Source organism: Anolis carolinensis, chromosome 4 (genome assembly GCF_035594765.1).
Source record: "Anolis carolinensis isolate JA03-04 chromosome 4, rAnoCar3.1.pri, whole genome shotgun sequence".
NCBI classification, from domain to species: Eukaryota; Metazoa; Chordata; class Lepidosauria; order Squamata; family Dactyloidae; genus Anolis; species Anolis carolinensis.
Window position 1 is genome coordinate 168,818,273 of NC_085844.1, and position 227,556 is coordinate 169,045,828.

General features: G+C 40.3%; 3 protein-coding genes, 2 long non-coding RNA genes and 1 other non-coding gene across 13 annotated transcripts; 3 read left to right on the plus strand and 3 right to left on the minus strand.

The window, feature by feature from the left end:
• Positions 1 to 18,934: 18,934 nt before the first annotated feature.
• leprot (leptin receptor overlapping transcript) lies at positions 18,935 to 29,025 on the minus strand. Its single transcript, XM_003220155.4, has 4 exons — positions 28,887 to 29,025; positions 25,526 to 25,601; positions 24,267 to 24,453; positions 18,935 to 20,978 (listed from the first exon to the last, which is right to left on the minus strand). Exons 1-4 carry the CDS (start codon positions 28,900 to 28,902, stop codon positions 20,862 to 20,864), a joined length of 396 nt encoding a protein of 131 aa, XP_003220203.1. The 5' UTR covers positions 28,903 to 29,025; the 3' UTR covers positions 18,935 to 20,861.
• A 3,633-nt stretch (positions 29,026 to 32,658) lies between these two features.
• dnajc6 (DnaJ heat shock protein family (Hsp40) member C6) lies at positions 32,659 to 113,789 on the minus strand. Of its 5 annotated transcripts, XM_062978222.1 has the most exons (20): positions 113,566 to 113,789; positions 80,004 to 80,181; positions 69,074 to 69,224; positions 67,340 to 67,389; positions 67,076 to 67,224; positions 61,172 to 61,306; positions 58,803 to 58,936; positions 57,255 to 57,449; positions 56,046 to 56,163; positions 54,722 to 54,801; positions 53,185 to 53,378; positions 52,998 to 53,078; positions 51,868 to 52,308; positions 48,893 to 49,045; positions 46,833 to 46,904; positions 45,420 to 45,554; positions 41,110 to 41,376; positions 39,321 to 39,466; positions 36,477 to 36,653; positions 32,659 to 35,257 (listed from the first exon to the last, which is right to left on the minus strand). In XM_062978222.1, exons 2-20 carry the CDS (start codon positions 80,014 to 80,016, stop codon positions 35,156 to 35,158), a joined length of 2,793 nt encoding a protein of 930 aa, XP_062834292.1. In that variant the 5' UTR covers positions 80,017 to 80,181; positions 113,566 to 113,789; the 3' UTR covers positions 32,659 to 35,155. The 5 variants fall into 5 exon arrangements, with proteins under 5 accessions (XP_062834292.1, XP_062834291.1, XP_003220178.2 ...); XM_062978221.1 differs by lacking the exon at positions 80,004 to 80,181; XM_003220130.4 differs by lacking the exon at positions 113,566 to 113,789 and having other exon boundaries at positions 61,184 to 61,306; positions 80,004 to 80,383.
• Positions 98,399 to 114,128, plus strand: LOC134298356 (uncharacterized). The gene is made up of 2 exons (XR_010005386.1): positions 98,399 to 98,860; positions 111,195 to 114,128. It is a non-coding gene; the product is annotated as an uncharacterized LOC134298356 (long non-coding RNA).
• A 5,573-nt stretch (positions 114,129 to 119,701) lies between these two features.
• On the minus strand, positions 119,702 to 163,979 carry ak4 (adenylate kinase 4). Of its 2 annotated transcripts, none has more exons than XM_062978223.1 (6): positions 163,665 to 163,979; positions 161,642 to 161,796; positions 137,218 to 137,337; positions 130,103 to 130,275; positions 128,144 to 128,262; positions 119,702 to 126,821 (listed from the first exon to the last, which is right to left on the minus strand). In XM_062978223.1, the coding sequence occupies exons 2-6, from the start codon at positions 161,784 to 161,786 to the stop codon at positions 126,707 to 126,709; spliced, it is 672 nt and encodes a 223-aa protein (XP_062834293.1). In that variant the 5' UTR covers positions 161,787 to 161,796; positions 163,665 to 163,979; the 3' UTR covers positions 119,702 to 126,706. The 2 variants fall into 2 exon arrangements, with proteins under 2 accessions (XP_062834293.1, XP_062834295.1); XM_062978225.1 differs by lacking the exon at positions 163,665 to 163,979 and adding an exon at positions 163,365 to 163,492.
• Positions 163,980 to 174,370: 10,391 nt separating this feature from the next.
• Positions 174,371 to 194,702, plus strand: LOC134298357 (uncharacterized). Of its 3 annotated transcripts, XR_010005388.1 has the most exons (5): positions 174,371 to 174,534; positions 174,924 to 175,070; positions 176,612 to 176,702; positions 178,218 to 178,282; positions 194,245 to 194,702. It is a non-coding gene; the product is annotated as an uncharacterized LOC134298357 (long non-coding RNA). The 3 variants fall into 3 exon arrangements; XR_010005389.1 differs by lacking the exon at positions 178,218 to 178,282 and having other exon boundaries at positions 174,374 to 174,534; XR_010005387.1 differs by lacking the exons at positions 176,612 to 176,702; positions 178,218 to 178,282 and having other exon boundaries at positions 174,385 to 174,534.
• Positions 194,420 to 194,498, plus strand: mir101-1 (microRNA mir-101-1). The gene has a single exon (NR_129823.1). It is a non-coding gene; the product is annotated as a microRNA mir-101-1 (primary transcript).
• Positions 194,703 to 227,556: the final 32,854 nt, after the last annotated feature.

Here is a 227,556-nt window from a genome sequence, read left to right on the forward strand (position 1 = left end):
CAGAAGAAGAAATACTGGATAAGGACTCTATTGTATCCTGATCCATTGGATCGGAACTCTATGTACTGCATAAAACAGTACATTAATCATCTGCCACTGTTTCAATGTAATTGGGCAAATAGGGATTTGGATATTTTGGATGTCCTGTTCCTGTCACATTTCCTTTTTGGACTTTCTGCAGAAAAGCAGTATGACAGGTTTCCATACTTACTGTGAATCTGAAACTGGAGGGCAAGACCTCTGAGAGTGAAAGATCATCTGAATCATAAAACTCATTCCCCGAGGTAAGAAGGACATTTTGTAAGTCAGCCTTATACTGTGACCAGGCTGAGCCTGCAAAATGAGTACACTTGCCAAACACATGCTGTTACCTACAGGCTACTCCATCTGGATGGCTCGGTTTTTCCCACACATGCTGGCTTCTTCCATTTGGACCTTCATGTGTCTCAGATTGTAAGCTTTTATTTTTTTAAAAATCTACTCTAGAAGTGGAATTATGGAACAAAATTGTTTTCTCAGAACTACCCCCCCCCCCCCCCGCCGCCTGCCTTTGAGTATACTTAGCCAACGAGTGAGATCTTACACCTATGATAGACTTTTTTACCTGCTCTCTCTCAGTTCCTGTGTCCATTCCCTGAATCAATGTTACAACTCTGCAGGAAAGGAGAAAGGAGAAGTCTGATACACAGAGGTCCTTGCAAAGATTGTCACCTTCCTGATCTCAAACTGGTTCTAAACCTGTCAATCTATTCACCCCACAATGAAATTGGTTCCTTTTGAACTAATTCCAAGGTCGATTATAGCATCAGTGTAAAAATCTCCTGAGTGAAGGGTGAGGGATGCAACAAACTGAATAAAGCAGAGTAAAAGCTGCAATACAGTTACTACTATGTATAGCACCATGAAGTGTACGAAAATACTGAGAAGAATACTGCAGAGGTCTGATGAAAAAAGGATTGAAAGTGTCTGTGTATGAAGAGGTGATATTGTTGCTACTAACACCACCCCATGAGTGTACAAAGCTGCTTTCCCCCCTTGCTTTAATGACCACAGCAACCCTGTAAGGTAGATTTAGTGAGGAGTAGAGATAACCCAATGTCAGGTGATAAATTCCATACCAAACAGGATTGGAATGTAGGTCTCCATTTCAAGTCTAGCACTTTAAACATTACATTATACTACTACTCTCAGAGTAGTTATTATAAAATGGCACAAAAGTGGAAACATAGTGGTAGGAAAAATGCAATTCATAATGTCATGAATGTGTGTACTTAGAAAGCAAATATCATGCATAGTTACAGTATAATCTGCATAATATGAAAAACGAATGATTGGATTTTGGAGAATATGGTAACATTACGTAGACCCTACCATATTGCTCTTAAAATATTGACAAATATATAGAATATCAAATCAAAATCTTTATTATGGCCATAAGTGGGATACAGTCTCATAGAAGCATTGTACATTAAAATCTAAAACAACAATTGAATATAGGCACACCCAAGATGTATGAAAGCATACTTTGAAACTCATTGGATAGAGGTCCAGAAGCTGGGGGACAGCAGGGGAAACCATGGGCCAGCTTTATCCCTTTTCTGTTTACAAAACAATTCCCATCTTCCTCTGTCTTCCTCCTGCGCTGTCCCCGGCTTCTTCAGTGAGGATATGGGGATACAAGGATTTCTTTCTTTTAGCACATTGCCTGGACAGAGCCAGGATGGAACCCTGGCAGAAGTAGCCTTGTGTCATATGATGGGCTCCAGCAGACTCCATCCCAGCAACATACAGTGGTTCTCAACCTGTGGGTCCCCAGATGTTTTTGGTCTTCAGATCCCAGAAATCCTAACAGCTAGTAAACTGGTTGGGATTTCTGGGAGTTGTAGGCCAAAACACCTGGGGACCCACAGGTTGAGAACCACTGTGTTAAAAGGAAGAAAACTCCTTGTCTGATGAGGTCCTTTCTCTTTTCACATATAAAAGCATGTAAGTCATTGTATTGCCTTTAAACCTCATCCCAATGTAAAACTTCTGGTTTGAATAATCACTCTGTCCCTCTTTGTTTCTATGGCATTTTCTTACAGTTTTAGGAGCTTGAATAGATATCCTCCATTCAGTGCCACCACTGAGTCCTTTAAGTGGAATTCAGTCAATATTGGATATGACCACTAACACAGTGAGAAGCAGTAGACATATCCAGTGAGGTGTTAATAAAGGCTGGATGGAAAACAACAAGGAAAATATAACTTCTTGCAGTACAGATAAGAAATGTTCCCAGGATATTGACAAACCATGAGGATATACCAATGAACGTGGTATCTATTGAACACAATCACATGCGGTCATGTGGCTCTATAAGCCAAAACTGTGGATGAGAATTGCAAAACATAATACAAACTTTAGCTTCTCGATAATTTAAACTTTCTTCATTTTACATGAATTCATTTGCTGATGCAAAAAACCTTTAGGAATTACCAAGGCTAACTGGTAAGACAATTGTCAGTGACTCAAGTACAAAATATAATGACTCATAGGCTGCAGTATTTTCTAGGTTTGCATCATGCTTTCTGCATGAGTTAGCAGTAAAGACAAGCGAGTCAGTTTGTGTTGACTTCAACTTGTATTTTCAGTTTAGCAAACATGTTTATTAGCAAGTCTGTACATGAAGCAGATAAACACAATGTCAGTGTCTTCCCGTTGTATATACACAAAACCAGAGTTTCTCAAGCTGTGCTCCTCCAGATGTTTTGGACTTCAGCTCCCACAATTCCTAACAGTTAGTATTTTCTGGGATTTCTGGGAGCAGAAGTCCAAAACACATGGAAGAAAACAGTTTGGAAACAATTCACAAAACTATACAATTAGAGGAACTCTTTGGGAAAACTTCATTATTTCCAGAATAGTTGAACAATGCAACATAAGAACATGTATCAAATCCTGCCTGGAAAGGGTTGAAGAAGGGAGAAAAAGAACTAATTTCTGTTCCATTACTACTGTTATCTAGAGACACATAACTATATTTCGTTAAAAAAACCATGGGCAGATCTACATTGACTCACTACTCAGGGCTGGTCCGGAATGGTATATGCACAGATTATTTAGACCAGTGTTTATCAAAGTGTGCTCCTTCAGGTGTTTTGGACTTCAGCTCCCAGAAATCCTAACCAGCTTGCTCTCTATTAGAAATTATGGAAACTGAAATTCAAAACATCTGAAGGAGCACAGTTTGAGAAACTCTGATTTAGGACCTCATCAGACAGCTGCCAGAGATGCTCTGCTTTGTAGAGGGGCGTGGGGAAGCTGGCACTTCATGCCCCACATCGCCCGGCTCCAGACGAGGGCAATGTGATGGGGAGAAGAGTGAGCATGAGTGATGCATGCAGCTTCCCCCCATGCATTGCAATGGCAACACATGAGCCCTCTCATGTTGCCTTGGTGGTGGCAAGAGCCGGCTCCGTCCTCCTTCACCCAGGGAACCACGCTTGTGTCATGTGATGGGAGCCTGCCAGCTCAGTGGGTGACTGGAGCTAAATTGGCACATGCCGCCGAATTTAACCCTATGAAGAGGTCATTAGAGAGGCACCCCCATGACTGCTACAAAGCCGAGAAGGAGTCCAGACCTCCCAGCAGCGCCAAACATGGTTCCGTGTTGCTGGACAGCCAGTCTTACTTTTCTTTCCTATTATCTGTGTCATGGTGGTCTTTGGCTGCAACATGGGTCCTATCAGTCAGCCATTGCCTGCAGTAATGTTGGCCAGGTCAATGGAGTGACAAGTGGCAAGGAGAGGAGGAATAGTCACCACTCTCCCCTGTCACTCCCTCCAATTCCCGCTGTCCCCCAACATTTGGACCTCCATCTGATGAGGTTCAAAGTGTGCTTTCTTGCAATTTTGGTCTGCCTATATTCTATGCATTTTCAAAAAAGATTCCATACAATTGAATCATGACTGCTAAAGTAGCATCAAACTGTATTAATTCTATAGTGTAGATGCACGCTTCAAGATAACAATACCATTGATATGGGACTTGCTGTGGAAAACATTTAGGGCTGTACCAAAAAACCTACATATTCAAATTTACATTTTGATTTCGAGGAAAAAATCATGGTCACATGCTAGAAAAGTAAACTTTCCTAAAAGAAAAATAACACTTTCCTAAAAATTCAGTCTGCATTTAGACTCAATAAAAAACATTTCCACTTTCCTTAATCATTATGTAATTGCAGTCTGCCAAAATGAAAATTTTAGACTTTTTCTCTGTACTTTAGACCTTCCTGCTCCGTTTTCTTTTTGAATAATTTTGCCTGAATAAAAGCAATTATACTTATAACTAAGAAAAATAATAGGCATCAGATACTTTATTACAAGAAAAACGTATAAAATGCAAAGGAAACGTGTAAGGACGACATAAACCCAGGCAGTGGCACCTGCCAAACCTGTAACATATATGTGTTTGGCAGACTTGTTTACTAAGTATTAAATAAAAACAGTAGTTTCTATAGTAACATTTGCATCATAGGTTGTATTTGTGCTGCTGGTGATACAGAAAGACAATCTGACATGTGACCCTTTATATTTCTTGAGTATTATAAAAGCAAATCTGTTTTTCAACAAATAGGCATTTCCCCCTTGAGGGTTATTCCTTTCAGACTTTCAATTAGTATATTTTATCTATTGTTTTAAAATACATAACAAGTCATTATGATGAGAGACAAAGGGGCATGCCTGATCTCCAAGGAAAGAAAAAATAGGTGTAAGATTACTAGTATATGAAAATATTAGCAATAGTGGTTTTTATTCTTCCAGCTTTGCTTCTATTACAACTATAATTGCAGAGGCATAACTCAGTAAACACAGCTCCTTTTCTTATCCTCCTCTATTTAACTGGAAAATTTTTCACAGCATCTGCACTGGGAGGATCCTGAAAGGGACTGGAGAAACAAAGACTTTAATTCTTGGTTTTCAACAATATGTCTACAGTAAACAACACAATAAAATCTGAGCTGGGAAAGAATGGGATCCTGCTGCAACTATATGTGCCTACCAACAACAGGCAAGGCAGGCGGCAACAGGAAGATAGAGGAAACATGCTCAACTGCTCTTCTTTTATTTCCGTGTTGTTTCTGATTAATACAATTTTTGGTTAAAAGGGTTTTTTTTATCATGTCAGAAGTGACTTGAGAACATACTGCAAGTCATTTCTGGTGTGAGAGAATTGGCTATCTACAGAGACATTACCCAGGGGATGCCCACATGTGTTACAATCCTGCTGGGAGGCTTCTCTCAGCAAGCTAGAGCTGACAGACAGGAGCTCACCCCCGTCTCACCGATTCAAACCGTCAACCTTCAGATCAGCAACCCAACCTTCGGGTCAGCAGTTCAGCCGGTACTGCAGCTCTTGGTTAAAAAGTACTGTCCAGAAACACATTTGTTTCACTAGCTCCATAATCTGCTTTACTAATATTCGGTTTCAGGATACAACATCCATATCCTGAAAATGCAGAAAAACCCTGTATTTTAATTATGCTTAAGCTGAAAGTATACTATAGAATGTTACTGGAAGATGTAGGCCCACAAACAGTTCTTGGGGGAATATTTTTGGGAGCATGAATAAGTGAAATTGTGGCTATTGAGTCTGTGGATAAGGGAGTTTGTACCTGTATTAGCTAACAGCTAACTTAAGACTAACACATTAAACTTGCTTTTCTCCCAACTCTTTCAGAAGGTGCAGCAATGGTCCTGCAAAGTAAAATCAATTTATTACTTAGTCTTATCTATAATACCAAAAACGAATGTGTGATTCATGTAAGTATGTTATTTCCATTATTGCTTCAAGACCAAGAAACCTAGTTTCCTAAAACTTGTTGTGAATACTAAGTGAATCACAGAGTGTCTCTGTCACGACCCAGGCTACAGAGCACCAATAACCATACACAGAGGCCAGAATCTATCTAATATCTTTATTAAGGAAATATATAAAGTTAATAAAAGCAAGTGTATGAAATAGTCCAGAAGTAGACCTTTCAGGAAAGGTCAAAATTAGTCCAAAGAAACAATGTCCAATATGAAATATTAAGGTCCAAAGTTGTAATCCAATAACCGAAACACTCACTTGCCAAGCAAGTGAGGGGAGATGACAAGGTCCTTTAGTCCATGAACTTGAGCAAGGCTAGGAAATAACTTGATACTTGGAACACAAGGCTTGATTCAAGGCAACAAGGCAACGAGGAGCAAGAACAAGATCCGTGGAATTACTTGGCAAAATCCGGAAAACAAGGCAAGGCTGAGCCCTGGAAAACAAGGCAAGGTCCGTGGAGGTAAACAAGGCTGAAAACGGGAACGAAGGCTTGGAAACAGGAGCGAAGGCTTGGAATCAGGAACAAGGCTTGAAACAGGAACGAGGCTTGGAAACGGAGCGCGCTGTCCACACACAACTTACTCCAGTAGCTGACGAATTGACTCCGCAAGATCCCTTTGTGGGTAAAACACCTAAATAGGGTCTAGTTTTCCCACCAAAGAGCAGTTCTCTGGGGAACCAGAAACGAAAGCTAATCTCTGAGTCCAGATGTATGACTCCTTAAAGATTCCCATGGAAAGCAGGCTTAATCAGCTGAATTCTTAGCAGCTATCCTAGCACTCCTGCGAGAGGCCGCTTGAACTCCTCTCTGTTGTTTACAAAACTCGTGGCGAGAAAACACAGGAGATTTAGGCTCAGGGCTTGTTTGACAGACTTCTGGAAGACAAATCTCTTGCAGGTGCAAGGTTCCCAAATCTGGCTGGGAAGATTCCAATTCTGACTGAGACGGTGAAAAACCCAAGTTCTCCTCTTCATCTGGCACTACAGTGCCATGAGCGGGACTACATGGCCCATGACTCATCACAGTCTCCTGTTGTTGTTTTGGATTTTCCATTGATTTTTACTTAATTACGATCTGTCTGCAGTACTATCATCTGTCATTAAATGACAGCGCTGATTAACCAACTTAGACAAAGCTCAAGCCATGAGGAGAGGTGCAGTGAAATATTGTATTTCTATTTAAGATATAACAATAATTTATACATTTTCTATATGTCTGTGCATGAGTATGCAAGCTCTTTCACAATACTGCCAATACCAAAATGATCATCTTATTTTTTTCAAATAGATGCATATGTTGGGAGAGAGAATTGTGATGATTTTCCTACATGATCACAGTTACAAAATTAACACTCCGTATGTGGCACCAGATCTTTAAATGTTACTGCAGGAGCATGAGAAATGACTAGAGATCCATTTCTACTAAGATGAAATAGCAACTTCGGCTTAGATTTGTGTATCTGCCTTTAAGTCTCTTGTTGACTTAAAGCCACTCCATGAATTTCATATGATTTCTAATGTAAGGAATTTTTGGAATTAATTTTCCCAATTTCTTACACTGAAATTGCCAAGAGCATCTAGTATTTTCTGCCAGTTTCCCACCCTAGTACTAACCAGGACTTAGCTTGCTTAGATTACAAGACCTTAGTGGATACAGTAGAGTCTCACTTATCCAACATAAACCGGCCGGCAGAACGTTGGATAAGCGAATATGTTGGATAATAAGGAGGGATCAAGGAAAAGTCTATTAAACATCAAATTAGGTTATGATTCTACAAATTAAGTATCAAAACATCATGTTATACAACAAATTTGACAGAAAAAGTAGTTCAATACGCAGTAATGCTATGTAGTAATTACTATATTTACGAATTTAGCACCAAAATATCACGATGTATTGAAAGCATTGACTACAAAAATGTGTTGTATAATCCAGAACATTGAATAAGAGAATGTTGGATAAGTGAGACTCTACTGTACCTTATTGCTAATTCCTGAACTGGAACGTTTTGTTAAGTCGGGTTCTCCATGGTGTGTTGTTCTGGATCAGTGATTCTCAACCTGTGGGTCCCCAGGTGTTTTGGCCTACAACTTCCAGAAATCCTAGCCAGTTTACCAGTTGTTAGGATTTCTGGAAGTTGAAGGCCAAAACATTTGGGGACCCACAGGTTGAGAGCCACTGTTCTAGGTGTCCTAAGAAAGCTCCTCTGTAATTATGGGATGTATTTTATATAAATTGTTACATAATTATGATAAAAAGCAATTCAGGAATATATGAAAGCTGCAGACAGAGTCTGATGTTTAATAGGATGTACGTGCTAAACAGAGAGATGTTTGGGCTGAGAAGGAGAGAAAGAGGACTGCAGAACAAATAAGCATGTCATTTTTCATTTATAAAATGAGTGGGGGAATACTCATATTTTAGCTTTCCCAATAAAAATCCTCCTAGAACCTGACATGAATTAGTTGCTACACCACTTAATAAAGTACAGAACAGAAAATAATTGACATTACAAATTCCAGAGAAAGCCTGAACTACTTTGCATTTTGCTCTTTAGCCCTTTAAACATATGACTTGGTCAGACTGTGCAGAAAATGCAAACAGACCTAGCAATGCACAGAAAGAACATGGCTGGTCACAGGAAAAAAATGTTGTGAGGAAGGAGAAGTCAAATAAAAACTTGTTTACCCAAGTGCTCCACAAAATATGAGTGGGATAGAGAGATAAAGTACTTCATCTTCATCTTAACTTTCTAACCATCACAGAGGCTGGTTGTATGAAAGGTGAGGACAGAACTGATTCGCACATAGGCACATATGCATTAACAATCTATATACATATAATCACACATAGGCATACTTGTTCTCACTTACATATAACAACTCATAGGAATGTAGAAAGCTGCTAGAAAATTAGGCAGATTAGTCCCACTAACCTGATATGATCCATCCATCCGTCACTGTATTGATAGCATGCCTTTCCCAGAATGTGTCGCAAGCCAGCTTTTTAAAAGCCAGAGAATGCAATAAAATACATATGTACAATCACCCCTTCACATTTGCGGGTTAAATTTTAAATGGATGTGATTATTTGTAGCTCATTTGCCATCATCTCTGCAACCACCCTATCACATTTGTAAAGAGACTCAATGACACCCATGTCCATCTTGAGGTATGGTCAGTTAGGTCAGGTAGTAGCATAGAGCAAACAATCCATGGATCATAGGGAAGGGGGCTTTAAAATGCTCAACCAGAGAGGTCCTGGGTCTCACTAAACTACAAGCCCCAGAATTCTGCAGGAGGCAGCCACAGGATTTCAGATGGGATGCATCTAGTGTGATAATCTAAAAACCTGACCAATTGTTGTCATGGCAGAAATAAAGTCCCGAGCCACTCCTGAAAGTCCCAGTATGAATGAGCCTCATAAAATTGTAAACTACAGGGATTGCAACACCAACCCTGAGACTATTTCCAGAAGGGAGACTGTTGAGCAGTGGCACAGGTAGCACACCAACAGAATACCTAATCTCTCCTGGACACCCAGCTTTAAATATGCCCATTCAAAATCTGAAGACTATGGGAGAAGGTACCAGGTTATAGTGAAGGTATCATGATAGATTACTATAATTTCACCTTCCAGCCTCCCCAGGTTTTACCTGCTGCAGTACAGAGGAACGTGGTGGGCAAAACTGAGAAAGATTAATATACATACATCTGCCTTACCCAATAAGGTCTCTTTGATTCAGGCCAGGTTGGCATATTCATCTAGGATGGCAGTTGTTTTCCCATTCACCCGACTGGCATATTATCTTCATTGGTAGGTAGGACATTTCTACACCTACCTAGAAAGATGACTGCCATTGTGCAGTAGTTGTTTGGGTGTTGCACTGGCACTCCCACACAGTCATGGAAGCATGCTAAGTAAGCTTAAGTAAATTCATACAGTCTCAACGTCTGATGAAGGCAGTGGCAAACTTCCTCTGAACAAATCTTGCCAAGAAAACCCTGTGAAAGTTTCACTTCAGAATTGCTATAAGTCAAAAATTACGTGAAACACAACAACTACTACTAGAAAGAGGGCCCATCCAAACAGGCCTTAAAACCAAGACCTGTCTCAGTTTTACCGGAGGCATCCAAACAGCACCTCTGGTAAAACCAAATAAATTGAGAACAAAGCAGGTTTTCCTGCTTTGTTCCAAATTAATTAGACATCTGGCAAAATCTGGATCTTAGGTAAGATCTGGGTCTTACCAGGTGTGAGTCCCGTGTGGATTGGGCAGTGGACCATGTCACGTGATCCCCAGATCCAATTCACACAGTCATTTTTAATTTTTTTTGGGCTCCAGGAGCCAGAAAAACCGAGATGGCACCTACCTCCTCCCACAACCCCCCCCCCCACAACAACCCTCAAAAGGTTGTAAAAACTTACCTGGCCACCATTATGGTCCTCCTCGCACCCTCCTGGCATGAAGAAATGATGTGCTAGGAGATGGGGGCGAGCCCCCCCCCCCACCCAAACTTTGTCTCTTGCCATGTCATATTGGTGGCTGGGTAAGTTTTTACAACTTTTGGGGTTGTTTTGGGGGGTTTAACAATGGCATGCAGACACACACCCACACACCCACAAAAGCCCGGTTTTTTGGTAAGGCATGGAGACTTAAACCCATGCCGAATCGGCTTTCTTAAACATGCTTTTGCATGGGTTTAAGCCCTGACTGGAAGTGCCCAGAGATGCCAGTCCTGATATCTGATTTTTCATATGCAAAGCTATAGCCTATAACAGGGTGTGAATAATTACAATTAACAAAATGTATACACAAAATGTGCTTGTCCCCTGTCTCAGAGGACTGATGACAGCATGAAGGGCCCTTATGAAAACACCCATCACAAATCTGTTTCAGGTGTCCATCCCTGAATATAACTGTAATGGCAGCATTTGACACTTGGAGCAGATATGCCTTGTTACTTAATACATGTCACTTCCACTCTCTTTAAAGTGAATGGTGATTAATATTAATACACACTGTTTTCACAACTCACCTTGCTTGTTATGTGGATATCTGTACTTTAAGACATGATGCTAGAAACTCTACATAGCCTTAGATCAGGCTGGGCAATTGGCAGTGTTTGAGACCTTGTAAAATCATTACCTATGTACTGCCTCCATTTATGTATGTGTGCGCGCGCGTGTGTGTATATATAGGCTCTCTCTCTCTCTCTCTCTCTCTCTCTCTCTCTGTGTGTGTGTGTGTGTGTATGCTTTAACTTTAAGAAGCAATTCAAAATGCAGAATTATTTCCCATTTTTAAGGGTGAGGCAGAGCTTGAGGTTGTTTTAGATGTAGGGAAAGCCCTTATGTAAGTTAAAACAACAAGTGAATCCAAGTTGGACTGTGAAAGGGTGCATTTTGAGGTTGACATCTGGGACATGATTTTTGGGATGCAGCCCAAAGACCATTATTTTCCCATCCTTGCTCTTCCTCTTGATACAACACATTACACTACGATAAGTCTTCTATTTCAAGCTACTTATGGTTTCCCCCCTTGTATTGATCAGTTTCTTTAACCAAAAGGTCTTGCTGTCAACCATGTCAAATATAAGTCTGATTTGGCTATATAGATAGACATCACTTCCCCATGTAAAGGTCACATTTAACATGATTCCAAAGTGCACTTTGTCACAGATTATATGGTCAGAGTTTGTTTTGTTTATACATCACTATAATCAGCCAAGTGAAATATTAAACCTGTACATAACATATTCAATGTTGTTTTGTGATTGGAAAAAAAAAACAATAGGAAAATCAACTAGTTTTGAGTTGCTATTAGTTACAGGGCTGTTACCAGGTTTAAGTGGGCTCAGAGCAAGCTGTCCTCTGTGCCCCCAGTTCCATTCTTACACCTTCCTTTTGCATGGTTAATTTAGCCATCGCACTTGGCACTTGTCTGCTAAGTACAGGCTTTGGTTGATATTATCTGCCTACTACTTGCAGCCTGAGGGCCCCCCCTCCCTTGTATGTTTACAAGGCCCAGGTAGTGGCAGACATCATCAGGGACAAGCTCAGTACAGAAAAGAGGTACATTTTGAAAAGACTTTAACATTATCTTTCTTGTTCTATATTGTCTCAAGGCTTTGAGTCCAGAGGAAATATAAGATCATCAAGACCCAGGAAATATTATTTTAGAACAATTCCCAGACAACACTGCTTTCTGGGGATTCTGGGAGCTCCTGTTCAAAGAAATAATGTTCTCCAGCTGTGATTAAGGATATCATCCTACAGTGGGAGGGGGAGCATCATATATACATGGCATTATGTCCTGTTGCATTAGAAAGCAAATTGTATTGTGTCTCAGACCCAATCACATGTTGTTCTTCCATGCCTTTTCTCCTGAAATCATCCATTTTCAGATTTATCACATGAGCAAGTGTAGTTCCCACCACATTAAAAAAACTTGGAGAAAAAACTTGGGAGATACTAGACTTTCTTTTCCAATCCTGCTACTCCTGAGGAGACAGGAGGCACTGATCTGGGAAGACAAACGTCATTATGGGGATACTAGACTTTTCTTTCCAATCATGCTATTCTCAAAATTACTATGCCAGGCCCCTGAAGCAAGATTTTGGGAGAGGAATGTCAATGCTTGGTAGAAGACCGCCCATAGGAACACCCCTTACTCCACTTCACTGAAGTGATTCAACATAGGCAAATTTGACAGCTCCCATCCCATGTTTCCCCCCATTTTCTCCAGTTGTATAGCGATTCCTGAGCAAAAAAGATGATCTCTGCCTGTCTTCTCTCTCTCTCTCTCTCTCTCTCTCTCTCTCTCTCTCTCTCTCTCTCTCTCTGCCCCCCCCCCCCCCCCCCCAGTTTCAAGAAACTTCAGAAACACTTCCCTGATGAGACATAATGATGGGCTTTGTTATACATTCTTGTATTGGATGTCTTCATTTGGTTTTACTTTTTCATTTATCATGTACATGTACACCTTCTCAGTGGTGGCCCTCCCAGCTTTGTAACACCTTCACCAGGGAAATTAGACAAGCCCGCACACTTCAGTGTTTCTGGAGGGAGTTGAAAACATGGCTTTTCAAGCAGGCCTTTGACAATAGCTAAGACACCAGCTAAATAGATAACCAAACAAATTGATATGACTCTGGCACTTTAATGTTACTTTTAACTTGCCTTGTGGCTGGGGGTGGGGCTCAAAGTGATTGTACTGCCCATTTTTAATTAGTAGCTATTGCTGTGTTTTTAATTATTATTTTATTTAAATGGAGTGGGCGTTTTTCATATTTTTTGTAAATGTTGTCTTATGTTAATTTGTATTGTTATTATAAATGTTGATTTTTTAAAATATTTTTCAGGCAGTATTATGTACAGTTCTGTAAACCACCCTGAGTCCCTTCTGGGAGATGGTGGAGGGATATAAACAAAGTTGTTGTTGTTGTTGTTGTTAATGGCCTTTGTTCTTTTAGCTGATGAATGGGTATATTTCTCCTGGAGTTCCAAATCAGATAGAGAAGTGAAAGCTCCTAGAGAAGAGGGATGATGGAGAAACTGGTGTGCTTCTAACAATAGGGCAAGGACTGTAGGTTCTGTGCAACATGCAACTCTGTCCTCTATTGTTTGACAACCATTTACTATCCCCCACATCTGCTGCCTAACATGGTCATGTTAGGCACGGGCTGTGGCGCAGCTGCAACAAATCACTCTGACCAAGAGGTCATGAGTTTGAGGCCAGCCCGTGCCTGTGTCTGTCTCTGTCTCTGTTCTATGTTAAAAGGCATTGAATGTTTGCCTTATATGTGTGCAATGTGATCCGCCCTGAGTCCCCTTCAGGGTGAGAACGGGGAATATAAATACTGTAAATAAAGAAATAAAGAAATAAATTCTGTTTAAGTAGGTCAGCCTTGCTAAACAGAATGCAAAACACTTTTATCAAAGTAATGTAGAGAGAATTCTGAATTTCACCATAAATATCACGCTTTTCACTCTGTTTGAAATAGCCCCTCAAAATATACTTTTCATTGAAAACTCTCTGTCAAGTTCTCAATTCTTTGTCTTCATGATGAAAATTTAATGGCGTGTAGTGCCATGTTATGTTTTTGTTACAATGTCTAAACCCAAAGTGTCTTCCTTTTCCTTCTATCAAAATGTGTCCCATATGTTCTCTTTGTCAATTTCTTTCACACCATGTTTCCTCTCCCTTCCCAATACAAAACTGCCTACGGTAGTCTGAAATGACACTTTGATATTACAATATGAAGCTATTGAGTTTTATCCATATGGCAATCTTGATAGCAAAAACAAAGTCAGGCCAGCCACTGCTTGAAGGTATTTTTGTTTTGCCTTGACAATTATGTATTTGTACTACATACAAACCACCACTTTTCTATCTATCTAGAAGGCAATAGCTGGCAATAGCAGCAGCTAGATAAAAATCAACACATCTGAGGAAGGTAGAACAAATAATATTTTAGCAGATCTTCTAAATATATAGTATCCCACCTGTAGTTTCATCCTTGGAGAAAGCATCATGTAATTTTTTTTAAATTTTAATTTTATTTATTTACCAAAGAGAAGAGAATTGAAGGGGAAATTACTACAAAACATTACAGAAGTATAACACTTGAAAGTGAATTTCAGAAAAATCAGTTTGGAACCAAAATGTTTTACCTTCTAAAACCCTATATTTTTCTCACTGCAACCATACATACATTTATATGAAGTAAGCCTTCTTGAATATCAGGCTGATTCCTGAATAAAGATGCACAGGATTGTACTAGCAGGACATATAAATGATCTCTCACTTAAGCCTGAAAGTTTGGAGAAAGCTGAAGAAATGCTACAGAGCTAATGAAATTACACAAAGCGCTACAGGGAAACACATATTGACTGCTCCTAATAATGAATTTAACTAGAAGACTTCCTCATTATCTGCACATTACAAAAGAGATTTAGCGTAGGGAATAAAATTAGTTTCACCAACTTATAATACCTTACCGTACCTTAGTAGAGACGTGCACAACAAAATGTTCATTTCACCGACAGAAGAACAAAACATGACCATTAGGGTTTGCCTTTTGATTAACTTGTATTAATACCCATGTTGGCAACTTCCTTCTGTGAAGTGAGATACAAAAACATTTTTACTTTTCCTCTAAGTAATTGATCTTGAAGTCTGCTAGTATGGCCTGTTCATGGAACATAAAAAAATAAGCTTTATGGGATTCGTTCACCACATAATTTGTAACCTAAAGGTCAACAAAGCTCTGGAAAATATTAGGAAGATGAAGAAAATATCTTATCATGAAATCTCAAATAAATATGCTCAATAAACAAATGAAATAGTAGCATTATTTGCTAAGAAATCTCTTTGGAATATCATTACAGAAATATGAATGATAAAGAGAGAAATAGTGCATTAATTTTAAAACAAACTGAACTGCTGTTGGGGTATTTAAACAGGGTTTTTTTAAAAAAGAAAGAAAGAAAGAAAGAAAGAAAGAAAGCCTTCAATGTTTAGAAAAGCTTTTTTAGTATTAGTATTTTAGTATTTCAATTTTTTTAACCTGGCAGTGGAATCAATCTATATATAGAAAGATAAAAAAAATCTACTGTTCGTTTGCAGGACCAAGATAACAACAAAACCACTGGGCCAAATCACACCAAATTTGCCCACAAAATTAATCACTTTCCAAGGACTAACCATAAAAAATAAATAGACAAGGCCAGAAAAATCCCCCAAAATAAAAAATAAAAACACTATGTGCATGCGCAAGGACTCTCCCGCTTATGGTGAAAACTCCATCCGCCATCTTGAAAGCAGCTACTATCAGCCAAGCTTCCGGGCAACCAAGGCGAAGAGGCAATGGGGACAACACAGAGAAAATCGTGTTCCCTTTGTTATGGGATGGGCACTGGTGGAGGATCTGTTGGGATCATCAAATAGCGATGAACTGTGATATTAAGAACATAATACAAAAGACTAAAAACAAAACATGAAGAGAAACCGCACATTGCAAATACTCCCCAAAAGCTCTTCCTCAGAAAAGGTAAAGGTGTAGTTTCATGCCAGAGCAAAGTACAATTGTTGATTTAAGAGCACTCTCATACATTTTATTTTCCTAACATACTGCAATGATAGATGATATAATGTATATTGCATTTGATATTCTAACAAATAGCCTGAGTCAGAAAACAACCAGTTGACAAGCCTTTCAAACATTGTTCAATACAATGAGATACACATTTCAAAGCAATTTAAAAATCTTGACCTCCAAACCCTGCCATTCATAACTGTCTTGCATGACAATGATTGCTCTATATCCTGAAGTACACTCAAGTTGCAAACATGTGTGAGACCACACATGTCCCAAGATATATTTGCTTAGAAAGTCTTTGAATCTAGGCAGCACTGTGACTTAGCAGATTTCTTCCAGTGAATGACAGTCCTCTCTCTCTCTCTCTCTCTCTCTCTCTCTCTCTCTCTCTCTCTCTCTCTATATATATATATATATATATATATATGTATATATACACACACACACACACACACACTCACACACACAAATATATACAGCCGGGCTGTGGCACAGGCTGGTAAGCAGCTGCTGCAATAAACCACTCTGTCCATGAGGTCATGAGTTCGAGTTCGTGCCGGGGTGAGCACCCGTCAATTAAAAATAAAATATAGCCCCTGCTTGTTACTAACCTAGCAACCCGAAAGATAGTTGCATCTATCAAGTAGGAAATAAAATACCACTTATAAAAGTGGGGAGGCAAGTTTAACTAATTTACAACGTTGGAATGAGGAAGTGAGGAAGTGCCATCAGAGTGGATGAAGCAGCTGCTCCCCCTTGTGGCCAGAATCGAACATCCCCTCAGGAGAAGGTTAAATTGCCTCTGTCTCTGTCTGTCTGTCTGTTTCTGTTTGGTGTGTTTATGGGCATTGAATGTTTGCCTTATATGTACATAATGTGATTCGGAGTGAGAAGGGCGGAATATAAATACTGTAAATAAATAAATAAATAAAATATGTATATGTATGTATGTATGTATGTATGTATACACACACACACACACACACATCATATATACTTGAGTATAAGCCAACCCAAATATAAGCCAAGGCACCTAATTTTACCACAAAAAACTGGGAAAACTTATTGACTCGAGTATAAGCAGAGGGTGGGAAATGCAGCAGCTACTGGTAAATTTCAAAAATTATGGCTTCAGCAAAAGTGACCAGCAATGACTAGACTCTTCTGGGGTTGCTAGCTGACAAGAAGTGGCAGCAGTGACATGAGGACAATCCATCAGCACATGGGAAGGGTGATGGCAATGATATGTATTCAATGGATCAGGCCAAAATAGAACCAATCTATGTAGCCACAAAGTCCAAGGACACTTCAAACTCTAGAGCAGTGGTCTCAACCTGTAGGTCCCCAGGCGTTTTGGCCTACAACTCCCAGAAATCCCAGCCGGTTTACCAGGTGTGAGGATTTCTGGGAGTTGAAGGCCAAAACATCTGGGGACCCACAGGTTGAGAACCACTGCTTTAGAGGATCCCTCAGCTTTGCTTACTGCAGTGCATGTTCAGGTTTAGGGGTAAAACATATACGGCAAACATTCGGTGCCGTTATACAATTAACAAGGACAGACAATGTATAATCAGAGAAAATTTTTTTCCATCTTTTCCATTTCTGGCATTTGGAGGCTGTGCTTGGCCATGGGGGGGGGGGTGTTGTTGTTGTTTGCCGAGGAGCGTTGTTATCCTAAGACATCCTAACAATTGGATCACTGGCATGTCCTTATGGGTGCCTTTTATTACCTCCCTGCTTAAAGTGGTACCTATTTATTTACTTTTTTCAGTCTGGAAGGTGGACAGGGAGCTGGGGCTGATGGAAGGGGCTCACCCTAACCCAGGCTTGAACTATCAACCTTTCAATCACTATGCTAAGCCGGCCCCTTAAGTATCTTTAATTCCAGAAAATGTATTCAGAGATAGCAATGCAGAAAAATCCACAAAACTGTGATATCTTCATTAGAACTTTTTCCTGGATTAGTGGCTATTGGAAAGGGAAGAATGGAATGGCTGCCAACTCTCACTTCCTGTGCAAATCTTCTCTAGAGAGTTGGGGGACTCCTTCAAAAAGCATTCTGGGGTGCAGGATGAATAGAGAATAAGGAAAATTCATTCATATAATTTGTTCATGGACGCCTCCAATGGATTAAATGCTCTTGCCTTGATGCAAAGATTTTAAAAAATTACCTGGAAACCGTGCAATGGATTTTGGAATGTCTTTAGACCTTGCCTTTGGACACAGCTTTAGACCTTTGCTGTGCCTCACATTGAAATGTATTTTATGTTTTATGTCTGTTTTAATTTTTATAATTCTATTTCATTTCTGAGTTTTATGCCCATGGCACTGTATAAGTGCCATTTGTAAGCCGCTTTGAGTCCCCCTCAGGGTAGAGAAAGGCAGGATATAAATATGGCAAATAAATAAATAAATAAATGCCTTGAATGAAATAACATGAAAGGGTACAGTGCCAGAAAACATTTTAACCCCCCATTTGGAAAATGTAAATTTGTGAGTTTCAGAAAGTTTAGATTCCTCTGCACAACTTGCTAAAATAGTGAAAAAAAAGAAGCATGTCTTCAAAGGTCAAACCGCTTGATAAAATGTTTTTTAGCCTATTACAAATGACAAAAATGTTGCATTAACCACTCAATCCTAGAATAACACTTGCCACCAAGTGTTTAAAATGAAAGTATATTGTGTGAAACTCAAGCATGGATGAGCAATTCCTTCCTCTATTCATCAGTTTTGATAAGTGCAAGATATTATATAAGAGCATATGCATGTTTTAAACTAAGCTTCAGCAACAATTGTCCAAATTTGAAGAGCAAATTGTTTTTGAACTTTTGTTCTATTGTGCTTTGAAGATGATCTTTATTTATCTTTAATTTCGCCTGTGCTTACTTTGTAAGAGGTCAGTGTGATCTTGCGCTTCTTCCCGTTTGAAATAAAATGGAAAGAGACAGATGTATTACAAAATTAATGGCAATGATATTTTAAAGTTTAGTTTTATTAGAGTTTGAATCTTGTTTCTGTTCACAATTACATTCCAATAGTGCATGATTTTAGTACTTCAAATGATACAGTTTATAATAAAGTTACAGAATTGCAGATATAAAATATAGAAAAGGTTAAACAAGAGCAAATACAAAGCAGCTGGTTTGTTGAAAGATCAGATTGCAAAAACACATATTACATAATGCACAAATTTTCTTCAACCACAATAATCTTGGGAGGTAAAGGCACTTCGAGGTTTACTATCATGGAAAACACTGAAGTAGATGAATGTTCAGTACAAACAGGTTAACAAACTTGGAACTTCTCAGTATCAAGCCATCTGGAATCCTTATAAGCTTAGCAGTTAAACCCATTTCAAACAAATTGCAACAGGCAAGCAACAGCAATCAGAATTTACAAAGGAAAGAGAGGGAAAGTTTGCCATTTTGTTACCATTTTAAAAAGAAGCACTCCAACAGGCAGAAAGGAAGGGGGTACACAATATTTGTCTATCTTGCCTTCTCTTTGTAGTTCACACTAACTTCTATTTCACTCTCTGGATACTCAGTTACTACTTCAGAATGTGATATGGGACAGCACTGGGGTCTGCAATGGAATCAATGAAAATATGCTCTTTGCTGTCAGTGGGTGTCTTTTGATGGACTGGAAGTCTCCTATGGATGGAAAGAGTTTGTTAATCTGTCTGAGTAAAATTATGAATGTAATCCACCATGTGAAAGAACATTTCACAATTATATCACTGAATTCAAAACTAATATATATATATATATATATATATATATATATATATATATATATATATATTCTAAATGTAGGCATGTAAAACCTTTTGGGGGAGGGGAGGAGAAAGCTGAAAAATCATTTTTAAGACTGAGTAATTAAAAATTGTGTGAATTATGATGGATGGGATGGATGCTCCATTTTACTTAAAAATAGTTGTCAACAGAGAGTTCTATTAGAGAACAGTTATATCAGTACTGGAACAAAATCAAATCTGTTGATCTTTTAAGAGATTTTATTTTCTATTTCTTAAGGCTCAAGATGTTTTACTATAGTGTAATAAACAACACCAAAAAAGGAATTGTTGTATCAATTGCAAATACCAGGGAAAACCCTATGTGTTTATGTGGCTTTACGTTGTCTGTTGACTTATGGCGAATACATTGTTTTCATAGGGTTTTCTTAGGCAAGGAAAACTCAGATGCGGTTTGTCTTTGCTTTGCTTTGAAATATAACCTACATCTCTTGGCATTTCTTGGCAATTCCATTCAAGTACTAAACAGACTCAAGCCTGCTTAGCTTCCAATCACAAACTGCAATATGTATGCTAAAATCAACTGATCAATCAATTACAATCCCACTTTTTATACCCTGTTTTTTCCCCAAAGAATGTGTCTGAAAGGGGTCCCTTCCAAAATCTTCAGATGCTATAGTAGATTACACACATTATACTAAACACATACACCAGTCTTTGGAATGCAATGAATTACCTGTGTTTATAATCACTCAAAATATCAAAGTCAAAATCTAATTTTTTTCTTCAGCTGATTGCTGTTGCCTCTGGCAGAATGAGTGACATTCCTCTTCCTGCAGCTCCTACTCCATCCATCCATCCTACAAATTGTTCCAAAAATGTAGAGATTCTCCAGAGCAGGTAATTCAGTGTGCTGCTGGTGCTTTTAGTGTTGCTGGTGTTGGATATCACAATGCACTGTTGGATTTTGCCTAAAGGCTATTTTCATTTCAAACTTTGTATGACTATACATGCATGTACTTAATATAGGTTAACATATGCACATATATACATTGTATATACACACAATTACAATGCACTGTAAATGCCAAGTCAATAGTTAAGGTCCATGTGTGTTAGGTAGTGCAGATCCAGATCATACTGAAGTCTACCACTGTTCCCAGGTAAAATCATCTCCTCTGCCAAAAAGAACAAAAAAGCCTAGAACGGTAAGGAAAATTACAGCGTTGCCAGCCAGCACAAGGGCACAAGCTCCCCACTTGATCTGAAATATAAGATGTTTAAAAATAATAACTTTGTGAACTGATCAAAAGCATATATTATTTTCAGCATTAGAGAGGCACAAAGAAATACAACATCAGCATGCTAAAAGCGCTTAAGATCAAACAGCAAATTTTGAGTATGAACCAACCAAAGTAAAACATTGCCATTATATAATTAAGGTAATTATAGCAGTAAGATAATTGCTGAAATGCACTGATATTTAGAACAATTATTAGCCCTTGATAATGTAAAATAAAATTGATGAAGAAAGCAAATAAGGAAATGATTATAAGACATTATGAGTTTTTTCCATCAAAAACAGAATTTATGACTATGAAAAATAATTTATAGGCAGCTAGCCACACTCCTATCAAAACAACTCAAAACTTCCCAGCCATCATAAGAGATTTGGAGACCTGAGCCATTACCCCTCCTGTATTGTTTCTCTTCTCCATTCCAATTTGGACTAAAAATTCTGTATTTTATTTTTCAGAATGGTGATTTAAAGACCATTTTGAATATGCTTTAATAATATTATTGTTACATAAGATTCATACTTCTGTAAATGTCTTCGGAATCAAAACCAAAGGTACAATTACCCTAGTGATATCATTGCTAGGGTAGCCGACTGGGTTGTCAACAGTACAGTCTTTATTGTTTATATTTATTTTCAAGACTAAGTTCCAATTAAATCAAATGGGGCTTACTGCTCAGTACACTAGCACAGAATCACACTCAAGAGTTAGAAACACTCTTAGAAACTCGAGCTGGGAAACTACTTTCAAATGTATCGGAATATAAAAAAAACTACTGTTTTTACTGCAGAGGATATGTTCTGTGGGTACCTGAAACATGAACAGCAGCCAACCCAATACTAAAAGCATATCATAGAATAACACTGGAGGAATTGGAGAGCCACAAACATCCGAGGGAAAATATTTTGAGAGACACATGCTATCAGTGTGGCATTACTTCTGCTGGAGGGCGGGATGTTGCAACATTTTGCTAATATTGTTGCAAGACCCTGGTCAGACCTGATAGGATCTGGACTACAAGGAACAGCGATAGAACACTGCCTTTGTTTTCTTTTCACTTGCATCAGATTCCTCATTAGGGAAATACTACATTTTTATTTGTTTATGTTTTATAATACTTATATTCTCTGGGTACCAGTGAGTGAATGTATATGATCATAAAATAGTCTAGAAACCTGACTTTGCTACTATGTATTGGCCATAAGAAAGGCATGGCTGCTTTGGAAACAGCTGCTGTGAAAGAAAGACTTCAAGTTAAGTGTAAAAGTTACTATGGGGAGATCTGCTTGTTTATATAGGCAGAGGTGAGTAGAAAATACAATTTAGTATGGTCAAAGAGTCAAAAAATGTTTCATGGTCAGGCGCTTTATAAAGGGACATTATTTGGACCTTTTCAAAACAGGTGAATGTCCTGATAGAGAGCAAGAACATACGTAATTAGCCAGGTTATTTTAAGAAGTCAGTAGTCAGAGGTCAATTAGTGGTTGAAAGGTAGAACAGGCACAGAAGACGTCCAGGTAGTCCCAGAGACATCTATACCAGGCATGGGCAAACTTCAGCCCTCCAGGTGTTTTGGACTTCAACTCCCACAATTCCTAACAGCTTTGGGCTTGAAGCTGTTAGGAACTGTGGGAGTTGAAGTCCAAAACAACTGGAGGCCCAAAGTTTATCCATGCCTGATCTATACCATCCAATAATAATAATAACTTTATTTTTCTAACCCGCCTCCATCTACCCGCAGGGACTTGGGGCAGCTAACAAGGGCCAAGCCCAAGAAACAAATAAGAAGCAAAGTAAAATACATATAAAAACAGCATCTTCAACCAAATAAAATACATTAAAACCAAATAATACAATATAATAACAGTAAAAACCAATTTAAAACATAGAATGATGACATAGAGGGACCACCATTTAGGAGAAGTGGAATAAAATGGGAGGACTGTCTAGGTGAAAGTGCAGTGATATTGTAATATGGTGCCCTTTGGGAGCGTAGAAGGAGAAAGTGCTCAAACATTCTCAAGAGAATTGGAGTGAGGTAGGACTTCAAGTTATTTCCAGGAGAGTGTAAAGTGTGTAATATAGTGAATACATTTAAGTGGAGTTTTGATCGTGGGGACAAGATTATTCAAAAGCACGCTAGAAGATTCCTAGAAGGCAGGATCAGCAGGAGGAATATAAAGCCATAATCATTTCCTTCTTTCTTTGTTTAATGCACTTTTATACCATTGCACCAATAGAGCTCCCTGGGCAATGTAAATCTATTTGTGTGCGAGCAAAAATAAAATAAGCATGATGTTGAATGATGATGGGGAAAGTTGCTGAGAGGTTGGTTTTTTTTTTTTACTTCCTTATAATCAAGAGTAAAAAAAACTAAATAAAAGAAAGAGGGAAAAGAATGTGAAAAAAATTATTTCATGATCTGAAACTTTCCAGATGTTTTGCATTGCTAGCCACTACCACAATATCTTTGGTAAGAAACATGAAGGAGCTAGAGTGCTCTCTAGTGGTACAATTGTATTACTTACTGTGTCATTAGGGCAAGTTGAAGTGCTTCAGGAAAATGTTGAAATTAACATTTATTATTTTTTAATAATCTTTCTTAATCACAGAACTCTCAAACTTCGTTGTTCTCAAGTTGAACAAGGAGTAAAGGTGAGAAAAAATGGGAAGGGAAGCACTTGAGGAATATTTGAGCTCTACCATAAGTGTGGGAGACTGGAATGGACAGACATTTCTCATCTTGATATAAGAAGCAAGACAGCCAATGTGAGAGATAAAAGAGAATGCAGCACTTGTACATTCTTCTGCTCAGTACTGTTGTACTGTCCCATCATTCTTGCTTCACACAACTCAGAGAATGCAGTATGATCCCCCATATCCACAAGTCCCATATTTGAGATTTCATTTATCCATGCCTGAAAAAAGTCATCTCTAGGCAATTTCTAGGTCCTCAAGTTCAATTCTATGATATTACTAGGCCAGAAGTTTTTCACTTCAATAGGGGTCATTATTGTCTGTAGCCATGCATATCCATGCAAAATCTGGAAATACAAGGGTCATATTGTACAACGATGTGCCAGGAAAGTCTTCAGTCATGGGCCTGAAAAGTGCATTTTTGTCTATAGATGCTGCATTCACCTGCTCCCAATGTGTTATATCCAACACAAACGCTAACTGAGAGACAAAACATTATGGCACATAAAACAAAAGTTACACAAATCAACTTGCATTATCTTGGTTTGAGATCTTACCAGTTCAACACGGGCAAGAATGATAGGAAATCCAAAGGCAGAAACCACAATTCCCGTAGTGAAAAAGTATGCCAGTTCTATGCAGCCACTGCTTGCAGCATCTGTGTCATCACTGACTCTTTTTGCAATGAAGTGAGGAATGGGGCTTATGAAGTAGAATATCAAGACAAATAATGGCCAGTAGACCCTGCAGAATGACAAAGGCAAAGAATGCAACAGTAAGTTTGAAAAGTAACTTTATAACTTAGTTTCATCCCCAGTGACACACCCATACATATGCAAGCTACATGCAAGGGTGTAACATACTGAACCATAATGTTGGGATGAGTAATTTTCATAATTGGATGGGATGCTCTGCCTCCTGCAAATTCATCAGGATGTGCCTTTCACAAACATACCAGAGAATGCCACAAACTCCACAGTGTGCCTTTGAACAAAGGCATGTGAGGGGCTTGAGTGCCTTTTTAGTTAGATTTCTAGTGATTTCCAGAGCAAATAAGCCCCTTCCTCTATGCATGAAAGCTACCAGAGCTGAATGCAATGTTTGAGACAGGAATAGAGTGAAAATTAGATCCTCAAATAGGCTGGTCCCGGATTGTTCAGAATTATTTATACACCAGGCATCCTCAAACTGTGGCCTTCCATCTGTTTGGGCTCCCAACTCCCAGAATCCCTGACAATTGAACATGCTGGCTTGGACTACTGGGAGTTGGAGGCCCAAATAGCTGGAGAGCTGCAGCTTTAGGATGCCTGATATATACCAATGTTAAAACTTCTGATTTCATCTATAACATATGGGAAGCCAGTGCACAATTTTTAGGATCACTGTTATGTGTTTTTGGCACTCTATCCTAACTAGGAAACAAGAATTAACAGTTTCTGAACTAATCTTAAAAGCAGGCCCTGTGATTATCAACACCTGGAGCACTGTGGACAAACTGTCATGACTTACTGAAATAGAAAAAATCATTTATTCCAAATGAGTTTGGTCAGGACAAAATAAATGGTTGTTTCTGGTGTGGTATAATGATTTGAATGATGGATCAGGATTCTGGGAGACAAGGGTTTGAACCCCATCTGAACTATAGGGTCCCTGGGTAAGTTACACTCTCAGCTTCAGAGGAAGGCAATGGCAACCCTTTTTTGAAATAATCTATCCAAGAAAACCCTTTGATATAGTTGCCTTAGGTTAGAGTCAATGTAAACATATATAAAACAAGAAATACACACACACATATAAATTATCAATGCGTTCTTACCCATAACGTTCCAAGGCACATCCCAACATAAGAAATGTCAGGCCAATGACACCAGTAAATGACAGCAAAACCAAGGCTGGAAAAATAGAAATAAAAGAATTGAAATCACCACATTAATTTGTAGAAATCACCACATTTATTTGTAAAAATCACTATCAGGTTACTAACATATAACATATTGTCTGCTGTAAAACTGATGAAAGTACACAAAGCATCCCAGTGTTTATATTAAATGTGCAGCAGCTTCCTAATCCTGTTAATGTTTGCAAAGGAAGTTAGTTTTCTGTTGTTAAGGAAGATAATATGATATTTGCACCAAGTTTCTTTACACTTAGTCCTCAATGTGGCCTCTGCCTGCATTAAAACTCTTCAGTGCTATCCTAACTGACAGAATGTAGGCCTGTGACTCTAAAGTTGTCACATTTTTTTCTCCTGTATGAATATTAACATCTTTGCCCGACATAGAAGCCAGTGAAGTTTCAGAGATTTGCATAATGTATTCTATGCTTTGGAGGTGGCCAAATAGAAGTGTTGCTGCTATGTTGATTTTACAGCATTTAAACGTTTTGTAGTCATGTCGCTTTCAGTTTCCAAAATTGCTTTCTGTTAGTGCTAACACACCTGCAAGAGTGTGTATCTATTTTGCCTTTTTCATCTTTTAGCAAGATTTTGTTGTGACAAGAAAATAGAAGGAAAAAAAATGGATAAGAGTATAGTGTGGAGCTCCCGATGGTGTAGTGGGTTAAAGCCTTCTGACTTGAAGGTTGGGTTGCTGACCTGAAGGCTGCCAGGTTCGAATCCAACCCGGGGAGAGCGCGGATGAGCTCCCTTTATCATCTCCAGCTCCATGCGGAGACATGAGAGAAGCCTCCCACAAGGATGGTAAAAATATCAAAATATCCAGGCATCCCCTGGGCAACATCCTTGCAGATGGCCAATTCTCTCACACCAGAAGCAACTTGCAGTTTCTCAAGTCGCTCCTGACACACAAAAAAACACAAACCTCCCCCACTCCAAATAAAATATGAATGAACTATTGCTGTTACTCAATAAAAGATTTCATCTTAGAAAATATTTTAAACTAACTTCCTGATCCTTTCATTTACATAGAAATGTGGACCACATGGCCTTTCAGCTGTTATTGGACCACAAGTTCTGTCATTTCTGGTCCCATTTACACTGCCATGTAGACTCATATAATAAAGACTGAATTGAATTAAACTGGATTATATCAGTTGAATGCATTATATCACTGTCACATAATATAGGTAAATCTGCATTATAATTTATTTCGTATCAGGAGCGACTTCAGAAACTACAAGTCGCTTCTGGTGTGAGAGAATTGGTCGTCTGCAAGGATGTTGCCCAGGGGACGCCCGGATGTTTGATGTTTTACCATCCTGTGGGAGGCTTCTCTCATGTCCCCGCATGGGAAGCTGGAGCTGACAGAGGAACCTCACCTGCTCTTCACGGATTCAAACCGCCGACCTGTTGGTCAGCAGTGCTGCCAGCACAAGGGTTTAACCCACTACGCTACCGGGGCTCCTGCATTATAATGACAGTGTAGATGAGGCCTCTGCTAGCATAGCCTATGAAGAGAGTTGCAATCTAGCAAACTCTAGAAAGCCATATGATTAACTGAGGTAAACATCTGAGAATAGGTTTGCTGGTGGTCTCTCATTCATGGGGCTGACATAAAGCGAAGTTGGCTAGAAAGCAGTTAATAACAACAACAAAGAGAGAAGTTTGCACAGAAATGTTAAATAGTTTAACTAGTAATCAGAGACACACACAGATCAAACAGCCATGGAATAAACATTTTCAAAACAAAGCAAGTGAGCTAAGAAGTGAGTGTATCCAGATCAGGCATGGGCAAACTTTGGCCCTCCGGGTATTGGACTTCAATTCCCACAATTCTTAACAGCCGTGCCTGATCCAGATCCATAGGAACCAGAACTCTCCTATCTTATTAGTTTTCAGGATGAGGGAATGTCTAGAAAGCTTAATTTGTGGACTACAGCTCCCAGAAGCCTCCGGCCATCCCACCCAGAGGGGAACTGCAGTCCAAAACAGAAAGTAAGGCCTTCCAAAACTGGTTTCGTTGCCAAGGCTGCTTTGCCCTGCCCCAAAGGACCAGTCGCGCCAGTCTGCGTTTCCTGTTCCAACCATTTATTTCCCCAAGAAGGAGCCGCCCTGCTCTATGCAGGAATCAGGTCCACCGGATTCTCAAACTTTCTTGTTTTCAAAGAAGACACAAAGAGAAAAGGGAAAGCGTGTGGGAAAAGAAAGGCACATGAAGAATATTTAGAAACAACAAATATGTGAGGACTAGACGGGACAGGGACCTTACCCTCAATATAACAACAAAGACAAAAAAATGATAAGACAGGCAGTGTTATTACGACAATATGCAAGTTATATCCCACTTTTTTCTCCCGAAGGGGACTCGCGGCCCTTCTACACAACCATATAACCCAGAACATCAAGGCAGAATAACCCACAATATCTGCTTTGAACTGGGTTATCAGAGGCCAGACTGCCATATATCCCAGTTCAAAGCAGATAATGTGGGATTTTATTCAGTTGTGTGGAAGAGGTCTCAGGTCCCATCTACACTGAACATATCACCCAGTTTCTGAATGAACATTGTCTGCTTTAAACTGGATTATATGGATCTACACCAGGCATGGGCAAACTTCGGCCTTCCTGGTGTTTTGGACTTCAACTCCCACCATTCCTAACAGCCTACCGGGAGTTGAAGTCCAAAACACCAGGAGGGGCGAAGTTTGCCCATGCCTGGTCTACACTGCTATATAATATGAGTTTGAAGCAAATATATGTCATCCAGAAACTGGATTACAGAGTAGTGTAGAGGGGGCCAATAAAAAAGTTCTCCAGCCCAGTCCTGGCGTAGCCTTCCATCTCTCTTACTGTGCGCACAAGCCCCAAAATACAACAGTCCCCCCGTATCCACGGGTTCTATTATCCACGCCTTGAAGCATACAAGGGAAACTTTATATTTTGGCCATTTCATATCAAGGGCCTCATTTTATTCCTACGCCGTTGTAGATAATGAGACTGGAGCATCCACGGTCTCGGGTATCCACGAGGGTCCTGGAACCAAACCTCAGCGGATACCAGAGTCGTCGAGGAGCTTTGAAACAACAAGCAGCATCTTTCCAAAGCGGGGGCGCAGACAGAGAGAGAGCGCGCGCACGCCTGAGCCTCCCGACGACAGGGGCGGTGAAAGAGAGAGGCAAAGGCGCCCGAAGGAACTCGCCCAAGGGGTGGGCATGGGAGCCAAGGGGAGAAGAAGACGACGACGAAGAAGAGGAGGATGAAGCAGAAGAGGGGCTTGTACCTTTAATCCCCGCCATGCCCGCCCCGCTTTCGTGGCCGGGGCTGCTTTCCGGGTTGCGAAGGCGAGGAGGCGGAGAGCCAGGCGCAAGCTCTTCCCCCTTCACGTGGTGCTTGCGCGCCTAACCCTTTCCCTTCCCGCAGGAAGGAGGAAAGGGGAAAGCAAGCCTGTCTTAATGGATAAGCAAGGTGTAAAGGGCACAAAAATATGGCCGTGGGAATAGGAGGCAGTCAGCGGGTTTTTCCTCAGGAAGTCTCAGAAACCTTCCTCAGACATTCCCTTCAGGAATTCTCGAAGGCTTTCATGAGCGGAATCACTGGGTTGCTGTGGGTTTTTCGGGCTGTATGGCCATGTTCCGGAAACATTCTCTCCTGAGGTTTCACCCACATCTTTGGCAAGCATCCTCAGAGGTTGTGAGGTTTGTTGGAACTAGGTAGTCTGCGTAGTCTGACATGGTAGTTTTTAGAGAAGTCCAGCACTTCAATGGCTACGCCACCACAGGCACCAGAAGAGCTCCATGAACAAGCCAGGAGAGTAAAGACAAACTCCACCCAGAGGAAAAGTGTCCTTACCATAGAATCGTGTCCGATTCTGGGGGTTAGTGCTCATCTCCATTTCTAAGCCGAAGAGTTGTCCGTAGACACCTCCAAGGTCATGTGGCCAGCATGACTGCATGGAACACCGTTAGCTTCCCGCTGGAGCGGTACCTATCGATCTACTCACATTTGCATGTTTTCAAACTGCTAGGTTGGCAGAAGCTGGAGCTAACAGCGGGCGCTCACTCCGCTCCCCACATTTGAACCTGGGACCTTTCGGCCTGCAAGTTCAGCAGCTCAGCGCTTTAACACACTTCGCCACCGGATGCTCCTGTTCTTACCATACATCAAGGGAAATAATAATAATAATACAACACTTTACTTATATTCCACCCTATTTCCCCAAGGGGACTCAGTGCGGATCACAGTACACATACACGGCAAACATACAATGCTGTTTTTGGACAGACAGAACAGAACAGCATGCAATGCTATTATCAGACATATCACATAGACCAGGGGTCCTCAAACTATAGTTTGTAAAAAATACAAACAAATTCCTACGCACACTGCACATGTCTTATTTGTAGTGCAAAAAACAATTTCAACCAACATAAACCTATCTGGACTCCAATGGGAAGTGTGGGCCTGCTTCTGGCCAATGAGATAGGATTGTTGTTGTTGTGTGCCTTCAAATCATTTCAGACTTAAGGTGAGCCTAAGTCTAAAACTAAGGGTGAGGTCAGATAAATGACCTTGGAGGGCCTTAGTTTGGGGACATGACATAGACAGACAGTAGAGGCTAATAATATTCTCCAGCTTCCGGCTTCATGAGGATATGTTCGATTCCAGCCACAGGGGTTGCTACCACTTCATAATCCACTGTGACACTGAGTTCTTTTTGACTTCCTCATATTCTTCGCACTCTGCTGGCAGTTTTATGGTGTCATAAATTAAGTTAAATTAGCCTCCCCCCCCCCATTAAGTGTTACCTAGAATCCTCTAATCACAGACACAGCTGTTTTCGAGCTGCTCAGGTGGACAGTGAGCGAGGGTTACTAATGGTCAGGAGCTCAACCTGACCCGGGCTTCGAACCAACAACCTCTTGGTCAGTGGTGATTTATCTTTTGCTTTTTCAGCTTCATACGTATGTTGTTGATATGAAGCAGCAAGATGTGTACAAACTGCTGCCCCTCCTATTGCCTCTACATATTGCCCGATTCTGAAATAGTGGACCCTTGTATCCTAAAGTTCTTGAATAACAAAAGCTGTGGGTGCTCAAATCTCATTGTATACATTGGGTAGTAAAATGATCTCCCTAATATAAAATGGGGGGGGGGTATTTTTTGGTTGTGGATGGTTGTGGATGGTTGAATCCATGGATCGATGAATATGGATATGGAAGACTGACTGCACCGAATGCTATCTATGCTGTAAAGTGGTAAAGTGAACCGGTGTCTGGCCGCTGTGTCGGACTGGATGAGGGCTAACAAATTGAAATTGAATCCAGACAAGACAGAGGTCCTCCTGGTCAGTCGTAAGGCTGAACAGGGAATAGGGTTACAGCCTGTGTTGGACGGGGTCTCACTCCCCCTGACGTCTGGGGGTGATCCTGGACTCATCGCTGAGCCTGGATCCCCAGGTCTCGGCGGTGGCCAGGGGAGCCTTCACACAACTCCGTCTTGTGCGCCAGCTGCGCCCGTTCCTTGGGAGGTCTGACTTGGCCACAGTGGTCCACGCTCTGGTTACAGCTCGTTTGGACTACTGCAACGCGCTCTACGTGGGGTTGCCTTTGAAGAAGGCCCGGAAGCTCCAACTAGTACAACGGGCGGCAGCCAGATTAATAACTGGGGCAGCTTACAGGGAGCGCACAACCCCCCTGCTAAGCCAGCTCCACTGGCTGCCGATATGCTACCGAGCCCAATTCAAAGTGCTGGTCTTGACCTATACAGCCCTAAACGGTTCTGGCCCAATCTACTTGTCTGAACGTATCTCCTCCTATGAACCAGTAAGATCACTAAGATCATCTGGAGAGGCCCTGCTCTCGGTCCCACCTGTCTCACAGGCGCGGCTGGTGGGAACGAGGGACAGGGCCTTCTCGGTGGTGGCTCCCCGGCTGTGGAACGCCCTCCCTGGAGATATCCGACAGGCTCCTACCCTGCTGGGATTCAGAAGGGCTGTGAAAACATGGTTATGTGCCCAAGCTTTTGATGAGTAAATGACAAAGTTGACATGGACTGATTTAAGGATGAAGAATGAGGATCTCGGACGAATGGAATTAATTATATATACTTTTTAAGGTTTTATAATGTGTTTTAACGATGTTATTAATATATCTGTTACTGTTTTGTTTTTATGATTGTATTCAGGGCATTAAATTTTGCCAATTTTTGTAAGCCGCCCTGAGTCCTTTCGGGTGAGAAGGACGGGATATAAATGTTGTAAATAAATAAATAAATAAATAAATAAATAATAAATAAAATCTTTTATTTCACTAAATCACACAAGGAGAATGAAAGCACTTGGGACACTTTCTGAGGCTGTAGAATTAATGTAGTTTGAAGTGCCTTAATTGCTATGACACAATGTTATGAAATCCTGGAGTTTTTAGTTTGGTGAGGTACCAGAACTTTTGAGAAGAGAAGGCTAAAAATCTTGTAAAACTGTAACTCCTATGACTCCATCTCATTCAGACATAGCAGTTAAAAGTGGTGCCAAACTGCATTAATTCCACAGTGTAAATGAACCCTGGTTACCCCCCCCCCCCCCCCCCCCCGTGTCAGGAGCAACTTCAGAAACTGCAAGTCGCTTCTTGTGTGACAGAACTGGCCATCTGCAAGGACGTTGCCCAGGGGACACCAAAATGTTTTTGATGTTTTACCATCCTTGTAGAAGGCTTCTCTCATGTCCCTACACGGGGAGCTGGAGCTGACAGAGGGAGCTCATCCACACTCTCCCTGGGTTGGATTTGAGCGGGCAACCTTCAGGTCAACAACCCAACCTTCAAGTCATCAGTCCTGCCAGCACAAGAGTTTAACCCACTGTGCCACCATGTAAATGTAAAGATTCCACCCAAAGTTCAGTGGCTTGTTTGCTTGTAAACAGGATCAGAACAGTTCCCACAATATAGTCAGAATGGATAACATCCTCCTTCTACCCACAATATCACTGTGGTGGTCATATTTTACCACCTGAAACTTTCCTTGTTTATGAAGGATGAAATACAAATAAAATGGACTGAGTTCTTTGCAATTTTTAATATATACAAATATTTTAGACCAGTCACAATTGCGTATATTGTATATTTACACCAAAAAATACAGTAAAGGTTTTAATCAGACAGTAAACCTGAACAATGACAAGTTTTGTAACTATCAGATATATCCAAAAGAAAAAGGAGGGTAAGATGAAGGAATTCAGTAGCAAGGCTTGCTTTTGTGCACCTTAAACACACTAGAATTAAAGGTGGTGTTTTCTTTTCCTTTTATTGAACTAGATGTTTCAATGATAACTTCTATTTTGGGAAAAACTGAGTTATCCAGGGCTTTAAAAAAATAAACCAGTTAAATGTAATGTACAAAGCTAGTGTCATTTTTGGAATTTCAAAAATGTATGCTACATGAATTTAAACCATTTGTATATCATAAGCATAATTCACACAATATCTACAGATGTTGATGAAAGAGTAAAACAATTCACGGGAACATGATTCACATTCCAAAATGTTTTTAATAGACAAGCACATACTTGATCAAAACATATCATTATATGTTAATAAATAACATCCAGTTTGTTATAGTTGTTCAATGTTAATATAAAAAGGAGAACTTGATGTTTTGTTTCACATTGGCAGTAAATGGCAATAAATAATGGATTAAAACAACAAAAAGATGGCATTGATATAAAAAATAAATGTAGGCTGGTTGACATGCTGTATCTGCAGAAAGGGGTTTCCCCCACTAGAAAACCAGGACAACAAAAAACAGATTGTCTTTTAAAAACATCAATTTGACAAAAGATTTTCACACCAGAATTCTCTGTTTAAGAATGTATATGGAAACCTTTCTGCCTGTTCACTAGCTGCTTAGTGAAAATATTGATAACCACTTTTCTCATGTAGTGAATCTAGTGTCTAGTCTACCACTAAACCAGTGGTTCTCAACCGGGGGTCCCCAGATGTTTTTGGCCTACAACTCCCAGAAATCCCAGCCAGTTTACCAGCTGTTAGGATTTCTGGGAGTTGAAGGCCAAAAACATCTGGGGACCCAGGTTGAGCACCACTGCTAAACAGTACTCATGAGGAAATAGGTTGTGTAGCAGGATCCAGTGTATGATGGGGCTTTCATGCCACCATGCCTTCAACAAACCGAAAATATTTTGTAGTCAAAAACTGATGTCATTTCAGAAGCTCATCAACACAGTGGTTCTCTTCAAGGAACTTCAGTTCTTCATAGCTGTCATTTCAAATTGACCGAATGTCAACTGCTTGAAGAGGAAATGAGCACATCATATTAATCCCCCTCATGCACGAGGGACTAGATTTCATTCAGATGTCAGTAAATAAAACTGCCTTTACAATTGTTTTCTGCAAAAGGAAAAAACCTTTACAAAAAGGAAAAAAGTGCTATATGAAATTAGTTTTGTAAGACAATGAAAAAGAACATAACTTTCATTTTATCTTTTCAGACACTACCATGTGAATATATGAACATTATTGCTTACTGGGCCAATATATCTTTTGCAGGTAAGTAGATTTGATTTATTTTATTTTTTACTGCTTTTCTGCTCTAACATAATCACACCAAGAAAGTTTTCAATTAGCCAAGAGATTTAGAAGGTGAAACTATGTCTCTTCACAATTGCAGTGGGAAACATTGGATATTTTTAACTTTTCATTTAATAAACTGTGAAGAAAGGCATAACTTCAACATCTTGAAGGGGAAGAAAGGATTCCTCTTTGTTTTTGTGTGGAGTCATAAAACATTATTTCAATTGAGGATTTTTAAAAGCTTTTGCAAAATATGTATTCTCACTTTTTATCAGTACTCGATAGTCAACTCAGTACTATGTCAATTTGGGTATCATCTTCAAACTGGATTCTGTCTGCATAACATATTCAATAATTTAAATAATTTAAAGACATCCCACAGATTCTATGGTAGTGTGGAATGCCTGGTTATTTGCTTGTCTGAAACATGAAATACAGTACTATGCTTAAGGCAGCAGTAAGTTGCCAGAGACAACCAATTGCCAAGCTGTCAGATTCAAAAACATACTACAGCCAATAACTGAGGGGTCAAATTATGAAAGATAGTGTATGGAGAATAGCTGGATATGAATGAACATTTGGAGGAAGTTTGTCTTGGATGCAAACTTTCAAGAGTATGCCACATCCCTCATGGCACAGGGTCCACTTGGTTAAGGTCAGAAGAAGCCATTTATTTTACCTCACATTCCTAGAAAACTATCCCAGTTTGCTGGAATGTCTCCTTACCTACCCTGTTTCACCCTGAATTAACACTATTATATTAATGCCAAGAACTCTTTCTTTGCCTTTATAAGTCATGGCAGGTGCAAAAAATAGCCTTCCCCTCTCCATGAGGAAAGTTTTCAGTATTAGGACTAGATTTACTATTTTCACATTTCCAGCCAGGTATCAGTTCAATTGTGAAAATCTTGTGGCAAGGAACTATACAAGCACTAGCACAGGTCTACAGCAATGTCTGAGGAGTACACTAATACAAGGGCTTTTGGCCTTGGTTTTCAAATTCTGACCAGGCATCATTGAGCTCCATAAAAATCATTTTTGCATATTGTTCATATGGCTGTCCTGTAGCCTAGAAGGGGGAAAAAAACAACGAATTAATTAAGGTAGCTTAGGATATAAAATAGCAAGATCAATCTCAAATATTTTAAAAGGTGTTGGAGGATTCCACTGTTCACATGGAAAGTGATTAACAAGACATTACTTTGTATTTATTGTACAAATATGAGCAAATCATGGGGCCAACAAAAGCCTTTAGAGCAAATAAGTAAAAAAATCACTTGTCTCTGAAACCTTCCCATGCCTGTATTTCCCCACCTATGAGTTATTTTGGAGTTAAAAAACAAATGTCTTATGAAACATGAATAAGAAACTATTGTTGTATATCATTTATATATTTATTCATATGTCTCAAATGCAATATGGTTTCAAATCTAATCTATGTATATATTTTGTAACATATAATTAGTTCAACCAATGTGTTGTTGAAGCATGATGGCCATACAGCCCGGAAAACTCACAGCAACTCATATAAGTAGTTTATGCCCTATTCTGTCCTAACCAAAAGCTGATCATACTCTTGATACACACTCATTTATCGCTAGTAAACTGGTGAGAGTATACAGTAATCTACAGAATCTTCAGTTAGTTTCCTGCTTCTAACCTATTTTCAAATCTGCATACAAATGAGTTTTTCCTATTATTAAGAAGACAACAGTAAAGATAAACTTTTCCCCAGCATTGCCATGCAGTGGTAAAAGTCTTATAGGGAATCAGCAAAGTCTGGCAATTAAAGAGAATGAGGAAAACACCCCAGGAAGCAGCACTCTTTACTAGGGAAGGCAAAGGACCTTGTGAAACTACAACTCTCATGATTCCATAGTTATTTGATTTAATTACCCATTGTAATTAAAGTGGTGTTAAACTGTTTTAATTCTACAGTGTACGGTGGCCTGTACAAGGTGTGGCCCTTTAGGTTTTGGAACTCCTAACTCCCAGAAGAGCTAACCAGCTTGGCCAATGGTCAGGAATTCTGGGAGCTGAAGTCCAAAAAATCTGGAGGCCCACAGGTTGTGCAGGTCCAAATTGTGGGAGAAAGATTAAGTTCTCAGCCTCTGCACATGAAATTGGAGAGGGGATGTCTTCTTTCCTTAAGGCAGCAAATCTTCTTGGACTGAGTCTGTAACTAATACCATTTGATCATTTTCTGAGAACAAATCACAGCGTGAGCATCTTATACCAATCAGTTGGTTAGGTAAGAAAGGTTGGTAATCTAAAATATCATCACTTACTTTATCTGGATGAACAACAAGCACTGCTTTACGGTAAACCTTCTTCACTTGCTCTGGAGTGACGAGATCTGCCATGCCCACTTGTTTCCATTTTGTTTCTCCCTCCCATAGCACCGTATGCATTGTAGATAGCAGTGCTCTTATGTTTCTTTCTTTCCCTTCAATCCATTCTAAGATCTGTGCAGACAGATATAATTTTAAACAAACTTCAAGACAACATTCAAATTGAAATGTATCAATATGTTTATATTTGATTGATTAGAGCAAGGGTGAATACTGTTGCAATACATATTTTTCTTCATCCTTGGATATGCTGGCTAGGATTGATGGGAGTGTCAATCCAGCAGTACCCAGAGGGTAATGGGAATATATTGTGCCCTATATATTGTTTCTTCTAGACTTGCTTCAAAATAAACATACGAGCCAGTTAAAAGTAAGGAACAGGGTAGCTTCATTCAAATTACAACTGTGGGGCTAAAATAAAAGATTTTTAAAAGACAATGAATGCATCTAACAGAAGAATAACACTTGTGGACCAAGGAGAATAGCCTGCACCAAAGGTAAATGTCTCAAGAAGTCAAGGGAAATAAATATACTGGGAATAAGTCTGTGTATATACATGTACACATGTACACTGAAAAAGATAACAAATTTTCAAAGTAATAGCAGTGTTAGTCTGTACCAGTTTAGAAAGAAGGGGGTCTTATGGTATCTTTAATCAGTTTATTTCAGTACAAACTTTCATGGACTACAACTTACTTCTTCACATGCATGACAAATGGACTATGGTCCATGAAAAGTTATCCTGAATCAATTAGTCTCGATTTCCTGATCATCTAGGACCTTTAGATGTTATCGTTCATATTCAAAGCATGTACAGTTATTGGGACAGTACTAATCAGTGTTTAATCCTTCAGGAAAGATTTATCTCAATGATCCACGGTGCTAATAGCCAAGAACATAATTATCACAAAAATCTCATTAATGATTATCACAGTAAGATAGTGTTCCCTAACCATTCTTATTTAGATGTAATCCATTATGTAAGAGCTGTGACCTTTTAGATACATCAGTGCATAATGCATACACACAGACATAAAGGCTAATTTTGTTCTCTGGTCCATTGTAGGGATCCAAAAAGAGTGTGGTACATCCCCCTCCCAAATCAGAAGTGACTGTCTTATGCATAAACACACATTAAACAGGAATGGACAAAGTGCAGCACCGCACCCCACCAGGTGTGTTTTTATAGCTCATGATTCCCTGAACTATTGCTGCCAGAAAGAAAAAAAAGATGAAGAGAATAAATGGTCTCATGAATAAATCTAGGAACAATGATTCATAAGTCCCTAGATCTTTGCCTTTTTAACTGAGGGGACAGAGATTTTTTAAAAAATTGAGTAGTGTCCTTTCTGCAGAATTCTAATGGCAGGAAAAAATGCACAGTTCTGCACTAAAGACCCATGATTTGCTGTAGAAGAGCTGTGCTGCTTTTAAAGGCTTCCAAATAATTCTGATCTTCTTTATGTGTTGTTCTTGGTCTTGTTTTGTTATAGGGCTTCAAAACTAGTGATAGAGCTGCATGCAATCTAAGACTCAACTGTGGAATAAATAGAAAGCAAACATGCTTAGTAGAATTTTACTCATATGTTGATGCACCCAGACATATTTCCTCTCTATTTATACCACAGTTGGGCTGTGGGCTGCATGCAGCCTTATCACTGGTCTTGCAGTCCTTGCAGACTAGATCCCATCTGATCTTGGAAGCAAAGCATGGTCAACTTTGGCTAGTGCTTGGATGGGAGGATGCCAACAAATACAGGTGTTGTAGACTGCATTTCAGAGGAAGGAACTAGCAAAACATATCTGAGTAGTCTTTGCCTAAGGAAACCTTATGAAATTGTTGGGCTTAACAGGTGTGGGAGAGGTGAATTGTTTTAATTTGAAAGGAAGGCCACATCAAATCCTCAAGTATATCTATTACTGTCAGAGATGTGTATGTCAATTTTGAGCTAAAATGAATTTGGGAGGGCAAAACGTTTGGAATAGTTCCAGCTCTTCCCAGGTTTCTGCCACCCTCCTATCTTTAGAAATGAAATTCCAGTAGTTTTTGTTTTGTTTTCTTTCTTTTTTTTACTATCAGTCTCTCATGCAGACACTGAATTTTGGAAACAGAAAATAATAATAATAATAATAATAATAATAATAATAATAATAATAAGAAGAAGAAGAAGAAGAAGAAGAAGAAGAAGAAGAAGAAGAGGAAGATTTTTTTTCTTACCCGCCTCTCGTCATGACTCGAGGCAGGTAACAACATTGCTAAAAACACACAATCATCTAAAAACATTCTACAAAATACACATATTAAAACGTATTTCTACAAAATACATATTAAAATATACACAGCAAAGATTAAATATAAGATTCAAGTTTAAAATTCCTGACTAAAATTTGCTGGGTAGGCCTGCCAGAAGTGATAGGTCTTTTAGATGGTTTTTAAATTCTGAGAGCTCATTTAGCTGTCAGAGCTCTTCTGGCAGGTTATTCCACAGTCTTCGGATAGCCAGTCAAAAGGTCCTTTTGACAGTTCTGGCAGGCTGGAGTAGCCATCCCCAAATTATAGTTTGGGCCAAATTATACGGGAGATAGCAATCCTGTAGGTAACCTGGAAAGGAATTTAATCACATACCTTGAAAACATAGTTCCTGAAAAAATGCTACAGGATTGTTGTATTAGACAAAACAGTATCAAATACTTCTAAAGGTTTAAATTTTACTTTGTTTAATTATTCAAACAGGTCAAAGTATTGAATTATATGTTAAGTATTTTATGCATGCAGCTTACTTTTAACTTTTCAGGGTCCATCTCCTTGGCCATTTCTTCTTTCCGCATCTCTGCTATTGTTCTTGGTCCTTTTTTGTCTTTCTGGGCATTAAATCCTTGACCAGATAAGAGGTCTTCAAAATCAGCAGCCATTTTTGGTTTGGAATCTTGATGAGCAAAATAAATAAGTTAAAAAACACAACTAGTTAATTTTATTCCTGATTTAGGAAGATACAACTGATACGATACCCCAAAATCATTAACAGATAACTACACTCAGCCCTCCACATTCGCTGGGGTTAGGGGCACAGAACCCCAGTGAAAGTGAAAAATCACAAATGAATTCGCAAAATGAAAAGGTTTTTTTTTAACCTTTGAGAACACCTGTCTAGAAATTTCTACGTTTTCCTGCACAACTCTACTGTCAACTTCCACTGGAAGCTGAACATACAATTGCATTGAATCAGGGCTGTAGCCAAGGGGGAAGGTTAGGAGTTCGACCCCCCCTCCCCGAAAAATTTCAGTAAAAAAAAAAAACATGGTTTACTCATGAATTTTAACTGGTTAACCAAATCCCCATGGATGTCCACTGATGTTTATTGATGGAGCCTGATTTCTAAATTAATTTGTGTTATGGAACTATTCTTCATGAATTGCTTTTAAAAAAGTCCCCCCCCCCCCAAAAAAAAAAAATTCTGGCTATAGTCTTGCATTGGATGACCTAGAGTTTCCTAGAGATGACATTTCAAATCAAATCCATGAATAATCAAAACTATAAAAGTCAAAATCACAAATGTGTCAGGATGGTTGTACTTCCTGAAATACAACCTGGAGCTAAACATGTTTTAGAGGGCACGAGCATTTTTCCTCTATAGTATGGGGAGGGAACTATTTTAACATCTTCTCTGCCAGCTAGAATGTTGTGAACCTTCAAAACAGTTGAAAAGGTTAAACAGGAATTCACTTACTGAGTCCCATATAATGTGCAAATTGGCAGTTAAAAACTGTTTTCTGAACTATGCATAAGCAAGTCTTCTCTCCCATTTTTATTTTGAAATCACATAGTAATTCAAGATGGAAGTATTTCTTTAATAATGAGAAGCAAAAATTTAATGCCTTATACTGTTTGCTCATCTTGTTTGATGAGTTTAATTGCATAAGCTGATGCAGAGGTTCTCTGAATGTGTTGTTGCAAACATCTTTGAATGGGGCTTGGAATAAAGCTCAGATCCCACTCTCTTCCCAATATCACATCCCACCGGCTGTGGGAAGATCTCCTAGCATGATATCATATGTAACTAATGATAATGGCAGAACATTAGTGGGCTCAGAAAGAGAACTAAATCTAGGATTACTACATTTAGCAAAGGCTCCATATATTGTTAGAACCAGAGTATCTAGATTAATTTCAAATATGCTGGATAAAACTCCTCAGTTTGGAAGTACAGTAGAGTCTCACTTATCCGACGTTCTGGATTATCCAACACATTTTTGTAGTCAATGTTTTCAATACATCGTGATATTTTGGTGCTAAATTCGTAAATACAGTAATTACTACATAGCATTACTGCGTATTGAACTACTTTTTCTGTCAAATTATGATGTTTTGGTGCTTAATTTGTAAAATCATAACCTAATTTGATGTTTAATAGGCTTTTCCTTAATCCCTCATTATTATCCAACATATTCACTTATCCAATGTTCTGCCAGCCCGTTTATGTTGGATAAGTGAGACTACTGTATTCATTCCCTACCTACAGAATTACATCAATTTTACAAGAAAATGTAAGAGTTTAAAAATTCTGTTTACCAGCACTGCTTGGCCCTTTTCCACGGTCATTCTGACCACCCGGCATTGCAGAAAAGCTCACATTATAGTTGGGCTTATTTTGTGGAGAGGAATGTGGCATGCTTTGTTGGGGTTTGGTCTGCGATTGTGGCCAGGAGTATCCAGTGCCCTGTTGCCAGCTGCCACCTCCCATTGGCTGGGGAGATGGTTTCTGTGGTGATCCCATAGGAGGAAATCCTCCTCCCATTCCCGTAGGTGTGCTGGGCTTGCTGGCAAAGGAAGGACAACCTGAAATACGAAGCAAAGTGCTGCATGTTAATAGTTTGGTCTGCTTAATAGGAATCCAGAATAAGAAATGGATGCTATACTTGTATTTTAAGCTTAGCTAAATGTTAATGGCAATAGTGGATACTTCTAGGCTTCTTATCTGCCAGACAGTTTTGCCAGGATTCAAAGTAATGTGCAAAATAACCTCTTTTGTGAATTTCTGAATTTCTGTATCTCTTCTATTCTTGACATTTAAGATTACATAAAGGAATTTTTTTTTTAAAAAAAACCTGAAGTCCCTGAAACATGCTGAGGTTTATTCAGAGAGCCTTTGTCTTTCTCAGTGTGTGACTGGCCAAAGTCACCCATGGATTTCCATGGCCAAGCAGGGATTCAGACCCTGTTCTCTAGAGTCCTAGTCCAACATCCAAATCATTATACACACTTACTATCATTAGGTAAATAAAAGATATCCCAATTATCACTGTTTCTTTGTCTATGCAGGTGTTTAAGTCTGCATATTTTTGTATGTTCTTTAAAATTACACAACTCCTTACATATTAAAACAGAAGAAGAAGAAGAAGCACAACTACGTGACATCAGGCACATTTTTCATTTTGATCCTGCAGAGCCACAAAAAGCCAGCAGAGGGGAGCAAGAACACTGATTTCAGAATAAACATGACATTTAAGAAGATGAGGCAGTACACAGCAAGGGAGAAATTCAAGCTGGTGCTGGCATGGTAGAAATTAGAATCCAAAAAACTGTCACAGGAGGGGTGAAATCCATTTATGAAAAAGGGGAATTAGAAAAAAAATCCCAACAGAATGAAAAAATATTGTAAAGTAAAAATAATTTATTACATGTTATTGTTTTCATTTATCTTTCATCTGTATCCCTAATATTATCAATATCAGACCTGTTTATTATGCCCTACATTTAGGTGATAGAATTTGCACAGTCTCATAAATGCACAAATCATTTGAAATCTGAATGTGAGAGAACCTCTGTCTAGGATATTTATTTCATTTATTTATTTACTATATTTATATTCTGTTTTCTCTCACCCCGAAGAAGACTCAAAGTGGCTCACAATATGGCAAAATTCAATGCCGAATATACAAACAGGTAAAAACACAATGCATCATATATAAAACCCAAATAAACATATAAATACAGTACTATAAAAACCATTAAAAGCATGAAACCAAGTCAAAGTTGTTGTTGAGTTGCTACAGTTACATTGGTTCTCTATTGCACTTATCCAAACGCCTGCTCGCACAGCCAAGTCTTTACTCTTTTCCTGAATATAGCATGTTCAGTCATCACTGATTGACCAGAACTTATAAAATAACAATAAAAAGGTAATGTTGGGTGGCAAAGTACTTACTGTAGTAAATCCCATTAGACACAACAGCTTAAACTGCAAGGAATAAAACCTCTCTTACACTATTAAGCCTGTGCAAAATAATTTACCAACAGTTCTATTAAAGGATTTGCATGTGCTCAAATAGCACAGGGAATGTTCAATTGTGTCCTACCTTTGTTTTAAAGTATGATTTTAAGTGCATTGTTCAATATTGTTTTAAACATAACATTGTATGTTTTTTACTCTATGTGTGTTCATTGTATTTTTTGCCTTTTCAACCACCTTGAGTCCCAGTCTAGAGAAAGATGGGATATAAATGAAGTGGTAGATAGGTGGGTGATTTTCCACAAAATCCCATTCTACAATATACTGTCTGCTTTTTTTAAGCAGTAAGTACCAAAAGTATCTAAGGGCTGTTTCACACAGCCATATATCAAGGCGTCTGTCTTTGTCTCGATTCTATGTGTATATAGGCATTGAATGTTTGCCCTATATGTGTATAATATAATCCGCCCTGAGTCCCCTTCGGGGTGAGAAGGGCGGAATATAAATACTGTAAATAAATAAAAAAAATCCCACAATATCTGCTTTGAACTGGGTTTTCTAAGTCCACATGCCCACATATTCCAGTTCAAAGCAGAAAATTTGGGATTTTATTCAGTTGTGTGAATGGGGTCTAGAAGTGCTTCCAGAGTTATAGCAGTCTGATACCTCTTTAACCAATATGGCTCAACACATGGAAGCAGGCATGTAGCCGGGGGGGGGGGGGGGGGGGCTTGAGGGGCTTCAGTCACCCCCTAAAAAATTCTCAGGGTGCCCCATGATAAGGTCTTGCATTTATTATTTAAACTGTTATGTTTATTCATATCATGATCTGATCACCATGCTCAATATATCCCATATGCAGGGGGTTATTGGGATAACGATACAAAAGGTTTGCTAGGGTAGATCCTCTCTCACTCTGATTCAGCCCCCCCCCCCCCCAAAAAAAATCAAAATCCTGGCTACGGGCCTGCATGGAAGCATGGGATTTGGTGAAGTACTTAGAATTATCTGCTAGTTTGTTCTAGATAGTACTTCCCTAAGTTTTTAAGAAACATAAAACTGCTATGTCAGGGGATGCTGTGGTTTTTTAGCTTTGAATATGTTTTTATGGATTTTATGTGTGAATTTTTAATAGCATTGATGTTTAATTCTGTTTTAATGTTTGTATATCTGTAGATTTTAAATTGTATTTAAATGCTTTTAATGTAAGCTGCTTTGAGTCTTCTTGTGGGAAAAAGTGGGATACAAATAAACATAATAATAATAATAATAGGTACGATACACACACTGTGGGAAAATATTTAATATAAAAAGGATATTAAGGTGTTCCTACATTGCATTAAGTAATATCATGAATTTTTTTTGTCTCGAAATGCAGTCTTGTGGTAATGTTCTGTTTGTAAAGCTACATGGATTCTTGCCACTTAAATGGAAGCATAAAATTTTATTCCTATGCCACCTAATTTTGCTTTTGGTAAATATCATTTTTCATCTGAGTGAAAAAAAAATGATGACAAGCTTGAAGCAATATTAAAATATCAATTAAATTGGGGAAATGTGAGAATTTGACATGTTAGGATACTGTAAAGCAGGGATGAACAAAATGCAAATCTGGGGCTCCATGTTCTCTCTCCTTCCAAGTTGTTTTTGCAGTCTTTGGACATTATAGATTTTCTCATCTGCTCTTCTTCTGGTGAAAAATAGAAGGGATTTTTTTCTTGCTTCGGAGGATTCCTCCAGGCAGGCTTTGAAGCTGCAAGGCTATTCAATGCTAATCAAGGTGGCCAATTGCAACATTCACACTTGCCTCAAAGAGACAAGAATTCTTTCTCTCACCCTGGGTTTTCCACAGATATATAAGCCCCACTTGCTTAGTTTCCAACAGACCTCACAACCGCTGAGGCTGCCTGCAATAGATGTGGGTGAAACTTCAGGAAATAATGCTTCTGGAATGTGGCCATACGGCCTGGAAAACTCACAGCAACCCAGTGATTCCAGCCATGAAAGCCTTTGACGGCTCACCTTTTAAATAGTTTTTAAATCTATTTTTTAAAAGTCAGACATGTGTTTCTAGTCATTTCTGGCTTTGGTTCCCTTCTCTACTTTTTGGGGAGCAGTTAACGGGGCTTCTGGGGGTGTCTGATTTATTGCAGTTACTGACCTTGCCCTAAAACTAAATCCTTCTTCACTCTCAGTCACTTCAAGTTGCCTCCTGGCCTGCTTGTTCCTTGGCCTCTATTTCCCCACAAAAACTTTCAATCCAAGACCTACTAGAGAAAATTGTTTACAGTGCAAACATTTCTATTGGGAGTATAAATACCTCTTTGGGATATCACTTTCTGACTCTTGCCATCATATTAAAAAATGACTTTCAACTCTTTTTGGAAAAAAAAAACCCTGTCCCTCACATCCTTCTCAGACCACCATCCCTTTCCATTTTCTTTTCGTGCCAATGCTCAATATATAATGAATATTGTAATAGTGCCACAATACCCTACACTGCCCAAATTAAAAGGGCCATGTAAGAAAAATGGCTACTTATTTTCAAGCAGTTGCTTACTATTCACTCTGGTCTCTTTTAATGGTCTAGTTTCAAGTGCAGCTGTGATTATGTGATTCCATTGCAAGCAAGTGTTATGCTCATACGAACCTGCTAGATTTGCTCCAAGAGTCCCCAGGTCAGCAAAAGGATCCAGGGTTTGTGGTTTGGCTTGGTGGGTAGGAGTGCTATGCATGGAGCCTGTAGGGCTGGTAGCAGCTGATTTGCTCCCCTTACCCAGGCCACCTGTGAATAAAAAGAAGAGGCTTGTCAAATGCAAATTAAATGACTATAAGAATTAAAATTAATATAATTGCTACTTGTGTCATTGTGTTATCTCAATGCACAAAGAAACAGCAACATACTAATTTGAGAATGTTATGAGTTATGATTTGGAGATAAAATTGCTCTTCAAATCTCACATAGAAAATACATTTAAGAAGGAGTACTGCACTGACAATGTTACAGCAAAAGTCCACATTATTTTTGGCAAAGAACATTAGAGACGGCAATGTTTGGGCTGCTCCCTCATTAAATTTTGCCATCAAATGAACAGACTCTAAAGAGCATAACGTTGTTCGTGTTTATGAATTGCCTTTTAACAATTGTGTAATTGTAGCAGCATTGTAACCATTAGACATTTTCAGGCTTACAAAAAAAACCCGAATTCCTGTATATCAAATTTTACAGTTCATCCAGATTTCTGTAACACCTTTAAGCAGATCTTGTTCATTGTTTTGGTTTTCTTTGCATATGAGCTCTTTATCTATGGGCTAAATTAGTGAAATTAAAATGTGTCCTTGCATTCAACATGCATGTTTTTTATAAAAACCTTATTAGTACAGTAATTGGGAGTGCTGATTATCAGTAGAAGAAGGAGTGATTTAACTCTTTACACACTTGCTGTGATCCTGATGAAAATAAATTCATATCTGTACTGCAAAAAATACCAGCACTAATAGGGGATGGCCTATCAAAACAATAAGAAGCTTCAGATAAGCTCTTTTCAGATGTTTTGATCAGATCTAATCCCACCCAGCATGTTCAGTGGTAAAGGATTTAGGTTGGTGCAATCCAAAACATTTGAAGGGCCAAACTTTTCCATCCCTGGAATGTTCAGTTCTGTATTTTTCAGTTCTAACAAACATCACAGAAGCCACTCGCTGGCTACTATTCATATGTTTTGTTAAATGCATGCAGTTTACAGTACATTCAAATTCATGGACCTTTGGTACAAGCTTCTTACATGTGATGTACTGGTATATTTTTTAAAATTCTATAGGTTTTTGAGAAATGGTAGGCAAACATTTCTCAAACATCAGAGGCCCCAAACATCAAGAGAATACAAGGCTGCCTACCTAATTTTTGAAAGGACGCTATCTGCATAACTGCCCCACTATATAAATTTATTATTATACAAAATGGACTGTTAGGACCTAATGGAAAAGATTATGATTTCAAGATGAAGTTAACACATTTCATACAGATTATTTTTAAAGCAGTTAGAAAATGGTTGTGACAAACCTGATGTGTGAGGCCATTCCCAGTCACTCGAAACATCTGGTTGAATGGAAACCGTTGGGGTATTTGAGGGACCTAAAACAAAATGACAGTTCCTTATTACCACACTCATTTTAATTTGTTTTTATTTTGTGCAACCTTTGAAACTTGTTCTTTTTTTAAAAAAATAATCACTTAATGGTGTGGCACTCTGCTTTTTGTGTGCTTCAGAAATACCAGTTGTAAAGTAGTTCTGTGCCTAAATGTGATCTTGGAATCTAAGTCCTGGTTAGTACTTGAATAGGAGATACCCAATGAATACCAGGTGGCGTAGGCTATATTTTGGAGGATAGAATTGACCTAAACCCACTCTTAGTATTCCTTGCCTAAGGAAACACTATGAAATTCATGGTGTTGACAGGCAACTTGAAGATATATACACTCAAACACATTCTCTTTCAACAAGTCAAATGAGATATCTAAGTGTCCCTGATTTACCTTTTATTACAGAATTTGCTTAGAATTAAAACTAATGAAATGTCTAATCTGGAGCATTTGAATTCATTTTCTAGAAATTACAGTTGGCTAGATTTAGAATTAGATTTAGAGGACATTGCATTTATGACCTTTGCATTTTTTTACAAACAAGAAGCACTGACATAGCTTTTCAAAATCAACGTGCCTCTTCGTATGAATACATTTTTTCTGCTTGGGTATTTTAAATGTGAAGCAGTGTGGTATAGAAGAAGTAGTGATTTTAGTGCTGGACTACAGCTCTGGAGACCTGGGTTCAAATGCTTGCTTGTCCATAAAAACCTGCTAGATGATACTCTCAGCTTCAGAAGAAAGTAAAATCAAATCCCCTTTGAACATACCTTGCAAAGAAAACTAAATATTTATTTCCAACACTATCTGGTAAGCCACAACTGCCACCTTCCCAATAGGTGTTGAGAATGTAACATAACCTTGCTTGCTACTGCATACATAACAAAAGGAATCTTCTCAGGGAGAGTTTTGAGTCTTGGGAAATAAGACATTTGGTAAAAAGATTTATTGTTTTCTCACAATCAACTCTAAAAGTTCTGAAAGACTTGTATCACTTTATACAACCATTTGAAAATTTATGGCAAAGGCCTGGTTTGCATTTTTCTCAATCCTGTCACATCCCACAACTGTATAAATATGTTGTATTCCCTTGTCTTCAGAATCACTCAGTACTGCATCCAAAGAAATGGGTTTATATTCACAGAGGCTCATGTGAAAATAAAAACCAATTCGACTCAAAGATGTTGCCGCATTATTATTTTTTCCTTTTTTTTAGGGGGCAAGAGATTTAGGCCTCACCCTGGTATGCTATGCCTTACATTTCATGGAAAAGTTCTTGATGTCAAACATTTATATATATTGTTGACATACCGAAAAACTTGTTAATTGTTACTGGTAAGCTAATAATGTGCATTAGCTTACTAGTAACAACAAGTTTTTCGGTAAGCTAATAAGGTGCAGGAGCCTCTGGTGGTGCAGTGAGTTAAACTGCTGAGCTGCTGAACTTGATGGCCAAAAGGTTGGCAGTTTGAATCCAGGGAGCGGTGTGAGCTCCCGCTGTTAGCCCCAGCTTCTGCCAACTTAGTTCGAAAACATGCAAATGTGAGTAGATTAATAGGTGGGAAGGTAACAGCACTCCATGCAGTCATGCCGGCCACTTGACCTTGGAGGGGTCTGTGGACAACGCCGGTTCTTTGGCTTAGAAATAGAGATGAGCATCACCCTCCAGAGTCAGACACAACTAGACTTAATGTCAGGGGAAAACCTTTACCTTTACCTAATAATGTGCAAAATGGTGAATATCTGTGGTTTGAAACATTTTAAAAAACTAGAAGATAAATGGCTTTACACCATTATTCTATTTATAAGAAAACCTTATGGCACCTTAAAGATTATAAAGATGGATATGGCACAAACTTTCATTTATTTGACATAAGCCCACTTCTTCAATAGCTCTGCAACTCCAGAGAAAAAAAGTTTTCACCACTTGTTCTTGTAATTTAAAATGAAAACAGATTTATGTAGATGTAAAATCCTACCCATGTTAAAAGGGTCTCCTTGCACTGTAGGGGAAGGGCTCCTTGCTGACTGTAGAAAAGGATCTGTGGTAGCATTTGATGAACCAAGAAAAGAGCCAAGGAGATCTGGAGCAGATTTCTTAGGACTACCCCCAAACGGATCAAAGGCGGTTGCTGCAAAAACAACACATTTGCTTTTCAAACTATGCATTCATTTTACACCCAATTAGCAATGGACTATAATCCTTTACTTCAGAGCCATCTTGTACTATTCATAATTGTTCTGTACTCACATACAAACATATTATTAAGAATTTGTTAACAGTTTTCAAGTCAAGAGGTGTGAAAAAGAAAAATTCATGTAGAGGTTTCATTCACATTGCTATGTATTTTATTCCTCTTACATCTGGACAGAAATGCAGAAATGACTGAAAGCGAGCTAAAATATGCTTGAACTGGGAGTTTATAGGAGGATGTTTAGTTTCTGACTCATCATCCACCCAGACAACCAAACAAGAAATCATACGTAATAACTGCTTCACAATAGCCAACACCCTTGCTAGAATACTTCACCAAATGTTTAGCAGTTTTTTGTTAATACGGGGAGAGTACCTTCAATTTGTATTGGGATTTTTAAATTTTATTTTATTCTGGTTCAGCTGTTCTTGTTTTCTTGTCTGTGTATATAAATATTACTAGTTATATAACTGTAGGGATGTTATTGATATTTGGCCCACTGGATTCTCAGTATTTTTCTCATTCATCTTTTCCAAAATATATGTCAGAAAATAACCTGGTTCTGAAGAGACTAAAAAATACATGAATACCAATTCAGATACTGAGAAAAAAGCCTAAAATGTCTGTTGCCTGTTTTTATATGCAAATTGCTTCTGAACTAGGGCTGCCTGATTTTTAAAAGGACAGTTCCTGTGCCTTCCATCATTTTTCCTGTACCTTCCATAGATGGTGAAATATAATCATAGAAGATGAGTATTCACCAGCTTGTCATGCAGGCTCCACAGATTGAAACACCCTATTCCACATGGCTATTGAATATACGCTATACAAACATTGTCCTGTTTTTCATCTACAGTAGAGTCTCACTTATCCAACATAAACGGGTCGGCAGAATGTTGGATAAGCGAATATGTTGGATAATAAGGAGGGATTAAGGAAAAGCCTATTAAACATCAAATTAGGTTATGATTTTACAAATTAAGCACCAAAACATCATGTTATACAACAAATTTGACAGAAAAAGTAGTTCAATACGCAGTAATGCTATGTAGTAATTACTGTATTTACAAATTTAGCACCAAATACAGCCCCAGAAAAGCAAACCAATGGAATCAGTGGTAAACAAATGCTTATGCAAATTCTGTCTTCAGGGAGTATACTTTAGTTGGGTCTAACAATACTCTACTCTCAAAACTTTTCTAAAAAGTACCTTTTCATTCTCCAAGTTCTCAAAAGTAATTAGCGATTTCTAGTTAGTTATTTCAAAGTGGTGCATCTTTTCTATGTATTGGTGATGGAAAGGAGAAAGAGAAGAAATAAAATACAGTACAGTCTCACTTATCCAACATTTGCTTATCCAACATTCTGGATTATCCAATGCAGTCTGCCTATTAGTAGTCAATGTTTTTGTAGTCAATCTTTTCAATCATTGTGATGTTTTGGTGCTAAATTTGTAAATACAGTAATTACTACATAACATTGCTGTTTATTGAACTGCTTTTTCTGTCAAATTTATTGTAGAACATGATGTTTTGGTGCTTAATTTGTAAAATCATAATGTAATTTGATGTTTAATAGGCTTTTCCTTGATCCCTCCTTATTATCCAACGTATTTGCTTATCCAACATTCTGCTGGCCCGTTTATGTTGGATAAGTGAGTCTCTACTGTATGAAGCAGAAAGGAAAGCTATGTGAGAGGGAACAAAGATTTAGTAATACGTAGTGAGAGGAAAAGAGAAAGTGACTGGATGAAAAGCAGTAATGTTAGGGAAACTTTGAAAACTCCTTGGCTGTGGTTCCTGGAATTGTGGCAGCACTAGGTGGGCAGGTTATGAGTTTAAGTTACTGGCTGTTGTTCCAAATTAAATTAACAACCATATAATAATAATCTCTAGATTCTAATCCTTCAAAAAGCCCTTAAAATTATGTGTGTTCGCACTAGTGCAATGATGGGCAAGCTTTTGCGCTTGGTGTGTCAAAATTCACCAAAAAACCTGGCATGACTTGGGTGGTGTGTCACTTCGAGAGAAAAAAACCACAATTTCGCAATATGTATAGTTTAAATAACAAAAATGTATAATTGTAATATATAACTGTATTTAATAAATCAAAAATTATTTACTACCCTTATTTCCATGTACAGCGATCTATGGTACCTCTTGCAGTTTCCACACTGAATTCTCTCTATTCTAGTTTCAATGTAGTCATGAATAATGAATAATATAATAATAATATAATAGTAATAATATGATAATATACTACAATAATAATATAATAATACAATGATATAATAATTATACACACACACACACACACACACATAAATGTAATGTGCATAATTCCCATGGAGTAAACAACAAAACCACTGGACCAAATCACACCAAATTTGGCCACAAAAGACATAGTCATCCAAATCAATTTGCAGGTGGCAGGGTGTCAGCAAAAATGGCTAGGTGTGTCAGTGCTGACACGCGTGTCATAGGTTGGCCATCACTGCACTAGTGAGTGCTTTGTGAATGCCCCGAGTCCCTTTGGGGAGATGGTGGCAGGATACAAATAAAATATCATCTTCATCATCATCATCATCATCATCATCATCATCATCATCATCTTGAGAATCTTAACACAGAAACAGATTACTTTGCATTATGAGAAAGAATCTTGAATATCAGCAACTTTTCAGAAATATAAGAAATTGATATGTGTGTGTGTTTTTTTACACAAACTGTATCCCAAGTACTACAATCAGAAATATTTACCTTCGCCTACTCTCGGGGACAAAGATGGGGATGCAGAAGCTGCAGACCGTCTTGGGGTGGATTGTGCAGACCCAGTTCCTCCCATCTGAAAAACATCCTCAACTGCAGGTTGTGCACCTTGGTTTGATCCTGCAGCCCCAAAAAAATCACTCAGCAAGTCTGAATTAGAGGGTGGTGCAGTGGCTGCTGCTGGGAAGTTCTTACTCATAAGGCTGCCATCCAAACCTAAAAGGTCCACTTCTTCTGGTGGTGGGGGTGGAGCAGGTGGTTCTTGATGCTTTTTGCTGTGCTTTGGTACCCCGTGGATTTTTTCAGCACTGGTGTTACTGTGCTGACTGGAGAGAGATAAAAGTTCATCATCCGACTGCTCACTTTCTTCATGAACCAATGCTGCTTTGTCTTCAGAACTAGGATGTGAGCCACTTCTCTCCAGTTTTTGATCTAAGTGGTTAAACAGAAGCGCCACATTAGCCAGAAGTTCTTTTGATTCTCAAATTTTTGATACTGGTAGGGGACTTTTCCTCTTCTGGAAGCAAACAACATTCATTATAACAACATTTACACTTAAACAAAGTAATTTTAGTTAAATTCTAAACAAAAATCAGAAACCCTAGGATTCAAAACTGGGAGAACTATGGTGTTTTCAAGACACTATAACAGTTAAACAGAAGCGCCACATTAGCCAGAAGTTCTTTTGATTCTCAAATTTTTGATACTGGTAGGGGACTTTTCCTCTTCTGGAAGCAAACAACATTCATTATAACAACATTTACACTTAAACAAAGTAATTTTAGTTAAATTCTAAACAAAAATCAGAAACCCTAGGATTCAAAACTGGGAGAACTATGGTGTTTTCAAGACACCATAACATTCAGATGTAATAATGGAAAACAGAATGAGAATTATATCAGAGTCTGCTCGGATCCCCAATGCTCTGTGGAGTTTAATGAGCCAATTACATTCTACGCATGTACTAGCCGGTTCTTTTCTGTTGACCCTGTAATGCTTATGAACTGCCCCACAGCATTGACAGGTTCTCTGGAGATTGACAATGAGATGAAAGAGGGAAAGAAACTAATATATGGATTATGAGTTGAGGAAAGTGTTACTCAAGCAGAAATCTTATGTACCTTGCCAGCTGAGTGATGACAAGAATGCACCCTGTCCAGCATTCTTTAGGTTATCTTGTGGCACATCTATAGAACCTCTACCTATAACGTACAAAGTCAAACCAAACCAAAGATGAGTGAAATTGAAAATGGTCAAACTTGAAGTTTTCATGAAAGCTGAAACTTCTACACAAATAAAATATCTTACCAGCCATGGCAAGGGCATCCTGGTGTTCCTGATGTGAAGAGAAAAGAATGCTTGGGTTGATGTCTTTTGTTGTAAAGTTCTCCCATGGAGGAGTTAAGTCAGTCGGTCTATCAGTAGAATCTATTTCTATCTCCAGTAGGACATGGAACAGTTGGGGATATTTTTCTGGTGAATCACATGCATCCAGTTCAGGTCTAAATATTGACAGAAAGTTCTTCAAATTAAAATAAAAACAAACAGTTTAAAGGCGATCTGTTAAAGTCAAATTTTGAGTCTGAATATGATGGCAACAATGAAGTTACTTTGTTATGATCAAAGCTTGGCCTTGCATTATATACTATTATATAGTGCAGAGGACAAATGTGCAATTTATGGCCTTTAGAAGATTCATAGATTGCAGTCCACACCACCCCTTAGTTAAGTATTTGAGCTAAAGCTAATGGGAGTTCCAGCCCAAAAACACATGATGGATCACATGTTATCCAGCCTATACAACATGTCATTATAGTGGCCAGGATCCAAAATAAAACTTATTGAGACACTCAGTTACTGATTTCTTTTTCATGCTCAGAATCTAAGTATTTGGAATCTCAGAACAATTTTCTGATTTGGAATATCAAGTAGAGTCCAAATTCAAGAAATGTGTGATACAAGAATTTTTTGACAGCTATGTGAATGAATGTATACAATTCCAGGAGCACATGAGGGGAGAGTTCAATCATCATCAGTGCACCTTCAGAGAAAGCCTGAGCTCAAAACAAGAAGCCTATGAGCCAACCCCAACATGCACATAGCCATGAGTTTGTTCTGATAGGTACAGTAGAGTCTCACTTATCCAACACTCGCTTATCCAACGTTCTGGATTATCCAACACATTTTTGTAGTCAATGTTTTCAATATTTTCAACTGCAATAATCTAGAGATAGATAGGAGGGATATTTCTCGCCCATGTATTGGATATTTTTAGTGTCAAAGTTGGAGCCCCCAGTGGCACAATGTGCCGGCAGGACTGTTGACCAACAGCAGTCGGGGTGAGCTCCAGTCTGTTAGCTCCAGCTTCCCATGCGTAGACATGAGAGAAGCCTCCCACAGGATGGTAAAACATCTGGGCGTCCCCTGGGCAACGTCCTTGCAGATGGCCAATTCTCTCACACCAGAAGCGACTTACAGTTTCTCAAGTCGCTCCTGACACGAAAAAAAAGTTTCAAAGTTTTAGCAGACAACAGACCTCATTTAGCCTGCAAACCACACTCCATTCACCTCCATACATTCACTCCTGAACCTTAATTTCAAGAATCATTACTGTGTTTTCACTATCATTAACAATTTTCTGATTTATTTCAGAGCATTCATTTATTGAGGAAGGAAATGTTTTAGTCTTACCACATGAATTTCTAAAAATTTAAAAAAAACACAGTAAAGGACATAGATTTCTTTGTGTATTTTGGTTCTGCATCTGTTGGACCTCATTGTCATATCAGCCAATATCCACCTATTTCACCATTCAGCACATGCTCCCTAGCTGTGAGATACTCACTTAGTAAATTTTAATACTGTCGTTCCCAGGGCTATGAATCCAGTGTGAAACTGAATCTGAAATATTTGTGTGTTTGTCATCTAAAAAGAAATGATAAACATTATATTTTAAAAATAAAGCACAACTGATTTCAGATGTATACCATACGCAAATTAGCCATTCAGTTCTACTTCACTATAAGCTATTGCTATAGACACATCTCTAAAATTAAATACTGGTAATTTGAAATGGCTAATTTAAAAATCAGTAAAAGAAAGCAATATTAGGACATATTCAGTTGTACAGTGTTAGATCCAGATTTAGGCTGTAATTTTATTCTGACTCACCTAAACCATACTGAACTACATGAGATTTCTTTTTCAGTAGACTCATACAGGAGTGCATTATTTGTCACACTAAAACCATAATATAAATAACTTAAAACACTATCAATATCAATACATCTATGTTATATATGAATGATACTGGATTCAATAATTCTTTATTACTCACACTTTTAACGTGTTGTCAAAGTGACCAACAAAATAGTAAAAATCAATAATAACAACAAATTAACATAACACTAAAATAGCAATAAAATCAATTTCAGAATAGCTGTTCTGATAAATGATTATAAATATTTTCTTCTAATCTACTGTTCATAAAGTCACGTGATGCAAGTTAATTTGTAAAGTGCACAATATAGAAATATTATTTTTCTCCTTATAAATGTTAGGATGACCGCAATGTCATTCTATATAATCCTCCCACTTCTTTCGAGACAGATATGAATCATACAAGAAAGTGGGGCCGATAAAAGTAGGCATATTAGGTCTATCCAGGCTATTAAGATGTGCAGTATCAGAGGCTGCATGCCAATGCATATCTGTTCCTATGGAATGTGAGACAATTAGTGCCGTTGCCCTTATGTTCTTGCTTATGAATGCCTCATAGAAAACTATCTGGCCACTGTGCAAACAAAATGCTTGATGAGCTAAACATTTAGTCTAACCCAAAATGAAGAATGACACAGCAAAGCCTGCCAAGAGGTCTGAAATTAGGAATATTCTAAAATAGGATCCATCTGGTAAACCATATGTAGTGATCCTCATTCATTTACCAAGCAGGTTGACAAAAGGAGCATTACTGACTCTCTAATTTTACTTCCACATTCCCTAGTTTATGTTTTGCCAAAGTATGTGTTGAACCTACTTTACTACAAAAGGATATTCTCCTTTTGGCTCATTTTTATATCCCATTGTTACAAATCAAAGAATGAACAGACTTGGATCAGCTAACAGTCATGCATGTTTAGTTGTGCATTTCAAGATTGCATCAGTCATACTTTAGCTTGAAGTCGTCCCCCAATAGTTGATCGCATATGGTAGACTGAAACAACCACATCGCCATGGACAGTGACTCCTAATGGAATTACAATTTTTCCTTCTTGAACACGAAATTCCCTAAAGAAAAGCAAAACAGCATGCCTTATATAACAGTTATTACACATAGCTACAACCTACATGAGATGGAAAACAGCAAAATCATACTCTAGCCAATATATTTTTTTAAATCCCTCAGTTTACACGCTAGCTGGATTGCACATAATTTGGTTAGTTGTTGCAATCCAAACACCTTGATGCTGGAATTAGAAAACAAATGACATTCAGATTACTGTAACAATAGTTGATGTTATTATTTTTAATTTTAACCATATATTCTGATTAACGCCTACTTGTTTAATTCTCAAAACATCTTGACAGATTGATGTATATCTCAGTAGCATATGACATGGCAAATTCTATTCAATCCATGTATAAGTTGACCATCCCTTATCCATAATTCCAAAATCTAAAATCTTCCAAAATCATACACATGGGTGGCTAAGTTAGTGACACCATCCTTGCTGATTATTCAATATACATAAACTTTATTTCATGCATAACACTGTTATAAATATTGTGTATAAAATTACCTTCAGAACATGTGTATAAGGTTATATGAAACATAAATTAATTTCATGCTTAGACTTGAGTCCCATCCAAAATATTTCATTACATCCAGATACAGATATTCCAAAATCCAAAACTAGCATCAAATGTAGGTACTAAGCAAGCTATTCTAGAGGTGACATTCCACAAATAGGGTACTAACAGTGAAATGTCTCACAGCACAAATTAGTCACATGGAAAAGTGAAATAATCATAGAGTCCAGGTAGGTAACTATAGGAGGAATGCACATTCAGGTAACAAGGCCCCAAACCATTTAGAGCTTTAAATGCTAAAACCAGCACTTCTAAACGGCCTAGCAAGCAGCCTGAAGACATTTAGCTCCTGGAGCTAGTTAGCATTCCTTGCATTCTATAGGAACTAGGTTCTCCATGTCTAGGTTCTCTTCAAACTAGAACCATATATTAGAGCCCGACTGTGCCAGTGTTTAGGATGCTGGGTTGACTTAGACATTCTGGATACTCCTTTGAGCATGATGGATACTAGTCATTCAAAGAAGATTTTCGTTCATACACTATTCTCCTTCTATGCAGCAGGGACTTACTTCATTCTTTCATATTCTTGTGAGGTTGTGAAGATTCTAGTTTCTCCAATGAGGATATCACAAAAAGGCCGGCAGCCATTTCTCTGCTTGTTAAAACATGGTATTGGGCTGAGCAGGACTGATTTGATCGTTAGAGGCTTGCAGTGAGGTTGAATGGGCTTGTCTGCTATTAGATCACAAATATATCCTAGGTACCTAAAATGAGTAATTCAAAAGAATTCATGCTACTGCTTTGTATCTTTATATCATTTCCTAAAAATGCATGTTTATAGCTTGCTTAATCTGCCATGATGTGATATTTTCAATTGAACAAGAATTGCTGTCATGGAATAAAAGTGATTTACCTGATAAATAAACATGTCAACATTAAATGAACGAATGGATGGAAATCCGGTGATAGCCAAAGGGAGAAAATCGGCATAAATGTACATAGCATTCTGAACATTACGTAGTTCCACTTGACTCTGCAACGCGTAACAAGGCAATCACCCAACTCAAAGTTGTAGCAATATTCAGTATGTCAGGATAGGAACTCGTGGTCTACCAGATGTTGATGGTTTGTAGTTTTATCATGCTTGCTTACTGATTATGGAATTTAAGATTTTTGCAAACTAAAATGCAGTAATATTTAGAGTCATATGTTCCCTGCCTCTTTCATATATATAGCTTTAGAATCCATATATACATACATATACATATAGCTTTAGAATCCAGACCAGGTTAGGAATCATGTAGTCCTCCAGATGTCGTTGGATAGCATCTTCTGGCATTCCTCACCATGAACTATACTAGCCAGGCTCCTCAGCAGCCCTGAGAAGTCTGGAGGAATACATCATTCCAATCCTGGTTTAGGCTATTGATTGAATGCTGGCAACTTTGAATACTTGCAGCATATGTGTTTCTGAAACAGCCCATGTTTTTCGTCAAAGTACTTTGATGTTTGGGGAAGCTTTGAAAAGTATTTTCCCCACTTATTCTGGAATAGTTTCTTATTCAGGAGAACTCGTGTGCAACTGCAGAAATCAAAGGGCTTAAAGCACTTAGTCAATTGTTACCTCCAACCAGTTCTGCATTTCAGTTACAGTTTTTAAAATACCTATCGATTTCAGTGTAGCCATGTAGCCATAAGTTAGGAGTTGAGAAAGGGCATCCCTTAACCTCATTTTTGCATGTACCCATATTTGAAGGAATCTATCTACATAGCTTTTTCAGGTGATGTTCAAGCAAAGATTTTCATACCCCAAATATCCTAAAATCCTGGTTTGCGCCCCCCCCCCCCCCCAACTAAAGCATAAACACCATATTCCACAGACACTGATGAAACTCAGCCCAGATATTTTGTTTGGCCAGTCACATGCCAATCCATCCCATGAGGGTGTGAGGAGGCAAAATTTGGCTCAGGTGTATTTTCTCACTCCTTCTGTAACTGTTGAAGAGGAGTAGAGTTCACAAAAATGGGTTCGAAAATATGGGCATAAGTACAAGATAAACATTACACTGAAAAATAAATAAAACATTTGGTCAGTCAAAAAACCAAATGTTCCTTACCTTCTATGGGATGGCCAAAGTACAACTCCTGGTCTTTTTGAATTTAGCAACTGAATGGCAGGAGCTGGATTAGAGAACAGATGACAGAAACAGAACATTGCACTGACCAGGACTGCTGATGCTACGCGACCGTCCTGTCAAATAAAGCGCAAGAACACCCATCAGGAAAATTTCACCCTCTAATTGTTTCCCCCCACAATATGCTCTCTGAACAAGATTCCATCAGCATAGAACTCCCAAGCTAAAACACTATCCTGTTTTATCCAGAATATGAAAGATGTGCCTCCTTCTACATAAACATGCACAGTATTAGATAAATTAAGCAGCAGTAAATGTTTAGCTGAGATTAGTAGCAATGGAACAAATATTTTAATGAACATATTACAGATTGCAAATGTTATTTTTGGGGACTACAGCTCCCAGGATGCTCCCAGACAACATGACTGCTGGCTCAAGGATACTGAGGGTCATAGTCCAAAAAGTAGTTTTCTAAAGCTCTACTTTTGGAAACAACTGCAAGCAACTAACATTTCAGTAATAAATTCACACAGTCGCAAATTACTGCAGACTTATTAATATCTAAAAGAAATATAATAATTCACCTACGGTTCCACTCACTCAATAATGCTTACATACGTCCAATCCATATAAAAAAAAAACTCCCTGGAAACTATTAACTGGTGTAAAGACTCTCCATGCAGATAGGCTTCTTCATCACACCCATCATGTAGGTGGATGTGATAGAGAAGCCTATCAACAATATAGAATCTGTATGCCATACTGCACAAAGGAAAGAGCCTGTAATCTAATAAGTTGCATTCAGCTTTGCTTAGATATACTCAGAGACATACTCAGCACTATGCCTTCAACACACTACATTCAATGTTACTTTTTACTATACTGGTTTTTGCTGCAAAGATACAAGTTCCTATATAGAATAAAACCCCTATATCCATGGGGCATATATTCCCTGCCAGAATGCAATAATGTGAAACCACTGATATGACCAAACACCATTAATTACGAGGACCCCAGCACACCATAAAGTTGGGTTGGAGAACTGATATTTTTAAGAATTTGCTAGTCCTCCAACACAACTCTAAAATAACATCTGAGGGAAGTATAACACAGAATCGCCTGGAGGACATAGAAAATGCCACAGAGACCATTTTCCCCCAATACACAGCTAAGAATTCTGTGATTACGAGGACCTTGTGGTATTAATAAAATTATACCTTCTGTCACTATGGGCAGTCTCTTGAATAGCTGGAAGGGTTAGGAAGTATATGTGAGGAGGAAAGTAATTCTGGCATTTCTTCATTCTTTCTATCTTAAGACAATCCAGGTACTCCCACAGAAAGTTTATTGGGAGTAATACTAAGGCTCAGAAGAGGGCATTTAAGGGGCAGGGAAAAATGAACTTTGAGTGTGACTAAGGTCAACTAATACCATATTCCACTGCATTATAGTTGCCACTGAATAATAGTTGCCTGTCTCACTCACCCATGTGCCTCTTTTCAGCTATGTTGTTTCACTCAGCTGAGTGGGTGGGCGAAAGAGCAAGTGAGTGAGGCACCATAGCTGAAAGGAGGCACAATTTCTTTTCACCGCATAATAGGGGAAACAGTGACTATTATACAACAAAATGCAGTAGGTTTTCATAGTTGAGCCTCCTAGGTTCCCAGAGTTCAAACTGGAAACTCAACAGTACCCCAATTTGTAAATTATGAATTTTTTATTTGCGTTTAATAGCTATTTCTGATATCAATACTAACAACAATGTAGGAAATCCTATTTCACCTTCTCTAAAGTTCAAATATGTTCTTTTTTGGGGAAACTATTATTTTCTTATCTAATCAATTATGCAATCTGAATCAATTCAGATTTGACTGGTGGCATCTTACTTGTTGGGGCTAGACATGAATAGGGGACAAACAGAGTTAAGAAGATTATCCATTCCAGATACATTTTAAGCAAAAGAAAGGACTTCTGTGGTCTCTGCTCTTTACTGCAATCAATACTGGTATGCTACAGGATATCTACAATTGGGAAAACAACAGCTGAGGCTGCTAATTTGCATCTTCACATTCTCTCATAGTTATCATTAGCATAATTGTATGGATTATGGTACATTGCAATGCTGACATGTTGAAATGGCTTTTAACATATTAAATATAAGCAACTTAAATATAAAGCTTGTTCTTAATGTTGTGCATATTCAAAGTAATATTTTGAATAAATTAACATCTTCTTTATTAAGCAATATCAGTTTATAATACGAGGTTTTTTCAACATGCAGTTTTCATAGTCTCTACTTCTCTATAAGCAAGCTTGTTTTAATTAGAGGTTTCTGAAAAATGGTTACTTACTGCCTGACTTACCATACAGTGAATAACACAAACATTTTTAGGATTTTGTTGCAACCAGTTATGCATATTTTTACATACAGCATAAAGGTTGTGAAGACTTGGTGCTTGTCTACCAGGCCAACTACATTCAGATACCTGAAAAAAGAACAAAAGTGAAAAACAATCATTTCAGCGTGTCCAAGTCATGCACTCACAGCACAGTCATATTATCATCACCTTGCAGGACAATGTGATCCTCAAAGCATGTTCTTTTGTGGTCATTTGATGAAAGTGTAACTAGCTTTGACCGATAGCCAACCAGGGCTTAATCTAAACTGTGGAATTAATGCAGTTTTTATACTACCTTAACTGCCATGGCTCAATGCTATGAAATCATGGGAGTTAAAGAGTTTTAAGTGAGCCTCCAGTGGTGCGCCTGTTAAAGCGCTGAGCTGCTGAACTTGCAGACAGAAAGGTCGCAGGTTCGAATCCAGGGAGTGGAGTGAGCGCCCGCTGTTAGCTTCAGCTTCTGCCAACCTAGCAGTTTGAAAACATGCAAATGGGAGTAGATCAATAGGTACCGCTCTGGTGAGAAGGTAACAGCCACATGACCTTGGAGGTGTCTACGGAAACGCCAGTTCTTAGAAATGGAGATGAGCACCAACCCCCAGAGTTGGACACTACTGGACTTAATGTCAGGGGAAAACCTTTACCTTTATCTAAGAGTTTTATAAGCTCTTTAGCCTCCTTTGCCAAAGAATTTTGATGCCCCACCAAACCACAAATCCTAGGATTCCACAGGATTAGGCCATGGCAGTTAAATCCTTCAAGCTGCATTCATTCTACAATGTAGATGCAACCAAAGTTAAAAGTTTAAAAAGAGAAATCAGCTTAACAAAGCAAAAACATAGGACATTGTGTAATTGTCATCAACCCCAGGTATCTTTGTCTTAAAATGTCTTCTTATAATTATAAGTTATTTAAGATGTTATGTGGGTTTGAACAATAAAAAAAATCACTGAAATACAAGTGTACCTTTAGTGCTGATGGCTCACATGAGACGCCATGAAAGTGATAGCATCAACTGTGTTGTTAAACATGAACTATCACCATCGGGAAGTATAGTCCTTGCATACTTGACTTTTATGTTTTTTAAAGTAAAATGAAGGCTTTTAAAAAAATTACTTGTGGTCTCTTATGTCCAAGTCTGGATGTAAGGGTCATGGTGGGAAAATGATCATTAGATCATTTTATTTTATCCAGCAGGAGCCCCCAGTGGCGCAGTGGGATAAACCCTTGTGCCGGCAGGACTGATGACTTGAAGGTTGGGTTGCTGACCTGAAGGTTGCCGGTTTGAATTCAACCTGAGGTGAGTGAGGATGAGCTCCCTCTGTCAGCTCCAGCTCCCTATGCAGGGACATGAGAGAAGCCTCCCACAAGGATGGTAAAAACATCAAAACATCTGGGTGTCCCCTGGGCAACGTCCTTGCAGACGGCCAATTCCTTCACACCAGAAGCAACTTGCAGTTTCTCAAGTCGCTCCTGACATTTAAAAAAATATCCACCCATATTATAACAATCTATATGGGGAAAGACCCCCCCCCCCTTAAGAAGACAAAAATATGGAAAGAGGGTGTTATGATTGAGCCTCATGGCTCTGTTACTGACAGACGTGGGCGTAAGACTCCTCGAGAGTCAGATACTCTCGAGGAGCGAGAAAGAAAAAGACTGCGAGACATTTTTGCAGCACCATCTGACGAAGAGTCTTTTGAGGGGTTTACGGAGAGAATGGAGGAGGGGCTGGTTAGCTCGGAGGAGGATGAGATGGATTGGACTCGGGTAAGGGAGGAATTGGGTGCCACTGGTCATGATAGGATAGAAGATGAATGGGGACTTTCAGGACTAGACCCATGGCTTAGCTGGAGGGATGGGACGGGATCCACAGCTGGAGATGCTGTGGGGCGTAGTCAGAGGTGTTCCAGCTCTGATGAGGAAAGTGATGAGGAAACGCCCGGGTTAAGGAGGACAGCTGACAGTGATGAGGATTTGTAACTGGCATAAAATGGGGCTTGGGAGCAATTGCAAATTGCGTTGGGCAAGGTAATCTGGACAAACGCTTGGGATCTGTGTGGGACGCTTTCCTGAAGACTGGTGTGTTTTCCTGTGCTGAGACGTAAGTTGTTTTTGGAATTCAGGGTCAGACGGCGGGAGGAATTGTGTGGGCATTTGTTTGTGCAAACCTGTGCTTACTCTTATTAGCTTGACCTTCCGTCGTCTTCTTGACGGACGCCATCTCCTGCTTTGAAAACTCGGATTGAACTGACCACGGCTTGTCTTCCCCCTTCTGGACTTGGAAACTACAACGTCTACTTCTGGCTTTGAACCACGGAAAGGAACTGGGTCTACTCTTCTGCTACAATCCTTGGCTGATCTGTTCGTGTTGGAAATCCTGTCTGCTGTGTGTGTGGGAGCGACGCAAGTTCCTCTAAGCACCGTGTTGGCAGCAGAGAGGAATCTGCTGCCAATTAGTTGCATTCTTTTGTTCCCTGGCTTTTGTTTTGTTTACCCTCAGGCTGAAGCAAGCAGTTTGTTTTTACCCGGATTAAACTTCGGTTTAATCCGGTTTATCTTTTGTACGTTTTTCCCTTGCCCCTTTTTTGCTCCTAAAGGCTAAAATTGCCTGGCCCTTGTGTTTTTACGGGCATTTTTGAGTTCTGTAATTAAATAAACTCTGTTATTTTGAACCTTGTGGCGTTCTGTCCTTGACAGAGGGAGAACCTAGCTTTGCAGCCTCCTGGAGGAGACCTCCAGATAATTTAAGAAGTTACAAAATGGAGACTATGTATGTAATAATAATTTTTTAAAACTTTATTTGTATTCAGTCTATCTCCTCGAGGGGACTGAATGTAATTCACTGAATGTCTTAAGATGGCCTAGGGGTGCCAGTTAGATTTATAGATGACACTGTATCAAAATATCTTGAGAGAGCTTTTCTATCATGGTGCAACAAAACAGACTGAATGAAAAATTGTTCTCAGTGTCTTCTCCGGCCATTGCTTTAAAATTAATGAGACTTTATCCGCAATTAGTCTAGATTGCTCTCTGCTACTATCCTAATCTCAGCAGTTACTGTCAAAATGACCAATGAACCATACACTAAATATCCTCCAACTAGGCCTCAATGCAGCTGAGTGTAAGTACTAACTGGCTGTCAAGAAATGAGCACATTTGGAGGAGGGGAGCATCTATAATTATGTACGTAAACACACATTTATGAGATACAAAAGTACCAGTATCCCTGCTTTTTCTATATTAATGTTGGAAAACACTGACCACACTGAAGTATACTGGCTTTGATTCTAAATTTTATTCCATGAACAGACAAACTTTCCCTTCTTGCAAAGAATTTTGATCGTGAAAGAACCCATTACATGTAGCACAGATTCTTAGCTGCTACCATTTATGGATAAAAAAAAGGATTTATACTATTACAGTACACATCTATTGCTCTGCTTGCAATGCATGTTGAAATTGCTAATAATGTTTCTTAAACCCTGTCATGTTTAGTGACAGAGGAGTGGTCAGGTTAACTAAATAAAAAAGAGAAACAGGCAAAGGAAATAGGCACAATGCACAATCTAGCGTTTGTGGACACTGTAAAAAAAAAACTGAGATCTCTATATCCAACAAATCAAGACCAGAATAATGAAGTGACTACGCAGAGGCAGTAGGGTCACAATTGTCTCTGAGTGGAAAGTGTGAATATGAAAAACTTACCTAGATTTGTGTGAAACTACTCTATATTCACAATTCCTGTTAATCATGAGTTCAACACTATTGCCACTACTTTCTCCTTTACCAGGTATCAGCATGGGGAAAAAGAAGACCCATTCTTCTAGTGATTGAAATGCCAGTGAATGATGTTTCTGTAAGGGTTGGGGATGTTAGGCAAAGGCATAAAGAATACCCAACCTGTATTTTTTTTAATGCATAACGTAATAGCTTGGTTAAATAACTAAGTAGTTTGTGAAAGATTTCAGTCAAAGTCTACCACAGGTCATCCCCAAAAGCACTCATGACTAGATCAGAACAGTAAAGTTTGAAAACTATGTAGTTCTAAGACTACAGTTTCATAGACCACTTGTAACTGGGTTTTGAAAGATGTATGCCAAACCTCCACTACTTCATGTACAGACGAAGAACAGTTTAAAGCTACAGATAATACACTCATTGTTGCCCATTTTTGGTCTAAAACTATTTAGCAGCTTGGGATCCCTTTATCAGTTTTAAACTTATCTTTTTATGCAATGCTTTTGACACGAAATAAAAAAATAGATGTAACATGTGGCCTGGCTTTCTAGTTCAAATTTACCATATGACTATTGTATAAGTGTTGAACATGCTGTGTGATTTATACTTCAACCTAGTTCAGCACTATGGCACTGTACAATAGTCATATTACCAAGAGGGGAGTGTTGCTGTAGCTATTCCATCAGGACTATTGCACAAGCATGTTAGTAACACACCTCTTGTGAGATAGATGCAATGTGCAATTGTATAGCCTTTTGCAAGACAGACTGCCCATGTGCAGTGACAATGTATGGAAAGGAAAAATAGTGGGTCCTGAGCCAAAGATGCCAGTCATCCAGAATGGAGGGCAGTAGAAATTTGTGGTGTCCTGCACACAGCTGGAAAGCTGTCACCAGTTTTCAGAAGATGCTAATGTGCAGGGGGAACTCACCTTGCATAATATTACAGGTCCTGCAATGCCTTGTTTTAGTTGGGAACCCACCAGCTGCTGGAACATGGCCATACAACCCAAAACCCCACAGAAACACAGTGATTCCAGCCATGAAAGCCTTTGACAATACACAGAATAAAGCCTATCACTAACAACCTTTCCCACTCAATTCTGAGGAACTTTTGGGTTGCGGTAATGTAGCCTAGTCCTGCAGCACAGGGATTAACAGAGGCTGTGGGGGGGGGGGGGGGGATACAAGGAAGCAGCCTGTGCAACTTGAAAAAAACTAACTGCTTCTCTGATTTTGCTGCAGCTACAAAATATTTCAAAATTCTCCATTAATCCTGCTTGTCACCTATGTAGTGCTCTACTTAGCTTCAGATATGAGAAAACACAAGTTTTCAGAATTCAATACAGAATTTATATACAAATTGAAGTAAATTACATCTTGATGCCCCAGATTAAAAGCCTTTCATAATAGTGTACATTTTAAGTAATACTATTGATAAAACATACTGGGAGAAACTGGGATTTGTACTTTTGGTTAAAAATATTATCCCGCATTTCTTTAGGGATAACAGTATGGAACATTTTAACTTGATGCAGTTTAGACGCCTTTTTGTAACCCTGGTCATAGTTCAGCATGTTGGAGGTAGGATGGGGGAAAGTTGCATACAGAAATGTATGTATTTTAGAAAACCGCATATGAAGTGGTTATGTCTTAAGGAAACAGCAAATGATAAGTCAGAGTCTGTGTGTATTTATTTGTATGTTTAACTAGACTCTAACATGCAAATTGGATGAAATATAATATGAAATTTTTTGAAACGGCTGATCTCTCCATCCCTAATACCTAAGGCTACAAATATGGACATATAATGAAATAGAAAAAATGGTTTTCACAAGATCGGATGCTAATTAATCATCATGGCAATTTCTACTTCTCAAGACCGACATTTATCAAACTTTTTATCTTCTCTACACCGTATAGTCTTCCTCAATCAACAATTAATTATTATAATAAATTGGTTACTTATGTCACTGAACTCCTTATTTCAAAGGAAGCATAGCTTTATTTTTTTCTTATTCTTTTATTTCCTCATTGATTACAGACAGTGCACTAAATCTTACCAGCAAGGTTGAAATAATCATAACTTCATCAGTATATGGCAAATATCACTTACCCTATTGTGAAACCTGGTGGTACGATAAGACTTTGGTGACAAATTGAAAACTGTGTAGTGATCAGGATGTCTTGAATCCAAGAACGTCCGTACATCATCAATATGATTCCTAAATCCCAATTCAACTCCTTCACCAGGAAATGACATCACTATCAAGAAAGGCATGAGGAAGACAAACTTAGATTCTATACCAGAATAGAGACAAAATTGGAGTTCAAAAGTTCAAATTACCTTTTTATTGTGTAAAGTAAGTGACCAACTTACCAATAATTCTTGAGGTAATATAAGAAATATCTAATTCTCCCTTGGTGTAGCTGTGGAAAAGAAGACAAGAGAAGGCAAAATCAACTTTCCCCAAATAAACCATTTGTCCTGGATGCCAGCTATTTTCCCCTCATATTTGCTTAGCAAATGGATACCACCATAGCATGCCTGTAGAACATCACATTTTGCCCCTATGATTCCACCTTTAATTGCTGGATTCATCATTCTGTGTCAAAAACATGAAATTATGACCGTTTTCTGAAATGCAACTATATAATCAACAGGAGTGAAAATATTCCTTAACAGTGACCTATTCGTTTTTAAATTGGCTTGTCAGCAACATGCAAAAAGCCATAATGAATTTCTCATGAACCACACTTTAGTACTGACATTCATGCCCATCCTTCTCAATTGTCCTTATATTAAAGATTCAGAACCTGCACCTAATTTGTAATATAAAGAGTAAGTGGTCAAAGTCTCCAAATCTCATCCTCTGTTCCTGTTGGCAGACAGGAGTGACCGATGTCTGTTATATGATACTGCTGTGTCTGCACAGCTAAATAGTAAAAGAGTCCCTGCTGTGAAGCACCAGCAGCATATGAAGCAAATGGACTAGAAATTGCAAAAAAGTGGGGAGGCTGAACTTTAGGAAAGAAGCTGAATCCTCGAATTAATTATGGTTGCTTCCACCAATTCATCTGGATGCTGAAGGAGCATTACTCTTAGAATACCCTGTTTTTCAAAGAACCTAATTTAACCAAACTAAAACCTATCTGATAAGATATAATTCAATTTAGCAATCTTTCCTTACTTTAAGGTGTGTGGTTCTCAATTACTAAATTTAAACCAGGGGTGGAGTAGTTCTAACTCTCCAGATATTCCAAGCCTTAGCCACCATAACCAGTGGTGAGAAATGCTGGGAGCTTCCATTCAACAACAACTAAAATACCACTCCTTTTAAAACCTTAACTTAAAGAATGATGCCAATTCACAATCCTTCCTTCTCTTTCAACATGCGCATAGATGTAGCTGATGTTTTTGCAAGTGCAGCTCTATCTTATGACATCTGAACAGTCATTCATTCTTCTTATGGCAAATGTCAAAGAAATTCCATGGAAAGGGCAAGAAACGGTACTAGCAACAGCTCAAGCTCTGGTTTAGCTGGAAACCTAGTTTCTAATTTACTTAATGCAATGCAATTCCAGTTCTTTTGATCAGATTCACTTCTAACCCAGCTTCATCTCTGGTCCCCTTCAAGATGCCAGTATTTAGAGATTGGCAGATATCAGCCAATACATTTGGAGGTCTGATAAAATTAAAGATTCAAACAATAAAGTCTTGTGGCTCCTCAGTACTAAAAGATTCTTTCTATATGGGATTCATCCACCTTCTATGAACTGAGATGTCAAGTCTCAAGGAATATAGTAGATTATAATATACAAAGGCTCATGCTGAAATGAACAACAGATTAATCCTTTACTGTGTTATAAGATACCATAATCAGGTTGCTCCAATGTTGGACTTTCACATCTTGCTTTACTGCCGGGTCAACAAAGTACTATCCACAGATCACATTCAGCCCCTTAGGGCAATTTTTATGGCTCTAGGGTGCAACAAAAAGGATTTTACCTCAAAAGGTGTCCCCAAATACTCCCAAGTGCCCTATAACCCTGTAGACATCTTAACATTGCTATTTTGTTGTAAGACAATCCATGTATGTTTGTTTCACAGTACCTTGCAACAGACTGCATAACTTTAGTAGAGGTGTCTTTTAGCGTGTCCTTCAGGTTATCCTTTAAGTTGCTGAAGAGTCTTCCTGCTCCTCCTTTCATCATGTCCAATAGACCACCCCCATAGCTGGTCTCCATGTCAGGAGATGAGGCACCTTAACAGAAGGAAATAAGGCATAAGAACAAGGCATATTACTTTGCAAGAAGTTTCTGGCTTCAAGCATAAGGTAGTAATGCAACAATAGTAACGCCACTACACTAGCACCCTGCTCCCAAAAGCAGCATTCAGAGCCATTTTGCCAGTGCTATAAGACTTGAGGATGTCTATTATAACTTCCTCCTTTCTTTCCATTCAAGGAGAGGAACCACCTTCTTATCACAACCAACTGTAACACATGTGTTCCAAACAGACCAAGTACCTCCAACATTTCTGGTGAACTACTATAGTTGTAAAAGACTAGGATGCCTTATGGTAAAAGTTGTATGCTAATACGAGATGTTGCGCAACAGAAATCCTTCACTAATTTACTCATCCTCTCTGCATGAGATTTTCAAAAAGGAAAAAATAACTACACATGACAGTTTTTGATAACATTCCTTATACTTCTGATAAAATAACTTTATGCTTTTGGAATTTAATGCTTTATTCCCCCTGCTTTGCCACCCATTTAATGGTCTCTTCCACCTGATTTTCTTGCCATTCCTACAAGTTGGGCAGCATGGAGAATAATATTTCCTTATTCAAATTTTAAACCTATTACCCAGCAGAAGATGTCTATGAAATACATGCTTTAAATTGATGTTTAAACAATGACGAAACAAAACACAGCCAAAGGCAACATAATGCAACTGAAACAAAAGATGCTTGGATGATCTGGTCATGCTATTCAGTTCCAAGAAACAAAGAGAATCATGAAATGAACCCTTCTCTTTTAAAAAGTAAAAAAAGAGAAAGACAAACCAGACATTGTCTAAGAGACTGCCTTGTTTTGTTTTCATGAGATATGGAGACATCTCTTGGCTTCTTCAAAAATAGAAAAATTAGAAGGCAAGGCACCATAACTTTAAGAAGTGCAATTATTGTGAAAAAATGTTGACTTTATTAAATCATTTATTTTGTATAAAATATTGAATGCATTTAATAATAATATTGATAATTATATTAATTACTATTTCATTGACCACTGCTAGCAAAAAATATTTTTATTGTTGATCTAAAGCTATTTTGGATCCATCTAACACTGGCAGGTATCACTGGTACAAAATATAGATATAGAATCATAGAATCACAGAATAGTAGAGTTGGAAGAGACCTCATGGGCCATCCAGTCTAACCCCCTGCCAAGAAGCAGGATATTGCTACATGTGTTGGAATCTGATTTCTTTTGTTACTATGATGGTGATAATTGTTTAATGAATAAGACTAGTAACTTCTTATGGCAAATGTCAAAGAAATTCTGAATGAATATATATAGATTTTCAGATCAACCGTTTTCTTCACTGTTCCCTACCCACCATTAACTGGTGGAGCATTGGACTACAATTCTGAAGACTAGGGTTTGAGTCCCTGCTTAGTCATGGAAACCCCCTGGTGAACTTGGGTGAGTCACACACATAACATTACATCTACTGCAAACCTTCTGGAATGTGTTCAGAGAAAGGTGATCAAAATGGTAAAAGCCCTGGAATCTCTGGAAGCCATATCCTTTGAGGATAGACTGGGGAAGCTTGGTATGTTTAGCCTGGAGAAGAGAAAGTTAAGAGATGATAGCCATGTTTAAATATTTGAAAAGATGTCATATTGAAAATGTAGCAAGGTTGTTTCCTGCTGTTTCAGAGAGTAGGCTGTTTGACAATGGAATACACTGTCTTGGACTGCAACACAGTCTCCTTCTCTGGGGCTTTTTAAACAGATACTAAATGGCCATCTATCAGAAGTGTTTTGCTTATGTGATCCTGCATGGCAGGGTAGATGGCCCTTATTGTGTCTTCCAAAGCAATATTTCTATGATTAGGGAATAAGGACCTCACCAGATGAGTTTAGGGCTCTACTTCCATACTCTTCAGAAACAGAGCTCTATGGGAGTCCCACGGAAGCCATTACATGACATAAGGGCACTTCTGGTGGGACTCCGTGGAGTTCCATTTCCACAACACATGGAAATTGAGTCCTACACCCATCTTTAGGAGTTGGGTGTTATCTGACTCCAAAGGAAGAAAAGCAGGGGAAAGACAGGCATCTATGAGGTAAGCACGTGGGATGGCTTGTCATCCCACAAGGTGGGGAAAGACAAGAAGGAGTGGGGTAAGACAATTCCCTCTGCTTTCTCCCACTCCTGGGATGAAGTTGTAAGTCTCTGAACACAGGGAGAGCACATTTTTGAATATATTTATTATTACACTGCAAAAATCCTGCATCTTCTGGAACATAGTGAAGTATAGAAAGACTTTTCCTAGCTCCAGAAGACTAACCACCTCATCACACAGAGAGAGCACACTGCCAGGATGCTTCCTCCACGGAGCCCGCCGGAAGCATTACACAATGTTAGGCAATTTCTGGCAGGGCTCCGTAGAGGTCCTAGCATACTGTCAGAACACTTTCCTGGAAACATGAGAGGCTTCCTGTGTTCCATAGAGAAGAACCGGGCTTGGGGGGGGGGGGGGGAATGTGAGCTGGGCAGCAACGCTTCCCCCATAGAATGAGGCAAGAGGTGCAGTGGGTAATGTGAGACATGGAGCAACAGTTCTGTACCCCCACCCCATGGATTCACCACGCAGTGTGATTTCCCCTGTTGCCCCATGGATTCGGACCTCAGTGTGATGAGGTCAGAAGTCAGATAGTAATCCAACACTGCTAATAGTAGAAACTATGTAACTGCCAGTGCTTGGAAAAGTTAATTGTTTAGGCTACAACTCACAAAGGCCATTAGAGTCACTGTTGGCCCTGCCCAAACATTTTCAAGTTCTGTTCCAAATAGTGGGACATGATACAGTAGCCTTTCGAGAATAATCATGCATAGTGTTGCTTTTTTTAAATAATTCAGAATGATCACATCATAACTTTCTAATATAATCTACAATTGGTCTTCTGAGCATAAAGCTTACAAATATACGTAGTGGTAATAATTGTTACATGAAGAAGACTAGTGAGTCTTCTTTAATAAGTTAAAATAACTAAATATAAAAATAATCAATTTAATGTTAGTTAATTAAAAATCCCCCACTCATGATTAATATGTATGTTTCTACTCATCAAATTTATACATAAAAATTAATCAATTAATTAATTGCATATTATTAAAATTATTTCCATTCATAGGTAAGATATAGGTCTCTATATGTGTGTGAGAGTGTATATATATTACTTAAACTGACTTTATGATACTGAGTTTCACACTGAATTAAAAAGAACGAAATCTGTTGTGATACTGATATCCCACTGGCTACTATTATTTAATTCATTTTCCCTTGGAATGTAATCTGTTCAGCAGCTTGCAACAAAATTTATAGAAACTATGATGTATTTTTAATAATTACAATCTGAACACGGAGATACACAGTAAAAAAAACAACAGTTTGAATGCAGTCACACACAATGTGTGGGACACACTTTGCTCATCCCCAATTAATGTACCTGGGCCTTATCTAACAATTCTAATGGACTGGCACATACTCTCCCACATACCCAGGGAGAAAGAAAAATATTTGTTTAAATGCATTGATACTACTTTAATGGAAGCAGTGGAAATATTCAGTATAAGAAATACTGATGGAGAAAAGCACTGTGCAGCTTTAGACATACAGTACATATTTACTCAATTATTACAGCTGAATTATATTTCATTGCATTTCACAGTAAAGTCTACAGAAAATCTATTACTAGCAGTAATAAACCAGTTTCTGGAAATGTGTGCCTTTAACAAAAAAAGAAAAGAGTAAGTGAATTTATATTAAATATCAGAGCAGGCATACTATTTTTATAATCTAATAATGTAGTTCACAATACACAGTTATAATGTGGCAATAATTAAATGAAAAATAATAAAAGGAAACATATTCTCATAATATTTCTCTAATTTAACAAGAATGAGAGATGTTTGAGCAGTGGATTTTACTATTGGCCCCAACAGCAATTTTTCTTTTTATCACCTACCTTAGCTTCATCATTATGGAAGAAAATCCCTAACTAAAAATAGCACATAATGCAATTTTTGGTTAGGAAACCTGCTGAGTTGATGTGAGAATGTGAATCTACACCAGTGGTTCTCAACCCATGAACCACTGGGGCAAAAATTAGATATGTAGTGGACCATCGAGATTAATCAACTCTTCTCCCTACCGAGCACTCATGTGCTTCTTTCTCTTCTCTCCTCAAAAGGAGCCATTGATGGAACTTCCCTCAGTTCCTACCTTCACTGATTTACTGGATCCAATGCCTCCATTCCTGCTCCTTTCCTCTGCCCAGAGTTGGACCCATCCTTTCTTACCTGCTCTTGAGGAGGCTGCAGCCAGAGCCCAGTTTGCGATCACCTTCTTTCAACCCAGCTCCTCACCACCTGGGCCTGAAAATGGGGCTCTGACAGCAACAGCTACAAGCCCAGACAAGCAAGGAAGGATGCAATGCTACCATTCTTGCCCCCTTCCTTTTCTCTGATATTGGGCACTTCCTTTCTTGCAGGCCCAGGTGGAAGGGTCTGGGTTGCAAGGAGGAGACTGCAAATGGGTCTCTGGCATAGCCTCCTCAAAAGCAGGTAAGGAAGGAAGGGTCAAACACTTGTCAAAGGGAGGGAGTGGGAAGGGAGGCATTGGATCCTTCCTTCCTTGCCTGGGCTTGAGGAGGCTGCTCTGCTGCCAGAGCCCTAGAGTCCAGATAAAGAAGGAAGGAAGGATCCAATGTGTCCCTTCCCACCACCTCCATTTACCAAGCATTTGGATCCTTCCTTCCTTATCTGCTCTTGAGTCAAGGAAGGAAGCTCTGTTCACAGGCTGGATTGCAAGGAGGAGGCAGCTCACAAGTCAGTGAAGGTGGAGGTCAGGGATAGCTCCATCGTCACTGCTACTCATAAGGAAGCAAGGCTGGGCCAGTGATATAGAAGCCAGGGCTCTTTTGGGAATAAGGAGGAATTAGAAATAGAGCACTCTGATCCTAGTGTCTTGAATTACATCCCCAACTACGTATAAGGTTTATGAATGTGGAATTATGAAAGAATACTCCATCCTTTTGATGAAGGGAGGACATAATTCTCCCGAATACAGAATACAGTGTATTTAAGATGCTATGGCATTCTTTGGTTGTTTTGGTGCAACAAACTAACACAGCTATGCAACTAACACAGTGTCTTAAAGCAATAGTATGGGAGAAATTCATGGAAACAATTAAAGGGATCACCAGCCCATGCAAGGAGTCCATAATTATGGTATATCTGTGCCTTTTGAGACAGAACAGGACATAATCAATAATGTCTTTGGCTTGCCTTCTTTACATTCCCTTAGAACTTAAAAACATTTTAAAATAGTGGCAGTATCTAGAAAAACACTATGAACCTATTGATCAATTGCATCTATCATTCTTGGCTCTGCATTTGATACAAAGGTAGCATATGATTTTGCCATATCACAAGGTTTTTTCTGTTCTCATCCCATCAATTTGCAATCAGCACCATTTGATTCTAAGTGCTCTGTTTTAATTTCAATGCATTTTACTTGGACTACAAAACCTCTTGGAAGGAACCATGTCACTTTGTATCAGCACACTCCTGAATTACCCTCTCCCTCCTCCCTCTTTGTCTTTTCTTCCTCCTTCTCATTTCTCAAGTGTATATGTCATTCTCAAAGATTTGAGGTTATATAAATTGCACAATACAACTGCCTACTTCCTATCGAAGTTATTCACTAGAAATACCTAATACTACTTTGTGGTTTAAAATCTATACTGTTGACATCTTTGTACTCAAGAGGCACTGTTATTTAGATTCAACATTGAAATTTCTAAATGGCTTGAGGCAAGTTAGTATTAGAATATATTTCTATTATGCCTTCCATGCTAACTCAGCAATATATTGAGTGCATAAAAGTTCACTCAGGGCTATTCTGGAATTGCCTTTTCTCAAAGGCATATCAAGACCAAAACTGATCATCTTCTACACATAAAGTCTAAGATTTAAAAAAATTAAAATAGTTTTGTGGTGTTGCACAAAGTGATTTTTTGTAACATGTATTCATTTTGGGGTCATATGATTAACATGTATACATTTTCATTTTAAAATTCTCATCATGCAAAAGAATCTTGCAGCACCTTTGAAATTCACTGAAAGAAGTTGGTAACATAAGCTTTCCTAGACTTAAGTCTCCAAAAGCTTACGCTATCAACTTCTTTCTCTCAATAAGTCTCCAAGGTGCTACATGATCCCTTTGCATGTCAATCCAAACTAACACTGCTATGTCTTTAAAGTTCTCATGATTTATGTTCAAAGGACAGCTTAGAAAGATTCAGATAAATCTGTTTTTGTCTCATTTTCCCATGACTATTCTGAGTCAAGCCAACCTTCAAAACATTTTATTTCTATAGTCTTTGCAGTTGGTGCATGTGTGTCTGTGTAGAAGCAGTGCTCAAAGTCCTTGAGTGGAGCTTGAGAGAGTGATCATTAACTCTCCACTGAGCCCTGAAACATATTGAGTGACGCTGTCTCAGCCTATCCTCCTCAGAAGATTATAGTGAAGATGAAGTGGAGAGGAAGGAAAGCTTCTTGCAAATAATTGAAAATACAAGTATAGTAAGCAAGTAATTGCGGGATTTAAATATCAGTAGAAGTAATTTTGTACCAAGTCAAGATGGAGACATACATTTGAAAATCAAAATTATTCTGCTTTCCAGAAATCTGGTTTATGATGATATATTCACTTAGTCTGGCATAAAGCCTGTTGAATTAAATGAGATACACATAGTGGACCCTTGGTATCTGCTGAGGTTTGGTTCCAGGACCTCATGTAGATACCAAATCTGTGATGGTCCTGGAATCAAACCAAGGAATCAAAATGTGGATACCAAAATCTGTGAATGTTCAGGTATACAATAGTTGAATTGGTCACCGACCATGATAAAGTGAACTTGAACAAGTATACAATAGTGTTATAAGAAGGTGTTAGTTGTATAAAATGACATAATTAAGGTAACCATGAATGGTTGGATCTGTGGATATGGAGGCAGACTGCATAGGACTACATTGGCAAAAGATTTTGATACTGATAGGGAAAACCTCAAGAAAATAGTGGGGCAGAGGAGTGTAAGGAAGGATCTTATTCTTAACTCAATGTTACTTGTATTCTCAGTGTTATAATTCAGAGTATGCAGACACAAGCCTTTCAGGACTCCTAATTTTCATTTATGTCACTATATAGGTAAACACTCTTAGTGAGAAAGCCAGGCTCTCAATGCTTTCTTTCAGACACTTTGTTAGGAACTATGTAAATCGGCACAGTCCCTATCCCAGAAGTGGGCAACTTTGATCTTCCATCTGATTTTTGAACTTAAATAAATCCCCTTCCTGCTATTATTCTAGCTACACTTGGGGATGAAAAATGTAGATGTCTGATCTATGTGTTGTCAAAGGCTGGAATTACTGAGTTGCTGTGACTTTTCTGGGCTGTATGGCCATGTTCCAGAAGCATTCTCTTCTGACGTTTCACCCACATCTATGGCAGGGATCTTTAGAGGTTTGAGGTCTGTTGGAAACTAGGCAAGTGGGGTTTATATATCTGTGGAAAGCCCAGGGTGGGAGAAAGAACTCTTGTTTGCCTGAGGCAAGTGTGAATGTTGTAATTGGTCAGCTTGATTAGCATTGAATGGCCTTGCAGCTTTATAGAATCATAGAATAATAGAGTTGGAAGAGACCTCATAGGCCATCCAGTCCAACCCCTTGCCAAGAAGCAAATCAAAGCCTGGCTGCTTCCTGCCAGGGGGAAATCCTTTATTGGGAGGTGTTAACAGGCCCTGGTTGTTTCTTCTCTGGAATTCCCCTGTTTTTGAGTGTTGTTCTTTATTTACTGCCCTGATTTGAGAGGGTTTTTTTAATTCTGGTAGCCAGATTTTGTTTATTTTCATGGTTTCCTCCTTTCTGTTGAAATTGTCCACATGCTTGTGGATTTCAATGGCTTCTCTGTGTTGTCTGACATGGTGGTTGTCAGATTGGTCCACCATTCCTGTGTTCTCAAATAATATGCCAGGGCCAGCTAACATCTCTCAACAAAGGATTCCCCCAGGCATGAAGCAGCCAGTCTTTGAAGCTGAAAGTCTATTCAATGCTAATCAAGCTGACCAATTACAACATTCACACTTGCCTCAGGCAGACAAGAGTTCTTTCTTCCACCCTGGACATTCCAGAGATATATAAACGCCACTTGCCTTGTTTCCAACAGACTTCAAACCTCTGAGGATGTCTGCCATAGATGTGGGCGAAACGTCAGGAAAGAATGCTTCTGGAACATGGCCATACAGCCCAGAAAACTTACAGCAACCCAATGTAGAGGTCTCATTATCACATTTTATTATGTATTTAAAATTCCCAAACATGCATTCAAATGCCACCAAAAAAGTCACTTCTCATGAGCAATTCTCTTTTTTAAAAAAATCTACATTACATCAAAGAAAATCTAATCAAGCACTTGTAAACTATGAGACACTCAATCTGACATTTGTGCCTTGGGATTCACTTCTGCACTTGATATGAGGATTTTTTAAAAAGAAAGTAGAGTGGCGGCTCATCACTTTATGGGAAGTGCTTATATATCAAAAGATACTCTCTAGAAGGAAAAGGAGGCCAACATCAGAAAGGAAACAAAGCTATGGGTAAAATTCTTTGCAAGCCCACGGGTTTTCAAAACCAGGTCTTTCAGAGGAACACACCCATCTTCCAGCTGAAGTGTATAAAAGATAATCCATCAATAACTTCTTTCAGCAATCCAGGCCAATCTGAAGCAGGACCCCTGAAGTGAATAGCTTCTTAGTACCAATCCTATAAACCATCTGTCCACCCAATTGGGAGATTTAGCTGAGGAAAAGCCCCATTCATGCTGCATTGTAATCTAATTCCACTGGTTATATCTATCAGAACTTCCATTGCCATGAAGGGAGGGGGGAGGGCTCAACAGTCTTGCAAAATTACAAATATATTGTTCCCTTTTCTTGCTATGAAGGGAACAGATCATTCCCCAAATGCACATAAAATAACAATACCCAATCCCTTCTAAGGGGCTAACCTCACCCAGAGTCTGTAGATGGAGACTTTGTCAAGGGAGGTGCTTGCTTTTATGTTTTTGTGGATAACAAAAGAACTCTTTTGGCCAAGAGAAGAATTAAAGGTGCTCCTAGAATTAAGTGAATCATTGGGTTGCAGTGAGTTTTGAGGGCCGTATAGCCATGCTCCAGAAGCATTCTCTCCTGGTATTTACCTGCCTCTATGTCTGGCATCCTCAGAGGTTTGTGAGGTCTGTTGAAAAGTAGGCAAGAGGGGTTTATTATATATCTGTGGAAAGTCCAGGGTGGGAGAAAGAACTCTTGTCTGTCTGAGGCAAGTGTTATGTAGCAATTGGCCACCTTGATTAGCATTTAATGGCCTTTCAACTTCAAGGACTGGCTGCTTACTGCCTGGGGGAATCCTTTGTTAGGAGGTATTAGTTGGCCCTGATTGTTTTGTGCCTGGATTTCTCCTTTTTATGAGTATAAGTAAGTAAGTAAAGACCAACGCTCAGAAAACAGGAGAATTCAAGACAGAAAACAATCAGGGCCAACTAACACCTCCCAACAGGCAGTAAGCAGCCAACCTTTGAAGCTGCAAGGTTTTTCAATGCTAATCAAGGTGATTAATTGCAACATTCACACTTGCCTTAAATGGACAAGAGTTCTTTCCCACTCTGGACCTTCTACAGATATAAACCTCCCTTGTCTAATTTCCAATATACCTCACAATCTCTGATGATGCCTGCCATAGATGTGGGCAAAACATCAGGAGAGAATGCTTCTGGAACATGGCCATAGCGCCTGGAAAACTCACAGCAACTCAGTGATTCTGACCATGAAAGCCTTCGACAACACAACAAAAGAACTATTTTGGCCAACAGCCGAATTAAAGGTGCTCCTACAATTAAGTGAATCATTGTTTGACAGCCCTGAATTAGATGTCAAAATCAGTTGTCAGGATAATCCATTTTTCATCCTTCGGTCTGTTTCCCTTATGACCTCATCACACTAGAGTTTGGATCCACTTTAAATCCACTGGTCCTGGGCCTCACCAAACTACAAACCCCAGAATTCTGCAGGAAGCAGAAACCAGATTTCAGGTGGATAAATGCTCAAGTGTGATGAGGCCCCTAGAGCACTTGTCCTTTTGAGATGGTGCTCTCCTTTCCAAAAAGCTTTCAAGCATGCTCATTGCGGGGGCCCATCACCAGGCCTGGGACCAGACCTGGGGGGAATGGGGATGATTTTCCCCAGGTGGCAACCCTTGGGTTGTGGATTGTAGCAAGGCACATCCCCACCAGCGAGACAGGCAGGACCAACCTTGCCTTGGGTCTCTCTGGGCCAGCCTGAGAACAATGCCTTGGCCCCAGCAGAGCCTCCTTCCCCACCAGCTCACAGCACAGAGTGACAGGCAGCTGGGGTCGGTTTCTGCTCATTAGCTGGTCTTGAGAGCTCTTTAAATTTGCAACAGCGGGGCCTCTCGGGTTTCCTTCCTCGCCTTGGAAATCAGAGGACCGCCTGGATGGCGTCCAGTCCTGCCAGAGCAGAGCCCAGCCAGGGCTTGATGCCGGGGCCTGGCAGGGGGAGAGAGAGAGAGAGAGAGAGAGAGGTGGGGCCGGAACGTGATCCCCCCTCGCCCACATCCCCGCCCCCTCCCTCCCTCCCTCCCTCCCCGGCCAAAGAAGTGAGAAGGCGCTACCTGAGCTGTCCATGGTGCTGCAGCCGAGCGGCTGGTGCTGCTGCTGCTGTTGTCGCACAGGGCTCCGGGCTGCCGCCGCCGCTGCCGCCGCCACCACCACCGGGATCACCCCTTGCTTGCTGAGGCTTGTGCTGCCGCCGCCGCCGCTGCCGCAGAAGTCACCGTTGCTGTCCACCAGCTGCAAAGATTCATAGCCATCATTGTTGGTCTTTTTCCGGTAGCTCCCAAGGAGGCTCATGGGCGAGTCGGGCAAAGAGAGGCTCCACTGGCATAAAGAGGAGGCGGAGGCGGAGGAGGAGGGCTCACCAGTGCATCACACACCCAGGGAGGGGGCTGCAGCCCCAGCAGGGCCTGGCTAGTTCGCTGGCTCGCTCGGCCGGGTGTGGGCGGTGGCCTTCCCGCCTCCCTCCCTTCCCCTCCCCTCCCCGCCTCCCGGCCTGGAAGCGATTGGAGCAGCCCGGCCAGGCACGCCTCGCCTCCTGCTACATACACACACACACAGGCATCAGCCGGGGCCTTTGGAGTGGAGGCAGAGGGAGGAGGCCGGAAGCAAGCGCGTGTGCCCGGCCTGTGCGCGCCCCCGCACTCGCACTCCCCCCAAGGTCTGTCCTGCCCTAAGGTTGGCCCGGAGGGAAGCCAAGGCCCCCCTTTCCCTGCCCAGGGGGATGAGCAAGAGAGAGGAACCTGCATATTTTATTTATTTATTTACAGCATTTATATTCCGCCCTTCTCACTCCGAAGGGGACTCAGGGCGGATCACATTACACATATAGGCAAACATTCAATGCCTTTTAACATAGAACAAAGACAAACAAACATAGGCTCCGAGCGGGGCTCGAACTCATGACCTCCTGGTCAGAGTGATTCATTGCAGTTAATTGCACTGGCTTGCTCTCCCGCCTGCGCCACAGCCCTTGGTAAATCTCGATTTACCAAGGTCCGGGCAACAGACACCAGGGCACTAATCAACAAGAATTTCCCAGAAGACATCACAGCCCTGTTTCACCATTGCCTCTCCACAAACAACTTCCAGTGGGACAATGAATTCTATGAACAGAAAGATGGAGTGGCCATGGGGAACCCCCTCAGCCCTGTCGTAGCAAATTTCTACATGGAACACTTTGAAAAACCAGCCACAAAAAAATAAAGAACACCACTCTGAAAACAGAGGAATTCCAGACAGAGAACAATCAGGGACAGCTAACACCTCCCAACAAAGGATTCCCCCAGGCAGTAAGCAGCAAGTCCTTGAAGCTGGAAGGCTATTAAATGCTAATCAAGGTCTTTAACTGCAAAATTCACACTTGCCTCCAACAGACAAGAGTTATTTCTCCCACCCTGGACCTTCCACAGATATATAAACATCCCTTGTCTAGTTTCCAATAAACCTCACAACCCTCTTTCCCTGCCCCAGGGGGATGAGCAAGAGAGAGAGGAACCTGCATAGAATCTCTATTTAGCAAGGTCCCGGTGGCAGACACAATCACACTAATCAACCAGAATTTCCCAAAAGACATCACAGACCTTTCACCATTTCCTCACCACAAACTACTTCCAGTGAGACAATGAATTATATGAACAGAAAGATGGAGTAGCCATGAGGAACTCCCTCAGCCCAGCCATAACAAATTTCTACATGGAACACTCGAGAGTTCTTGGAGAACAGGAGAAGTCCCAGCAGATTGGAGGAGGGCGAATGTGGTCCCTATCTTCAAGAAGGGAAAAAAGAACGACCCAAACAATTACCGTCCGGTCAGCCTCACATCAATACCAGGCAAGATTCTGGAAAAGATCATTAAGGAAGTGGTCTGCAAACACTTAGAAACAAATGCGGTCATTGCTAATAGTCAACACGGATTTACCAAAAACAAGTCATGCCAGACTAATCTGATCTCTTTTTTCGATAGAGTTACGAGTTGGGTCGATACAGGGAATGCCGTGGATGTAGCGTACCTGGATTTCAGTAAGGCCTTCAACAAAGTCCCCCACGACCTTCTGGCAAACAAACTAGTAAAATGTGGGCTAGACAAAACTACGGTTAGGTGGATCTGTAATTGGCTAAGCGAACGAACCCAAAGGGTGCTCACCAATGCGTCGTCTTCATCATGGAAAGAAGTGACAAGTGGAGTGCTGCAGGGCTCCGTCCTGGGCCCAGTTCTGTTCAACATCTTTATTAACGACTTAGACGAAGGGTTAGAAGGCACGATCATCAAGTTTGCAGACGACACCAAACTGGGAGGGATAGCTAACACTCCAGAAGACAGGAGTAGAATTCAAAACGATCTTGACAGACTAGAGAGATGGGCCGAAACTAACAAAATGAAGTTCAACAGGGACAAATGCAAGATACTTCACTTCGGCAGAAAAAATGGAAATCAAAGATACAGAATGGGGGACGCCTGGCTTGACAGCAGTGTGTGCGAAAAAGACCTTGGAGTCCTCGTGGACAACAAGTTAAACATGAGCCAACAATGTGATGCGGCAGCTAAAAAAGCCAATGGGATTCTGGCCTGCATCAATAGGGGAATAGCATCTAGATACAGGGAAGTCATGCTCCCCCTCTATTCTGCCTTGGTCAGACCACACCTGGAATACTGTGTCCAATTTTGGGCACCACAGTTGAAGGGAGATGTTGACAAGCTGGAAAGCATCCAGAGGAGGGCGACTAAAATGATTAAGGGTCTGGAGAACAAGCCCTATGAGGAGCGGCTTAAAGAGCTTGGCATGTTTAGCCTGCAGAAGAGAAGGCTGAGAGGAGACATGATAGCCATGTACAAATACATGAGGGGAAGTCATAGGCAGGAGGGAGCAAGCTTGTTTTCTGCTGCCCTGCAGACTAGGACACGGAACAATGGCTTCAAACTACAGGAAAGGAGATTCCACCTGAACATCAGGAAGAACTTCCTCACTGTGAGGGCTGTTCGGCAGTGGAACTCTCTCCCCCGGACTGTGGTGGAGGCTCCTTCCTTGGAAGCTTTTAAGCAGAGGCTGGATGGCCATCTGTCGGGGGTGCTTTGAATGCGATTTCCTGCTTCTTAGCGGGGGGTTGGACTAGATGGCCCGTGAGGTCTCTTCCAACTCTACTATTCTATGACTCTATGACTTTGAAAAACAAGCCCTGGAATCAGCACAAAAAAGCCCACTAAAAGTAAGTTCCTGGACTACCTCAACAGCATCCACCCAAACATCCAATTCACCATGGAAAAAGAAAACTGCCATATCTAGATGTCCTAGACATCCACAAACCCAATCAACAATTGGGCCACAGTGTTTACAGAAAACCTACGCACTGATAAATACCTACATAAAAACTCCAACCATCCCCCAAGTAAAAAAAGAAGCACAATTAAAGCCCTGGCAGACTGTGCAAAAACAATCTGTGAACCCAGGCTCCTCCAAGGGGAACTGAACCACCTAGACCCCCAAAATGGCATTTTCTTAAATGTCGTGCACACGCTAACTGACTACCCTTCAGATAAGGGGGTCTAGATCAGTAACTATTGCAGTCAGAGACCTTAAATTCTGGGAAACTTAGTTTAACACCTGACTGGTGTTCCAGCTAAAATTTGAACAACATTGGAGAACATGATGGTGGGAATAATCCATAAGGAAGTTTGGGCAAGTCTTCCCTTCCACTTGTAGACCCTGTTTTCATCGCATCTCTTGCCCCAGACCTTTTTAAAGCCCCAGTTCCTCCCAAATTCATTCATAAGGTTTTCCCTGCCTAAAACTGTCTTACTTCTATTGACTCAGAAACATTAGCTGAGGGCCCTTCCAAACAGGCTCTATATCCCAGGATCTTATCCCAGGTTTTCTGCATTAAACTGGATTATATGAGTCCCCACTGCCAGATGATCTGGGATAAACAGAAAACCTGGGATATATGGCCTGTCTGGAAGGGCCCTCAGATAGAGGTTGGGTTATTTCTCATAACACAGTGAAAGCTAGGGTTTTTGGGGTTTCATTAGACTCTCACTTCATCAATTTACATACCAGTAGAAGGTCCCCACAAATTAGCCAAGGTGTAGTACACCACAAATGCAATGGAAATTCACACTAATTGCCTGTCAAAGTCATTGAATATGTATTACACATTATTTCAATCCTTCAGTTTAAGTACGTTTGGTGCTTTTACTTTTAAAATTCAGCATTCATGCTTATCATGAGATGTTGAGCTGGAGCTGTGGTATTATCCACACCACTGCACCAAAAATAGTTTTGTTGCTGTTGTTGTGGCTGTAGAACAAAATACAATAATGGCTAGTGATATGTGTAAGTAAGTACACATATCCACACCTACAAACATTCATTTTGAAGATCCAGTAATCCTTTTTTTTTTTATTTAATATTTTTATTGCAAAATATTTCCAAATGTATTAAATCGGATAGGGTGGGGGGAGGGTGGTTGGCAGGGAGTGGGGTAAGGGGTTAGGGGGTTGGGTGGTGAGATTTGGGGGGGGGGGGGAGAGGATGGGTGGAGGCATGCAGGGAAACATACAAAGAGGTACAGGGGGGGAGTGGGGGGCGTTGACTTCCCGTTGGCTTCTTCATTATTCTTCTTATAATACATCATACTCATTTTCTTAACTTCAAGTAATCCTCGAAGCAGGACCAGTCTGTTGCCTTCGTTGCCTTCCCATTGCTTCTTCTAATCACAAAAGTTAAGTAGTCCATGTCCTTTATATCCAACACTTTATCTATCCACAGTTCTTTGGTAGGGGCTTTATCGGATTTCCATTCTTTTGCTAGCACCATTCTGGCTGCCGTAATAAAAAGGGTAAACAATTTGTCTGTATTAAAATCGATTTTAGAATGAGGGTCATAAAGCCCTAACAGGAGAAGCTCTGGTTTGTATACGAAGCTGGTTTTTAAGATTTTATTACATTCCTCTAATATATTTGCCCAATATTTTTGTATTTTTCTACAACTCCACCACATGTGATGGTAGGAGCCTATTTGATCTTTGCATCTCCAGCACTTGTTGTTGACGTTTTTATACATAAAACCTAACTTTTTTGGGGTCAAATACCACTTATGGATAACTTTTAACCAATTTTCTTTCATATCAGTTGAGTATGTAAATTTCATTTTCCTTCTCCAAATTGATTCCCATTCATGCTGCTGTATTGGTCTGCCTATATTCTGAGCCCACTGGATCATTGAGCTAGTTATTTCTTCTGTTTCAGTGGCCCACGATAATAATTTCTTATACAGTATTGAAACATTCTTCTTGTCTATTTGAAGAAATTTGTCCCAAAAGTTCGGGTCAAGGTCAAAACCAATCACTCTGTCTGCTTTAAATGCCTCTTTAATTTGCAGAAATTGATACCACGAAACATTTTTGTGTGATGATTGAATCTCTGTTAAATCTTTCAGTTGGGGATTATCTTTAGCATTAGGTATAATACTTAGGATTTCTTTATAGGTGGGCCAATTGGTCCATCCCAGTAGCCTTCTGTGGTATGCTTCTACCGGGGAAAGCCAGAGGGGAGTTTTTGTATGGAAGCGGTTTTTGTATTTATCCCAGGTTCTAAATAGTGTAGATCTTATAAAATGGTTCCCAAAGTTTTTTTCAATTTTTGTTTTATCGTACCATAGGTAACTGTGCCAGCCCCTTCTCAGGTCATGTCCTTCCAGAGTTAAGATTTTAATTTTCTCTAATTTGATCCACTCTTTTACCCAGTGAAGCGCACATGCTTCATGGTATAATTTTAAATCTGGAAGGCCAAAACCCCCTTGCAATTTTGGTAAAATCATAGTCGAATATTTTATTCTCGGCTTATTTTTCCCCCAAATAAATTTTGTAATCTCCTTTTGCCAGCCCTTAAAAATTGTTGCCTGCCTAATAATCGGAATGTTTTGGAACAGATATATTAATTTGGGGAGGACGTTCATTTTTATAATCGCGATTCTGCCCATCAGCGAGAGCTTCAAATTTGCCCATTTCCCTAGGTCTTGCTTGATTTCCTTCCATTTTGTTGTATAGTTTAAATTCAATAATTGATTATTCTTTGCGGAGAGCCAGATTCCCAGATATTTAATCTTTGACGGTGTTTCAAGACCTGAGATGGTTCTCAACACCTCTTGATTTTCTTTTGACATGTTTTTCGTAAGAATCACCGATTTATTTTTGTTTAATCTAAAGCCCGCCACTGCCCCAAAATCCTCTAATTTCCTAAGCCAGTTTTTAATGTTTTGATTCGGGCTATCCACAATACAAATCAAATCGTCCGCAAAGGCCCGATATTTGTAATTCTGTCTATCAATCCTAATCCCTTGAAGTTTGTCATCTTTTTTGATTGCTTTCAACAGAATCTCCAAAGCCATGATAAAAATTAGGGGTGACAGGGGGCAGCCCTGTCTGGTACCCTTGCTAATTACGATTCTCCCTGTATCTTGCCCGTTAATTTGGATTTTAGCCCGTTGATCATTGTAGATGCTTTCAATTCCATTTTGAAAATAGAATCCCATATCTAATTCCCGAATTACCAATTTAAAAAAATCCCAATTAAGGTTGTCGAAGGCCTTCTCCGCGTCCAAGGAGAGTAGGCCCACCTCTTTCTGGCTGTTTTGTTCATAGTATTCGATTGAATCAATAATGACCCTAACATTATCCTTTATGTTCCTTCCAGGAAGGAAACCAGTTTGTTCTTCTCCTACCCAACCTTCTAGGAAGTCTTTTAATCTATTAGCCATGATTTTCGCGAATATTTTATAGTCATTGTTCAGTAAAGAAATGGGCCTAAAATTTTTCACGTCCGTTTGGACTGATCCCTCTTTTGGGATCATTATAATTGTGGCTTCCTTCCAAGAATCAGGGATGATCTTATTGTGAAGGGCTAGATTCATTATTTCTTTCAGTGATTGAATCACTTCTTCTAATTGTAGCTTGTAAAATCCTGATATAAAGCCATCCGGCCCTGGGGCTTTATTGTTATCCAGTTTCTTAATAACCTCAATTATTTCTGTCTCTGTAATGTCTTTATTCAGATATAGTCTTTGTTCGTCTGTGATTTTGTCAAGTTTTTGGTTTCCTAGGTATTCGATTATTTTCCCTACATCTATTGAGTCTTTAGTATATAATTTCCCATAAAATATTTTAAACTCTTCTCTGATTTGTTCGTCTGACAGGATAACCCTATCTTGTGCTCTAATTTTGGTGATCAGCTGGCTTTGTTTCTTTTTCCTCACTAGTCTTGCTAACCACTTACCCGGTTTGTTTGCGTTTTCGAAATTGTTCTGTTTAATCCATCTCATCTGTCTTGCCAAGTTGTCCAACTCCCTGCTTTTTTTCTGTCTTACTAGCAGATCTAAACTTCTTTTAATTTTTGGGTTTTTGGGGTTGGCTTTTAAATCTTTTTCTTTAGTCTCTATATCTTTCATTAACTTATTCCAGTGTGCTTCCTTCTGTTTTCTCTTTTCCGCGTTTAGTTTAATCAAGAAACCTCTCGCCACCGCTTTGTACGCATCCCAAACTATTTGCGGTTTCATCTCCTGGGTGTTATTGAATTTAAAATATTCCTTAGTCATGGCCTTGATTTTTATTATATCCTCTTCTTGCTTTATAAGGTTACCATCTAATCTCCACTTCCTTGTCGTGAACCTCCTATTAATTTCTAAAGTTAGAGGACAATGATCTGATAAGTCTCGGGTAAGAATTTGGGTTTTATTTATCTTAACCAAAACTGATCTAGAGCACCAGATCATGTCTATTCTAGACCACGCCTGGTGTCTGCTGGAATAGTACGTGTAGTCTTTTAAATCCGGATTGAATTCTCTCCATGAGTCTACCAGATCGTACTCATCCATCAGCGCCATAAAATTTTTGGGTAGATCCAGTAATCCTATCAATAAACTCAATGGTCAATGAATGTGGGGAATGGTTTCGAGGAATGTTCATTGCTCAGTATTAAACGAGGCTGCATTTTTATCCACATGTTATATGCAAGTTCATAAAATTCAAAAGCCTGCTAAGATAATGTTAAAATCAGCTATCCTATCTGCCTATGTATGTATCTCACTGAAATAATCCAAGATGTGCAACCATTATTAGTGCTGAAATGAAATTTTAAGTGTTGACCCCCATCTTGTTCACTCATTTTATACCAGGCATCCAAATCTAGTCAAATTATTTGGGAACTTTAAAAAAATCCCTCAAGGACTTCTCTAAGTAATCATTTGCTGTCCTTTCTTGATGTCCAAATGAATCAGTGGGCCAAAGGGCCATTCTCACTTTCACTACTAGTCTTCATTACAGTAGAGTCTCACTTATCCAAGCCTCGCTTATCCAAGCCTCTGGATTATCCAAGCCATTTTTGTAGTCAATGTTTTCAATATATCATGACATTTTGGTGCTAAATTAGTAAATACAGTAATTACAACATAACATTACTGCGTATTGAACTACTTTTTCTGTCAAATTTGTTGTATAACATGATGTTTTGGTGCTTAATTTGTAAAATCATAACCTAATTTGATGTTTAATAGGCTTTTCCTTAATCCCTCCTTATTATCCAAGATATTCGCTTATCCAAGCTTCTGCCGGCCCGTTTAGCTTGGATAAGTGAGACTCTACTGTACTAGGGATCCTAATGAGAGGCTACTATCTTGGAGACCATATACTCTAGAATTTTTCTTTGTATTATGATGTTATACTCTATGCTTCTAAGCATTAAGTTATTCTGTGGTACACTGTTTAGCCATTTTCTTGTGGAAGGAGATGACTGGCAGCTGATAGAATAGTATTTTGTAAGATTTGGATTTGTTTACATATAAACTTATATTAGTTGAGCAAATATAGTGGCACCTATGTTTCAACACTCCAACAGATAACCAAACTCGACTTCCATTCCAAGTTTCCAGTCAAGTAGCACAAAATATAATTAGCTTGTACAACACATAAGCATAGCTTTGCAGCCTTGCTAACAACTGTTAAGTCTCCAACAGTACCTTCTCTTATTCTAATCATACAATATTGTCAGTTGAAGAGTTCCCACAAAGAAAAACAGAATGGTTAGACATAAGGCAAGGAATAGTGGTTGCTTACACATGCTTTATTATCCCTTAGTTTCTAATGAACCCACTAAATTGTAATGTCAATAAAGATCTCCAAGGCTTATGAAAATAATGTAGATGGCAGAAAAGTTGCAAGCCAGAAAGAAAATCTATATTCAATTTCATAATTAATTTTCAGTCTCAATGCAAAAAGAAAAAAACAGCTTTTAAACATGTGCCATTGCCATCATTTTCATGAAAATCCCATGGCCCACCACCTCACGTCTGGAATTGGAGCTTCTGGGCATGGTCCTTAATAATTAATTAAAAGCTGCTCAAAGTTGAGTGTGGGTCTCCTTTAATATTCATTTACAATTAAATCCTATAAATATTCCCAGGATTTTAATACTTTTGGCAAGGTACAGCCAGACCCTGTTTAACTGCTTCAGGAATAAGAGAAATAATTTTTAAGTAATTATATTATCACTGGTTACTATCTGCTCTAGTCAGATTAGGGCAGTGGCAACCTTAATTCTTGGATTTTAATCTTGGTCAAAGTAATAACTGCTTAATACATTTTCCCATCATTTATTGGACATCTTAATCCTATTCATTTGATAGGCTGAAATGGTAAAAAAAAAAAAATCTTCCTTATTAACTACTTTGATAATCTAGATAGGGATGGCTCTTAAACACAAATAACTAAGTAGATCCTTCTGTCAAAATATAATTTTGTTTCAAAACCAGATTTCTTGTATATCTAGTTTTTCACCCATCTTTCCCTGATATATATTACTTCTTTATATAAAGATGTCCCCTACTCTTGAGTAGATTGGCTAAATGTTTCCCTAATAACTTGCTATGAAATGTAAAAGGTAAAGGTAAAGTTTTTCCCCTGACAATAAATCTAGTCGTGTCTGACTCCGGGGGTTGATGCTCATCTCCATTTCTAAGCCAAAGAGCTGGTGTTGTCCAAAGAGGCCCCCAAGATCATGTGGCCGGCATGACTGCATGTAGCACCGTTCCCTTCCCGCCGGAGTGGTACCTATTGATCTACTCACATTTGCATGTTTTCGAACTGTTAGGTTGGCAGAAGCTGGGACTAATAGCGGGAGCTCACCCCGCTCCCAGATTCAAACCATTGACCTTTTGTTCGGCAAGTTCAGCAGCTCAGCGGTTTAACCTGCTGCGCCACCGGGGCTCCGCCATGAAAGGTACACCTGCTGAAATATCGGTACTTTTTTTAAACACAAACGTTCACAATTTCTTTTCTTATCTCCTCATTCACTTATTTCCCAGACCTTTTCATATGAACAATACTTATTATCAGATCATTCAGTTTTAGTATGTTCTGTTGCATGGCCAGCATGTCTACTCCTGGATAAATATTTATAGATTTAAGGATAGCTAACTCAACCACAACAAAGAATCCTAGCTAGAAGGAGCACATAGACTGAAACATTCTGAGGTTTTCACCTTCAATGGCAATACAATAATATGAAATTGGTTATTAGCATCTAAATTTGTCTCCAGTACAGAGGCTTATCAAGAAGCTCGCTGCATTCTGCTTACAAAGTGACCAGTAGACTTTTTCAGGACAGATACAAGTGAAATTGCCTTTGTTTTTAACAGTAGAGAAAAAAAACTTTGTTGCCTTGCCTTGTTTTTGTCTCCCTCAAAAAGGATGTGATCTTGACTTCCATCAAATTTCTTTTCACCACCATCTTAAACTCTACTTAACATCTCAAGACAGATGCAGTTCTGTGGCCTTTCAACATTACGTTTCTTCCTCTAAAATAACTTTTAACAGCCATGTCAATTCAATGCTGTGCGTATAGTAAAGGTAAAGGTTTTCCTCTGACATTAAGTGTAGTCCTGCCCGACTCTGGGAGTTGGTGCTTATCTCAGTTTCTAAGCCAAACAGCCAGCGTTGTCTGGGTAGAGATAATGGGTATTGCAGTCCAACAGCATGAGGAAGACTATATGAGTCCTACCTCTGACCTATAATACAGTGCCTACAACATTTTCAATTACATATCTGATATCATTTGCTCTGGACATTGGAGCAGGAGTGGGCAAGTACAGCAGGTACAGGGATGGTATGAGATGGACTACAGAAAACTATTTTTAAAAACCTCGAAGTGTCTGGAAGTCCACTTGTGGCTCTCCAAAAAGGGCATGTTAAATGGTATAAAAAACATTGCAAAGTGTTTAAAGGTACATTGTGGCACTTAGAAGCTTCCAGGAGCAACAACCCTCCCTCTTTCCATGGCCCATAAAATACTAATCTACAGATCCTGGAGAAGGCGAAGGCCACAAGAACATTTGGGGGGAGGGGGGCAGCACATTTTTCCCACTCCTGCACTAGAGCAGTGGTTCCCAACCTTTGGGCCTCCAGGTGTTTTGGACTTTAACTTCCAGAAATCCCAGCCAGCTTACCAGCTGTTAGGAAGTGTGGGAGCTGAAGTCCAAAACACCTGGAGGGCCAAAGGTTGGGAACCACTGCACTAGAACAATAAACTATCTCACTCTTTATAACAAAGTGTGGCAGTTCTGGGTGTTGATAGAATAAACCTCCCAACAACATTAGCCATCATAATAAATTGTGCAGTCATCTTTTTATTACTAAGCATTTCAGTCTAACATTTGAAAGGCCAGCTCTGATATAGAGAAATCCCATTGGTTTCAATAACACTAATGCAAATGAATTGGTGCATGCGGGCAAACACCATAAAGTCTCTTGATATTAGACAATGTTGAGGTTATAATTAAATGGTGACTTAATAGATAGACAAAATTGTTACTTGATTTTGGGAAGTCCAGGATCTGGTGCAAAACTTGGAGATAACATATTCCAGGTACCAATTACTTACAACTAGTTATCTCTGTGGGAGGAGATAACAAGGGTATCAGACAGGTGTAGAAAATACATGACTGAAGCCCCAGGAACCACAATCAATTATGACAAAATTTGGAAGTTGCAATTCAGCATCTATTGTAGGGCCACATGATCCTTACTTCTTATATAATTGAATTGCTCAGTAACAAATAAAAGTCACTTCATCTGTGCATCCTGTAAGTTTCTTGTTACTTATAAACAACACACTGGGTAACGTTTAAAGCATTTTGAGTAACATTTAATCTTAATGTGATATTTTTATCAATCCTAATTTTTTCCCCTCTTAAAAACATAACAAAAATAATGGAAGAGTAATAATTTTACAACTTATTTTTTCAACACTGCTATGAATAACAACCTTAACGGCGCTCCATGTAGTCATGCCGGCCACATTACCTTGGAGGTGTCTACGGAAAACACCGGCTCTTCGGCTTAGAAATGGAGATGAGCACCAACCCCCAGACATGACTGGACTTAACATCAGGGGAAACCTTTATCTTTTTACCTATGAGTAACAACATAAATTATTCTTCCAACACCATACCAGTAATAGGAATTATTATGTTAAAAATTGGAGTGAGCATGGAGTAGTGGCTTCAGCATTACACTACACCTCTGGGGACCAGGGCTTGATTCCCTGCTTGCCCATGGAAGTCTCCTGGGTAACCTTGTTCACATACTCTCAGTCAAAGAAAACCCCATGATAGGTTCATAAGTCAGAAATGACTTGACAACAATAGCTTGACAAATAACAACAGCAACACTTTTCTAACCTATGATCTAACACCAACACCAACAACTTTATTTTTATACCCTGCCCCATCTCCCCGAAGGGACTCGGGGCGGCTTACATGGGGCCTTGCCCGATAAAACAATCAAATATTAAAACACAGCAATAAAACAATTATCCAATAAAAACATCAATTACAGTAAAAACAATCGTTAAAATCGACATAAAACACACAATATTAACACAGGAGACTAATTCATTGAACCCAGGCAAAGTGCAGAATGTGCCAAAATGGGCCGAAATAGGGAAGGTAATTTCACAGTAGAAATGGACAAAATGCAATATAACATTGGCAACACCTTGAGAATGGGGCTGTTATAAAATGGGCAGATAGATCAGTCCGACAACAAATTAAGTGCCAAAGGCCTTTTGAAAGAGCTCCTACGGAAGGAGAGGAGGGTAGGGGCCTGCCTGATCTCTCTAGGGAGCGAGTTCCAAAGCCGGGGGGCCACGATGGAGAAGGCCCTCTCTCTCGTCCCCACCAACCGTGACTGCGAGGGTGGTGGGAGCGAGAGGAGGGCCTCCCCCAACGAGCGAAGAGAACGTGTGGGTTCATAGGGTGATATGCGGTCTCTAAGGTAGGTGGGTCCCAAACCGTTTAGGGCTTTGTAGGTGATAACCTGCACCTTGAATTGGGCCCGGAAAATAAACGGCAGCCAGTGGAGCTCCTTAAACAGAGGCGTAGAACGCGCCCTGTAATTCGCTCCGGTTAGAAGCCTGGCTGCCGAACGCTGTACTAGTTGTAATTTCCGGGCCGTCTTCAAAGGCAGCCCCACGTAGAGCGCATTGCAATAGTCCAGTCTAGAGGTAACTAAGGCATGGACCACCATGGTCAGATCAGACTTCTCGAGGTATGGTCGCAGCTGGTGCACAAGTTTTAATTGTGCAAAGGCTCTTCCGGCCACGGCCGACACCTGAGCCTCAAGCATCAGCCCAGAATCCAGGAGGACCCTCAAGCTGCGGACCTGCGCCTTCAGGGGGAGTGCGACCCCGTCAAGCACAGGTTGCCACCCAATACCCCGATCAGACATACGACTGACCAGGAGGACTTCTGTCTTGTTGGGATTAAGTCTCAGTTTGTTCACCCTCATCCAGGCCAACACAGCGGCCAGACATTGGTCCAGAATCCGAGGGGCTTCCTTGGATTTAGGTGGAAAAGAGTAGTAGAGTTGGGTGTTATCCGCGTAGAGATGGCACTGCACTCCAAAACTCCGGATGACCTCTCCCAGCGGTTTCATGTAGATGTTAAAAAGCATGGGGGACAAAATAGAACCTTGCGGGACCCCACAGGTCAATGGCCAGGGGTCCGAGCAGGTGTCCCCCAGCTTCACCAACTGGGAACGACCCTCCAGAAAGGACTGGAGCCACTGCAGTGCAGTACCCCCAAGGCCCATCCCAGAGAGCCGCCCCAGAAGGATACCATGGTCGATGGTATCGAAAGCCGCTGAGATGTCCAAGAGAACCAGCAGGGTCACATTCCCCCTGTCCAGCTCCCTGCAGAGGTCATCCACCAGGGCGACCTAAAGCCGTCTCAGTACTGAACCCAGGCCTGAAGCCAGACTGCGATTGGTCCAGAAAATCCGTATCTTCCAAGAATCCCTGGAGCTGAGAGGCAACCACCCGCTCCAAGACCTTGCCCAAGAATGGTAGGTTAGAGATTGGCCTGTAGTTACAAGGATTGGTCGGATCCAATGAGGCCTTCTTCAAAATTGGCCTTACCACGGCTTGTTTTAGGCTAGATGGAAATTTGCCCTGCCGCAAGGAGGCATTAATTATTGCCACAAACCAATCAACTAACCCACCACTGGCCTGTTTTAAAAGCCAAGATGGGCAGGGATCAAGGGCACAGGTAGTCGCCCTCACCGCTCCAAGAATCTTGTCCACATCATCAGGTTGCACAAACTGAAATGAATCCCACAAGATCGAACAGACAGATGCCTCGGTTACCTCACCTGGCAATGCTTCAAGACTGGCGTTCAAGTCGGAACAAATCTGAGCGACTTTGTCTGCAAAGTGGTGAGCGAACTCGCAACACTGAGTTGCCGAGAAGTCAGGTGTCCCTCCACCCTGAGAAGGATGGAGGAGCTCCCCAACAACTCAGAACAACTCCGAAGATCTATTTGTTGCAGACGCGATGCAGGCAGTCGTGAAAACCTTCCTGGCTGCCCGCAACGCCGCGGAATAAGCCCTAATAGCGGCTTTAGACCGTGCTCGGTCAGAAACGTCACGAGTTCTCCGCCAGCGACACTCTAGTCTCCTTCTCCCACGTTTCATCTCCGCCAGCTCCCCGGTGAACCAGGGAGCAGGGGCAACTCCACGCAGTGAGAGGGGACGTTCGGGAGCGATCATGTCAATAGCCCTGGACAACTCGGTGTTGTAACGAGCGACCAAGGCATCGACAGGATCGTCAGCCTCCATGGCAGACAGAACCCCAAGAGACGTCAGGAGTCCCTCAGGATCCATAAGTCTCCTGGGGCGGATCATCTTAATGTGCCCACCACCCCTGCGGAGGTTTGAGGACACGGTGAGTCTTAACTTGATCAGATAATGGTCAACCACACTAACATAGTCCTAATAGTGCAGTGCAACTATTTCCATTTCCCAGCAACCCTTGGCATTACTCAGAATGTCTGCTCCATAAGTTTTGTAACACCTTTGAAGAAGTTTTTGGGGGTGCTGGAGGCTGTTGAGGAATCGCCTCCTCCTAATCCGTTGGAGAAACTGGTTCCATTGGCAAAATATTCAAATCTTGGATTATGCTTCTAAAAGCTCTATCTTTTACAAGAGCTTGCATGCTTATTCTGTACCAAACACTGCTTTTCATCAGTTTACTTCTAGTATTGGAGCCCCCAGTGGTGCAGTGGGTTAAACCCTTGTGCCGGCAGGACTGATGACTTGAAGGTTGGGTTGCTGACATGAAGGTTGCCAGTTTGAATCCAGCCCGGGGAGAGTACAGATGAGTTCCCTCTATCAGGCTTGAGCTCTATGCGGGGACATGAGAAAAGCCTCCCACAAGGATAGTAAAAACATCAAAAATATCCGGGCATCCCTTGGGCAACATCCTTGCAGACAGCCAATTCTCTCACACTAGAAGCAACTTGCAGTTTCTCAAGTCGCTCCTGACATGGAAAAGAAAACTTTTAGTATTGTAAGTACTTGCTGTCATGCCACACTGTTCAGGCAACATATTCTTGACGTAAGATCATCTTCTGAGGGCTTTATCACCTCATACAATAATAACAGTTTGAAAGATTAAATGTTAGATTGAAGCTTTTAAAACAAGAGCAAAACAGAACATAAACCAAGATCTGGTTATTCCTCTTCATGTTAAAATTAGAACAAAATATATTACAGTATCTTTAACACAAGAGCTAAGACTTGGAATGTGTTGAGGGGAGTTTGGATTTTAAAAAAGAAATTGTAATATTTTTCTCATTACATAATTTTTCCCTAATTTACGCTAAACTTGTTAAAGGCAATATATACACAAAAATATAAAGAAACATAAAAAATATGTCAAATCAAACTTACCAGAAAAGTATGACAGGTATTCATAAAAATACAGTAGATAAAAGACTAGATGGAGAGTGTGATTTATAGTGCAGCATTAATATAAGCAAGCCACCAATTCTTCACCTTAAGGCATTAAATCAAGCTCCATTTTGTATGGAGATTACTAACAGGTTCCTTTAACAATTAACCTAATCTGACTTGAATAGAAATAAAATATCATTAACACTTTTGTAGATCTTTTTGAGTGGAAGGAAGGCAAATATACTGTACTTAACAAATTGCTCACAACCTCTGAGGATGCCTGCCATAGATGTGGGCCAAACGTCAGGAGAGAATACTTCTGGAAAGCCTTCGACAACACATTAATAAGGCTTACTTCTGAGTAACCATTCTTGGGACTGCGTATTTGTTGACGTTTAAATACATTTCACCTAGGGGTCAGAACAATTTTGCTCAGAAGCAAGTTACACAGAATTCAGTGAGGTTTATTCTCAGGCAAATGTGCATACAAGTGGAACCTTGCATCCCAAGCTGTTGCATACTTAGGCATGCCTAAGATCAGAGCATTGGTGAGCTTAAGTACATTTAACTGTGGCTCTGACTACGTAGATTCAGGGTATTAATGTGATCAGAAGATCACTAGGGGGTTGATTTAGCTGCATTTTAGCTGCAATAGACTCCTGGGAATTGTAGTTTTCCACATTCTCTGCTAAATTGTGCTGGTACTTAATCAAACTACAGCTCCCATGATTACATAGCATTGGAGCCTCCAGATGGCGTAGTGGACTAAGTGACTTGAAGGTTGGGTTGCTGACCTGAAAGCTGCCAGGTTCGAATCCCACCTGGGGAGAGTGTGGATGAGCTCTCTCTATCAGCTCCAGCTCCATGCGGGGACATGAGAGAAGCCTCCCACAAGGATGGTAAAAACATCAAAAAAACATCCGGGCGTCCCCTGGGCAACGTCCTTGCAGACGGCCAATTCTCTCACTCCAGAAGCAACTCCTGTCAGTTGCTCCTGACACGAAAAATTTTTTTTAAAAAAAAATTACATAGCATTGAGCACCCTAGTTGCACCTAGGTTGCTACATGTAAAAGAGGACCGGGCACCTTTAATAGCTTTGTAGAGAAACAATGTCATCAGATATTTATATTGAGCCTTTCCTGTTTATACAATAAATTTAAAAAAAAATTTTTAAAAAAAATATCAGTATGTGCCAGGGGAAAATCAGTATGAACACTGTCAGAAAATCACTAACTGCGGGAATAACATCTTTAAAAATCAAGATGTTACAATTGTCTTATAAATCTAATATTTGTTTCAGAAAACCAGAACAAGTTCCTAGGTCATAATTCACTTCCAAAAAGATTTCTGCTGTATCCTATTATAAGCAACCACTATGCATTAATGAAGTGAATGTATTAGGAGGATTATGAACTAAAATAGACAAGATGCATATATAATAAGGAACCAGGTGGTTGTCAATAAAAAGCTTATCACAATGTGGTGCCTTAAAGGTGAAACAATTTTCTAAGATTACCATCTTTTACCCAATTGCCTAGGAGTAAGCCTAATTAAACTCAGTAGGGCCTATTTCTGAGTAGATAATGCACAGGATTGCAATGTTCAGTTTTCATCATTACCAGGGTCAAGGTAACACTAGCAGAAAGACATAGGATGCATTGAATAAATAAGCTCTACTGCAGTGCCCAGTATTATGCCTATGTGGTTAAATTGTGCACATTGTTGTCTGAATCTACTCCGTTGGATTTGCCTTGTCAGAGTTCCTCAATCAACACAGACGTGCATCTCCCGGGATTACATCAGCTGATTTTGTTGCCAGCTTTGAACCATGGATTGTTTGTTTGTCTGATGGGACTGAAAATATATTAAACTGATGCACTATTGTAACACTGACTGGTCATGACTGGCATCTCATAAGCACATCACGTGGAAGTGGCCAAGACTGTAGCTGTTCTCCTACTACAGTGGTGGGACATCATGGACCCTTTCAATTGTTGCTAACTGCAACTCCCAAAAGCCAAAGCCAGCATAATCAATGGGGAGCAATTTTAGAAATGGTTGCTAGAGAAGGAGATGTGCATTATTCTACCATCTCCTGCCTGTCTGAATTCAACAAAAGCACTGTTTTGCTTACCCGCTTACCACTCTCTCCAACATTTCACTGATGAAAACAGGGACATGTGTAGCTAACCAACAGCAGAGTAGTCAAGACAGAGAGTAATTAATTATGAGGAACAACACACAAGAGATAAGAGACTGCAGTACGTAGTTTCCTTTTGCCTGACTCTACAGAGAAGAGAAAGATTCTGCCCTCTCATCTTGCTTCTGCTGAGTCAACTGAATGCAGACTATTTTGAACTCAATTTGCACCAAGAAGAAGGCTGAGGACAAAAAGAGAAAGTAGCAAGTGGAGCAAACCTGGGGACTTTTAAAACTGAGCTGAAAAAGCAAATGACTAATCAGGACAGTTGGGAGGGTCTGTTACAGTCTCTGGACGAAATGTGTCAGAGAGGAGAAAGGAGACCAATGAAAACTGGAGGCAACTCTAAGAGGGAGGAAATGGAAGGTAGACTTCTTAAAGTGGCAGAAGTCTCCTCGTAGTTTGAAGCAAAAAGGAATGGAAGGCTGTTACCCCAAACGTAAGTAGCAAGTTGCCTGAAGTCTTCCTTGCCTGTTAGAACTGGGAGAGTGTATTCAGGAGAGATTAAAAGCAGAGGAGCCCTCTCCAATTTTCACTTTGGGACTCAAAGTATCCTATCTATACAATCATTCCTTCATATCATGGATTATGCATCAACATTCCAACATCCATGACTTGCTAATATTTTTTTAAAATTTCCAAAAAGTAAGCCTTGATTTTACCATTCTATATAAAAGAAGACATTTCACTATGCCAATGTATATAATAGAACTTGAACATCCATGGATTTTGGTATCCATGAAGGGCGGGGGTTGGGGTTGGAATCAAACTGTTGGGGAATCCACAGAGAACTTACTGAAATACACGTATCATGCGAGTTGAGGAGGCCCAAGAACAGCATGACTTCATTGACAGCAGTGTACATATGCATACTCACCAAGAAGGCTATGACTTCCAAAAAAAAAAGCTGGGAGGGGGGGGGGACTCAAGAAGTGATGGTAAACCGAGAAACAGCAGAGAGCCTGAAAACCCTCTATATGGCATGTGTGCATTAAATAAAGTTGCATGACATGTGAGGTCTGGCAGGAATGATGTAGTTCATGGCTACATTTTGCAGCATGTTTTGCCACTAAATAATATTCCCTCTTCCACCCTACCCCATTCCCACTTCCAACTGCTCTATTGCCTGTGTTTTACCCAAATTTTCGATACAATTATTTTACACTTTTAAAAAGTTGCCCTCACTTCTTAGAAATTTGGGGACATTTTTCCATGGGGGTGGGAGAAACTGAACCCTACAAACCTGTGTAGGGCTCAAAACATGACAAAACTTTCTCTATGCTTGCCAGGAAATTGGTATGGCAATTTTAAGAGTGTTGGGGAGCTTGGGGTTCTCAAATATAGCTTTAGGAATTGCATGCAGCACTGGACTTTCCCTACCACAGATTTACATGGTTTGCTCCCAAGCCTTTTTCTACAACACTTGGCCTAGAAGCAGTTCCAGCCATCTCCCAATCTTTCCTTGCCTCTGTAACATCATAAGACCCACATAAGCGCAAGACTCCCTTTTCTTAGGTATTTGCTCCCTAGTGTCAAGTCTTGGCCCTGAAATATCAGGATGTAGGATGTTGCTGACCTAGTTATGCCTAAGACAGCTTATTCACTTTTCCTGATTACTAGTATTTGACTCCTTGATGGAATATATTGATTGGATCTGTAACTGTGTCCATTTTAATGGAACTGTTTTTAATTTTTGTCTTATGATGTTGTTTTATTATGTTTACTATGTTCAAGTTGTTGTATGATGGTTTTGAGAATTGACTGTTTTTGCACACATGTTGGAAAGCGCCTTGAATCTTCCCGAGAAGATGGAGAGGTATATAAATAATATCTATATCTATATATATAATAAAAGTGAATGTTTGTATCGGAGTATGTATCAGCGTTTTGATTGGCCTGGCAGAATATGTGCTCGCGTTTTGATTGGCCTGGCAGAATATGGATCAGCTTTCTGATTGGCCGGCCGGAATATGGGCCAGCTCTGATTGGCCGCCACTTTCACAGGCCACTGGGATCGCTGAGGGAAAAACTACTACCAACTGGCTTCGTTCGGCCTACTTCTCTCCTCAGAACGATGCTAGCTTTGGGACAGTTAACAGCCTCGGCCTACACTTTGGTAATCCAAAACACCACTGCCACCACCAGAAAGGCCGGACCTGGACCAAACTTGACACACACCACCCCATGAACCCACTGACAACGGATGGCCCCCTTTGGCCCCTCTGCTGACATGTTTAAGGCCTTCCAGGCTGGCCCCTCGCTGCTAGGCCGAAAAGGAGGACGCCATCTTGCCTCAGCTTTCAACTTCTTTGTAAGGCCCTACTTTCCTCAAAAGACAGCAGAGAACATTGTTATTATCTTTTTAACGATATGCTTATGAACACTTCTAGCCCCCAAAGCCCCAATCCAAGCCTCCTTTGATCATTTTGCTAACACGTTTCAGGCCTTGCAACCTGCCTCCATTGTGCTAGGCCGCAAAAGAGGCAGCCATCTTCCCTGTTCCACATGGTTCCAAACAGAGCAGCTTTTGCCTGTGTCTTTTGGATACAGCACTCTCCTTCAACAAGGTAAGGCGGCAGTACGTAAATACTATTCACAGCAGACTAAAGAGAAAATAATGACTATCTTTTTATTCTTTCCTTTTAAGGATCGTTTACTCCCCCCCCCCCCCCCCCCAGTTTTTACTGAGGCAAAAAACTACCACAGAGCAGGCTTTGGCCTACTCACTCTAACAGGCTTGACACATACAGTCTCCATGGCCTACTATACATCCAGGCCCTGTTTGGAGTGGGATGGACCATGGATGACGGACTTGCATATGGGAGTTGTAGTTCACCTGCCCCCACTGAACCCTGCTATTTCTTATTTATACTACTATTGCTTGACATTACTTTTATGTTTTATTTATATGGTGGATGTTAGCACGTGGCTTAATGACCTTGCAAGCCACTTTGGGTCCATTGCAGAAAGGCGGGGGAGAAATATCAGAATTAAATAAATACATAAATAAATAAATGTCTCAATGGTATGTATGGTTGGAATGACCTTCTGTCGGGAGGGCTTGAATGGTCTCTTCCTTTGTGGCAGAAGGGGCTGGACTGGATGACCTTCAGAGACACCTTTCAAATCTAGGACTCTATCTATCTCCCAATCGTATTTGTGACTGGATGGCCATCTGTCAGGAGGGCTTGGATGGTGTCTTCCTCTATGGCAGAAGGGGGTTCAACTAGATGGGCACCCCTTCTAACTCTAGGATTGTATGGAAGCCTTTAAACCAGGCACGGGCCAACTTGGGCCCTCCAGGTGTTTTGGACTCCAACTCCCACAATTCCAGAGAGCCTACCCCATGATGCGCTTTATGTCCTGGTGCCGTTTGCAGGATGATGGACCATGGGTGATGGGATATGTAGTACTTTCAATCGCTACGATTCCCACAGACCACTGCGATGCCCACCAGTGACGGAACTGGACCAAACTTGGCACACAGATGGGACATGCAGTACCTTCACTCGCTTCTTGAGACCACAGCAACTGCTACATATGACAGAACTGAACCAAATCTGGTACATATATCCCAAATGACACACTTTATATGTTGCAGCAGTTTGGGGGAGGATGGACCAAGGACGATGGGATTTGCAGTACCTTCATCCAATTCACCTCCCACAGGCCACTGTGATTCCCATGAATGACAAAACTGTACCAAACTTGATACAAAGGTGCAATGTGGCCCCCTTTACGTCCTGATCTGGTTTGATGCAGGATGGACCTTGGATGATGGGATTTGCAGTACCCTTCTCCGATTCACCTCCCACGGACCACTGTGATACCCATGAAAGACGAAACCGTACCTTACTTGGCATACAGGTGCAATGTCACACAATTTATGTCCTGGTGTGGTTTGCAGGAGAATGCACCAAGGATGATGGGATTTCCAGTACCTTCATCCAATTCAACTCCCACAGACCACTGTGATGCCCATGAATGATGAAACTGTACCAAACGTGACATATAGGTGCAGTGTGGCCCACTTTACATCCTCCTATCATTTGAGGGAGCAACAGACCATGGATGATGGGATTGACAGTACCTTCACTCACTTCCCCAGACCACTGCGACCCTCACCAATGTCTGATCAAGACCAAACTTGACACATCGAGTCCCCATGACCTGCTTTACATCCTGAAGCTGTTTGGAGGGGGATCGACCATGGACTTGCATATGGGAGTTGTAGTTCACCCGTACCAACTAAAGCCAACTGACACTGGATCGAGACTAAACTTGGAACAAAGGCAAACAATTCAGTTCTCAATTAACCCGGGCACCGCCGGGTCCCCAAGCTAGTTATATAATAATAATAATAATAATAATAATAATAATAATAATAATAATAATAATAATAATAAATAAATAAATTAAGCTGATCCTGCCTTTTAAATATACAGCTAAGAAACACAGTATTTGTAATGATCTGTTAAAGATCAACAGTTGGACGTGGCAGAGAAAATTTTACATTGATGGTTAACAGAGCCGGTCCAACAATGAGGTGAATTAAGCGGGCGCTTCGGGCGCCAAACATATGGGAGTGCAGTCGAGACAGCTTTTTCTGTTGATTTGTTGTAAAACATGATGTTTTGGTGCTTAATTTGTAAAATTTTAATGTAATTTGATGTTTAATAGGCTTTTCCTTAATCCCTCCTTATTATCCAACATTTTCGCTTATCCAACACTTTTATTTTTCAGTGATAGTTTTGGGGGGGGGGCACCAAAATTCTGTTCGCCTACACTTGAAAAATACCTAGGGCCGGTTCTGATGGTTAATGAGGAAAGGACAGGTCTTACAACAATGTAAGACAATCACAAGATCAGATTAGTTTTAGTTCTATTTATCTCAAATACTTTTATTTTAACAGGGCGGGTATACCGGAAAATAAAATTAGCAGGAAATAGTTATTCTGCTTGGAATCAGAGTCATTGTTGTTGTTGCTATGTGCCTTTAAGGCATGTCTGATGTACACACTTCTGATGAACCCATCATGGGAATTTCTTGATTGAATTTATTCAGGCCTTCTGAGGCCGAGAAGGTATGACATGCTCAAGGTTACCTAATAGGTTTCCATGCCAGAGTAGGGATTGGAATCCTGGTCTTCAGAGTGGTAGTCCAACATTCAACCCACTACACCATGCTGATTCTTTGGAGTCAGAATACTAACATGAAAAAGTAATTTTACAAAATTAATGGTGGTGTGGAATTATGCCAGGGGAGCAACAAGGTGTTTGTGATCAGAGGGTGGGATTGTGCAGTACCTACACTTATCTGAACATGTGCTTCTTGGTAGAACTTCTTACAGACATACCTCAGCCAATAAGGCTTCTGAAAAGAAACTTCTTTTTACAAAGTCCTGCTCAGCCCTGTTTCCTCTTTGTGGTCTGAGGCCCTTTCCACACAGCTGAATAAAATCCTACATTTTCTGCTTTGAACTGGGATATATGGTAGTGTGGCCTCAGACAACCCGTAGGCAAGGTAAACAACAGCTACCAAATCCTTTGCTGTGCATGAGTGAACAGCAGAAAAAGAGAGAAATTGAGTATGCTGATAAGCCTACCTCAGCATGTCAATAAAATGTAGATCTGGAAGTTGAGCCTCCAAAAGGGGCATCATGAGGGTGGAGGCTGGTGCAAGAAAAAGTTATCCCTGGATAATTTTTGAATTAGCCTATTGAGTGGTCCCTGAAAGGTTCAGTATGAGTTGTTCTTTTTAAAAAGTTGTGCAAGGCTAACCTGACATGACTGTTTTCATTCTCATTCATATGTTCTTAGTTTTAAATAAAACTTTCACTAAAATATATGGAACTGCTCTTCTCTTTTTTTCCTTTTTTTTGTGGCATCAATTTTTTACCATTAAAGAAGTAGTGCCCAGGGACATACCTGTAACATGGCTGCCAAAGAAATCTCGGGTTTCAATCTTAAAATTCTTTAAAGGAAAAGAATAAGGTGGTAGAATGCTGTTTGTTCAGTTTCCTTTTTAATAGATCTACTAAAAATATGTCAATTGTTTGGAAAACTCAGGGGATCAGTGGCGGCAGCTGTCAGAAAGGAATATCTGTTTTGAAAAAAATGTATGTTTGCTTATAACATGTCCAGATGGTTTTATATGTATGCATACCCTTCAGAACGGCAACCTGTGTGTTTCTTTAGTACAGGGGTTCACACTCCGCTGATTCAATGGAGGGAGCAGGGGTGAAGGGCAGGAATCTTGTCCTTCCCTATAGGCTCGGCCACAGCAAACTGCTAAAGCCTTTCCTGCCTTGTGTGTTGCTCTTCAGCTTTTGTGACCTTGACCATATTACTTGACAATTCAAGATCTGCTTTTTGTCTGTGAAACAATTGGAGGGTATGTTGTTGTTCTCTCAGTTCCCAGAGTCACACTAATTAGAAATGTATTAAACAACAAAACCCTAAAAGCTAGAGATGTCCTTTTCTTTTGAACAGACCTGATATTTGTCTATATTTACTTAATTTTCTGTTGGTAATGCACAAGAAATATAAATAAGCATTATACTTCTTCTCTGGTCAGGAATAGGAATTGTTTGAGACTGAATCCATTTGATTCTTACCATAGGCCCAAAGCTATTTTTGCTACACAGTTGGGCAGATCTGGTGCAAAGCTGCCATCTGGTGCATGACAGAGCTCTTGATATTATGCCAAGGTATCTTTGAAGGCAATTTCCTTTGCAAGTGTGTAAGATATTTGCCCTGTCCTTCCGTATCTTGGGATTTGCTTCTTGAGCTTTCGTTGAGACATGCTGCTTTCATGAATGAATCACAACTGGTTTGGGTAGACTAAATTTGTCATACACAAATCAGATGATGAACCGTGGTGAAAGGTGAATCCAATATTGCTTGCAGGGTACTCCAGCCTTTTCCCATTAGGGCAGGCCTGTGCAACCTGTGATCCTCCAGATGTTTGGGACTACAACTCCCAGAAACCCTTGCCAGCTTGTCCAATAGTTAGGAATTCTGCAAGTCAACATTCAAAACACCTGGAGGGCTATAGGTTGGACAGGTTTTCCCTAGGGAATCACCATATACAAAATGGGTGAGTGGATTTTGAACATTTGGACTGTTCAAAAATGTAAGAAGTTTATAATATTTTAATTGTGTCAGAAGTGACTTGAGAACATACTGCAAGTTGTTTCTGGTGTAAGAGAATTGGCCGTCTACAGAGACATTGCCCCAGGGACACCCGGATGTGTTTCCATCCTGCTGGGAGGCTTCCCTCATGTCCCTGCAAGCTAGAGCTGACAGACGGGAGTTCACCCCACGTTGTGGATTCGAACCGGCAACCTTCAGGTCAGCAGTCCAGCCTGCACACAATAATAGCAACACAACACTGCCTTTGCTTTGGACTTTTCACATGAAGTCCCTCCTTTCCTGTTGCTCTCCTGGTATGAAACCGTTGGAAGGCATTTTTTTTTTTTACAAAAGGTCATTAACAGATTACCTGTGGGTTTTTTAAAATTCTTTCCAGACTGTTTCCATTGGGAAAGCAGTGGGAGATGAGCGATGTTATGTGATAAGTCCAAGGCAAACCTGCTGTTGTCCTGCTGCAATTGCAATTACCCTGCCTCGTGTGATAAACTTTGAAGTCTTGCAGTAGTTGTAATACATTGAGTCATATAAAATGTGATGGATAACAATGTAAAAAGTTAATTAAGTTGTCTAGACTCCCTACATCAACCATATCATTTCTCTAAAGATAATCCTCATAGACTCTCTAACTGCTTTCTATAAAATATTCACTGGTTTTTCAAATATGAAGTAACTTATTCTAGAAAATAGAGATCCCTTCTTGACAAGTTTTGATGAGAAACTGCTATAATTAAAACAGTGTGTAATGCAAGCTATATCCGATATGTCATTCTTAGTAGGGACTCTATTAAGCCCAAAACACACAAAACATTTATGCCTGAAAAGATCATCACTGCAGAATATTATTGAACTCAAGCTTCAAAACCAGAGACGTCTTGTATCTGAATTTATCGCTGTAAAGAAAGCCACTTCTGTATTGGTTATAATATGCTGGTTGTAACAAGTACATATTGGTTATAGCAAGCAAATTATCTAGAAGATGACTTTCTGCTTTCTTTCAATTATTAACAATGTGTTTTTACAGCTGAGGACAATGTGCCATTAAATAAATAGCAAATAAAACATTGTATTCCAGGGGTTGGGAAAACAATGAAATAATGTCATTATTTATATTTATCTTTGCTTTCTCCCAGTTTGGCATCCATGGAGGCCTACACTTCAGATTAAAATGGAACGCATCTAAAAGCAATCATAATATTAAAAACAATTAAAACATAATTAAATAAACTATCGTATTAGCATGGCAGGAGTACAGTAGGTAAAGGTTTTCCCCTGACTTTAAGTCCAGTAGTGACTGACTCTGGGGGTTGGTGCTCATCTCCATTTCTAAGCTGAAGAGCCAGCGTTGTCCGTAGACACCTCCAATGTCATGTGGCCGGCATGACTGCATGGAGAGCCGTTACCTTCCCGCCGGAGCGGTACCTATTGATCTATTCACGTTGCCATGTTTTTGAACTGCTAGGCTGGCAGGAGCTGGGGCTAACAGCGGGTGCTCATTCCACTCCCGGGATTTGAACCTGGCACCTTTTGGTCCACAAGTTCAGCAGCTCAGTGCTTTAACACACTGTGCCACCAGGGGCCCCTCCCCACCAGGGACCCCTCCATCACAACTGTATGGGCATGTTTCTACCAGAAAATGTAGCCCTTTCGTTAGCCCAGACCAGGCATGGGCAAACTAAGGCCCGGGAGCTGGATGCAGCCCCCGAGGCACTTACCTCAATCCCTCCTCATTTACCCTGTCCTTTTAGCATGAGGACATGGCAGCCTGCAGCAGCTGAGAGCTCTCTGGAGTGCTCTCAGCCACCGCGTGTCTCGCCCTCATCCGAGCATAAGGACAGTGCAAGTGGCCCCATCCTTATGCTGGGAGGACAGCTCAAGGAAAGCACATGGTGACTGAGAGCCCTCTGGAGCACTCTCAGCCACCACCTGTCTTGTGTTCCTCTTAGAGCGCTCCAGGAGGAGGAGGATCAGGGTAGTTGCCGCATGTCTCGCATTCCTCTCAGCATAAGGATGGGCAGCCCCATCCTTATGTTGTGAGGACAACTTAAGGATTACCCAGGCCCTGCCCTGTCCCCTCCTGGCCCTGCCCTCTCATGGGCTCATTTTACTCAGCTTGTGCACGGTCCCACTTCCTTTCGGCCTGGCCATCCTGGCTGGACCCACAATGTGGCCCCAAGGCAAAAAGGTTTGCCCATGCCTGGCCTAGACCCATACCCTATAGAACTTTATAGCCCATAGCCAACATTTATAACTGTGTTTGAATCAGACTGGGAGCCACGATGGCTAATGCTGTATGACACTAATTCAAATCTGAGGTAGTCACAATATGTTGTTAGCATACCTGGGTTAGATATCAGATTAGTCAGGCCCCCACACTTCCTCCTCCTGGAGGGAACTGAAGACTTGGATGTTTAGACAAGCCTTTGAAAATATCTAGCCCAATGGTCTGCAATTGTGATACAGTACAGCACTTTCATCCCATGCCCTCGTCCCTTAGCTACAACTTGCACTATACCTTTCCCTTCTTGTTTACAGTTGGCTATGTTTTTACGACAGTTGACACTATAGCAGTGCTTCTCAACCTGGGATCCCCAGATGTTTTTGTCCTACAAGTCTCAGAAATCCCAACCAGTTTATCAGCTGTTAGGATTTCTGAGAGTTGAAGGCCAAAAATATCTGGGGATCCCAGGTTGAGAACCACTGCACTATAGGTTATTGGGCGCTGTTCTTTTTTCAAATTGTTGTTTTAATACTGCTGGTTTTATTTTGTATTGTACTGTGTGTTTATTTTATGCGTTGTTTTGTGCCATATGTAAGCTGTTCTGAGTCCGTTTGGGGAGATGGAGGCGAGGTAAAAAAATAAAGTGTTGTTATTATTATTATTATTATTATTATTATTATTATTATTAATCTCCATTAATGTGCACTACTGGTTCACTAGCTTGAATTGTGCAAAGGAACACCTGAGCACTCCTGACATCCTGGCTCAAAAGCTGAATCACGTAAGCCTATTTCTGATGGATGCTTCTCTATCTAGTAAATACGGAACCCCGTCCCCTGATCTGTTTTTAGACTAAGCAGTTTAGCCACCCTTGTCATGGATCTTGACCGTTTGCATGGACATTGCCCAAGAGATGCTGGGATGTTTGCTGTTTTACCATCCTGTGGGAGGCTTCTCTCATGTCCCCACATGGGAAGCTGGAGCTGACAGACAGGAGCTCATCCCACTCCCTGGATTTGAACCACCACTCTTTTGGTCAGCAGTCCTGCTAGCACAAGGGTTTAATCCATTACATCACTGGGGGCTCTATCATCTTGCCTGTTGCTACAATAATATAATCCCCAATCCTGGGGGGGAAAGTAGTGAACAACAACAACCACTATAACTATATCAACAGATAAGGTGGAAATTAAGAAAATAAGGATTACAGTAATTGCATCATCTTGAGATGATGTAGGCACATAGATGATGAAGGGACTGAAATATGGTAGTTCAGGATTTTCTATACTTTCACACATTAATTAGTATGAAGACTGCAGTTAAGAAAGTAGAAGAAGAATGGGGCTTGGAAGAGTAGCTATTTAGAAACTAGATAAGACCCTGTAGTGTAAAGATATATTACTGAGTACTCACAGATTGTCAGGCCTTACTAGTTCCCATTTCTATACTGGCTGTGAAAATGAAGAAAGGTCATGGGGGGGGGGGAACATCTACTCATTTGAAATATGGTGCTGGAAAAGGAGTCTATAGATCCCATGAACTACTAAAAAGACAAATAAACAGGTGCTAGAGGAAATCAAGTCTAAACTCTCCCTAGAAGCCAAGATGACTACAAGTGAGACTGTCATACTTTGGCCAGTTCATGAGAAGATATGACTCACTAAAAAGACAATAATGGATGGTAAGGCATTAGAAAAAGAGGAAAATGACATTCCATATAGATAGATTCAATCAGAGAAGCCATTAATTCCCCGACTAAACAAGACCTGAGCAGAACATTTGGTGACTTGGAGGTCATTCATGGCTAAAGATTTCCAAACAGCTTTTACTCCCTACCTGGGCACCAGGTTAATTCAGTTTTTGGTTCTGTGTGAGGCCCTGCATTTTATCTTCCCTCTTTCTGGCCTTCTTGATCCTATCCATTTGGTTCCTGCCTTTCTGATAACCAAAACCCTTGCTTTACATGGGAGTCAGTTACTTCACGGCCTTCCTTTTGGCCTCATGTACTTCTGTGAGCCCCCGGTGATGCAGCAGCTGCTGAACTTGTTGCCCAAAAGGTTGATGGTTTGAACCCAGGGAATGGGGAGAGCTCCTGCTGTTCGTCCCAGCTTCTGCCAATCTAGCAGTTCGAAACCATGTAAATGTGAGTAGATCTGGTGGGAAGGTAATGGCGCTCCATGAAGTCATGCTGGCCACATGTCCTTGGAGGTGTGTACGGACAATGCCAGCTCTTCGGCTTAGAAATGGAGATGAGCACCACCCACCAGAGTCGGACACAACTAGACTTAATGTCAGGGAAAAACCTTTACCTACTTCTGTGAGTCATTTTAAAATGGATTTTAATGTTTTATCATAAAGACTATAGCAATTTGTGTGCCAAATTTAAAACTAACTAAATTAATCGAGCTAGAGATTTTTTAAAAGTGTCCCTTGATTAAAAAAAATATGTTTCATTAATGATAAATATTATTAAGGTAGTTGTACAAATCTTAGCAACATGGAAAAGTTTGGGAGAAAATATTTTGCAGCTTTTCCTTGGGCTGAAAAACATAGAGTGTATTGCCTAGAAAGTACCTGAAACAAGGTTATCTTAAAACATTTTGCTGCACCTAGTGAAAAATAAAACACTTCTTATAACATTTAAATGCAGGTTGGCCAGGGTGATAGCTAATATTATTTTAACCATTTTAAGGGGCAGCACCCTCCGTCACAACATGGAACCATACAGAGTGTAAGGCAGGAGGGACAGCATCCATAGCTCTGTCCTTGAAAGCCCCCCAGCATCTCCTGCCTCAGGGAGCTCCATTTTCTTTGACATCTTGCCTGGAAGATGATGTTTCCTACAAACCTGGGAGAGGAAAACTGGAAGATTTCGAAACAGAATTCAAAAGGACCTGATAAATTAGCAGAGATCAATACAATGAAATTGAACTGAAACAAATGAAAAAAATCTATTTCAGGCCACAAAACCCAAATGCGCAAGTATAGGATAGGATAGGGGATCCTTGGCAGTGCTGTACTACCTGTGAATGGCCTTTGGAGTTAGTTGATCATAAGATGGACATGAACTATCAATGTGGTGATGCTGCAGAAAAGAACACTGTTTTGACCTGTATTAATATAACTATAATTTCCAAGTCAAAGGAGATTCTATAATAGTTTCACACAGGCCTGTAGCTGGGGGGGGGGGGGGGGTTACTTTCATTGTAACTTCAAAAAGGGGGTTTGTCAAAAGGTTATTAATGTAAATAATGTAGCAGAGAAGATTGTAGTGAACTGGAGAGGTCTTCTCATTCAAAAGTTTTATAATATTAAACTAGCTATATCTAATATTATATTGATTTTAGATGTTAATGGCATTGATAATGTAATAACAAATTTTAATTTATTATTCTTTTAGGCTGACAACAGTATCGGCTCTTGGCTTTGCTCAAGGACAAGAGAGCAGTATGCAATCTGAAGGTCATCTAATTTCAAGCACTGACAGATCAATCTATTAAATTATGACAGATATATCTATTACATTAAGAGACAAATATGTCAAACTATGTTTAATGAGAAATCATCTAATAAGGAGCACTCTCAGATTCACTGGGCTGTTGCCCCCATATTGGCTGGAATATTCTTGGAAGCTGTGATACAAATACCAATAATATTTCCATGCTCCGCTAATAAATATATAACCATAGTACAAATTAGGAGCACCTATCATTTGTAACATGCTATAACATTATCCATATTACAGTGTCTGTCCCAAACAAAATACAGCAACAAAAAAGTGTGCCATGCCAGAGGCATCTTTAAAAGAAAGTTTATGTAATGCTGCCAGATGGTTAAGGCAAGTGAGTCATATAACAGGATGCAGGGATGAGGCCCTTTTCTATGAACTAGTCATATGAGTCATATGTTAGCCTAGAGAGAAGAGTGCCCCACTATACAGATATTAAAGAATTTGGCATCATCAGGAATAGTCCTTTTGCACCCTCAAGAAATCTAGGCTAACAGGAATATTCAATAAAATCAAGAGGCTCTTTCCCACGACACAGTTATAGCATTAGGATTCCACTTTAACTACCATGACATCTTTTAGCATCCTAGGTTTTTCAGTTCCTAAATGCCTTTCCAGATTCATATCCAGACTACAGATCCCAGGATTCCACTGGCTACTGTTGATGTAATATCATGCCGGCTACAGGGACTCTGATGCTAAAAATGAAGCATCAGCTGTAGAGTTATGCTGCTTTTTAATATAATTAATCTGGTAAAATAATGTAACTCACCTATACATAGCTGGTAAATCCAAAAGATGGATATTTCAGTATAAATTACAAATTTAATTTGTGAAGGGAGAATTCTCTGTATTTTAACGTGGCCTCAACTCCACAAAAATAATACATGTGTGTGTGGCAGGAATGAGTGGGAAGGAATCACACAGCACAGCATCTCGGCTTGGAACCTAGGCTTGCTTTCTCCTTTCAGGATTAGTTTTCAGCTGGGTAAAAGCCTTATGTGGAACAGATTAGTTCTGTCCGTGATTAAACAAGAGTGCTTATATGATCATTGGTATGCAGTAAAACCCAAAAGCAAGAGTTTCATGGGTGAAACATGGCTCCACCTTAAATGGGAAGGAGCTCTCTAAATGCTGCACATATACCCGCTCTGAGCATTTCTTGGATCAGAGAGAAACAGACGCTGTCGCATCTGGCTAAATTTAGCACATCTCTGCATTGTCTCTTTGAGCTGCTGTTGGTAGCAGTATCTGAAATGTATGAATCAACCAAAAGAGCTTTTGCCACTAAAATCAATCTGCATCTGAGATACCTGGTGTCCTCTCCCCCCACCCCACCCCCAAAAGAGGATTAGAAGATGGAGGCCTCAATCCAAATTTGGCATCTGAATCTAGATTCTGTGTCGTTGTTGCTTTTTTTTTGGTGGGGGTACTTTGAGAGATAGTCAAGATAAGGAAAGCCAAACCTTTACTATAATATTTTGGATAACCTACCTATAATATTGAGAGTGCTATGTCAGTGCATCACTAACATTTTGGGGAGCATTCTGTCATTCTTTTGGGCAGCCTTAGTTTTGGTATTTCAGCTTTTCAAACAGAAATGATTTCAAACAGATCTATAGTGATATGTGTTTGGAATTTATTAATATTTTTTCCAAAGGAGAAAATGTTCTGTGATCTTGAAATATCACCCTGATGCAGTTATGAAAGTCAGTTTCATGTATGCATCCTGTAAGATTAGGTACTTTTAATATTGATTTTTCTTTCTTTCTAAAAGAAGCATAGGTCTGTTTATGTACAGTAGATCACATGCTGCTGTTAACATTTTAGTCCAAAAATATCCCACTATTCCTTGCTGATTTTGTTATAAGCAGATGAAAAAATTAACATGTTTTTGGCATTTGAAGAAAACCATAATAACAGAGAGGAAATAAATGATTTCCCCATTTGCACAGTAACATATCCAAAATTGGCAGCTACATACAGAAACACCCTGTATTATTGAATTTGGCATTCCTGGTTGCTTATCAAATAGCAAATATTAAAAGCTTTGGCATAACATATAAATCACACACAAAGTCTGACCCTCAGTATATTATATAATTTCATTTATTTTTAAACAAGGCTTCTTTGCACTCAAGATGCAGGATGCGAAGGTGCAATTTTAGAATGGTTACTCAGCAAAACAGACAGCAAATAATCCCCATATATGAATTAGGCAACATTTTTTTGCAACACCATATATTTCTAGCTTTTTCCTTACCTGTATTTTCTGATTCTTTCATTCTCCCTCTCCTCTCCTTGCTGCAGCTGGGCAGAGACAAACAAAACAGCCCAGCTGATTGCTGAAATGGTGACTTTTGATTTGTCATTCACAGCCAGTCATAGGTCACGAAAGCTGCTTTCCTCAGTCCAAGGTAGCGAGGTGGTGATAATTTGCATGAAACAGTGCTGGGTTATAGTTCGGATTATAGAAAATCAGAGGAAGGATGAGGATGCAAGAAGACATAACATATTTTATAAAATCTGGCATGGATCAGGAGCTGGAGTCGAGAGGTTTTTCTCTCAGCACATTTCTGGAGACCGCATCCTACTTGTTCATTAAACACAGAATAAGCCAGATTTTTTGTTAATGTCATCAAGAAAATAAGATGATGCAAAAATGCTAGAAGATGTTCTTTGCAGAAAGGATTTTTTTAAAAAAAAACTGGATATTTCATTTCCTTTTTGAATTTTTTTTCTGAGAATGATACTGCTGCCTCCAGAGTACATGTATATTACAAAAATTATGAATTCAACACAGAATAAAGTATTTAGTGTAGAATGAAGGATTGACCATTGTCAAGTCTCAATTTGTTTGTATGAAATAAGTTTAAAAAATGTCCTTATTGTATCAGCACCGCAAATAACCCCAGGAACAGGCCTAAAAACGAAGACACCAAGGCGCCTCCGTTTCCAGGTGCCACATGGAACGGCTCCACTCAGGGGGAAGGAGGAGGAGGGGAAGCAGCAGTCAGGAGGCTTGTGGTTGCGCCTTTCGTATGTAGTCAGCCTCTCGCCTCCCGACATCCCCGTTGCCTTGTCACTACAAGAGGGTTTTGTGAGACCAATCACTCTTGTTACAACGGTGTAGTAACGGTGCGGCCATGGACCATATTTTAGTTCTTGGAGACCACTGGTGGTCCACGGACCTTAGGTTGGGAACCACTGTCCTAACCCCTTTGTCCTTGACTACTTCACTAGTTGCAAACTGAATTCAATGTGCAAAAGCAGTTTTCACTAAATTCAATAAAATAGGGAGGAGAAGATGGAGTCAAATTAGGCACTATATTTTTAATCTTATTGTATTTATATGTTTCAATTGTTTTATTTCTCGAATTTTTGTATTTGTTTATCTGTATATGTAATGCGGCAATGAATTTTGCCATAATTGTAAGCCACTGTGAGTCCCCTTCGGGGTGAGAAGAGTGGGGTAGAAATATAGTAAATAAAATAAATAAATCTTGCCCTTCTCAGCAGACTCAGCCAAAAGCAAACATCTGTTGCCTCCCCTAGATTACATATCTTTCATCATCAACACCCGGATGACCACATCTGTTCTGGTTTTCATATGAAATGTTGGAAGGCATGTAATATTTCCCTTCTTGCAAGTGCACCTCCTAACTATCTATCGGTTGACTACCCTGCTGCTGATGGGATAGAAGAGGGTAGAACTGGAGAAATCTTGAATACATCTTGACCATCAATAATACTACTGGTAGGATTTTCATCTTTTATAGGATAGATTCATTTTTAAACTTGTCCCAGCTGAAATCCTTGTAACCAGACTAATTTCTGTCTTTATCATGGTTTCTTCCCATTTTTTGCTGGAGCTGTTTTCATCCTTCCGCTGGTTTTCCATCCATGACCACTTAGCTTTTTCATTGGTGCACACCAAACAATTTGTGAGAGTATAGTTATTTTTGGAATATACAACATATTATTATTTTCCAGATGTACTGAACACAAGGATATAGAATACTTTAGAAGTAGTAATTCTTTCTCCAAAACATATCTCCAGTATAGGTTTTCATGTTTAGTTAATATGTTTTTATACTGCATTTCCACAAAGGAGTCCAAAGCAGCATATTATTCTTGTTTCTACATTCTATTGTCACAACACAGCTATGAAGTTGACAAGGCTAGGGATGTGTAACAGGCCTAAGGCCCCTATGAACCATTGTAGGTTCTAAGGTCTGCTGGAGATGTTGTCCTCTCACTTCCACCACCGTCACAAGCATGGTTGGTGGTGACAAGGGAAAGAGCCTTCTCGGTGATGGGCTCCCATCTCTGGAACACCTTTCCCAGGGAAATTAGGCAAGCTCCCACACTGTCCTCCTTTCATAGGGATCTCAAAACCTGGATGTTCCAGCAAATTTTCAAGAATGATTAGTCCCTAGGCCCAGTCCCTAGATACCAAGACAACACTCTATCCTGCACTTCATCCATTTCCCCGGGCCCTATGATACGTTGTTGCACTATCCCTGGCCCAGCCCTTTTATAGTTGGCCACATTCATCTTGTAATCCTAGCAATTGGTTTGTTGAACCTTTTACTGATGGAGCTACAATGAAATGGGTTTTAAATATTTTATTTTTACTTTTAGTGTGTTATAACAGGCTTTTGGTATTTTAGGATGATATTTTGGTTGTTAAGTTAATTAGGTTGTGTTATACTGTTGAATGTGTCTATTTGATGTATTGTCTATACGGTTTTCTTTCTGGCAATTGAACATTTGCCTTACATGTTGGAAACCGCCCTTAGTCCCTCTGGGGAGATAGGCTGGTATACAAATAAGGATTATTATTATTATTATTATTCCCCTCGAGTTTTCTATTTTACTATTTTGAGTGTTATTTATTTCAGGTGGGGGATCCAGAGAAGCCAAGAGTATCACTAAAATACTTCTAGAGCCATATTTGGCCCCTGACCCATAACATTCCCATCCTTGGTGTAGGGCAGTGGTTCCCAACCTTTGGTCCTCAAGGTGTTTTGGACTTAAAATCCCAGAAATCCCAGCCATCTTGCCAGCTGTTAGGAAGTATGGGATCTGAAGTCCAAAATACTTGGAAGACCTACAAATTGCCTGATGATTTAAGATGACATCATAAAATTTCATAGCATAATCTTAGGAAAGGAATACTTAAAGGTGGTTTTGCCAGTTCCTTCCTATTAAATGTAGCCTACAGCACCTGAGATTCATTCATGCCCTCTCATCGAAGTACTCAGAGCAGACTCTGTTTACTTTCCAAGTTCAATGGGATCTGGTGCTTTTAGGGTATGATAGGTATTGGATATAAGCAGCTATACATATATCCAAAAGATCAAATCATTACATTGTGTAGAAATTTTAAAAACAAATTCATATTTCTCATATCACAAATGCCTGACAAGATATAATTTTTCCCTTTCTTGCTGAAACATAAATACACTTTATTTATCTTCCACCCTTCTCCATGAAGGGACTCAGAGCGGATTGCAGTATATATAGAGCAGAGGCAAACATTCAATGGCTTAGTTATAATCACATACAATGAGACACACATACACAAAGGCAAAGGCTTCTCCTTTCATTTCTGGCATTTCTGGCTCATCTCTGGCTCTTCTCCATTTTCAAGCCGAGAAGCCTTCATTATTATCTCCTGGTAATGTGGCTAGCATGATTTCTTGGAGCGTCTTTTGCCTTTCTGCTGAAGCGGTACCTTTTTATCTATTCACATTCGCATGTCTTCGAACTGCTAAGTTAGCAGGAGCTAGGGCTAACAGTGGGAGCTCACCCGTCTCGTGGATTCGAACTGCTGACCTTCAAGTCAGCAGCAGCAGCACAAGGATTTAATCTATTGTGCCACCGTGACCCCTTTTTATGGCATATCTTCCATACGCGTATTAAATATTATTTTTTTAGGTCTTGAAAATGTTGCTTTTTAATATTACAGTTCCCAGAATTATATACACCACATGTCATTAATTCTGGCTTCTTGCACTCTCATCTTGAGACTGCACTGAGAATGAGGAATAAGCCAGAATTCCTGGTTCCTGGTTTACTGTTCTATGTGAGTCACAAATCATATGGGTATAAGCCAACCAGTACATGTCTCTCAATGCCCCTGGATCATACTATCTCCAACCTTTTTGAGAAATATAGTAACTATAGCTATCAACTCTTTTTGATATATAATAGTTGCACTTTGTGGACCAACTCACCAAGTTTCTTTGTACAGTACTATGGGCACAAAACCTGGCACCCAATGATTTATAAACCTAAGCATTTAAATGAATAAGCCAACTAAAATCTGACTTATGTAATAGCTCCGGAGAAATGTTTTTTTCCATAATCTTTCTCTTAAAACAAATAATGTATAATCCTCTTGTTAAATGCAGACTCCCAGTATGTTACTTTAATTTCAGACTGGTGTTTTGTATCCATGGCTTTATGCATCAGAGGAGAAATTGTTTATTTTTCCAGTTAAAATTCTATTTTGAGCTGTTTTGATCTAGGGCAGCAGCAATAGCTTTGAAGCTAAATTTATTACTCAGACCTTGGGATTTAAACTGCTATTGAATCCTGGGAATTGTAGGGTTACACTGTATTTGGTCGTCTGCCAGAGTGCTGGTGCCTCACCAAACTACAAATCCCAGGATTCTATAGCATTGAGCTATGGCAGTTAAAGTAGTATCAAACTGCCTTAGATGCACCATGTGTTTCTGCTATGAGAAAGTTTTATGTTGGTACAGTACCCATTAACAAAGCTTCTAATGGTATAGCACTTTCTTACAAAGACTCCATATGCCTACCCAGCCACATTTTCTTCCTCTTTGTTTGGCTAGGTGGTTTTTTTAAAAGTAGCATCAACACTGGGTGGATGTTGAAGAAAGGCTGGAGAAGCACAGACTCTCACTGTTGGGTTTTAGCAACTTGTCTGCAATAAATGATGCAATAAAAATATTAAGCTTGGAAAGAGCAGAAATCTAGTGTGACTAACTTGTCCTCTAGCCATGGGAGCTCACCCACAACAGGCAAGGTAAAAAGCAATGGCCTCCAGAATTGCTTTATACACAATGTATGTGCAGTCCATATAGAGCAAGATTCTGTGTTGTTACCCATTAATGGGGACATGTAATCTTTGTGCTGAGTGGCAATACTGGTTGCACAACTAAATACACATCAACATGCACAACAGCACTGCATACACAACTTGAACTTGGCAAACTGGAAATGAATGTGGATATTGTGCACTGAAAATGTGCACAGGGGAACAGGATTCTGGCCAGAGTTAAATTCGTATGAAAGTGCTAAGACTGTATAACTGTAATTCTTATATGGCAGTGGTAAGATTTTTGGATGGCTGAAATATGACAAAATGTTAGTTTGCTATCCCAACATTGTGAGATTAATTTTGTATCTTCCCATTTCTCCATATATTTAACTATGTTTTATTTTCATTATGTTTTTGTATTGATGGATTGTTTTGTATTTGTGTCTATGGGCATTTTGTCCCATATGTAAGCCGCTCCGAGTCCCTTCCAGGAGATGGTGGTGGGGTATAGGATTAAAGTTGTTATTATTATTATTATTACTACTACTACTACTACTACTACTACTACTACTACTACTACAATATATTCCAGATGCTTTAATCTATATTACTTTACCCTTTTTAAAGCATTTAAGCTATTTTGGATACCACATAGGAGAGCAGCAGAAAATCAAACACATCAATAAAAGTAAAATGAACGAATCATAAAGCTGCTCTTTTGAAAGTAACTTCCCTTAAGCTTTGCAGGAGGACTTAGGCAAAGTATAGCCAGTAAAAGCATTTTTGCTCCAAAATGCCCTCTTGGGGAACTCTTTTTTTTTTTTTTTTGCCCCATCTAAGGCCACTGTAGGACTAGGAGCCTTGTTTTAAAATAAATCAAATAGAAAGTGGCTTCCAGTAACATTGTCCTTTTAAAAAAGCTTCTCCTGGACCAAAAAATTACCAGGGCCCCCAATACCCAGAGCTTCCCCCACCCCAAATTGGCAGAAATTCCCACATTCTCTCAAGAGGGCATTTTGAGACAAAACCTTTTTTATTTTTTGGTGGGGGGGGGGGGGTAGGGTGCACGTAGTCCCGTAGCCTCCCGCTATTAATATAATAAACTGTTAATATAGTTCTCTGGAAGTGGCTGGCCTGCATCTTCCAACATGCTTCGCTGGTGGCTATAGATAGGGTCACTGAGAAAGACTTGCAGATCAACATCTGGAGTCCTGCAGGATTCTCCCTCCCCAATGAGTAAAGGCAGAATGCCTGCTTAATTATTTTTACAATGAGAATTCAGCAGCAAACGAGGTGTGCCATATTATACACAAATGACAAGACATAAAGTTGAAGATAACTTTATTTACAAATGGTACTAATAGTTGTAGAGTCAGGAAGAGACACTATGAAAAAAGATCCTTCTCTCTGATGTTGGATACTTACAAAAAAATTTGCCCTCAAAATGATTGGCTAATCAAAGAATCTCTTTACTTCCAAATACACAATCGTAACAAAAATAGCATCATAAACTTTAGAAAATATATCACATTCACAGTAAAGTGCCAATATTATGAGTTAAAAGTTACAAAGATTAGAGGATTGTGATTCTTGGAAAAAGCATAACACGAACAATAGAAAAAGAGTAACGTTTGGGTAGCCTTGGAGTGGAGTAGTCTTTGTTCAACTATCTAGAGCAGAAGAGCAAAGGAATTGTGTTAAAAATGTAAAAGATGAGCATGGTGCAGTGGTTTGAGCACTCTGGAGACCAAGGTTCAAATCCCCACTTAGCTATTCAAACCCACTGGCTGATCTTGGGCAAATCACACTCTCTCAGACTCAGAAGAAGGCAAAGGCATATCTCTTCTAAGCAAATCTTGCAAAGAAAACCCCCTTAGATGCGTCAGAAGTCAGAAATGATTTGGCGGGACACAATACTAAAAAAATATGTCTCATTATAATGGCCTATTATTGTTGCCATGTAAAGGAGGCCCATTGAATCATCTGGATTTTATGATGACTCTCTATTCAACCATTGATTAGATGGGCTTACTGTCATTGAGGCTAACAGCATTAGAAATAGTAATTTCAAATTACAATTTCTGGAGTTGAAATTATGCCAGAATTTTGAAATAAAATTCTCAGACCTGCCACAGACTGCCATCAAGAGTATACTTAAGCATGTATACTTCCTGTTGAAGTGGTACCTATTGATCTACTCACATTTGCATGTTTTCAAATTGCTAGGTTGGCAGAAGCTGGAGCTAACAGCGGAAGCTCACTGTGCTCCCCAAATTTGAACCACTGACCTTTTGGTCAGCAAGTTCAGCAGCTCAGCCGTTTAACCAGCTGCGCCATCGGGAGCCCCTGATGGCGTAGTGGATTAAAGCCTTGTGACTTGAAGGTTGGGTTGCTGACCTGAAGGCTGCCAGGTTCGAATCCCACCCGGGGAGAGCGCGGATGAGCTTCCTCTATCAGCTCCAGCTCCATGCGGGGACAGGAGAGAAGCCTCCCACAAGGATGATAAAACATCAAAACATTCGGGCGTCCCCTGGGCACGTCCTTGCAGACAGCCAATTCTCTCACATCAGAAGTGACTTGCAGTTTCTCAAGTCACTCCTGACACACACACACACACAGAAAGCATGTACACACACAGGAATTCCCCAGTTTTGCATTCCCAACTGCAGCTCAACCTATTATCTGTGGACGGATTTCTAACTTATTTGTATAATACTTAAACCTGTATTTCATGATACCAAAAAGAGGAATTTGCCATCTTGAGAGTGGAGAGACTAAGGCACAAACAACTAAAACAGTGGTTCTCAACCTGTGGGTACCCAGATGTTTTGGCCTTCAACTCCCAGAAATCCTAACAGCTGAGATTTCAGGGAGTTGTTGGCCAAAACACCTGAGGACCCACAGGTTGAGAACCACTGAACTAAAAAGCTTATTCTTAAAATCAATCCACCAAACCGTCACTGAAAAGCTTCTTGACACTAATTCCCTTATTCTCAATGCTGGAGAAAAGCTATTTCCTGTCTCCTCCTACATTGGTTCTCAACCTTTGGCCCTCCAGGTGTTTGGTCTTCAGCTCCCAGCATCCCAGCAGTTGGCCAAGTTGGCTGGGCCTTCTGGGAATTGAACTCCAAAATACCTGAAGGCAAATGTCAGAGACCACTGTGGGAGAATGAGTGTAATCAAACAATTGTTCTTCCTGTTACTTGAAATACAAACAGCTCTTCCTATGAGACATTCCCATCACTGATGTTCAATTCTTTGTTGTATGTATATGTTCCGTGCTCTATTAATTCTACACATTGCATAGTAAACAAGTTACTTTTATATCTGTGGATTACATCATTGCATTGAGTAAAGGAAAAGTGCAAATACTCAAAAAGCAGCTTTCTCAAGGCCCAGTATCTGGATCTTTCTTCCAGATTGTGGTAGACAATTAAGCCTGGCTTGTTGCCTGATTCCTAGTCTAACGTTTACTCTATTCTTTATGTGTTGCTAGAGCAACATAATCTGAAAAGCTCAGGCTAAATTCTTCCTTTAACAAAAAGTATGATTTCATTACACAAAGCAGTCTTGGAGAAAGCTTTGTAACTGTTAGGATGTGATGGAAAAGTAGTGCTCATATGGCTGAATTATCTGCATGGTTTCTCGTGATAATACACACACACACACACACACACACATATACAGTACTGCATGGCGGGGATTAAAATTAAAAGCCACAGAAACCAAGGCATGTTTTAAGAACAACACAGAAATGTAATATTTAGAGAGGAGTGAAAAACCAAGCAAAACAAACTCATTTCAATTGGACAGCTGTGGTTAAACTCTATTTGATCCCTTCATTTTGACGGCTTCAGCTGACAGAAGGATAAAACAACAAACCAATAATAAACAAGAGAATTAAATGTCTACAACAATACATTCATTGTTATATCCCTTTCAATCATTTCCGACCGATAGTGACTCTATCACAGGGTTTCTTGGCAAAATGTGTTCGGAAAAGGCTGAGAGTGTGTGACTTGCCCATGATCACCCAGGGGATTTCATGGCTAAATGGGGATTCAAAAACTGATCTCCAGAAATGTAGTCCAACACTCAAACCATGACAACATGCTGGCTTCCCCTGCAGATAAAAGTCACAGTAAAAGTACAAACTGATTGTAAAATTGCTATGGGTATTACAATTTTATTGGTACACAGGAACACTCAGGGTAAATAGATGACTCTCCATGTACTTCAGTTTTTGAGGACACCTTGATCTCATTATGTTAGGACTGGTCCATCAAGCTTTCAATCATAACTATATGTAAGGGGTAGTAGGAATGAGTTTAGAAGTAACTTCTCAGCCTGCATTTGCACATTCACAGAAACATAATTGATGAGGAGTATGTCTCCAAAATCTAGCTTACCTCTATTTAGATAAATATAAACAAATGACAAAACAGTGTTCTGTTGAATATGATAGATTGCTTTAGCATTTAGAAACTCAGAAGTTAAAGCCTCTGGTTTCAACAAGGTTTGTTTGCAGGCAAGAATGTCAGCTTAAATGTTTCTGCCAATTCTTTCTGTACAAACAGAATTTTCACCAGAAGCATTTCAACCTGGTTCTCAGACAGATACAGAGGAGATAAATGCAGGACGACTTCTAATCTCTCAACCATCTTTAAGCAATTGGGAAATAAGGATATTATTGGGTTTTTCTAGTTTAGTTGTCCAAATAGCTACTTCAGTTTCAGTCCTCAGTAGCAGTGTGTGTGTGTGTGTCAGCAAGCACTGAGCTCCATTCATGCACTATAGAAGTTGCAAAGTACAGGCAGTACCAGAGTTACATACATCCAATTTACATACAACTCATAGCTTAGAATGGGGGTGTGACAACAGGAAGTGAGAAAAATTTACCCATCGGAAGGGAAATTCACTCCTGAAACAGTTATCATGGGGGAAAGATGTCTCCACTGAAGCTTTATCATCAATTCTTGTTTCCACAACAAGCCACATTTTTCAAAATCCAATCATCACAGCGACAGAAAGTGAGGTGAAACAGGCACAGAAGTTACACTTAAAAATACCTGTTCCAATTTACGTACAAATTCAACTTAAGAACTTACAGAACCAATCTTGTTTATAACTTGGGGACTGTCTGTATTTGCTTGAATGGAAGTTTAAAAACATGGCTCTTTAGAAAGATCTTTGAGCCTGTGTAATCTGGCCAGACTGATGAGCCACCGGCTATGCCACGTCACACCTTGTTTTGCAGATAGCCAGCTTATTTGCAGGTTCTACTGCATTTTAAGAAATTTTATAATTCTTACAATTCTTACAATTTTTACTGGGATTTTATATGTATTGTTGTTTTTTATATTTATGTTATCTGTATAGTTTGTATTATAATTTATATGTTGCACTATAGTGCTTCTGTGAGCCACCCCGTCCCCCCAGGGAGATGGTGGTGGGGGTACAAATAAAGATTTATTATTATTATTATTATTATCATCATCATCATCATCGCATTAGGATCACTTTGCCTCTACGAAATGGGGTTACGACTCAAAAAAAAGGTGGGAACTGCTGCATTAGGCCATTGTCAAGAGCCGGTGACACCATTCTGAGTAAGGATGACTTACTTTTACTAACAAACTAGCATTGGAAAGAACAGAAATACATTTCAGATTAATTATTTCAAAACACATTCTTCTCCCTCTTTAATAAAGTAGAAAATAAGGCACCCTGAGAAGACAATTCAATGCAGACAGACTGTAGCGCCTCTCAAACACTGTAAATCTATCAGTGCAGTGCTAATCTTCCTTGGGTGGCCAGCTGAGGGAGCTTTGGATGCTACAGGAATGCCGGCCCCTTCCCTGGGCCACCCTCACAGAGACAGAAATCCACAACTGTCCCTACTAGCTATAGTCTCTAAACTATGGTATTTGAAGGGGAACTTTGGATCTACTGGATGTAAATTTTGTCCACGCTCTCATGAGGACCAGGATTTGGCTCTTTAACTATGTCAATCTGGAGCCTGCATAGCTAATTTAAGTCTCCTTGATTTCAGTGAGAGATAAGAAGTTTAGCACACTAACATATATCTACCAGACTGCACAGTAGATATGCCCTCAATCCAGCAAAGCAGACTTCCTCTCTCCTGAAGAGGACAGATTTCAAGACCTTTAAAAACTTAGGACAGCTTCCAAGTATTTTTGGTTCCTTAGTATAAAATAAACAGATTTTAATTCCTAAGATAATGCATACTTTTACTATTTTATTTACTGAATACCATGACTAAAGGGAAAAAAGCAGATTGCAGAAAGTGAAGGGAATTTATGGATTAGATCCAGACTATCATTCATACTGAGCACCACTGAAAGCAATAGGGTTTCACATTGATTTCAGTGGGACTGGAGTGCCTCTAACTTCCTTTGGAACTAACCCCACATACAGATGAGGAGAGTAGCTTGGACATCCTCATACCCAGACACACTTTATGTTGCCAACAAGTTTGTAAAAACACTCTTTTTTAAAAAAAATTGAACAAATAACTAGAAAAATGTTTTTTTCATAACAATAGAGCAATATTCTGATTTGTTTTGTTGTTTTTGAAATGGGATTTCATTATGCTTTACTTATTTTAAAAATGGAAAGGAAAAAATGTTATGGGTAATTGTTGCTTGCAATACTTTATTTCCAAGATTATATTTGCAAAGTCAAGTCTTTCCTGTAGCAAAAGGACATGAATTCCTAGAGAGTCAGTTCGATAAAGAAACTGATTCTCTGAAGAAAGCAGTTCAAATCCCTGTTCCTGAAAATGGAATGTTTCCAGTTCAGCTATTAGTCTAAAGTTGTATGGCAGGAATTTGGCCAATGCTCAAGTTCTGTGCACACTTAGCACCGTGCAATCCCAAATACAAAATTTTAGTAACTGACCAACATGTGTAGTGATTTTTTTAAACTCAGAGAGAAAATGCTTGTGTATTTTTTGTTTCTGTCTGCTGCTAGTACAGAATACAAAACACTGTGCAAGGCAAGGAAAAGCAGAACAGGTTTGTATGGCACAATGAGGTAACAAATGACATTTCTCTTTCTTTACTAATTATTGGATGAACAAGAAACTAGCCAAACCTTGCAAACTAGACAATCAAGAAAACTCTGCAACAAAAAACCCTCAGTTATGAAGGAAACAAAGATACCAATCATAAATTCAATGCACTGGCAAATAGAAACCAAGCAAACATCAAACCTATTGAATGAAGTCTTTGGCACAGTACAAATTATGCTTTTTTTGCACATGTGAACTATCCTGACATGGTCGAATGTGGCGATTGGGACCCATAAATGCAGACAAAGACCTCCCTTCTAAATTTTAGGATTTGGGGTGATTTTTCATCCAAAAACTTGGTCATAAGTGTAGTTTCCCTGAAACCCTGAAAAAATGGCAGAAAGTGGCTAAAAAAACAGAAACTGGAAGTAATGTCACATCATTTTCAGCTTGCTCAAACACATTGGTGTGGCCCAGTGGATGATCCAGAGGAGGGGGATTTGGTCATGTTTACACTGACAAACCTACTATGCAAATCAAGTGTATAATTCTACAGTATTTGAGTTCCACAGCTGTGGCAACAATAGTCTTAAGTTTTATAAGCAAAGGAATTTGCTACTTACCCTTATCAGATTCAAAATACAATCATTTGCCCAAGAGACAATAGGGACAATTCTGCATGTGCAAAAATGTGCAGATTGCATTGGCCTTTACTGACAGCTTGTAATATTGTATAATGTTAAAGCTCTAAATCTATTAAGCAAGTAGTGCAACTATTTTTCAATTCCATACAGAGTTAAAAAGAATAGTTCTATCGTTATCCAGCAGCATTTTTGTAAGATATATTCTTGTATGTTGGTTTTCTCTGTGAACTCAGATGTTAATTCATCATACTCTATTTATTTATTCATTGCATTTCCATTATGCTTGTTGCATTGCAAATACATCTATTATAGTGCATGTTTGTTTTTAAATTGATATGAAAGATTAGATCAAGGTCACCATTTCCAAACATTCATGAATTGCACCTTTTTTTATACAGAAGCACAGGAGGGATGGAATAAACAACAGGTTCGACAGACCTGCTAAGGCATATCTGTCTCTGCATAATCAATTATAATTACTTGAAGTCCATGCACATATACAGGGTCTTTCAAAGCTGTTTCCATAGTTATTCTTCCGTAACACCATTGAGAACAGCTACTTTTCAAAAGGGCAGAGAACAGACAGATTACACCAGAAACAAAATCAAACCAGAATGTAATGTATCAGTTCTTGTTCCTCTTTTGGAGATGCTTAGTTTGCCTCTTCGGCATGGATTGGTGGAATCCTGTTGGACACCAGAGTATAAACGTAAGGCCAGATTTTATTGGTCTCTGTTCCAGAAAATGAGTGTAGGATCCCTCTGTTTCTGAAAATTGAACAGAAATAACAAATTTATGAAAACCATAACTACAATTCTGCAAAATTATCCAATTAGCTAGGACACAAAAGACACAAATATAAAACAATGTGTTGTCGAATGCTTTCATGGCCAGAATCACTGGGTTGCTGTGTTTTTTGGGCTGCATGGTGATGTTCCAGCAGCATTCTTCAGGGGTGCCACAGATGCAGGCAAAATGTCAGGAGAGAATACTGCTGGAATAGTACAGTCCGAAAAGCTCACAGCAACCCAAAGTTGATTCACATTACATTTTGGTGTGTTTTCCTATACAAGCATTTTAACTTGTGATCAAAAGCAGTATTTAATGTGCTAGAATGCTTTTATAAGACCAAGTGTGTATTGTTTTAAAAGCATAATTTGTTTTATTGAACCAGGATCTTGAAACTTGCTCTAGAATCTAGAACATGATCTTCCAGACTAATTTTTTTATAAACAAATCAACCAAACCTAGTTCACGCATAAACCTTCTTACCTGTTCAGCAGCTACGTAATACCAATATGGGAAGGAATCCTGCATCACAGTTCATGAATGTTATGTGTTCATGATCCCTATTGTAGTCTCTCATTAAGGTAAGGGCTGTGAATGTCTCCCAGGTTCCACTTACTGGAAAGCAGCCACTGTGATCATTACCCCTGTTGCTCAGCTGAGATGTTGTTCCAATCTTCCACCTCTAAAACAAGTGATTTCTAGTGTGTGAGAGAACTCACACTAGAAATACAACAGACCAGCCCCTCCACTTTCTGTGGAACAGGAGAACAGACCCCAGTCAATCCCAACAGCTGCTGCCTGGTAATTTGAGACTGATGGGGATGGGATTCATTTTGTAGTAACATAGTATCACACAGGAATAATTATGACTAAATACTGTAGATAGCCAGTGACTGTTTTTACGCAATTATAACATACAATATTCTACATCTAGGTTTTGTTTTACTGCTTTGAGTGCTTTTGTTTTGAGAAAAAAACAGAAAAGTATGCACTCATATCTTCAAGAATTGATTTTAGAGTATACTATTTTTAATGTTACAATTTCTCCAGCCAGAAAGGCCATAGGACATTTCTCCGGAATGGAATAACCAAACTAAAACTACCACTTATTTTCATCAAGATAAACAGCTACCAATAGCACAATTCCAATAAGCAATATTCAAATAAATACAATAGAATAGTGTCAAATAAAAGGTCCAAAGAGTGCTTTTAAAATAATATGAAAATTCTAATGGCATGCCACATAATTTTTGTACCATTCTAATACACACTTGAATATTGAGAGTGAACTTCTACTCACTTGTACAATTCTATAACAGGCTTTGCAGCATCTTTGTATTTTCTTAGCCTGCCTGCAACAGCTTCAGGTTTATCATCTTCCCGCTGAATTAATGGCTCACCAGTAACATCATCGATCCCCTGTAGAACAAGAGTGATGTGAAAGACACAATAACAAAAACATGTACAGTAGAGTCTCACTTATCCAAGCTAAATGGGCCGGCAGAACCTTGGATAAGCGAATAACTTGGATAATAAGGAGGGATTAAGGAAAAGCCTATTAAACATCAAATTAGGTTATGATTTTACAAATTAAGCACCCAAACATCATGTTATACAACAAATTTGACAGAAAAAGTAGTACAATATGCAGTAATGTTATGTTGTAATTTACGACTTTACTGTATTTACGACTTTAGCACCAAAATATCACGATACATTGAAAACATCGACTACAAAAATGGCTTGGATAATCCAGAAAATTGGATAAATGAGGCTTGGATAAGAGAGACTCTACTGTAGTTAAGAATGTAATTACTGTGCAAGGAAGACTGAATTTTAAAAGTCTGTCATGTACAAAAACATCTTGTCTCTGTCCTAATCACTTTAAAACAGGGGTTCTTAACCACAGGTTCACAGACTCTTTGAGGGTCCATGGAAAGATTTCAAGGGGTCCGTGAGCTGGATGGAAAAAATCAAATTAATTTTATTTTCTCTGGGTATTTCACTTATAAATGTATGTAATAAATTATAGTCATATTCATTTCATATTACATAATAATCTTAAATTTTATTTTAGAAACATGCCGCTATTGAGTGTCATAAAACAATCTGCTGCTACATTCTGTGGTTTTCACGTAACTGGCAAAGGTGCCCGTGGGGAAAAAAAGTTAATAACCCCTGCTTTAAAATTCCTCATCTTTAATGTCTTCATGATGAAGGAACTATCTTTTTAGAAAGCTCTTTCCACATAGCTGGAAAATTCCTTTCTAATGAGGCCTGTGTGCCAGGGAGAAAAAAAGTCATATCAAGTCAAAAAGATATTAACCGCTCATTTTGCCAGAACTTCTGTCACTTCTTGCTGGGTAAACTTTGGAATTACTACTGGTCAAAGCATATTCTACAATAATCATTATAATCTATGTTGGAAGGGTCATTATGATGTCTACAGAGAAACAAAACCCTTGAATAAATGTTTTGAAATTTCCTAGACTTCTTGTAAGGGCTCTTTCACACTAGATAGTATTAACATGTGAATATAAGTGATAGGGAGATTTCCAAAGATAAAGACAACATCAACATTAATTGGGAAGTTTTAAAATATTCAGAACCATTTAAGAGTATTAATACACATTTTGTGCACTCTTCTGACTTCTCCAGAACGTGCATCCTTTTTGTCACGAGTCTGGTGAGAGTGGTACTTCATGAATCATTATAAGCAGAAATCATTTTCACATACGGATGAGCTATCTTGTGGAATTCATTGCCCACTGAGATTAGGCAAGCCCCCACCTTGTTAGCCTTTAAGAAAGATCTAAAAACATGGCTTTTCCGATGTGCCTTTGGGGAGTAAATGTAATATATCACTCTATTCCCCTTGGATTTTATCCTTTAGACTGCTTCACCATTTTATTTCCCTGTTTCCCTTATTCCTATGTCTCTCTCTCCCGAGTTTTTAATTAAGTGTTCATGTGGCCTGCCCTGGTTTTCATTGTTTTCTCCGATTTGTGTTGTAATATATATACGATGTTTTTGCACTGTTATATTGTGTTATGATTTGCTGTTTATTTTGTTATATTGTATGGTGTCTGGGCATGGCCCCATGTAAGCCGCCCCGAGTCCCCATTGGGGAGATGGTGGCGGGGTATAAATAAAGTTTTTATTATTATTATTATTATTATTATTATTATTATTATTATTATTATTATTATTATCTTCCTCTTTCCAAATTACACTGATATACCAGGACTTTTGCTCTCACTTGCACATGAGGTGGATTGAATTCCATATTATATACTCTTCCACTACCAGGGTGAATCCAACGAGCACTGAGACGGTCTTTTAGAGTCTCAAATGGGATGTTCAAACTTATCACTAGGTCCAGTTCACATATCCTGTCAAGTGCTTCAGCTTGTCCCAATGTCCTAGGGAAACCTAGAGGCAAAAGAGAAAGAAAACTTTACAAAAATTTGCAATGATTTTGATAATTGTTTATTTTTTAAAAACAAAGTACAGGCTGAGTATCTCTTATCTGAACTGCTTGGGACCAGACGTATTGAAACTTTTTTTTTTTTGGATTATGGTAACGGGAATGAGTCTAAACACACCATTCATTTATGTTTCATATATACTTTATATATGAGTTTGCAATTTTTGCACCAATTCCCTTTTTTAAAATGAAGTATAGTCTCAAAGACATACACACCCAGGGATGGGACAAGAGTTGCAGATTTCAGAAACATCTTAACCAGCTCTGGATAGACTAATGAAGATGTTTTCCACATCAAAGCATCCAAGCATTACGGTTTCTTGGATTATCACAAAAATACTTTTTTGTCTCATGTATATTTTTTTTCCGTGTCAGGAGTGACTTGAGAAACTGCAAGTCGCTTCTGGTGTGAGAGAATTGGCTGTCTGCAAGGACATTGCCCAGGGGACAACCAGATGTTTGATGTTTTACCAACTCACTAATGCCTTGAAAGATCTATCCAGCTACTACAAAAAGAACCACCTGAAGCCTAACCCTGCAAAGACACAAGTGTGTGCTTTCCACCTACGTAACCGTGAAGCCAACAGGAAACTGAAAGTTACTTGGGAAGGCCAAGAGCTCAAACACTGTTTCCATCCTAAATATCTTGGTGTCACCTTAGATCGAACACTAACATATAGGAAACACTGCATGAACACCAAGCACAAAGTAGTTGCACGCAACAACATCCTGCGGAAACTGACTGGCACGCATGGGGTGCAGACCCACAAGTATTAAGAACATCAGCCCTGGCCTTGTCTTTCTCAACGGCTGAGTACGCCTCTCCTGTCTGGCACAAGTCTGCACATGCGAAGCAGGTGGACATAGCACTAAATGAAACATGCAGAATAATCACAGGATGCCTAAAACCTACACCTGTTGATAAACTCTACAAGTTAGCTGGCATTGCCCCTCCTGACATGCGACGGGAAGTTGCTGCTAACTGCGAGAGAAATAAGGTCGAACATTGTGAAAGCCATCTACTGCATGACTATCAGCCTCCTCCCACCAGACTCAAATCAAGGAAGGGCTTCATGAGAACCACCACTCCTCTTGATGTTCCTCCAGCAGCAGCAAGAGTGTCCCTCTGGGCAGCTAAACCTGGCAATTCTAACTGGATGGCCCCCCATGAGGGTCCTCCTCCAGGGGCAAACCAAGAATGGGCAACTTGGAAGTCCCTAAACAGACTCAGAAGTGGAGTGGGCAGATCAAAAGACTAACTTGGCAAGGTGGCACTACCTGGAGGAATCCTCCACCTTGTGTGACTGTGGAGCAGAACAGACAACTCCGCATATGTATGCTTACCCACAATGTCCTGCCTCATGTACGGAGGAGGAGGAGTTGTTTAAAGCTACGAACAATGCGGTTGCTGTTGCCCACTTTTGGTCTAAAACTATTTAGATGCTTGTGATTTTCTCTTTTTTTCATCATTTTAAAATGTATTTATCATGCAATGCTTTTGACACAAAATAAATTAAAACCATCCTTGTGGGAGGCTTCTCTCATGACCCTGCATGGGGAGCTGGATTTGACAGAGGGAGCTCACCTGCTCTCCCTGGATTCAAACTGCCAACCTATTGGTCAGCAATCCTGCCAGCACAAGGGTTTAACACATTGCACCACCAGAGGCTCCTTCTGCTAAAAGCACACAATTCTGGTGCAAGGCTAGCAAGCTAGATGAGGTCCTTCTTCTGCCCTGTTGTGCCCAAACTCTGCACCCATTTGCACAGGGCTGAAAAGTTTTAAAGTGTTTGCCTGCTATCCCCCTCTGCACTATCCAAAATATGAGACCACTTAAAATACAGAATTTTATGATATGCACCTAGAATTCTAATTCTTTTAAATTAATACTATTGTGAATTCATACATTCAAAAACATCACCTTAACATTACCTTTCCTCACAACAAAGATCTTTAATGTAAAATGTATCAGATGAGCCCTGCTGGATCAGGCCAAATGCAAGGAAGGCTTAAGAACAACAGCCTTCTCTTCTAGTTTCCTCAACAACTGCTTTCTTTCTATACAGCAAGTGCAAGTTTAGTCCCTTATTTATTATTTATTTATTTACAGTATTTATATTCCGCCCTTCTCACCTGAAGGGGACTCAGGGCAGATCACATTGCACATATAAGGCAAACATTCAATGCCATAACATAGAACAGAGACAGAGACAGACGCAGGCACGGGCGGGCCTCGAACTCATGACCTCTTGGTTAGAGTGATTTGTTGCAGCTGGCTGCCAACCAGCCTGTGCCACAGCCCGGCCTAGTCCCTGGCATTTTCAAGGCAGGCTGGAAATGACTTCTGCCTGAAACTCAAGAGAGCTGTTGTTGAGTCACCACTGACAATAATGTGCAGCTAGGTGGACCACCAGTCTGACTCATTCTCATGCAGCTTCTTATGTCCTTGAATCTTAAATATTACTCAGGTTCTGAATGGTCCCCAGAATTTTCCTCAGATCAGCACTCTGAGCATGGGTGGCAGTGGGTTGTCTCCTTGTGTAGCAAAAGATTTGGCTCAAATCTAACTAGGCAAAGCTGTTCTCAACTTTGTCCTAATAAATTCAGGACCACTTCATACATCTGATTTCTAGACCAGTGGTTCTCAACCTGTGTGTACCCAGGTGTTTTGGCCTAGTTTGCCAGCTGTTAGGATGTCTGTGAGTTGACGGCCAAAACATCAGGGGCCCACAGGTTGAGAACCACTGTTCTAGAGTATCCAAGATGAATCATATACAGGCTTGGTCCCTTGGTCAAAGTACACACTCTGAGGCTAGTCCAAGTTTGCCTCTGTAATCAAGAGAGAAAAGTAATCACCTCTATGTTGGAATCAATAGTGGGCACCTCCAAGGGAAGATCATTTTCACCCTTGTACAGCCTAGTGTCTTGTATTACCTGCTGCAGGAAATTCTGGGGCAAAAAACAAAATACACTGTTTTGAATAATTTATTGTTTCAGGTGGAATGTATTGGGGAGACCCAAAAGGCCACAAAATGGGGCTTGTTGGCTGCATGCAGCCAGCAAATTGTCCTATCTTTACCCCTGTTTTGTTTTTGTTTTTTTGTTTTTTGTTTTTGCAAAGATTACAAGCCAGAAAATTAATTGAAAAGAACCAAGGTAGTGAAGAAGGAGGACAACTATAGAGTACTGACATTCCTTGCATAAATGCACACTTTCTTCTACAAGCAGCCTTGGCTAGATCTTTTTCAAATATCAAGAATTACTGTAAGTAAGAGAGGTGAGACTTTAGTTCATGTCATTCATACAGTAACAACACGATCTTTCACAGAAGTGCCACAAGCTATGAACACCAGCTTCTGGGACTGCAGGCCAACACTGGTTTCTTTATGTAGGAGAACAGGAACACATCATCCTCCTGGCAACAATTTGTTTCCCCTTCCACGAACTGAGTTTTTTTAGAAAAGTAATTATAAATTCATTCAGACCACTGGCCCCAGGCAAACCATCTCTTCATATTACTCTACTATGAACCTGCAATTTAACTTTTGGGGGCAGGAAGGAGAAGAGATGAGGAAAATATTGAACAAACCATAAGCATTATACAAAGAGCTGTGAATTAGAGTCGTACATCCCGCCCCAATATTGGAAACAATGTGTGAAAAAATGATTTGTTACTTGTGACATGTAAAGCAGTAACTGTTAAAGTTGTTGGTTTTTAATATTACACATTCAGTGTATATGAAAACCTGACATTTTTATTGCTCTGGGGGTAATTTTTGGCATCTCGGGACTTTTTAGTTGTTTTTAATTCAATTTTCTATATTCAAAAGTAATGTACCTATAATGTGCTATAATGCAATGCATTTATTTGAATATTCTCCCATAACATTGCAGGAGAGGCAACAACATCAACACAGCAACTTTTAATACTAATGGTTTCAAAGTCCCTCTTGGTCAACCCAGGACCAGTACTTTCTTCATGTTGTAGCAATATACCTTACATACAGCTTCTGTTCTTGAACCCATCAAGTGCATCCATTCTTAGAAATCCCATTGACCTCATTTTTGGTCTGCGTTGGTATGGCAACAGTGAGACAAGGATTCATGAGTGTCTAGTTGTGGACTCTCGGTATCTAGGATATCAAATTATCTAATGGGCATCTAAGATAAGAACTGTATGCCAGGCTCTAATAAGGATATTCCACTGAGAAGAGCTGATTCCATCAATAGGATCAGGAGGATCTCCTCCCTACAGCTTTCCATACACCCTCAAAATTGTCCAGATCTATAAAATCTTCCACAGTAGATTCTGGAATGGCATAGAGGGCTGCATGAGAAAAAGGAGGGAAAGTATCACGTCACAATAGCAGTCAAGAACTAGTATGATGTTGGATTTAAGCCTACACCATCATTTGTCTTTTCTTTCACTACAGTGGGGTACAGAACTGTTTGTTTTTTTAAAAAAAAAAAACTGAACAGTTCAGAAAAATATGAAAGAACAGGGCTTTAACCTATGCTAGCAGGCCCCACAATTCAATGGGTCTGCTCCACAATCTTTCACAGAGGAAGAGTGTGCATCAATATGGAGACAGGGAAGTGTGCTAAGATAGCCTCTGACCAATGAACTCCTCGAATTGTTGCGGCTGCTATTTAAGACAGAAAAACTTTCTAAGAAAGTTCTTTTAGTCAAAGGTCCCTGCTGAGATAGGCTTTCTGAGCTAGATCTCCTACTTGTCCCAAAATATTATTCACCTTTAGTCAAGTTTATGTGGCACAGGTTGAACATCCTTTATCCAAAATTCCAAAATCCAAAACACTCCAGAATCAGAAATTATCCATTTGGGTAGCTGAAATAGTGATTCCTTTGCTTTCTGATGATTCAATATACACAAATGTTTCATGCACAAGAATTAAAATATTATATAAAATAACCTTTAGGCTATGTGTATAAAGACCATGCATGAATTTTCTTTTAAGACTTGGGTCCCATCTCTGACATACATTATTGTGTACATATATACAGATATTCTTAAATCCCAAAAACCTAATATCTAAAATGCTTCTGGTCCCAAGTGTTTTGGATAAGTCATATTCGACTTGTGTCATCAGGGATGAAAAATGGTGCATGCTACTTTTAGCACACTATCTTCTGCGCAATATTCAGTTTAAAAGCCTAAGCATCATTTGGAAGGAATGGACAGGCTGATTCCTAAAGTCCTTAAAGAAAGAATATAGGAAATAATTCTTTGCTGGTTCATACTACTTATGTATATTTCAGTTACTTCTGAATGGAGGTTCACAAAACAAATCTAATTTCCTTGGAAGATCTTCCATAAAAGATACTTTTTTTTTTCTTTAGCTCTGCTTCAATATGGAGTCAGGGTTTACACACTCAGGCAGTACCGTGTGTAACAGTACATTTCCCTAGGTTCAAATTATCTGCATGCCCAAAAACATACCATGAAAAAAGTGAAATGAACCATTTTTGAATGAAGTCTCTCTTTTAAAAAAAAGTGTAGATGCAAATTAGCAAAAGTGAGACATATCTTCCATCGTTCACTGCACACGGATGAGACTGCTATAAGCAATTCATCTTGGCTCTGTTCCTTCCCACCTACTTACCAGTTGGTACTTGTTGCACTTCGGCAACACGCAGGGAGCACACTGTTTCATGAAACAGAAGGCTAATCGACAAAGAGTCTCTCTGCTTAGTCACATCTCTGAGAAAAGTGAGGGTTGGTGGGGGGAGAGAAAGAAGCAACATGCTTGTGGGCTTCTTCCCACTTGGAAAGAGACTAAAAGTTTGCATGGCTGTTTTAACCTCTATTATGACTTCATGCACAACTCAAAGAACCAGTGCTTGCCTTCAATGTTCTGAACAGTGTGAGGCCTAATTATCTGAACAATTGGTTTCCCCAACATAAGCCTCTTTGTCACACAAGAAATGGAAATCACATGGCTTTCCAGATATTGTTGGGCTATAACATCTAGCAGCCTGAGACAGCGTAGCCAAGGAAAGATGCAGCCCAACATTACCTGAGTAATGTTGGGCTGATTCCGATCTCCATAGTCAAATTTCTTTACCATCTTAGTTACAGGGCGGGACCAGCAAATATTCTTACTGGTAATGACCAGTTCTTGAATGAATTTTCACTTGCTGACTACTCTGATATCCATTTGGAGCCAGTTTTCCCAGGTTTTAGTATGTTTTTCATGCTGTTTTCTCCCATTTTGTTTTATTATGCATTTTGCCATTAATCATTATCATTATATTCACCTTCTTCAAACACTATTCTGAAAATATCTTGCTGAAGAGCAGCATGCTAAACATTGAATACATCTGTTTCTTGAACTTAGTACGAGAACAAATATTAACTATTGTCACCAAGCTGAAAGAATACCAAGATGACCTAGACTTCTTTGCCCCAATATTCTCCTGATGTTTGAATGACAACACCCATAATTTCCAAAACAGTATGATTGCTGTCATAATTAGAGAATGATGGGAGGGGATATGTCACACATCTGGAGGATGCCAAGTTTCTGAAGTCTAGTTTAAACTGTCATCTTCTGTCCACATTTCAATAAATGTAACTTTAGTGACAGGAACTCAAGACATTTTTAGATCAGTGTTCACAATTGTCAAAAATTTAACTATGAATTCTCTATCCCTCAATGATCTCAGGATGCTTTCACTCCACCAACAATTTCTAAAAATATTAGAATTGCTCAGTGTACTGTTTTTATGTTACATTACATTGCCCAAAACAGCATCTTAAAGATTTCCAATTCAAAAGTGTGTCAAAGATAGAGAGGAGAAAACAGTTTCTACTACAAACAAAAAAATACTGCATTTCCGGGGGGGGGGGGGGGGGGGGAGATCTTACCATCAAGTAGCCAAGGCTGGCTCTGCATTTTGTCCAGTTCTGTCATCATTACACGCGTGAACACATGATCTGGTACCAAAAGGCCTTTTTCAAGGTACTGCTTTGCCAGAAGACCGACATCTGTTCAAGTGAAAATACACAAAAACATATGATAATTTAGCTAAGACAGTTTACAAGATAGGTTTCAAAGTCCTGAATGTTAATTGCTTTACAGCAATTTCTCAGAACATGATTACAGTGGTCCCTTGGTACACCCCAAGGATACCAACATTTGTGGATGCTCAGATCGCATTACAGTATATACCACAGCATAGTAAAACAGCACCCCTTATGGCAACAAGTGCCAGAGAGAGCTGGAGGATCTGTGAAATGGCAGGAGCTTACATCAAATGGCCTACACATCATTACAGTGCACAACTTGTGGCTAAATCAATGTTTGACTGTTTGGATTTTTATTCTGAATATTTTTGAGAGTTTGTTGGTTGAATCTGTGGGTGCAAAACCCATGGATATGAAGGATGGACTGTATAGAGGAGTAATCCCCAGGATGACTAGTTGGGTGATTGGGCTTCAGTGCCTTCTCACTTGATCAGTTAATACACCCATTGCATCTCTCCTCTCATTAAGAACATTCCAGCTGACACTGCCTGCCAAGTCAGCTGAATCATTAAGTTGCCAAATCATGCAAATGATATGAACTTTAGCTTAACCATCTTATATCTGCCAAACCTAAGGCCAATTCTGCAATCACTGACATTAGAAAGGGGACTTTAAAGCAACATTACAAGGTGCTTTGGATCAGGGACTTGTCGCATTCAGAAAAGTAACAGAAATTTGTGTAATCCACAATTAATCTTGGAAAGAGGATGATAAAAAAGGAAGCACAATTCAGAATCAGGGTTACCACTGTAAAAAGAAGACAAGCAGGTAGCAATTTAAAACATGGAAGCTAATGAAATTAAAAGTGGAGGAATTAAAAATAAATGAGTAGGTAAGGCATTAACCGTTGGGAAAAAGACGTAACTAAAAAAGCAAGGAACAAGAAAGAAGGTAAGGCTTAATGCCAGTTATAACTCATCTTCATAGCCATATTTTTATACACATTGCTACCCTTTGCCATATAGTTAAATGCACCTTTTACAGTTATACATACTTTGTTTTTTTCCGCTCTGCTCATTTAACATAGCTGACTATATTTTTAGTGCAGCTCACCACATGTTTTCTTAAAAGAAAGCCAAACTGTTTTTCAGCGGGGCTTCCTCTCTGGGAAGTGTGTTTTGAATTGCAGAAGTTTTCCACACGGTTGTGATGATAACAAATATTCATGTTAGAAGGCTCATAATAATATAACTAAAATGGGGTGGGGAAGGAAATTAGTAAGGGAAACAATGAATGGCAGTCATGCACAAAAATGAGTTAACAAAATAAACTAAGCCTTTTTTCCTAACCATGCAACGGCCTGAATATACAAAAACATATATATTTAAAATATTTTTATTCTAAAAAAAATAAAAAAATTGAAGGTGAATTCACAACTCTGTTAGAAAAAGCACATTGAATATAAATTATATTCCCTCTCCAGTTTTGAAGAAATGAACCAAAAATGGGTAAATCTGAAACGACTTGAAGACACACAACAACAACCCTAATTAACGTGACCACATCACCCCAAAGTAGGCCCACACTTCCCACTGTTATTTAATGTTTTTCTCACACCAAATAAGATACGTGCATGCTGTTTTGTTTTGTTTTTTTCAAACTATAGTCCGGCCTCCCAACAGTCTGAGGGATTGTGAACTAGCCCACAGCATAGAAAGTTTGAGGTCCCTGATCTAGCTTTTTGATGTAAGCATTGATTACAGTGCACGTTAAAACATTCTCAGTAGCTTATACGCGGACATCTGAAGGGAAAGGGGCCTTACAGCTTAAAAATATTCTTAAAACCTTGAAATGTTACAGTATTTTTCCATAGCAGTGACCAAGTAGCCACTAAAACAAGATTGGATCTGGGCAGCTGGTAAAACGAGAAGTCAAACTATTCCTTCAGACATTTGTTTACCTTTGCTTAGACTTTCAAGTCAGAGCTTGCAATGAACCTCCTCAACCCTCCACCCACTCCATCACACTGAAATCTCCTGCACAACACATTGGCATGAAAGAGGCTTTAAAAAGGTCACCCTGTAGTCTTGCACCCAAATCCTATTCATGCCCTAGGCTAGCAACTGCACTTTTTCCAGGTTTACTGCAGGTTATAAGCAGCCTACATCTCCAGTGCCTCATTTACTTCATCGCTATATTGCTACCTAGATCCTATCCTTATGCCACCGCTGCCTATGCTGGCTGGCATTGGTACAATGGCACAATTCATGATTCCATCCCTCAGTCTTTCTCTCTCATATCATGAGTGGGAACCCTGTGTCCTTCAAATGCTTTGGGGCCACACATTTTGGAGTGCCTTATCATTGTCCATAACGCATGGGACTGATGGGAATTGTATGCTAAAATATCAAGTGTATTAAAAGCACCTAGACTCTGTTCTACACCATAAAGTCTACTAAGGAACAGTTCCTTTAACTGAGCTTCTGCTTGAACTTTTATTTATTTATTTATTTCATAATTAAAAGGTAAAAGTTTCCTCTTGACATTAAGTCTAGTCGAGTCCGACTCTGGATGATAGTGCTCATCTCCATTTCTAAGCCAAAGAGCCAGCATTGCCCGTAGATGCCTCCTAGGTCATGTGGCTGGCATGAATGCATGGAGTGCTGTTACTGTCCAGCCGGAGCAGTACCTGTTGATTTACTCACATTTGCAAATTTCCAAACTGCTAGGTTGGCAGAAGCTGGGGTTAACAACGGGAGCTCACCCAGTCCCACGGATTTGAACCACCAACCTTCCAGTCAGCAAGTTCTACAGCATAGTGGTTTCCACTGCACCACTGTGATCCCTTCTTTAATCATTACATCCAGGCTAAAATAAAGCAGGTGAGTAGTACACAATTGCTGCCATTTGCTTGGCCGGCAAATAAAGCTTTTCTTCAGAGAGATCCAACTAGTGGTGTGTCCTTCCGTGCTGCCCTCCTGACAAGAAGGGGACTTCTGAGAACATGAAAAGTGCATGCTCCTTCAACTGCATGTTGTTTGTTGAATTTTTTCCCATCAGGCAGCTACCAGAAAGGAGTGTTATTCTGTCCCTTCCAAATCAAACAGTGCTATTTTATTTATTTAACATCCCGCTTTCTCCCAACAAGGGACCCAAAGCACCCTATAACTACGTTCAAATAACTAAATCCTGTCCATACACGTGTTAAAAATTAAGGGGCATAGTACCCAAGGCAGAAAATGTTACAAGCTCCTCTTGACTTCCTATCAATACAAATCTAAGAATAAACTCAACAATAATTTTCGGTGCTTGTATGATGCCGAAGATCAGCTACTTAAAGCAGTTGCCTCAATCTGTCTGTTGGTAGGACAAGTTCTACAAGCGACATCTATATCCTTCAAATTAAACAAGAATTACTATATACTGTCCCTGATAAATTCCCAGGAGCCTTGTTCACAAGACCTGCCTTCATATGAGCTGTAACTTGGTGGTGGGATAGGGCTGATCCTGTGCCCACTCTCGTATTCCTCACCTTTACTATACACAACAATATAGGGTCTCAACGGATGTTGAGTTCCTCTGAGCATGCCTGAAATGCCTCCACACATGATATGCATTCAGAGTCTAATGCTCTATGTGAGGTGCATAGACCTTCGCAAAATTGTTATCTTGGATTACTATTCACACAATCCTCACTATAGTCAGTGACTGGGGATTCTGGAAGTTGTAATCTTAAAATAGTTACGTTTTCCAATTGAGAAATGTAGTATAATTTGACAGGCACTTTAAATAAATGTAATGAAGACATCAAAGACATAGGGGAGATAGGGAGATATAATTAAGATGTCAAAGATACGGGGAGACAGGGCGAGCTACAAATAAAGATTATTATTTTCTGAGATAAATATTAGTTATGTTTTAAAAGGTGTTATCTATATATGGTGCCCCCATGAATTCTATAGTTTCCTTGGGCAAGAAATACTCAGAGTTGGTTTTTCCAGTTTCTCCCTCTGAAATATAGCCTAAGGTACTTGGTATTTGCTGGTTGTCTCCCATCCACATACTAATCAGTGCTGTCTCTACTTAGACTGAAAGATCAGACTGGATCTGGTGCCTTTGGGATTTTAAGTGTACAACATGTGTTCAGATGTCTAAATCCAGTTTTCAAACATCCATTCTTCTGCATTGTCATATTCTTAGGCAAGAAGCCTAAACAATTTCTTCTGCTAACTGGTATTTTTACAGATTAACTAAGAATATAGTGGAAAAGTCCTCAGTTAACTAGGTGAAAAGCTAGGTTTTGGAGACAGCCCTCCTTTTCACCAAATACAATTTTATTAGTATATGACTTATAGAAACCTTTTTGATTTTTAGAGAACAATGCTTTCGGCAAGAAACAATCACATTCTAACAATATCCCCAGATAAACTCTTAATTTTACATGACACAGGAAAATGATAATGTGATTTTAAAGATATAGCAGAGTCAACAATCTATAATAATCTTCCAGAAATTAACATGCTAGATTTGAAAATTAAATTGATAATATTAAATGTTAGAAACTAGATTTTTTAAAAGAAAAGTGATGACTGTATACTTGGCACACTGACATCAATTTCTCATGTGCACACTTTTCACTGCAAAGGCTGACCTGCGCTACCATTTTTAACATGAATCAGTAAAGCACAATTATGCAACAAACAACTGCATGTTGACCTGTAATAACACCTGTCCACACACACTTAAGAAAATAGATTTAGATAGACTGCACTGTTGAAAGCAAGAAACATCTCCTTCTTCTAGACCAGTGGTTCTCATCTCAATCTTTGGTCTTACACATACCGTATTTTAGACTTCAGCTCTCAAGATACCTCAGCTAGCGTGACCAATGGTGGAGGATTCTGGGAAATGAAATTTAACATTTCTAGAGAACCAAAGGTTTAGAACCACTGCTGTAGACCTTTTCTCAACTAATCAGACTCACAATACCAACATGGCATTGGACAAAGATGTTGGGCCACTGGGACCCTTCCCATAAATGCACAGCAGAGTAACTTATTAGCAGCAGCATAACCAATCACCAGTAGCCAAAAGTGATAAAAAGAATAAAAACATACAGCCCAATGTTATCTTTTCCTTTGGAGGCTTTTCATTATAGCAAAATAATATGGTTGAACTATTCACAAAAACAAAGTTTCAATAACACAAATAAAGTTCGTTATACTTCCTTCTTTGGTTCCGCACTGGGCTTCTTTCTCACGCAGATAAACAACTTCACTCTCACAGAGCCTCCTCTCACACCCAGCTTACACAGGAGTTTCACACAGTAGCTTTACACACAGCAGCCTTCACACTGGAGCATCACGCATGAGCTTTACACGCAAGGCCTTCAACCTGGGGCTTCTCTCAGTGAAGCTTATCACACCAGGCCTTCCTCACACACTGAGGCTTTCTCATACTGAGGCTGCCTCACACACCTCAGGATGGCACTAGCTCCAGCCTACTCACTCTCCTCAGGGTGACGCTAGCTTATTTAACCCTTTCAGTGCTTGACTCACATTTTTGTAATTAAAAATACCTAGTTAATTTTTAATATTTCTGACAAGACAAGTTATAAATAAATAAATACTGTAAATAAATAAAATTTTATTTATATATTGCCCTATCTCCTCCAGAGGACTCAGGGCAGTTTCCAGCATAATAATAATAATAATAATAGTAATAATAATAATAATAATAATAATAATAAGTTATTACTAGACCGCCCTCTCTCCCCAAAGGGACTCAGGGCGGTTAAAATACATATAAATGGCAAACATGCAATGCCACAATTTCTTCATACAGTAGAGTCTCACTTATCCAACATAAACAGGCTGGCAGAACATTGGATAAGCGAGTATGTTGGATAATAAGGAGGAATTAAGGAAAAGCCTAATACACATCAAATTAGGTTATGATTTTACAAATTAAGCACCAAAACATCATGTTATACAACAAATTTGACAGAAAAAGTAGTTCAATACGCAGTAATGCTATGTTGTATTTACTGTATTTACGAACTTAGCACCAAAATATCACGATGTATTGAAAACATTGACTACAAAAATGCGTTGGATGATCCAGAACATTGGATAAGTGAGTGTTGGATAAGTGAGACTCTACTGTAATACCAAAAGTATAAAATGACAATAACATACACATTATAATAAAAATAAGCCAAACATTTAGTTGGCAATAGGGGACCATGCAACAAAAGTAACATCAGTAAACAAAAACATACAATCCTGCTAAAACAACCACAAAAAATTAAAATCCAGTTTCAGTCTACTCCATCAGATGGGTTCAAGGTACCAATGGCCAGAATTTCAGAATGGACATGGCCAACTATGAAGCACTAGGTGATCTGCAACAGAGTATCATGGAGCCAGGGAGGTGGATAGAGTCCAGAGCAGGGTCTTGGTTTGCAACCCAAAAGAGAGGGACTAATCATGTTTGAAAACATGTTTGATTAGCCTAGGGACTAATCATGTTTGAAAACCTGCTGGAACCACCAGGTTTTCAGGTCCCTATGGAAGGAGGACAGTATAGGGGCTTGCCTGATCTCTCTGGGGAGGGTGTTCTAGCTATGACTATTAGGACAAGTTCCATTCTAACTTGAAATGCTATTAGGGTCATTAGGCAGAATTAGGCAATCATCTCAGATGGCATGTTGCTAGGAGGCAGCAGAAAATTGCAGAGGAGCCATGTGGGTTGACTTATGACCATTAAGCCAGTATAATACATTGACGTGTGATGGTGACACACACTTTAGGTTTTTAGAGAAGATTAGACAGGCCATCAAGGCAGGTGTTTTGACTTGGGATGGGAAGTTACGTATGCTATTTTGTTCTTTGCCATGACAAATGAGATTGCCTTGGCTGACCATGACACAATGAAAAAAAATCCTTGAATCAAGGCTTCATATTTTTCAAGTGCCTCTCTAGAAATGTGAAGTGGCTGATAATAAAAGCCATAATTTCTGGCTGCACAATCCTTGGGACTTTCTGGCACATCACAAGAGTCAAGAGACTTTCATCACATCTAAGGCCCATGCAAGGCCAATCCATATTTGTTGAGTTATGTACTCAAACATCCTTGATAAATCTGAAATTCTGATAAAAGCAGCACAAATTATCTATTGTTATGGAAAGACTTACTTCCTTATTATTTAAGCTGACTTAAAAGCCTGTTAAATGTATGCCAGAATCCTTGACCAGCTGTTTCTTTTACAATGTGGCCATTCTCACAAAAATGTGTACCTGGAACCTAAATGAAACAGATTTGATGCTCCTACCAACATTGCTTCATTGGATTACCAAAACAGTTTCTCAAAAAAATTCAGAGCACAAGAAGTAACTTTGGAGTATGAATATTTATACTGTGATGTCAACCGGAATATTAGGTACCCCTTCTTATTTAACTAAGTGTCATCTTTTTGCACATGATATTCTTGCAATGCTATTTTTCATCTCAAAAATCTAGTTTTATTGAGTTAATCGTTCATACAGATTGTTTTTATTCTGCACCCCTTTTTCATCTCTTTCCACCACACCTTGCTTCCAAAACTGTCCCTCAGACATTTAGTAAAACTAAATACCAATAGTAGTCATAGGCTCAAAGAAACTTCATAGGTAGGCCTTTTAAATCTCAACTACAGAAGTCTTGACATCAGCAGTTTTGAGGTTTTAAGGACCATCGCATACAGGCATAGATCATTTAAGTCTATTAAGGCCGCCATCCTATTGATTTGGGAAGAGCCTGACAGATGGATGTGCCATGCTTCCCTGACTGAAACAAGAAAGGGTGAAGTTATCCTTGATGCATGTGAAGAATTCTAAGTGCCATCTATTTGAACAACAGTGCCAAACAAAACATTCCTGCTGCCGTCCATCAATTGAAAAGAGGTTGTCACTCTTGCAGATGACACAATAGATTAATGACACAAGTTTAGATCTGGAAAATTGCAACCTCCTTTCTTAATTGGTGAGCGAATTTCTGAAAAAAGAACTGAGACATGAGTCGGCCCTTCTTACAAAGTATGTACTGTACGACTGTAATATCTGCAAGGGATATGTTCATAGGCTTCACATGGATGCATAAAAGCATGATGTTATTAAATAGTGAACACTATTTAATAACATCAAGCATGACCATGTGAAAACTGTGGTCAGCAAAGAATACACACAAAGGGTCAGAAAAATTCTCAAAAGCAAGCTCAAGTGAGGCAACATCATCAAGGCCATAAACATCTGGGCCATACCTGTCATAAGATATACTGCTGGCATCATAAACTGGACACAGGTGGAACTGGACAATTTGGACAGAAAAACAAGAAAACTCATGACCATTCATCATTCACTGCACCCCCGCAGTGATGTTGACCGGCTATATCTGCCTAGAAGATCTGGTGGCAGAGGACTCTTACAAGTAAAACAAGCAATCAAAGAAGAAGAACATGCCCTGGCAGAATATGTAAAGCAAAGTGAAGAACCTGCTTTGATTGAAGTCAAAAATCAGAAACTCCTCAAAGCACAACAAACAAAGAATCAGTACAAGAAAACTGCACTACAAACTAGAGCTGACAGCTGGCCCAACAAAGCAGTGCATGGAAAGTTCCTTGACAAAATTGAAGGAAAATCTGATAAGAAGACCTGGCTATGGCTCACGTATGGGACAATGAAGAAGGAGACAGAAGGCTTGATTCTTGCAGCCCAAGAGCAAGCCATCAGAACAAATGCAATTAAGGCAAAGATCGAAAAATCAGCTGATGACCCAAAACGCAGACTGTGCAAGGAAGCTGACAAAACCATTGAGCATATCCTCAGCTGCTGTAAGAAAATTGCAGACAGACAGACTACAAACAGAGGCACAACTATGTGGCCCAAAAGATTCATTGGAATTTATGCCACAAGTACCACCTCCCAGCAGTAAAGAACTGGTGGGATCACAAACCTGCAAAGGTAATAGAAAATGAACACACAAAGATACTGTGAGACTTTCGAATCCAGACTGACAAAGTTCTGGAACTCAACACATCAGACCACACAGTTGGGGAAAAGAAAAAGGTTTGGATTATTGATGTTGCCATACCAGGTGACAGTCAGATTGATGAAAAACAACAGGAAAAACTCAGCCGCTATCAGGACCTCAAGATCAAACTGCAAAGACTCTGGCAGAAACCAGGACAGGTGGTTCCGGTGGTAACTGGCACACTGGGTGCCATGCCAAAAGATCTCAACTGGCATTTGGAAACAATAAATATTGACAAAATTACGATCTGTCAACTGAAAAAGGCCACCTTACTGGGATCTGCATGCATCATCCGAAAATACATCACACAGTCCTAAACGCTTGGGAAGTGTTCGACTTGTGATTTTGTTATATGAAATCCAGCATATCTATCTTGTTTGCTATGTCATACAATAATAATAATAATAATAATAATACATGTATTACCCGCCTCTCCTCATGGCATGAGCTAGGATAAAACATGGCTAAAACACACATATAATACTATTAAAATGCATATACTAAAATGCCCAGAACAAAGATTGACACAAATACAAATAAAACGTATCACAAAATCACAAGTCGAACACTTTCCTAGACACTTGGGAAGTGTTCGACTTATGATTTTGTGATACGAAATCCAGCATATCTATCTTGGTTGCTGTGTCATAATAAAATAATAATAATTTAAAAAGTAATACATGTATTACCCGCCTCTCCTCATGGCATGAGCTAGGATAAAACATGGCTAAAACACACATATAATACTATTAAAATGCATATACTAAAATGCCCAGAACAAAGATTGACACAAACACAAATAAAACGTAAAGTTAACATTCACAATTTACAATTGAAGGGCATCTGGCTCAAGAATACCATACAGTCCATCTGGAAGACCTAAAAATGCCTGGGTAAAGAAAACTGTGGATATGGGTCTTATAAGAATAGGCAACATATACATGGAGACTCCCATCTATTGTTGGAGCTTTCCTACCTGCACCACTACCACAGTTGCACACTTTTTCTCTTTTAGAACAAGAGTTGTGGGAAGATTTGCTTTCAAGGTGAATTACATCTCAGGAATCCTACATTATGAGCAAGATTCCATGCAAGATACAGATAACACAAGGCAACATTTTGTTTTGAGTATACCTATGCACTGTTACCCAAGGGCATTCCATCAGTCTCGGGCTAGTTAATATTATATCCAGAAAGGAATCCAAAGGTTTAGTCTTCTCAATGTCTAAATGGAAGTTTCCAGTTTGCTAATAAATAATATGTTATCTCAAGCCACATTCAGGCTACATTTTTATGTTTAGTCTCCTATTCCATTAAAATGTATTAGTTTTTTTTAAATGTTGTGAACAAGTAATAATAATAATAATAATAAAAAACTTTATTTATACCCCGCCACCATCTCCCCAACGGGGACTCGGGGCGGCTTACATGGGGCCATGCCCAGACACCATACAATATAACAAAATAAAACAACATATCATAACACAATATAACAGTGCAAAAATAATCATATACATTACAGCACAAATCAGAGAAAACAGTAAAAAACAGGGCGGGCCACATGAACACTTAATTAAAAACTCGGGAGAGAGAGGCATACGAATAAAGGGAACAGGGATATAAAATGGTGGAGCAGTCTAAAGGATAGAATCCAAGGGGAATAGCCAAAGAGGTATATAACATTTACTCCCCAAAGGCACATCGGAAAAGCCATGTTTTTAGATCTTTCTTAAAGGCTAACAAGGTGGGGGCTTGCCTGATCTTAGTGGGCAGTGAATTCCACAGTCGGGGGGCCACAGCAGAAAAGGCCCTCTCCCTCGTTCCCACAAGACGGGCCTGGGATAAAGGCAGTGGCGAAAGAAGGGCCTCCCCGGATGAACGAAGGGATCGGGCAGGTTTATGATAGGAGATACGGTCACTAAGGTAGGTGGGTCCCAAACCGTTTAGGGCTTTATAGATGATGGTCTGCACCTTGAATTGGGACCGGAAAGTGAACGGCAGCCAGTGGAGCTCTTTGAACAGGGGAGTAGATCGTTCCCTGTAGCTTGCCCCTGTTATTAATCTGGCCGCCGAACGCTGAACCAATTGTAGTTTCCGGGCTGTCTTCAAGGGAAGCCCCACGTAGAGCGCATTACAGTAGTCCAGTCTAGAGGTAACTAAGGCATGCACCACCGTGGTCAAGTCAGACTTCACGAGGTATGGTCGCAGTTGGCGCACAAGTTTGAGTTGTGCGAAGGCCCTCCCGGCCACCGCCGACACCTGAGCCTCAAGCATCAACGCTGAGTCCAGGAGGACCCCCAAACTGCGGACCTGTGATTTCAGGGGGAGTGCAACCCCGTCCAGCACAGGTTGCCACCCAATACCCCGATCCGATGAGCGACTGACCAGGAGGGCCTCTGTCTTATCAGGATTGATCCTCAGCTTGTTCCTCCTCATCCAGTCCGCCACAGCGGACTGTACTTCCAGATAGAAGGCAACTATTACGAGAAAGTTTCCACCAAATATAAATAGACATTAGAGAATCCCACCTGAAATAATGTACAATCTAGAGACCAAGGATCATTTGACCTCTGTATTATGTTGCAACTCTCAGAATCCCTTACAATTATTGGCTAGGGCTGATGGGATTTTCCATCCAAGGCCTAGATTTAGCTGTTGGTCCCAAATGGAGTAGTTGCACTGAATGGCAGAAACAAAGCTCACTAATTAAAAGTCTACTCTAGTTGGGACTTGCAACTAGATTTGTTGTTATTGTTGTTGTGTGCCTTCAAATTGTTCTTGACTTATGGCAAAATGATCATGGGGTTTTCTAGGGTTAAGAATGTGTGACTTTCCCAAGGTCAGGGAATCGAACACAACATTTACAGAGCAACAGCCATACAACCCAGAATATCAAGGCAGAAAATCCCACAATATCTGCTTTGAACTGGGTTATCTGAGTCCACACTGCCATATATTCCAGTTCAAAGCAGAAAATGTGGGATTTTATTCAGCTGTGTGGAAGGGACTATAGTCAAGTATTCAAGCCACTACCCCATACTGACTTGAGCAACTGAAGTTAACCCCACCAATATCTGGAACCAGAGATTTTTTATGTCCAATATGCAGGAAGATAATTTCATTTAATTTTAATGAATTTTAAGAAATCATAAGGGAATTAAAATGTTTAACAGGCAATGGTAAAAAAAACCTCTTGGTATAGTTTAGCAATTACTTTTTCAGCATTCAGTGACACTGCAAGAGCTAGGTTGGATTTCTGGCTATTCAAGGTTGCCAAATTCCCTGACCACTGTTCACAATAAGACTTTCAAGATTTACATAGACTTTGGAGTAAAAAAACCAAGTGAAGAAACACTTTAATATTTCAACTGTACCTTCTCTGCTGTGTTGTTGTAAATTGCCATGAAATCCACTATGAGTTATGGTGACCCCATGAATGAAAAACCTCCAAAAGATTAATTTATTAACTAAGCTCTACTTAGGTCTTGCAAATTCATGACTATAGCTTCTGTAACTAACTTGATTCATCAGTAATTCAGTCTGTTTTTTCCTGTTCCGTCCACCTTTGCCCAACACTATCATCTTTCCAATGAGTCACATCATAATATGTCCAAAAGAAAATAAAGTCAGTTTAATCATTTTGGCTTTTAAGGAGTATTCAGGCTTGATTTGTGCTTGGACACATTAATTTGTTATTTGAGAGTCTGTCTCCCCCCTTGTAACTGAAATCTAAAATACTCAAGTAAATGCTGTTCATTTTCCTTGAATACAGAAAACTATTTATTTGACCACATGCTCTGACACTGAGGAATCATGCAGATGGTTGGTTTCAAATTGAGAAGAACTATATTATGGTATAGAGAGAGCCAGACTAGGTTAGTGGTTTGAGCATTGGATAGATCAGGGTTTGAATCCATGCTCAACCACAGAAACCCACTGGATGGCCCCCCTGTCTTTCAAATCACACTCCCCAGCATTAAAAATGGCAATGGCAAAAGTCATCTGAAACAAATCTTACAAAGAAAAACTCTATGACAGAGTCAATATAGGTTACAGCACACAATAACAACAACAAAAAACCCCTAACTCCTAACTACTCATCTTCTCCTACTAAAAATTGATGACATAACATCACAGAGGAGGGATTGCTGCCAGAAGATGTCAATTCAGGAAGCCCAGTATGTTTGAATAAGAGAGGATTTTCTTCTGCAAATCTGTTAGGAATGGGGAAAGGGATCTTGCCTGAGCTTGTGAGTAAATTATGCCACATTTTAAACATTTACTTGCTAGATATATATACCCTGTCTTCTTCAAATCGTTTTAGTTTAAAAATAAGTCAAAGAAAGAGAAAGTTACAAGATCACCCAGTGCTTTTCATGGTTTGGCATGGGCTTGAATGGGGATCTCCAAAATCTTACTCCAATGCTCTGAGAACTACACTATACTTCCCCATCCCCAATTTTTTCCTTAATTCCACTAAGGACTCACATTAGACCATTCTTAAAAGCCTCATTTAGAATTAGACTTTGCATCCAATATTTTGACACTGTAGAGATTTTTAAAAATCAATGGAGTCAGCAAGCAACAGTATAAACAAGAAAACAAACTAAACTCTTTTTTCTAGGTCATTAAGTTCCTTCGGCCAAGAAGGATTCTCCTCATGCCGTAACCCCTTCCTCCTGCAACTTTAACATTTATTTATTTCCTATCCTAGTTTGTGAAAGCTTCAATGTCTTTAGACTAATTCCTTGTAAAAATAATAATTCCACACCACTCCAAAAGATGAACAGAAGAAAAGAAACATTGTATTATACGTGTCTGATTATCTATGTTCTTCTCTAACACAGTGCATTTTGCATGTAAACAACTGTATGGGAATAGCATTTTTTTCAATTCAAATACTGAACTGTACATTTCAAACATGTTTATGTAAACAGCTAGAACCCACTACATAACAGAGTAATAGTGGCAATTTATCAATGCACATATTTAGACAATTATAAGAAACCAGTGATAATCTAGTTCTTTGTTTTTACTAAGCACACACAGCTACTGTGCAGGATTTTAATTCGGATTGACAGAGTTAGAACCAGTGACGACCTTTCACAGATCAGTAAGATATATATCCACTTTCTATTAAGATCCTTTCAAACACAACTGGGATGTGCTGTGTTCTTAAAAATTCTGCAGCCAGTTATAAAAGGGTGACTTTGACGTCCCTCATGCACAGGACTGGCATAAATCAAAGTTGACTTGATAGCAGTCAACAGAAATGTAAAAGTTTTTTTTCTGGTAAATTTTCAGAACCATACTACATTTTCTGACTTGCCCTTTTTTCCTACATTGCCTATTTGTTACCATCTTTTCGCCCTTTGAGTTTAAATTAATTAAAAAGCAGAATTTGGGAGAATCCTTCAACAAGCATGTAACTCTACCAGAAAACATCATGTTTAAGAGGCAGGAAAAGATGGTCAAGTCAAACTGTCTGCAGTGAGTTGTGCAAACATACTACTAGTGTAAAGTTGCAAGTCTCTTTCAGTCACCCTACAACTTGTTCCCAGTAAAATGGTCAGTAGACCAGTAATTTTACAGTAGATGGCCAATAACCACAAGCATTCCCTATACAGAAACAGAGCATGATTGCCTATCAATAATATATAGTGATGCATTCTGTGATTTTTAGTTGATATAATAAATTGTTTTGCAGACCTCCAATTTTGTTGTAATTTGACACAATAATTAATTGACTTAGTTAAGTGGAGCTGGCTTCATACCTTTAGATGAACAAACCAGAGGTTTTCCATTAGCTGTGGCTCCCCTTTTCATTAATTCTGCGATACAATGGAAAATGGCTTTTGAACAAGCCTGATAATTAAGCCATGGGTCAAATTTGGAGTAACATTATCCAAAGACCTTAAAATAGCTCCTGTTTACAAGAAATGCGAAAGTACAGTTAATGGAAGGCTTGTGGGTTCACTTGCTTGCTCACATGAAGAGAACAGCAAAGGGTCTATATGCATAGTTAAAAGAACCATTCCTATCTCAGCTTATTACATCCAATTATGATAGACAAGACACAGCCTGCATGTCCATACTATGCATGGATTCTTTTACAAACTGGTATTTTATATTATGTAGCTTGTCTGCGGTTTTGCTTTATATTCTTTGACTATGTAAGACCATGTAAGAGCATTTGTTTAATATCAAAATAAAGCAGGGATGGGATTACACAGATCATCCAGATGTTGTTGAAATACAATCCCCAGCAACACAGCCAACTGCAATTCTGGTAGTTGCAGTTCCAATAACATCTGAGGGAACCACACAATTCCCACATCTGAAATAAACAAGCTAGTCAAATATCAGTTCTCTGTTGTAGATGGAAGAAACATTGCCAGGCCTGAACAGATGTTTAAAGGTGAGTGCGTGCTCAATGGTCATCTTTCGAGGCACACCTATGTGGGAGTGACTGCATCCAGACCTTTGGGCTTTCAAACAGCTGTCTATAGACAATGGTAAATGCCTCCAAAATAGCATCAGGCATACAGATGTGCTTCCAAGGCCAATATAAGACACCAGCATTCTCCACTGATTTTGTTTTAGGAATCGCTTGCACAATGTGCATATCTAGTATCATCTTGGAGGCATCTTTTTGCTTCAGGAGGTTGAGGATCATCCAGGTTTAGACAGGCTAGAAGAGAGCCCAACAAGAGAGAACTACTGGTATCTGAGCCCCGTATTTTCTGGTCAAGGAAGCAGTTAAGAGTTGGCCTTGCAAGCGAATAGCTCTAAATGTCCCACAAAATGGGAGGGTCACTATACACAACTATATAATATCATAGAATCATAGAATAGTAGAGTTGGAAGAGACCTCATGGGCCATCCAGTCCAACCCCCTGAATCATTTGATTTTAAAACAATACAGTGTTCCCTCACTACTTCACGGTTCACTTTTTGCGGATTTGCTGTTTTGCGGTTTTTCATTCTATATATATAAAAAGCTTCTGGACTTTTTACCTAGAAGTAGGCAATGAAACTACACGACCGGGAACCACGAAATTTGGCAACACAACCCGCCGTCCTTACCCCTAGGTTCCAACAACAAAAAGAAAAGAAAAATAAAGTCCTAATTAGAGGGAGAGGAATAACTGTTTTTATCCAATTGCTGCCAGTTAGAAGGCTAAGCTCCGCCCACTTGGTCTCCTAGCAACCCACTCAGCCCAGGTCCTCTTCAACCAGGCTTCTTCCCCACTGCCTATGAAATACAGATTATCTGATTTGAACTGGATTATATGGCAGTGTAGACTCAAGGCCCTTCCACACAGCTATATAACCCATTTATAATCTTCTATTATCTGCTTTGAATTGGATTACCTTGAGTCCACACTGCCATATAATCCACTTCAGTGTGCATTTTATACAGCTGTGTAGAAGGGGCCTCATATAATCCAGTTCAAAGCAGATAATATAAGATTATAAATATACAGTAGAGTCTCACTTATCCAACATAAACAGGCCGGCAGAACGTTGGATAAGCGAATATGTTGGATAATAAGATGGGGTTCAGGAAAAGCCTATTAAACATCAAATTAGGTAACGATTTTACAAATTAAGCACCAAAACATCATGCTTTACAACAAATTTGACAGAAAAAGTTCTTCAATGTGCAGTAATGCTATGTAGTAATTACTGTATTTACAAATTTACCACCAAAATATCACAATGAATTTAAAACATTGACTACAAAAACACTGACTACTAAAAGGACGGCTGCGTTGGATAATCCAGAACATTGGATAAGCGAATATTGGATAAGTGAGATTCTACTGTAATATGAAATAATTACTGTGGTGTATGAATACAGAACAATATAATCTCTAAAACCAGGACAGTAAATAAAGAGCAACACTCTGAAAGCAGGGAAATTGGGAATTCCAGAAAGGAAACAATCAGGGCCAGCTAACACCTCCCAAGAAAGGATTCTTCCAGAAAGGAAGCTGAGAAGGCAGAGAAGTAGTGTGCATTACCAAAGTCATTATTATTACTATCATTACTATTATTATTATTATTATTATTATTATTATTATTGTGTTGCTGTGAACCGTGAAAATGAACACAATCTGGCTCCAAGTATTCAAAAACACTAAAATCTGAATATATAAAAATTACTGTGGTATAATAAAACAGGACAATACAATCTCTAAAATCAGAACACTAAATAAAGAACACTCTGAAAACAGGGCAATTCCAGACAGGAAAAAGTCAGACCCAGCTAACACCTCCCAACAAAGTATTCCCATCACCAAAGTCTGGTAAATCTTCTGTTTTCTGAGGGCCACAGCCCCCCCTTTTTTGGGGGGGGGGGGAAATGTGTGCGCTCAAGCACTGCATATGGGTACTTCTTCATCTACACTGACAGTAGAAGCACAGAAAATATCGCAAAGAACAACACTCTGAAAACAAGGGAATTCCAGACAGGAAACAATCAGGGCCAGCTAACACCTCCCAACAAAAAATTCCCTCAGGACGGAAGCAGCCAGGCTTTAAAGCTGCAAGGCCATTACATGCTAATCATTTTGGCTAATTACAGCATTCATACTTGCCTCCAACAGACAAAAAAAAAAAAGAACAATCAGAAATATTGTATATTCACAAGCTTTAGGAAATAATATCCCGATGGCTCAGCGTGTTAAAGCGCTGAGCTCCTGAACTTGTGGACCGAAAGATCGCAGGTACGAATTGGGGGAGCGAAGTGAGCCCCCACTGTTAGCCCCAGCTTCTGCCAACCCAGAAGTTCAAAAACATGCAAATGTGAGTAGATCAATAGGTACTGCTTCGGTGGGAAGGTAACGGAGCTCCATGCAGTCATGCCACATGACCTTGGAGGAGTCTACGGACAACGCCAGCTCTTCGGCTTAGAAATGGAGATAAGCACCAACTCCCAGAGTCAGACACGACTGGACTTAACGTCAGTGGAAAACCTTTAACCTTTACCTTAACTACCACCAATTCCTCGATACTTTATTTCCCATACCACCATACTTCGCCACAGCAACACATGGCCGGGCACAGCTAGTCTATATATATATAAATGTAATGTGCTATTTACTATGGAGTAAACAGCAAAACCACTGAACCAAATCACACCAAATTTGGCTACAAAAGACATAGTCATCCAGTCTATGACTTTCAAACAAAAAACCCTAGAAAAATAAAGCCCAAATTAGAGGAGGAGAAAGAATCGTTTTCTCCCTTTAGAAATGGCTCAGAATGGTAAGCCCCGCCCCCTTTAGGCCCCACCCACTTTGTATCCTAGCAATTCTCTCAGCCAAAATGGTACCCAGGGCACAGACAGAGTGCACTTAGGCCTCATCCACACTGCCTATAAAATACAGATTATCTGCTTTGAACTGGATTATCTTGAATCCACACTGCCATATAACCCAGTTCAGTGTGGATTTTGTACAGCTGTGTAGAAGGGGCCTCATATAATCCAGTTCTAAGCAGATAATAGAAGATTATAAATATATAATATTTACTGTTGTATAATACAGAACAATATAATTTCTAAAATCAGGACAGTAAATAAAGAACAACACTCTGAAAACAGGAAAATTCCAGACAGGAAACAATCAGGGCCAACTAAAACCTCCCAACAAAGGATTCCCCCAGGCAGGAAGTATCCAGGCTTTGAAACTGCAAGGCCATTAAATGCTAATCAAGGTGACTAATTGCAGCATTCATACTTGTTGCACCAAGACTATTAATTGCTATTCAACCTGGGCAACCAAGGATTCCACAAGGTAGAAAGCAGTCAGGCTTTTAAGCTGCAAAACTATTCAGTGCAGTTCCAGCTGGCCAAACAATGATTCCCCTACAAAGGAAGTAGCCAGGCTTCTCCAGCTCGCCAAATGAGGATTCCCCTAGCTATAACACAGCCAGGCATTGAAGCTGCAAGGCTATTCAGTGCAATTCAACCAGACCAACAAAGGATTAACCTTGGTAAAAGGCAGCCACGCTTTGAAGCAGCAATACTACTCTGTACTTTTGAAGCTGACAAACCAAAGATTCTGCTAGATAGCAAGCAGCCAGGCTTTGAAGCAGCGAGGTTATTCATTGCAATTCTAGCAGCCCAAAAAACCATTCCCCTAGAACGCAAGTAACCAGCCTCCCAAGCAGCAAGCCTATTCCATTGTATTCCAGCTCACCAAACGAGGATTCCCATAAGAAGAAAACAGCCAGGATTTGAGGCTACAAGGCTATTCACTGCTATTCCACCTGGCCAACAAATGATTCCCATAAGCCACAGCAACGCGTGGCCAGGCGCAACTAGTAAACTCTAAAATAATATTATGAATAATAAGAAATTACAATTTACAGCCTAAGGAAGGGAGGAAGGGGAAGCTGAAGGGAGAGAAAAGAAGCCCAAGCGGCAACGGGAGAAGAAGGAGGCAATTTATCAACACACGACTGATTGATAAAGACTTAAAATAGCGCATAACTACTAAAATAATGTATAAATGTTAAAATAAATATAACGTCCCTACTTTGCAGATTTTCACTTATTGCGAGTGGTCCTGGAACCTAACCCCCACAATTAGTGAAGGAACGCTGTATCTAATAGATCACATTACATTTTTCTGATGCATCAGTCTAAAAGTACAGCAGATCTATTCAGAATTCAAACTGACCGTGCTTTCTTTACACCTCTCCCTATGCCATTTATAATATAATACCCAATTATGCATATTAATTAAGTTTTCCTCCCTCAATAATCTAGGATAGAGCTAGAAAGTCTAAAGTATTTCAGATATTCTTGGAGTCCAGTTCCCAACAGTCCCTGCCAGTGTAGCCAATGGTGAAGACTGGTGAACAGATTAATACCCTAACAGATAAAAAGCTTCAAGTTCTCCACCTCCGATCTACTTTTCCTCTATCATCTTGTCTTGTTTCTGTTAAACTGCATGGTTTCTAAATTAAACAGGAGATGTGTTTCACAATGAGAATCAAGATATGTACTCAATGAATGGAAATAGCCTTTTTAAAGTTATTGTCCTAATTAAATTAGTTCATTAAACTAATTACTGAGGCTGGGAGCCTTGTCTCTTTTCCATCATCAAAAAAAGAGAAAGTATCTCCAAAAGCTCATTACTGTTCCTTTCCTGCAACAAACACTGAATATATAAAAATACTTTCATTCTTTTCCTTTCAGCAAAACAAGTCATGAATATTCAATATTTTCCAAATGTATGACTGCAGAAGTACTTTTACAGAAGCACTTAATACAATGGTTTTGAGCTACCTCCTCTGCAACTCTGCTTGCTGAAATATTCCCCATAATCACACATACTAAATACCCAGGATGTCTGTACATTAATAAGACACCTGACAGCTGGATTTTGGACAAAAGGAAAAGCTAAAATCTAACTCACTGAAATAATGAAAGGTAAACAGAAAGATTAGGGTATAAAAATAAAAGATGTGTGTGTGTCCATTTATTATTTATTTACTGTACTTATACCCCGCCCTTCTCACCCCCAAAAGGGGGACTCAGGGCGGCTTACAAACTATGGCGATAATTGAATGCCAGATTCAGACAACAATATACAGATATAATAAATCACTGAACTAATGCACTACACAAACCACTATATGAGAGAAGATCAATGGAAGATAAATTGTTTGTGGAAGGGGGAAAAGATTTCACCCAATTTTCCGTTTAAACAGAATGCAGATGTGTTTTGGCTCACAATATTCAGTCAGTAACCAATGTAAATCTAATGCTTCCATTTTTTTCTTTGAAGGAAATATTGGATCTACTCCAATTTAGCTATTTATAGTGTGGACAATGCAGGGTTACTTTGAATAATTGATTACTTTAATGAACACTTTTTACACACACTTCATACCAATACCCTAACTCTTTCAGTTAGTCTTTTTGGTCCAATTATCTTGCTAAATTGATGTTTGGGAGGAGTGAGCATGGAAGGTTGCAGTCCTAAGCCCACTTCATCAGAAATAAACTCTACTGAAATCAATATGACTTACTTCCTAAAACTGTGTTTTCTTTCAGGAGAGGTAACAACATGTTTCTTTGGGGCCAAAAAGCAAGGCATGATCCAAACAAAAATAAGAGTTAAGCATCCCACTGATTTTAATGGGAACACTAAATACCAGCTTGATTCTCTCCCATTGAGAAATCTTGTTTTGTCCAATGTCATATAAGAAGACTATAGCGAGAGAAGTTTGCACAAACTATCAACTCCCTACAACTCCCTATATTATATTCTATAAAACATACATTACAAAGTGTTGTCAAAGGCTTTCATGGCCAGAATCACGGGATTGCTCTGAGTTTTCCAGGCTGTATGGCTATGTTCCAGAAGCATTCACTCCTAACGTTTCACTCACATATATGGCAGGCATCCTCAGACGTTATAGGGTCTGTTAGAAACAAGGCAAGTGAGGTTTATATATCTGTGGAATGCTCAGGGTGTGAAAAAGAACTTTTGTCTGTTGGAGGCATTAGTAGAATGCAAGGACTAGAATTTGGATCATAGCTGGGGCCAAGGTTTTCTGGGGAACTGTACCAATTTAAACTACTTTCTAAAAGCAGAAACACAGGGTGCACCAAATGCAGTTTGATACCATTTTAACTGCCATGGCTCAATACAGTAGAATCATGGTGTTTGTAGTCTGGTGATGAATCATCACTCTTTGGCAGAGAAAGCTACAAACTCCGTAAAACTACAGCTCCCATGATTCCATAGCACTGAACCATGGCAATCAAATTGCATTCATTCTACAGTGTTGATACACCCGCTGATGGCTGCCACAACTGCAGCACAAAGCTAGGGCTATAGTATATACTGCCAACATTTCATCTTTTCATACCCTGGATATCAGGGTACAGGATTGTACCCTGAACCACTACCATTTTTATAATCTGTATACAATTCAACAAACATGATACTTTAATTAAAACACAAAACTCTTTGTGTTGTCGAAGGCTTTCATGGCCGGGATCACAGGGTTGTTGTATGTCTTTCGGGCTGTGTGGCCATGTTCCAGAAGCATTCTCTCCTGACGTTTCGCCCACATCTATGGCAGGCATCCTCAGAGGTTGTGAGGTATACCTCACAACCTCACAACCTCTGAGGATGCCTGCCATAGATGTGGGCGAAACGTCAGGAGAGAATGCTTCTGGAACATGGCCACACAGCCCGAAAGACATACAACAAAACTCTTTCTTTGCAACTTAAAATGTCTGACCACTTAGCAGTTATATAGAAGGACTGCCTTTACCACATTTGTAATACAATAACAGCTGATCAAACCGATAAGGAAGTATTCATATGTCAGTGAAGCTGAAGCAAACAACCAAAAGAGGCAGTTACACCCCAGGGTAAGATGGCTGCAAAAACACTGAAAGAGACAAATGGCTGGGAGCCAGAGTGCTTTGAATGGCTTATTATGAAAAGCACATTTTGGAAATGCATCAGCAACCACTGGAGTACTATTGTGGAGACAAATCAAGGGAGAAATAAAAGAAACAGTTGCACCTTTTAAATTACACAGCACTACCTAAAATAAGGATTCCCTATCAGGTAAATTGGTATAGCCAAAATATTCTGCACTTGGTTTGCTTTATGACTAACATGACAAAATTGATTAATTACAAATTGGTTTCAGTACCAGAGGTGGGTGTGTAGAACCAGGATCTTGAAGACACACTGCCTAATCTAGACATGTCTACCCAGATAAAATCCTATTTTGTTAAGTGGAATGTCCTTCTAAGTAAACACATTTCAATCATCACAGCTTAGAAACACAAACAAGCGAACCTTCATATGCAACTATTCATGTGATCAATTTCATTCAGACTTCCTTCTCACTCACTAAGCACAATTTGGGCAAAAGAAAGAAGGTAATTTTCATTGTGACCATCCCACGTGTAGCACAGTCCTACCAACATTGAGTTCAGTGCAACTTACGTCTCCCGTTCCTACTTGGAAGCAAGCCCCACTGAATTCAGAAACGTCTCCCTTTTGAGTACACACAAAGAATAGGTTTTTGCCTTGTATGGTTAATTCAATGCTTGAATAGTATGTGCCTTCAAATCTCTTGTTGATTTAAAGCAACCCTTTAACTAACCAGGGCTAACCTAGTTAGCGTCCCAGATCAGAAACATTTTGGTGCCTTTAGGGTAGGTATGGGAAAATTTCAGCTCTCTGGATATTTTGGACTTCAACTCCCAAAATGGATGTTAGGAATTGTGGGAGTTGAAGTCTATAACACCTGGAGGGCCAAAGTTTGCCCATGCCTGCTTTAGGGTGTTTAAAACAAGGCTTGCAAGGAGTCCATACGGCTAAGAGTGGAATCCAAGTTGTCATCTCCTACTTGAATCAATGGATGCATTTATATCAGTGATTTCCAACCTTTATTTGACCAGGGACCACTCTCCAACATTAGTACCAAAAGGGTTACAAATCGATTTTTGGTCAACTTTAGATTTGTTTTGGTTACCTGGGGTGCCAATTCAGAAAATTTCATTGGCTAGAATACATCAGCCCTAGTTTCTGATACAGAACATATGCCATCCAGTAGTCGCCATTCGCCCACCCACAGAAAACCGTATTTAATAATCTAGAGCTGATGTGGTCTATCCAATGCAATTTTCTGAATCAGCACCCCAAATAACTCCAAGAACAGGCCTAAAAATGAAGATACCCAGAAAAAAATGTTTTTGGTTGGGATGTGTTATTCTCCATGGCAGTAACGATGAGGCCGCGAACCATATTTTAGTTCTTGCGGACCACTGGTAGTCTACAGACCACAGGTTGGGAACCAGTGATCTATGCAGTGTGACACCACTGGGATCACTATGGTTGGAAGTGATAGGATCCTGCAAGGCATGCAGCCTTCTCTTCCAAAGAATGCTGGTGCCTCACCAAACTGTAACTCCCAGGATTGCAGAAAACTGAGCCAGGGAAGTTCAAAGCAGTGCCAAACCGCCTTCACTCAAAGGTGTAGAGGCAACCAATGCCAACCCAGATAGTGCAGACAGGCTTGCTCTTAGTTCTCCATTCAAGGAAGCTAGCATGCCACTCCTGCCTTTGCAATCGCAACCCATTTTGCACACAGGACTTCAACTCTATCCCCAACATTTCCCTTTCCGCATGCCTCTGAACACATACTCGGACCCCAATAAACAGCCATCCTCCCTCCCTCCCTCTTCACCTCCTGGCCCACTTACCACTCTTGGCCTGGATGTTCTCCCGGAGGAACTGCCCGCTGGAAAGGTGCTGGAGGCCGAAGCTCTTGGCAATGCGTTCACACACTGTGCCTTTCCCGGATCCCGGGGGCCCCAAGACCACGGCCCGAAGGAGCTTGGAAGCCATGGCACTGGATCTGAAGTAGAGGAGGCACACAGTCAAACCTACGAGATACACTGGGGCACATCTACACTGCGAAATGAATGCAGTTTGACTCCACTTGAGCTGCCATGGCAACCCTAGGAGTCCTGGTTTCCGTCTTTCGCTTCCTTTGCCAAAGAGCGCTGGTGCCTCACCAAACTACAAGCCCCCAGGATTCCATAGCAGTGAAAAGTGGTGTCAAACTGCATCCATTCTACACCGTATGCTCTCGACCCCGCCCTGGGTTGTATGTTTGTCGGTAACGGGACGATGAACACTTTCCCCAAAGTTAATATGAATGCACACATTCAAGACCACAGACATCAGAAGAGCTGCAAGGCCAAGAACAAGCTACGAGAGTAGAGACAAAGATCCACCCAGAGCAGTGGTTCTCAACCTGTCAGTCCCCAGATGTTTTGGCCTTCAACTATGAGAAATCCTAACAACTGGTAAACTGGCTGGGATTTCTGGGAGTTGTAAGCCAAAACACCTGGGGACCCACAGTTTAAGAACCACTGACTCAGAGGAAAGTGTTCTTACCATACATCAAGGGAACCACTGACTGCGTAGGGAAGCTTATGAAGAAACATACCCTACAACCTATCTCCAGGCCCACTGAGAAAATCCAACAAATGCAAAGGACAAGAGGGATCTTCTCACCTCTGCAGGAGTCTACCCTATAGCATGCAGCTGTGGACATGTCTACATAGGGACCACAAAACGCAGCAGCATTGCCCAAACACGAATCAAGGAACATGGAAGGAACTGCAGACTAAATCAACCAGAGAAGTCAGCCATAGCAGAGCCCTTGATGAACCAACCTGGACGCAGCATATTATTTGCGAACACAAAAATGCTGGACCACTCTTAACAACCACAATGTCAGGCTATACAGAGAAGACATTGAAATCCACAAGCATGTGGACAATTTCAACAGAAAGGAGGAAACCATGAAAACAAACAAAATCTGGCGACCAGTATTAAAAAAAAAACTCTAAAATCAGGACGGTAAATAAAGAACAACACTCTGAAAACTGGATAATTCAAGACATGAAACAATCAGGGGCAGCTAATCACCTCCCAATAAAGCAGGCTTGGGCAAACTTGGGTCCTCCAGGTGTTTTGGACTCCAACTCCCAAAATTCCTAACAGCCTACCGGCTGTTAGGAATAGTGGGAGTTGGAGTCCAAAACACCTGGAGGACCCAAGTTTGCCCAAGCCTGCAATAAAGGATTCCTCCAGGAATGAAGCAGCCAGGCCTTGGAGCTGAAAGGCCATTAAATGAAAATGCTAATCAAGATTGCCAACTGCAACATTCACACTTGCCTCAAGCAGACAATAGTTCTTTCTCCCACCCTGGACTTTCCACAGATATATAAACCCCACTTCCCTAGTTTCCAACATACCTCTAGGTGCCTGCCATAGATGCAGGCGAAACGTCAGGAGAGAATGCTTCTGGCACAGGGCCATACAGCCCGGAAAACTCACAGCAACCCAGCTTTTCCCAAAGTTAACATGAACACACACATTCAGGACTGTTCTGCAGCCTGCCTTCCTCCTTACCTCCCTGATCTGGCCAAACGGGCTTTCCTCCCTCCTAGCCTCTTCCCAAGGCGAGAAGAAATGCGCCTCTCTCTCCTCCCTGCGGGACTGAAGGAGGGTTTATTTCTTCTCGTCCTGATCAACAAGTGAAATGCCAGGCAGAGAGCAAGAACTGGACTTTCAGCCAAAGTTTGGCACTTCTTTTACCTTTTTTTTTTTGCGCGCGCGCGAGTTTTCTCTCCTGCTCCCTTCCCTCTCCTTGGGAGGAAAAAAATAATAATAAATCAATGCTGAAATTCCTGCTGCTGCCCTTCAACTTACCATGCGACCAAAAAGAGAGAGAGACAGAAAAGAAACCAAGTTCCTCCAAAAAGGAAAAAAAAAGGGGGAGTACAAAAAATGAAATAAAAATGGCGTTTTTATAATAGTTTTACATGTTCTTCAGTTTGTCTTCCACCAATCAAAAAAACAAAAAAACAAACAAACATGAACGCTCCTGTGTCTTTAAGGGAAGGGAAAGGCAGGGAAGGGAGCGCGCGCCTGCTTGCCTGCCTGCGTGCCTCCCTGCAAGGCGCTCAGAGCGTGGCTTCTCAGCAGCTGCTCTCCCGAGCTGGAATGCCAGTTGCAGGCAACAGCCAGCCGGTCCCGCCCTCTCAGGAAGCATGGCATGCTGGGAGCTGTGGTCCGCGGCTCGGCTTCGGCGCGCCCCCTTTCGCCTTCTCTGCGTGCCACTCGGACTACGACTCCCAGAAACCCTCAGGAAGGGGAAACGGGGCCCCGCCTCCCTCCGCCCACCTGGCTGAAGGGCTTGACTGATGAACCAGGAATGTAGGTGCAGAGAAGGAAAATGGGCGTTTTGTCACAAACGGATTTGGAGGCATTCTTTCATAAGACCGGGAAGTATTTGGAGGGATTGTGCAGAGGGGATATTCCACCCCCCTCCTTCTTGAGTCACTGCCTTAACCAGCTTAAAGGTGGACCTGATCGTTTACTACACACACATTCCTTTGTCAAATGGATTTGGATTGTGTACATTGGTTTGATGAGGAAATGGGACCCCCTGCTGGCGCCTCGAGGAATGAACAGGCAGCTAGAGTTCTGTTTTCTTTGGGTTGCTGTCAGATAACATGAATCTCAAGCTGTATTCCCTGAACTGACCTGGGGTGCATCTTCACTGTAGAATTAATGCAGCTTGACACCGCCTTAACTGCCATGGCCGAAGGCTGTGGAATCGTGAGAGTTGTAACCTTGCAAGGTGTATATATAGCCTTCTCTGTCAAACTACAAATCCCACTTCATAGCACTGAGCCATGGCAGTTGCAGTGGGGTCAAACTGCATTACTTCTACACCCTAAGGCTCCTAGCTATGAAGTGTTTTGTATAGTCAAAACATGTAAAGGGAAGGATATAAAATGAAGGCATTATCCCCCCGCCCAAAAAAAAAAAAAATCTGCACCCCCTCCGATTAAATTTTCCTACAGTGCCCACATTTCTAGCACTGCAGTAACTTTACACTTCTGTTTTAGGCTTCCAAAGAAAAAGGGTTGTAAAGTTACCAAGAGAACGTGAACATAGTAAATATAAAAGCTTTCTGTGAGCTTTCTGGGCTGTATGACCATGTTCCAGAAGCATTCTCTCCTGACATTTCACCCACATCTATGGCAGGCATCCTCAGAGGTTGTGAGGTCTGTTGGAAACTAGGCAAGTGAGGTTCATAGATCTGTGGAAAATCCTGGGTGGGAGAAATAACTTGTCTGTTGGAGGCAAGTGTGAATGTTGCAATTAGCCACCTTGATTAGCATTACATAGCCTTGCAGCTTCAAGGCCTGGCTGCTTCCTGCCTGGGGAAATCCTTTGTTGGGAGGTGTTAGCTGGCCCTGATTGTTTCCTATGTGGAATTCCCCTATTTTCGACAACACATTAAAGGCATTATGTTCCTCCCGCAAAATAATTCTGCTCCCCCTCCGATTAAATTTTTCTACAGTGCCCACATTTCTAGCACTGCGGTAACTTTACACTTCCGTTTTAGTCATTCAAAGAAACATAGTTTAGACTGCCAAAGAAAAAGGGTTGTAAAGCTACCAAGAGAACGTGAAAATAGTAAATTTAAAAGCGTGTATTACAATGAGTGTGGTTTTAGTGTTGGACTAGGACGCTGAGAGCCCATGCTCAAATTCCCACTCAGCCATTGAAACCTCAATGGGTGACCTGGGCATGGGCAAGTCACTCTCTCTCAGCCTCAAAGGAGGCAAAGGGCAAATCCCCTCTGAAAAACATTCTGCCAGGGTTCACCTAATTTTTTTCCTCAGCCAAGCTGGGATTTGAACCCTCATCTCCAGAGTCATAGGATGAATCTGTTTATTTTATTTATTTACATCATTTTTACCGTATGGTGGTGTCAAACTGCATTAATTCTACAGTGCAGATGCACCCAAGTCCAGCCTCAAAGCGCTACGCCACATTGGCTCATGAGTGAATATATGTAACACGAAATACTGTACTGCCCAGACTCAACATTATATAGGTGACCTCTAAAACCTAGAACTCTTCAAAATGGAAAGCGAAGGTCTCACAACTTATTATAGACATCAATTCAACAAACTTGTTAAAGGAAAAAGTAAAATTCCAAGCAGTTCCTCTTTAAAATACACATAGTTTTACAAACCGACCTCAAATTCAGTGCCAGTCATGTCATCCACCTATTTACAAAAGGAAAGAGCCAACATTTCAGGTCAAATTGAACAAAAATATAAAGGTTTATTCACAAGACTAACAATATATTTGCCCATGTATTCATGTATATACCATTAGTAAGTCCCTTTGAATTTAGTGGGCTTATAGAACTGCACTCTTAATAGACAGCTGACAAGTACAAATGTATAAAATCAGTTCGGCAATTTGGAAGAAAAATAAACTTTCTCCCCATTACCGTTGAGGAACCAAACTGGCGATTTGGTTTACACTGAATTTCCTTCCCTGTTCTTTGACTGTCAGGAAAGTCATTGTTCATATGTATAAACAAAAGCAGTTCTTAAAAGAACTGTACCAGTTTATGTAGTCATTTCCCAGGATAATTTTTTCTATTCTTGTCCTTTTCCCAGTTTTGAATCTATGCCACTTGGATTCTAAACCAACATACATCCCATTGTTTTCAGCGAATCAGATATAGGTCTCCTCTGAAGTTAGGTTGTCAGAAAACCCCAGTAAATGCATATTAGATTGTAGCCTATTGTTTCATAATATATTTTGTATCTATAATATCTTCCACCCCTTGAATATGAGAATCTCCACTGAAAACTTTCAAATGCTAATTGTGCATGTCCACGAAAGAAAATGCTTATTTTTAAATTAATCTGTGCTATAAAACAGTTAAAAGGCTCTGTGTTTGCTTTGTGACAAGGACCATATCTTTACTTGCATTGTAGTTTTTATGAGCTATGCTGTTGTCCGCTAAAGAACACCTGCAGTTTGGGATCAGTTAAATGTAATAACTAGCAGCCAGATCAAATTCTCATGAATTCAATAGGGCTTAGTGTGGATATGATTGTAATCCAAATCATAGCTACTGCTTGGAAAGAATTTGATATCCCGCTTTATAGCTGACCTACCTGTGAGTACCTTTGATTAGCAACAATTAGCAGGTGATAACATTAGTATCTCCACCTGTGAGCAAGCTTTATTTGTTAATCCATGTAAGATCAAGTTACTGTGAAAGGCACAGGTACAGAGGCTGACTAGCTAGCTGGCAAGCTTATACAGGAAGTTCCTGAGTTACAAACATCTAACTTAGAAACAACTGTGTTCTTGATGGCTTTCATGGCTGGAATCACTGGGTTGCTGTGAGTTTTCTGGGCTGTGTGGCCATGTTCCAGAAGCATTCTCTCCTGATGTTTTGCCCACATCTATGACAGGTATCTTCAGAGGTTCAGAGGTATATTGGAAACTAAGCAAATGAGTTTTCTCCATACTTCACAACCTCTGAGGATGCCTGCCATAGATGTGGGCGAAACGTCAGAAGAGAATACTTCTGGAACATGGCCATACAGTCCGAAAAACATACAACAACCCAGATGAGGTTTATTTTTCTGTGGATGGTCCTGGGTGGAAGCAAAAACTCTTATCTGTTAGAGTGTGAACATTGTAATTAATCACCTTGATTAGCATTTAATGGCCTTGGAGCTCCTGGGGAAATCCTTTGTTGGGAGGTGTTAACTGATCCTGATTATTTCTTGACTGGAATTCCCCTGTTTTCAGAGTGTTGTTCTTTATTTATTGTCCTGGTTTTAGAGTTGAACAAAATCTGGTTACCAGTATTTAAAAAAACTCCAAACTCAGGACAATAAAGAACAGCACTTACAACTTACATACAAATTCAGTTTAAGAACAATCCTACAGGACTTATCCTATTCGTAACCTGGGGACTATTTGTAATTCCCAAATTCCAGTCCTACAGATGTCAACTCCCAGGCCCTATCTACACTACCATATAATGGAGTTTCATAATGCAGTTTAACTGATTGAAACTGCATTATAAGGCAGTGTAAATGGGGCCTCAGATGCCTTGTTCAGTGATCTGGGATTCTGAAAGCTGAAACCAGAATACCCAGCTGACCAGAATTTGGGAAATACTGAGCACTACCAGAGAAGAGGTCCTAAGGGCCCTTCCCCACAGCCCTGTATCTCAGAATATCTGCTTTGAACTGGGTTATCTGCATCCACACTGCCATATATTCCAGTTCAAAGCAGATAATGTGGGATTTTCTGCCTTGATATTCTGGGATATGGGGCTGTGTGGAAGGGCCCTAAGACTGGCTCTATGCTGTAGAGCAGTGGTTCCCAACCTTTGGGCCTCCGGGTGTTTTGGATTTGAACTCCCAGGAATCCCAGCCATTTTATCAGCTGTTAGGAACTGTGAGAGTTGAAATCCAAAACACCTGGAGGGCCAAAGGTTGGGAACCACTGCTGTAAAGTTAATGCAGTTTGACACCAGTTTAACTGCTCAATGCTATAGGATCATGGGTTTTGTAATTTAATCTTCTCTTTGGCAGAGAAGGCTACAACTCCCATGATTCCACAACACTGAAGTATGGCAGTTAAAGCATCACCAAACTACATTAATTCTACACTGTAGACACGGTCAGTGATGACAATATTCAGTTGAAGGGTTTGTGTTTTGATAAACAAATCCTTGCTTTCCCACAATCGCATTCCTGGGCCGGGCAAGATTTGTGCAAAAGGGGTTGTAGTGTGATTTCCTGAGGCTGAGAGAGTGTGACTCCCCCAAAAGATTTCATGGCCAAATTGGTCTGTAGAGGACTCGGTAACCCAACACATAAACTGGGAGCAAGGCTGGATCTACACTACCATATTGTTTCTGATTCCCAGATTATCGGTTTGAACTGGATTATCTGACAGTGTGGAGTCTTATAATTGAGTTAAGGATCTGGGTTATAGGGCAGCGTAGATCCAGCCTCAGGTGCTACAATGCTTTGGTGGTCATTAAAAAAGCACTTGTCAAGGCCAGGAAGGCCTTTGTGGGAAAGCAACCATTTCCTTTTCAAAAGTAAAACAGACCTGCAGCTGGCAGCATTTAATTCCCCTTGAGGTATTGCCAGGTATGTTCTTTTAATTGTATTTGTTGGGCATGGAGTGAAATATCCGAAGGGTTGGGTTGCTATGACTTTTCCGGGCTGTGTGGCCATGTTCCAGAAGCATTCTCTCCTGATGTTTTGCCCACATCTATGACAGGTATCTTCAGAGGTTCAGAGGTATATTGGAAACTAAGCAAATGAGTTTTCTCCATACTTCACAACCTCTGAGGATGCCTGCCATAGATGTGGGCGAAACGTCAGAAGAGAATACTTCTGGAACATGGCCATACAGTCCGAAAAACATACAACAACCCAGATGAGGTTTATTTTTCTGTGGATGGTCCTGGGTGGAAGCAAAAACTCTTATCTGTTAGAGTGTGAACATTGTAATTAATCACCTTGATTAGCATTTAATGGCCTTGGAGCTCCTGGGGAAATCCTTTGTTGGGAGGTGTTAACTGATCCTGATTATTTCTTGACTGGAATTCCCCTGTTTTCAGAGTGTTGTTCTTTATTTATTGTCCTGGTTTTAGAGTTGAACAAAATCTGGTTACCAGTATTTAAAAAAACTCCAAACTCAGGACAATAAAGAACAGCACTTACAACTTACATACAAATTCAGTTTAAGAACAATCCTACAGGACTTATCCTATTCGTAACCTGGGGACTATTTGTAATTCCCAAATTCCAGTCCTACAGATGTCAACTCCCAGGCCCTATCTACACTACCATATAATGGAGTTTCATAATGCAGTTTAACTGATTGAAACTGCATTATAAGGCAGTGTAAATGGGGCCTCAGATGCCTTGTTCAGTGATCTGGGATTCTGAAAGCTGAAACCAGAATACCCAGCTGACCAGAATTTGGGAAATACTGAGCACTACCAGAGAAGAGGTCCTAAGGGCCCTTCCCCACAGCCCTGTATCTCAGAATATCTGCTTTGAACTGGGTTATCTGCATCCACACTGCCATATATTCCAGTTCAAAGCAGATAATGTGGGATTTTCTGCCTTGATATTCTGGGATATGGGGCTGTGTGGAAGGGCCCTAAGACTGGCTCTATGCTGTAGAGCAGTGGTTCCCAACCTTTGGGCCTCCGGGTGTTTTGGATTTGAACTCCCAGGAATCCCAGCCATTTTATCAGCTGTTAGGAACTGTGAGAGTTGAAATCCAAAACACCTGGAGGGCCAAAGGTTGGGAACCACTGCTGTAAAGTTAATGCAGTTTGACACCAGTTTAACTGCTCAATGCTATAGGATCATGGGTTTTGTAATTTAATCTTCTCTTTGGCAGAGAAGGCTACAACTCCCATGATTCCACAACACTGAAGTATGGCAGTTAAAGCATCACCAAACTACATTAATTCTACACTGTAGACACGGTCAGTGATGACAATATTCAGTTGAAGGGTTTGTGTTTTGATAAACAAATCCTTGCTTTCCCACAATCGCATTCCTGGGCCGGGCAAGATTTGTGCAAAAGGGGTTGTAGTGTGATTTCCTGAGGCTGAGAGAGTGTGACTCCCCCAAAAGATTTCATGGCCAAATTGGTCTGTAGAGGACTCGGTAACCCAACACATAAACTGGGAGCAAGGCTGGATCTACACTACCATATTGTTTCTGATTCCCAGATTATCGGTTTGAACTGGATTATCTGACAGTGTGGAGTCTTATAATTGAGTTAAGGATCTGGGTTATAGGGCAGCGTAGATCCAGCCTCAGGTGCTACAATGCTTTGGTGGTCATTAAAAAAGCACTTGTCAAGGCCAGGAAGGCCTTTGTGGGAAAGCAACCATTTCCTTTTCAAAAGTAAAACAGACCTGCAGCTGGCAGCATTTAATTCCCCTTGAGGTATTGCCAGGTATGTTCTTTTAATTGTATTTGTTGGGCATGGAGTGAAATATCCGAAGGGTTGGGTTGCTATGACTTTTCCGGGCTGTGTGGCCATGTTCCAGAAGCATTCTCTCCTGATGTTTTGCCCACATCTATGACAGGTATCTTCAGAGGTTCAGAGGTATATTGGAAACTAAGCAAATGAGTTTTCTCCATACTTCACAACCTCTGAGGATGCCTGCCATAGATGTGGGCGAAACGTCAGAAGAGAATACTTCTGGAACATGGCCATACAGTCCGAAAAACATACAACAACCCAGATGAGGTTTATTTTTCTGTGGATGGTCCTGGGTGGAAGCAAAAACTCTTATCTGTTAGAGTGTGAACATTGTAATTAATCACCTTGATTAGCATTTAATGGCCTTGGAGCTCCTGGGGAAATCCTTTGTTGGGAGGTGTTAACTGATCCTGATTATTTCTTGACTGGAATTCCCCTGTTTTCAGAGTGTTGTTCTTTATTTATTGTCCTGGTTTTAGAGTTGAACAAAATCTGGTTACCAGTATTTAAAAAAACTCCAAACTCAGGACAATAAAGAACAGCACTTACAACTTACATACAAATTCAGTTTAAGAACAATCCTACAGGACTTATCCTATTCGTAACCTGGGGACTATTTGTAATTCCCAAATTCCAGTCCTACAGATGTCAACTCCCAGGCCCTATCTACACTACCATATAATGGAGTTTCATAATGCAGTTTAACTGATTGAAACTGCATTATAAGGCAGTGTAAATGGGGCCTCAGATGCCTTGTTCAGTGATCTGGGATTCTGAAAGCTGAAACCAGAATACCCAGCTGACCAGAATTTGGGAAATACTGAGCACTACCAGAGAAGAGGTCCTAAGGGCCCTTCCCCACAGCCCTGTATCTCAGAATATCTGCTTTGAACTGGGTTATCTGCATCCACACTGCCATATATTCCAGTTCAAAGCAGATAATGTGGGATTTTCTGCCTTGATATTCTGGGATATGGGGCTGTGTGGAAGGGCCCTAAGACTGGCTCTATGCTGTAGAGCAGTGGTTCCCAACCTTTGGGCCTCCGGGTGTTTTGGATTTGAACTCCCAGGAATCCCAGCCATTTTATCAGCTGTTAGGAACTGTGAGAGTTGAAATCCAAAACACCTGGAGGGCCAAAGGTTGGGAACCACTGCTGTAAAGTTAATGCAGTTTGACACCAGTTTAACTGCTCAATGCTATAGGATCATGGGTTTTGTAATTTAATCTTCTCTTTGGCAGAGAAGGCTACAACTCCCATGATTCCACAACACTGAAGTATGGCAGTTAAAGCATCACCAAACTACATTAATTCTACACTGTAGACACGGTCAGTGATGACAATATTCAGTTGAAGGGTTTGTGTTTTGATAAACAAATCCTTGCTTTCCCACAATCGCATTCCTGGGCCGGGCAAGATTTGTGCAAAAGGGGTTGTAGTGTGATTTCCTGAGGCTGAGAGAGTGTGACTCCCCCAAAAGATTTCATGGCCAAATTGGTCTGTAGAGGACTCGGTAACCCAACACATAAACTGGGAGCAAGGCTGGATCTACACTACCATATTGTTTCTGATTCCCAGATTATCGGTTTGAACTGGATTATCTGACAGTGTGGAGTCTTATAATTGAGTTAAGGATCTGGGTTATAGGGCAGCGTAGATCCAGCCTCAGGTGCTACAATGCTTTGGTGGTCATTAAAAAAGCACTTGTCAAGGCCAGGAAGGCCTTTGTGGGAAAGCAACCATTTCCTTTTCAAAAGTAAAACAGACCTGCAGCTGGCAGCATTTAATTCCCCTTGAGGTATTGCCAGGTATGTTCTTTTAATTGTATTTGTTGGGCATGGAGTGAAATATCCGAAGGGTTGGGTTGCTATGACTTTTCCGGGCTGTGTGGCCATGTTCCAGAAGCATTCTCTCCTGATGTTTTACCCACATCTATGGCAGGCATCCTCAGAAGTTGTGAGGTATATTGGAAACTAGGCAAGTGGGGTTTATATATCTGTGGAAGTTCCAGGTTGTGAGAAAGAACTCTTGTCTATCTGAGGCAAGTATGAATGTTGCAATTGGCCTGCTTGATTAGCATTGAATAGCCTGGCAACTTCAAAGCTTGACTGTATTCTGCCTGGGAGAATTCTTTGTTGGAAAGTGTTCACTGGCCCTGGTTGTTTCTTGACTGCAATTCCCCTGTCTTCTGAGTGTTGTTCTTTATATATTTACTGTCCTGATTTTAGAGGGTTTTTAAATACTGATAGTCAGATTTTGTTCATTTTCATGGTTTCCTCCTTTCTGTTGCTGCGTGTGGTGGTCCCTATGTAGACTTGTCCACAGCTTCATGGGATACGGTAGACTCCTGCAGAGGTGAGAGGATCCCTCTCGTCCTTTGCTGAATGTAGCATTTGTTGGATTTTCTTAGTGGGTCTGGAGATTGCCAGGTGTGTCCTTTTAATTGTATTAGTTGGGCATGGAGTGAAATACCAGAAGGGTTTCTCTCGAGTGTGACGCCGCAAAGCCGCCGCTAGGGGGCTTGGGACCGAGCCGAAGTGTCAACGACTCCATGTTGAGGAGAAGCGCGGGAAAGCGGGACGAAACCGCTCCAACTCGGCCAGGCATGGAAGCCATCTCTCAGTGGGATCGAAAAGAGACTCCCCCGACACAGACCCCCCCCCTAACATTTTGTGTCCTGCATAAGTTGTGAAGGGCTTTTTCTGACCATGCGACCTGCAGTTGCCTGAGGGTGCGTCCACACTGCATAATTAACGCAGTTTGACAGCACTTTAGTTGAAGCTTGGTCAGACACCAGGCTAGGTAAGGCAAAGGTTTTCCCCTGACATTAAGTCTACTCGTGTCGGACTCTGGGGAGTTGGCGCTCATCTCCATGTCTAAGCGGAAGAGCCGGCGTTGTCCGTAGACACCCCCAAGGTCATGTGGCCGGCATGACTGCATGGAGCGCCGTCACGCGGTACCTATTGATCTACTCGCATTTTGCATGTTTTCGAACTGGTAGGTTGGCAGGAGCTGGGGCTAACAGTGGGAGCTCGCTCCGCTCCCTGGATCCGGATTCAGCAGCTCAGTGGTTTGACCCACTGCGCCATCGGGGGCTCCAGAGAAAGCTAAAGAGGATGTAAAACTGCAAGGATTCCACCGCATGAAGTCACGGAATTTTCGAGCGCTGCCAAACTGGGCTAATTCTACCGTGTAGATCAGGCATGGGCCAACTTCGGCCCTCCGGGTGTTTTGGACTACAACTCCCACAATTCCTAACAGCCTGCCGGCTGTTAGGAATTGTGGGAGTTGTAGTCCAAAACACCCGGAGGGCCGAAGTTGGCCCACGCATGCCTGGTGTTGAAAGAGAGGAAAGGTATCTGTGTATAATAAAAACAGAAAAATGGCGACAGTCACGTTGTGGCGAGCCTTTGCTGCTGCGTCATGAGATAATCTTCCTGCAAAGAGCCCTAAAGAACAAAGACAGAGGGGGAAATGTGTGTGTATGGGGGGGGGGGGATAATAAGAAATAGAGAGGGAAGCAAAGGGAGGGGGGTTGGATGGGGTGGGTGAAAAGGGAGGAGGGAGGGGAGAAGGCGGGGAAAGAGGGAGGGAGGAAGAGGAGGCGAGCCACGGGTGTTGGTGGGCTCATTCCTGCCAGGCGCCTCTCTTTCCCCTCTTGGAGTCCCATCTCGCCTCTGGACAGGACCCGGGAAGGAGCCCACCTCCAGGTCTGTGCCTTGCAAGGGGAGGGAGGCTGGAGATGTGTTGCATTTGCCATCGCTGGGCGAGGAAGGGGGCTGGGAAGCAGTGGAGGGAGGAAAAAATTGGCATCTCCACTCATCCTATCCTCCCCCCCCCCCCCCCCACACACACACACACGTCTTTTATTATTATTATATTATCCATGTTTGCTTCAACCACTAGGCGAGAGGATGCTGAAGGAAGCCAACTCCTATCCCTTTCCCTTTCCTGGATGTTTATAAAAGCAGCTCTGACAGGGAGTGGGGGAATTTAGGCAGGAGATCTATAATAATTATAATAGAGGCTCCTGCTTTTGGAGAGGGAGGGGATCTCTGTGCAGGCAGTAATGTTGCGCACTCTTTTATTTTTCCCCAAGACTCCTGGCACGGCTCCCCTCCAGTCAAGTGATTGTAAATATAGCCCGGGATGTTGTTTACATGAACCATCCAGGAGGAGGAGCGTAGGAAAGAGGAGGAGGAGGAGGAAGAAGAGGAGGAAGGCTGGAGGAGTCACCAAGGCTGGGGTGAGTATCCCAAAAGGAGGAGCCAGCGCTGCTGCTCAGCTGTCACTTTCTCGGAGGTCCCTGCAAGCAAGAAAGTCCCGCCAGGAGATCCCGCCGCCTGCCGACCTGCCTTGCTTGGAGTTGCCCCTTGGGCTGGGTGCCAGTTGCCAGGGAAGATCGGCCACAGGGCGCCTGTCGCTTTAAGGGTGGCACAAGAGAGCGGGATTCCTTCTCGTGGGACAAGCTGAGCCTGCTGAGATTCCCCCATCTGTACATCCAGTGGTGCAGTGGGTTAAACCCTTGTGCCAGCAGGACCAATAACTTGAAGAGAAGGCACAAGGTGTTGTCAAAGGCTTTCATGGCCGGAATCACAGGGTTGTTGTGTGTTTTCTGGGCTATATGGCCATGTTCCAGAAGTATTCTCTACTGACGTTTCGCCCACATCTTTGGCAGGCATCCTCAGAGGTTATGAGGTATAATACTTCTGGAACATGGTCATAAAGTCCGGAAAACACAACAACCCTGAAGGCACAAGGGTTTAACTCCAATGGCACAGTGGGTTAAACCCTTGTGCCAGCAGGACTGATGACTTGAAGGTTAGGTTGCTGACCTAAAGGTTGCTGGTTTGAATCCAACCCAAGGAGAGCGCGAATGAGTGGTTCACAGTGGTTCTCAACCTGGGGTCCCCAGATGTTTTTGGCCTTCAACTCCCAGAAATCCTAACAGCTGGTAAACTAGCTGGGATTTCTGGGAGTTGTAGGCCAAAACCAGCTGGGGACCCCAGGTTGAGAACCATTGCTCAGCTGCAGCTCTTTGCGGGGACATGAGAGAAGCCTTCCACAAGGATGGTAAAAACATCAAAAAAACACACACACGCGGCAGCGTCCTTGCACACAGCCAATTCTCTCACACCAGAAGCAAATTGCAGTTTCTCAAGTCGCTCCTGGCACGAAAAAAGACATACATACTGTGTATCTCACCTGGCAGTAGGTGATCCTCTTTCTCCGGCCGGCTGCCAAGAAGTGGATCTTCCTGCTTTTCGGGCCTTTTGCCATTTTTCAGCCCGTAGCAGCAAGGATCCCAGAGCTGTTTTCAAATTGGGTAGGAGTCTCGAGATTGGTAGGCAAGTGGTTCTTGATTTTAATTATTTGCAGGCCTTTATTATCTATGGCAAGCATCCTCAGAGCAGTGCTGCTGACGGACAGGTCAGCGGTTTGAATCCAGGGAGAGGAGGTTGAGCTTCCTCTGTCAGCTCCAGCTCTCCATGCAGGAACATGAGAGTAGCCCTCCACAGGATGGTAAAACATCAAACTTCCGGGCATCCCCTGGGCAATGTCCTTGCAGATTGCCAATTCTCTCACACCAGAAGCGACTTGCGGTTTCTCAAGTCCCTCCTGACATGGGAGGAAAAATCCTCAGAGGTTGGGAGGTTGTTGGAAACTAGGCAAGTGGGGTTTATATATCTGTGGAATGTCCAAGGTGGGAGAAAGAACTCTTGTCTGTTTGAGGAAAGTGTGAATGTTGCAGTTGGCCACCTTGATTAACATTGAATGGCCTTTCAGGCACTGCAGACTTACTGAACCAGAGAAGTCAGCCATAGCAGAGCACTTGATGAACCAACCTGGACCTTCTCCCACCCTGGACCTTTCACAGGTATATAAACCTCCCTTGCCTAGTTTCCAGTATATCTCACAACCTCTGAGGATCCCTGCCACAGATGCCTTCTCCCTGGAGTCGAACCGCTGACCTATTGGTGAACAGTCCTGCTCTGAGGATGCCTTCCATAGATGTGTGTGAAATGTCAGGAGGGAATCCTTCTGGAACATGGCCATACAACCCGGAAAACTCACAGAAATCCAGTGATTCCAGCAATGAAAGTCTTCGACAACACACAAAAGAACTTGTGTTGTCGAAGGCTTTCATGGCCAGAATTTCTGGATTGTTGTGAATTTTCCAGGCGCTATGACCATGTTCCAGAAGCATTCTCCCCTGATGTTTCACCCACATCTATGGCAGGCATCCTCAGAAGTTGTGAGGTTGTAAGGAAATTGTTATTGTTTATTTATATAGTGTTATTATATAGTGCCATGCACTTTACAATAACAATGGATTCAACCAAAAATGTCCAATTTCTAATACATTAGACGTTGCATTAAAAGAGACTTCCTCTTCCTCCAGCTGATACTAGTAATACTCTGAGTACCATGGGAGCAATAGCAAAATTATCTCATTGACAATTGAAGAGAGGGAAAGCTTGTTTTTCTTCTGCTCTAGAGACCAAGGCATGGAACAATAGATTCAAAATGCAGGAAAAGATCTTCCACTTAAACATTAGGAAGAACCTCATGAAGGCTAGGGCTGTTTAAGAGTAGAATAGGATGATTATGATGGTGTGTGGCAGAGACTCTCTTCTTTGGAGGGTTTTAAATAGAGGTTGGATGGCCATCTGTCAGGAGTGCTTTGATGGTGTGCTCCTGCCTGACAAGAGGTTGGACTGAATGGCCCTGGGGGGTCTCTTCCAACTCTGTAGTTCATCTAATTTCTGAGTAGGCTCAATTTTGTCAGTGTCTCAGTGGTCCAGTTTTGCCAGATCATTTTATCCCATCCTCTAACCATAGGATGGCTTCACAGCCCCACTTACCTCCATACTCCATCCGTGATTGGAAGCTAGGGTGATCAAGACTGTTTTGCTTCGTATGGGTCAGCCACATGGTGCTGGAAATGTTTTTAGGGAGGAAGAATGGTTTGGCTACAAGAGCAGCAAATCATTATTTGATGTAGAGTGTGTTTGCATTTTACTGCAAGGGGATTGTGCCAAGTTTGGAAAGCTGTAATGTCAACAGCAGGCAGTTAAGTCTATGGCCCTTGGGCTGAGATTTCTTCCAGCATCGGGGTTTCCAGCTGTCAGTCAAGAAATCATCCCACTTGCCTGTGTTCATTTACAGCTGGCAGAAAGAGAAGCTTAAATCTTTGTACATCGTTGTGCCACTAGCTCACCTTCCTTTTATTTTTTAATAAATGTATTATTTATATACAGACTTTCTCCCAAGCCACTCAAGTGGAGTAAAACCTCTGAATACATGGGAGATACATTCCAAGACAGTCCATGGTTACCTTAAATGATAAATACAACTGAATGTCACTACATTACTTAATTTTTTGGTCCAGCGTATCACAGAATGGCCCTGGAGGACCTAGCAATTTCCTAGAGAGGCCGTTTCCCTCCAGCGTGGGTAAGTGGATTCCATAATATAATTTAGAGCAAAATAGCTCAAGCAATTTACAATAATAATAATAATAATACACTTTATTTATATTCCGCTTTATCTCCCAAGAGGGACTTTGAGCGGATTACAGTTTACATATATAAGGCAAACATTCAGTGCCCTTTTTACACAGTAACAAAAACATACAATACACAGATAGAGGTAAAGGACTCTTTCCATCTCCGGCATCTGGAGGCTATGCTCAACTCTAGCCATGGGGAGGTGATCTTGTTCTATTTTTCTATGCCAAGAAGCATGGTGTCCATAGACTTTCTCCAATCGTTTCTGACCTGTCTGCATGGGGCACACATTTACCTCCCCGCCGAGGCGGTACCTATTTATCTACTCACATTACATGCATTTGAACAGCTAGGTAGGCAGAAGTTAGGGTTGACAGCTGGGAGCTCGCCACAACTCATGACTGAACTGTGAAGTACAAAAAACATTAAACAAGCCATCCAATTAATACATTGTTTCTATTTATTTATTGAGAATAATAGAATTTCAGAATTTGAAGGGGCTACAGGGGCAAAAGGGCGGCACAGTGTGTTAAAGCGCTGAGCTGCTGAACTTGCGGACCAAAAGGTTCCAGGTTCAAATTCCTGGAGCGGAATGAGCGCCTGCTGTTAGCCCCAGCTCCTGCCAACCTAGCAGTTTGAAAACATGCAAATGTGAATAGATCAATAGGTACCGTTTGGGTGGGAAGGTAACGGTGCTCCATGCAGTCATGCCGGCCACATGACCTTGGAGGTGTCTATGGACAACGCCGGCTCTTAGGTTTAGAAATGGAGACAAGCACCAACCCCCAGTCGGTCACGACTGGACTTAACGTCAGGGAAAACCTTTACCTTTTACCTTACAGGGGCAAACCCCCTTCCATGCAGGAATACACAGCTACAGCACTTCTGAAAGATCTCTATTTAAAGAACTTCAAAAAAGGAGCCTCCATCCCCTTTCAAGGCAGTGTATTCCACTATTCAACAGTTTTTATTTCTAGGCATGGGACCAAATAACGTCCTTCTTGCCAAAGGAGGACCAGCCAGGATAGGAAATGGAGTGTGTGTTGAAGAATGAAAGAGGTGTATTGCATTGACTATGCATCCCTCATGTCTCCAGAAGTTGCAGAGGGTGGGAATTATGTGCCCTCTCCCTTTAGCTTTTGGACTGCCGCTCCCAGCAGCCCTAGCCAGTGGAGAAAAAAAAAGCTGGGAGTCACACATCTAAAGGACTGCATGATCCCCATCTCACACATAAGCAAAGAGATTTGAAGCTGTGGATATGGTTTTCTAAATGTCACATAAGTCAAAGTTGTCTTTTCTGCTAAGCTTGTGAAGGGCACAAGGGTTTTGAAAGTTAAAAAGACTTAACATCCCTGATGTATGCAGGTGTGGCATTTGCATTGCGCTTGTCCTCATACCAACCTTTTGAGGCAACTCAAATTGAAAGAGGCTGACTTGCCTGAGGCAAGTGTGGCTGTACCATTAAGCTGTGTCCTTGAGGTGGTAAATACTGCGGAGTATCAATAGCAGCAACAGTGAATAATGGAAGGCAAAGCTTTGTGTGCCTCAGTTTAGCAGCTAGCACAGGCATGGGCAAACTTGGGCCCTTCAGGTGTTTTGGACTCAGCTTAAGCAGCTGAGAGGGAAAATGAAAGGGCCTGAGGCTGTTAGGAATGGTGGGAGTTGTAGTCCAAAACATCTGGAGGGCCCAAGTTTGCCTGTCATCCTCAGAGGTGTTGCAGGATAGTGTTCTGTTGGTGTTGTTGACATAAGATTCAGTTGCCAGTCCAGCTGTTTTTTGCACATGGAATGGAGGAAGAAACCATTTTGTCCCTTGTCTTGGGCAACATAACATCTGGGAGCCAGTCCTGGCTAGAGGCCCATGTAGTGGTTTTGTGGTTGAGCGGAAATCAGAACTACTTTGTCCCCCGCCCAGAAACCAATACTGTTCTCCTATTCTATGGAGAGTCTGAGAAGACTTGACCTTTTATAGGAAAACATCATATTAACCATATTGATCGTCGGCATATTTACTCAGAAGTAAATTTTACTTCATTGGGAGCTAGCCTGGCTTAAATGTATAGAATGGCAATTGTAAATTCAAGCCTGTTTTCAATCCAGGTAAGCACTGAGACCCAGAATACAGTGTCTGAGAGAATGGACAGAGTGCCCTTCTACTGAGTAAATATATACAGAAAGTAAAGACTTTCTTTATATATTTCAGATTTCAATATGAATGTCAAAAATACGTAGTATTATTTTACTTAGGACTTGTGCTATATTAGAACAGTAAAGACAAATATCACTTAAGTAAAATAAACATTAACTATTAAGTAACCAAAAAATAAGGTGTAAACACTAAACTATTCTGGAAATCTACTATTGCAACACATCCAATGAAGTGGTTTAAAACCAATATTAAAAAGGATTAGGACTAAGTATGTTCCAGTCTACTTAGAATGCACAAATCTCATTTCAGAAGCGTGTTTAAGATTATCACCATGATGTCTAGATTTGAGTGGCCCCACTTCATCGCCTAGAAATTAACTACTCAGGTAGATTAAGCTTACAGTATTCTGAAATAGGGGTTTTTGTAATAGGAAGTATAAGTCAACCTGTGATCATTTGGAATAAGTTTCAAAATTAAAATATATAGGATTGCCTTTAAAAATGATATTTAGTAGCTTTATATTTAGCTACCTAGTAGAAGAATATAGTTGCCACTTCTTCTCTGTCTGGACATCATGCCACTTGCAGATCAAATGGCTGTTTACCAAGACAAATGGCTGTTTACCAAGTCTTCCTCAACTTCTTACCGTATAACATACATGGTGATTTGCTCAAAACATCACTTTTCTGAGTTATGACCATTGCCATCTATGCTACCCATACTGTCAATCCTAAAGAACCAGTGTGGTTTAATAATTTGAACTTTGGACAAATTTCAAATCCCCATTTGGTTATGGAAGCCTGCTGAGTGACCTTTCGCAAACCACACTCTCTCAGCCTTAGAGGAATGTTAAGGTAATCACTTCTGAGCAGATTTTGCTAAGAAAAAAATGATAGGTTCATCTTAGAGTTCTCCATAAACCCGAAGATGCACAACAGCTGTCAATCCAGAATATTTTGAAGTTTCACAGTAGCTGGATCTTAATTATTTCCTTTAGGGGAAGAAAAATGAGAACCTTTAAATTTGTTTAGCAAAACACTTAGACGTTGCCCAGGGCCATACATATACAAGTAAACAGAATGTTCACAGTGTGGGATGCTTAGATCAACCATTTGCTCCATGGTGACTGACTAGGTTATATTTTAACAAAACATAGGGGTGTTTGCTTCTTTTGGCCAATAAGCAACCAAGCTTCGGGTCTGTGCCCTTGGTGCCACCAGTGCAGCATCTGTGGTTTAAAAAGATATTTCTCTGTAAATACACCCATTGCTTCCCCTCCCCTTATTACTTGTCAGCATTTGAAAGGTTTGGGAAGAGAATCTATCCTAAACCCATTTCTGAACAAAATGTCCTTCTCGCACTTAGTAATGTTATACTTCCTCTTATTTGTATTTTACAGATGTAGGGCCAACAAAGCTATGAAGAGATTCTCTTCTTTCGAGGATTTAGGATTTTATGTGGGGTTTTTAAAAAAAAATTGTAATGTTGTTATATGTGTGTGCATGTTTTAAGGGAAGTGGTGTCTATTTTAAAAGGGATGACTAGTCTATCAGGTGTCCTGAAAAAATAGCAGATGGTACTTGTGTCCCTGATGTACTTGTCAGCCAGGGAGGATGCATTGCTAGAAAGGTATTCTTGGACATTTTCCATTGAATTGTTTGTGTGCTGCTGTCATCCGAGGAAGTTATTACTTAAAAGGGTTCTTGCATCATACACAGAATAGAAGGAGAAAGTGAGACATTAATTCAAGTAAGTTCTAGGAATAATATAGACATTAATTTACAAAGTGAGCACATAGCTGTGATGTTGTTTTGTGTTGTCCATATGTTGTGTGTTCAATTCTTCTTAAGCTTGTATCTTCATGAACACGCACAGTATTGGCCATCAGCTGATAGAAAGTAGTCCCTAATGAGAGTTGATGCCAGGCAGGCTGTTACTAGTGTGGCAACCACCTGGCAAGCCAAAACCATTATGCAGTTGTTTTGTTTCTTTCAGGGACCTTTCCAGCAAGTGAAAGAAACAGTGGTAAAATATGGGAAGATTGAAAATGGTGTTATCTGGACTCCTATAAAATTCAGTGAATAGGAAAGTTGCAAGTATGCTTGGTCAGAATCTTAGGCGCTTTTCTACACTGCCATATAATGCAGTTTGAAACTGCATTATATGGCAGTGTAGATCAGGCCTCAGTAAGTGGTTGTCTCTAGCAAATTACTATTATCTAGAGCAGTGGTTCTCAACCTGTGGGTTCCCAGATGTTTTGGCCTTCAACTCCTGGAAATCTTAACAGCTGATAAACTGGCTGGGATTTCTGGGAGTTGTAAGCCAAAACACTTGGGGACCCACAGGTTGAGAACCACTGATCTAGTGAAATAAGAGGTGACAAAAAGAAGAGTTAGAGAACATGGGACTTAAAGATGTGTCTAGTGCTTAAAAATATTCAGGACACATAGGAAAGAAAACACAGAGCAAGCCTGGTTCATTAAACTTACAGGGAAATTGCACTGTCTTTAATGAGACGTATTGAACCAATGTTCTCAGAACTGTGCTGTTGCTTTGCACAGGTCTGCATTTCCCTTCTTTTACTAATTTGTCAGTTTCAAATATATAGATTTCCTTTTTAGTGATAGCAAGCAACAGAATTCTGCCGTTATTGTAATTACACAGAGCAGGCAGCGTCCACTGGGAACTTACGCTGAAATCACATTGAAATGAGAACTACCTTCATGGGCCTGACATATATAGTCCCAGTGGAGTGTACACAATATTTTTTAATCAAGATGGCAATCAGTTCTTCGTGCACCTTATTCTCATTAAACAATATTTCATAACCTGCTCCTATCCAAATGTGTTGGAGAACAATTTCCAAAAGCTTATCTCACTAGCCACCGGTAAGGTATTATGAGGGTTGTAATTCAAACCACAATGAGGGCATCAAGACCAGAAAGTATAAAAGTTGGTAACTTCAAAGGTTGTACAAACAGACAATATGGGAAAGAATTTATTTGTATTCTTGAAAATGTAGCAGTAGGCTTACATAGAGTGAATATTGATTACACAGTGAGGTGGGAAAACTTATTATTGAATCAGCATATTATGTGCTCCAAATTCATAGGATTGGTGCTGTAGTTCAGTGGGCGCAGCTTATCATTGAGTTAGAAGCATCGTATTGATAGGGATGGAAACAGCTGGCCACAGCCCGGGCCTGACATATCAAACTAAAATGGTCTCAGGAGACGGAACAGAACCACAGCCAGAAACTCAGTATAAGCAGCACATCTCCGAACAGATTTATTGTGTTTTAAATTACAAAATAGCATATCTTCACATAAACTTAACAAACAATGAAGACATAGTAAGAAAGGAACATGTTAAACACATAAAGATGGTTGTGCCAATGAACCGTGGGTGTATGAGTCCCTGCCCTTTTATTCTGGCATGGCCATTGTGACTACATTTTTAATGTGGATAAACTGGGGTTGGCATTAAGTATGGTTTCCTGTATGCTGTGATGACTTCAAGCTGTGCAGTATTTGCTTTGTTTCAGTTAGTTTTACAGTCAATTTGGCTGTAACTCTAAACGTTTTGGGCTTGGATGTATTTGGTGGAGAAAAACAGGATCAAAATACAACAACAACTGTGGCTCATTGGAAACAGAGCCAAAAGCTTCTAAGCTTATGGCTATCACGGAAGAAGAGAGATTATGAGCAGAGGACACAGGAGTCTGAAGATTGTTCACCTACTCTAGCTTCAGAGTGATTCTCTGGACAGAATTCTAGAGATGCAAATAGCATCTTAATTTGAGGTTGTAATTACATCTGCAGGAACCTATAAATTTGAGTGAGATCTAGATCAGAGTTGTCTGTGCTGAGTGGCAGTGACTCTCTGGGGTTTTGGACAGTAAGCAGTCTCACACTGTAACTGACTGTCCCAAATTTTATCTTGGGACTTGTGCTCTTCAACTGTGCTGGGTTCCAGACCAAAAGCTCCTCATACACGAAACTGAGAAGCGTAGATGGGAACCCATCTCATAATATGGCCATAACTGCACAGTGAGGTAAGTTACACTGGAAACCACTGACTAGTTGCATGACTAAGCTGAAATTTGTATCCGAGTCTATTAAACCCAAGTATTGCAGCCTAGTTTTTAAAAAACAAGCGGATCCCATCTGAGTTTCTTATGAGTATTTTGAAAACATTGTCCACTGTGTGCCAACGATGTGATGTCTACATTCCTAAACTATGTATTTTTTCCATTTCAGCAAATGGAGATGATTTAATACTTTTTCAATAAATGTAATCTTTATGAAGTATGGGGCTGCTTATTTTCTAATACAGTATTCCCTCGCTTATCGCGGGGGTTAGTTTCCAGTTCAACCCGCAATAAGTGAAAATCCGCAAAGTAGGGCCGCTATATTTATTTTAATATTTATACATTATTTTAGTAGTTATACACTATTTTAAGTCTTTATCAACCAATTGTGTGTTGATAAATCGCTTCCTTCTCCTCCCATTGTCGCTTGGGCTCCTTTTCTCTTCCTTTGGTTTCTCCTTCCTCTCTTCATTAGGGTGTAAATTGTAATTTTTTATGATTTATAATAGTCTTTTAGAGTTTATTGAAAAACCGCGAAACAGCAAATCCGTGAAAAGTGAACCGCAACGTAGTGAGGGAACACTGTATGGCCTTTCTATTATCTAGATTCTTGTACAGATGTTGCTTTGCTTTATACTGTGGTTTTTTTTTTTTTGCTTGCACCATGTTAGAGTTAGTTGGATATGATTTTCATTTCAAAAGAAAAATGAAATGTACAAACAATAAGGTTGCAGTCTCTAATCTGAAAGACAGTGGCTGCAATCCTGTCTGTTTTAGCATAGTACAGTAGTCCCTCGTGAACCTACACTCGGCTGACCCATATTGTACGAGCCACCCAGATTTACCATTCATTATTTTATGACCATTTTGTATCCCATGGGAAGAGAAAGGAAACTGGTTGTATTCATGTAGCCAGATACAAAATGATTTCCATCACTGTTGATATCAACCAGGTTTTACTAGAGAGTGAGAAAAAATATTCAAATTTCCACAATAATCTAAAAAGGACATACAAAGACATTTGAGAAGTTGTGTTTGCCACAAACATGATGGCAGATATTAAGTCACAAGGTTCAAGGCCTTCACTTCTTATTTTTGCTTAATTGCGCTAATCCAGAATATTAAATCTAGGGAATACGGTTATGCCCAGTTAGCCAGATTATGGATTTCATGTCCCATCTTCCCCACCTTGTTATTTTCCATCATTTGGCATCATCCTAACCACTTAGAAGAAAGAAAACATGGCATTTGGTGAAAGCTTGATCATCCATCTGTTCCATTGTGGACAAAATATATTACACAAGTAGTAGGTATGTGAAGAGCAAAAGGCAAGTGAAGATTTAGCATTGATAGCTTTTTCTATGAAAACTAAGTAAAAGTCTTGCTCCTATTCTTCATTGTCTTCTTGTTGTGCATGTATGTAGACAATAAAAAAGATGTCACCATCTCCTGAAGATAGAATGTTGTAGAAAATTGTTTTCAGAAAAGCCTCATGTACAAGAATATCTCAGTTAAAAGAGCAAATAATATTATTATTATTATTAATAATAAGAACAACTTTATTCTTGTACCCCGCCTCCATCTCCCCAATGGGATTTGGAGCAGCTTACATGGGGTCAAGCCCAAGTGAATACAACAAACAAAACACATCAAAAAGAAAAAACAAATGCAATTATAAAATTTTACACATTGACATAGTAGAATTAAAATGGTGAGCATAATAAAACTTGATTTAAACACCAGAATAAAAATCATAAAAACAAACTGGGCAAAGTGCACCGAGTGAGTTTTGTAAACATGAGGTAATTGGTAAAGTTTATCTATCCATTCATTTTTCCCTCTGTTTTGCTGTTCCACATGCTTAGTAAGGGACTTTGGAGGCAGCTGCTGTTAACCTTCCCAGTTGTAGCAATACATTCCAGGCTACAGCTTAATCGGTATCAGGTGAAGCAGTGCCAGCTAAACAGTATAATTTCTCCAGTGTTGTGGGACGTAGACATCCTGTGATAATGCGGCATGTCTCATTAAGATGGTGAGATGTATTCCACACTGGGCATGCATATTCAGCAGCAGAGTAGCAAAGCGCAACGACAGATGTCTTCACATTATTCCTAGTAATAATGCTCAGATGCTTGTTGATAATCTAAACTTCACTAACCCTCAGTTAAGTTCATGAAAACCATATACCAAGAGCTCTGGTCGAATTTCGAAATGCATTTGTATACTTTGCAGATTACAACTGTAGATCTGCAAAAAAAATAAATAAATCATATACCATAGTTTGTCACTGTAAAATATGTGATGTTGAATAGAATATAATAACTTTATTGTCATTGTACTTTGTACAATGAAATAAGGAGAGAAAGGGTAGAAGATTAACCTAACTGCATTGAAGATAAAAATCACATGATGTCATAGAGAAAGAAAGGTGTTTTTTTTTTTTAAGGTATCTGTCAGTTTCCTCATCATTTGCGTAGGTTTCTATCCAGCAGCTAACTTTTTGTTTCTGTTTTGTAACTGAGGAGAAATAAAGAAGCGGTTTGATTTCAGCACAGTGGTTCTTAGCTTGCTGATATTTTGGGTTCTAATCCCAGAAGTCTTAGCCATGCAATGGCCAGGGATTCTCAAAAACATATGGAAAACCAAATATTTGAACCACTGGAAGCCACTTATGTTTAAATAGTAAAGGATCTCTGAAGTGTGTCTCTTCTGTAATGCATGTACCTCACAAAAGAGGCTTTTTTTGGGGGGGGGGGGGTTGTAGTTTTTAAAACCTGGTAAAATATCCTTGTCAAACCACTCAAATAAACATGTTCAGATTAACTGGGTTAATTGAGCTTCCTGTTCCATTGTGTAAATATTGCTCTCTTCTTATGTAACATTTGTTTCTGGTTTCTTTTTAACATGTTACACATATTTTGAGCAAGAATTTGTCTCATTGTTGCCCTCTTGTGGTTTTTCTTTTTACAGCCATTTCTGTGAAGTAGCTGGTTAGTTACTTTACAATTTTGGCATTGCAATAGTCAAAATGAACTAGTCTTTCCATAACAAATTTCCAAACACTGATAAAAATAAATATATAAAAATCAGTTTTCAAATTCAGGTAATGTGAATACATTTACTAATATATTTGCAACCTCACTTCCTTCAGTATCAGTAGAGATACTGATTGAATGTTTTCCATTTTGGATCTAAATGTCAAGGAACAGAGTGCCTTGAGGTTACAGTCTGCTTTCCAGTGAAGTTAAAGGCAAAGGGAGTCACTGATATGAATGACTGAGTTGCATCTTAAATCACCACTTATATAAGCACTCTTATTATGTAATTCTTTTTCAGCTTTTGACTTTATGTGGGAAATGTCAGCATCATCCTGTAAGCCTGCCTTTTTGATACAGCTTGCAGACCAGTCATTGTTCACTTTTTTCTGGTTTTGGTAGAAAATAAGGATGACATCTGATTTTTACTGTGTTAGTTCAGGTGAGTTTAAGTATAGATAGAGGATATCGTGTAGAACCTCCCGTGATATTAAGGTGGCTCTGGAGCAAAGCCTTCATTTGAAGACTTTGCTCTTCAAATGAAGAGAACCAAAAATGCTTCCACCAACCGTGTATCCACTGTAAGAAGCAGAAACCCTTTGAGCACTTGAATTAGTGGAAATGTTGATCAAATGAAAAATCCTTGGTCAACTTTTTGGAAGACTGGGATGCATTTTTTACTTTTGTGAAGGCAATGAGCACACATTGCAACTTTAGCTTTCAATAGATGGTAGAGAGATGTAACAAGTAGAAACGAATTACAGGTTCCCATAATGGAAGTTTAAAAATATGTGAATGAAGGGATCTGATAAAGGGAGAGGAAGTTAGATTATCCTCCTCTTTGTATGTAGTATAATCTGTGGTAGAAATTTGTAGCATTTGTCGGTAGCCTTTTCATGTTTTGTATTGTTAGAAAAATTGTGTGTCAATAAAAATATTTTAAAATGAATTCTCCTAACCTACATGATTAACAGAACTAACTTATGCTAAAGGTAGAGGTAGAAAATCAAACTAGTGATCCCATCTCATGATATGTTAATGTATGTCTGTATGTATGTATTTCCAACATTTATATCCTGCCCTTCTCACCCGAGGGGACTCAGGGTGGCTTACAACAATGGCAATAATTCGATGCCTACACAAAATCAAAATTACACAGTACATAAAATCAATTAAAACTATTAAATACAATATAAAAATTTTAAAACATATAGTCAGATCCAATCATCCAAAAAAAAACCCCTCATACTTTAGCCATAAGTCAATCTGTGTTGTCTTTGCCATTATGTACATAACCATGTTTTTAGGGCTCTTCTGAAGCCCAAAAGTGTTGGAGCTTGTCGAATATCTCTGGGGAGGGTGTTCCACAGCTGGGGAGCCACCACCGAGAAGGCCCTGTCCCTCGTTCCCGCCAGCCGCACTTGTGAGGCAGGTGGGACCGAGAGCAGGGCCTCACCAGATGACCTTAGGGATCTTGCTGGCTCATAGGAGGCGATACGTTCAGACAAGTAGATTAGGCCAGAACCGTTTAGGGCTTTATAGGTCAAAACCAGCACTTTGAATTGGGCTCAGCAGCATATCGACAGCCAGTGTAGCTGGCTAAGTAGGGGGGTGGTACACTTCCTGTATGCCGCCCCAGTTATTAATCTGGCTGCTGCCCGTTGTACTAATTGGAGCTTCCGGGCCATCTTCAAAGGCAACTCCACATAGAGAGCATTACAGTAGTCCAGACGGGATGTAACCAGAGCGTGTACCACCGTGGCCAAGTCAGGCTTCCCAAGGTACGGGCGCAGCTGGCGCACAAGTCTTAGTTGTGCAAATGCTCCCCTGGCCACCGCTAAAACCTGGAGTCCCAGGCACAGCGATGAATCCAGGAGAACCCCCAGACTGCAAACCTGTGTCTTCAGGGGGAGTGCGACCCCGTCCAACACAGGCTGTAACCCTATACCCTGTTCAGCCTTGCGACTGGCCAGGAGGACCTCTGTCTTGTCTGGATTCAATTTCAGTTTGTTCACCCTCATCCAATCCGACACAGCGGCCAAGCACTGGTTCAAGACCTGAACAGCCTCCTTAGTGACAGGTGAGAGGGTGTGACAAAGTTGGACATCATCTGTGTACAGATGACACCGCACCCCGAAACTCTGGATGATCTCTCCCAGTGGCTTCATGTATATGTTGAACAACATGGGGGACAGTACTGACCCCTGAGGGACCCCACAAGACAATGGTTGTGGGGCCGAGCAGATGTTCCACAGTGACACCATGTGGAAACGACCCTCCAGGAAGGACTTTAGCGACTGCAGAACAGTACCTCCAAGCCCCATCCTGGCAAGGCATCTCGGAAGAATACCGTGATCGACTGTATTGAAGGCCGCTGAGAGGTCCAGCAGAACCAGCAGGGACACACTCCCCCTGTCCAGTTCCCGGTGTAGATCATCGACTAAGGCAACCAAGTGTCTCGGTACCATGTCCCAGCCTAAAGCCAGACTGCGCCAGATCTAGAAAATCGGTGTCTACCAAGAATGCCTGGAGTTGTGTGGCCACCACACGTTCCACGACGTTGCCCAAAAAGGGGAGATTGGAAATAGGCCAATAGCTGTCCAGTTGAGTGGGGTCCAGTGATGGCTTCTTCAACAGTGGTTTGATCACAGCATATGTCAGGCTCGCTGGAAAAATGCCTTCCCGAAGGGAGGCATTCACCATCACCTTAACCCACTCGGCCAATCCCCCTCTGGCTTCTCTCACCAGCCAGGATGGGCAGGGGTCTAGGATGCATGTGGTAGCCCCCACCTCTCCAGGCACCTTATCCACGTCCTCAGGCTGAACCAATTGAAAAGAACCCATCAAAATAGGACAAGCAGGTGCTCGTGCTACATCCTCGGAGACTGCCGTTGGTGTCAAAGCCAGAATGGATCAAAGCAACTTTGTCTGCAAAAAACTGAGCAAATGCTTCAGAGAGGGCTGCCGAGTTATCGAGGATCCCGTCTTGGAGGATGGGATATAACAAACCTCTGACAACTCGAAACAGCTCCACCAGACGGTTCTTTGCAGACGCAATATTAGCTGCAAAGAAAATGTTCTTTGCAGCATCTATTGCCGCGGCGTATGTCCTAAGATAGGAGCATAGCCGTGTTCGGGTTGACTAGTTCGGCTCTGAACGCCACACACTCTCTAGATCCCTCTTCTTTTGCTTCATTGCTGCCAGCTCCTCAGTAAACCAAGGAGATGGTTTAGCTCGGGTACTTGAGAGGGGTAAATGTAAATGAAGTCTGTTGAAGGCACTGCCCTCTGTGACCTACCTTGGAGGTAACACACTATATAGAAGAACATGAGAGAAGTCCCTTCTTGGCTTTGGCACCTTCATTGTGACTTCTCTGAGAGGCCCAATTGGTGTCATTCTGGCACCAGACCAAAAACAATTTGCATATGTGGTAGAATTGGCACTATTTTTAATTAATTTGTTTTATATAATAATGTATATATCACCTATGTTACCCCTAGTAGTAATAATGTGAAAATATGACTGGTTGTATTATCTATATTTTAATGCTATCTAGGCATCCGAAGCAATGCTTTTACCATTCTAAATGGTATTTTGTTGATTTCTCTCATTCAAGGATAGTCAGTCTTTTAGCAACATGCCTTATATAGAGTGGGAAGTTATAATCCTCCAGATGGCCTTGAACTGTAGCTCCCAAGAACCCTAATGAGCATGGCACAGGGCAATGCCACAACAACAGAGGAGTACCACATGGTTCTTATTCCTGATTTAGATTTTGTATCTTTTTGGGTAAAAAATTCAAATAAGCCCTTATAAATAGTATATGTGCACACATACACTTCTGCATGTATACCTGTGCACACAATCCAGGAATCCTTGAAGTTCTAGCATAGGATTAGGGAATATGTAGCTCTATTGATCAGAGATTCATAATCTGGACAGGATTCAGATCATGAGGTCGATACATTGAGGGCAAAAAAGTTTTTTCTCTCTATTGTTTTAGTTTCTTCAAGTGTCTATGTGACTTTTTTCCTTACAAAGAAATCTGTATAAAGAAAACCAATTTCTAGCACAATAAAATTAATGATATACAACATTTTGTGTGCATATATTTATTATATAAAGCCAACATGCTGTAGTGGTTTGAACACTGGGCGATGAGTCTGGATACCAGGGTTCATCCATGGGAACCCATTGGATGACTTCGGCAAGACGTAGAAATTGAATTGGTTTACAACTGCATTTTATTCCTTTTTACATGTACATTTTAAATTGTTTCAATAATGTGGGCTCAAATACGGTAGTGGTCCTTGACATATTGGGAAGAAAATGACTGACCTCCAGATAGTTTCAGATGCTTTTAGGTTGCTGTGATTAGAGCAGGTACCAGAACAACAGCATATTTTATTCCAGTGACCTGTATCCAGTAGTCATAGCACCAAATGAGAGGACACAATCTCTCTCCTCCCCCCCCCCCCCCCCAGCAGCACATGTATACGCACACACAGGCATATACCACATCCCATTTGCTCAAAATCTGCTACAAGAAGGTAGCTGTGTGAGAAAGCCTGTGCCTAGCAGAAACACAACTATGAATTTGCTCCGTGTTTTTATTTTGTGATGGTCAGCGAGTTTTCTGAATACCATTTTTGTTCAAAGATAAATAATTCTGTACAATATCCATATCTGTGGTATCAGCATCCATGGTTTTAGTTATCCACGTCTGACAAAATATGCCCTCTCTGGGCATTTTCTAGGTCCTTCAGTACAACTCTAGTATTATTGGAGCAGAAGTCCTTCATTTCAATAGTATTCACTGTTATTCAGGGTTTCACATATCCACACAAAGTCTGGGAATGTATCCTTCATGGATTCAGTGGTCATATTGTACATGCAAATTGAGAAATAAGCATGTTGCCTTGAGGGGTACTGTGCACAGCTAATATGCAAGGGGCACTTGCTGAGGCTTATGCTCCTTTGAAAGGATGGCCCTAAGAACTGGTCGCTGTCACTATTCTGTCTCAGAAGGGGTATGACCAAGTATGTCATACAGGGGCCGGGCTGTGGCGCAGCTGCCTTAAATCACTCTGACCATGAGGTCATGAGTTCGAGGCCAGCCCGTGGCGGGGTGAGCACCCGTCAATTAAAAATAAAAAATAGCCCCTGCTCGTTGCTGACCTAGCAACCCGAAAGATAGTTGCATCTATCAAGTAGGAGATAAGGTACCACTTATAAAGTGGGGAGGCAAGATTAACTAATTTACGACCTGGAATGAGGAAGTGCCGTCAGTGTGGATGATGAAGCAGCTGCTCCTCCCTGTGGCCAGAATGGAACATCCCCTCAGGAGAAGGTTAACTTGCCTCTGCGTGTGTCTCTCAGTCTCTGTTTGATGTGTTTATGGGCATTGAATGTTTGCCCTGTGTGTGTTATAATGTGATCCGCCCTGAGTCCCCTTCGGGGTGAGAAGGGTGGAATATAAATACTGTAAATAAAATAAATAAATAAATATGTGGTGAAAATAAGGAGCGACCGCTAACCTTGCTTGCTTGTCTCCATCTGCAAGAGAACAAGAAGTGATGAGAAATATAGGAGCTATATACATAATAATTGATTAAAGTACATCTATAGTATATTTAGGTAATAAAGGCTTTTTAATATAGGAGCTATAGACAAAAAGGGATTTCCAGGCTAAAACCATAGTGCCACAATCATAAGAAAAGCCACACCTAGCAAAATTTCAACTAGTAAAGGTAGTATGGCAGGAGTAAACCTGCTGAGTGGTGGGAGCTAAGTACAAGAGGAGTTATCTGAAAACTGCCTCTCCAAAATGTTACTGACACTGCCTGTTTAACGTCAACTTTTGTCACTTTTTGCCCATTTATATGGCAGCTCCTTCAGGTATTAATCTGGCTAAATCCAAGTTTGGACTTGCAGTCTGAATAAAATGGAATGGCTCTCTTCATGTAGTGTACAAATATACAGGTGATAAATCCAGGATTAACTGGATCATGTTTCAAGATTTCCCTATTCTGGGTCTCAGAGCTGGCATTTGAAACTGAATTTAAATTTCGTGGAGTGTGTTGTGTGAAGCTGCTTGAAGGGTATTGCATAATGCTAATGGCTGCTAAGCACACATCACTGAATCACAGTAATCTTGGTTAATTTCAGCAGAGCTAAGGAAGGCTATCTTTGCCATATTGTCTTGTGTGTACAGTTAGACCTCCACATTTGCTTGGGTTAGGGGCACAGGACCTCTGTGAATATGAAAAACTACAAATTAGAAAAATGCTATGAACATCTCTCTGGGAGTTTCTAGGGCCCCCAGCATGACGCTGTGGTCAACTCCTGCAGGAAGCTCACCATAGAACACAATTGAGAACGTAAGGATTCCTAGAGATAATACTATAATTAAATCTGAATAAACACACAATGTATACTTTTTTCAGTTAACTTTGCTGTTTTGCATCAATATAAACTATTCACAGTGAGGCCAATTTCTTGAATGAATTGGCTTTCAGAGGAAGGGGTGTATTATTGAATAGTGTTATGATTCACAATTTTAAAAGTCTGTGATGTGTTAGAAGATCAAACTTCCCAGCAGCATTTATTTTCCTTTCTCTTATATGTGCATCAGGTTCAACACCTCAGCGATGCTATTGAAGAGCCAAGCATCGGTATTCTCCATGATCATCTTTCTTTAAATGTACATACAACTATGGAGAGGTAAAGCCATCGATTCCTGCAGTTGTCTGTATCCAGTAAATAGAAGCATTGTTATTCCAAGGATGTGAGTAGGCAATGACTGACAGGCTGCCCTGGCTCAGTTATCACTGTGCTGATGCTGTCTATACTAAAGGTACAGTACTGTGATAACTGAAGGATGGCAGCCATCTTGCCTTCACAGAAACTCAACAAGTGGAGAGCAAAGAAGACATTATTCTGTTCTGGAATCTTAGGTTATGCTTCATTTGTAAAAATAAAATGCAAATATGCTGGACAGGCCCTGTAATATACTAAGCTCACCGTCTTTTTTTTTTTTTTTTGCGCTTTAAGGGCAATGTTAGATTCAAAATAAATGGTGAAAAAAAGAGATGCTTTGTTGTAACTTATTTGTATTTTTTGGGAGGTTTTCTTGAAGTTATTGAATGTTTCTAACCAACCCTTGGGAGCCAGAATGATGTAGTGGTTTGAACATTGGACTATGACTGTGGACATCCAAATTCAATTCCCCACTCAGCACTGAGTAACCTAATATGGATCATACAGTCTCAGACCTAGAAGCTAACTTTGGCTTGTCATTTTGTATAAGGTACACAAGTCTATTATGTCACTGTATGTAATGGGACCAGAACCAAACTCCAGTGGATACCAGTGGCCCACTGTATATATTGAGGAAGGCTCCTTCAAATATCTAAATTCCATGCCTAAGCACATTGAATTGGAATTACATTGGCATCCTGTGTGATTTCTTTAAAGCTAATGCGATATATTTTCTATTCCCCGCTATGGAACAGGTGCAACTAACCCATGGGTGATCTTCAAAGACTGGTCCATTGTAATAATCTAAATGAGAAATTACCAGTACAGGAGCTAATGTATTCTGTTTTGGACTTTAGATCCCGGAAGCCTCTGCTGCCATGGCCAGTGATCAGGGATTCTGGGAGTTGAAGTCCAAAGCACATAGAAAACAGAGTTTGAGAAACACATCCCTTAAGCTGATTACACAATTTTTGGACAAGGAAATCACTGAAACACACAGAGTCTATGTCATATCAAGATTCAGTTTCAATGTATTGTTCTTCATTCAATCTCTGCCTATCCTGATAAGAAAAACAGATTTCCAGTATTCTTCAGGACCTTAACAGTCTTATAATGATATCAAATATTATCAGAGCTTGGAAGTAACTAATTACTACTTACAGTAACGAGCTGGAATAGTATTCCTTGTTTTCCTGTAATGGCCAGGGCTGTAATTCAAGTTAAACTAACAGTGGCTGCCTTTATTACTATATGCATTTTGATCCAGTCTGAGCAAGTAATGAAAAAAGCAAAACATTGTGCAATATAACATAAAGATTCAGCTGTTGCTAATAGTCAACACGGTGCTAATAGTAAACACTAATTTATCAAAAACAAGTTATGCCAGACTAATCTGATCTCTTTTTTCAACACAGTGAATGTAGCATATCTGGATTTCAGTAAGGCCTTCGACAAGGTCCCCCATGACCTTCTGGCAAACAAGCTGGTCAAATGTGGGCTAGGCAAAACTACGGTTAGGTGGATCTGTAATTGGTTAAGCGAACGAACCCAAAGGGTGCTCACCAATGCGTTTTCTTCATCTTGGAAAGAAGTCATGAGTGGAGTGCCGCAGGGCTCCATCCTGGGCCCGGTTCTGTTTAACATCTTTATTAACGACTTAGACGAAGGGTTAGAAGGCACGATCATCACGTTTGCAGATGACACCAAACTGGGAGGGATAGCTAACACTCCAGAAGACAGGAACAGAATTCAAAATGATCTTAACAGACTAGAGAGATGGGCCGAAACGAACAAAATGAAGTTCAACGGGGACAAAATGCAAGATACTCCAAGTAGGCAGAAAAAAATGAAATGCAAAGATACAGAATGGGGGATGCCTGGATCAACAGCAGTATGTATGAAAAATACCTTGGAGTCCTTGTGGACAACAAGTTAAATATGAGCCTACAATGTGATGCAGCAGCAAAAAAAGCCAATGGGATTTTGGCCTGCATAAATAGAAGTATAGTGTCTAGATCCAGGGAAATCATGCTACCTCTCTATTCCACCTTGGTCAGGCCACACCTGGAATACTGTGTCCAATTCTGGGCACCGCAATTGAAAGGAGATGTCGACAAGCTGGAAAGTGTCCAGAGGAGGGCGACTAAAATGATCAAGGGTCTGGAGAACAAGCCATATGAGGAGTGGCTTAAAGAGCTGGGCATGTTTAGCCTGCAGAAGAGAAGGCTGAGTGGAGACATGATAACCATGTATAAATATGTGAAGTAATAGGGAGGGGGGAGCAAGCTTGTTTTTTGCTGCCCTGGAGACTAGGATGCGGAACAATGGCTTCAAACTACAGGAAAGGAGATTCCACCTGAACATTAGGCAGAACTTCCTCACTGTGAGAGCTGTTCGGCAGTGGAACTCTCTGCTCCGGACTGTGGTGGAGGCTCCTTCTTTGGAGGCTTTTAAGCAGAGGCAGGATGGCCATCTGATGGGGGTGCTTTGAATGTGATTTTCCTGCTTCTCGGGAGGGGGTTGGACTGGGTGGCCCATGCAGTCTCTTCCAACTCTATGATTCTATGTTGCCTTCTTGCAAAGTTTGCAGAATAAGTTGGAGACTGGGAATGTGTGCTTCTCTAGCTATTATTTCAGCATTACTGGTCAATGATTTCAACAATATCTGGAAGGCCAGTAGTTGCCCCTATCTGAATAAACAGGTATATGATGAAAAAGAGAGGAAGAAGAGTTAAAAGATGCACCTAGGAGAATAATTTTTGTTTCTACTCTGTTCTTAACAGTAGAGAGATACTGTTGCTTTTCATCCTGGTACAGTAGTCAGGCCTGGAAATCAAGAAAACGCTACCTTCCATGGCAAGGGTAGAAGACCTTAGGTTCATGCAGTGCTATGTGCTCATCCATATTTTGTGTAGTTAAGCAAAGCTTACCTGATCTGGTTGTCTCATTTCACATGTCTTTAACATTTGAAATAAAATGTTTGCTGAAATATTCCTCACACTCACCATTTAGACACGTGTAAACAAGAGCAGTAAAGCGCAAACAGGCTCTCCAGATTCAATGGACTACAATTTCCAGAACCCTTCATCATACATTCTGACTAAAGCTGATGAGAATTGTACACTTTCTGGAGAAGTATGGTTTCCCCACTGCTGTGTCAGAATGTTTAAAACTGCTCTCAAAACTCCTGATCTGAACTTTCCAACATATGAGTAAGGTTGAGAAGCAAACCCTGAAATTTACTGTATGTTGCTATCAAAAGCTGCACTTTTGAAAAATAAACACTAGAGGGAGCAAAGTATCTATTTTGAGCATAGTGAAACTTTCAGGCTGAATGTATACATACAAATAAAAAAGTATTTGGTTTGTTATCTCTTGTTTCAGATTAAAATTACCAAAATACCACACACTCTTCCTTTGAAATTAAATCATTGTAAAATGCACTTATTTTGTTGTTAGAAGAATCCAGAAGCTAAAAAGTTCCCCATGTCCCTCTCTTTTCCCTCTGTGTTTTCTTGTCCCTTATGCAACCTGACACCACTTCCCATGCCTAGGCGTCATTTGCATATGTGGTTTCTCCTTTTCTATCCCTCCCATATTCTTTCCCCTCCAATTCATGTCACTTATCACTCATCTGGTTTATCCACTGGACATTTAAAAATCCATTTGCTAAGCACCCAACTAGAGGTACCAGTTTTAAAAGATGATTCACTATTTTCCCTTTCCTGTGTGCTATCTCCCAGCCTCTCTTGAAGTACTGCACGGTATTTGGACCCATGGGTTCAAGCTGCAACACAGAACAACAGACTAGTTCAAAATTGGGAAAGGAGTACGACAAGACTGTATACTCTCACCCTATCTATTCAGCTTGTATGCAGAACACATCATGCAATGTGTGGGGCTTGATGAAGCCAAGGCTGGAGTTAAAATTGCTGGAAGAAACATTAACAATGTTAGATATGCAGATGATACCACTTTGATGGCTGAAAGCAAGGAACCTTATAACCAAGGTCAAAGAAGAAAGTGCAAAAGCTAGGTTGCATTTAAACATCAAGAAAACCAAGATTATGGCAAGCAGACTGATTGATAACTGGCAAATAGAGGGAGAAAACGTGGAGGCAGTGACAGACTTTGTATTTCTAGGCATGAAGATTACTGCAGACGTAGAATGCAGCCAGGAAATCAGATGACGTTTACTTCTTGGGAGGAGAGCAATGACCAATCTCAATAAAATAGTGAAGAGTAGAGACATCACACTGGCAACAAAGGTCTGCATAGTTAAAGCAATGGTATTCTCCGTAGTAGCCTATGGATGTGAGAGCTGAATCATTAGGAAGGCTGAGCGAAGGAAGATAAACGCATTTGAACTGTGGTGTTGGAGGAAAATTCTGAGAGTGCCTTGGACCGCAAGAAGATCCAACGAGTCCATACTCCAGGAAATAATGCCTGGCTGCTCAATGGAGGGAATGATATTAGAGGCAAAGATGAAGTATTTTGGCCACATCATGAGAAGACAGGAAAGCTTGGAGAAGATAATGACGCTGGGGAAAATGGACGGAAGAAGGAAGAGGGGCTGACCAAGGATAAGATGAATAGATGTTATCCTTGAGGTCACTGGCTTGACCTTGAAGGTCCATGAAGTTACAAAGGGTCGGAAGCTACTCAAAGAATAAACAACAACAAAAACTGCTGCTGGGTATGTTGGACTTCAGGGCCAGTGTTGAATGCAGTTCCTAAATGTTGCCACAGAGTGGAGCATGTATTTGCCTTCCACTCTTTTTCATTAAAAAAAAAAAACCATTTTCAAGCTGTGAATGTTGGAAACTTTGGATACAGAATCTCTGGATACAGAGGGCCCATTGTAAGCTACATGTATGTCCATGCTGAGCTGAGGGTCTAAAACAGATGTTGGAGCATGTCCATTTAGTATATGTTTTATGAACATTGCTCTTCACTTAACAGTTCCTTGAAAAATCATCATAAATTTGAATAAACTGCTTAAAGCAATTGCTTAAGTCAGCTGTGAGTACTACATAAAAAAGAGACCTTTTTTTAAAAAACTGTCAAACCCTATATTTCATTTGCAACGGATTACAAGTATATCTCACTTTTAAAAAGTATTTGTATTCATGGGCTGTATTTCTTTAACCAAAATTTTCATATCAAAGTCGGAAAGAACATGACATTAATAGTTTATCCAACCAAAGAAAAATAATAGTTCAACATGTTTCAGCAAACCTTTATCCAATACTAGTAATATACACTTGCTGACACAAGAAATAAAAAGGATGGACAAAAGAAATGGGATAAAATGAGAGGAATCTTATTAATGATTCCTTTTTTTTAGTGATGGGCAACACTAGAGAGGGGGAGCAACTTGTGGTTGGAACAATAGGTCTCAACCAGACCACACACCCCAGCCTCCTGGACGAAACACCATAGCCCTCCCCCAGAGGAATCCTTGAAACTCAGGGTTACTCCAAAACCAGCAAGTAACCTGAAAAACTGATGGTATAAGCCCCCAAGACACATGGCCCCCAGTGAGGGCAAAAAACCAGAGACCAGCCCCAAGGACAGTTAATTTCCTCCCAGTCCCAAGATAACATGATGAATAAAAGCCGTTCCAAATTTCCATCCTATACCAAATGTCCCAGTAGGTGCACCACTGACTCCTATATCCTCGCAACACCTGGCTGGGAAATGTATTTAGGGTACCACCCTTAGCCAACTGCCCATGACATTATAGGATAGGATTTAAAAAACAAAACAAAAAAACACACACTTAAAGGGGAGGAAAATTTCTACCCACTCCTCAAAGTGACCAAAAATGAGTTCTCTGTATAAGGAGGTGAGACCATGGGTTGAAGAAAATCAAGAGGGAAATAGATGGCCTTATAAAGACAAGCTGAGCCTTGCCCCTTCTCCTCTTTGTCCTGGCACAGTCCCACTAGGTTGAAAATGCTGCACAGGGGCATTATTGTTGAATGCCAGGTCAGTAAATGGAAAGACAACTGCCATCCAGGACTTAATTCTGGATGAGCATACTGACCTGGTCTGTATCACAGAGACCTGGCTGGATGAGATTTGGGGGGGGGGGTGTAATCTCTCTCAACTCTGCCCACTTTGATTCTCTGCAGCAACAGACCTGAAGGACGAGGAGGTGGAGTTGCAGTGGTCTATCGTGATTCCATCTTCAGCAGCTTTCAATACCATTGACCATGGTATCTTTCTGGGTCATCTCGCTGGGAGAGGACTGGGAGGCACTGTCTTACAGTGCTCCAGTCCTTTCTGGAGGGCCATGCCCAGAAGGTGGTGCTGGGGGACTCCTGTTCGAACCCCTGGCCATTGACCTATGGGGCTCCTCAGGGTTCCATTTTGACCCGCATGCTGTTCAACATATACATGAAACCAGTGGGAGAGGTCATCTGGTGTTTTGGTGTGTGGTACCACCTATATGCGGGTGATACCCAACTCTACTTCTCCTTTCCACCTAAAGTCAAAGAAGCTATCCTGACCTTAAACTAGTCCCTGTCATCAGTAATAGACGAGATGAGGGCAAACAGATTGAAACTTAATCCAGACAAAGCAGAAGTACTCCTGGTCAGTCAGAAGGCAGACCAGGGAATAGGGATCCAACATGTGCTGGATGGGGTCACACTCCCCCAGAAGATACAGGTCCGCAGTTTGGGGGTCCTCCTGGACTCAGCACTGAACTTGGTGTTGACTGTGTCCGGAAGAGCCTTTGCACAATTAAAACTTGTGTGCCAACTGCACCTGCTCTTTGAGAAACCAGATCAGGTCACGGTGGTACATGCCTTAGTTACATCCCATCTGGATTATTGTAACACTCTGCATGGGGCTGGTTCTGAAGAATGCTCAGAAACTTCAGTTGGTCCAAAGAGCTGCAGCCAGGACAACCCCACTGTTTAAGCATCTCCACTGGCTGTCAGTCTGTTTCAAACACAATTCACAGTGCTGGTTATGACCTTTAAAACCCTAGATAATTCAGGTCCTGGCTATTTTGGCCTACCACATCCCCTTGTATGAACGTGACAAGGCCCTGAGATCTTCAGGAGAGGTCCTTCTCTCGGTCCCACCTCCATCTCAAGCTCGGTTAGTGGGAACGAGGGAGTGGGCCTTCTTGGTGTCTGCCCCTCAACTCTGGAACTCCCTGCTCAGGAAAGCCAGAATGGCCCCCTCCCTGCTGTCCTTCCAGTGGCAGGCTAAAACCTTTTTATTCAGGCAGGCTTTTAAAGATGAAGGTGTTTAAGACCACCAAGGGCTGCTGTGATTTTGTGATGGGATTTTATATGCTTTAATGGTTTTGACCTGGATTGTTTTAATATTAATGTTGTTTAATATTGTTTTAATACTTAGATATTTTAAGTTGTACTAAAATGAGCCACTTTGAGTCTCCATATATAGAGGAAAAGCGGAATATAAAATAAATAAATACACTAACTTCTATCCTCCATCCTCCAGAGAACATAAAGCAATTTCCCCCAGCTCCGCAGCTCTGTGGTGGGGAGAAATCAAAATACGAAATGAAACAACCAAGTTAGGTAAGTTTTGCTGGCATGAACAAAAACATTTTGAATCTTCTAGAGTCCACTTGTAGATATCTTGCAAAATGCATTCAGAGATGACCTTTTGTTTCCCCATTTTTCTTATTATTTCCATTTTATGGCCAAACCCATTGATCTATGCTTCCATTATATGCCGGGGGGGGGGGGGGGGTAGCTGTTAAGGTTGATTTTCTTCCTTTTCCCTTTTCTCCCCGTTTCACTGTTGACACACGTTCAGTAAGGGATCCTGGAGGGAGCTGCCACTTATCTTGTCAGTTGCAGGCATACACACAGAGCTACAATCAGATAGAGCAGAATCCAATCTTTACCAGTTTAAGCATTACTACAGTGTTTATTGCTGGACACTGAAACTCAGGGCCCTTCCATACAGCCATATAACTCAGAATATCAAGGCAGATAATCCACAATATCTACTTTGAACTGGAATATTTGAGTCCACATTGCCAGATAATCCAGTTCAATGTGGATTTTATACAGCTGTGTGGAAGGGCCCTCAGTGTTTCTAAAGCCCTTCTTCACTATCCTTCCATTGCTAAAGCTGCTAAAACTCTTTCAGTTATACTTTGTAAAGAGGAGCTTATTTTTCAGTGGCTTTGTTAACTAAAGTACACTTATAGTATATTTAGGTAATCAGTTGCTTTGTACATAGGAGCTATATACATAGTAATTGATTAAAGTACATCTATAGTATATTTAGGTAATAAAGGCTTTTTAATATAGGAGCTATAGACAAAAAGGGATTTCCTGGCTAAAACCATAGTGCCACAATCATAAGAGAAGCCACACCTAGCAAAATTTCAACTAATAAAGATCTATTAAAGTTCTTTAGGGATTTGAACATGCTGGAAAGAAGTCTATCTTGGGAGACCTTCACCCACACATTAAAAAACGCAGTACTATTGGCTATTGGTTCTGTAATTGGCACAGCAGGGTTTTTAAAAATACAAAGTTCTTAGTTCTTAGTTGCTATGTGAGAAAGAGAAGCTTTTATGTGCCAAATTTCTGTCTGAAACACAGCCACGAAAAGGGCTGGGAGTGGCCTTGCCAGAAAGTGTTGGCAATCCAGCATAACGTAATTTGTGTCATGCATGAAAAGGAAGGAGGGAGAACAAAGTTATGGGAAAAGGAGTGGTTAGGTGTCAATTAAAATGGTGCGGTGTAGCAAGAGAAGGGGCCTTTAAAAGGTAAAATTTCAGATAGCACATCTGACTTGTCTAATAAAATCTGTAGGATTTAACTACTTGCTCTCAGCAATACTTTGGGGACTAGGGTTTCAATTCCTACTAGGCCATGGAAAGCCACTATGATAACCTAATGAACACTCTCTCAGCCTCAGGAGGGGGAAAGGCTAAGGCAACCCCCCCCCCCCCCCTGAACACAGCTTGCTAAGAAATCCTTTAGGATTGCCATAAGCCAGAAATTACTTGAAGGCACACAAGATTCCTGTTCTGTTTACATGAAAAATGACCTCTGGCCATGCTGCTGGTTCAAAGATTCTGTGAGCTGTATTCCACAAATTAACTTTCTCAAGCTCTAGAGCAGACATGGGCAAACTTCAGCCCCCCCCCCCCCTCAGGGTTTTTTGGACTTGAACTTCCACAATTTCTAACAGCCATTGTGGGAGCTGAAGTCCAAAACACCCGAGGGACCGAAGATTGCCCATATCTACTCTAGACGTATGAATCCACATACTGATGACAGGTTCCCTACAGTGTCCAGACCTGTGTTTGGAAGGTTTTTTTAAGTACAGCTCCCCAAATCCATCAGACATGCTGGTTGAAAATTTGTAGTAGTCATAAACTGGAAAAGGTATTGTAAGCTATCTGTTTCAACTTCCTCATCAGTGCAGGAAATTCAAAGCATGAGCAACCCCACCACATGATTATCCAGTATCAATGAATAAGAATCAGTACGCCATGTGAGTCAGATGTAGGCTAGATGCAGCCCCTAGGATTTTTGTGGCTGTTAAAATTCTCCACACTAAATCTCAACTTGCCTTTCCTGCCAAAAAGGAAAGAGAGGAATGAAGGGCCTTCCTCCAGAAACAGCAATGTCTCTTTCCAATATTTTGGAGCACCCCCCCCCCCACACACACACACATACCCACATTAACATACACAAATGTTTTTATGGCCAAAAGTGGACTTCTGGCCACTTCCAGTTGCTTGTTTTTGGCAGGGGCTGTAGCTCTTGAGCAGGGGCAGTTCAACCGGTAGGAGAACTACACGGTTGCGGAAGGCGCCATCCTCTTGGGGGCACAGTTGAGGCGCCTCCAAGTGCTCTAAAGCTAATGAGCAGCTTTTTTTGGTTTTTTCTCTTTTTTCCCCTTCCCCCTCCAGCGTGCAAGCACTCGCTCGTGGCTGGGAAGGAAGGTGGGAGGGGGAGGCCTGCTTGCGCACTCGCGGCCGGAGTTTTCCCTCCGGCCGCGAGTAAAACTCTGGCTGCGAGTGCACGAGCAGGCCTCCCCCTCCCACCTTCACTCACGAGGCTGCCTCCTGCCAGGTGAAGCGGCTGGAAAGCACGTGCACCGCCGCTTCCAGCAAGGTCTCTTGAAAACTAGGCAAGTGGGGTTTATATATATGTGGAATGTCCTTGAGGCAAGTGTGAACGTTGTATGCTTGATTAGCATTGAATGGCTTTGCAACTTCAAAGCCTGTCTGCTTCCTGCCTGGGGGAATCAATTGTTGGGAGGTGTTAGCTGGCCCTGATTGTTTCCTGTCTGGAATTCCTCTGTTTTCTGAGTGGTGTTCTTTATTTGCAGTTCTGATTTTAGAGATTTTTTTAAATACCAGATTGCCAGGCCAGATTCCCTTTTGGTGGCCTTTTAATTGTGGATTATCTGCCTTGATATTCTGGGTAATATGGTTGTATGGAAGGACCCTCAGGGATCTTCCACACAGCCATATAACCCAGAATATCAAAGCAGAATAACCCACAATATCTACTTTGAACTGGGTTATCTGTGTCCACACTGCCCTATATCCCAGTTCAATATTTGGTGCTAGATTTGCAAATACTGTATAGTAATTCCTACATAACATTACCATGTATTGTACTGCCTTTTCTGTCAATTTGTTGTAAAACATGATGTTTTGGTTCTTAATTTAAAATCATAATGAAATTTGATGTTTAATAGGCTTGTTCTTAATCCCTCCTTATTATCCAACATTTTAGCTTATCCAATGCTTTTATTTTTCAGTTATTGGTTTGGGGAGGGGGTGCCAAAATTCTATTAGCTTACTCTTGAAAATTATCTAGGGCTGACCCTGCTCTTGGGGCATCCAAGGACCCATTATGTTACCCACCCTACTCAGTATGATCAAACTTCAAATCAAATCAAAAATCTTTATTATGATCATAGACCATCATAAAGAAAGTGGGGTACATGCATTGTACATAAAAATCTAGAAGGCTAGAAACAGGGGTATGTTGAAGGCTAACACACAAAAACTATAAAAGAGAAGGGACTAGAAAGTGATGGAGAGGGAGGGAGGGTAACTGTCCTGTTGTTGCTTATTCATTCAATCGCTTCCAACTTTTCGTGACCTCATGGACCAGCCCATGTCAGAGCTCCCTGTCGGCTGTTGCCACCACCAACTCCTTCAAGGTCAAGCCAGTCACTTCAAGGATACCATCCATCCATCTTGCCCTTGGTTGGCCCCTCTTTCTTTTTCCTTCTATTTTCCCCGGCATCGTTCTCTTCTCCAAGCTGCCCTACTGTTCAGCTAAGAGCTCCCACCTTTTGACTTGTTGAATCATGTAATGCTGCCCTCTAGGGCAGCAGAAAACAAGCCTTTGATATCCTTTATGTAATAGTCCTTCAGAAATACAGCATGTATACTCCTTGGTTTTTTTGTTCTCTAGGCTCAGAATAACCAGTTATCTTAATTCATAGAGCTTTGTTTCTGTTTTTCTATCCCTCATTACTGCTCTCCTCTGAATTTGTTCCAGGCTGTCTTTATCCTCCTTAAAATATGTTGCTCAGAAGTCACCTTGGCTTTTCTCCAGGATGGAATAGTCCAAAGTGATACAAGTAGAGTGTACCCCAATTTCTTTAGCACCCTAACTTGAAGTGCACAGCCTCTGAGTACTTAAACTAATTTCAGTTTAGTATTTCCTGGCCACCAGTCACTGAGGCCCCTTCCACACAGCTGAACAAATCCCACATTTTCTGCTTTGAACTGGACTATATGGCAATGTGGACTCAGATAACACAGTTCAAAGCATATATTGTGGGATTTTCTGCCATGATATTCTGGGTTACACAGCTATGTGGAAGGGCCCTGAGTATCTTATCTGGTTACCTTCAACAGAGAGTCCCTTTATTTCCATAGCTCTTTCTACTTTAAGTTTATTGATCCACCCTTCCCTGTTGGTCAAGGAGGTTAGTAGCTCATGCTCTGCTTTCTGAAAGAGAAAATTGTTGGCTGGGCAAGATAGCCATTTGTTGGAGATTTCATTCTTTAAATCGTTTTCTTTCCAGCAACTACAAATGTATTTTAAATCCCTCTTTAGCATAATTATTGCTTCTCTGGAATGTTGATTACTTGTTTCAGGACAAACCTCATCCACATCATTTCCTTGGTTTGTTGTAGGCTCTGACCACAACTTTATTTATTCTTTCATTTAAGAAAAAAACAGAAACTCTACATAGTTTATCAAACTGCACATCTTGGATTATTGGGGGGACATACACATTTTAAAAAATATTTTGCTACACCCCATCCCTTCTGCATGAATGCAATACCCTTCAGTAACAAAAATTGAAGTCTATCTGAAACCGTCTCATCAGAGTGAAACCACAACTGAGATCTAACTTTTGATTTGAAGTGTGGTTGTATGTTGCTACATGCTAATCCATCGGTTGATTTCTGGTACACGCTGACTTGTCTGTCTGGTAAGCACTCTAAAAGTATGTGTTGATCGCAGAGCAACAAACCTGATGAATTTTTCTGAAGGGCTCAAAGTAAAGACTAAGGGTTTGACTCTGATCTCTCAAATTCTTCACGTACCACATAAACAACCAAAAAACCTATTTCTGGGGGATTTCTTTCTTGTAGGACACATATTCATGAATGGACTTTGGCACTCAGTTCTGAAGCCTGCATGAAAATATTCAGGCAAAAATATCTGGCCTTCAGAACTGATTGAAAGATTCTGTTTTGAAAAGAGAATTGCTTATTTGATTCCATTTTGTCTGGAACTTTATGTGATTTTATTCATGTCCACAAATGTTTCCCACAGCCAAATGTTTGTTTCGCTAGATTTACAAGTGAAATAAGCAACAATGCTAGATGAATTTGACATATGTGCATGTGCATGCTTTATGTAAGGACACACTCATAAATGTGTCTTTTTCTGGTTCTTGATCAATACAGACCCAGGGAGGCTGTGGCATGCAGGCCTAATCCAGTCTGTGCAGGGTCTGGATTCAGCTTGCCAAAAATCTAGAAACTAGTCCTCATCTGGTTAGTGGAGAATATCAAAGATGATGCCTGCATGTATCTCTGATAAGTAGCTGAAGATAATGTGGATTTCCTTTCCCACTGGCGAATACACACTAAGATGTAGTTAGCTCCTGAAAAGGCTATCAATGAATGGTCTGTAAGCATTAACTGACAGTCCATGACTCCATGGAGAAGTTCAAAGGAAGGAAGGAAGAACAACCAGCAGTAGCCAATAGGCACCTTAAATAAATAGCTGATCCCCACATCAGATAACCTAAGAAGGACTGTTCGGGAGCATCTTTTCCCCTTGAGACTTCCCCACATAGAGAAAGTATGAATTTGGATTGAGGAAACGTCTCAGGAGTTTCTACACATTCAGTATGATATACCCCCTGAAACCAAAACCCTGGTTGAAAATCCCAAGCACACTTCCCCCCAACACTATATAAACAAGATATAAAAGACTATGAATTGATTTGCAGTGGCTATTGAGGAAACTAGAAAACAGACTACATTCCACATTTGTTGGTTTCTTTCCCCCTCCCCTTCTCTCTACTACTGTTTCCTTCCTGCTACATATCCTGTAACACAAACAACCAGTAAAAGTAATTTCTCTGCTAAATGTGAACTTGTGTACCATGAGCAACTCCTTCTCCATGACTGGTTTAAAGTATTTATGAACCTAGTACAATTGAAGAATTCCAAGGACTTTTCCCCAATACACATTTTGGCCAAGTGTATGAGCTTTGCTATTTCAGTGCCCACTTCAGCCTCTCAGCATAGTGTGAATATCTGCATATGGAGACACACTATGACAACACTATGCAACCCCCTCACAGAAGAGCAACACACTAAATGCCTGGGTTCTGTTGTCCAATGCACAATCAAAATGTGAAATGTTACTGTATGCAATGTATAACGCCTCTTTCCCCATTGTTGGAAAAATATGTCTGTTGTACTATGATTAATGATTCAATCTGCATTCACATCACTACATAGCATGATGGTCAGCCCTGGTTAGTATTTGGATGGGAGACGGCCAACAGATACCAGGTGCTGTAGGTTATATTTCAGAGGAAGAAAATGACAAACAACCTTTGAGTAGTCATTGGCTAAGCAAACCCTATGAAATTCATGGAGTCACCATAAATGGGCAAGTGGCTTGAAGGCACATTCACACTCTTCCATTCATCATCACCATTCTTTTATACACTCTTCTGAGTTGAACAGTGAAAAAATAGTGGGATAGCAATGCCCTAAATGTATGATTGCTGGAATCCTGTACCATCATCTATATTAAGTTGCTGTAAGTATATTTAGCTAAGTAGCAGAGTTGCTAAGAAACCCTTGTGAGGATATATAACAGGACACCTACAAGAATGCCTGATGCAGACTGGTGTGCAATTTGTGTCAGGACCAATGGGGTGTGCATTCATTATGGGTCAGTCCCTTTGTGCATTGATCCAAATGTACAATGGTCACTTTGCTGGCTCTGCTACATAATAACATTACAGTAGCCCTCTACTAAATATGGACACTATGGAACTGCCCAGTTCTAATGGTCAGACAGGTAGGTCCACTTACAAAGATGTAACTTCTCAACAAGGTTATGACCATTATTTTTCTCTAAGATGAATCAATGGGGTGATCAGTTTTTCATCGTACAAAATCAAAGATACTCCTTTTTCCCAGTTTCTTCTTCTGAGTACCTAAAAAGTAGCTTATTTAAAATAAATGTTACAATAAATCAAAGTATCTTTTTCTCTTTTTCTTACCAGTCATATCTGAATCTTTTAATCATACCTTGGACTGCAACCAGAGCAATTTGTTATTTCTATTCTGATTCCTGCAGATCACACAACTGTTTAAAATAGAGTAGCAGATGTCAGCCTCCAGCCACCCCCTGGTTAGCAAGCCTACCACAAGGCTACTCACCTAGATTTTATGAAGCCTTTCGACATTTTGAGTTACTCAGTAGAGAAACTGTTGTTTCCTGAGGAAACCGTGGTTACTACTTTCTGTGTATTAAATTTGGGCTGCTCACATCACTTTGCTCACATGTCTTTTTCTATTAAGGCACACTTGCTGTGACCTTGTTTGGTAGCTGCTTGTCAGTACCACTGAGGGAGTCTGTCAATTACAATGAAGGAGTTTCAAAGCACTCAGAATATGTCTAGAAGGACAAAAGAAGGTCAAACGGTTTTCAGTTGCCTTCTTCCCATTGACCCTCTTGCTTTGCATGAAAAAGTTCAGTATTGACTTCCTCCTCACTTAACTGTCGAAGGAGACGGGAGATGCTAAATAATTCAAAATGCGGTGTTTAAACATTTACAGAAAAGCTGGTTTCTTTTAGTTTTTTTAAATACGCAAAAGTCAATGTCCAGATTAGATAGCTTCTAAAAACCACAGTTTTTTAAAGTGTGGAATAGTAGAATAGTAGAAAGGAGAATATAAGGATTTAAGGCAAGATAGCAAGATGTGTGGTCCTCCATGCATCAGACCAAATTTCTTACAATTGTCTATACTGATGGGAATAGGAGTCCCACAACATTTGGGCAGCCACACATCTCTCAGCTTTGTTTTGGGAACTTGGATAACTTTGTTGCCTTGTGCCTTCTTTCACATTTACCATTGCTAATTAGCAATTGATGTGGCATGTATAGGATCTGAATAATAATAATAATAATAATAATAATAATACTTTATTTATAACCCACTTCCATCTCCCCAAGGGGACTCGGAGCTGTTTACATGGGGACCAAGCCCAATCAACAGATAAAACAATACGACGGCAGCATATATAATTAAAACAATAACAGTAAAACAACATTCATAAAATACATCAGTGAGCATCAGGACTAAACGGTGGGGCTATTAAGAAATTACAGAGAAGGCAGGTATGCACAATAACGTGTAATAAGAGATCCAGCATGACATAGTGGTTTGCATATTGGCCTAAAGTTTAAGGAAATCAGAGTTCAAATCCCATTCAGCCATGGGTGACCTTGGCCAAGTCGCAGTTTCTCAGGCTGGATCTACATTACCCTATATTGCAGGATATGATGGCAGATTATCTGGATTATATGAGTCTATACTGCCAGATAATCTGGGATTGAATCCTGGGATATGGGCAATATAGATCCGTCCTCTATTTAGAATGGAAACTCTCTGAAGAAAACTTGCCAAGAAATTACTATGATAAGGTTGCTTGTAAGCCATAGTCAACTTGAAAGCACATGGCAACCACAACAACATATGTAATACTACATAGTAAAAGATGGGGAATGTTTTACCCTCCAAATAACAATACATTTGGCATTGGTCATGTTCAGTGATTTTTCTGAAAGTCACAGTCCAACACATCTGAAAGTTCCCTCACTTTTGTGCCTATTTACTAGGAAACTGTGTAGGCATTTGGCTGTGGCAATTAAAGTGATGTTAATTCTACAGTGTAGATGCACCCCAAGACAGTAATCAGAAAGATCAACAATATAATCCGATCCCTTTCTGCACTGCAACAACAGTCTTACTTTGTGCCAGCAAATTTCAATCTAGCTTTTATGGAAGACACTTTAAGAGCTATTAATTTTAATCCTGTCTGATTACCATTTGTTTTCACAGTAAGCAGAAAGAGTGCTATTCAAAACAGCCAGCTATGATAACTGTAAACATGATAAAACCAATCAGCATTGAATTTTTGCTCTGTAATGAATGACCAGGAAGAATGTAAACAACCTGTGTAGAAATAACTAGATTAAAAAAAAAACCCAAGGGATTACAAATTACTTCGACACATTTATTGGACATAAGAGTAGATCTTAGAAGAGATTTCATACTTTGACTTCCGAGACAGACAATTGTTTTCCTGGAAACAAATGTTGGCAATTAGAGCATTCACCATTTCTTCTAAGGTACTCCTGATTTCAGTGTTTCAGGCTGGATCTACACCCCAGTATATACCAGGTTCTGATAAAAGATTATCTGCTTATGCCAGATTATCAGGCAGTGTAGACTCATATAATCCAGTTAAAAGCAGATAATCTGGGATCAGATCCTGGGATATATGGCAGTGTAGATCCAGCCTTAGAAGTCCTGGTTTGCTATGAAGATAAATGCTGACATAACAGTTACAGGTTACAAGAAATGCTTCAGTGCTGCTATAAGCACACAAATTTCCACTTGGCTAGAGGCTTTCACAGCAGCAATGTTCATGCAGTTCCTAAACAGAGGTATTCCTACATACATTCACAATATAATAAAACACACAGTGCATAAGGTCAGAGCAAAGTGTTCTGTCATACGCTGGGCCTGTAACTATTGTCTTGGTATAGGACGTATACTTTATGCCCAGCGGAAAGCCAGGGTGCCTCAAAAGAGAGGTTGTTGAGAATTTTCCTGAAAAGGATAGTCCTTTGAGTCTTTAATGAGATAACAAAGTCTTTATTGATGAACAAATAATAAATCTTCAAGGAGTCAAATAACACTTCAAGGTTTCCTTAAAAACTGTTGGCTCTTTCAGTCTTGTCCCCAGGGGACAGGCAATTGGCTTTGGATAACTGTGAAAACCCTCTTATAACCTCTCCTAGACTGTCTATTATATGGGCTTAGCTGATGTGGGACCCACTACCGATTCCAAAAGCGTCTGGGTATCGAGTGGACCTACCAACCAAGGCTTGCAGATGTTTCAGCTGGGGTTCCGTGGATCTGTGATGCTGTTCTCTCTCCAAGGTTTCTATGAAAACTTCAGGGCTGTTTCCCTCAGGAGCTGTGAGGCTCTGTGCCTATACTGTATGCTGTTTGTCTGATGGCATTGAATGTTTGCCATATTGTAATCCACCTTAAGTCCCCTTCGGGGTGAGAAGGGCGGAATAGAAATACTGTAAATAAATTAATTCCTACTATTTTTCATAAGGACTATGAGCATCAGGATTTGAATCTCCACTTCACCAGGTAAACCCACTGAATGCCCTTGGACATGTCACACTCTTACAACCTCAGAGGAAGGTAAACTTTCTCTGAACAAGCCTTGCCAAGAAAACCACCTGGTAGGTATGTCTTAGAGTTGCCATGTCAAAAATGATTTGAACGTTTACATGATAACAATTTCTCATAAGAAGGAGCTAGCTGTGCCTTTTCTTGGGACAGACAAATCTAGCCACAGAGGTTCATGCCTTAGGTCCCATTTACACTGCCATATTAAATCCAGATTATCTGCTTTGAACTAGGTTATATGGCAGTGTAGACTCATATAATCAAGTTAAAAGCAGATAATCTGGCTTTTATATGGCAGTGTAGATGGGGCCCCAGTTACTGCCCAATCAAACTATTGTCAGAGGCTGTCCTTGAAGAGTTCAAAAGCTGCATTTAGTGCTGAAAAAATCCACTGCCAGTATCTCTGTCAGAGACTTGCTTGTACATTATTTTGCCATGACCACCTTTACTGTATTTATAGTTTAAAAAATATGAATATAAGAGGGGAAATGGAAAAGAGAAGAAAAAATATGAAGAGAAAGTTGGGGAAAACAAGGACTGGTTATTAAAATATAAACATGGGATTGGTAAATGGATTAAGGCATGCCAGATTTTCAACATCATTCTGTTATTTTCAGAAGGAGAAGTAGAAAAAACATGTTATGAATGTGTACATCTTAATTATTAAATGTTGTCATCTTGAACAATCATAAGTAATCTCTTCAAGAAAATAAGTTTTTGGTTCAGACTCTGGGCCCTTCCAGACAGGCCCTATATCCCAAGATCTGATCCCTGGTTTTCTGCTTTAAACTGGAGTATATGAGGCCCCTTCCACACACCTGTACACATAAAAAACATCCGGGCGTCCCCTGGCCAACGTCCTTGTAGACATAACACCAGAAGTGACTTGTAGTTTCTCAAGTCGCTCCTGACATAAAAAAGCTGTATAAAATCCCACTTTATCTGCTTTTAATTGGGTTGTATGACTGTGTGGACATAGGGCCCTTTCATCCAGCAGCTCAAAAACAGCAACGTGAGTAGATAAATAGGTACCGCTTTGGCAGGGAGGTAAAAGGCGCTCCTGAAAACACGCTGTCAATTCGGTCATGAAGGCGTCCATGAACAACAGGCTTCTTGGCATGGAAAATGAAACAACAGCACCTCCCCATGGCCGAGTCAAACACAGCCTCCAGATGCCAGAGATAGAAAAAAGCGGGAAGCCTTCCTCTGTTTATGTACTGTCTATCTTTGTTGTTAATAGTATAATAGTATTGAATGTTTGCCATATATGCACCCTGTAATTCACTCTGAGTCCCCTCCAGGAGATAGAGTGGAATATAAATAAAGATGATGATGATGATGATTATTATTTTATTATATAGGGCCTGTCTGGAAGGGCCCTCTGTCTGACTTTTGTCTCTGTCTCTCTAAAACAGAGGCTATGCAATTCCCACCCATCCTATAGCACAGCTAGCTTAAAATTAGGCATGCATGGCTAAAGGACAGACCTTGAGTAAGTTATTTTCTTGGACCATAACTCCCCAAATTCCTCACCTGGTATGGCCGGTAGCCTTGCTGGCTAGAGACTTTAGATACATTTAAATGAAAAGTAACTTTTACTAACTAGTCAGGATTAGTTCCAAAGAGTACTAGATGTTCTATGGATACCTTTCATTTTCCCTTTTACTATACCTTACAAGCATGGAAGGTCTATGATGATGATGATGATGATGATGATGATGATGGTGGTGGTGGTGGTGGTGATGGAATAGCGTGCTTTAAATAGGGTCATGAAATTCTTGATGCCTTGGAAAGACCTTCAATAGCCTTTGGTTTCCTGGAACTCATATCTTCGGTATATCATGGTCCAGGGGGGAGGATGCCATCCCTGGAGGGGTTCAGATAGCAAGCAGCTTCCATTCCAAGACTGTACAATCTAAAAGAAAGGTTCCATTTTAGTAATTTCCCTTAAATGCTTTGGCTCCCTCAAGGAATAGAGAACGGTATGAATGTTATTACCATAAAGTACATTCTGTGCAAGATAAGTTGCTCAGAAGATTCAGCATCCTTGCTTTATTCCAGTAACAAGGGCCATTATAAGTGGGTGGGCAATGCTCACATGGATTGGTAGTGGGGGAAGAGCCATTTAGAAAAGAACACTTCCCATAGAAAAAGGTTATCAGTGAGTCACATTGACTTTTTAATGTCAAAACTGACCTGACGCTTTTTGCTGCTCAAGCAGGTTTTTCTTCTTTTTAGACACAGCTGATTTATAACTAACCTGAGTGAGTATTCAAATTAATATTCATTGCTTGCTTATTGCACCAAAACCATTTCAGGATTTTTTGGAAGAGTTATTTGTATTAGGTAAAAGGTAAAGGTCTTCCCTTGACATTAAGACTAGTCATGTCTGACTCAGAGGTTGGTGCTCAACTCCATTTCTAAGCCAAAGAGCCGGTGTTGTCCAAAGACACCTCCAAGGTCATGTGACTGGCATGACTGCATGGACCACTGTTACCTTCCCGCTGGAGTGGTACCTATTGATCTACTCATATTTGCATGTTTTCGAACTGTTAGGTTGGCAGAAACTGGGACTAACAGTGGGAGCTCACCCCGCTTCTCGGATTCGAACCACCGACCTTTCAGTCAACATGTTCAGCAGCTCAGCGGTTTTAACCTCTTGCTCACATTTCATTACAACTTAGTCCCCTTTTACACTGCCATAAAAAAACCAGATTATCTACTTTGAACTGGATTATATGGCAGTATAGTTTCATATAATCCAGTTCAAAGTAAATAATGTGAATTATCTGATTTGATAATCTGGATTATATGGCAGTGTAGATCCAGCCTAAATTAATCAAGAATATGACATGTGAACACAGGTAGGGCATATGTCCTGTAGCACTGGTAGACTTACCAATGGTTAAAGAAATGTTCTCTTTTATCTTCCAGTGCAGCTCTATGGTCAACATCCAGCAGAAGTTGACTACAGAATTGCACTAGAGGACCTTGAGATTCCTAGAGAAATCATATTAATCAAATCTGTGGATAATACGATCCACAAAAGTGAAACTCTCAATGCTGAAAACAGATAGCATATAAAAATGCAATGTTATTTATTTAATAGTTTCGTGTATGTTCAGAAACAGCTGTGCATTGATAACAGTTGGATTGAATAAGTACAAGCGACCTCAAAATAAATATCTTAAAAAGTTTTAATAAGAGAAATATTTTTAAATATTTTACGTTTTAATCACATCTCCTTTACCAATAAAGAATACTGTAGTAGTCTTGTCTGAAGACTGATGAGCAGTTTTGACTTTATAGTAATATATTTAATTCAAGAAAAAGACAAAATAGAACACAAAAATGCTATGTAAAACCACCAAAACCTACACATCTGTATAGTATCCACCACTACTAAACTATAAGCGACTAATAAAAATAACCAAACCAAAGAGAGAAATAAAACTCACAAATACACAGAAACAATGAAAACAAATGACCACAAACTTCCCACTCTATATCTGATGTCAATTATCTCTTGCTAGTTTTCTCACTTTAAACAATTCATTTTAATTCTATTCTTCAGACCATCTGATACAAGCCCCTTCTACACTACCATATAATCCAGACGATCAAAGCAGATAATCCACATTATCTATTTTGAACTGGCTAATAGGGGCCCCTTCCATACAGCTGTATAAAATCCCAAATTTCAGTGTGGAATCAGATAACCCAGTTCAAAGCAGATATTATGGATTATCTGCTTTGATATTAGGTTATATGCCTGTGTGGATGGGCCCTGAGTCTCCACTGTCATATAGTTCCAGTTCAAAGCAGATAATCTGGATTTTCTAAGGCAGTGTAGAAGGGGTCTCAGTCTTTTCCATGGCATGTAGTTTTCTAGCATTGGTAATGTGTGGATTAAACTGGATTTGAAGAAAAAGAATCCTGCAAAGCTTGTTAGTTAGACGAACAAATGAGGCATGTACAAATCACAAGCAGCAATGTGTTTTATATTTCTGGGAGGAAGTATCAGTCATCTACCTGGGCATTGTAAACCATGCGTCAAGTTACACCTCAGCCTTCTAAAGACATTGTTTCCTTCTATGTAAGGGTAGTGAACAGCAAGTCAGAGAAATTTTATTTGCAAGGCAGTGATATATTACAGGTACATGACTAATATTAAATCACATTAAAAACAGAGTCTCAATAGATAATTACTAGATAATCTCCATGATTTATGTTTCAAGATAGGGTTTCCTCCGGTATGTGAAACCATCAGCAAAACAAAACAAAAATTCCTTCCATACAGCATGAAACTGAGATTGTGAATAAGGGAGATACAATCAGATTTGACAATCTGAATTATAACTTTGGAGGGGGGGCATATTTCCATCACTACGTGGAAAATGTAATTACTTTATTCTCCGTATTTCATAACATCACCCTCTCCAATTCATATATATGAGAAATATCTTTTCCGTCCATTGTTCAGATCTCCTGAAGCCTAATGTAGCACTATGCGCTGTGAGTTCACATAGTGAAGTTTGACTTTAATAAATACTGACTGTATTATTAGAGAGGAAGATTTGAGATAAAGGCTTGAATCAAAGAAAACTAATAAACACCAAAGGTAGAGAACATATTCAAACCCTGTTCTCCAAAACTATTATGAAGGAATCAAATCACTACATCGAACTGGCTCTTTCCCAATAAAATGCAGCCTATTTGACCCCTTTTACACTGCCATATAATCCAGATTATCAAAGCAGACAATTCACTTTATCTGCTCTGAACTGGATTATATAAATCTACACTGCTGTATAATTTAGTTCAAAGCAGATAATCTGAATGTTATATGACAATGTGGAAAGGGCCTTAGTTTGAAGAAGAAAGGAAAAGCTCATTGTAAAACTAGATATGGAGATTGCAACATGTCCCTTCTCACAAAATCTGGTAAGCTTTGTCTTCAAAATGCCTATCAATTTAGGGCAACCCCATTAATTTCATAGGGTTTTCTTAATCAAGGACTACTCAGAAGTGATTTAGTCAATTTCTTTCTTCCTTATCCTAGAGTAAATGGCATTTGTTTTCAGTGTCCCATTCAACCAGGGCTGACATAGGCCCTTTCTACACTGCCATATAATCCAGATTATCACAGAAGATAATCCAGATTATCACAGAAGATAATCCAGATTATCTGATTTGAACTGAATTATATGAGCACATGCTACCATATAATGCAGTTAAAAGCAGGTAATCTGGATTTTATATGGCAGTGTAGAAGGAGCCCATCTTTACCTTCCAAGACCTGCCAAGATCAGCCAGGACTGGGTGCCTTTAGGTTTACCCATCACAAACCATCACACACCAGTGTACATATTAAAATTAAGACTGTTTTTTTTTATTGAAGCCATTAATCGTAGGGCTCATATAGCAACAACAGCAACAATCGTTTTATTACCTGCCTCTCCCTGCACTTCGAAGTGAGGTATGACATCATTAAAATGAGAGATAAAACAACGGTTAAAACACATGTACACTGTGGAATTAATGCAGTTTGACACTACTTGAACTGCCATGACTCAATACTTTATGTGAAATCCTGGGATTTGTTGTTTGGTGAGGCCCCAGCACTCTTTGGCAGAGAAGGTCAAAACCTGGTAAAACTACAACCCCCAGGATTGGTTGTGCATTTAAGTAAATCAGATCTAATTTGCCAAATAGTCACTGTTGAATGTTTTTAGGTTGAATGTTTTTATGTTGAATGTTTTTATATTGTGGAATGATATTTTAAACTGTAAGTCGCTTGGAGCACTCTGGTGGAGAGCGACTAATTAAGAAATAAAGTGAAGTGAAGTGAAGTGAAGGATTACATAATAATGAGCAATGGTAGTTAAAGTGCTGTCAAACTGCATTAATCCTAGTGTAGATGTTTCTGTATCCTCTGGTCTTAAATGATGTATTGGGCAGACGAACAGGAGTTGAGGAAGTCATCAGACAGTGGCATGCACTGTATTTCCTCATTGACTTTAAAAAGCTGTCGGATAGCCCTATCTCTCCTGTTACAGGTTGAGCATACTTTACCTGTAATTCCAAATTGCTCTAAAATGAAATGTTTCACTTGTATGACTGAAATAATGTCATCCTTGCTTTCTGCAAGTTTGATGTATACACACTCCACATGCAAAATTATTATGAATACTGTAGGAAATCTCCTTCAGGCTGTGTGTATACAGTATTTAGGAGACATACATTAATTTTGTATTCTGACTTGGGTAATGGATCTTAAGAAGCATTGCTAATAACAAGGCAGCAGGAGGCGAATCTTGAAAGATGATTCAGTCAAGGTGATGCGTGCCATATGCCAATAAATATGGAAAACACAAGAATGGCCATCAGATTGGAAAAAAACAACTTATATCCCCATACCAAAAAACAGAAACACTAAAGACTGCTCAAATTTTCGCACAGTGGCACGTATTTCTCATGCCATATAAGGTAATGCTCTAGATCCTGCAAGGTAGCCTCCAGCAATACGTGAAGAGAAAGTTGCCAGATGTACAAGCTGGGTTCAGAAAAGGCAAAGGAACAAGAGACCAAATTGCCAATATCCACTAAATAATGGAGAAAAGCAGGGAGTTTCAGAAAAGCATATATTTCTGATTTATTGACTATTCTAAAGTCTTTGACTGTGTGGATCACATTAAATTGTGGCAAGTTCTTGGTGGTATGGGGATACCAAGTCATCTTGTCTGTCTCCTGAGAAATCTGTATAAAGACCAAATAGCCACTGTAAGAACAGACCGCCGAACAACAGGGTGTTTCAAGATTGGGAAAGGAGTACCCTACCTATTCAAATTGTACGCAGAACACATCATACAATGTGCGGGGCTTGATGAATCCAAGGCTGGAGTTAAAATTACTGGAAGAAACATTAACAACCTTAGATATGCAGATAATACCACTCTGATGGCTGAAAGTGAGGAGGAGCTGAGGAGCCTTATCACCAAGGTGAAGAAGAAAGTGAAAAGGCTGGGCTGCAGTTAAACATAAAAAAACAAGATAATGGCAACCAGACTGATTGATAACTACAGAAGGAGAAAATGTGGAGGGAGTGACAGACTTTGTATTTCTAGGCGCAAAAATCACTCCAGATGCAGACTGCAGCCAGGAAATCAGAAGATGTTTACTTCTTGGGAGGAGAGCAATCTCAATGAAATAGTGAAGAGTAGAGACATCACACTGGCAACGAAGGTCTGCATAGTTAAAGCAAAGGTATTCCCTGTAGTACTTTTTTTCTTTCTTTACTTACTTAGGCGATCCCTCGTTGTCTGAGTATGATGGCCTTCCAAGGGTAGTGTCTTGGCAGTGGGTCCATAGGTGACTGTAGAGCCCTATTATTGATGCGCATGTTCTTCCACAGAGGACATCAGTTTCCAGGTGGAAGGCGGTCCTGGTCAGGGTTGGCTTGACGCACCTTCCTCTTTGCACATTTCTCCCTTTCACCCTCCATTTGTGCCTCTTCAAATTCCACAGCAGTGTGGGTCACAGCTGACTTCCAATTAGAGCGCTCAAGGGCCAGCGCTTCCCAGTTGTCAGTGTCTATGCCAGTTTTTAAGGTTGGCTTTAAGCCCATCTTTAAATCTCTTTTCCTGCCCACCAACATTCCGGTTTCTGTTCTTGAGTTCGGAGTAGAGCAACTGCTTTGGGAGATGGTGATCGGGCATTCAGACAACGTGGCCAGTCCAGCGGAGTTGATGGTGTAGGAGCATCGCTTCAATGCTGGTGGTCTTTGCTTCTGCCAGCACACTGACATTTGTCCATCTGTCTTCCCAAGAGATTTGCAGGATTTTTCGGAGGCAACGCTGGCGGAACCTTTCCAGGAGTTGAGTGTGACGACTGTAGACAGTCCATGCTTCACAGGTGTATAGCAGGGTTGAGAGTGCAATAGCTTTATAAACAATTACCCTGGTATCCCTACAGATGTCCTGATCCTCAAATACTTTCTGCTTCATTCGGAAGAATGTTGCATTCGAAGAGCTCAGGGGCTGTTGTATTTCAGTATCAATGTTGACTTTGTGGAGAAATGGCTGCCAAGGTAGCAGAAACGGTCAACGTTTTCTACTGTTACACCATTAAAATGTATTCCTGGCATTGCAGAGGGATTGGCTGGTGTCTGCTGGAAGAGCACTTTGCTTTTCTAGATGTTCAATGAGAGACCAGCTCTCACATCCCCATAGTAACCTATGGATGTGAGAGCTGGACCATAAGGAAGGCTGAGCAAAGGAAGATAAATGCTTTTGAACTGTGGTGTTGGAGAAAAATCCTGAGAGTGCCTTGGACCACAAGAAGATCAAAGTAGTCCATACGCCAGGAAGTAACGCCCGATTGCTCACTGGAGGGAAGGACATTAGAGGCAGAAATGAAGTACTTTGGCGACATAATGAGAAGACAGGAAATCTTGGAGATCATGATGCCAGGGAAAATGGAAGGAAAAAGGAAGAGGGGCCAACCAAGGGCAAGATGGATGGATGGTATCTTTGAAGTAACTGGCTTGACCTTGAAAGAACTGGGGGTGGCCACGGCCGACAGGGAGCTCTGGCGTGGGCTGGCCCATAAGGTCACAAAGAGTCGGAAGTGATTGAACGAATAAACAACAACTCTTCTCCCAGATGTGTCACTGTATTCAAATTCAGATATTCCCAAACACTTCTGGTGCTAAGATTTCAGATAAGGGATGCTTAAAGTCTGACCCTGCAGACACTTATGTTAAAGCCTCCATGTTAATAGCACGCTTTCTCAATGAACAAAATTAGGGGTGCATCTACACCAGGCATGGGCAAACTTCGGCCCTCCGGGTGTTTTGGACTTTAACTCCCACAATTCCTAACACCCTACCAGCTGTTAGGAATTGTGTGAGTTGAAGTCGAAAACACTTGGAGGGCCAAAGTTTGCCAATGTCTGATCTACACTGTACAATTAATGCAGTTTGAGATCACTTGAACTGCCATGGCTCAATGCTATGGAATCCTGAGAGTTCTAGTATATATTCCAATTCAAAGCAGATAATATGGGATTTTATTCAGCTGCGTGGAAGGGGCCTGAGTGTGCCTTAACCGGAAATCTGTTCCAAGATTGTCTGAGTGGCAAGCCACCTTGATTAGCATTGAATGGCCTTTCAGCTTCAAGGCCTGGCTGTTTCCTGCATAGGGAAAACCCTTTTTCTTTGCTGGTGCCTCACTAAACAGCAAATGTAATGATTCTACAGCACTGGGCAGTTGCAGTGGTGTTACACTGCATTAATTCTACAATGTAGACGCACCCTTGCTGATGATGCTGGCTTCTTTCTGCTTCACGAAAAAATAAAATTGCATTTGTAGGATTGGTGCTAGAAACGGCTCCTTTTCTCCACATCACGATAACCTTAACTTTCCAGGAAGATCTGCAATTCTCATTTCCTCCCAATGCCTAAAATACATAGTGAAAGGTCAGCACTGTGGGAAGATTGATCTGGGGAGAAAAAGGGAGTAAAAGACTCAAAAAAAGCGACACCCACGAAACCTGATCTATTTATCTCCAAAGCGAATCAATACTTGATGGGGATTCCAGGATATCAGGCGCGCGACGCGGCCAGGAGAATTCCATTTTCGGTAAAGCCCCGCCCCTTCTGCCTCCCTCCCGCCCCCGCCCTGGCAGACAGCAGGCCCCGCCCACTTTCCCTTTTCTTGGCAGTGACGTCTGAACGCCGCCGCTGTCAGGGAACAGGAAAGGTTCCGCCCCGTTTCTCTTTCGGGTTGCCGCTGGGTCCAAGCGCGCGCCATATTTGGCAGGCTTTCTCATGCTTTGCTTTTACTGTATTTATAAAGAAAAACCAAAGGACGATGACGGCAGCATAGCATAGTGCACGTGGACAATTTAAACAGAAAGGTGGAAAACATGAAAATGAACAAAATCTGGCTACCAGTAAAATCAGGACAGTAAATAAAGAACAACATTCTGAAAACAGAGGAATTCCAGACAGGAAACAATCAGGGCCAGCTAACACATCCCAACAAAGGATTCTCCCAGGCAGGAGCAGGAAGCAGCCAAGCTTTGAAGCTGCAAGGCCATTCAATACTAATCAAGGTGATCAATTGCAACATTCACACGTGTCTCAAACAGACAAGAGTTCTTTCTCCCACCCTGGACCTTCCACAGATATATAGACCCCATTTAACTAGTTTCCAACAAACTTCACAACCTCTGAGGATGCCTGCCACAGATGCAGGTGAAATGTCAGGAGTGAATGCTTCTGGAACATGGCCATACAGCCTAGAAAACTCACAACAACTCTGAGGGCCCTTCCACACAACCATATAACCCAGAATATCATGGCAGAAAATCCACGATTTGAATATATTTACATATGCCAATCCCAAGCAGATAATGTGGGATTTTATTCAGCTGTGTGGAAGGGGCCTGAGTGTGCCTTAGCCGGAAATCTGTTCCAAGATTGTCTGAGAGAGTGGCAAACCAGCGTGAGAAGTTCACCCACCTGAAGGGTGTGTCTACACCGTGCAATGAGTGCAGTTTGACACCACCTTAACTGCATTGGCTCAGTGTTATGGAATCATAACGGTTGTAGTGTGGTGAGGGACCAGCACGAATAAGTTGAGAAGGCTACAGGCCTTGTAAAGCTACAACTCCCAAGCATTGTATTGCACTGCGCCATGGCAGTTAAAGTGGTGTCAAAACTGCATTAACTCCACAGTGCAGATGCACCTGATCTCCCTTGGAAGCCTAGTAGTAGTCGATGTGGCAAGACAACATGGCACCCCTTTTGCAGAAAACACAACAGTATCACAACTGGTCTCTTTTTCTTCGCCCCGCCCATCCCCTAAAAAGCGGTTTCCACCCCGCATTCAGCGGTTTCCACCTTCTGCATTCAGACCAGAGCTTAAAAAGTATTAACAAAAATAAAAATAAACAAACAAGCTCTTTCTTTTCACAGGAGGAAGGGGAACCAGTTTATTTCTGTCTCAGTTAGGGACGAGGGAGAGGAAGCAATTGCATTTATGTATCACTCTTGGTCATTACTTAAGAAAGAAGGCTTCTTTCGTTTATGGTTAGTCACAGTTCCCAAGGAACTTAAACTTGTTGATTCCAAACTCTGGGTTGAGATGTTGCATGCAGCCAACACACCAAAGCAGACTTCTTTGAGTGCAGTTTGACACCACTTGAACTGCCATGGCTCAATGCTGGTGAATCCTGGGAGTTGTGGGTCTTTAGACTTCTCTGACAACAAAGATTGCTGTTGCCTCACCAAACTACAACTTCCATCATCCCACAGCACTGAGCCACATTAAAGTGTGTTGTCGAAGGCTTTCATGGCTGGAATCACTGAGTTGCTGTGAGTTTTCCAGGATGTATGGCCATGTTCCAGAAGCATTCTCTCTTGATGGTTCGTCCACATCTATGGCAGCCATCCTCAGAAGTTGTGAGTTATATTGGAAACTAGGCAAGGGAGAGGTCAGCCATAGCAGAGCACTTGATGAACCAATCAAGACACAGCATATCACTTGGGAACATAGAAATCCTGGACCACTCTAACAACCACCATGCCAGACTACACAGAGAAGACTTTGAAATCCACAAGCATGTGGACAATTCAACAGAAAGGAGGAAACTATGAAATTGAACAAAATCTGTCTACCAAAATCAGTATTTTTTTAATACTGGACTGTAAATGAATAACAGGACAGTAAATAAATAACAAAACTGTGAAAACAGAGGAATTACAGACACGAAACAATCAGGGCCAGCTAACACCTCCCAACAAAGGATTCCCCCTGGCAGGAATCAGCCAGGCTTTGAAGCTGCAAGGCTTTTCAATGCTAAACAAGGTGATTAATTTCAACATTCACACTGGCTTGCGTTTGACGCTTCCTGGAAGTTTCATCATGAAGGGAAAGCGACTTGTAAATAAAACAAAGCAAGCTGATGCAAATAAGGAGAAGGCAAAGAGGGTTGCCTCAAACAATCAAGAGTTCTTTCTCCCACCCTGGACATTCCACAGATATATAAACCTCCCTTGCTTAGTTTCCAATATACCTCACACCATCTGCCAAAGATGTCGGTGAAACGTCAGGAGTGAATGCTTCTGGAACATGGCCATACAGCTCGGAAAACTCATAGCAATACACATTAAAGTGGTTTCAACCTGCATTAATTATCTAATGTAGATCCACCCTTGGAATGGAACCTACTGGCTCTTGATTTGGAGGCTGACAGCTATCTGCTGGTATATGTTGGAGGCAGCCAAATATTATTTTGTGCCTCTCCTTTCTCAGCTTCTTTATTATCCTATAAGTGCAGTGGCTATCCTTTGAAATCCAATGCCAGGCAAGCTACCCAAAACACAAGCAATATGTAAATACATTAAAACATTTACATTCCTATGCAATCTACCTGCTTCTATATTTTTGCTGAATATGGTATGATCAGTTCAGTATGAGATCTGTGTTATCTGACAGCAACCTATACCGTACAGTAGTCCTTTAACATCTTTCCAGGCATTCTTTGTAGGTTTTTCCGTTTCTTTCTTTCCTCAGCTTTTGGTGCTTTGCTCCTCCCAACATCTGATATAACACCATGTAACAAAATTTGAAAACAAAATATGTTCCTCATTTGGAAGTTTTTCCCCCCTGTTTAATTGTGAAGCACTTACTTTGAAAGTAGTAGATATACACTCCAGAAACTTAGTTTTTGTGGCTGCCACAAAGTATGTTGAGTTGGTTGAGACTCTGTGAAATATTCATTGAAAAACTACAGCAAAATGTGCTGCAGGATGTTCCGCAAAAACAAAGATGTTACAGTATAATTAACTTTTCCCATGTTTTTATGATAGAGCCAATTAGAAAATGACATTTATAATCAAGGAACAAAAAATCATGTTATGTGGTGTTATCTAAGTTTATTTCATACCTTCTTGTCAATCACTTTGTGTAATTTGAGCTAAGCTTGTTCTTTTGCCAGTGCTGATGTTGGATTCCTTTTTAGTTTCACAAAGTACAGTAGAGTCTCACTTATCCAACATAAACGGGCTGGCAGAATGTTGGATAAGCGAATATCTTGGATAATAAGGAGGGATTAAGGAAAAGCCTATTAAACATCAAGTTAGATTATGATTTTACAAATGAAGCACCAAAACATCATGTTAGACAACAAATTTGACAGAAAAAGTAGTTCAATAGGCAGTAATGCTATGTAGTAATTACTGTATTTACAAATTTAGCACCAAAATATCATGATGTATTGAAAACATTGACTACAAAAATGCGTTGGATAATCCAGAACGTTGGATAAGCGAGTGTTTACTTTAATTTCACTTTTGTTAACTAATCCATGATCATCTCACTTTGTAGAATGAAAAGATTCACAAGCATGTTCTGCCTATGATAAATACCAGGTTTTTTAAACTTTAATAATATCAGTTTTTAATTTTGGCAACTTCATAGGTAATGTTTATCTTTCAAGAACAGGGGTCTGGCATCATTAGACCCTTTCTATCTGTACACATGTATGTGCCTTCATGTCATTTGGCATCTAATATATAATAATAATAATTATAATAATTATAATAATAATGTATTTCTTACCCACCTCTCCCCAAGGCTGGAGACAGGGTACAACACATAGATAAGATCATAAAACCAATAAAATACATATATTAAAGGACATAAGATTAAAACACGTTAAAACCATTAATACCAATAAAACGTCATTTTAAAATTCATAGTTTAAAATTGACTGGCAATCTCAATAATTTAATACTTTTTTAAAAAAAGAAGCTGATTTTGCCTATTTCTTTCTCTGAAATACAGCCTGGGATTCATGGTGTCCAATTCAGGTACTAACCAAGGCTGACCCTTCTTAGCAGCCAAGATCTGGAGGCCTCTTCTACACTTCTGCCATATAATCCAGTTCAGTATGGCAGTGTAGATGAGGCTTGAGAGGATCTAATGCCTTTGGGTTATTTAGGTAGCTCATTAGACCTTATCCCTAGATATTTCATTTTTGCTGGGATATTTCATAAACATTACCTATAAAGTATGAAGCTGCGGTGGTGCAATGGGTTAAACCCTTATGCCAGCTGAACTGCTGACCTGAAGGTTGGGTTGTTGACCTGAAGACTGCCGGATCAAATCTGCAAGATAGGGTGAACTCTCGTCTGTCAGTTCTAGCTTGCGGGGACATCAAAGAAGCCTCCTGGGCGTCCCCTGGGCAATATCTCTGAAGACGGCCAGTTCTCTCACACCAGAAGTGACTTGTCAAGTCGCTTCTGACATGATAAAAAAATCTATGAAGTAGTCAAAAGTAATATATATATATATATATATATATATAGTATATATTGTATATATTATATATATGTATGTGTATAATTTTGACCCATTTCCAGTACTTCAAACTCTGTGTGCATGCCAACAATTAAGCACTATGTTGTATTTAGTATCACCAATGTATTTAATACTGTGTAGACTCTTAGCAAAGAGAATAGTTTTCAGCTGTTAGTTATTAATCTTTAGATGACTGAATCAGTATGTTTATATTGTATCCCTTTGTACAGAATATGAGTACATGATGTTTGAACAATAATATATTTTTTGTTTTTCTTTAAACCTCCTCTTAATTATAAATATGTTGTGAAGTGGCAGTTTCCCAGATTGTTTTAGGGGCTAGGAATTTGCATAATGGCGGTGTAACTATTTTTGTTACGTTTTGCTTCTTTTTGCTGTGGCAGCTGATCATGTAAACACATTTATAGCTACCTTTGGTCCTTTGAAAGTCCAAAAGGACAGGCTTGAGTCATGTGTATGTTTGGTCTGCAAGCGGGCACTGTGTGACAGTGACATGGTTTGCTAACTGAGGCTACTCCTCCCTTGGATTGCTTAGGCTCCATCTACACCGCCGAATGAACACAGTTTGACACCACTTGAACTACCAGGGCTCAATGCTGCGCAAACATGGGAGTGGTTGTAATTTACAAAGTCACGAGCCTCTCTGCCAAAGAGAGCTGGTGCCTCAGCGAAGTACAAATCCTAAGATTCCCTTGCATTCAGCGGTTGCAATTAAAGCAGGCAGGCCTGTAGCGAGGGGGGGGGGGGTTAGGGGTTCAACCCCCCCCCCCCA

What these genes read in the sequence shown, in the direction of transcription:
- leprot (XM_003220155.4), bottom strand. An exon ending in TGTGCCTTGGAACGTTATGG is followed by an intron (nt 24,454 to 25,525) that starts GTAAGAACGCAT and finishes GTCATTCTGCAG; the next exon opens with GGTCTACTGGCCATTATTTG. An exon ending in TTCTTGCCCGTGTTGAACTG is followed by an intron (nt 20,979 to 24,266) that starts GTAAGATCTCAA and finishes CTTATATTTCAG; the next exon opens with ATCAAGTGGGGAGCTTGTGC.
- dnajc6 (XM_008109308.3), bottom strand. Translation starts at nt 80,241, where the DNA reads ATGAGCCTCCTTGGGAGCTACCGGAAAAAGACCAACAATGATGGCTAT. An exon ending in CAGCACCATGGACAGCTCAG is followed by an intron (nt 69,225 to 80,003) that starts GTAGCGCCTTCT and finishes CCTTCTGTTAAG; the next exon opens with GTGCCTCATCTCCTGACATG. An exon ending in CAAGAATATGAAAGAATGAA is followed by an intron (nt 56,164 to 57,254) that starts GTAAGTCCCTGC and finishes GCTTTTCTTTAG; the next exon opens with GGAATTTCGTGTTCAAGAAG.
- ak4 (XM_062978223.1), bottom strand. Translation starts at nt 161,786, where the DNA reads ATGGCTTCCAAGCTCCTTCGGGCCGTGGTCTTGGGGCCCCCGGGATCC. An exon ending in CCAGCCTTGGCTACTTGATG is followed by an intron (nt 130,276 to 137,217) that starts GTAAGATCTCCC and finishes TTTTGCCTCTAG; the next exon opens with GTTTCCCTAGGACATTGGGA. An exon ending in CCTGTTATAGAATTGTACAA is followed by an intron (nt 126,822 to 128,143) that starts GTGAGTAGAAGT and finishes TTCAATTTTCAG; the next exon opens with AAACAGAGGGATCCTACACT.